The 288,358-nt window shown below is 37.4% G+C and overlaps 1 protein-coding gene across 2 annotated transcripts; it reads left to right on the plus strand.

The window, feature by feature from the left end:
- The first annotated feature begins 6,101 nt into the window (after positions 1 to 6,101).
- Positions 6,102 to 238,440, plus strand: CDH2 (cadherin 2). Of its 2 annotated transcripts, XM_030810618.1 has the most exons (16): positions 6,102 to 6,573; positions 35,414 to 35,525; positions 168,906 to 169,132; positions 170,821 to 170,967; positions 172,979 to 173,134; positions 176,862 to 177,006; positions 179,671 to 179,843; positions 189,291 to 189,428; positions 190,088 to 190,273; positions 192,599 to 192,852; positions 194,288 to 194,430; positions 197,203 to 197,436; positions 197,732 to 197,965; positions 199,881 to 200,020; positions 226,059 to 226,223; positions 237,042 to 238,440. In XM_030810618.1, exons 1-16 carry the CDS (start codon positions 6,514 to 6,516, stop codon positions 237,246 to 237,248), a joined length of 2,721 nt encoding a protein of 906 aa, XP_030666478.1. In that variant the 5' UTR covers positions 6,102 to 6,513; the 3' UTR covers positions 237,249 to 238,440. The 2 variants fall into 2 exon arrangements, with proteins under 2 accessions (XP_030666478.1, XP_003262022.1); XM_003261974.3 differs by lacking the exons at positions 6,102 to 6,573; positions 35,414 to 35,525 and adding an exon at positions 146,911 to 147,024.
- The last annotated feature ends 49,918 nt before the right edge of the window (positions 238,441 to 288,358 follow it).

Consider the following 288,358-nt stretch of genomic DNA (forward strand, 5'->3'; position numbering starts at 1 on the left):
GACCTCCCAGAAAGATCACGCTTATCTGTGATAATCACTCAGCTCTTTTTAGTTACTATGTAAAAAATGGGTCAGAGTGACATACATTGTAAATTCTGCAATAAATAGGAATATTGTTGATATTTTACATTCCCTGTTTAAAAGGTAAACTCAGACCATATCTGCCCAGCTGGTACTGGAATATAAGGATGGGTAAGCATAATCTATGAATGTTTATGATGCATTTAACAATATAATTTTCTCAAATACCTTTGAATGTTGCCTTTGTAATGGGAAAGATAACTGTTATTTTTAAAATTTATGAATAAGTAGGGAAAAAGAAAAATTTAATAAGCACTTGGTGGCTTGTTGATTATACCACATTATTAAAATGTGACTTAACATTAGACACCAATCATTCCTCTTATAGTTGAATCCACAGCCTTAAAGAATAACATGTACTTATGTAGAACCTCTCTATGAAGAACTAAGTAGATTTTACTGACATTGTTTTCTTAGTCCTCTCAGCATTCTTATGAGAATAGTGGCATTATTTCTGCTCTATGGATTAGAAAACATTTAAAAAAATTAAGTGTCACACATAAGATTATTCAGCCAGCCATAGATCTGGGAAGAGAAAACTGGTCTCCTGAACCCAAGCTGATACTTTATCCACTGCCTCAATTTTCATTGGAGGAAAGGGCACAACCAAATATAAGTTCAGATAGTAAATATGTTTTACTATCCTGTAAATACTGACAGTTGTGTTTCAGAACTTTCCTGAAGACAGATCTTTGCTTTTAAAAGGTCATGAAGGCAAAAGTTTGGCACCACTAAGAGTTACCAAAGTCTTCAGCATGATTTGTTTTATTTTCTCAAGATTTGTTTATCTTGTGAAATAGGCTTTCTGTCTTTTAAGTGATCCAAAGTGCTGGTATTCCCCTGTAAGTATCCATGCTTCTGATGCAGAAGGTAGATTTCTTGGATATCGTGGAAATCTTATTTTCTCAAATATAGCTGATCTTTAAACAAGACTCATGAAATCAACTATGCAAACCCGACTCTGGGAGCACACAGGCAGAAAGCATTCAAGAAACCATAAAAGCCAGGTTAGCAAAAGAAGGGTCCCAAGCAAAATGGAGTTTTAGCCCTGGTCTCGGTATTACCAATTTATGAGATAATTCAAATATGAATTCATTCTCCTATAACAAATCAATACATTAATACTGATTATATTGTTTCCTGTGAATACTTATGTCTAGACTTGTTTTTCTGCACATTACAAAGCCACCAAATTTTTCTTTTACCAGTCTGTAGATTATTTACTTAGCCATTACTTTTTACATTAGAGGTTTTGTGTTGTTTCGTAAAATTTGAACAGCCCAAATAAAATTTTGATTAAAAGCACTTTTTTTAATTGCAGACAGCAATTGGGAGAGGTGAAAGGGTGTTCACTCAGATTCTTAAGTAACTGTGCTCTGAATCCTCTGTGGAAATCAGCACACCTAATATACTATAGATAAATGCTAAGGCCCTACTGTCCTTTATTGTGTTCCTATCAGACTTTTTAAAGAAATACTGTCATTATCTGCATTTTTGAGATAAAACAGCATTAGAAATGTTAAGAAATTTACTCAAGGTCATAGAGCTAGGTCTACTTGAATTTATAGCCGTATCTGTTTATTATACTGTACCCCTCTACCTTCCAGAGTCAGAATGGAATTCTTCTTCTTTCTGTTTTTTTGTTTGTTTGTTTGTTTGTTGGGGTTCCTTGTAATTCAGGGCCTGCTCATGAATTACTCGTCTCTGTTGAGTTGCTCATCTGGCAACTTTATAACTCACTTAGGTGACCATATGTACTTCAAGTTACTTCTTTGGTTATATTTTCCATGAAGATGTTGATTTTGATTTTCAAATACTGAAAAACAATAGGTAAATAATAACTTCAAACAAGAGTAGATTTTTTTAAAATAACCAGGTTTTTCTTCTAATATTGGATCAGATCACTACTTCTCTGAGCACCAGATGAATGACTACCTTGTGTTTAGCAGCCAGGTTGTATCAAATATATGGATCTTTAAATGCCAAAATCACAATAAATAAGACAAGATAATCACACTAAGAAAAGCATATGAAAACTGAGAGCAGTGAAAAGAAGAGTTATGTCCTCAATTTCACACATACTTTGAAGAACAAAAAACTTGAGAGAAATAGTAGACAAATCCCTAGCATCATTATATTTTCTTATTTAAAAAGAAAAATCTTCCTCTCATTCCATATAGTTGAATTTTTCAATGTTAAAGGAACTTCCCAGAATAAGATAAAGAGCGCAGGTAAAAGTGGGAGTAAGGGAATCTGGGTCCCATTCTGCATTCCCTACTTTCCAGCTGGTGGCCTTGTGTACCTTTTTAAGTCTCAGGGTGTCCCATCTGTAAAATGAGGGGGTTGCAGAGACCATATTTAATGTTTCATTTAGAACATTCTATGACTTTATGAAAGGGATATTACCCAGGGAAAGTCAGCTTTAATGTACACTAAAGCTAATTATGGAGAAAATGTAATTTGAGGGGTACTTTCTAAGGGAGAGGGACAATCCTAGTTTGCTCTGAAGACGGCGAGAGAAGGAGGAAGAGTGGAGAAGGGGGTCTTCATTCAACACTGGGAAGGACACTGCACTAGGTGTCAGAGACAAAGACAAGTGTGGGGCCTGTCTTTCAGGTATGAATCTATAGGACGTAGGGAAGAGGAGGTAGGGGAGAGGAGGCTCCAGATTAGACTACCACTGTTGAGCATTTATGTCCAAAGCAAGAACCCTTGTACACAAACACCCACATGGTGAATTTGTACATTTAGCATCTCCTGTCTGACAAAACACACCAGAACAAAAATTATTACGATTTTCGAAATGAATGCTTGGAAACAAATCATCACGACCTCTACATACATATAAAAACTACACATACATAAAAATGAATGCTTAGAAATGAATCATCATGACTTCTACATACATATAAAAACTGGCCATGTGTTCAGAGCACATCATTTAATCAGTGTTTCCATAACGGTTTGCAGACCTCTTATAGTAAACAGGCATCACTCCATAGGTCAGAAATGAAGGATTAGGTTGATTTTTGATGTGTGAATGCAGTCATGTTTTATATTATTATATATTTTTTTCTTGTCTCCATCCATCCAACCCTTAATACCACCTGGTTGTTTCTCTGGGTCACTGACAATCCCCTACATCCCTGGAGTTCTATAGGCTGATGGAAAACCGGTCTTCAGACAAGTAATGCTTTGAGCAGGGGCTAAAAATCTGCGAGTTTGGTCATCACTTGCCCAGGACAATGAATGGCCCCCTTAGCTAATCTTAGGTATGGTATTACTGAGGTAAAGCTGTGTTTGGATATCATAGGCAACACTAGATCTACTTTCATTAACATCAAATGGATGCACAAAGTCTCCAACAGCATGATTTTAGACTAGACTATTCCTTCTTGTAATCAGAGGCCTATTATTATTAGCAAGATTTGGCCGACCAGGTGATCAACTTAAAATGAGGCAAGATTCTAAAACAATTCACAACCACTGAAGAGTGAGAGGCATGCAAATTGGACTTTTAAAAAATGCTGCAAGTGCTTAAAGGATCAAAAACTGTTGGAATCAGAATTCCTTGACTGACAGCCATTCCAAAGGAGATTTTGAAATCACAAGCGTTTAATTTATAAAGGACATGATGTTTAAAGCTTCAAGTAAATACTACTAACAAGAAATAGAGTTATTCATGTTGAAATTTGTTCCACCTTTAATCAGGATGGCAATAAACATCAATGGGTACTGCTAGGAGTGATGAGGATGCAATCAAAACCCCACGTCGAGGGTCGAAGCTTAAATCTTAGCCATGGAGATGAGATCTCTACATCTCACTTTGGAATACAACAAACATATCCCCATATCTCAATTGAATTTTTACTATTATTTTGCTGACTCCCAGAAAGCATAATTTATAAATGCTCTATTGCAAAGATAACTTTTAGGCTGACTAGCAATAGTGTGACAATAATATCTAGCAAAAAAAGAAGAGAAAGGGTAAGAACAAGCACTTCTGATTACTATATTAACTAAGTGTTTCATCTCATCTTTTAAATTTAATTAACATAACCTTTCTTATTCTTTCGAGAAGAAAGAAAATCCAGGAAAAATTTTGTTTCACAAAAACCTTACAATATTATGTTTTAATTAAAATTGAATAAGCCTCCCTATGAATATTAAATTTTTAAAAGCCTAGCCAGCAATAGTACATTATTAAAAGCTGCATCAGTTATGTCAAGAAATTAGTAGCTGATTTTTAAAGGTTCATCATCAAATTCTTAAATGATCCGTATCCTGAAACTCAAATAATGTTAATATTTCAGTCACCCAAAGCAGAAAAGCAAGCAATAAAGGCAGAAAATATTCATTAACTGCAATGAAGTTCACCGATCTCCCAAGTGTTGAAAAGCTTACATAAAACAGATATTTCTATTTACTTGTAAACCTTTTTTAAAAAAGGTTCCGGAAAATTTATTACCTCACCAGAATTAGAAAACACAAAAAAACAAAAACTGCTCCCCATCCCCCGCTCTATTCCACAAATGCTTGTGACTCAAACTTGTAAAGTCTCTCACTGTGTTGCACTCCAAGTTCATGCTTTAAAGGAAGCCAGCAGAAATCCTTTACATGGTGAGAATTCTCTATCAAGTCATTTTATCTTTTATATAATCCTATTTTCACGAGTTCCGGCTTTTAGCTTCTCTCTTTTTTTAAAACGTTGTTAGGGGTGGTAGGAGGGGGTAAAAGTACCCTGAAACTGTTGGCCCCAAATGTGAACACTACCACTAACGGGTAGTAATAGAAAACGAGAGATTTCAAATAAAATTACAAACATGCACTCTCAAACTCCCAGAGGGGACAAAAGAAAACAAAACAAGAACACAAAAACTTGGGCTGTTCCAGTACATCGGCAAGGGTGGGAGCTGGAGGAGCGAGCTCCAGAGAGGAGCCGCGGCCTCCGCCCTCCCCCGCCCGCAGGTGGCTCCCGGCAAGCGCCTCAGACAACAATAGCTAGGATGAGCTTGGCCTGCGTCCTTAGTTTGCTGTGTCTGCCCCTGCCAGGAAAGATTACCCATCTCCAAAGAATGACAAAATAAAGAAGCGTGCGTTAGGCTCCCAAGGAGGCACCCCCCGCCCCCCGCCCACAACCATTCCTCATCTCCATTAGATTCCCCACCGCGGACCAAAGATGAACCTGCTACCAATCAAGTTCCTGCCCAAGTTATTTTATTTCCCGCAGCCCCACCACCCGCCGGGGCGGTGCTCGGCGCACCCCAGGCTTCCCTCCGGCGACCCCCCGCGGGCTGCAGCAAAATACGGGGCGCTTCGGCAGGGCGGGGGCGGGCGGCTGCCGCGGATCCGGCCGGCTACAGCCGCAGCTTGGTGGCCTCCGATTGGCCACGACGCGGGCGGGGAAGCTCGGCGGAGGAGGGAGGCGGGGGCGAGGGCGGCGGCGGCGGCGGCGGCGGGAGGGATAGGAGAGGGGAGCGGGCCGCGCAGCCAGGCAGCGCGTGCGGCGAGCGCGGGGAGAGCGGCGGCGGCTCGCCCAGGTCGCGCAGCAGAGGCCGAGCTGGGTGCGCGGTCGGCGACGGCGGGCGGCGCGCGTCAGTGAGCGGCGCAGGGCGAGGACCGGCGGGCGAGTGCCGGTGCGCGGGCAGCAGGGGCGGCTGCGGCGGCAGCTGCGCGGGACGGAGCCGCGGCGGGAGCGGCCGCGCCGGCCCCTCGCCTCACCCCCTTGCGGCCGAGGCCGGAGAACAGTCTCCAACTCGCCCGGGGACCGGAAAGAGGAGCCGAGAAGCGGCCCTCGGCCCCCACGCAGCGGAGGCGCGGGGTGGCGGGACTGCTGCTCTTTGTGGGTGCAGCGCGCACGGCCCGGAGCGCCCTCCCCGCGGCGCTGTCCCCGGCGTCTTCGTCGCGCCGAGCGGCCCTGGAACGGGGACCGGGAGGAAGCAAAACCACGAGCCCGAAACCTCGCGTGGCGGAGCTCTTGGGGAGCGCCATCCGCTCCACTTCCACCTCCGCATCCTCCACCGGCCAAGGTCCCCGCCGCTGCATCTCTCGCGGCTTCCGCTGCGCTCCGGGCCGGAGCCGAGCCGCCTGTGCTGCCACAGCAGCCGCCTCCACACACACTCGCAGACGCTCACACTCACACGCTCGCCCGCCCTGTTCCCCTGCCCCCTCCCTAGCTCCTTGATCTCTGGGTCTGTTTTATTACTCCTGGTGCGAGTCCCGCGGACTCCGCGGGCCGCTATTTGTCATCAGCTCGCTCTCCATTGGCGGGGAGCGGAGAGCAGCGAAGGAGGGGGGTGGGGAGGGGAGGGAAAGGGAAGGGGGTGGAAACTGCCTGGAGCCGTTTCTCCGCGCCGCTGTTGGTGCTGCCGCTGCCTCCTCCTCCGCCGCCGCCGCCGCCTCCGGCTCCTCGCTCGGCCCCTCTCCGCCTCCATGTGCCGGATAGCGGGAGCGCTGCGGACCCTGCTGCCGCTGCTGGCGGCCCTGCTTCAGGTACGCGGCGGTCCCCGCGGGCCGGGCCACGGGCGGGGTGGGGCGGGCGGCGCCGGGTCCCTTTGTTCCCCGCGCCGCTGCGGGGCCGGGCTGCGCACCCGGGAAGGGAGGTGCCGCGCCGCGCCGCGCGGCCGGGAGCTGCGCAGGCATCAAGCTCCGTCCGGGCGCCGGGGCAGGGCTGCTGGGGCCAGCAGGTTTCTCGCGCCTTTCTTGGCGGGGCTCTAGGGGCCCGATTGCGGGTCCCCTCTGCTCCTTCTTCGGGGCCCAGCAAGCTCGCGGGGGGTGTCCTCAGGCAGCAGGAGGGTGAGGCAGGATAACTCCCAGGTTTTGCAGTTTTCTGTGTCTTTCGCCCCTCGCATGGTACTTTGCTCCAATTATTTTATTTCTGCAGGGATGGGTCGCGAGTTTACAGTAGGAATTCTCACTCTGGTGTCTTAGTTACGGGACTTGCCACCACCTTACCCCACCCTGCACCCGTGCGCCTCCCGGTGCCCAATGGCTCCACTGTCCTATTGTCTTTATCCCAGTCTGGAGTTGCCTCCTTTTCTTCTTCTCTTGCCCTCTCAATATTCTGTGTCGGTCCCACCTGGAAAGAAAATCTAGCCCTCTTGCCCGGAGGAGTCTCTGCCGGTCCGCGCCTGCCTTCAGACCCAGTCTGGCCTCTCACGCCAAGTATCTCCCCCGGTACGCGGCTGCTCCTCTCTCTCTCTGTCCGGCTGCGTGTGCCCTACAAGCGCCCCGGGGGCGCCTTTGCCTGGAGCCTTCCGTACTTTTCATACCCTCAGGAGAGCGCCAGCGAGCCTTTTCATTTAATCTCTAGTAAGAGGCTCCTCCGCGGCAGGAAGCACCTGCTCCAGTCCGGGCGCAGGTTCCCTCGCCACTGCACGCCGCGGGTTCCCAGCCCGGCGGCAGCCCAACTTTCCGCCGTCTCCAACCCGAGGATGCCCCCAGGCTCCTCCCGACTAGCCAGCTCAGGCCTGGAGGCCACTTCACACAGCCTCGGCCGGGACCCTCTAGCTGGGCGGGTGCAGTGCCCTGGTCCCAAGTCGGTCTCCGCCTGCCGTGGGGTCCCTCGAAGGTTGCGGGAAAGGGGCGTGCCCGCCCACGCCGCGGGGCAGGAAAATCCACGGAGGGGCCCCCTGCGTATCGCCCTCGGGGCAGGGGGAGGGGTGCTCTACTGCCACCTGGCAGTCCCGAAAAGTGCGGACGCAGCTTGGAAGTGCCTGCTCCGGGGGTGGAGACAGGTGGTGTGGATTGCCCCGCTCGGTGGTCTTCACGGGTCAGGGCCTGGCGCGCTCCGGCCCGCCAGGGGTTGAGTGCTGCTGGGGCGGGGGCGGGACGGGGCTGGCCCCCGCAGTCTCTCGCGCTTTCTCCGGCAACCCCCTAGACGGGTGTGGGCCGCCGCCGCGCGGAGCCCTGTCCATGGTGCGCCATGGTGCGGCACGCCTGGCCCTGCCCGGCTCCACGCTCTGCTCCCGGGGTCGTGCTCTCACACTTTGTCTCTCCCCACCCCTGCCTCCCAGGCCAGGGTCCCGGCGTTCCTTTCCCCTTTCTTGGATTTCTTCTTTTGTTCTTTAGTCTCCTACCGGTCTTTCTCCCCTTCCCCCACTCGCCATCCCCCACTTGGCTTTCTCCCGACTCGGGGATTTCAGAACTATTAGACTAGACATTTTTGGCCTTTGCAGTTTTGGAGAGTGGATGGAATTCCTTCTAACTTGGGGGAGGAGACCTGTCAGTCACTTGCTAACAAAAGTACCTCCTGTTATAAAACCTCCCTTTATTCTCCCAGCGCACACTCCTCATTCTTTCACCTCCTGTCACTTGATTTATTGTTTCTTCTTTAAAAATGGGGTTTATTAAAGAGGTTAGGCTGAAGGAGGAAGAAGGAAGAAAGTCCTGCTTCTAAAGTATTTGAAGTTAAATGGAAGGCAAGACAAACTTAAGACTCCTGTGTGTATTAGGATTTTTTTTTTTTTTAACAAAGGAGATGTGATACATTTTTTAAACATCTTACTTTAAAAACGTTAATTTTTGGACAGCATTGGGTCGTCTTATTTACAGACAGTAAATCCTCAGTGTGAATCCAGCAGCAGATGGTTATTTTCACAAACTTTTTCATTTAAAAGTGAGTTTTAATTGAATACTGTGCAGTGAAGTTAGGACAGGAAGAGACATTTGTTGGTCATAAATACTGTGGGAAATCTATGTGTGTTACAAGTGGAGCACTCATTTTCTGTTTTAGTAGTCTGCCTTGAAGTCAGATGTGAATTTTCTGTCATTTTTTTCTTAAGCATTTCTAAAAATATCATTTATAAGCATTAAATAACGTACTTTTCTTTTCCATTGTATGTTCTTTCTCAGTTTCTTCTATACCAATGTTGACTTTTTTAAACCTTCAGGAAAGGAGAAATTATAACTTTCTCATCAAGTTATTTGGCAGTCCTCTAATTCAGGAGTACAAGTCAAGCAGTAACATTGAATGATTTGAAAGGTCATTGGGAGTGGAAGCAGAGCAGTTTATGCAACATGAGTTTTAGGGTTAAGTGCACCATGTGGATTGTGCAACTGAGATTAGAAATGATTTTGTGCTAATGGTCTGCTTTACACGCCCAAACAACAAAGCTTTATCTGCAAGGTGAAAGTGGCTGCTCTGCAGTCAGCTGCTATTAACAGTCTAGGTTTTTTTTTTTTCTTTTTTTTTTTAAATTCCAGACTAAGCAGCCCATAGTTTTAGAAAAGAGAATGTGTAGGTTATTTGTGCAATCTTTTGTATTTTTTTTTTACAAGCTAAATGTAATTGAATATTCAAAGGACTCTGTGCCTTGAATTGTTACCTGAGGTGTCTGTGTACCTTATTTTACTTTGAGAAATTATTAGTTTAGTTAGTCTGTTACCTAGATTTACGTAATTCTAGTCAGTTTTGCATATTATGATGTTCAACATCAAGATTTTCTTTAGTCTTTCTCATTTTAAGATATTAGCCTTTTTTACATTAAAAAATCTGAATTTGAGCATTTAGCTTACCTGATAAAAGGATAAAATATTATATCACAAAGTTATAACCAGCTTTCCTTTTAAATAACACAAGTGACTTTCAAATCCTTACATAGGTTTATTGTTAAGAAAAAAAATCAATGTTGCTTTTACCATTGACCTAGTTAATTAATATGTTAGAAACCTGTGTTGTTTTTCTAGTTCACATCTTAATTGCATAACCCCATTGTTCTAATTTAAATACATTTGTATGGGTTATGGGGCATCTAGGACAGTATTTTAATGTTCATAGAAATTCAGAGTTCTAAGACTTAACACATAGATCCTGGTTTCAACCCTGCATGAGGACTTTGGAAAAAAGATGCATAAACCTTATGTGTTTTTCACCTATTAGGTATAGATTTTAAAGAGATTAATATTCAACATATGAAGCATACATAAAAAGAAGCAGCTTTGTTCTAGAATGTGGCAAGGATTCAGCAGTCATCTTAAGTGTAAATCACGTGTTTATTCTTAGTATTTATTTGATTTTCATGTGCCTTTGAAACATAAGTTCTTGTGAAAATAAGAAGAGTTAACTTGGTGTTCGCAGTTTATTTTACTTACCAGACACAGTTACGTATATTTCTGTGCTTTTCTTAACCTGAGGCATGCGGTCATTACTAATAGGTGGTAGGTTGCAAGCATACTAGGTGTAATTTGAAAAACAGTATTTTGTATATCCTCACTTGTTTTTAAAACACTATATATTAAACCTTAGGTACTTTCTGACTTCTACACTTTCATCAAAGTCTGCCCTAACAAAAGTCCAGACTGAGATTTTACAAGGAAATACTTTTTAGATATTTCTTGCTTTTTACGTGTAGAGACTAAAATGTTTCTGGAGCAGATTATTTTCATGATAGTATAGAGCACCAAACTGTCCTTAATTTTCTTTTTCATTAAAAATTTCAATTCTTAAATCTGTTGTGCCTCATTAAGCTTTAGGGTTATTAACAGGGAAATGTCAAGACTTAAAGCAACAGTTAATCTTGCTTTAAATCCTATTTTTTTTTAATCCTAAGTGATTAAAATCCCCATCTTGTTTTCAAGGGGATATTATGAAGTTAGAAGAGTGATTTTTAAAAATCAGAGCCGTTATTTAAGAAGTACAGTGTTCGTATATACACTACCATTTTTCCCAGGTTAACATTCGGATTTGTTCTTTTGGCTCAAATACAAAAAAGTAATCAAGTTTAGGCATTGCTTAGATTTGGTGGTGGGTTTTGTCAGCCATTTAAAAATGTGATAGATTTTTAAATTTGGATTTTGTCATCTGAATAAGTATTTCGCTCTGACAGCAGCATACTTGCTAGAACCTAAGTATTTTCAAGTTAAGAGTTTTAAGTTGAAACATAATTGGTACCAACAAATCACTATGTCTCACATTTCTGTTTTTTTCTACTAAAATTTTATTTTTATTTTAATTTTTCAGAAAAAGACATCAGTTAATTTGAGCAGATGCTAGTCTTTGTATTCAACTAAATACATATAAGTTTTAATTAAACCTTATCCATGCCAAGGAAGAGGTATATACAGATTAATGTTTTAGTAAAAGCTATATCTTCTGCATGTATGAAGTGATGGGTCTAAAGCAGGCAGAACAAGGTGAATTCACAAGCTAAATGGGACTTTTTGAAAGATGTAGATTTAAAGATTATGATTTATGTTATAATAGAGTCTCTTTAAGGAAAATTTAGATTAAATTCTGCTTAGATTTTTATTCCTTGTTACTCACTGTTTGGTACTCAGTGCACTTTCTCGTCTGCTTCCACCTGTACTTACAGCACCCAAGCCCTTGGATTGCATGCATACACACACACACACACACACACACACACACACCCCAAATGTATGTTGAGGACTGCTGTATACATATGAGTCTCCTGCAACACGGAGTACAGTCTGATATGAAGTATCAATCAATAATTGATTGATTACTTTATGTCATGAAAGGTGGTTTAGGCACCAACAGTATAATAACTGATCTGTGCAAGTGAATGCCCTTGTGTAGTGTCAAGGGCAAGAGCTAGTGTCAAGGGCAGGAAGCATGGGATTCTGATTTCGTCCAGATGTAGTCTACTCTCTTAAACTCCCGTGACCTCATTTTCCTCAACAGTAAAATCTTGGGCCTAGTTGGATTAGTTGATCTCTAAGAGACTGTCCAGTTGCATGATTCCTGGGGCTACTTTAAAAATATCTCAAAGACATCTCCTTTTTGAAAGTTGTGGAAAGGCTTTTTTTTTCAGCCTAAAATGTAAGAATTTTCAGATACTTGGAGTGATAGAATGTGAGTTTTGAAGATTTATTAACTGTAGTTTATCGTAAGTGATAGGTTTAAAGTCATCTATATTTTTTATATGCCTGAATTTTAAACTTAAGATTTTCTTCATTGGCTGTGCTACCTTTGCCAGTAAAAGTAAACAATTCTGGGGAGGGGTTTAGGCTTAAAGGAAGGTAAGTGTAATATTACTGAGAATAAAAATTATTTTTAGGCTTAAAGGAAGGTAAGTGTAATATTACTGAGAAAATTTTTTTTATTACTTTTATGAGCTCATGTTTCTTTGAGAGAAGATAGCCTTCAGGAGAGCCATTGAATTGAGTGATAGGGGTCAACATTAAAAATATAAGTGGGTCAGCATTAAAAATAAAGCCTTTTGTCAAGTTTTCCTCTAGCTTTTTTTTTTTTTTTGAGACAAAGTCTCGCCCTGTCAGGCTGGAGTTCAGTGGCACAATCGTGGCTCACTACATCCTCCGTCTCCTGGGCTCAAGCAATTCTCCTGCCTCAGCCTCCCATGTAGCTGGGATTACATGTGCCACCACGCCCATCAAGTTTTGTGTATTTAATAGAGATGAGGTTTCACCATGTTGGCAAGGCTCGTCTCCACTCGAACTCCTGACCTCAGGTAATCCACCTGCCTAGGCCTCCCAAAGTGCTGGGATTACAAGCATGAGCCACTGCTCCTGGCCTCCTCTAGTTTTTTTGTTTTTGGTACAGGTATGCATGTATTTATGACAAACACATGGTATAGATACATATACGAAGATACTCATTGAAGCATTGCTTATGATTACAAAACATTGGATTATTTGATCTCTAAAAGTCCATAAGAAATGATTTAACAAATTATGGCGTAATGTGAAGCTAAATTTAATAACCCCTGCTGTAGGGAACAAAACATTTTCTACTAGTTCAGGTTCAAGAAAGTGATAGTTAAGCCACCTCATGTTTTAGGAATAGTCATGCACCTAAAAAAGCCACAGAGGGCTAGGCACGGTGGCTCATGCCCATAATCCCAGCACTTTGGGAGGCCAAGGTGGGCGGATCACAAGGTTAGGAGATGGAGACCATCCTGCCTAATACAGTGAAATCCCGTCTCTACTAAAAACACAAAAAATTAGCCGGGCGTGATGGCAGGTACTTGGAAGGCTGAGGCAGGAGAATCACTTGAACCCGGGAGGCAGAGGTTGCAGTGAGCCGAGATCACGCCACTGCACTCCAGCCTGGGCAACAGAGCGAGACTCCGTCTCAAAATAAAATTTAAAAAAGCTACAGAGAAGGACAACCAAAATAAATGGGAATTTCAGGCTTCTGAATGAGGATTAATTTTACACAGACCACAATATAAGCTATAACTGAGGAATATATAATCAAACAGTAGATTCAAGAGTGAAGATAACCTAAACTAACACTAGGACAATCCAAGTTAGGTTTAGAACAACCTATAGCAGCCTGAGCTATAAGTAGATCCAAAGGAAGATGGGCTGAATTAATGGATAGCTAAGTAATGGAAAAGTTTCCATGCTGACATCATGGAATAACCACTTTGTGCTGAGTTCTCAGTGCCTGAGAGATTATAATAGTTGGGTAAACCATGGTAATATTTCACATTCTCCTGACTGATTGAATGTTTAACTTTTCATCTGTTCCAATAGTGGAAGTGTAATTGAAAGTAGACCTCACTAGTATCTGGAACTGGAGATACAGAAGAGCATTTAATACAGGAATGAGAGTTGTAGTGTACCCACTGCCTTGATTAAATAAGCAGTTTAACTTGGCTTTTTCAAAGTAGCATTGGGAGAATTAGTTGTATAATGCTTTAAAGCAGCTTGAGCTATTTAAAAAGAGTTGCTATTATAAATATGATATGGCAATTATAATGGAGAGATGTTTGATCCATGATCTGTTCTTAGATTTTCTTTCATAAAATATACCTACCTATAATTTAAAAAATAGTGTACTTACATACTCCCATATATTGTAGTTTTAATTTTAATACTGATTTTTGTGTAGTTAAAAACATTAATTGGCCATTATAATTTAAAACATGTATGCCCAGGTTTTCTTTCCATTCTGATACATTACTTAATGTTTGGGTGGATTATATAATTAGTTTTAAAAAGTAAATTAGGCCGGGTGCGGTGGCTCACGCTTGTAATCCCAGCACTTTGGGAGGCCGAGGCAGGCGGATCACGAGGTCAGGAGATTGAGACCACGGTGAAACCCCGTCTCTACTAAAAATACAAAAAAATTAGCCGGGCGTGGTGGTGGGTGCCTGTAGTCCCAGCTCCTCGGGAGGCTGAGGCAGGAGAATGGCGTGAACTCAGGAGGCCGAGCTTGCAGTGAGCCGAGATCGCACCACTGCACTCCAGCCTGGGCGACAGAGCAAGACTCCGTCTCAAAATAAATAAAAATAAAAATAAAAAGTAAATTAAAAGGTGCATAGTTTGGAGCTTTTATTATTCCAGAAATCACTGGCACTAAAAATGTAAAAATGATTCTTTTCTCCCTTCATTATTAAAATACACTTTTGAGTTTTCTTAACTTTCTTCTGTTGCACTAAATATCGGACTTTGATGTTACTGCTTTCATTAAGGGTTGTAAGGATTGCCCTTTTAGTTTTTTCCCACATCGGCAGTTTTAAGACATTTCCCAATTTATTTTATATTTGGTAATTGTCAGTAGATCATTCATAGAACTCAGTAGAGCAGATACAGCAGAGAAAACCTTCGAAACTAGGTATTTTCTGCCTCTTTAAAGAGTTTTTCAAGCCAATGTCTGCTAGTATTAAACCTCAGAAATTAAGTATTTTTAATTTCAGGGAAGGAAACAATTATGTTTCAGTTCATTGTTTCTATAACTCTGTGAGATAGGTGGTTTTGTTCTCATTGTAGAGATGATAAAACTGGAACTCAAACATTTTGAATATGATGAGAATCCAGAATAAAACCATATTTGTCATATTCAAGTTGGGCTTGACTACAAAGCATACGCGTTTCTCCCTTTATCAGACTGCAGCCCTTTTTGTATTAATACCCAGAGAATGACTATCACAATAAAGAAGAGTTTCAGTTTCTCTCTACTTAGTTGATTTTTTTTTTCTTTAAATAATTAACTTTTGAATTACACTCTCTGTTTAATCTTGGCCTTAAATATTTTGCTTTCTTTTGGCATCTGAAGCCAAAACATAATGCTTGGTTAAGATTTTCATTCATTTTTCATATAGTCTTTAGGAGAGAGAAAACATTTTAGAAGCATTCATAATCAGTTTTTAAAAGTTCTTCTAATTGCTTTAATCAACAAATAATATGCTGGTAAGTACTCAAAAATAATTTTTTTATTGAATCTTGGAACTTAAAATACTTTCTGAAAGCCTGTAAACTCTCAGGCCACAAGACTACACATTTTTTTTTGAAGCTCTTTTCCATATTCTTCAGGGTGACAGTAAATGCAAGATATTCCACCACCAATTTTTGAAAAGTTTTAATGTTTAATGTTCAAACATTTTCCATATTTGAACACTTTGCATTACTTTTTCTCACACTGATAAAGCTATTTGGCATGTTTTAATATACATGTCCACATCCTGAAATGACCCACTGCAGACAAGTTCCGGTGAATATTCTATAGTGTAACTGAGTACAGATACTGATTTGTTTGCTGCTGGGAAAAACCTAGAACTGTCTTACTTGTAACTTGACCTGTTGTTGGTGGGTGGATACACTTGGCTTGACTGTAATCTTTCACGAAATGTCTGTTTGTTGGTTGGGAAACTATTAAGTGGAACCTGAAATAAAGGACTAAAAAAAAATTACATTTACTAAGTTTAAAGGGGATATAATCCCCCCCCCCCACCCATTCCCATTTAACATAAGTCTTTAATAAACTAGAAACTGTGACCACTTTGTTATTATTTTTCCTTTTGTTTCTTAATTGGTTAACACAGACATTCAAAGTCTGAAGTTCATTCTTTATTGCTCTCAGGTTGAGTAAATGAAGAAAAGTCTGTTTTTGCAGCGAAAATATTGGCCTTTGGCACCCACTGTCTTGGTAAAGTCTATTTGGTGTCAACACCTCCACGATTGGGTTCTAATATCCTGCTTCCTGATACGACATTTTAGGGAACTCAAAATTCAGATTACATACATGTAATACACACATATACATTTACTTTATGGAAGTGTCAAATGCATACAGGAAAATGTACATAGAAGTGGACAGCCTGCTAAATGTTCCTAAATGGAACATACTAGTTAATCTGCACTGAATCAAGACAAAGTTTTACCAGTACCCCCTTCCAATTTTAACCATCCTTCAGTGGTAACTATTTAACTTCCAACAGCATGATTTTTTTGCTGATTTATACTTTATGAAACCATATTCTCTTTTGTGTCTGGCATCTTCCACTCAGTAAGCAGAATCTTTCTTATATTTATATCGTATATATTTCTAATTGTCACAAAATTAGGAAAGACTTACGGACAATATAGAAATATATTGGAGGTAAGGAGGGTGAAATTGGTTTAAAATGGAAAGATTAATCTTTTTTTTGCAGCTAAAGGCCACTCACACATTTATGGTGTCAAGCCACTAAATACCTTTTGTGGGTTTTCTTACAATATCTTTTGCCGTAGTTCTGGTAGTTTGGCAATATCACTTCAGCCAAATGCCAAAGACATTTGGAATTCTCTTAAGTTATAGTCTCTCTTGTCCTTCCTTTTATTAGAAGGAGAGTGGAGACAAAGAACTAAATATCTTTCTGACCTGAAGTTTTTAATCAGAAGATTTAGGTGTTAACAGACTAATCTTTTCAGTGATGCTTCTTAATACCTTCTCTGAGCTTACTGGTGACCCAGTTTTCAACAAGGCTTTACCCAGTTTGTTTTTTTGTTTTTAATTTTGGAAAGCTTACATTGAGGGGTTTCTAATTCCACACACTGTGTGTATTTGGGTACCATTTACCTTTTTTTATGTTTGTATATCTTTTTTAAAGATCTGAGAGTCTGCCAGGAGGGATGCAGATTGCCCACATTTGTCCCAGGATCTTTCTTTCTGGAGGCCTTTTCTGTTTATAATGGTTTAGTAGCTCTAGATTGTTGGTAGAGGCTTCCATGCATAATGATGAAGACTTAAGGAATCAAATTCCATAGGTAATTGCCCACCAAGGATTTGTTGGCTTCAAAGCTTCTCTAATTTATTTATCTTTTTACACTCGTGGACTTAATTTTACCATATTTTAAAGATTGTGCTCTTGGTGTGGCCTTAGCTTATTGATAGGTAATTTGTATTTCACTTGCTTTTGCCTCTACACATTGTTTTTCTACCATAAAAGTAATTGTGTACATACCATGTTTGTGTTTGAGGACGTTACGTGTTATTCACAGTTCTGTCTTTTCTGTTTGACAGATAAGAACATTTGGGGAGAATATCATAACCATTGATTTCATTTACAAATTGATTTAGAATTAAGTACCTTGTAAATGAAACTGAGTTAAATTCATGATTTGGTTTATGATCCTTCCCTTTATTTGAGGCCTTCTTGATGAAGCTGTGTTTTAAAGGGAGATAGTGGTGTACTCAAACGTAGATAACAGTGGATTATTTTGCAGATTGCTTATAACATTTTAGGGTGCAAAATGAAGCATTTTGAAAGACAGGTTACTTTTTTAGTATTTGCATATATAATACTGTCAAGATTGTGATTCCTTATTTTCATAAGTCTTGGTTCTTCATGATTAAAATACAGACATACATATATGTATATATGAGTGTATCTGAAATAATCCTCTTTTGTAGGTAAGCAGTCATATAGATTGAGGCCTGTCCATCTCCAAAGACAGCTTCCTCAAACCTCACACTATGTCAGATATTACTTATTTGTTTGTGTTTTCACATACAGATATTTTACTTATCTGAAATTTACTTTTCTATGTGTTTTGTGGAAAGAGGTCTTGCTTTATTTTGTCCCCTGGATTTTGTATATGTGGTGACATATATACACACAATAATACACTTGGCATTTGTTAAAATTTCTGTTTTTCTGAACTGAGATGCTTCTTTTGTCAAGTACAACATTTCTGTAGATTTCTAAATCTTTTTCTTTCTTTTCTATTATGTTACACTGACTTAGTAGCCTGAAGAAGCAGTGTGACACAGTGGTTAAGATTGGGGACTCTGGAGCCAGATTTGCATTGGTTCCCTGGCTCTGACACTTGTTTTTTGTGTGGACTTGGACAACACATTTGATATTTCTCTCTCAGTATGCCCATCTGTAAAATGGGGATAATAGTATCTATCATAAGGTTGTTATGAAGAATAAATGGGTTAGTGTGTGTTTGTGTGTGTGCATATATAAATCACTTAGAAAAGTGCTTTCAGGCTGAGTGTGGTGGCTCACAGTTGTAATTCCAGCACTCTGGGAGGCTGAGGCCAAAGGATAGCTTGACCCCAGGACTTTGAGAACAACCTGGGCAACACAGTGAGACCTCCGTCTCTACAAAAAATAACTAGCTGGGTGTGGTAGCACACACCTATAGTCCCAGCTACTCCAGAGGCTGAGGCAGGAGGATCACTTGAGTTCAGTAGTTCAAGGTTACAGTGAGCTATGATCACACCACTGCACTCCAGTCTGGGCAACAGAGCAAGACTGTGTCTCTAATAATAGTAATAATAATGGAGAAGTGCTTTCATATAGTGAGCAAGATGTTGGATATTTATTTGAAGATTTTGGGACCTGGTCATTACCATTGTTTTACACAAACACAATCAATGGATAATGTAATTGTTTGAATAAGTTTGAGCACTTAATGCATATAAGACTTTGTTCTGTATTCAGTGTGACAACCAGATAAATGATAGCTCTGCGTGGACTACCTACCACCAGTGTTCCATCGACCACACTTGGAAACCACAGTTGAAGGGCAAATATTTTAACAATCCTACTTAAATTTTAACAGATGTTGTCTAGGCTGATATAATTCCACTGTCTTTATAAGTAGGAGAAGGAATTAGTGTATGTAGAGTGTTAATTCTGCCAGTGATTTGATTTGGAAACAACAGGTATATCAGATAGGAGCTTTTCTGTTGTCTCCTCCTAGATCTGTCTCTTGCTTCTGTAATTTAATTTTCGTATGCTAGTAAGGACCCATGTCTGCACACATGTGGGAGTATGTGTGTGTGTGTGTTTTGAGACCAGGCTAGAATCAAAGTTACTCAGCCTCTGAATGCTTTTAACATGATGATGACAACCCTGTAGAGGAGAGGGTTGAGTGTAATGGTACCATATTGGTTGATGCCAGCACAGCATCTGGGAAAACAGGGAAGGTGGATTCATTGTTTTCATAGATGCTGATGGTTTATTGACGATTAGATGCAGGAAATGTTGCCTTTAACTTAGTATCTTTCTATCCTAATAATAGCTTTTCATTACTATTAATTACTATGTACCAGACGTGATTCAAAGCACTTTACATGTATTAACTCATTAAATTCCCCCCCCCCCCCATATACCCAATTTACATATTAGGACACCAAAGCATGGCGAGGTTATCTGAGCTGTGCAAGGTTATTTTGTTAAATGTTGGAGCTGGGGTTTAAATGCAAGTAGCCTGATGTCAAGGCCTGTGTTTCTAGGTTTGATATGTATTTGAATCTAGGCAGAAAAAGACCGAAAGCAGATTGACATCCATTTGTATTTTATATATATATGAAGGTCACTTTTTAAAAACTTTTTATTGTGAAGTGCGATATGATAGAGGAGTCCATAAAGCGTATGTGTACAATTTAAAGGACAATTAAAGCATATAAAGCACATCCGTATAACTACCAGCCTGGTTAGGAAAAGAGAATATTCCTATATACCTTGGACATCCCCAGAGTACTGCATCCATTCTCCTCTCTCCACCCAGAGATAACTACTATCTGGCAGAGATAACTACTATCTGGATTTTTCTAACATTTATTCATTGCTTTCCTTTGTGGTTTTATCTATATAGACACATTTTATATATGTATATACATCATGCATAGATGTATACATGTATCGTGCCAGTGTATATATAATGTATTTTTCTGTGATTTGCTTTTTCTATTCAATGTTATGCTTATAAGATTCAGCTGAGTTGTGTAGCTGTAATTCATTCATTTTCCCTGCTGTAGAGCATTGCATGCTATGAATATGGTACAGTTTACTTATTTGGTTTATTGTTGATGGACTTGGGTGTGTGGTTTCAGTTTTTTGCTGCTGTCAACATTCTTATGCATGCCACCTGGGTATAAATGCCAGGGATACTCTAGGGCTGTGTTCCCCAAACTTTACCATAAAGCCTGTTTAAATGTGGATCCCTGACCCTAGCCCTGATAGTCTGATTCAGTAAGCCCACAGTAGAGCCTGAGAATTTGCCTGTCTGGCAGACTCCCAGGTGATGGAACACTGTTCTGCTCTTGGATGTGTACCAAGAAGTAGAATTGCTAGATTGCAAGGTATGCATGTTTTCATCATTACTAGCTAATGCAAGATGATGTTTTCCATACTGGTCTACCAGCACTGTGTGCATAGTTTCCCCCTAATTTTAGGATACTCATTGTAGTTAAACCTCAACATTTTAAAAAATCTGGTGGACTGCATAATAATGTCTCATTTTGGCTTAAATTTGAAATCTGGTTTCTGATGAGAGTTTTTCTGTGTATTTTGACATTTTGGTTTGCTTCGAAGTGTCTGTATGAACACTAGCCTGTTGGATGAAGTTCGTAACTTGTCCGTATCTTGGCCTTGCTGTGTGTTGCTCATTCTCTTCACCTAACATTTTCAGTCATGGCTTATGTAGGTGTGTTTTGAAGCATTGAGAACCTTCTAGATAGCCAACACAGGGGATTAATATTTACTGAGTGCTTACTATGAGCCAGGCCAAGCACTTGACCTGCATTTTCATATAATCCTCACATCAATCCTCTGCAATAGGTAGACGTTATTATCATTATCCATCTTACAGATGTCTGAACAGAGATTGGCTGAACCCACTCACCTGAAGGCACACTGCTGTGAGGTGGCCGGCCAGGGCTTTAACAGTGCTTTACTTTCCTGATAACAACTTGGCCAGTTCCTTGAAAGTCTGCAAAAGAATGGACCCAGTGGGAGCAAGATTAGTCTGTTCTGGACTTTGAAGGATTGTTGCCTAAAAGAGGATTTGGACTTTAGAATGAGGATTTAAAACATCTCAGTTTCATGGAGCAAACTCAGCTTAAGAATGGGAAAATCTAACAGATTGAGCCAGATGCAGGATAGGCTACCAAAGAAGCAGGCGGTTTCTGCCGCTGGGCATGCAGCTTCTTGGTGGTGACTCGGAGATGCAAGTGTCTCATGAGCTGTTGATAGTTCTTTCTGTGAATCACTCTCTTTCTCCTGGCCTCACTCCACCTTGGCCCAGTTCTGTACTCACCCAGCAATCTAAGGGCACATGTGACTTTCTGTTCCAAGCAATTGTGCTCCCCTAAATACATGAAGGGTCTTGGTTGAGTGCCTCAAACTCAGCACAGAGACATCCTAGTGGGCCTGAGGCCCTGCTGGCAGTTTAACAGTGTTATTTGGACCGACTTCTTTTTGATCGTTTAGCCTTGGCCTTTGAGTATTCAGTAAGATTGAGACTTTGTAGATAATTTTGTTGTCTTTGAAGGGACCTAAGCAATAATGCTCCTTATCTATTTCAGTTCTGGACAAATAAGACAAAAGAATCAGTAGATAGAGAACCAAAATTACAACATTTATTACTGATAAAGACAAGGTTAGAGAATGTGGCTTAAATCTTTCACATCTCAGATTTAGTTACCCTTGGCCTCCCATCTTTGACAGTGCTCCCATCTGTCGAAGCTTATAGACCTATAGCTTAACAATATTTGCATGACATAGGTGGCGTGGCTCTGACAGAAAAAAAAGGTGATGAAGAGCCTGGGCTCTGTATGCCTACTCATTTTATCTAAGTTGGCCAAAGCTCCCACTACATGGAAGTAGAGGATGAGGGTTACACTCTGACGGTCCCCAAATTTTGGATTGACTATGGAGCTCATGTTCTTAGTCATCAAGGGTGTGCTTATTCCAAAATGTGGCAACTCCCCTCAGAGGGCGAGATGGGCATCTTGTCAGGACAGACTTATTCCCAACTTCTTGAAGTCTTGGAAGATTTTTTTTTTTTTTTTTTTTTTGAGACTGGATTTCACTCTGTCACCCAGGCTGGAGTGCAGTGATGCAGTCTTGGCTCACTGCATGCTCCTCCTCCCGGGTTCACACTATTTTCCTGCCTCAGCCTCCCAAGTAGCTGGGACTACAGGTGTGCGCCAACATGCCCAGCTAATTTTTGTATTTTTTGGTAGAGATGGGGTTTCACCGTGTTGGCCAGGCTGGTCTCGAACTCCTGACCTTAGGTGATCTGCCTGCCTTGGCCTCCCAAAGTGCTGGGATTACAGGCGTGACCACTGAGCCCGGCCAGCTTTACTTTTTAAAGAGTTCCCAAACCAAATGATGATCACAGCAATAGTCTTAACAGTTTTCAAAGTTAGAAAGCAAACCAGGCTCTGCTCCTGGAAGAATCATCCAGGCGAAATTGTTTCTCAGTGTTCCAAAGAGCACAGTAGAGAGCTCGTGGTATGTGAGGGATGGACTGATAGCGGGCAGAGAAAACATTCTTCATTTTAACCTTTCCTGGATGCTGGTCAGTCTAAGCCTCTTGTCTGTAATCTGAAGGCTTTGAACTAAACAAAGTTGAAAGGGGGAAGTGGAAACATAAAGATACTGAATATGCTGTATGAGAAAAAAGGCACCTCAAGAAAGACAAGGACCATCGGACATTTCTGAACCTTGTGCTAGGTGACAGTATCTCAGATGCCAGCTTTCTGAAAGAAAACCCGGTATGCGTGAGGTACCCCAAATGGTAAATAGGAAGTGCTAAACAACCTCCCACTGGGAGCCTCTCCCCAGTTGGGTTTTGGTTTGCAGCCAGCCTGTTCAAACCTCCTTTCCCTTTGAGACTTTCCCTTCGTGTCCCTTGGATCTGACAGCCCAGTGTTATCACCACGTTGGGTTTGGTCTGGTGGTTGACTGGTGGAACAGGTGTTTTCAGACTCAGGCCCCACTGGCTCTTTCTCTGCCATTTACTATGGAGTTGCTTTGGCCAAAGAAGGCTGCGTCAAGGGAAGATTTCTTGTTCACTTGTAAAGACCATCCAGACCACTTGGTGGAGGCTGACCCTTGAGCCAGTGGTCGAGCTGTCAGAATCCACGCTGTCCCCACCTTGCCCCATTGAGACCCTTGCTAGTGTTCTTGAACTCAGTGTTATTAAAAAATAACAAACATTGCTCATTGACTAGTCTTTAGGCAGTAGATGTCGAAATAATCCTCTTTTTATGCCCCTCAGCTTGTTCAAGCTGAGGCCCCTCAGCACTTCCAGAGTCCTGAACTACCTTAGACCATTGCCAAGGCCAAATTGCGGCAGCCTTCACCCAAATTGTGGCATCCCTCACCCAAATTGTTCACCATTGGGCTAAGGTCACTATGCATCCTGCCTCTTTTCTATTCTAGGATCCTTGGCCTATAGTCTTTCCTGAGGTCCTGCTGTTTTTTTTTTTTTTTTTTTTTTTTTTTTTTTTTTTTTTTTTTTTTTTTTTCTTGAGGCGCTACCTCTTAAACAGCTATCATTTTCCTGGAGATAAGCTACCCTAAGTGGTGGTCAAGCATCAAGGTCAAAATACCCTGTGGTTTAGGAATTTAAGCCTTTTGATGTTAAAAGCCACCTCTCCAACTATAAAAACCAGCCACCCTACACAATCAAGGCTGTAAACCACCAAGTTAAAAAAAAAAAGTGCAGGGGGCCAGGTGCGATGGCTCACGCCTGTAATCCCAGCACTTTGGGAGGCTGAGGTGGGTGGATCACCTGAGGTCAGGAGTTGGAGACCAGCCTGGCCAACATGGCGAAACCCTGTCTCTACTAAAAATACAAAAATTAGCTGGGCGTGGTGGAGGACATCTGTAGTCCCAGCTACTTAGGAGGCTGAGGCAGGAGAATTGCTTGAGCCGGGGAGGCGAAGGTTGCAGTGAGCTGAGATTATACCACTGCACTCCAGCCTGGGTGACAGAGTGAGACTGCCTTTCAAAAAAAAAAAAAATTCCAGGTCCTGAGTAAAGCACCCTTTTCCCACTGCCAGAAGCCCAGGTTCCTCCATGAGTATTTTCTTCCCCTACATTGGACTCCTTTTTTATTTCTCAAGATCCCCAGATAGTTCACCAAGTGCTGAAGTCTTTGAAAGGGTCCAGTAAATAGGACCTGTCCTCCCTGTCTTGAATTCTGAACCGAGGGAAATGTAAGCCAGAAGAATCAGAAGATACGAAAGGAAAATACCACCGTAGTCCTGATAAGCACTAGGCTGGCAGGCGTGGCCTTCATCTATTGGCATGTCCCCCTTACACTGAATCCCAGAATTTCAAAGACATGCCCGCTTCCTTCCACTGCCAGATTGCTGCAGGGAATCTGTGAACTCCCAGCATGGAAAATGAGATCACCAAGCTAGTTTTCTGTGGACCTGTGACTCCCAGATGGGCGGAGTAGGGGACAGGGTTGGGCACCAGCTGCTCAGATTATTCTTTCAAATGCAGGCTTCGGGTAAGTTTGGTCCATCCCTCTCTCTTTAGCATAACATTTTACAAACTTTTTAGTCTCAGGACTCTTTTACATGCTTAAAAAATTATTGAGTTCTTCAATGAGTTTTTCTATTGTAGAGAATATCTATTGCTGTTTACCATAGAGAATTTAAACTGAAAAAATTATATATTTATTTATTTAAAATATTAAACCAGTTGTATGTGTAACATAAATAACAATTTTTATGAAAAATTACTGTATTTTCCAAAAGAGAAAAACAAGATTAGTGGGAAGAGTAGCATTGTGCCTTTACATTTTGCAGTGTCTTTAATGTCTGGCTCAATAAGAAGATAGCTGGCTTTTCATATCTGCTTCTGAATTTTCTCTGTTAAGGTATCACACATAACATAGCCTCTGGAAAACTTCACTTTACACTTGTGAGATAATGAGAGTGAAAAGGGCAAATATGTTGTAATATTATGGAAGTGGATTTGATTTTGGATCCCCTGGGAGGGTCGTGGGAACTCCTAGGAGTCCACTCCTCGGACCATATTTTAAGAATTGCCATTCAGGGTAAGACTGACTGGGCAGTGGAAAGCACTGGGACTGTGAGAGTTAGCAGAGCACCTTCCCATAGAAAGAAGCATCAGGAAGGGAAGAAGCATTTCCTCTATGGGTTACACTGTGAAACTATCCAGATGCCAAACTTCAGTCACCCAAGATATCCATGGGTGGACAATGCTTGTCCTTCGCCCTTGAGTTGAAACTGGAACTGACGATATTAGCTCTGTAACCTCTCAGCCTGCAGGGCTTGGAGATTTATTTCTTTATTGCTTGATCTATTAGAACACCACTGGATGGGGTGCTGCTTCCAGAATAAGTTCAGGAAAGGCTTTGAACTCTGGCGTTATGCCTCCTTTCACTGCAATGCATTTCTGGAAGCTGTGCCTTGAATGTTGTTTTCTCACAAGAATAATGCTATAATTGGGTTGTGTTTATCTTATCAGGGACTCAGAATTACATAAATCATCACTATGGCCAGCTACTCAAATTAAATCAGAGTTATGGGGACTGTAAACATCTGTAACCATTTTTAAAAAGTGAAACCATGCTCCAGGTTTTATCAAATGGGCCTAATTGTACATGAAAAGGGGACTCCAGAGCAAATAAAGTGTATAAAGAGTTCATTATAGACTATAATTATTCCTTCATCAATATCACCTCTGAAAATTAACATACTAGCCGTGATAGCTATTGACTGATAACTTTCCATGTATACTTTTAGAAGAGTTTGGGCTGGGGGGTGTGAGGCCTTGATTTGGAGGACTTAAAACAAAATGTTTAAAAAAGTTTTCCCTGAAGTCTTTTTTTTTCCTAAATTTTTCCGTAGTGAACAGAAACATTGAAATTGTTTTATTAGCATATATCACATATCATATGTGAGAATCATGTTTTAGGAGAAAGTTTATTATGGCGGCAGGCAGATTTTTAACTTAGTCTCAATTCATGTAGGACAATTTCCAGCCCTTAGCCAGTTAGGTACTATGTGTCAATGTATGTGAGTGCTTCCTAATGGAAGTTGTAGTGGTTGGGTTAAGGGTAATCCCCAAGGCCTTTTGATGCCGGTTTGAATAGTGTCCCTAAATTGACTAACTAAATGACTTAGGGCAGTTTTCTTTAAGTTAGTTTCCTTGCCTGCAAAATGGCAGTACTAACAGCATCTACCTCATAGGGTTATTGTGAGGACTATTTAAGATGTACTGCATGGAAAGCATTGTAGCATGCTTTTTGGCACATATTAAGCACTCAGTAAATATTTGCAGTCACTGATATTGAGTGTATTTAGTTGAATGAATTTCCAAGTTCATTATAAACACAGTCTAATGCCAAGTGCTATACTGTTTGATAACATTTTGAGTATAAGCGTGTTGCAGTCTCTGCTGAGTGTAATGAGTTGACGGGACAGAATCAATCTGAGCCATGATTGGCCATCTCTCCTGGAATGCCACAGGGACTTCTGGAACTTTTCCTGACAGTTTAATTGCACAGCTGCCTGGGCCATTATCTAATGATAGTATTAGCTTTTTACCTGCCAATTAAATCAGTAGGTACATTGTTACTACCTGTTACATTAAGCATCCACTTCATGGTAAGCTCCTATCTTTTGAGACTCTACTCAAGGAAGCCTGGAAGCCTAGGAAGCCTCTTCTCACTTGAGCAGAGGAGATTTGAGATTTCACAGAGGTCTATGTGGATGTCACTCGATGTATGTTTTCATATTGTCTTAAGGCTTGATAGGTTCTACTCCTGGGAAGGTGACATTCTATACCACAGTTTGTATGCAGACCTAGATTTTGACCCAGATTTTTGTCCATCAAACTCTTGTATTGTGGTGCTGCCTTTTAGCTAAGAGTTCAGTTTCAACAGTTTGCAGGTTCCTGTGCCAGCATCAATGCTATTTTTGCCTATTCTGTTTGTCTTTACTTGATTAAAAGAAATGACAATGAGAAAACTAAAAATACTGATACTAGAGATACTCAAGGACACATCCTAATAAGATAATTAAAATAAAGATGAAAATTACTAGGCGGTCAGATGGGGCAAATGTGTGGCCTCAGTGTGGTATTCATTGAACCTAAGCTGGTCTAGAGCACATGATGAAGGCAAGAAAGAGTTAAAAAAAAAACCCATGCAAGACAAGATCATCTCCTTCCAGAATGGTACTTGACAAAACAAAAATATTGCAGCTGTTCAGGGTTACACTTCTGCACGTTTTAAGCATTTTTGCAGGGATGTGAAATTCAAAGTGCCATCAGTGGCATTACTGACACAGAGAAAATCTTGAAGAGTGGCAGTAGCTCTTGAATAATCTTCTTAACATAGCCCCCAACATCATGGATGGAATCCTGTGAGATGTCAAGAATCTGGCAACTGTAATTGGTGAGAAATTGGATTAAAAAATAAAAAATTAGTCACGCCGAATGTTCTTGAACAGTTTCATTACTCTATCACCATGTACTCAACTAACCATGTTAACAGTGTCTTCATTAACTGTTTATGTTCGCTTATGTCATTTGGAAGACATAACCGCATAATAAAAGTATTACCATAGTTGTCACCCTCCCTGTACTGCGGCTCCATCCCCCAACCCACAAATCACATACCATGAAGGGAATTCCACTTGTGCGTCTTTTGTCCTTGTTTGTGAGTGAATTGTCCGTTTTTTTGCAGGCTTGATTTCTTTATGGTATTCCTTCTTCATAAAATAATTTAAAAATATTTCTCAGTTACTTACAGAACAGAGATAAAAGTCTCCACAATCAAAACAATACCAGCATCATAATAGCTAACCCTTGTCCTGTGGTGAATCACGTATTGTTTTTTAAGCCCTTTGTATTCACAACAATCCTAAAGACGTGTAGTTTAGCTATTATTATTACAGAGGAGGAAGCTGAAGCACAGATGAGGTTACATGGCTTGCCAAGGTCACACAGGTAGTAGATGGTGGAGGCTGGATTTAAACCTGAGCAGGTTTGCTGCAGAGTTCTCAGTCTTAACCCAGTCCCACCCATTATTGCCCTTATTTCCACAAGGAATCAAGGGAGCAAACATAACGCGAAAGAAGGCCTCAGCTTTGTTGACTGCATTTGGTAATCTCCCAAACAATAATGTAATTGTTACAAGATTGTGACCATGGAATCTCTGATAGGGAAAAAGTAAGAGATCAGTGTTTTAATCTGACATCCAATGGATTACATTTAAGAGTTTATGATAACTAACTTAGTCCAGATTTTGGTTAGGCAGTCTTCAGAGCCAGAAAGAAAAGTTATGATTTCCTTAGGTTTAGGCTGCTTTCGGAGGTGAAATTTTTAGCCAGTAATAAATGATCTTAATGAGGAAGAGAATGAGGAGGCAAGGCAACTGAAGTCTGTCCATGGTGATTCCACATGGAATATTTAAGAGCTTGGATTTAGGAGTGACTTGGAGGAAATTGGAAAGCAGATCGAGTGACCAAGGATGACTATGAAAAAGAATAATGGGAACGGGAACCAAAAAGAGTAGTGTACTCAGCTTTAAAGCTCACAGCATTGAGACCGTGGAAGAATTTGAACAAGAACAAAAACAACGTCCCTGCGAGTGCAGAACCGGAACAGAGAGACTGATACTCACAGGCAAGCAGAACTCCTCAACTCTTATTACACTTCTGTCCTCTCTAGACAAGGAGGTCGATCTTCAGCCTGGGAAGAGTAGAGCAAATACTTGTAAGAGGAAATTGAAACTCAAGATAGGTGAGCTGATTGTGCAAGAGCACAGAGCGGCACTAAATGAGTTCAGATCCTCTGACCAGCGTGAATTTCGTGCTGGTGGGCCGAGAGGACTTGCTGACTGCTTGTCATCCTTGAGGAATTGTGCAGAAGAGGAGAATTGCTAAAGGACTGGGGATGGGGTAATGCTCTGTTCAAAGCAAAACAAATTCAAAATCAAGAAGGTGTAGTTTTCAGAATAAAGAGAAGAGAGCATGGGATTAAGAACAGAAAAATCGTGGTTTCGTTACTCCTTCTTGTTGTTGCTAAGCTATTGGGTTTGAAGACTAGGGTCAAAAGGTAGCTGTGCTGTTTTGAGAACGTTCAGAAAGATTTCCAGAGGTAAAGATAAGGGCTGGATGTGTGGCCACCACTTGCAGCACAGGCACTTGTTAAATACACAGATTTATCCATCACGCGAGTCTGTTTTAATGAGTCTTGGGCTAGGACCCAAGAATCTGTATTTTAAACAAATGTCCCAGATTGCTTGCTATGTTGAGTAAGTTTGAGACCTACCGGCCTGTATGGCAGATGTACCATGAGTTGGATTCATGTTGCCCCAATAGTATTAATACTGTGATGACAAATAACTAAGACATTGAATAACCATGTGCCAGACACTATCCTAAGTGCTTTACACATATTAACTCATTTAATCCTCTCATCTGCCCTGTGAGTTGGTGCTATCTTTAGTACACTTGTTGTACAGATGGGGAACTGTTTCTTCTCAGAGGTCTGGCAGATAGTATCCGTGGGACTGGGATTTGAAGCCAGGCAGTCTGACCTGTTGGGAGTTCATGCTGCAGTCACTCTGCTCTTCTTAAGAGCTCAGGGCTTAGGGCCCCGGGGGGTTGGGGGGTGTTGCCCCTGGGCAAATTTCCCCAAACCATGTCTGGGCGTGTGACATACCCTGTTTTTAGCATCTAAGTAGCATCTATTTGAAGACTTTGGGGTATCTCATTAGACTTTCTTGATACATAAAGCTGGAAGGAATGACTAAAGCCAGCTGGAATTATTAATTTATTGAGACCAAATTTTGGAAGGTTAAATATAAGTTGCTCCCCCTAAGGACCCAAAATCAGCAGCAAAGATAATAGAAGAGGAAGCCATAACTTAACAAGTTGCCTGGGAAAAAAAGATCAGAGTGGTTTTGGTGGACTACAAGCTCAACATAAATCACCAGGGGCTTTGTTCTGCTGTACCTTTTGCCTGGAATGCCCTTTTCCACTTCCCCCCTCTTTCTCCTGGCAAATTTTTAATCATCTTTAAAGTCAGAGCCTAAATGTCACTTCAGCTATGGAGTCTTCCTTGACTTCCACAGACAGATTTATCATCCCATTCTTTCTGCTTCTTTAGCACTTTGTTCGTGACGTTATAGTTTTGCGATTATTTTTCCTACTTGTGGCACCTGTGTTCACAGCCACTCAGCTGGAAACATGAGGGAAGGCATCATTTCCTCCCCTCCCTCCCCCAGTGAGTCCCTGCCTCAGAAGGCCCTATCGATCTTAACTATCTTGGTATTGACAAAATCTGCCCCTTTTTCATTCCTTGCAGCCCCTGCCCTGACTCAGGTCTGTGTCCTAGCTTGTCTCCCAGTTGTCACTTGTCATCCCCTATCACACACACATTTCCCACAAAACTATCAGAGAATTCTCTGTCAGATGCATTCGGTCTGTGCTTAAAATCTGTCCCTGGCTCCCCCAGCCAACAGGATAACCCCAAGCCCCCAACCATTTGTGATATAACCCTGTCTAACTCTCCGGCCTCAACTTTTGACATCCTGCCTTGCTTCTTGGACTCCAGCGACACTGAACTCATTGTTATTCCCCAGGCAATATGCTGTTTCTTGCTGCCTTATTTTAGTTCAAGCAGTGACTGCCTAGGATGGCTTTCCTGCCACCCTCTAGCGCCTTGCTACTCCAGCTCTCTGCTTGGGAAGCCCCCAGATTCCCTGCCCTGGGCTTTGCTCATATCCTCTGCATATCTTAACCTCCCACATGAAGTCTTGAGCTCCTTAAGGGCAGGGGCTGTATCTTGTTTTCTGTTTCCAGTGGCAAATGAACACTCAGTACATGTTTCTTGAAAGATTGTATTGTAATTATTTGTTGTGCTTGGAAAGACTACAGAGTTTGAATCCTGCCTCTTTCTCTCTTGGATGTGAGGTCTTGGGTATTTCATTGTACCTCTGTGTGAGAATCTATTTGCTCATTAGCAAAATGCAGATAGTTTAACGCCCTCTTAAGGCGTCTATTGTGAGAATTAAGTGAGATAACAATGTGATACAAAACTTAACACACTATTCCAGGGATCTGCAAACTACACTCCTGCTGCCATTATTTTTGTCTGGCCAAGAATATTTTTTACATTTTCAAATGCTTTTTAGCAAGAAAAAGAAGAAGACTTATCTTTCAAGACTTGAAAATGGAATGAAATTCAAATTTCAGGGTACATGAAGTTTTATTAGAATGAACACAGCCATGTTCATTTATATACTGATTGTCTATGACTGCTTTTGCACAATAGCAGCAGATTGAGTAGTTTCAGCAGAGATCCTGTGGACTACAAAGCCTGAAATACTTAGTTTACTCTTTACAGAAAAAGCTTGCCAACCCATGCACCATTCAAATATTAGGGAAATATATGTTATTCACAACCTCCTCCTCATACCCACAGATAACTTGTTGAGGGTAGGATTCCTCCTTCTCCTCTTGGAAGTTCCAGAATTTCATCCTAGGCCTGGCAGAGTGATGACTTTATGTGGGAGTAAGCCTCAGGGGCTGGGTTTTGGCTTTCTGGGATGCAGGATGTTCCAAGAGTGATGAGGCTACTTGAGCAGACAGTGATCTTCATACGGATAGGAGTGTTAATGGGTAGGTAGATGCCTCTTTTTCATGTGTTGCTGTAGAAAAGGTTTTCTTAACCTTGGCTTTGTTGACATTTTGAGCTTGGCACTCCTTTGTTAGGGATGCTGTACTGTGTGTTGTATAATGGTTAGTGACTTCCCTGCTCTACGTATTTTATAATGAAAAAGAGAAAATACCAGAAGCCAACTGAGAGCCAGTAGCCACTAGTAGCCGGTAGCACCTCCTCGCGGTTTTGACAGCTAAAAATGTGTCTGCACATTGACAGATGTCCCCTGGGGAGCAAAATTGTCCCTTATTGAGAGCTACTGTTGTAGAACATTCAGGCATTAGCTATGGGTTAGACCAGAGAACCTCCAATGCCCGACAAGGATTACCACCACAGTGCAGTCAGCCCCCCTGAGGGGATTCTGCTCATCAGCTCTTGGTCTCCTGCAGTCTCATATCTGGTATCAGCCACAGCCTTGTAGGGTTGCAGGGAGAATTGAATAAGATACTGATTCACCAGCACAGTGCTTGGTGCAAAGTAAGCCTCCACTATGTCCAGTTGGGAGCTTGTATTCATTTGAGTGCTTCCTGTTTGTTTTTTGAACTTGGTGACTTTGCTACTTTTTGACTGAAAGTTAAGAGAGGAAATAAATAGGAAGAATATATATTTTAATAATTTTATGGAGGTTGTTTTTAAGAAAATACATTATAGATTAGTATTGTGGATCCAGGATTATATTATTTTGTGGATCCGTTTTGTCTTGAGGAAGAAGAATTTAGAAAAGTTTCAGCTATTTAAGATGAATATGAAATTATTGAAAGTATGACATGACTTCCATGGATATTTAATATTAGTAGTCAGTATTTGTTAGAGATGTGCTTTAAAAACATTTATTCAATAATTCTCATGGCCAACCTGGCTGGTCGGTACCCTTTTTTACATGAGGAAAATGAGCATGGAGACGTTTAGTAAGGGCCAGCACATTGAGGACAGAAGGTCCCTTTTCTGAAATAAGGCAGAGAACAAAACACAGAGGTGAACATTCACTGTCTTCCTGACAGCTTCGATGTGGCCCTGAAGTCCTATTTCTGTGGGTTTGGACCAGGAACTTGGTGCCGCTGATTCTCCTACCTTAGGGCAGATCCACTGGGAAACAAGATTGAATAAAAGCTTACGGTTTTCCTCTAGTCTTGAGACTTCCTTGATCTCTGAGTTCTTACCCACAAACCCACGTACTCTACTACCCTGAATGCCCCCATTTGAAATGTGACCCCCGTCTGCTCCGTGCCTTCCATCGCTGGCTTCTGGCCACTGCGTTTCTGGGCTCTTGCCTGACCTGTCCTGGGCTAGCACCTACCATGCCTCACTGCTCTTAGAAGTCTGGGCTAGAAGGGTGAAGAGGCAGACCCCTAACATGTTGGTGGGACACAGGTTTACAACACATTTGTCCATTTTATATGGCAAACTGGGGAGTTCCCTGTGTTTGTTTGGGTTAGCTAAAAGCAAAAGCTTTCCTTCACTCAGTGCCTGCACTGTGCCCGGCATGGACAGTATCTGGATGTTTACACGCGTCAAGTGTCAGACTGTCTCCCAGTGTCCCAAACTTGATGGGTGTCGGAAGCCTCACTTCTTATTTCCCAATTGGTTTCTGATATTTTCTCTTTTTCATTATGAAATATGTAGAGCAGATAGTTTGTGAGGTGAATACTGTAATTTGTAGCTATGTGTCTATGCAGATCTTTACATTTTACCTGGTTTCCTTCAGTCTTTTTGAAAGAAATGAATTATTACAGATAAAATTGAAGCCACTTGTACAATCTTTCCTGATGCCTTTCCTAGTTTTCCTTCCCCTGGGGTAACCACTCTCCTAAATTTCATGTTTATCACTATGCTGTTTTCCTTTTCTTCTTACATAAGTATGTGTTCAAAACATTATGTTATCTTTTGTGTTTAAATTTTATGTAAGTGGAATCATCAGTCATGATTTCTACTTTTTTTTTTTTTTGCAAGATTTTATACTTCACTGTGCCTTGTCTTCAGTCTGAATTTGGGATGTCACACAAATGGGTTTCTGAACTTACTGTATAGTCATCATTATGTTGATTTATAATTAAATTTATATCTTAATCATACATGGAACTTAAAGAAACTGACTTTTTGTTTTGTTTTAGTTTGCCTCTGAGATGTAGCCCTTTGGATAAATGTAGTTCCAGTTCTTCCATTTTAATGTTGTTTTCTTCTTTTGGCTTTGTGATGATGTGTTAGTCCATTCTCCTTTTGATGGATGTGTACAGAATCTCTGCTATTACAGTCATGTTTCAGTGGACATTCCTGCATATGTCAACTGGAGCACTCATGTGGGGTAATATTTCCCTAGGAATAGGAAGGATATATCCACATTCATCTTTACTAGAGTTTGCCAAAATATATGCCAAGGTGGCTGTACCAGCTTCCACTCACACCTTTTTAGAGGACTGGTTCTTCTTTATTCTTCATTTGATACAGCCCTTTCTTGCACATAACAGACTTAAAACTGCTTACTCATTTGATGGGCCTGAACTAGTATCTCACTGTTGCTCCTAATAATTTTTTGAGAATAAATACTGTGATATTTAATACCGTTTAAATTTATTTCTTATTTTCTTGGATTTGAAAAGAACAGTTTATTAGATTGGTCTAGATTTTTGCAACATTAGTATTTGCAAAATTTCACATGCATAATTCAGGTAGTCATTTAATTATGAAGCTGCACTGCATTGCTTCATCCAGACAGTTGTTCTGAGATCTCTCTGTTTCTGGGACTTCCCTTCTTCTTCCTCTCAATTTCTGGTTCTCACTAGGGTGGACTGTCCCTAATGCTATCGCTGCTGTCCCTGTGGCCACTGGAATCCCTTCATTGGGTAGCCTCATTCTACTCATCCTTCCTCTGTATTTGAATCCCAATTAGTACATGGTAGAGTTTCCTATAATTAATGCAGATGCTACAGGAGCTCTGCTGAGGGCTAACTGTCCTCCAATTGTGTCACTAGGGCTGAAAGAAGTAGGGAAACTAACTTGGAGGGTTAGCTAGACAGTAGTAGGTATGACTGAGTTTTAAGCACACTGAGTAAATTAACTGTGCATATGATGATATAGAAAACGACAGATACTTGGTTACTTTCTAATTTTAAGTGTAAAAACATGGTATCATTGTCCTTCAAATTATAGAAATAAATATATAGTTTTGGTTTTACTTGGTATAAAATATTATCTGTCTCACTGTTGTAAGTATATTATAATTTTATTTTTAAATGAACATGGCATCTTGAAACCAGCTTTATAGAAAATTAGCTAAAAATATAAAAATCTGATACTTGAATGCATACATTTTTCATGAAAACTTAAGTTAGTGATGGTGATTTGTGGAGCCCAAAGACTATTTGGCTGTCCCCCAAACCCCACGCCCACTTGATAGTTCTTCAGTCACAATGAGCATTTTAATGGAAATGTTCAGTCCTTAGAAGAACCTAGAATGTGTATTATTTCACTTTTACTGGACTAGACAAATGGGATTTGTTTCTTCTACTCCAGTTATCAAAATGATTAACCCTTTGCCCTCTACATTCTAATTGTAAGCACTTGGAAACAAAAGGGTTGTTTGTTCAAGATAGTTGAAAAAATGAGGCTTTATGCCAAGTGGAATGTTTCTCAGTTGAAGGAGGTAGCAATCATTGCACACATTTTTTTTTTTTTTTCTTGTGTTGCAGGCGTCTGTAGAGGCTTCTGGTGAAATCGCATTATGCAAGACTGGATTTCCTGAAGATGTTTACAGTGCAGTCTTATCGAAGGATGTGCATGAAGGACAGCCTCTTCTCAATGGTACTATCTCAAAAGATATATTTATACATGCAGTGTCCATGCTCATGAAACAAATTAGCCATTAAAAAAGCCTAAATCATTTCTACTGTATAACAAGTATGAATTTTTCACAATCACTATGATGAGACTGTAGGGACTTTATTTTAGGATTACAGAAGAGCTCATGAATCTCTTATATACGTAATTAGAAGGCTCCTGATCTCTTGAAATCTTCAGATTTCTTCCATTTTTAATTTACAGAGAAACCGTTACGTAACTGATTATTACCATTTTTGCGTATACATTTTCTTTAAAGAATAATATTTTGAAGAATAATTACAAAACATCTAGTTCTAATGGCTTTAAAATTTACAGCAAAAAATTACTTAGTATTTTGAATTAAAGAAAAGAAATTATAATATTTTGTTAGATAAAATGTGAAGCTTTAATATGTAGCTGAATTACATTGAATGAATTTAACATGTAAAGTCTCAGTGCAAGAGTATGAAATTCATATTTTTGTTATGACATTGTTTATAGCAATTACTAGAAAGCTAATTTAGTTGTAGCATATGTGAATTTCAAATATAGTCTCATTTCCCATTTAAATATGGATCAAGTTCATTATAGTTATCATATGGAAACTCTTGCCAATAAGTCTAGATAAAATCTGAAATAAAACCTAAGTATCAAAAGGAAAATTGAAAGCCCTTTCCTTTAGCTCTAATTGAAAGCAAATAAAATTTTGGTTAGTAGTATTTTCATGGACTTATTTATTATTATGCAAAATGTCATTGAAATGTGAAAGCAAGAAGAATTGATTAGTAAGTTGTATTTAAATTTTAATTCCCCACAAATCTTGCATATCTCTGAGGCTGTTTTAGAGAGCTGCTTTTAGAAAATCTGTGTAACCTCAACTAATTAATTTACACAGAGCTCTACCACACAGCCTTAATTGAAGTGTCTCCACAGCACCGACAAACCTTAGTGGTATAGTACTTAAGAATACCATAGACAGAGGACTTTGAAATGTAAATGGCCTCTTAGCTACTAACGTTCTTGGGTGCAGGTTACATTTTATTTTAATTTCTATTTAAATTAGGATTTGCTCCCACCTATGCTGTCTTTCTGAAGTTGATTTTTAATTTTTTTAAGGCATTCTCTTGTCCCTGCCTCATTACATGGTATTTTAATGGGTGAATGTTTGAGTTAGTCTGTCTCAACACTGAATTGCTATCTCATCTGGTGGGTAATGGAAGTTTAATTTAAATCCGTGTACAGCCTTTCTTTAACTTAATATGACTTTTGGAGTTCTTCTGTGTGTATGCCATTTTCTTTAAATCTTTAAATTATTACTTGGCACCCTAGAACTTGTATGACCTGTAAATGTGTGTAAAATATATTGATATGATTCTGTAGAATAATTCAGACAGATAATAAAAAGTGGAATTTGTTGCATTTCTGCAGCATATTTTTGAGATTCATTTTTAAATGGGTAATTTCATTTTCTAAAAGCTTATAATTTATTGTTTATGAGTAAACACATGGTGTGTCACTAGCAGCCATTGATTTAAGATTAATTACTTTGGCGCGTTGAATAGTTTTGAAAATGATAGCTTGTTTTCACATTATTGGATAATGCTGGTGACAGGAGAAATTGGACATAGCTTTTTGCCAGTGTCTTTTTAGGATTACTGGAAACAGGATTTTTGCTAAAGTTGTAAATGTGAAAGATTGAAAATATTTTTTACTTTGTGCTCTAGCCATCAGTGAGGAAAGTATGTATAATAGTCTCTGGTAGATTTTTACAGTTTTGGTATATCCACTTGTTCCCAATTTTAGGTTTTAGCCATTTTTTTTAAACAGTTTTTCACATGACACCATTACTTTTTTCTTTATCATTCTCAGAATATGTTAAAGGATACCAGCATCTTAAAGCTTGAAACATACTGTTTAAAATATTGATTAGTAGAAAAAAACAACTTTTTGGAAGGAAGAAAATTTACACAGGCTTTTGTGGAACATCAGCATTTCTGTTCAACACAAGCGTGTTATCTCCAGTTAATGTTTCTTCTGGAGAATTGCTACTTAGATAATTATGGGTTTTTACCTTTTACATCTTTTTGGAGTTTTTATTAGAAGGATAATCCAATGCCATAGCTATACACTGAAGCCAAATACCACACCATAATTATATCTACGAATTCTGTGTACTGCAGTAAATGCATGTACTATGTATTTGCCACAGCTGCAAGGGATATATTGCCAGGCCAACCAGAGTGATGACTTTTGCCATGATTTTGTTGCCTATAGTGTTTAAGGAAAGCAGTAATTGTACATAAGAGGTGTGTGACAGTTTTCCAAGGCATTCACCTCATAGCATGTTCTACCATATATTGGCGACTTTAGAGTCCAAGACCCTGTTGGAATCGTAACTTCTAACTCTGGATGCTTCCTTTAAGTTCCCAGTGATGGCATCTGGGGACAGGATGACAATGGCTCACCAATATGTACAATATACATTCATAGGATACATCTGACACACTAGACTTTGTATACAAGTTTAATATGTTGGTGTATTGGTACCATGAACGCTGATGATTTTTCCAACAATTAACATAATCTTTGCGAAAATGCTTGAAGAACATTGAATGTAAGGTAGAGACGTAAGTTGGTGTTTGTCATGTTAGAAAATTATATAGAAGAAGTATGAAATGTACAAACTGGACTGTGGTTTAAAGAGCATTCTCTCCTCCCCATTTCCCTTTTATTTTTTGTTAGTATAATGAATTTTACCAAAATAACAAACTCAAAGAACTAACTGTACAGCTTCCATTTATCTTCTAGTTTTTAACCGTGTGTTTTTTGTGAAATCATAAAAAGGGTGTTCTGTGATCAACCTTTACATTTTATGTAATATCACATGAATACATCCACTCTTTGAAGATAGTTCTGTATTTTAAAAAATGGCTATATAGGCCTTTGTCCCATTTTGTTAGCAAAACCAGATTCTGCTTAACTGTGCCTCTATTTTTGAACATACAGGTTGTTTCTAATTTTCCTCTCATATATAGTGCTGCTATGGAGATTCTTTTTAGAGAACTTTGATTTTTCTTTAGGGATTTTTTTGGGGGGATTTGTGTTCAAAAGTAGAATTACTAGGTCAAAAGGAATGTAGAGTTTGGCAGTATCTTTTTTCTTTGCATTTTGTAGCGTTCTTCATTACAAGGCTTGTATGTTAGTTCTTTTCAACATCCTCATCACCATTTAATTTCATAATGTATTGTCATTTTGCTCTTTCCCTTCTGGCGAAAATCATTCCTTTTATATCCCGTGGCATATATATGTTTGCCTTTATAAATTAGGATCAATTTTAGTATGTTTAGGCAGTCATTTTTACTTTGCGTTTTTCTATTCTGTTTTAAAAGCATTTATGGCCAAACTCTTCATTTTAAAAATAAGCAAATTAGAGCTCAGAGATCATAGGCTTTTCCCATGATTATATAGCTGTTTTTTTTTTAATTTTACTTTAAGTTCTGGGACACGTGCAGAATGTGCAGGTTTGTTACGTAGATATACATGTGCCATGGTGGTTTGCTGCATCTATCAACCTGTCATCGATGTTTTAAGTCCTGTATGCATTAGGTATTTGTCCTAATACTCTGCCTCCCCTTGCCCTCCACCCCTCGACAGTTCCTGGTGTGTGTTGTTCCCCTCCCTGTGTCCATGTGTTCTCATTTTTCAACTCCCATTTATGAGTGAGAACTTTCAGTGTTTGGTTTTCTGTTCCTGTGTTAGTTTGCTGAGAATAATGGCTTCCAGCTTCATCCATGTCCCTGCAAAGGACATGATCTCATTCTTTTTTATGGCTGCATAGTATTTCGTGGTGTATATGTGATTATATAGTTCTTTAGATTGTTAGCAGCAGATCTGGAATTAGAACCCAGGTTTCCTGATTGCTAATTTAGTTCTGATGATGGTGATGATAAAAAACTATTATGGTATAACAAAGAGAAGGGATCCAGCCTAAATATCCAGGTGTCTTGTGGCCACTTTATTTTAGAGCAGGTCTTTATTCCCCATTTACCACCATGACTTGTGTGTTAACTAGATATGTTTGGGAATTGGGGAATATGTTAAGCAACTCCTTATAATTAAAAAGCATCTTTCAATTATTGTCACGGTTAGTATTTTGTACACACCTGTTTACAAGCAGAACAACCTGGGGCTTTTGAAGATATGTAGTCCTTAATATAACTTACACTCCACTGACTAGGAAAAAAAAAAACCTCTTGCGGTAACATATTTCTTGAAAATAAAATAACTGCAATCATACATTTTCATTTTGTCACTAGCAGTGTATCTAACAGTATAAAATAACAACCACACTGTGACATTGCAGAGAGGATCCTGGGCTGTTTTTAGTGTGGATGTCAAGAGTGATATTCTGTGTGTTTTGCATTGGTGGTCTGCATGCTTAGATATTTCTCTAAGTAAACTCCTCTGAATCTGGTCAACATAAATAGCAACCTGCAATTACCATGAATATTTTCAGTAATCCATTCATGCTCACCATCTCTGGGCAGCACATGATGATTATTTTCAACTAGATGGAATTTGATTTAGATTAGTGTGCTTACTGATTGAGGCTTGGCTACATTAACATGGTCAGAGGAAGCTGCAGTATGGTATCTTAAGATAACAGAACTGAAGTACTTTGTATTAGTTTAGTAGGACTATACAATTGTACAACTCTTCTATTTTTTAATAATACCAGTACTTTTGTATGATGTCTTACTAAATTGGGAAAGAGACTTGAATTATCTGTTAATGAATGCATGGCTTTTGTTTTTATGTATATTTTTATTTTGAAACATCTTTTTTATCAAATGTGTAAATATTTTAAAATATTTGTAAGGTAGGTTTATAAACATCTTGTTAATCAAGCCGGCCAGGCCCTTGCACTTTATGATTTCCAATTGATTGTGGAAAATGGTACCAAGACAGCGATTGTTCTCTTGGATATTGATGATAAACTCTAAGGAGGAAAAAATGAAATGTCATCCTGTACATTCTCAGGGGCGGAGGACATTTTTTTAAACATTGGGGTATTTTTTCTTTGTTTTTAAAAAATAATTGAATATATGATAAGATCAGTAAAAGAACCAAGAACTTTCCATCCTTCTTGTTTTTTTTTTCTTCTATTTCAATCCTTATTTTCATTGTAATCATTTAGGCTTATTTAATACTTGGGATTTTTTATATCCCTTTTGATGTATTTTAGGTCTAGTTTTCTTAATGCAGTGCAGCAAACTAAGATAAGCCAGTTTGGGTGGTCACTTTTGTATAAAGTCCTTTTGTAGTTCTTCGTAGCCTTCAGTAATTTGGACTAGCTGAGATCTCCTCCCTCACAAACTTGGAACGAGGAGATATGTGTTAAAGAAAGCAAGTCACAGCTCCACATCTATCATGCATGCATACAGACATATTAGCAAGCAGACACCCAAATGGTTTAAAACCTGTCATTTTAAGATCACAGAGGCCTTTACTCTTTATCCTTTTAGGCTTTCTCTAGTAAACGTCTAGTAGGAAGTAGAAAAGCAACTCAATAAATAAGTAAAATATACTGAATGATAGATGGTGATAAATGCTGTGGAGAAAAATAAAGCAGAGAAGGGAAATAGGGAGAATGTGTGCCTTTGCATTTAAATAGGATGGTTGGAGCAAATGTCACTGCATAGGATACCATTGAGTAAGAACTGATGTTGGTGATGGTTCAAGGATGTTGGTGATGGTTCAAGGGCCTTACATACTAAGGGGAGAAGCATTACAAAGAGAGCTAACAGCAAATGCAAGAGTCCTGAGGCAGAAGTGTGTCTGAGGTCAGACGAGGTCAGATAAGTCGTGGGCCACTTTGTGTGGGGCTTTGACTATGAGGAGCTAATGATCTATTGGAAGCTTTCAGTAGAGGCAAAACGTGATCTGACTTTCAAAACAGGATCATTCTGGCTGTTGTGTTGAGGAAAGAGCAAAATGACAAGAGAGGAAGGGGAGACCAGGTAGGAGGCTAGTAATAATCTGATGAGAGAAGGTGGTGTGGATCAGGGTGGTAGCGGTGGAATTAGAAGAAGGGATTAGATTCTGAACTTTAAAAAATAAGAATTTATTGAAGTGAAATTCATATAACATAAAAATAACCATTTTAATGTGAACAGTATAGTGGCACTTAGTACATTCACAGTGTTGAGCAACCATTCCTCTATCTAGTTCTAAAATGCTTCCATCACTTCAAAGTAAAAAAGAGAAAACACTCTAGTCATTAAGCATTTACCTTCTGATTTCCCTTCCCTGTAGCCCCATAAACGTTTTGCGTCTGACTTCTTTCATTTAGCATAATATTTTGGAGTTTGTTCATATACTAGCTTGTATTAGTACCTGTTCCTTTTCACTGCTAAATGTATTCCATTGTGTATGTATCTGCATACTTTTCCGAGTTCCTGTTTTCTCTTCTTTGGAGTATATACCTGGAAGTAGAAGTGAGGTATTACATATTAATTTTTTCTTTAACTTTTTGAGCAACTGTCAAATTGTTTTCCACAGCATGTGAACCATTTTGCATTCCCACTAGCAGTGTACAAGGATTCCAGTTTCTCCACATACTTATCAACACTTGTTATCTTATTTTACATTTATTTTGATTGTATCCTAGTAGATGTGAAGTGGTACCTCATTGTGGTTTGATTTGCATTAATGACTAACGATGTTTCATACATATATATATATACATATATATATAGGCACATATATATATCTTGTTTGGAGAACTGTCTATTCAAATTATTTGTCAGCTTTTTAAATTGAGTTGTTTACCTTTGTGTTTTTGAGTCGTAAGAATTCTTTGTATATTCTGGATACTAGATCGTTGTCAGATACATGATTTACAAATATTTTCTCCCATTTCACAGGTGATTGTTTTAGTCTTTTTGGACTACTATAACAAAATCCATAAATTGGGTAGCTTATAAACAATAGAAACTTATTTCTCACAGTTCTACAGGCTGAGGAATCCAAGATCAGAGTGCTTGTAGATTCAGTGTCTGGTGAGGGCCTGCTTCCTTATAGATGGCCGTGTTCACATTGTAACCTCACATGGTAGAAGAGGCAAGGAATGTCTCTGGGTCCTCTTCTGTAAGGGCACTAATCTCATTCATAAGCACAGAGCCATCATGACCTAATCACCTCCCACAAATTCCACCTTCTAATACTATCACATTGTTGATGAGGATTTCAACATGTGAAATTTAGGGGGATACAACCATTCAGACCATAGTACTTGTCTCTTCACTTTCTTGGTAATTTCCTTTGAGGCACAAATGTTTTTAATTTTGATGAAGTTCACCCTACCTGTTTTTTGTCTGGTTACTCTTGCTTTTGATATTGTATCTAAGAATCCATTGCAAAATCCAAGGTCATGAAGATTTACCCCTATATTTTTTTCTAAGAGTTGTATGGTTTTAAAACACTCATATTTAGGTAATTGATCTATTTTAAAAATTGTTGTATATAGTGTTAGGAAGAGGCCTAATTTCATTCTCTGAATATGTTTGAAGATAGAGTTGACAGGATATGATGGACTGAATGTGTATGTGGGAGAGAGGGAGGATTCAGGGATGACTACATGTGGTGTTTGAGCACTGGGAAGGATGTGACTGACTGTGATAGGGAAGATCAGGAGCTTGGTTTGAATCTGTTGAGATGAAGATCAGAGATGTCAAGAAGACATTTGGATATGAGTCTGGGGTTCTGTGGAAAGGGCTTGGCTACTGAGTTGGGAGTACTCAGTGTACAAACAGTAAGTAAAACCTTGACACAGGGTAATAAAATCACTGTGGAGCCGAATGTGAGGACGAGAAGCCTAAGAAAGAAGAGAAACAGTTTAAATATCAAGGCTTTGAGAACTGTAGTGTTAGGAAGTTAGAGTTAAGGGGAGAAATAGAGACTGAGTAAGAGTGATCAGTGAGGTAGGAGAGGAATCAGTAGGCTGTGTTGTCTTAGAAGGTAAGTGAGGGAGTGTTTCAAAGGAAAGGAGTGATCCTCTGTGCCAAATGCTATGGAAGGGTCCACTCAGATGAGGACTGAGAAGTCACCATTGGATTTAGCAACATGGAGGCAACTGGTGTTTTAGATAAAAACTCTTCAGGACAAAGATCAGAAGCTTGATTTGAGTGTGTTCAGCAGTCAGGTGGAGTCTGGAAACTCAGTCTGGATACAGATTGAGTTCTTCATTAAAAGAAAAAGAAAAAATTGGGTGGTAGTTGGTAAGAGAAGTGAGGTCAACTGAGGCCATTTGTTTTTGAAGATGGGGGTTAATAGGTTTGTGTAATGAGGTCAGAGAATCCAGTGGGGAGGGAAAAAGTGTTGGTGCAGAAGAGGGGAGACAGTTGCTAAGACAATTATCATTGACTAGGCTAGAGAAATAAGATCAAGGAGGTTTTAAAAATCTGCGTTTTTTAACACATCCTGCAGGTGTTTTTATGTACCTGCATTTTTAGAACCACTCTAACACATTTGTTGAGTCACTCCTAAAATGGTTAAAAACTCTTCATTCTGTCTTGCTGATTTTATGTCAGCAGAAGGTTTTCTCTACAGAAATGGCAGAGAGGATAAAAATGAAAGCCTTGTGGTGTTCAATGATGTAAACAGCATTTTCATTGCTGTAGCATCCTTGACAGATGGTTTTCCAGTTTCTGCAAGAATACTACTGTCACTCCCTTCCCCCAGATGAGGAGGAGATCACTCTCTTACCAAGTCTTCCCCATCTTTGGAGCGCTCTCACCGTTAAAAAGCGATCCTTAAAAAGTTTAACTGAAGCATACATTTCTAAAATTTTTACCCACTGGTGACTTTGGCGTCACACAGAGCAAGTATATCCTTTTTTGCTCGGAGGGCATTCATTTTATTATTTCTTCATTCGACAAGTAACTTTGAACGGTGATGATGTGCCAGGCCTTTCTCAAGGAACTGCGCAATAGTGGTCAACAGACAAGCAAAATCCCTGTAGTAGGAACTTACGTTCTGAAGATTCTTCAAATACCTGAACATAATCACCTTGGCTCCTTAAATCGCCTCTGCTGCAGGCTAAACATCAAACAATTTCTTCAGTGATGTTTGAGGATTCTTGTTTAGTCTTCCCTTTCAAATAGGGGAAACTGAGGTTCCCTCCACAACTGAGCTCAATACTTTGTGGGTCTTGATACATGGCACTGAGGCATTCTTCTTGCCTTTGATGTAGATACGGGACTTCTAGTGCAGCCCAGAATGGATTTGGCATTATTTATGGCTACATCATTCTGTTGGCTCCTGTTAAGTCTGTGGTTAACTAAAACTCCTGGGTGTTTTTTTTCAGACAAACTGCTTACCATCTTACACTTGTAAAATTGATTTTCGAACATAAATGTTAGACCTTTTGGTTGATTTTTTTAAGGTCCTAGCTTCAACGTTATCTGGAGACCCCACTGACAACCCAATCACGTAATGGCCCTAGGAATTAATGCCAGTACTTATTTTAAATCCTCATTTGAAGAAAGGGGTATACAATAAAATCAACAAGTTTTAGATGACATAAGCTGTCAAATTGATGGAGTAAAACCTTCACACACACACACATCCACACACACATATTCTTTAAATCATTAAGTGAACAAAAATTAGTCCATGAATTTCAGCCTGCAGCAACTTTAAGACACATGTTAAGACTATCTTAATTCTTGGCCTATGATTTTCTTAAAATAGAATTCTTAATGCCAGGCAATGGAGAAAAGGCCTACTGCAGATATATGAAAGTAACGGGATTTAGATCATTCTGGTTATGACTGCTTTAGATCTCTCCTGAAAAAAGCATCTTATTCTTTTTAACAAAAAAAATTATATATTTCTAAGAATGTATTTATCTTATTAAAGAACATCTATAGTTGTTAAAGAGTGTCCATTTCATCTTGAGGACTTATATCAATAGAGAGTTGTCTCCTAAACTTATAGAACATAGAACAAAGATCCCTTATGGTGTTCGGACATTTGAGCAGAGTTGTTTTTTTTTGTTTGTTTTGTTTTGCCTTTAATACCTTTATGTTTTGAACTGTGTCTCTGCGAGAGTCTAAAGTTTGCTTTTTTAATTGTTCATTGTTAAATATTTTATAGATCACTCTGGTTGGGATTTGCTCACTTATAAGGAGAAAGTCACCAACAGCTTGATCTATTATTTTTCCCTGTTCAATGTGGATTAAGGTCTTTTTATGGATACTTTCCTGTCATTAAAAAATATATATCCTTTAGACTTCTTTCCAAATGGAATCATCTTTGATGCTAATATTCATACTCTGTGTTGTATGAAGAATAAAACTAAGAGCTCCAGCCACTTTTGAAGATGTGTGTCTTTGTACCAGGGCCAATCTCCGCTGCGTCTCCCTGAGAGCCAGTCATTCTTTTTAACAATGCATTATTTCACCTCAATTGAAGGTTTTCATTAGTGTGAGGAAGTAACCCTTCAACATATGCACTCATCAGATTTTAATTGTACCAACTTTTAAATTGACTGCTACCTGATTCTGTGCTGTTTATATGCCTTTATTTTTCCAGTTCAACTTTTTTTTCTAGTGTTCTGTATTAAAAAGTGTAGGAAATAACTCAAAGTCCTCATGTTTTAACTCTTCTAACCCAATAGCATTGGTTTTCAAATTTTAGAGTGCTTCAGAGTTATTCTGGGGAAGCTTGTTAAAATGCAGATTCCTGGGCCCCAATCCAGAGTTTGAGATCTGGGTCCTAAGAAATGTATTTTCTGAAGTGAATTCCAAGTGATTCTGGTAGATTATTTTCTACTATACTTAGATATTTGGCCTTAGCCTATATTTCCACAACAGAAATACAGATTATCTTCAGTTATGTTCACTCTGTTTTTAGATAGTCAACCATATTAGTCTAGTTGGATTTTTGGAGGTGTCATACTTTGGAGGTTATAAATTAAGTCTTCTTTCTTGCCTTTTATATAGAAATCTACTTTCTGTCCTTGGGTAGACATTACCATCATCTAAAACAGATACTGAAGAAACTTTTATTCATGTTAACAATTGATCAGAACATGTCTGTATACATTATTAGTACATTTTTATTCGTTTTTAAATATTTGAATATTTATTTCACCAGATGCTTAAATAAGGAGATGAGTAAACTCTGATAAACGTGTTTAATGACAAATTGCGACGAAATTCTTCACTTTACTTGATGGTAAAAAAAAAAAAAAAAAGATTATAGCAAAGAATGTGGCCCATAAACTACTTTTCAGTTCATTCCTAGACCTGCAAGCTCATCCTTCCTGGACACTTAATTAAACTGCTGATGTTATCATCTGACCATGGACATTTTTGGCAAAGAGGAAACACCTGATAATACTGCCTTTGATTTTCTTCTGACATCAGCTGGCCTTCCTGATGTTCTTTAGTTAGCAACTTGTTGGATTATATTTTGAAACCCTATAAGTCAGGGCCAGTTCATTATTACTTTGTCTTTCGTTTCAGAAGTTAACTTTAAGTATTCTCAGATTTGGCATGTATTTATTGTGCATTTGAGAAAATGTTGATAAGGAAATTCTCAGGTTCTGGGACGTCTTTATATTCTGTACATTCATTCAGCAGATACTTGTTTTATGTTTTGTGTGAGGAAGTCACTATGTATTACCTTGGAAAATGCCAGTGCCCAGCTAACAATTACTAGTTGTGGTAGTGGAAAAATATGCATAACTTGTGGCAGTCATTTAAATTTAAATGTCTCTTTGTAGAATTTCTGCATGATTTTCAAGGCTTAAAAAATAATGGACCACCTTAATGAAATGACCAGAGAAAAATCTCAACACAGATGAATATTTGTCCTCCTAATTTCTTTGTGAGATTAAATCTTTCAGATTTTCATCTTACGCATATAGGCAATTATTCCTTCAGTTCAGTCACTTAGATCTGGTATGGCATCTTTGTTGACTTGTCATCTATATTCTATTGATGCAGAAGACAAATTTATTAAAGCATTTCTTTGCATTTATATTGTAGGAAAATTGTCCCTTATGGGATAATCTCACACTAACTACCCAAACTGATAAAACCTAAGGTATGGTATTTTCACTCCACTAATGATTAACAGGTTAGTAAAGAGTGTGAATTCTCAATCATATTGGTACCCCATTGTCCAAGTTTTAGTAGTTTTATATTTAAATGTCCTAAGGGTTTAATCCATCTCAAACAAGAATTATAATTTATTATTTCCTAAGCAATAATTAAAAAATAGGAAATGAAGAAAAGACCCATTCTTCATTTGGCTGTCTATTGACAGATCATCTGTCTTGTCACATGTGGACATTTCAGCAATGATAGATTGATATTTGTAAGAGACACTTTACCTTTGCCATTTAGATTGGTTATTTATAAATGTATTACATTTGCATAGCATTTTTTACTTCTTGAGCAATTTCATAAATTTTATTTAGCTGCCCCACACCCTATGAGTCAGGTAGAACAGGGGGCATTTCTATTTTCACATAATGCTGAGTCCACGGAGCTGAAGTAATTCACTTAGAATCATGAGATGAATACGTAGCTGAACGCGGTCTGGATTATTGTGTTCTCACTTCTATCCACTGTGGAGGGCCCTTTCCCTCCAGCCCATGATGTCAGTGCTTCTCAGAATGGCTGCTTCTGATCGAGCTTTTTGGGCACCTTCCACTTTCCCATCTCCTACATGCTAGTACTCACTGGCTTATCTGGGTTTTTGAAGTCCATGTTGCTAGTCAGGGTACACATTAATTTCCCATCCTCTTTTCAAGAATGATCACACAACTTTGCTTGGTTTCTCTGAGGTATCAGTAAGTGCACACAGCATTCTTCTCAAATTTTGGTCGTGCTGCTGAACTTTTTTTTTTGAGACAGCATTTTGCTCTGTTCCAAGCTGCAGTGCAGTGGTACGATCATGGCTTACTGCAACCTGAACGTCTTGGGCTCATTCCGTTCTCTCATCTCAGCCTCCCAAGTTTGCTGGGACTACAGGCATGCACCACCATGCCCAGCTAATTTTTTAATTTTTTGTAGAGACAGGGTTTATGCCATGTTGCCCAGATTGGTCTTGAACTCCTGAGCTGAGCAATCTTCCCACCTTGGCCTCCCAAAGTGCTGGGATTACAGGTGTGAGACACCTTGTCTAGCTGCTCAATGTTTTTTTTTTAACCCTGATGGGTTCTGCGCAATTTTTAGTTCTTTTTTGTGGGGGAAAGGCTGGGGGAAGGGGACAGGTAGTTGGTATCATCAACCATCTACCCAGCATACTTTAAGCCACAAATGTTTTCTATTTAAGACATATAAATTCTTTTTTTTTTTTTTTTTTTTTTGATCTGTCGCTGCTGGAGTGCAGTGGCACAGTCTTGGCTCACTGAAACCTCCGCCTCCTGGGTTCAAGCGATTCTTCTGCCTCAGCCTCCCGAGTCTTTTTTTTTTTTTTTTTTTTAATTTAGTCAGGACTGTAGTAACACCATTATTGTTCATGGCAGCCTCACGCTGAAGGGATTCTTTTACTTTAGCCGCCTGAGTAGCTGGGACTATAGGCATGACTCACCATGCCTCGCTAATTTTTAAATTTTTGTTTTAGAGATGAGGTCTTGCTATGTTGCCCAGGCTGGTCTCAAACTGCTGGGCTCCAGCCATCCTCCTGCTTCGGCCTCCCAGAGTGTTGGGATTACAGACGTGAACCACTGCACCTGGCCCAAAAATATAGTCCTATGGATGATGATAGAAGACAAATGTAGCTGTCATGAAGCAGCATCATGGTTTTGCAGTTTATAGTGGCCAGCAGTTGATTAGACACAAATACAGATATAAAGATATAAATCCTCTTGTTTGCCCCAGAATACTTGTTGTTAAGAGTAGCATATGAAAGCACTAGAAAGCAACAAAAATTGCATGCAAACAAGAGATTTCAGGGCTCTGTAATGATAATAGATTTTATTTATTAAGCAACTTATATATGCCAGTTCTTTTTTTTTTTTTTTTTTTTTTGAGACAGAGTCTCGCTCTGTCACCCAGGCTGGAGTGCAGTGGCGCAGTCTTGGCTCACTGCAACCTCCGCCTCCCAGGTTCAAGCAATTCTCCTGCCTCAGCCTCCTGAGTAGCTGGGCCCGTAGGCGCCCACCACCACACCCGGCTAATTTTTTGTGTTTTCAGTAGAGACAGAGTTTCATTGTGTTAGCAGGATGGTCTCGATCTCCTGACCTCGTGATCCACCCGCCTCGGCCTCCCAAAATGCTCGGATTACAGGCATGAGCCATCATGCCCGGCCGGCCAAGTTCTTATTATAAATTTTCTTTAGTTTTTAGCCCTGCAAAAGTGGTAATCCTGTGTTACAGGTATGGAAATTCAGATGAAACAATTTTAAAGTGATTTACTGAAAGCATATCATTAGCAAATGGTCTGTGGGATTTCCGCTCCTGTTCTTTTTGTGACATACTATGCTATCTCCATAGGAATTGCCTGAAAAGTCAAAGTAAGTGAGGAACCAGATCAGACAGGTATTGCTGATTTCAAGAAGGGCAGTTTGGATGGATAAGGAAGAGAGATAGATAAGGAGAATATGTGTGAGATTGGTTTGACATGGGAGGAAGATTTCAATTGGAGAATACTCCCCCCAAATCTGAACTATTTGGTGAGACCAAGTCTTGAGGATGCTTGAGTGCCAGAGGGAGAATTAGAATTGGCTGATAGGGTACGAGTCATCTAGACCTCTGAAGGAAAATTAAGCAGTTATGGATTTGGGAGAGGACAGTAAGGATGAAGCTGACTGTAAAGGCCATAAGCAGTCTGTGAATAACATTTTGTGTGAAATCAGTTGCACAGAGGACACTATGGTGGCCTCACCTGAGATTCATTTTTTAAATTAATGTTTGGGTATCTGCTCCCTGCTGCTCCTGTGCCATCCATGGCTTTAGGAAGGGCTAAGTCCACCTCTGGTTCTAGGGATGAGGCATCAAAGTCCTGTTCCTCTGACTGCAGTGGAACCCTTTTGGATCAGTGAGATCACATTTAGGGAATTGTTGCTCCCTCCCACCCTTTTCCTTTGTCTTTTGCCCTCTTCTGTCCTTCTCACCTCCTTCCCTTTCCCTCAGTGATTCTCTCCCTCCTTGACTGGAGACAGGGAAGCCAGTAATCTCAAGAATCCTTGTCAATCATCCACTTCCAGGCAGAGTGGAGAGAAGGAAATAAACTGGCCCTTAATGAAATTATTGAGCTGCTGAATTAATATAATCCAGAAGCTTTTCCTATCCCTGGGCCTCCAGTCATGTTAGCTGATAAGCACCATTGATTGTGTAAGGCAGCGTGAGATGAGTTTCTGTTCCGTGCAGTGAGTTGCATCCTAACTGATAGTGGGTTTCACTGAAGGTCTCAGTGAGGATGTGAGCACAGATTGCATAACTTTGGGGGAATGAGAGACTGGTGTACACGGTGAAGGCCAGAAAGGGGAAGTATCACCTTAGAGAGAAATAAAAGGTGTTTCTTTTTGTTCAAGAGGTCCATACTGCTGTGCTTTTTCGCTGAGCCTGAGAGGAGGTCACCTTTGTAAGGCAGGGACCGTGTCACATTTGCCCAGTATTCCCAGTGCCTAGCACAATGCCTGACGAGTCCTGGCCTTTTGATACTCATTGATAGATTAAATGAGTGTGAACACAAGTTCGGATGTTTATTGAGAAATAAGAAAATAAGGTGAAGGAGAGTAATATCTATTGCATAGAATAGTATGGAAATATTTTTAATGACATGGTTAAGTAATTTAGAATGATGGAAATGGGATGCTAGCTTGCAAATTAGTGGAAAATAGTAGGTAAGATGAAATTTTAACTGAGCTCTAGGATCACACTATTTCAGGCCACACACACACACACACACACACACACCCCACAAATGCTTTTTGAACAGTATCTTCTCTCTTTTATCCTTAATTTTCTCCCTCTCTCAAAATGGACCAATTTTCTTCTAAATGTCTTCCATAATATTTTGGTTTTCTCATAAAAACATATTATAAGATGGAGAGTACAGGAAAATAACAAGGGCTTTTTCTAGGTCAGATCTTAATGTAAAATCACCACTGCAGTGATTGATGTTCTGTGTGAAGATTCTGTCAAATGTTCTGTAACTTTGCCCAGATGTGAGGGAAGGTGGTGTCAATAAAAACCCATGGTGAGCTTGCACTGAGACCTTGCTACCTCTTTACTCCTGTGGCTTCTTTTTCTCACAAAGCTGGGGTATAACAATTACTCAGAGTGTTAGATTATTGAAAACTGACCGAATATTGACTATATGAGAATTTTTTTTTAGTTCTAGCAGTTGTATGTTTTAGTATTTTTGAAAAAAGTCAAGATGATATAATTCTAGATTTGTGAATAGACCAGATGAAACTTCTAAGGGAATTATAACTTTCAAATACTGAAGAACTTAAAATATCTTTTTTGCCCTTTTTGGTGTAAGTTATTTTACCAACAAATTATGTGGTATTTATTGGTCCTACATGGCATTTGCTCTCTCAGATTTTTGGAACTGTTTATTGGTTATGTCTGGTTAGCTGAGGAAATGGTGTAAGGAAGTGTTTTTATTAATAAAAATAAAGATTCCATTTAATGGATTAGTGTGCGTGTCCATGCATGTGGTGTCTGATTCTCAATTTTTAATTAACTCTTGCTTTTTCAAGGGTACCTCATCAAAACTTGGGATTGCCAAAACTTAAGTCTCACCCTCCTATAGAAATTTAGTCCTTTTACTATTCTAGACCACTTTGAAAGAGGGGTTATTGCTCTCACAGTCTAATTCCACTTCAGAAAGTCTTGGCAGCATTACAGCCCTCTGTGCCCCTAAGGAGGTAACACAATTTTCAACTTCAGTCACTGGGGACAGAGCCCAAATCCTCTCCTGCAGGGCTCCCTGGAAGAGGCCTGCTCAGCAGCCATGCACACATCTGGATGTGCTCCATTTTCTCAGGACTTGTGCCAGTGAATTCTGTCTTCTGCATCTCAGCTAGGCTTGGTGCGATGGTTTCACAGGTGTCTCTGATTTGGAGTGGATATATACCTGTGTCTTTCAGAGCAGTAGTTGTCAGAATGTTATGTCGGAAATACATTTTACATCACGATACTGCACTTACATGTGTATTTCACAAGATGTGAGACTTACTTTTGACTGTGATATACTCCATTTTCCATCCCATTCCTTTCTAAATTATAGCAATAATGCATTGCTGTCTGCACTTTGAAAAGCATTTCCTCCTCCTTGCTTTTTTGGGTGGAGGGAGTACTTAGCCCCTGAGTCTCTCAGAAGTGTTTCTGTCTTTCCTGCGGCAGTGTGGACCTCTGATGACCAGCCAGGACTTGCTTATGCCCACAGTCCTTCAGTTAGTCCTGAGCCAACTGCAAAATGATCACGATGCTTCTGACTAATATTTATTGAAACCTGTGGCCTAGATATGAAAATGTTTTATGTGAATTAGTTTCTTTATGCTCTGCAGTCATCTGTGAGGTATAGGCATGGTGTATCTTTTTTACAAATGGAAACGGAAGACAAGAGAGGTTCATTATTCTGCTAAGGAAGTAGCAGAGCAGGGACACTGTGCTTAATGTCACATTATTGCAACAATTCTGCTTTGGTGGCCTAATAACACTTTTCTTATGTAGTTCTAGATGTCCTAAAAATGAATAATAAGAAAGATCTATAAATTATGTTTACTGGGACATAGACAGTAGAGTCAGTTAAAATTTAATTAATTAATTGATTGATTTTTGGAGATAAATATATGATCCCAGCTCACTGCAGCTGCAGCCTTCTGAACTCAAGCGATCTTCCTCCCTCAGCCTCCCGAGTAGCTGAGACTACAGACATGCAACCACCACACCCAACTAATTTTTTAATTTTTTGTAGAGACAGAGGCTCACTGTGTTGCCCAGGCTGTTCTCGAACTCCTGGCCTCAAGCAATCCTCTCCCACCTTGGCCTCCCAGAGTTCTTGGATTACCAGTGTGAGCCACACAGGCCCAATTTTTGTAAGTTATTTATTTGTATTTTCCAAGTTGTAGCTAGGCCTAGAGTCTAACTGATATTCATCTGTTTTGGAAATCGTAGGCTGGACTTTCATTAAGGAAAATAAAGTTTCGATATTTTGGTTCATGTTTACCTAATATATCAAGGCAAACTCCTTTCAAATATTTTTTGACAGTTACCACAATTAAAGTGTGATGGCTTATAGATAGGTTTTTATATGCAGGTGGTTATGTTTTGTTTGTGAGTTTAAAATTTTACAGCTGTGATTTAAAAATACCAGACTGATGAAAGTAAATTTTTTCAGAGAAAAATAATTTAGCATTAGCAATGTATCACCTTTTGACTCAATGATATTTTGAAAGACAGATTATAATTTTCAATGGAGTAGCTGTTAACCAGAAGATCACACAAAGCAATTCTAAGGCCTGTTTGCATATATCGGGGTAAAAATTACTTAACATACAATGCCTAGTTCTTTTGAGTGGACTGGGATATATCTGAAAACTACATAGGAAGGTTTGATGTACTTAGATCTTATGGGTGTGGCCTATTGTTGGTTGCATCTGAAAGTAGTTTACATATTGACTTTCAAATGTAAGCAAAAAAGCAACTCAAATAGGCCTTTGGTTTGTACCACTGGCCTATCTACCAGAAAAAAATAAATAGGATGCCTGTTGCATGTGTAGCCGAGTGCATCCTGTTTGTGTTTTTGTGTCCTGTGGAAGGTAGCTTCATGAAGCATGGGGTTAATGCTAAACCCAGCATTCACTTACCTCCTTAATTCATGAATGCCACTGAAGCACGTTGAAACAAAACTTTAGGTATTACAGTTGAACAGTCAAACTTTTTTTTTTTTTTTTGAGAAGGGGTCGTGCCCTGTTTCCCAGGCTGGAATGCAATGGCGTGATCACGGCTGTCTGCAGCCTTGACCTTCTGAGCTCAATCGACTCTCCTATCTCAGCCTCCCAAGTAGCTAGGACTACAGGCATGCCCAGCTAATTGTTTGTTTGTTATTTGTTTTTTTGTAGAGACAGGGTTTCGCCATGTTGTGCAGGTTGGTCTTGAACTTCTGAGATCCGCCTGGTGAGGCTTCCCAAGGGCTGGGATTAAGGTGTGAGTCACCCTGCCCTGTCAGCAGTCACTAGTTTTTGAACAGTAGTCACATCATTAGAAATAAATATACATACATCTGATATTTTAGGTGCACAGACAATATTACATTGTATACCTAGAGTTATTGATGCAGAATCTATGACTTTACAAAAGTGATGAGATTATGAGACTTAGCCAAATTGAAAAAGTTTTTCAGAACATAATTATATATTCTGATGTGACCTATTTCACTTTTACTACACATTTGAAAAACTCAGAAGGAATTTTATGATACACTTTTAAAAAGTGTGATCATGAGTTGCCATAGACTCCATTTTGTTATATATATGTTAGTGGTATACTAACCATATTTTAACCACGTCCTGGGAATGTGGGAGGTGTCCCAGGATGACAGCCAACCTGTCATTGATCATCCCTTTATCTTTTTATTGTTATCTAAACTGTTTGCCACTGAGCATTCTTTTAGGATTTCTGGTTAATATTTGATAGGTTAGCTTTGCAAAATATTTGACCACTGCCATTCTTGGCCAGTATTACCCATGTACTTTGATGCCTGTGCACATAAAGCTTCACAATATGTTAACTGTACAATTAGCCGAGTTTATGTGTGTATATAAAATGCAAGAAGAAATGTCATACATTTGTGTCCCTTTATGAAAGAGTTTTCTATTTGAATTCATCTTGAAATAGCCTTGAAGGACTTGTAGGCACCCCTACCTCCAGCTGTAATAAACTCTTTTTTTCTGGTGTAGTTGTATTCATAAGTATTTGCAGTTTGTTTTTGGTCATGGCTTAAATTGCTATATTGTAATCAGCCTTGGTGCTCAGTTAATAGATTTTCTTGTTAAAAAGTGAAATGAGCATTATTTTAGCAACATTAAATAAAATCTTAAATGTATTTTTGCATAGGAAAATTGGCTTGACCATTGCGCCACGATAAAGAAAGTATTTTCCCTTTGCCACAGGGCCTTGTGCTGATGGCTGCGTCCCAATTTCAGATAGGGCTGGAACAACCTGTCACTGTGGCTAACAGAACTTGAATTTGCTATTATTAGGGGGGAGCTTATAAATTCCCAAGCCACTCAGAAGTTGAATCCATCCACTAAATCCGTAACTGCTCCTGTGGGAACTAGGAGAAAAGCCAGGTAGATTGTAGTATTATTTCCCCTAAATCAGGTTGGTGGATAGGATGATTTGACAATTAGTTTTTTTTTCTACAAAAGAAAGTGATTTCATAAATAACACAATACTCATCATTTTTTAAAATTAATAGTTTTTCTCCAAGCTGTCTTCCATTTGGTTTCTTTATACACAACAGATAGCATGTCTTTCTCCTGCTTAAGAACTCATGCGTGGGTCCACAGTGCCTTGAGGAGGAAGTCCGGCTGCCTGGCCAAGTGGGACCTTTGGGTCTGGCTCTGGAGCACCCCTCCAGCATCTCTGCCTCATCATCCCTCTGGGCATTCTAGGGTCACATGGAACCCTTCCTTATTGATGCATCCCGGCTACACCATGTGATCACATTGTCATATCTTTTCATGTTCTGATCTGTTTCTCTTGAGACTACTTGTCCCCTCTGTCTACCTTTCAATTTTAGAAAGTCACTTTTCCCCATCAGACTGCTAGTTCTGCCAGGATGGCCTATGTTTCAGTCACATCTCTATCTTCTGTGTCAAGCACAGCACCCTCAATGAATGTTTGAAACAAATAATGGATAGCAGGCACTCATTCTCTTTATTTAATAGAAAATTGGAGCAATTTACCCCAATTATTTTTTTCAAAGTTAATTATTTGTAGATAAGAGATTAGAAGCCCCCTGACCTTATTTTATTATACTTATGTAAGTATATCAAATTTGCATGAATTCCAGATAATGTCTCAGGGTTTTAGATGTATTACTTAGCTTAATTATCATCACAGCCAGTTGGAGTGGATTTTATGTATATTTTAAAGGGATTCAGTAAACAGATTGAGAAAATCTAGGGAGTTTGCACAAGCACCCAGTGAGTAAATAGAAGATGATATATTTTTTCAAAGGCCATATGCCATCTTTCTTAAGCTAGGATATGTTATGTGCTATGTTTTAAATAAATAGTTCACTTTGATTTTTGGAAGTTTTATGATGTAGCAATATTAACTGTCCCCCACCCTGCCACATTAGTCTATGTAAGTGTTATTCCATATATCTATTTGGTAATATATAGCAAACAGTCATGCATATCTATAGTTCATTTTTCTCGTAATGATAGCAATCTTCAAAATAAGAACATTTGTTCAGTTTTAAAGCATATACATCTGGATATTTCCTATAGAATAAATAATTTATAAACTTTTAACAATCTCATTTTTATTAAATATCATGGTTTTCTTTAAATGTGAACCCTTGTCCAGCAGTTCAAAGTGTTAGATAATGCAATTGACCATAGACTCTTTTCCTGTAAAAATACTATACTTAAGGTAAGCTTTCATATTTCCAGATTTTTATACTATTTTCAGTTCCAAGTTAAGGAAAATGATGAAACCACCTGTGTATTTTCTACACCCTAAAATATTTCTTAAATGTAAATTTATGCATTTTGTAATCAGGAGTACTGATCTCTGGTTTGTAAATGAAACCTGAGATTAACCTCTTCAGTTTCTGTATTGAAAACTGAGGATACTAATGCTGACTGTCTCACATGCCTGTTAGGGTGCATACATGAGTTAATATTATAAAGTGCTTACAACAAGCTCAGCACACAGTAAATGCTAAGTAAATGTTCATTATGATGATTTAGGGGTTTTTAACCCAATTTTTTCCAAATGAAGCATTTTCTTAAATCAAGTGAATTTACACTTGATGTTTATGTGTAAAACATGAATATGTTAGGGTGGATAAGTCCATTCTTATAGAACACATTTTTTGGATTAGGTTCGCCATTTTTTCCCTCCGCAATACATTTCCACTTCATCCTGGCCTCCTTTTTTAAAATAAAGTGAATTTTGAAAAAAAAATTTTTTTTTTTACTCCATTCCATCTCCTATCTGCCTTTGGAATCACTGCCAGCAGATATTAGTTTTTACATTAGTTGTTGCTGTATTAAGCAGCAACATTGCTTAATGTATTATTCATCCTAGGTACTTTGTAAATGTTGGGTAAGTGAATTAATGACTGTGTAATAATGTACAGGCAGTGCCGGCTTACAGTGGTTCAATTTACAGTTCTTGACTTTACAGTTTCATTGGAATGTAATCCCACGAGAAGTCGAGGACCATCTGTCATGAGTTTCTGTCTTCTTGACCTTTAGAGGAAGGAACTTAAAAGTTTTCTAATGTCTCACATACTGGCACGTAAATTGTAAAGTAGAAGTCTCTCCCCTTTCCCTCCTCAACTAAAAAGTACGTAAGGTCTTTGTGACAGCTATAGTCTTCTCTGATAAAGTGGACATAAAGATGTTAGCATTTAAATCCCACGCAGTTTAAAAAATAACTCATATTTGTGTCTAATGCTGTTTTCAAATAATTATCATAAAATGTGAGAACCGACCCAGTGAACAGGCAGCATGTACTCCATATCTTGAAACTGAGAGGCATAGCAACTTGCTGAAGATACCACACTGTACAGCTATTTAGTGGTCAAACCCGTATTTGGATTGCGTTCAAGCTTGAATTCAGTTCCTGGGCGAGAGTTTTCTCCCTCTTGACTGGAACCAATTACTTTATTTGTTTTAAGTTGAAAAGAGTTAAGAAATAGAAAAATTAATGCAGTGGTTTAATACAAAATCATTGTCTTCTTCTCTTTTAAATACCAAGATATCTAAGTAGTAGATCAGAGTACTTAAGTCCTTGAATGTGAAAGACTAGGTGGAAAGCCTTTTGGGAGATGTTCCAGTGGCCAATATTTAGAAAAAACAACTAGGCTTTCTTTGTGTTTGTTTTAAAATTGAGAACGCTTTGAATGTATAAAGATGGGTGCTAACAGAAATTGGGAAACACACGCTTGGGCTGTGTTCTGAAAACCAGGATAAAGGGGTGTGGTTTTCCTTTTTCTGAGATAAAAGCCTGCTGTAAATTTTGGCAGCAATATTTTATTATAATAAGATCAATTTGCAGCACATTCAAGCTTATTTTGAATGAGAATTGAGTTTGACTAAAGAAAATAATGTCCTTCCAAATGAAAATGAAAATGAGCAGATGTACAAAATGAACCTTAAAATTAATCTTGGATTTACCCCTCCCTGTATGCATCATTTAGCAGTCGGTGAAAGTGATGAGGATGGGGAAGAAACTGCTGTGAAGACTTAAAAAAAATCATTACAGGCATATTTTCGGGGTTTGAAGGAAACAACTGTATTAGAGACAGAATTGCTTTTCTGCTTAGAAACGTGCAAATAAAATATTCCTCTTTTAAAGGTAGTTTTACCTTTCACTTGTTACATCATTCTTAAAATTGAGAAATCTTTGAATTTAACATAAGTTTTATCTCCTCCACCGCCCACCATTCTGTAACTGAATGCTGTCTATTATTTTAATCATGTTAATCTACTACTTAGTGTAAATTGCTGCTCTGTGGCTGCCTGAGAACAAAAGTACTTTCTGTTCTTCCTTCTTCAGTGAACCAGGGCTTCACATCATGCATAGTCTTGCAAACAGTTAGGGGTTTAGTCTGAGCTGATCAATAAATTCAGAACCCTTTATTTAGTGAGATCGATACAGTGTAATGAAGCCTATGCTTCAGTTCCCTTCCAAGCATCACTGCCAGGGTAGGAAGGTGTCTGTTTTTCTTTCTAAAGTACAATCAAAATTATGTTTGAGGTTTTTTCTTATTAGCCAGGATGGAGCAATGCATTTGAACCCCCTCCAAACAAGCCTGAAAAGAGCTTGCTCCTGGGTTCATCCAAAAACCTGTCCTCTCTCTAGTAATGAAGAATGAGTGAACAGAAATCATTTGATTCAAGAAAGAAAAATTGAGTATTAGCAAAATACTGCTTCAGTTAATATCTGTGACTTAATCACATAAGATAATTGCTGCTAAATGGTTTTGAATAAAATTCTTCATTTTATGAAAATATGCCTGCAGGTTAGCAGCATGCTTATCAAAAGTATATGGATAATCATAGCGTCTGAGAGGTGATCTGTCAACTCTTATTTTACTACAGATACATTTGTATGCAACGTGAATAAAACACTTTGGAATATATTGTACTTTCTTTCTGAATTGTTATGCTTAGTTCAGGATTTGCTTTTAGTGAGACTTTTAAGCAGTTTTTATCTTTAAAAATATTTATATATTTGGAGTAGTATTTTAGAGTATTTGGGATATCAGCTTTCTAACACTTGTATCAAGATAGGCAGAACTGAGGCCTGAAAATTGATCTCTTATATAAAAAGTGTTAAAACACAATTTGTCACCTTGTTGGCTACCATATCTTAACACATCTTTCAGAAACTTTCATCATGATCTAAAATTGTCTTGAGATTGTTTTTTACTAGAAACATCTATCTTGATAAAGGTTGTCCTATTAATTAGAAATTACTCATTTTTAACACAAGACTGTTAAATAATTCATATGAGGCCCACTGGAGAATTTCTTTTACTTACTAAGTGTTTTAAGAAAATGTTTATAGTCGTAGGCAATAAGTGTTTATATTCCTAGGCATTAAGAGTGAAGCACCTCTAGTCTGCTAAAAGAATTGTGTTTAAGAAAGTTTGATGGAATCACCTTATAAGGTCGTGATTTAAAGAGTTTATTTCTTAGTGTTTTATAGTTAGAAATCTTCGTACTAACTTGTTCTTCCGTTAACCATATTTTGTATGATCAAAGACTAATAGAATTCTAGACTTGGAAGGAATTTTTCAGATTACGTAGCACCACCCCACTCTTTACCATGGAGTCCAATAATTAATAAAATGAAAAACCCAACTTAGCTAACTTAATTTATGTTGACTTTAGTAATAGCATAAAATGAGATTTTTGAAATACTGAAGATTACAAAAGCCAGTATGTAATAATGAGTAGGGAAAACAAAAAGAAAACTCCTAGGAGAAAAAAGGCAGCACCTGCTGTGTACAAATCCCATAGTACAACACTGAATAGAAATAGTCTTGCTTTCCATAAGCTTTTCATTAAAAAGGGGGGTTGTTTGATACAAATACAGACAATATTAGTGGATCCTTGAAAGAGTGATTACTTTTTGCCGTGGTGGAGGTTGAAAAAGGTTTCCTGGAAGCAGGCATCTGAGCTAAGCCTTAAAACTAGGTATAAATTAGATGAAGCCAATTGAGATGTTTTGCTTGGCATTTTTTGGGCATAGGGTACTAGGAAGAGAAAGGAGCCTAAAACTTTCAAGGTTTTGAATATAAGTAATTAGAAGAATGCGAGTACCACCAAATGAAATCCGGAGGCACCAACACCATGTGTCAAGAGGGAGAAGGGAAGACTACCCTCATTTTCTATCACCTTTAGTTCTTTCTCTACCAAAGGAAATCATTGCAGTTCCCAAACTCTCTCGGCTGTGCAGCTTTGTATGTATCACTGACTCATCTCACCTCTACCCTCCCATTCTGCCCTGCTCACTTCGCTGCTTGGGAGTTTTACAAAACCCAGGCAAAGTTTCATAGCTTTGTGCACAGCCACTGAGACAGGTGCTTCTATGCTACTGGTTCAGACTTTAATCATCTATCGCACCAATGTGAGTGTGGTTTTAGTTTATGGGACTACAGTGTCTGCTTTTTTTGGTAACCCTAATCCCCAGCACACAGTCAATACTTAGTAGATGAGTGTTGAATTGATGAAAGTGATAAAGAATTTGAATTGCTGGAAAGGTAGCTACAGAGAGGACATACAGAGCTGGAGATTGGGCCTAGCTTTGTGGAAGAAGTTAGGGAATCTAATGCATAAGAGTTGGTGCAGAATATAGAGAAGAGTAAAGAAAGCTGAGGCCTGAATTGTGGGACCCAAATGTAGGGGTTAGGGGAGAAGTCAGTACCACATAAGCTAAACACAAAGAAAATTCCAAGAATTAAGGAATGACCAAGGGGTTAGAATACTGCAGGGAGGCCAAGAAAAATGAGACATAATGAAAAGGTTGCATTCAGTGAATGGGCAGTTTTGAGGCCCTTTGAGAGTAGTTTAAGTAGAGTGGTTATGATGAAAATACGTGTTCCTTTAAGAAAACAATCACATGTTTTCTCATGTCATTTGTAATGATCTCTTGGACAATTTAGTTTATTTAGGTGTTTTCTACTGCCCCTAAACCCCTGGGTACCCAGAAGGCTAAGGATTTCTTGTGGTCACTTTTAGTTGATTGAAAGCTGGTTATGGGGTAAAACATATTCTAAGCACTGGATACTTAACGTGAAACTGCACAGAATAATGTTAGTGTTTCACTGTGGTTTCCGTGGATTCCTGTATTTGTCCTTGAGTTGGAAGGAGCCTATCAAATATAAGCTATTACAGTGCCTGTGAGTAGAGTCAGATTCCCTAAGTAAAATCTTACACCTATGGCCAAAGGGGCTTTCTCTTGAGTAGGGCTGAAACCCTTACCTAAGAGTTTAAGATCATTTTCAAAGGAAATAAAAACAACAACAAACAACTTAATAGTATGAGTGATATCTGTGTCTAGGGGTGACCCATGTGTGTTGTGACTGAGTATTTCTTCAATACTGTTCTTTCATTCGTAGGTTTACAATGTAGAATAGGATAGATGAGGTCGATGAAGTTGCATAGGTTTTCTCTCTGACTTGGGCATAAATCATGCCTCCCTTTTATATCTGTGTGTTTTATAGTACTGTTCATCTGTCTTCTTTATTATAGGTATGACATATCTTCTAAATACATACAGCCTGTTCGGCCATGTACCATTACATGAAATATCAATTCTGGTCATGAATAGACATATGTTTGTTTTATATCTATGACTATGTAATAGCAAAGTTTTTGGAGAAAACTAAGTGATGTATATATTTTATATATCAAAATATATATCCTATCTTCTATTATTGAGCATCCTGTGATTTCTTTAGTCAAGTTCCCAATTGGTCATATTTTAAAACATCTGCTTGAATGACTTGAGGAGAGGAAGTTCAGGAAGTATCTTGGACCTATCAGCATGATGAAATGATATGCCATCTGAAAATGGGGCCTATATGCATACATACAAAATATATATATGACACACATTATGACCCATACGAGTGTGCCTGTGTGTATAGTTTCAATCATGATGTGTATATGTGTGTATGACAGAATTTAGTCAGAGTGCTTAGGGATAATTTAAACATAGTGGTTTTTGTTCACTTGGTTTATTATGAGTTAGGCAAAATGCAGTTTTGGCTGTGTGAAACAGGAAATAGAAAAAACAGTAACTTAAGGAAGATGTTTATTTCTCTCACATGCAACCATTTGGAAGCTGGCATTCCAGGAAAGATACGATGACTTTGTTCCATGAAGTCATCCAGGGATCCAGGCTCCTTCATTGTCATTTGGTCCTCCTATAGTATTGCCCTCATTTGCAGTCTGAGATGGCCAGCAGTCAAGTTCACTGTCCAAGCAGCAGGCAGGCAGAGAATGCCCTCTTCTTTTTAAAGGCATGACCTGGAAGGTACACATATCACTTACCCATGTATCCCATTGGTCAGAGGTTTCTTAAAAGGCACAGCAACCTCATGGGAGACAGAGAAATGCACTTTTTATTGTGAGTGGCAGTATGCCCAGCTAAAACATCTGTTACTATGGAAGAAGACGAGAATGAATATTGGGTTACAGTTTCAGTCCTAGGGCACAATAGAGGCGGTGTATATAAATAGCAGACGTATATTTTCTATATTTGCATTATTATCGATCAGTTGTAGAATGTCTACTCAGTATTGCTCAATATTAAGGCATTATTGAATGCTTTATAAATTATGCATAAAACATCTTCTAAATTTGCAAAACCTGATGATCTCAAATTCTAGAATTTTAATCTTTAAGGATCTGATTGTGTGTAGATGACAATTACTGATGGAGATCTGTTTGTTTTCTAGCAGGTTGTGGTGGTCTGTGTCTGATTGCTTCTTGAACATTATTCTATTCACGCATTCATTTTGGCTCTTTATTAAGCTCCCCATATGGTGGTCCTTTGCCAGGCTGTGCGTGGGATATACCTGAATGGGACACAGGCCCTAGCATTAAGGCATTTACAGTTATGTGTACATGCCTATGAAAAGCAGTCCTGACAGTAGTGGCTGTAACTGGTCCAAGTCACAGGAAAAGTTTCCCAAAGGATTCTTCCTCTTTGTTCAAGAGTCTGCTTTGCACCACTTTGGACTTGGTTGCTGCTGTGGGGAGCATTTTTTGAAGATTCAAGTTCTTTATGTTCCCTGGATTGTTTTTTTGGTTTTGAACTTTCCAATGGATTATATAGTAACCTTTTCTGTGGTATATAGGACATGTCAGGGAACAAGGAAAATAACTTTATTTATGTCTATTTAATTAGAGATTTTTCAGGATTTGGAAAGTTATTTTTTAACATAACAAAGTATACTTTTAGCTAGTAATTATATACATTGTTTCCTTTCATAAGCAATTCAGAATTCATATTTTCCCATTTAATTAGAGTGTAATTTTGGGACTTTTTAGAATGAACAATCTTAATAAAAGGCTGGTTTTGATACAAAATTAGTGGAATATATCAATAACTACTAAGGTATACAGCCTAAGTCTTCCTTCCTTAGGTGCACTGTTTTGTTTTTATTCTTAAAATCCAAAACAGTAAATTTTGCTATGATTCCCATACTGCTCACAACCTAAAGTCAGCACACACACACACACACACACACACACACACACACACTGAACTAAATGTAAAAACAGACTAATTAAACTGTAAATGCATTATAAAACAACAACAACAACAACAACAACAAAGAGCACTTGGCTCACCCAGTTTTATCTTGCTTTGTGTCATTCTTTTTAATGAGAACTGTGGAATTTGTTCTTTTTAACAGTGTTCTTTGAAAATAGGTTATTTTCTTTGATTATCTAATTACATTAAAATAGTGAGGATCAATATTGATGTCACTAAAAGTCATACATAATAGAAGATGGAGCACTTTGGCTGTAAATATGCAGCAGTGCATTTGTGGCAAAATCAGCATTTGTTCCTAATTCCTTTTTTCCTATTGCATTTCTATCCCCTCACTTCTTACTCTTCTTTCCATCTCAAACTGCTCTCTGTTCTTTAATACAGGTGTATGTGAATATTAATTATCATAGAGACAACTTTTGAAGGATTCAGTTTTATTGTATGGATAGAACATCACTGGATATATTTTTTTTAAAAAAAAACAAAGCTCAGTAGAAAAAAAGGAAAAGGAAAGTGTATGTGTTGCCCTAAACTTGATAGGAGGGTAGATAATATTTAAATAAGGATGCAGATGGAACATCACTGTTCTTTGCTTTTATTTTAATAAATTAAGTCAGATGAAGCCCTTAAGTTCTGATATATGAAAGCTCTTAATATTTTTCCCAGGGTGGTGCATGTCATTTAGATGACAGGTGGTCTAACATACTAGAAAGAGTAATAGTCTAGGAGTCAGGCAACTTGATATTGGGGTTTGGCTCAGCTACTAACTTCATTATAAACTTACCTGGTGTGTACGACCTCTGGGTGCCATTTTCTCATCTGTAAATTGCAGGCTTTGCACTACGTGGTTACTGAAATTACTCTTAGATCTGTGATTACTGTGATTATCATTTTACTGGCCACTTTCGTCTTAAAACCAACATAAAATAAAACAAAAAATGAGCATTTTTCAAAAGATGCCTTTCTGCAAAGTGGTATTTGTGCATACATCTGTATAATTCATCTTCCTTTGAGGCTATGAACTTTTCTTGACAGTTTAAACTCTTCGTGAATCTATTTTGTGACCTAGTGATCCTAGGCTCTGGTCCCTGTGTTCCAGCATGGAGCCTCTTTCTACTGTATTGTAGGAGTGCTTAAAATGTCTGAACCAGCTCACAAGTGAAGCTGTTGGTGTGTGCTTGGTGTAAGCAGCCCTAACCCTAGTGTATATGCCACAGCGTGGGCCAGGTGGCCAGCCTGGAAGGGATATCTGTGTCCTGCTGGTTGTGAACATTTATCCAAGTCATATATTTTTCCTTTAGCCATATTCCCCTGCAATCACATGTCTGGCCATATGGATTTAGTTTATTTAATTTGAGATTGGTACATCCAGTCTCAGTTAATCTTATTTAGAACAATTTGTTGTTTTACAAGTATGTGAGTGGATTCCTTTTTGTGTGCCATTGCATCCCCTTTTTGTGGCAGCAATTTTAATTTAAAGAGAATTAAATAGTAGCATAAAAATGAGTAAGATAAGCAAGCCACTTCTCAAACTTCAAAAATAAGAAGATTTATCTCAAATACATTGTAATTTGTGAGGGAGGAAGAGTACAAAAATCAGATTGTGGGCACATTTGTAGGAGATGAGGCTGCTTAATGAACCCTACCCCGCCTACAAAATTTGAGTAATCTAGTTTTTTAAAAGATGAAATACTGATTCTTCTCCCTTCATTTCTGAGACAGGTACTTATTACATACAACAAGCAGCTATTCCTTTAGAGTATGCCAGTGTTAATTCTTTCAGGTAGTACCAGTATCTTTAGTAAGCCTGGGTCAGTTCTCTAAGTCAGGAGTTCACACTTTGAGGCACTCAGACCTTGAGCGTTCATTGTGTTACACTGATTCTGTGCTCAAGATCAAAGACAAACAGGGAAATGACAATCATTAACTGGTTTTATATAAAAACCTTGCATGTCAGTGACCTTTGGTATCATGTGGCTTAGTCTGCCCTTTTGGGAGTTGTTTCTAAAATAGGCACATCCATGGTCATTCACTCTCCACTGAAAATCTTACAGTGATAACTGACTTCCTATTGAAATAGTGATTTCCTCAAGAATCGTTGCTTTGTTCTAAGCTAAAATTCATGTGGCTTGACTCAACATAGTTTATAAAAGGACATTCAAAATAATACCTAGAGTCTGATGAGAAAATGTGCTAAAACAGTAAAATTTAAAACATGATTCAAAAATATCACATTATTATTTTCATTATTATAGATGCTTGGGTTTCAAAGCCCAGAAATTGTTTGATTATTAAACTATCTTACCTAGTGGTCTCTCCCTAACAAGTTGTCTTTTTTATGTGCCAGCCCATATGGATTAAAAAGTAAAATTTCAAAAAAAAATACACCTACCGAAGACATTAAGCCAGGGTTTTTCAACCTCAGCACTATTGGCATTTTGAACCAGATAATTCTTTGATGTATAGGGCTGTTCTGTGAATTATAGGTTGTTTAGCAGCATTCCTGACCTCTACCCATTAGAATCCACAGGTGTGACAACCAAAGTATCTCCAAAGATTGCCAGATTTTACCAGAAGCCAAAATCACCCCTGGTTGAGTCCCACTTCATTAAATAAACAAACGATTATTATCACTATTTAACATAAAAAAAATGTTCGAATGAATGCTTTTCCAAGAAAGAATAACGTGGCAAACTTCGGGTGACCTAATAAAAATGCAGTGTAAAAACTTCATGAGATTTCCTGAATTTGCCTGTTTTCTTGATAGCTGTTTGAAAAATTCAGAACAGATAGTATGAGATGAAGTAGAGTGCAGATATCCCACGTGTTCTGTCACTTAAAAAAAGTGTTGTAAAATTCACATAGACATGTTTGTATAAATGGAAGTCATCATTTTAATCCAGTTTCCTGACTTTGGAATAATCGTGGAAAATTGGAAAGCTGGCCCACAGTAAATTGCTTGTGGTGGTTCCTGGGTGGTTCTGGATGAGGGCCGCAGCCATCTTCCTGTCTATCCTCAGGATTGTGTAGCTGGGGGACCTGGTATCAGGAATTTCTCTGAGTAAGATACCAGGAACCAGTGGAAGCTTTGTCACCAGCCAATAGGAGACAGCTGCCCTGGCCCATGTTTGATAATCCTTAGGGTTGACTGGTTTCACTTCTGCCAAGTCACTGGTGGATGTTGCAGTGGTCAGCACCAGGACAGCACAGTGATTCACACTGGGATATTCCTGCATCTTCCAGTTTGGAGGGTCTAGAGAACAGGCGAATAACTAAAACAGTATGACTCATGCCCCCTTTCCCACAAGGCATTTTTTGTGGAAGTAATTGCTATGGGCAATCCCCTGTGGGCAGAGGAATCTTCGTCAGAAATCTCTTTCATAAAAAGCTTCAGCCTCAACACCTACCCCAGGAACTAGCGTTCTGAGTAACCCCAGGTCTTTCCGGATATCAGTTTGTTTCCCAGGCTTTAAGGACAGGTTGAAGACTCCTGGCACTCCAAGGTTCTCAGCCCAGTGAATTTCTCTAGGCAAGAAATGTTCTCCTTCCCTTTGGAGATCAATGGAGCATGACTTAGGAACCCCTGTTACACTTAGCTAGACTGGGCAAGAAAACGGTTGAGAACAACAAGGAGCCTAACAATTTTTGACAAACTGAATTTAAACCTTAAAGCTATTCATTGTAAGACTTTTTATTCCAATTTTTTTTTCCATTCTGTAGGCAGCCTACAATTTAGATAGAGAAGAATACATTCATTTTTTTTAAGAAGATGGACAGGTTAAGTCTAAGGTTGTAGTGTGCCTAAGGTCATGGCATATTAATAACAGATTCTGGGTGTGAAAATTTAGAAGCCCTATAACTAAAATCTCTCATGACTTAGTAACTTAAGTATTTTACTGACACCAGGTCCAGACAACATCAACTTTGAACTACAGCTGGATATGTGAGCCATTATTAAAAACCACCTTTGACAGCTCCATGGCAAAGGAATTTAAAGGAGAAGAACATAATTTAAATGAAACTAAAGCCCATTTTATTGCTCATCAATTGTCAGGCCAATTTAGGAAAAATTCAAATATAAGTTTAATCCGGATATAAAATATTCAATCACTTTTTTCCGATTAGATAAATGTTTCTGTACTGTTTATATGAGGACCAATAGAAAAAAATAGTGTAGTGTGTGCATAGATGCTTAGAATCAATTGGAAGTACTCTAAGATCCAGTTCTCTTGCCCCATCTAACATCTTTTATTTTTTCTTTGACCAGTAGTGGTTGTACATATTCATGGGCTACATAGTGATATTTCTATACATATAATGTATATTGATCATATCAGAATAATTAGCATATTCATTAGCACAAACATTTGTCATTTATTTTGTTGGGAATGTTCAGTGTCTTCCTTCTAGCTATTTGAAACTGTGAAACTATGGAATATTGTTAGTGTCATCCTACAGTGCTATAGAACACTAGAATTTATTCCGCCTATCTAGTGGTAATTTTGTATCCTTTAAGAAATCTCTTTCTATCCCTCCCTCCCCAGCCTCTAGTATCCTCTCCCACCTAACATCTTACTTGTTGGAGGATGCCACTACTAAATACTATGAAATCTGATTTCATTCCAAATGACTGCTCTTGTTTTAGATCGTCTTTTTCCTTTTTCCTTCTCCAGATACTGTCATTTTTCCTTTGCGATTTTTAAAAGGAAAATGCATATTTTCATTGTGCCTCTTGGGAGTTTGTATAAATTACTCAGTCTTTTATAAATTACTCAGCCTTTTATGGAGTGTAACTTTATATACATTAAGAGGCATCTTTAAAAGCTTGAAGGAATTTATAGCAGTATTGAATATTCCCTGTCTTTTTTTCAGAGCTAATTCTGTTATTTTTTTTAAACTATGTGTATTTTATACAGTATTCCAAAGAAGAGGATTCTGTAAAAATGCCCACAGTAGTAGAAATGTTTTGGTCCCGTCTCATCAGCTATGAAGCTATCTAAATCCAAATCATTCTTATTTCAGTTATGCTAAATCTACCTCGCCTTCCCTTCTTAGGCAGTGGAGAATATTTGTGCCACATCTTTAGTAAACATATTTCTTTTTTTCATCATCTTTTTTTTTTTCCTTTTGCTGGCTTACCTCAGTATATTGACACTTCTGCATTCCAGACAATTAACTATGTAGGTATTTAAATGTTCTGTTCAATATGGTAGCCAGTAGCCATATGTAACTATTGATCATTTTTAATGTGGTTGCTCTGGATTTTGAAGACCAAGTACCAAAAAAAGGATATAAAATGTCTCCTTTTAAAATATTGATTATATATTGAAACGATAATATTTTGGATATATTAGGTTAAATAAAATATGCTATTAAAATCCATTCACCTGTTTTTTACCTTTTTAATCTGGCTGCTGGAAACTTTCAAATTACACATGCAGCTTACCTCATACTTCCACTGCCCTAATTCCTATATAGTTGCTTTGCACTATAGCACTCACATTCAGTGTTTTATTCAAGGTCTGATAAATATCAGTTGTACTGAAAGGAGATTTATTATCGTCATAGTCCACACATACTTCCCAGTACATTTACCTCCCCCGCTGGCATTCTTAAATTTTAGCAAAGTTGATTTATTTTTTCTTACTGTTTTGAGTCTACAGATTTGGCCTCTTTGATTCCTTTTTCTGTGTTGTCTCTGCTGTTGACTTTTCTTCAGTAAGATAATTAGGATACACTCTTGCAAAGCCTGTATGCCTTGTTTGCTTGCCAGCCTGTGGAAATAAGGGGCCTTAGAGTGTGGCTTTGATCTCCACTGTGAAGTAAGTAAATCTGCTACTCTGAATGTGGGCAGGGATCTTCGGGAAGGTGTTGTTGTTGGGAAGGTGTTGTTGTTGTTGTTGTTTTTCTCTTTTCCTGTAAAATAAGGTTTGAATGACTAATTAGAAGATATTTATAAGAGCCTACATACTTCATGGTAGTAAAGGTTATTGGCTTACTAAAAAGATGATCATGAGAACTATAATATAGTTTTAAGAAACTTTCTTTTAGAAAACCTGCCTGTTAACTTATTTTAAGCGTGTTTGAAGTTATAAGTGAAATTTTACATAAACTTCACAGCCTTTTGCTGAATCCACCACCTCGGTGCCTCCTTCAAAGGAATTTGAGTCGGCCTCTTTACTGGCCATTTGGTATCATCTCTGCTGTGAGCCAGACAGAATCTTTTTCCACTCATTCAGATCATGGTGTGGAATTCTGTGGGCAAGACATCACTAACCCATTTTAGGACAGTGAAAACAGCAAGTCAGAAGGTTTTATTTTGGTTCAGTGAATTTGCCTGTGACTGTGGAACTAAAATATGAAACTAACCAGCTCTGGAGACATACAGTCTTGCATTTATAGTGGGGGTGATTAGATAAGTGGTCTGCTGGTGACATGGACGTGATTCATGCTCTATCTACTGATGACTAAACTTTCCAAATACTTTCAGTGTACTGATAGTACATTTCTTAAACGCTAAATATATCTAACTGTTAACAGCTAATTGTCTGTCGGGCTTATTGTCTGTTACCCTTAAATGCTAAGGTCACACTGTCCTTCTAGTTTTGTAGATAGAAGAATATGTGTGGCAGAGGCCAGGGAAGAAAATCTATAAAAAATGAGGGTATACTTGTAAAAGTTTGTTAGTTTAAAATTTTAAAAGTGATTATTTTAACTGCAGTTTAAACTGTTTACATTTTTTTCTTGTTATTTATTCTTATTCAGTTCAGAACAGAATTATAGAACTTTACATCTGAGAAAAAAAAACTTGAAAGATCATGTGTTTCAAGCTCTTAATCTTTCCCTGTTGCATATTAGTATACTGGGTTTAAACAGGTGAATGACATTTTCGATCTTTATGCTAATTGATAGCATGGATTAACCCAAAATTTGTGACTCTGACATTTAGGTTTAGTGTTCTTTCTGCCAGGGTTTGACTTCACTCAAAAGTTTCAGGTTGATCAAGACATCTGGGAACTCAGTGTTTTTAATTTCAGAGAGCCAACACCTGCCTCTCTGATTCTCAGTTCATTTATAAAATGCTAGGTCTTGGATAGATAATTTCTAAGATTATCGTTTTGCTCCCACAAATTATAGCACAGAGTGCTTTCCTTCTTTTTATTTGATGTGGACAACATTCTTACCTCGAATACACGTTTTCAGTCTTTTAAAAAACCACTTCTATTCCAAAGTTATGCTAACTAATATTGAAAATCCAGATCAAATTTCATTGCTTGGGGGTTTGGGGTTGGGGGTCATGTATGCATGTGCTACACCCATGCCTCGAAATATCTCTGTCTAGGTCAGCAAGTGGGCTCCGGGACAGAGGAGGAGGCTGAGGCTAAGCTGCAGAGGCTTTGAGGTTTGGTAATAGAAGTCCTCGTCTGTTGTTTTCTTCCCTGGCAGCATTTGATTTGCCTCTTTCCAATGCCTGTAAGTAGGCCAGGGGCGCCACTGCAGACTGGGCTTGGGAGTCGATAGGAGAGCTGATAAGAACTCTCTTTTTTGCAATACTGAGCAAGAAGGCCCACCTTCCATGACTCTGCACAGACCGATGGCTGAATGGGCATTTTCTTTCTTTTTCAGCCTCTTTCCTTTGTCATGCTAACTTCATTTAGCTTGATGCACTCTGAGTCCTGTTTGATCTAGAAGTGGACCCCGGAGAGAGTGTGGCTTGGTGAAGAGAACCCACAATTTAGAGAATAGTGGTGTGTGTTCTATAGCCATCTTTGTCCTGTGCAGCTGAATACCTTTGGCCACATCTTACCACCTCTCTTTGGCCTCCACTGCAGCCTATGTAGATATAGACGTCTTTTTCATTTGAATTCTTGTTGCAGTAAATAACATATTCACTTTAGCAATTACAGTATGCATTGATTTCACGATCATTAATTTCTTTCTTTTAGTGGCAAAAAGAAATCCTCAGTCTCCTTTTAGTTTCCCAAGAGCATGTATATTCATGATCCCACTTCTCATGACTCCTGCTATTGCTTAGGTGGATTGGCCCAGTAGCTTGCAGAACAGATTCATTATTTCAGGCATGAGGGACAAAAGCAAAGGCTTTTGCAATGAGAATTGACCATTGCTGTGTGCATTTGGCCGCAGTCAACTGACTTCTTTTCTTGGTCTGTCTGCATTATTCCCTTTTTCCTAAGTTTGATTCTGACTGAATTCCTGGCTAAAGTGGCTGCAGCAATCTCTTACTCCTGGCCTTAACTCAGCATCTCACAAAGGGCCCAGGTTTATTCTCAAGAAATAATTTATGCAGTGAAAGCATGTGGCTGACGGAGGGTCCCATGTAGGGAAACACTGTTTTGTTAGTCTTTGGCTGCTACTAAAGCAAAGCAGAATTAACCACGGGATAATGCTAAACAGCGGAGATAACAGCAGAGGTCTCTGTATGTAATTAGTACAGCATGAGTGTGTTCAAATTTCATGTGTTTACATGGGCAACACCAAGTTCTTAATTCAGAAAGGGAATAAACTCCTAAGTGTGTTGGGTTATTGCCTCTTATCTCAGGAAAGGACACCATATGGCCTTGTGTTTGTATGCTCTTGCCATGACAATTCCTTTGTCAAAAGTGATTTTCTCCAAAAGGATGGTATGTACATTCTTGGGCAGTCATTCAAAAAAGGAAGGGAATAGCCTTTGTTAACCCGCATTTTTGAAAGTACTATTTTGGCATATGAAAGAGGAATCGATAACACTTTATACATGCTGACACTATGTGCTTTTTGTTATTGTAAGAATTCATAATTTCATAAACAGTAAGAAAAGCTTTCTTCTTGATCTTCAGATTACCTGGACATGGAATTTTTAAAAAAGAGTTTCATATACTTAAGTATTAGAGAAAAGTGTCAAGAGATATTTGACACCAGTTATTTGTGAATTCACCTGGAAGCTAAGACTTGGTTTTGTCTTGAATGATACTGAAATTTGCAATAATAAATAATTCTCCAGTTTTTAAGAATATCAATGCAAAGTTTCTTATTTATATGGTTATTCCCTATCCAGCTCCTCCTATTGTCTTGTTTCTATGTATTACTATAATAATATAACAGAGATGTGGCCGAAGAATTCAGCTGTAAGTTTTCATTATGTTCAGTGAATCTTTCTATTTAAATACCACATGAACTGTGTAAGGAGAAAAACTTTACTGTTTACTTCCAACAGTGTAGGGATATAGGAATTCCTCCACTTAAAATTGGAGGGCATTTCATGTTTTGCCACTTCTTTGCAAATTAGTACAACATTTTCTGACATAACAGTGTTAAACATTTGTTTTAAACAGAAAAAGGTTACTTGTGGTCACAGGCCAGTCTACTAAAATATATTTATTTTGCAGCATAGATACCTTGTTTCTATGGAAAATATTCTTAATTTGATTGGCCATTTTAAGCATGAATATTCTCTCTTATTTCTTACTAGCTCCAGTAATAGCAGTTTGTAGATACAGTATTTAGGTCATTAGCAGCCTAATTATTCTCCCATGGCATGGTGGCCATGGTTCAGATGCTGGTTTAATAAGATTAATCATGCTGCTTTTAGCACTGGAGAAGGCGCTGTTGTGTTGTCAAAGTATTTAATGTTCAGCAGGAACACAGCCTGTTGAGGTATGACTAAACTTGAGTTTTATGATTCTGCCTTTCATGATTTGCCAAGTAAATGGAATTCTGCAGAGTAGGAGGGAAGAGAGGGGAAGTTTTTTATTTATTTAGACACCCTTGCTTCTACGTAAGGTTAAGAAAATTTGGGGAAAGCTGTTTCTGTCTTTTTTTTTTTTTAAGTATATCTATGTTTTTTGCAAAGCAGAGTTTACATCTGGAAATGGCCAGTAACACCTGATAAAGCTCTGCTTAATGCAAAATAGTATCACAGAATAAACTTGAATTTGTAATTTTGTAATTGAAATTTACATGTATTGACAATGCGCAAATGCATTTTGGAGACTTAGAATAAACTTGATTTTATGAAATTCCTCATTGGATGGGTTCTGTTACAGGGACACAAATGTGTCTTTGAGCAGCTGCTTGATTAAAAGCTGAGCCCCAGTCTGTCAGGGTGAGTTAGACTTGGCCAGGACTCAAGTGTATGTGATTGCATCTCAACAAATGGATCTTTTCCTTGAGTATTTGTAGTTTGTCCTTCAGCAATGACTAGATATACCAATGACTTTAGATTCCAATGACCAGAAAGAGTTAATGATGCTTTTCTGTAGAATGTTTCTCATAGTAGTTTAAACATTTATAGATCCAATAAGCAACTGAGAGTTTTCCACACTTTTTCAGATCTTTGGAAGTTGTCTCCAAAGCCTGATCAAAAGAAAATGAGGTCATTTATCTTTCCAGGGGTTTCCATGCCCTCTCAACACCTATCTGTTAATGGGATAAGTAAGGGTAGTTTTTACTTCTTGAAACCTGCAGGCTATCAAATAGAGAGGAAAAAAAAATGGGAAGGTTAACTGTTTCCTCTGTCTACCAGGTTTTATTATGGAAACTGTTCGCCAGATAATTGGGTTTAATTTGTAACAGAGGGGAAGATTTGTTTTGTAAACAAGAAAGTTCTTTGAAGATAAATCTGGTCAGTAGCTGTTGGAAGGATACTGGAGGAAACTGTGAATGTTTTTTAATGGCCTAGAATGGGAGAGTGTTTTTTCTTTTTTTTTTCCTTTTCTTTTCCGCTAGACTACAAAGTGTTAGTGGGGCTAGAAGGTGATAATTAGTAGTCTTCACCTGATTCTTTTTTTTTTAAGATGGCTAATTAAAATGCATAAAAACCTTTCACTTTTTTGTCCCCAAAGGAAAACATACTTTTTTTTTGACATCTGACTTTTTTGACCTGCTGCACTCTTCCCTGCTATGCTCTGTGTTTTATTGACTGCTTCTTTATACAGTTGAGAAGAGCTCTGATATGCTTATTTGTAACTTTTAAATATTAGGAGAATAACTCCTACTTGTAAATGTAAGGTGTGTACTAGTATTTATCAGTGTTATGGCATACATATTATACTCCTATTAAGTCATTTATTCGGTTCTCATATTTTCTACATTGGACTTTTTATTATTTAGTTTTGCATCATTTTAAGTGTCCTTAGGTATACAGTCTTCTGTATTACAATATATCACAGATTCAACAGTTTCCATTTTAATATGCATACTGTCATACACTCCATATTCTGTGGTCACACCAACTAATTTTTTCAACATTTTAAACACAATAGTGGTAGGTTTTGAGTTTGGAGTATTTTAGTTTCACTACAATACTACAGACTTCACTTTAAAGCTGTAGGTGTCTTCTTTCTTTACATAACAATAATATGTTATTTATATTATATGTATATTGTTTCGTAAAGGAAAAGAAATTTATTAGATCTTTGAAATGATTAACTTTGATTTTGTAGTCTGAAATGGTGCGAGAATTTTCTGAAATATTGCTGCAGTAAATGGACTATAGTAGTATATTTTAGTTTTGCCTGATTTTAATTGTCAAACTTGTGGAGTTTTTCAGCTTTACTGTTTTCAAGTTTTTCATCATCTCACAAAATATTCATGGAATTGGTGATGAATGCCCAGTTGTGTGTGTGAGTATGTATTTAATCAGTGCCAGATTACGTTGTCGCTTTGTATATAATTTTGACTTTCCTTGCTTATATCCATAATAATTTTCACTAAACATTTGTGTAACTAGGTAAACTGTAAAATAATTATCTCATGATATCTGTGATATAAATAATACAATTAGAGATGCTAAACTGAAATTATAAATTATACATTATTTTAAAGACTTGAATTTGATTTCTTTTAAATGCTCATACGTATTTACCATCGTATAGTAAAAAGGTTTTAAAGAATAGTTAAGACAGAAACAAGGCCTATTAAATGGGACAGAAGTGCTGAAATTCACAAACAGAAAAGTAGCTCATCTTGTGGTCTTCCTCAATGTTCAGTAGTTACATGTGACATCATATTTTTAAATCATACCTAGAAATTTTTAACTGTAGTGGATAATTTTTGTCTTCTTTGATGATAAGGACAAACCATCCATCTGGGAAGAAACCAAAAAAAAACTCTGGTAAGTTGATGTCCGTAACATACATATAACACTTTTTTTTTTTCTCGTCTTTCTTGAGATGGAATCTCACTCTGTCACCCAGGCTGGAGTGCAGAGGCGCCATCTTGGCTCACTGCAACTGCCACCTCCCAGGTTCAAGCGATTCTCCTGCCTCAGCCTCCTGAGTAGCTGGGACTACAGGTGCACACCACCACGCCCAGCTAATTTTTGTATTTTTAGTAGAGACAGGTTTTTGCCATGTTGACTAGGCTGGTCTCGAACTCCTGACCTCAGATGATCCACCAGCCTTGGCCTCCCAAAGTGCTGGGATTATAGGTGTGAGCCACTGTGCTTGGCCAAGTATAACACTTTCTTATCCCACATTTGCTAATGGTGAATGACTACTGGCAGGATATTAAAATTTTCCAGAATCTCACATTAACTGCCTGAGCAGAGAACTTGTGAATAAGCACTGTGAGGTAAGTAACATCTTGAGGATATTAAAGAGAATGAATTCTACTCACTTCGCATCTATTACAACTTCTGGTTAGTGCTTTTACAATAAATCCTCAATTAACTAATCTGCATAGTAGAGAGGTTTTTGTCTGCTAAATTAAGTCATGTAGGAGTTTACCAGAAACCCATTTTAATGTGAAGCTTTAATTTCAAACATCTTTGTAAGACATATTAGGATACTTTGGTTATTAAGATTCTATTAATGAATGTAATTACATTTTAAATTAAGAACTGTACATTGATCTGGGTAGATATTTTTCTGAATTTGAATTTTTATTTTTGAGTTTAAGGTCCATGACCCAGAAGTTAGAGGTATGTGAAAAAGGTTTACTGAATGACTGATATAAATTTGTTGTCAGTTTGAACTTTCCTTCTAGGTTTGGAGAAAAAATAATAATAATTTTTAAATTTATGTATAACTGATATGTTCTGTTTAATTGAGACTATTGTTTTTCTCATGAAAAGCTTAGTTTGAAAATGATAGCAGGAATTTGGAAGTGTTCTAGAACTCTGTAAAATTCATAGTTAATAATTTGCTTCATTCAGATTTATTTTGATTGGCATGTGATCCCTGTGTTGGGTTCTGAATTATCTGAAATCACAACATCTTAATAGAGTTGGCTCTATTTCTGAATTGTTTTAAATAGTAACTTTAAAATTTGCATTAATTGAAAGGTACCTTGTCACAACATTTGCTTTATGTCATGGAAGGTTATCTATATTTGGAAGTAACATTTTGGTAAAAGGAAGAGTATGGAATATTTATGAACTTTCTCTCTCACAGATTCATAGATTTTTAGAACAGGATGGAACTTTAGAGCTTTTCAACCACAACCTTCTCAATTTATAGTTGAAGGAAATGAGTTCCGGAAAGATTAAATGACTTGCCCAAGGACACACAGCTAGAATAGTATAAGAAGGGTTGTGACCCAAGAAATCTGGCTTCAGATCAAGTATTTTACCATTGAAAATTTTCTTCAATAAACATGGTATAACATTTCTAAAAAAAAAATCATGGTATGAAGCTAGACAGGAGTGAACTTTTACATATATTTTACATATATTTGATTATGGTGAATATCTGTCTATCTATCTACAAGTAAAATTATCATCCAAGATAACCATCTTCATTCACATAATTAATTCACAAACAGAATTAAGCATAATTCAATAGGCCAAAAAGCATTTGATTACCTAAACATACATATAGATGCAACATATATCTATCTAGATAGAAGATAGATATGTATTACAGATAGATAGACAGATAGACAGATAGACAGATAGATAGATAGATAGATAGATAGATAGGTATGTATTTGCATCTATATGTATGTTTAGGTAATCAGATGCTTTTTTGTCTATTGAATTACATTTAATTCTGTTTGTGAATTAATCATGAGAATGAAGATGATTATCTCGGATAAAGATAATTTTACTTACACTTCTCACCCATTTTTAGGACTATTACTCCTTAATAAGAGTAGCTCCATAAGATAATGGAAGGGCATAAGAATTCTATGTAAAACAGTTGGTTTGAATTCTTGGATTGCTTCATGGTTTTTAAAAAATATTTGAAGAAGGAGAAAAATTAAATATTATCTGTTATCCTTGATTTCAAGATATCAACAGTTACAATCTCCATTTTCCTGTTATCAAATTTTATGATAAAGAACAAATACCTGTGCACTTTTAAATCATTTTGATTTAGTCAGTTTCTTCAGAAGAAAAGACTTTAGGGTTCTTTTAATGAATATATATGGTAAATATTTTTATGGTCATAATATATGGTAGAGAACCTAAATAAATTTTTGATAAGAGTGTTTATAGTAGTTCTTTGTCATAAGTCTGTTTTAGTAACAAAAATCAATAATACAACCTGCTGGAATTAACACTGATTGTTTTCTTGGATAGGCAGACAGGAAAAAGTCATAGCCAGCTGGCATCAGGAATTACTGCAAGAGCTCAGTGCCACTGGCCACAGCTGGCAGACTTTGCCAGAAAAAGTGGTGCCCCAACTTCTCCTGGGCTAGTGGTATTCATACTGTGTCACCCATGTTTCTATTATAGAACCAAAAAAAATTAATAGCATTTAAAATTTCTGGTGATTTTTTTTGTATGTGTATATAAATATGTAATACACTGTGGAATACTATGCAGCCATGTAAAAGTATGAGTTCATGTCCTTTGCAGGGACATGGATGAAGCTGGAAACCATTATTCTCAGCAAACTAACACAGGAACAGAAAACCAGCTACTGCATGTTCTCACTCATAAGTGGGAATTGAATAATGAGAACACATGTACACAGGGAGGGGAACATCACACACTGGGCCTCTCGGGATGGGGGCTAGGGGGAGGGATAGCATTAGGAGAAATACCTAATGTAGATGACGAGTTGATGGGTGCAGCAAACCACCATGGCACGTGTCTACCTATGTAACAAACCTGCACATTCTGCACATGTATCCCAGAACTTAAAGTATATATATGTGTGTGTGTGTGTGTGTGTGTGTGTGTGTGTGTGTGTATACTTTAGATAAAGGAGTTTATATATATACTTTATAGATAAAGGAGTTTGTATATGTATACTTTATATATATATGTATATATAAGTTTATATATATGTATATAAGGAGTTTATTAGTTGGGCTTAAGTGTTTTATTTACATTACTTCATTTGTTTCTTCACTGACAGTTTACTGAGTATCTGCCTACTATGAGTACCTAGTATTAAGTAGTGAAAACAGAGTATTTTTTATAGGCAAATAATAGGTTTTGATTATTTAAATCAGCACAGATGTATGTAAGAAGTACTTCACCTGACTTCAAATTTACCCCTTAATTTTTTTTTCATAATCTGAAACCAGTTTTAATTGCAGTGTTAGGGATTCCTAGATATTTAGCATTGCTCACCATAAACTGTAGCCTATTTTTATGCTTTATATTTTCTTCCAATTTCCATTTCAGTTTCTCAGATAAGTACTTTGAACCACTACTGCCCACCCCTTGCCACCTTTCCTCCCACAAATAAGTCAAGTAAATAAGGCCTCTCAATAGCAATAATTTGCTCCAAGCCACAAGATAAGTTTTAGGATTTTGTATATTTAATTTACATTAAGTGGCTAAACTCTTGACTTAAAAAGGCAAGGGAATAATTTGCATACTCATTATAAAATAAATAATCTGCTCTGCAATCGCTCTTTCCCAAGGCACCAACTACTGTCAGTCACTATGGATAGTCAGTGTGAAAATAAACCTCTTTTCTGGCACATAGTCCATAGCTTTGCTCACAGGTCTGGATATATAGAACCAGAAAGCAAGGATATGGATAAGGATTGCCTTCTGTGTTTCCAGTTAAAAAACACCAGAACATTTCAAGAAATGATTCTGCAGAGATGGATCAGAATACCCTGACTGTGCTTGAAATTTTCATTTATTAATAATTCTTTAGGCAGTTTGTAGTCAGTCAATTCCAAACACTTGGGGTTTCATTTCTCCATTTAATGTAATGAAAAAAATAGGATATTTTTTCTACTAAAATTAACTCATGATTTTTGGGTTTACGGAGAATGTAATACTTTGTCCCAAAGAGAGGGCGGAACCGGTTATTTTTGCTCTGTCTTCTAACTGGAAAAGTAGGACACAGGCAAATTTCTAGGAGACAAAGTTTCTACTCCATGATTAAGGTGAGTAGATACGACTTGGGCATTTCTTTATGGATGGCTGTGGGAAATAGGAACATGCTTTAACTTCTCAACCAGCACATTCATCATTTTTTTCTCTTGAGCAATTTGAGAAATAGGAAGAGACGTAGGTAGAGATAGAGAGGGCAGAGAAAAACTGAAACAGGTGCGCAAGTGGCTAATTTTGCCTTTGGTAGGATATTCACTACGACCAAAGTGGGGTGTGTTTGTAGGGTGAAGTGGTTTTTTTCTTTCTTATATTTTGAATTCTTAAGCAGTCAAGGAAATTAGAAGCCCTTTCATGCTTAGGGTAGATTCTTTTTAATCTATTATGTACTTCAAACTATGCACCTTAGTTTCCTGGATGGCAGAAAACTTTATGCTTGTACTTCAATCAATCCTTTTTCTTTTTTAAAACTCTGATCCACAAGAACAGCTATTTCAGCAAACATAGCATTTTGCCCAAATTAAATTGCACGTAGGTAGGAAATAAGCTTGGTGAGATTAAAATCTCAAATGTGTTACGCTGTATTTGTTTATAAATCACAGGTGTAGTTACAGTCAAGTCCCCAGGTGGCTTTTGGAGAAATATAAGTTAATAAGGTGCTGTTAAAGAAATGAATACAGGTGCAGATGACTTTGAAAGGCAGGAGAATTCACCACTAAACTTCATTATGGCAGATGAAAATTAAGTTGTGTTTAGTCAGGAGAGTCATATAAATAGCTACAGGGGTCGTATGACTGATACTGCTAGGGAGGTAGAGTTTTTGTGTATGCTTTAACATTTGAGGGCATAGGAAGGTCTGAAATACTATACTCTTGAATAAAAGTTAAGATACATAAAATACTAAGTGGGAAGCAAACTGCTAAGGTGTTCTAGAGCCAATGCAACTAGAAAGTTATTTAAGCCATTAACGTTAATTCTAGTCATTAGCAGTATCTGCGTTAAAGGTAAAATTTTATGTTTTATTTGTTTAAATCGTCACGTATACTGGATGGTCAGTTCTCCACTGGGGTGTTCTAGAAAGTGTGTGTTGAGAACAAATATGAAGGATCACAAGTTACATAATACTGATAATTGTTTAAAAGTTTTGCAGAACTTCACATTTTAAAAGCATATGTCTGAGTGAATTCTAACTCACTCTTTTTATGGTATTAGTCTCACTCACCTACATCCAGACCTTGTTCAGTGGGATAGCAAGATGTAATGTTTCAGCTAGTGAGTTGGGCAGTGTACACATTGCATTGATGTGGCCCGTAGTGAGTTGGTTTTTTATATTTACACTAATAACTGTGAAGATTCTATTAATTCCCTTTCTTTAAGTTCCAACAAAAAGTTTTTAGGTTTCATTAGAAATTTCTTACAACTTTGGGAATGCAATGTGTATGTGAATAGCATAGGATTTTCATGGTTGAAAAATCTGCGAAGCTAGACTGAAGACTACAGGTAAGTTGTGCCATACACCAGGTTTAGAGAAACTCAGGACTCCTCTGACATGCTCATGTATCCTGGTAGCCCACCATGGTGTACTAGCCAAGGTTCTCCAGAGAAACCGAGCCATAGGATATTCTTTCTAAGGAATTAGCTCATGGGATTATGGAATCTGACAACATCCAAGATCTGCAGGTTGAGTCAGCAAGCTGGAGACCCAAGAGAGCTGATGGTGTAGTCCAATCTGAAGGGTGGCTGGCTTGACACTTGGCAAGAGCCATTGTTTCAGTTTGAGTCTGATGGCAGAAAAAAGCTGATGTCCGAGTTCAAAGGCAGTCAGGTAGGAGTTCTCTCTTACTCAGAATAGGGTCTGCTTTTGTTCAGCTGAGTGGTTCAACTGGTCTTCAGCTGATTGGATGAAGCTCACCCACATTAAAGGGAACAATCCGTTTTATTCAGTCTACTGATTTAAATGTTAATTTCATCCCCAAACACCCTCATAGAAACACCTAGAATAAAGTTTGGCCAAATACCCAGGCACCCCATGGCCCAGCCACATTGACCCATAAAATTAACCATCACATGTGGTGTTTATCCAGTGCCCCAAACAGTACTTTATAAACATCAGTAGTCAGTACATATTGGATGGATGGGTGGATGGATGGATGAATGCTCATCATAGAAATTAAACAAACTTAAGTTTTCGTGTTGTAGACAAAAAAAACTTCTGTTTTTGCTGGTTAAAAATGTATAACTTCACAGATGTTTGTCTGAAATATAGTAATATTTGATCATTGTATTTAATATTTAGGCCACTCTAAAGGTGATACCTACCTTTGAAAGTAAGATTTTCAAAAGAGATAAAATATTTTTCTATCTGAAATTGCACATGCTTTCACTTGCTATTTGCTTTCTCTAATATCACACTGTCTCTCATTTTTCTTATACTTCCATGGCCTTGTTTTCTTACCAAGGTGTATTTAATATTTATATTTATATTTAATTTTTTATCTTTATATGTAGTGGTTATCTGCTCTTCTCCCTAACTCCTTTTGAATTTGGTTGGTTTTGCCCTTACTAAACTTCTTTCTAGTAGTTTCTTGCCAATTGTCATTATTTTTACTGTGTAGTTATAACAACGTTTTATATTTTAATTGATGTGAAAATGTTCAGTGAAGTCTTGCAACTGGTTAGCAGCCATGTTAGTGTGACTACAAACATAAAATGTGAGATATGACATCATTGTTTTGGAAATGAATTATATCAGCTATAAATAACTTGAGTCCATTTTCTCTTCATGTAGTATTATCACCACAGAAAGTTAAAGTCCTCTTGACCTGCATTCTTTTTAACTCCTTAAAATTAGATACTGCCAATGGTTAAGGTAAATGGTTAATGGCAAATAACTCTCAGTATCACAAACTATTTAACAGTGTTAAGATAGTTCTTAAAATATAATGTAAACACCAAAATTGTAAAGGATTTTGTTAGTGTTAGTTTTCTTCCTATAATTCAAAAGTTAGTAAATATTTGCAGTAGATAATTAGAATAGGTAATCAGATATGTCATTTTTATAAGTAATTGTTGCATGATAAATTTACCTTGAAACAGCAGATGAGCAAAAAGAAATAAATATTACCTGTAACACACTTACTTAGGTACTCCATGGAGAGACTTCTGTTTCTAGATTACTTAAATCCATCCAGTTTTTCTTTCTTATTTGTGAGTCACTCTTCCTTATTTGTGAGGTCCATATCTGAAAATTCACCTATTCCCTGAGACTTATTTGTAACCCCCAATTAATATACATAGCACTGTCTTGGTCACTGGCAGACACATGAAGAGTAGCAAAAAATTTGAGTCAGCCAGCACACATTTTCCCACCTGAGAATGAACAAGTAGATTCTCTGCCTTACTATTTCAGTCCTCAGACTCTAAACAAATGTCCTTTTTGCAGCCTACTTAATATCATGTTTCCTCATTTGTGTGCTTTTTGTTGGTGATTTCACTGTTTAAAATGGCCCCCATGTGTAGGACTGAAGTGCTGTCTAGTGTTCCTAAGCACAGGAAAGCTGGATGTGCCTTACCGAGAAAATATGTGTAGTCAATAAGTTTTGTTCAGGCATGAGTTATAGTGCTATCCGCCATGTGGTCAATATTAATGAATCAACAGCATATATTAAATAAGGTGTCTTTAAACAGAAATGCACATAAAACAAGGTATTGATCAGTTGATGAAAACCTTATGACCAGAGGCTCATAGGAACCTAACTGCATTTATTGTAGGAGCAGTGGTTCGGCCTTTACAAATTCAGTGTTTTTGGCAACTTTATGGATCATAACTACTGCAAATAATAAGAATAACTCCAATTATTTTATTTTTTCAAAAATTGAGTTTCCTCTTTAATGCATTTTTCCTAAATGGTATATTTTAAGTTATTTTTCCTGATCACTAGATCTTCTTCAATGTAATTGTCATATCTGTGTAGCAATACAGCATACAGATGTGCTATTAGTGTATTTACTGAAAGTTCTTTTATAGACCATTTACAACTTCCCATTTCCCAACATTTTGCTACTGGAATAAACATCCTTGGCACTTAATCTTTATCAGAACTATGATTATTTCCTTAGGATAAATTTTCTGCAATGAAATTTTGGGGCACAGGATATACAAATTGAAACTTTTGCTATTTGCAAGAGTCCTCTATAATCTTTCAAATATGCTGTTTCTTTTTCTGAACAAAAGGAAATTAACAAAAAACTCCATTTTATCAAAAATTGAAAATCTTTTTAGAAACATGAAAAAATTATTATACTTATTTTTAGTTCTTATTTCAATGGCCATTTATAGTACATTTTTAAATAATGCATTTAAATAGCAATGCAGAGTACAGATGTACCTCGGTATTCTCAGAGGATTGGTTCCAGGAACCTCTTTGGATACCAAAATCTTCAGATGCTCAAATCTCTGATAAAAAATGCCATAGTATTTGTATATAAGCTATGTGCATCCTCCTGTATACTTTAAGTTATCTCTAGATTACTTATAATACATAACGCTATGCAAATACTGTACTTTTTGCAATATCGTTAGTTTTCATTTTTTTCAAATATTTTTTATTAGCAGTTGGTTGAATGTGTGGATGCAGAATCCATGGGTACTTTAGGTCAACTGTACTTTAGAAATGGACAGAATTGCAGATTAGATATGAATGCACTTGCAAAAACAAAATGCTGGGATTATAGACATTAGCCACCGCACCCAGCTGTGAGTTCCATTTTTTTTTTTTTTAAAGAACAAAACTCCATAGCTGTATTTCCTTTGGAATATTGTAACCATAGGTGTGTAGGGGGACTCAGACTGTCCATCTCCATTTTCAATCCCTTTTTGGTCTCTTTTTTCTAGCTTTGAAACACAGGTATCTAAATTTAAGAAACACAAATACACATTGATTCCTTGTAGACACAGATGCAGAAGTAAAGAAAGGATATTACTTTCTTTCATCCTGCACGTCAGAGCAGTTACACCCTCAGCTACAAGGGAGACCCTGATAATGCCTCAGGGGGACTCTAAGCAGAGTGTACTGGAAATACAGAGGTAGGAGAAAATACTACTTGCGGCTGTGAGAATTGGATGGCTGAATGAGGTGGCATGTGTGCTAGACATTGAAAGATGGCTTAAAATTATCATGGGAGAAATTATCTACTGCTAAAAATTTGCATATTTTCACTACATTGGCAGATTTTTAATTTTGATCTTTCTCAAGTAGGGAGCATGCTTAGCTTGTCATTATTTTAAGCATTGCTGCTACAGAAGAGCAAATGTTGATTTATGCTATTTAAGTCTTATTTACAAAGTGCACGTGGCATTTCACATTTTTTACATATCCTCATAACAAATTTTTGTTTTGTTTATGCAGTGCCTTCATGATCATAAACTATTGAGTACATGATATTAGATTGTGTAGATACATTTTAGTTTGTTAACATTCTTCCCTGATTCGATAATTTTGGATTTTGCTTCACTTTTTGATTTTGACAGATAATGCCAAATAAACAACTTAATGCTTATAGCTTTTTTATTTCTTGTGGTGTATTTTTGGAGAATGTGTTCTTAAGAGTGGAATTACATGAAACTGCTTTTTTTTGTTGTTATGTATTTTCATATTGCGTTCCAGAAATGTGTTACTAATTAATAGTATTCTCTACCATAGTTACCTCATCATTGTGTGTTATGTTAAAAAAAAAAAAAAAGAACTTGCTTCCTTGGCAGCCATAAAATGGCATCTCAAGGTTGCTTTAATTTATATATCTTTTATTACTAGCACGGACCAATCTTTTTCTAATATTATTTACTGTTGGAATTTTGACTTGTATAAAATTGTTCATAATTTTTGCCCAAATATTTGCCTGGTAAAGCCTTTCCTTTGTCACAGTAAAGGTCATTCCATTCTTTCAGGAATCATTCCAAGTTATATATGTTTTTATGTTTGTAAAATTTAAAGTCTGTAATATGTACCTTTACATACCCAGTTGTATTGAGGGAATACCACCTCATACTGTTGGGTTTCCACTTGGATCTAGACACGTTAAGGCATAAAAGCATGTCTGAATCACCCTCACAATGACCTATAAAGGAAACAGAACTAGTTTAAACTGCATAATTCCCAAATAGTTTGTTTTCTGATGTTAGGATGCACCATAATTCATGCTGTAACCTTTATGCCTCTCTCCAGTTTTTTCAGGCCCTTTCTATGTTGCTATTGTACCTTGTATGTATTCTCCATTTCCACTGAGGAACTTAGTCATTAGTATGTGGTAATTCTCTTTCTTTTCTTTCTTTCTGTGTGTTTTTTTTTTTTTTTTTTTTTGGATGGAGTTTCATCCTATTGCCCAGGCTGGAGTACAGTCACATGATCTCAGCTCACTGCAATCTCCACCTAATGTGTTCAAGTGATTTTCCTGCCTCAGCCTCCAGAGCAGCTGGGACCACTGGCGTGTGCCGTCATGCACAGCTAATTTTTAGTGGCGATGGGGTTTTACTGTGTTGCCCAGGCTGATCTCGAACTCCTGACCTCAGGTGATCTGCCCGCCTTGGCCTCCCAAAGTGCTGGGATTACAGGCATGAGCCACCACACCCAGCCTGTAATTATTTTTTACCTGCCTGTGTCTCCTTTTCTGGATGCATCCTGAGCAGTGGAACCCTATAGTTAGATTCTTTTTTTCAACTTTTTACTTATTTTTTATTTTTATTTTTAGAGAGGGGATCTCACTATGTTTCCCAGGCTTGTCTTGAACATCTGACCTCAGGCAATTCTCCCACCTTGTCCTCCTAAAGTTCTGGGATTATAGGCATGAGCCACTGCACCCGACCCTTCTTTTTTTCTTTTAAATTCCACATGCCTAACTCACAGCAGTGCCGTCACTCCTTGGCTTGTTCATTCATCTAGCAAGCATTTATTAGATGTCTGAATACTCTCCTAAGCTTTATTGGACATGGAGCATATACAGATGAAAATGCCCTGGTACCTGAAGCCTGGCCATTTACAAGGAGGAATAACTTTAGTCCCTAGTTAACTGACAGAGTGTGAAAACTGATTTTAGAGCTTAGAAGGATCATAAGGCACTAAAAAATAAGAGTCGAGACACCTTATTAAAGCAGCAATAAACAGAAATTGTTGGAAAACATATGTTATAACATGTCATATATCATGTTATAAATTCTTTAACATTTATTTCCCCCCAATTTATAGGTTTTTAGTTAAATTGGTCTGGCCCACTGAATCCTTGCTTTCATTTTTAAAAAATGTGAAGTCTCAGAAAGGTAGCATTTAGAGTGGGTAGGAACTATAGCAGTCTTTTTTTTTTTTGAGACGGAGTCTCACTCTGTAGCCCAGGCTGGAGTGCAGTGGAGTGATCTCGGCTCACTGCAAGCTCCACCTCCTGGGTTCACGCCGTTCTCCTGTCCCAGCCTCCCAAGTAGCCGGGACTACAGGCGCCCGCCACCACGCCCGGCTAATTTTTCGTGCTTTTAGTAGAAACGGGGTTTCACCGTGTTAGCCAGGATGGACTCGATCTCCTGACCTCGTGATTCGCCCGCCTCGGCCTCCCAAAGTGCTGGGATTACAGGCGTGAGCCACCGCGCCCGGCCGTGAACTCGGCTTTCTACAAACTCTGCCTCCCAAGTTCAAGTAATTCTCGTGCCTCAGCCTCTGTAGTAGCTGGGACTACAGACTTGCACCACCATGCCTGGCTAATTTTTTTTTTTTTTTTTTGAGACAGAGTCTCGCTGTCCCCAGGCTGGAGTGCAGTGGCGCGATCTCGGCTCACTGCAGGCTCCGCCCCCCGGGGTTCACGCCATTCTCCTGCCTCAGCCTCCCGAGTAGCTGGGACTACAGGCACCCACCACCTCACCCGGCTAATTTTTTGTATTTTTAGTAGAGATGGGGTTTCACTGTGTTAGCCAGGATGGTCTGGATCTCCTGACCTCGTGATCCGCCCGCCTCGGCCTCCCAAAGTGCTGGGATTACAGACGTGAGCCACCGCACCCGGCCTCCTGGCTAATTTTTTTTTTTTTTTTTTTTTTTTTTTTGAGACGGAGTCTCGCTCTGTCGCCCAGGCTGGAGTGCAGTGGCGCAATCTCTGCTCACTGCAAGCTCCGCCTCCCAGGTTCACGCCATTCTCCTGCCTCAGCCTCTCCGAGTAGCTGGGACTACAGGCGCCCGCCACCACGCCCAGCTAATTTTTTTGTATTTTTAGTAGAGACGGGGTTTCACCGTGGTCTCGATCTCCTGACCTCGTGATCCGCCCGCCTTGGCCTTCCAAAGTGCTGGGATTACAAGTGTGAGCCACCGCGCCCGGCCCTCCTGGCTAATTTTCATATTTTTTTGTAGAAACAGAGTTTCACCGTGATGGCCAGGCTGGTCTCGAACTCCTGGCTTCAAGTGATCTGCTCACCTTAGGCTCTCAAAGTTTTGGGATTACAGGTGTGAGCCACTACACCAGGCCACAATCATCTCTTTTAACTCCTCATTTTTACAGTTGAGGAACTCCAAAACAGTTGCAATATCCACTGGGCTAGCTGGGGTTTCTTTTAAAAGGAGATTATTTCAAAATTGTAGAAGGATATATTTTCTCCTAAATGTGCTGAATGTGCTGAGGAACTTTATTCACATATTTGCTCATTTGAGTATAAGTTTTTAATGTGCTCCAAGAATAATTTAGATTCACTGGTGCATGGGCTATGAGACGTGTCCAGTTGACTTTGAGGACCACCTCTGCTCAGGCACCCCCGTTTCCCTTCATTCTATGTAGACCTCCAAACATGCCTCAGGGAGCTGAGAATTGTGATATTATATGTGTATGCCCTTCGCTTTTTAAAAAGTAAAGGTGAAATTTACTTTTGAGGTTTAGTTATGGTTCTCTTTGTGACAAAGGCATGTACAAGTTACTACTAGGTTTCAAGTTTTAGTTTTTCAGTATAATGTATAAAAGAATGAAATAGAATATGTCAAGGAAAATGTATTAATCATTTAACTTGCTGGCAGTGATGGTGATTTTCACAATGTTTTATCTGAACCTTATAGCTAAATTTTTTGTTGGTTTTGAGAACATCTAATGTGTTTTGTTTTGTTTTCTTTTTTTTTTAACTTTGCTTAGACTTTAAAAGATAAAGACATCCATATCTTAATCATACCAGACAAAGCTAAATAGTATCTTCCATATGGGAGTCGAATGGTGTAAAGAGTAGAAAGAAACCTTTGAAAATCTATATTATTGATTCCCAGAATTTTAAAAACAAGTTAGGACTCCCATCTTATTCCTTTATTACATGGAAACAGTCTTTTAGTTGAGATGAGGGATCAGGAAGAAGAGACTTTACCCAGTATCTTCTAACTTGGGCTTTGTTTTTTTTATTATCTGATTCAGAGGTTTAAATATTATAATACTTATTGGGGGATATTTTCAACTCTCTGAAATGCCAGATTTTGTGTGTGTATATATCCATCTATCTCTACAGCTATATATGATGTTTTTCTTGGAGAAAAGCTTCACATAGTCATCAATTGTATTTTAAAAGGTGTTCTTTGAGCAAAAATATGAGTAGTAGCATTGTTTCAATCTTTTATGCAGTACCTGCTAGATCGTGATGACTTATGAAATGTCCAACTGCACTATTGCCACTATCCTTTTTAACAAGTCCTTCGGAGGGACAGATGTGACAACTCAGTGTTACCTACATTTGTGATTTGCTCAATAATAGAAAAATATTCAAACTCATTGTTTGCCTTTGAAAGAGCACAAAATGTAAATGTAGGGGGTGGCATAGGCTGCAATATTGGCGGATTCCATTTGGTTGTTATGAAAGTAATTTCTTAATGGACTTCATCTTTCACTGTTAAAATAGGGGGACAGATGTGAAGACTTCTACAATTCTGTTGTTTTCCTATAATCTCGTTTATTTTAAGAAAGGTAAATAAAATTAGAAATAAATAGTAGTAATGTCATTTGATACCACCTCTGAATTAGGGACTTTTTCTTGCTGTGGTTTCTTCAAAGATTTTGCCTTACAAAATAATATTATTTAAAATAATAGTGTATGTTAATATTTTCAACTGCAGAGTTTTTATGGGGCTTTTACAATTTTAGATTCTTTTCATCCTTTTGTTTTTTTTTCTCTTCTAATCAGTATTTCATTCCTATTCCTTGAAATAGGGTAGCAGAAGGAATTTTGATAATTGGATTGAGCAATTTATTACAATAGTGTTCCGAGGGTGACAAACAAAATTTATGTGTGCTACTCGTCCTCTGACTTATTTGTTTCATTTCATAAATAAGCATTTTATATTTATACATGAAAGTAGTCATTTCTTTAATAAAGGCTAAAGTGAGACCTGTATTAGCACTAACTATTGTTGGTTTGGCATCATGGTCAGTAATTTCTCTGCCTTCTGAAAGTCTCCCTTTCTTGGCCTTTAAGAAGCAAAACTGTCATTACATGTTAGACTGAGAGGAGACATTATAGAGCCACTTGGAAATGAAGAGTTAATTTTTGGTTGGTAGGTGTGTTACAGGCTGAATTATGTTCCCTTAAAATTCATATGTTGAAATCCTAAACCCCAGTATGTGATGGTATTTGGAGAGAGGATCTTCATCAGGTGGGCCCTAGTCCAGTAGTGTCATTGGTGTTCTTAGGACACAGGCATACCCAGAGGGAAGACCACATAAAGAGACAGGGAGAAGGTTGTCCACAAGCCAAGCAGAAAGGCCTGCGAAGAAGCCAACTCTGTTACACCTTAATCTCAGACTTGTAGTTTCTAGAATTTTGAGAATACACATTTCTATTGTTTAAGCCAGGCAGTCTGTAATGGCAGCCCTAGCAAACTAATGGCGGTGGGGGGGCGGGGTGGTGTTGCTTAAACAGGGATTAAAATAGCTCAGTTAATCAAATGAAAAGATAAGTTTACCATTTTCTTTGGAAACAAAATTTGTATTAATGTCATTTTCAAATAACTCCTGTGAGAGCGTCCCAAAGCCATTGGTATTTTAATTAATTTTCCCATGGTACCTTCTTCAAATAGTAAATCAGTAAGTTGTCTTTAAAGTGTCATTTTCTGTGAAGCTTCAGGAAGCATATACTCCAAAAAATAATTTGAGTTAATCATTTAGAATTAACTGCTTTATTCCCATCAAAATATTGTCTTTGTCTTCTTTGATGGTAAGATAAATGAATAAGGTTTTTTTTTTTTTCCACTACTTTACAAAAACATACAGAGAGAATTGTGAAATACTTACCAGACAGACTGAAGGACAAAGTCTGCTAGCTAACTAAACTAAAGGGAATTAAATCCAATTCGTTACAGAGTAGGTGAAAGGCATTTAAGTGTCAGGGGGTGTTTTCATTTTCTTCCCATTTCTGAAAGTAATTTAAGAACGGGGGAAATGAGGGATTGAGGAGAAAGTACAGTTTTATCACCTTTGCTCTCAAGTTGGTTTATGATCCCCAGTGTCAATTTCTAGTAGGAAAAAAACAAAACAAAACTTTTTGCAATCATATAGTTATTACAGAAACCAGTGCTCTTAAGTTTACTTTCTTCTTTTGGCTTCATAGCAGAGTACATCTAGATTCTTTCATTTTGACAACTTTGTCCTGGAAAATATGAGAAAATCAGCCTATGCAATTAAATGCAAAATCAATGTAAACTGCCTGGAGGACTAGCATATTAGGTATTATCTTGTAGAGACAAATGTTTTTTCAGTCCTCTTGTGATTCAACCACTATTGGATATAGAAATTTAAGGCTTAATCTCTATTATCTCAGTGTTCTACTTGTAGGCAGAGTGAAAAGGAATAAAAGGATTTTTTTTTTCTTCCCCAAACCAGTAAGATACATGTTGTATTAGAAATATTATACTGGCTTCTGGGTATTTTTAGGCTGGGATGGATACAACATTCTTCAGTACAATAAAAGAAAATTTGTCTTTTGCCCTGAAGTTATATTTTAGCTTTCATTGAGTTCTTATCTACCATAAGGTTGGAAAGGGAGAGCGTTTATAGCATTGCCACCAGTTTGCTGGAATACAGTACAAGCTACTCTAATAAACATACACAGAGATGACTTTTGAATTTTGTAGCTAAAGGAGAACTGTCCTCTGTGGAGGGAAGGTTAAGGGTAATACCTGAGCAGATGCTTGTGGACGCTACCTGGGGGGAAGAAGCTATAGTCCTCAGTGTTCTCGCTAGCCGGTGGTATGACCTTGGAAGATAGTGCAATCATTTCTGGCCTTCATTTGTGCTGCAATGAGGACATGAAGGAGATGGGTGAGATTTTTGCCTTCATTACCTTTAAAGGCCCTTGGAATTATTGTCCAATACACAAATCCATACATCAGCCAATGCCACACATTTGTCACTGTGAGACAAATTAATTTAGATGTTATTGAGATTGTTGTAATAGACATGTATTTAAAAGCACAGTGAATTCAAAGTAGTTTATAGGCATTGTCTTAGTCAACAGATGCAAAAAAGAACAATTACTAATATGTGGAGGGTCCACATACCTCTGTGTTTGTGCGTAATTCTGTTTTATTTATAAATTAAAAATTGATACTTGTATTCAAAAAGGAAAGGAACCACCAGACTAATTGATCTCCAAGTTCTTTGACATCTATGGCATCCAATAATTTTTTGAAGTATGCTAACTACACTTTAGTTTCTCATCACTGAAACCTCAAAGATTTACTAAGGATGTAATAAAACAATTTATAAGAGCATAATTCACAGTGGATATGGAAGATTCTGTCAGCTGAACATGGATCTGAAGTGTGGAGAGCTCTATCAGGACAGGAATCAGGCTCTGTCCTGTTTACCTCTGTATTCCTGGCACTGTTCACATACCTACAGGTAGCAGGGTAGCAGGTGTCCATTAAATATTTGTTGCTAAATGCATGTCTTGGAATAAGACCTGGTAAAGAGTACTAGTTATGGATTTGACCAACCTTACTTTCTTTAATCTTGTTTTAAGAAAACCAGTTACAGATTGGACCAATTAGGAAATGCATAAATTAGATATAACCATTTGCTTTAGAAAAGATTATTGGATTTGAACAAAATTGCTTAAATTACTTAAATAATTCAAGTACATTTAAAGTGTAACTCTATTTACAGACCATCAATTTATATGCAATTTTTGGTAAAAAAAAAAAAAGATTATGGAAACTAGATAACCCCTATGTATAGTAAGGCATAATAACCCTTTAAAAATTTCCTTCTAGGAAATGCTACTGACTATAATGATTAAAATTGAAGATTTTATAATTATAATGTGAAAAAATATATGTGATTGGTTATTGTAAGTTGTGACTGAATATTGTTGTTTGATTTTTCTGTTGTAGTTACTATATAGAAGGAATTTCATTGTATTTATCACTCTTTTATTTGAGGTCCTAAAATCTTTTTTCTAGAAAATTATCATTTGATGGTGTCCTCATCTGGTAGAGAGTCAAAGATCTAGGTTTGGCATTTAGATTTTCGTGAGGTTTCTATATATTAGTTCTTTATTATAAGCAGGCTTTTCCAGTGTGCTAGAGTTGAATGACATGTAAAAGAGATGTACTCTTGATGAGCTCTGTTCCTCCTCTCTTTTCTGTTATACTTCTATTCAGTTATGAGAAAGAGCAAATAAATGAAACTAAGTAGGCTTTTGTTTCCAAAGCTCCTTAAGAATGGCTATTTTGTAAATTATACTAAAGTGTAATAATATAGATATTAATATTTTTTCAAGTCAGGTTTCTTACCCCTTGAATTGGCACTGTAGTCTTTTTGTGACACCCAGCGTAGGATTTGTATTTTCTCTCCTGATATGCAATATCTGCCTCCACTCATTTCACACTTTGGCTTCTTTGTCTGGTGGCTATCTTTTGCTATGCATAGAAGGTCCCCAGTTTAGAAACACTTGAGTTGCTGGGAAGGTGGCTGTCAGGGAACATGCCCGCCCCCTTAGGAACCCTTTCAAACCCCTGCAGGTGCTGTCCGTGCTAGAAACCCTCTTCCTCTGTCCACCTCCTTTGGGAGGTGCCTAGCTCACCAGATGCGTCTGGGACAGACTTACATACACCCCAGGACATTTCCTCCCCATCACCTTCAGGGTCTGAAAGCCTTCAAGCACATGAGGCTGAAAGGCAGGATTGCAAGGTTCCTTGTGCAGTTAATTCACTCTGCTCTAATTTAGAAAGGGTATCTGAGCTAACTTGGAGACATCCAAATGATTTTCAATTTAATTTGAATGAAAAAAATTATGGTTCAAGTGTCAGATTGATAAATTAACATTAAAACTCATTTGCGTGTTCAGGGCTTACGTATGTTTTATTTCTCACAGTAGATTTTGAGTCTCAAGGGGCAAAGACTGTGTCTACAGTGATTTTTGTTTATAATCTTCAAAAATGTAGTTGACTTTATGAGTATCAATATATTCCTTCCCCAAGAAAAGTAGAAAAAGAAAATTATACTTTAATCTGATGTGAAACAGCCTCCTTTTTCTTTAACCTATTTTTGTCAATGTAATGTTATAAATTAGTTGCTTCTCACCCATTAAGCCTAATTAATCAAGGTAGTATTTAATTTTCTCTGACTTGCTGTCTGGTTTAATATTTTCACCAAGCAGCCTAGTTACTGAAGGGTCATCCTTCTGTTTGACAAATCAAGTGTATCTGTTGAGGAGCTTGTCTGTGTAAATTTCACATTCACTCCCTCTTTGAGGGGGAGAAAAAAATGAGGCGGGAGAGAGTAAAAAACCGAGTATCTGTAGTGTGGTTTGCCTGTCCTTTATAATACAGCTATAATTTCCCGGTCCCAGGGCTCCCATCATGAAAGTTTGGTCAGCCTTATTTTTTGTTTTGTTTTGTTTTGTTTTTTATTTTCATTCATTCTTTTGTTTTGTTTTGTTTTTCTTTTGAGTGGCTGAGCCTGTGAAGTTTGGAGCATTGGTGAATATGTGTGTCAGTAGAACATGATGACAAGTGATATTGCCACAGTATTTTTAATATAACAATATCCTATCAAAGGAATACATATTTTGATTTTGAAGTGTAGAGAGAAGGTTTTTTTTTTTTTTCTTCTTAACCCAACGTAATAAAAAAGCTTGGTTGAAGACTGTCCCAGGAGTAAAAACCCAGTGTATCTAACTGGTGTCATTTCAGGACACACGATGCCAGTGGAGTTCAGCCTCTGCAGTTTGTTTGTGTTGGCATGCCATCACGTATAGACAGCATTTTAAAATGCTCTGGCATAAGAGAGGAAGAAGATGCTTCGAGTATTTTAACCTGGTTACTGCTCCCTTTAGAACGTGTGCTTTTGCTTTCTTTAGGCAGGCTTGTTGTGTTTACATCTTTGTCCCTCATCATGGTGTGGGGAGAACCACTTTATGCTTTATCATGCTTCTCTTCACACAGATGCACAGCCCTTTGTGTGCTTTGCATCAAACTTGTCTTTCATCCTGCCTTTTGTATCTTTCTCAAGGAAATTGATCTCATAAAGAATGCTATCAAATTCATCAACAGGCAAAAGATAGCATTTCAAAGTATAAGTAAGAGACATAAAAAGGATGCATCGTAAGCTTGGCTGTCTCAACAGAGCTGCTTAGGAGAAAATATTAAATTCAGCCTCACTGCCATTCAGTCACTCTGGGCATAACTAGCCAAAGAATTTCACAATGTGGATAACCTCCAGCCCTCTGACTGTATGCAAAGTAGGAGGCCTGAATGAGAGCATTGTGTTATAAAACCTTAAACTGGAGCAAGACTAAAAAGCCCAATCTCTCTGGTTATTTTGGACATTCAAATGCTGTCTAAGAGAAAAGAACTCATTATGACTCAGTTCCGTTAATTAGACGTAAATTACCATCTTTTGTCTGATACAAAAGAAGGTAAAGGGAACTCTGCAAGACCAGAGGATACTGAAATTCTAATGAGATGAGAGCATAGGCTGGAAACTGAGTGAAAACAAGAAGCCATTCAACTAGAGGCAAGCCCCTAGTGTGTCTTGTGTGTGAGCAAAAAGCAAAAACATACATTTGTAATTGTCCAGATTCATATACTATTTAGAACCATGGTCAGTGTCCCCAGAGAGCTCATAGGGTCCTGATTTTTGACAGGATGTGATGCTGACCCACACAGAAGGAAATAGTCTCTTTTCCTGCGTACACTGAAGATTTTTGTTAGGTACACAGTCTTTCTCAGTGGGAGACCATAGTGTGATTGAATGATAAATAAATGGACCTTTTACTTAAAAACAATGAAGGCTTAATAAATAAAGGAAATTAGCAAAGTTTGACCAAGAGATTTAAGGAATTATACAGTAGTAGAGGAAATGTTTAAGCATAACAATAACTGAATAACTATAGAGTTCTAATGTTGAAAAGGACTGTAGGGTAGTTATAGAACTGGAAAGCCACTTCTTTAGGATAATAAAATAGTATAATAATCCTGTTAATCCCTTCTTTAGAACAGTATAAACACATTTTCTTAATTGTATCAACTTCTTAATTGCAAACCAGGTTGTTCCAGAGTGAATTTAGCTGTACTGTTGCTGCTTGCTAGAAGGTTGACGTTCTCCCTTGTGTTAGGCGAAAATTAACATGGTCTCAAAGGTCTTGTATTCTGGTCACTAAATGTCATTTCTTTTAAAAACAAGTTTATAATACAGTGGTGAGCATGATTCCACATGGATAATATTTTTATTCTCCTTTAGAGAAGATGGGTACAGTGGTAGTTAATAACCTGTGTCCTGTGGCATTGACTATCATGTGATTAGTTCACATGACCTAAATACTAATTTTGTAGGAAATTATAATATTGAAAGTAATTAATCATTTCATTCATTCAGCACATTAAGTACTTGCTAAGTCCCAAACACAGTGTTATGCACTAGAGATTCAAGGATTACTGTGACTCTGGGGTTGAGAAAAGGAATATAGAGTATGGGACCAGATTGAGAACAAAGTTTAAGATTTCCATCAGACCTGTGAGTTTGAGATGCTTATGGACATGACAGTGTCAGTCAGTACAAAGTAGGTATTTAAACATGATTTTCTGAGGATGGAGGTTAAATCTTGGCTAGAAGGTGCGGATGTAGCAGTCAACAGTGGGAAGTTGTTTGTTGATACTATGTGGTAGTGGTTGCAACCGCACAAGGTGAATGAGAAGAGCCATGATATGGGAATGGTGCCTTGGACAGTTAAGATTTGAGGGGAGGATGGAAATGAGGATACTGAGGTGGAAAATCATGCATATGCAGAGGAGCAGGTGAACAAGTAGAATGCAGTGCTTGCGGTGCTGTGCTTGCTAGCTAGGGAAGTGTCTTTTCTCAATATATTTGAGTTGGAGGAGATAGAGAGAGTGTGTGTTTGTGTAAGTGTAAGAGAAAGGACACCGAGAAAGAGACTGCTAAGTAGAGCTGAGAACACTAAGATAAGGCCGGTGACGGGAGGAATGACCCATTTTTTAAGTTTATGGCTGTGTACAAGGAAAGTTTAAAGAGAAAAATTGAAAAAAGGAAAGGACTGAGGAATAATCTATGTCTCTAGAGGAAGTCAGGGTCAAGAACTCAATTGGCAAGTAAGTCTCCAAACAGGAGGAGGAGTTCGGAGTTAGGGATGGGTGTGGCTGTCTATACATATAGTATATTTTAGATAGAAGAGTAGAGTCGGGAATTCAGCTTTGACCAGGGCTGGTGGCCTTCATCTTTTCAGGAGAGCAGGAGGTAAATCACCTGTGAGTTGGCCCAGAGCCTAGTAACGATCTAGAATAGTCTCTGAGGGAATTGAGAAAGAGCTGTACCAAGGACAGCGAAAAAAATTCACTGTTACTGGTTACCAGATTAGGACTCAAGTCATGGATTGGAGGAGAAGCACAGCAGTTTTCCCCCCAGAAGTTTTCAGCTTCCTGCATCTGAATGAGAGATCGTGCTTTGCTGTATTGATCCCAATTTTAGGGTTTTGCTGGGTGGATGAGGTTGAAGGAACAGGTCAAAGTGGAAGAAACAGTTGTTTAGCTGGCCCATAAGCTGGAAAGAGCAGTCTGGGACTTTGATATTTTATGGGGTGTGTGTGTGTATGTGTGTGCGTGTGTGTGTGTGTGTGTGTCCTTTTTTTTTTCATTTTGCACTGCATGTTACTTCCAAGTACTATTCCCTTTCTTTGAAACAATGTTAAAACTGGCTTTCTTCTGCTATGTGACTTGGAAAAACCAGATAATGAGGGAGATTCTCTGGCTATTTTTCAGAAGCTTGACCACAGATGAAGACAAATAAGCAACTCCTGAAATGGTGGTGACTCTTAACTATTCTTGTTATTTTGTACTATTTTGTACTGTTGTATCTTCTCATAAAAAACAGCAAAGAAAGAATAACATGAAATAAGGAAATCCTTTCCCTGCTTTGTTAGAGTTCAGTGACATTTTTGGAGGCGCTGCCCTGTTGGATTTTATCCTCAGTATTGTTTGCGAGTTCTCAGGCAAAATAAAAGTGATAGGCACTGCCTGAGTGATTATTTCTAAAAGCGCAGAGGCTAATAGGTATATGGAGAAGTAAATAAATCAGATTCATGTATGCCAGCTCCTGTCACCGAGTGTTGTATTGTTGATGTTTGTTCATTTGAATTTGTCAGACAAAAGTCTTCACGGCTGATTTGCTTACTGGCTACCCAGGACAGACTTCAGACTATATGTGAACCAAGTTAGACACAGCTCTCTAAACTCGGCACAATTACTGTCCACTGAGCTCAGAGAGAGGTAGAACTCATTAAACCAAAATACTTACCCTCCCACCCTCATGTGAAAATGTGAATGTGAGGAGTTGCTCACAAGCCGCCACAGTGTTTTCTCAAAATGCTATGGACTTAGGACAGTGATTGTCAGCCCTGGCCTGGTGCTAACTAGTTTTATGTCCATTTGCCTCAGCAGAAAAAATGAATTCAGTCAACTATAGGGTGTGTATTTATGTTTTCAATCGACCTTAAAATCCATCATACCTTTTATGATCGAAAGAGCATATTCACATCAAACTTAAGTAAGTTATAGGGAACTAGTGTACTAAATCTTGGCCTGAATATAAATAAGAAAAATCTGCATGCTAGTTCTTATTCAGCAAGTAACTAGCTTTGTGACCTTAGAAAAGTCACGTACCTCTGGGATGTTAGTTTCCTTATTCATAAAATGATCTTTAAGGTCCTTTTCAAATTTTAATAATTCATTAAATTGTACTTTAAAGATTTTTAAAACAATTTTTTTTCTTGATGTTTTCTACTCAGTCCAGTGTGGTCCAGGTTTTTCCTGGCACAACAGCGCTATGATTAGTCTAGCTATACATGTTTCTATTGGATCAAAGCCTTTCATTTTCTTCTCAGTTCTGTTTTCCAAGTGATTTTTGGCTATTTGTCTATTAGTATCTGCAGCACAGGGTGGACTGGGACAATAAAATACAAAATTCAGGCAAGGCACTACTGCAGTCTTGGTCTGATGCTGAAAATGAGTTTCTTGGGTGGTATTATCTTTAGTTATTTAATTATACTATCTGTGTCTCCAGTAGCTAATTGAAAGAATAGCTCTGCAACCAGATCAACAGCAACAAGCATGTTTTACCAGGTCTCTCCCCTAGGAAGTCCATAGGCAGGAAATTGAATATCAACATTCTTTTTTGCTCAGTTGGCATCAACTGTTACTTGCTTTTAGGATAATCAAAAGGTATTTTTAAACTCTGCTACTTTTGTTCAATGTGAAGAACAGCAAACTCTAACCCTGTTGTCACAGGAGGGTGGGAAAGAACCTTCTAGTTGGTACAATCCAGCCTTTCACCAGTGCTGAAATACTTTTCTTAAGAGATGATATTAACTCTTGTCTGTGGATATTGACAGCATTTTCCTGTTCTTTTTCCATGTCTCCCAAATAAGGCATTTTTTGAAAGTATATTTTTATTATATTCAAGAAACCACATCTCAAATTCAATTAAGGCAGCAACTATTTAAGGAACAGCTGTGTGGTCATAAAACAACATGTGTAATGCACCATTTTATGATCTAATATAAAGTAGGATTAATGAGATGATAAGAATTGCTTTGTGAATCTTTGAGCAGTTTGTAGGAAAAAATGTAAAGTAATTTTTGGATGGGGGGTACCTATTAAAATCTCTGATGTGGCAAAAATACTCAAGAACTTGATCTACTTTTGTTAGGCTGGCCAACCTTTGTCTCTAGTGAAGAAATGTAACCATACCTATAAGTATTATGTTCCCTATTATTTATTTATTTAGAGTCTTGCTCTGTTGGCCAGGCTGAAGTACAGTCATGTGATCATAGCTCACTGCAGCCTCGGTCTCTGGGGCTCAAGTGATCCTCCCACCTCAGCCTCCAGAGTAACTGGGAATGTAAGTGTGAGCCACTACACTCAGCTAATCATTTAATTTTTTTTTTAGAGACAAAAGTCTCCATATATTTCCCAGGCTGGTCTCTAACTCCTGGGCTCAAGCAGTCCTCCTGCCTCTGCTTCCCAAAATGGTGGGAGTACAGGCTGATGTCAATTTAAACACTTTTTAGAAATCATAAATTGACTGTGATCCTTATAACAAGAAAATATTAGATCAGTCATTTTTTCACAAAAAGATTCTCAGTAGTTTATAGCAAGATTTTACAAGGCTATGAACTTAAGCTTGGACTTGATTATGTGACTTGAAGAGCTGACACTGAAAAAGATGATATTCAAAAGATGACAAGGAGGAAAATGCTACATTCCTTCCTTCCTTGCCAGCTTATGTTATATAATTTGATCAGATGAAATACCCTGTTCTAAAATGTGTAACCTTTGATAAGCATTATTCACATGTATTTTATTTCCTTAATGCTAACTTACATATGAAGTTCAGCAGCCTCTGGGCTAACCATTAAACCATTGTCAACTTATGATAATGCTGCAGCATAAGAAAGGGCCAGTTTTATAAATGCAACATCATCATTATTCAGGGAAGTCTTATGGACAGTCCTGAAGCCAGATGGTATTTTATCCATCAAGCATTATTACACATAAGTGGAATAATACAAGTAATTATGTATTTGATTTATATATGGCAAAAATGTACTTTTGTTGGATGTCCAAGAAATAGATTTATAATATCATGACTTGCTAAATATTTTCAGATAAAATATTACAGCTAGTTTATAAAAGACTTTTAGCCTGTTTGTAGGGGAATTTCTTATAATTTTAAAACGTTTTCTAAAAGTTGCTCTTACTGTCTATCAGTCATCTGTTTTTTTAAAAATGGATTTTCTCAGGCTTTCAAGGATAAATGAATTAATGGACAGTTATTTTGACTAGTACTTTAGGAAGTGCTTCAGTGTATATGATGGGATCTGCCCTAAATGGTATGAAGTACAGCTAGGGAGAATCACTAACATAAGTAAACAATTTCAAAAAGCAGTGATACGCTAAACTGTTAAGAGTTAAAGGAATCCAGAAAAGGAGAGCTTATCCTGACCTAGATGAATGAATAACATCTTGGGCTGGATCTTGAATGATAAGACTCTGTGTAACTAATTCCTGTGGTGCACAGGAAGTCAGGCAAGGTCCTTTGCATATGGTTGAGCCTCACAGTGGCCTCTTCTCAGATGAGGAAGCCAAGGCCGAGAGTTTAATCATTTACTCTTGATCCCATAGCTAGGGGCTCAGTGGGCTGCTTGCTTCTGGGCAGAGAAGACTTTCAAGATGGAAGGAAAGGTGCTGACTCAGGCACAACTATGCTTTCCAGTAGTTAATAGGTGCTAAGTTTATAGGAAATCTATATATTACAGGAAATCTGGTGTAAGCAGAGGCATGGGCCTTTTTCAGTTTTGTTAAATATTTTTCTTTGTATTACAAGCCGTTCACAAGATTGTATGTGAAGGTGGAATATTACTGAGGATCCACGGTGCTCAGTAATATTAGCTGACTGAATGAAGGAGTATTGCATCTTTCCCAATTTACTGTATAATTCTTAGGTTGGTCATTTGTTTAAATCTTAGCATGAGCATGATTTCACAAATAAGCTGTAAGCATTATACAAACAAAATAAATTTAAACTCTGTTAAGATTTATGGTAATTTATTTCAGCATTTTTTGATAATCAAAGGTTTCCAGGTTTTTTTAAGTATTTCTTTTTCTGTTGCCTTATGCTTTGTTAATTTTTGAAAGACCTAGTGATTAAATTTGGGTGCTGTCATCTCACAACCTCAAAATTTAGAAAGCAAGGCAGCTTTATGGCAGAAACCCATTGGAACTGTAAACTTGTGTTTTAACATAATTTCTGTGGAATTTTAATTTCTTTTTGAATGGGAATAGAGGTTCTTTCAAGTTGCCTTATTAAATAGGAAGTGAAAACATAGATTTCTGAATTCTGGTATTATTCGTGGTTTTCAGGTCATTGCTGTGAGGCTTCGGGCTTGTGTTGGATTTCACAGGTAGTGACCTTCCTCTTTATTGCTAATTCTCTTTTTGCCCTTAAAGCCAGTGTCATTTTAGTTTTTGCTTTGCCCTCAGGGTCTTGTCTTTCCTCCACCTTCAGGTAAATTAATTACCAGCACATTCCTGTTTCTCTTTTGAATATCAGCACTGTGTCTTCTTCCTGAGGAACCTCTCATTAGTCACTGAAAGCTCCTCAGGGTCTCTGGATCATACTCTAGTAAGGCTGTTCTGGAGAATTTCAATTCATGTATTAAATGTAAGAAGGTGTTTTTCTGGCCTCATGTTTCCACTTGCTAAAATTATGTTTTGCTGCTTTAAAAAATTGCTCATAAAATAATGGGCCATTTCTAAAAAAATCAGTTAAGTCCCTATGGTCACATGACACATGTTTTCTGATGGGGGGTGGAATTTACCTTTAAAAAGCAGTGACCCACTACGCATGCTAGAAGAAAGTGTCCATCATAGGGCATTACCGTGAGGATGCAGTTCCGTGGTTTTAGGACAGTGTCCTGCTTAATAGGGCTTTCCCCTTCTCAGGGGCTTGTTGGCTTGCCTCTGATTTGATAGCAGAACTGGAATTGAGAATCTTTACCCCTTAAACCATTAACCGTAACATCAATTTTTGTTTTGCCTTGGTTTTGTTTTAAAATAAATTTATCCTGCAAAGGAAAAAATTTTCATTCAGTGGGATTATGAAGAAAAACTGTGACCTCTTAAAAAGCAGAATAATTTGCATCAAGAGAAGGCACTTAGCTATAGAATAACAAATATTTGGAGAAACCCAAATACAGCTGCATATGTATTCTGATTCTTTATAGACAGGACTCAGACCCACACAGGATTGAAAGTCATGTAAACTTTATGCTGTGCTCTGTTGTAAAATATTACCTTCTGCATGTATTACATCCTAAAAATTAATAGAGAAATTAAAGAAAGCAATAGAAAAAAACGTTTAGAGAGCAAGGGTTTTTGTAATCTGAAGGGAGGATGAGAAAAAACACTTACCCCATTCATGGATGATGATGAGGGGAATTGTTTTACCACAGCTTTATCTTGAGAAATGATGCTAAGCATAGGTTGGAATTGTAGACAATTTAGATAGCTAAATGTTAGACAATTTTACTATTTTATTGAGCAAATATTTGTTGAGGATTTACTAAGTTGCTAGGTACAGAGTTAAATGAGAAACATTCCTGAAGACTTAAGGAACCAAAAGCCCATTAGTAAAACAAGATAAGCAGATAATGACAGTTGAAGGTAGGCTCTACTCTGATTAATGTGTGGAGGAATGAGGTTATTATTAATGTCCAGAGAAAAAATCCTTTTCTAAGTTAGCACGAATTTGATTGTTCAACCAAATGTGAAATGAGCATGCTCACAGTGGAAGAGTGAGCAGCACACTTTGTCTGCATAAATGACTGGGGTTAAACTGCTGGGGGGAAGAGTATAGAAAACTGTTATTGTGTGGACATGTTAGGGTCTTAAAAGGTAAGTAGAAGTTTTTCAGCTACAGAAGGGTATTTCAGGCAAAAAAAAAAAAATCGATGTACAAATGCCTGGGTGCTTGGAGGAGCACTGTATTGGATGGGAGAATTTAGTATAGCTGGAATATAAAACATGAGGGAGCTGAGGCAGGCAGGCAAGGTCAGGAAGAGCCAACACTGCCACTCTTAAAAGTTAGTACTTTGTCCTGAAGTCAGAAATAGCGTCATTGCACTCCATCGCCTCAGTATCCTAATGAGTCACCAACTATGGTCTCTGCTGTCTTAATCCATCTTTAGTTAAGTTCCTCCCCAACACTCTACCTTTCCCGTTGCTGAAGTTCAGATACCCTATTATTTTTATCAAGACATTGAGGTTAATGAATCTCCATTTTTGTTTATATGTGTACATCACTACTTTGCTTATATACATTAAATCATATAGTGTTTGCACAGTTCCAGGAGGTCAACAGCTGATCGGGGTTCTCTCAGCGCTGGAGAATCCTTTCAGTTAACCTAGAGAGTTCTGAGGCACAGAATGTATCTTGAGAAGCGTACTCTAAAATTTTAACTTTGAACTTCATTTTCACGACAAGCAGAAATGCAAAAGGAATGTAATCTGTCCTGCATGAAGGACATTCTACAAATAGAATACATTCTATGGGAGGAATATCTTTTGATACAAAGTTTATGTCCAACTTTGATGTTGATAAAGCTGTGGTAAAAACATGTCCTTGCAATAGCCACAGATTTCATTTGGTATCCAGGATTTTGCACAGCTTAAATGTTAATGATGTTCACTTTTCCTTTTCTTTCTTTCTTTCTTTCTTTTTTTTTTTTTTTTTTTTTTTTTTTGAGACAGGGTCTCACTCTGTCGCCAGGCTGGAGTGCAGTGGTGCAATCTCAGCTCAGTGCAACCTCCACCTCCCAGGTTCAAGTGATTCTCCTGCCTCAGCCTCCTGAGTAGCTGGGACTGTAGGCACACGCTGCCACACCCGCCTAATTTTTGTATTTTTGGTAGAGACGGGGTTTCACCATATTGGTAGAGACGGGGTTTCACCACCAGGCTGGTCTCAAAATCCTGACCTCAAGTGTTCTAAGCCTGCCTCAGCCTCCCAAACTGGTGGGATTACAGGCGTGAGCCACTGCGCCTGGCCCTCACTATTTCTTTTCTTTGGGAATAGGATACATGTTTTGCAATTTGTTTTTATTTTTTCCACTTAGTCCTCTATTTTGGAGGACTTCTAGAGTTAAAAAATGATGACATTTCTGGGTTTTCAGACCACACTGACAGATGCCTTGGTCTAATATATGCAGGAATGTTTGAATGTTCTTGCACTGATGATTTTTCTTATTAAAGGATTTCTTTCCGTCTTATTTTAATTTCTGATCCGATAACATCTTCCTTTGTAAATTTTCGTGTTGTTCGTTTAGGAGGTTCTGTGAATCTTTGATGTAATTCATTATTTGACTGTTTACTCCAAAGATTATGATTTCTGCTTATAAACTTCTGATTGTAAACAAGCAGAATACTATGCCATTACTCACTAGTTGGCTTTTACCAGTTTTAGTAGGCTTAAAACAGCAAGCAGTGTGGCCAGTGTTCCAGACAACAGTAACTATTTAAAATAGGAAAGGCAAAATTAACATTTATTACCAATTTGGCTATTGGATGAAAATTGTTTAGTACCCACTTTTCCTTCCCTGGTACTAAAGTAGAAGATGAATAGGTGCTTCCATAGTTGATGATGACTAATGATTAAGATAATTATGCTAATGATAAAGGCAAATTTTTATCAAGGCAAGTGACAGCTACTATATAGAGTACTTCCTATGCATTATAGCATTTAATTTTCATACTCTTGCTTTTCCATCTATCACAGATTCTCAGAGTTATTTTATTTGGTTATAATTTTGTGAGAGATCTGATAAATTAATCCACACATTTCTGAAAACAATGTTTCTCAAGCTTGATAAATGAAAAGGGCCTCCTCATTGTTCAATTGAACAGTGAGAACACTTGGACACAGGAAGGGGAACATCACACACCGGGGCCTGTCGTGGGGTGGTGGGAGTGGGGAGGGAAAGCATTAGGAGATATACCTAATGCAAATGATGAGTTAATGGGTGCAGCACACGAACATGGCACATGTATACATATGTAACAAACCTGCACATTGTGCACATGTACCCTAGAACTTAAAGTATAATTTAAAAAAAGGAAAAAAAAACTGTATATAAATGTTAAAAAAATTATTGAGCAATTATCATATACAAGTCACTGTGCTAAAACCTTTATATGAATTAAATCATATAGTCATCACAGTGATTATAAGGGGCATATATTATTTCCTCCAGATGAGAGTCTCTATCTAACAGATTAGAATATAAGTCTCAGCGAAGTAAAGTGACTTGCTCAAGTACATCCAGCTAGCAAATAGTAAGGCCAGGATAAGAAAACAGTCTGACTTTAAAGATTGTGCAACAAGCAGTACATCAGCAGGTAACAAAATGTTAGTCTGGGAAAATAAAATAAAATAGTAATTGGTCTGGGAGGAAGCCTGAACTTGAAAGTGACATCTACCCTTGGTTCTGCTGTATGAATTTGAACAAATCATATCACTTATCTAAACTTGCTACCTAAAGAAGGCTGGATTTTTGTGAGTCTATGAAATGTACCTCATTCCATTTTAAAGCTGTAATGCTAGGGGCAGAATGGATTGCTAAAGAAGATGGTGTGATCTGGCTGCTAGTAATATCACAAATAACAACAGCTCATATGATGAAATGATATTTCGAATTAACCACTGTGTTCAATTCTTATTTACCCTATCTCCCTTGGTAAGGTAAATAAGAAGAATTACCATTCTTCCTATATTCCTCATCCCAAAGCAAGTTTTTAGATCAGAACCAGAGTACCATATGAGAAATTCTTTGTTGTTCAATTTAAAGATCTATGGTCAAGGTGTTAAGAGCAAGAGATCTGGTCCTTCCCTTGACTATCTGAAGGTTCCCCAGTAAAGCAGATAGTCAGGCAGAGATAGAGTTTACAAAGGGAGAATGCTGACTCATTGGGAGCAAATGGCCTGCAGCTGCTGGTGCCTGGGAGCAGCACAAAGCCATGGAAGGGCTTTCTGGGATAGCAGCCTTTTCTGTTTGAGAAAGCACTGTGCATCGCTTGGAAAATTAGATGACCCTTCTCACTGTAGCCTGATGAGGATGACCTGCTGACAATATCCAGATCATTGCCCATTGCCAAGCAACATGTCAGTTCCCTGTCTGTTCATCCCATGGAGACCTTATCCACCCATTTTCAATAGTCCAGAGCACTCTTAAGCCTCTGGAATCTGGTGTGTGGCCCTGGACATAGAAGGATGAGTCTTGCTAGGGCAAAGGAGAACTGGACCAGAGAAACTGAAGCTCTATTAGGAGCTCAGACACGGGTGGGACACACCTCCCACCCTCCTCTTATCTAGCACTCTGTGCCCTTATATTGTATGCATCCCTTGAGATGTATTTGATCCCATATGGACTCTGGACATACCTCTGTGCTTTCTTCCCACAGAATGTGGGCTACTTCAGATAACTATTTGTGTCTTACTTCATGTTGTATCTGTAGAACTCAGTATAGTCACTAGAATAAAGAAGGTGGTGAAAGAAAATAACAAAACTATAGAATGAATGAATAAACTCTATGGGGAAGGAAGTATTAATAGGATACTCTGTTAACAGATGAGGAAATTGAAGCCCAAAGAAGTTGTGAATTGCCCCACAGTGGCTCTAATTCGAGTCAAAGAATGTCCAGAATCTCAAATATATGATTCCCTTTCCAATACTCATTTTTTGACACACTGTTAACTCAGTGAGTTGAGGTCGGTTAAACCATTCTAATTTATACTCTTTGTTTTTACTCCCCAAGTTTCTCAATTCTGAAGTATGGCAGAATTTGACAAGATTTTTTTTTAATGATTAGGCTGAACCCCATAATTTTTAGACAAGAATTCTGGAAACCAGATGGAGAAAGCTGTTCAACAAAGATGGATAAAAAGATTTAAGTAGTTAAAAAAAAAAAAAGAAAAGGGCCTCCTTTAGTTAGGAGTTAAATTATATTACGATAATTATAAACATGTAAAATATAAAACTAGTTAAACCTTTACTGTAATATATGGCTCAGATAGTTTTAAAAGCAAAATAATTTTAAACACGCCCAAAAAAACTAAAGACCCGTCCAGGCATGGTGGCTCATGCCTGTAATCCTAGCACTTTGGGAGGCCTCGGTGGGTGGATCACTTGGGGTCAGGAGTTTAAAACCAGCCTGACCAACATGGTGAAACCCATCTCTACTGAAAATACAAAACAAAAACTAAAGACCCATTAAAACTGGAATTAGAGAGTTAATTTAATGTCGTGGATAGTAATGTTTTATTAAAAATAACATTGTACAGTTATGCTGGTGGCTTCAGCATTCTCATGTATGCATGTGTCATGACAGCTGAGTGCCTCACTGCTTTCCTTATTCAAACTAGCTGAGGCCTTCATGCAGCACAGAATGGCCTCATTTGATCTTTGCTTGAGAAGTGAGTATCATCCACATATTAAGTTCACCTTTACATGACTACTTTGTACCTCTTTGTTCATGTAAATACAAGTTGTCATTAAGTATTCTTGTTAACTTCAAAAATTATTATATGAATAAAAACCAAAAATTAATTTTAAAAATTCTTGCAGAGAATTTGTAGTCTCTCAGAATTTTTTGGGCAAATCTTCCTGCTTCCCACCACCTCTGGCATGCTAATGAAATTAATACAATGTAAATAACAAGATAATGAATGGCTAAACACTGTGCTGAGCTCTTTTTATGCACTATCTCATCGAATCTTGCAGCAACCCCAGGAGCAAGGTTGTCTGGTTAACCCTTTTTTGCAGATAAGGCTAGTGGACCTCGGACATATTAAGTAAATGCCTCCCAAGGTCACATGGCTAGTAGAATATCAAACTGATTTTGAACCCAGATGCTCTCACTCCGGAGCCTGTAACACCCCCACTAGTAGCTTGATTACTTTGTCAGTTCTATAATTGTGTTTAACATATCTGTTTACCAGGTAGCAGCCCAAATGCTTCTCATAAATCATCATCTTTACAATAATCTCAGCAGAGTAGATTCTGTCATCTGCCTTTAGTAAGCTAAGAGGGCTCAAGGTCACCCTTTTAGTAACACTATCCCCCCACCTTAAGAGATGTAAAAATGTAAAGACTCATTGTAAGGGACAGTTTTAAAAGCAGAATTTAAAATAGTGTCTTTATTTTCTGTATCTTCAAGGCTTGATTTACAATTTTCAAGGAAAAAACAATCAAGAGATCCTATCTGTATATTGATTTTTTTAAAAATAGAAACTCAAAAAATGTCATTAGAACTTGAGCCCGTTTAAGCTTTTTAAAGACCCTCATTGTATGTGAACCTTGACAATGGATATGAAATAAATGCCTTGTGAAATGAACTTCTCTACATTGAAAACATGTTGGGCCAGTAAATTTTTTTGGCAAATTTATCGATGTAGTAAATATTTCATTTACTAATAGGGCTATTTGGAAGAAGATTTGTTTACACTAGAGAACTGAAGGAAATGTAATCCAAATTACTGGCATGATGATTCTCATTGGTATTCTTGCAGTATCCTCTGTATTATGTGCGTCTATAAAATGATTATATTTTGAAAAAAACATTCTGTGCCACCGTCTATGTAATTTATGTGACGTTATTGACAGTTGATATTCTGACAGCTAAGACAGTAATAGGGACGCTAGGTGAGTGTGTATGTGTGAGTATATATGTGTGTATATAGATCTACACATACGCATAAAGGCGTGTGTGTAACCTATGACTCCAACCAGGGTTTATATACTTTTGAACATTGATGGATTTTTATTTTGAATATATGTTGTCACTCTTATGTTCAAATACTACTCTTTACGTAAAGCAGAAATTATTGCTTTGTGTATAAACAACTATTTAAGGTTATTTTGTTGACTACTTTTGTTTGAAGAATAAAGCATTGGAATAGTAAGTACATCACAAAGCTCAGAAAGCCTTCCTGTGTTTTATGTAAAAGTAGTATGGAAAATTGTTCATTGGTTTTTAGTCTCTATTATTTGGACATGATGTTCTAACCTACTTTATTATTCAGAACTCTTAATTGGTTACTTGCTATGTTGTAGAGGATACAAGTGTTTACCAGAGTCCATGACCTGAAGGAACTAGTGGGACAGATAGTTAACAAGTGCATGATTACAGATGGTGGTAAGGAAAAGGACAGAGAAGAACTATGCCAGCTGGGATCTTCTGGGTTGAGTAGGCCTGTCGAGTGGGATAGGAGGCACTGAAGAGGAAAGACAGAGCCACATGAATACAGGCGCTCTAGTGCAGGACAAGCACAGCACTACTTAGAAGCTGGAAGGCATGTGGTATGGCGGTCACATAAGGCTAGTGTTGGGGACAGGTAGGTGATTAGGAAAGGGCTTTTTATAGCATATAAAGAAAATTCAACCAAGGCACCTAGGAACACACCCATACCCAAGAGAGAGGTAGAAGAGACTGATAAGGAAAAGGCATGAAAATGGGAGAGGAGAAGGAGAGAATGAGAACCTGATAGTTGGGGACAAGGTGCATGGGGAGACGGAGTTTCAAGGCAGAGAGAATAAGTGGTTCTCTGTCAAACATTGCTATGTTTTGACAAGAATTCTATAGAATCATTGACTTTAGCAATTAGGCTTAAGCTGTCATTGGTGACCTTATCAAGAGCAATGTCATTATCTCTATTGTAACTTGAGTTCCTAGGATCTTCGAAGAGTAAGTGTATCATTAAAAGTCTCATAAACCTAGTCATTTTTTTCTAATGAAACTATCCTAGGCATATTATTGCCACCTTTAGGGTTAATAGTGTAATACTTAAGTGTGGAAAGAAACCAAACTTGGGCTAGAAGGAAGCTCGAAGGGAGAGAAAGCATTACTCAAGCTACTGCAAGGAAATGGATAGTGGACATAAGCTCATCTAGAATACTTAAGTGACAGTATTTATCTTAAGTAGCTTAGAAACAAAATTACTGGGTTGCTGATTAAGAAAAGGCATGCCAACTTGTCAGAATGCCAGTGGTTTGTTAATTATTTAGCAATAAAATAGGTTTAATTCTTTCCTGCTTTCTGGCTAATGGGGAGATGAGAAATGGAGGAAGGGAGAGAACGTCAGACTTGTGCAGTCCTGGGAAGGCAAAGATCGGCCTCCTGTCCTCAGTGCTCTGATGATGGTGTGACAGTTATGGACAGAATGTCCCTCCCACTAGTCTTCTCTACTCCCTGCATTCACTTACGCTTTTCCTGCTTGACTTCCTGCTTCATCTCCAAGGAGCAGAGAGTGACCTTCTGAGTAGTATGCACCTGCATTCTTGCTCAGCAGCACTTATTAGTCTGTCCCTTTAGGAACCGGCACATACGTATTTTCCCAACTCTTCCTCTTACTCAAAAGATGGGGAAAAAGAGAAAGAGAAAGGGAGGGAGCAAAAATTGGCAGAAAACCGTGAAAGGAAATGAGTTTGACAGATTTTTCAGTTCTGGATGCCTGTCTTCCAGTTTCCTAAATCTGTCAGAAAAGCTAAGACCCTGCCCCAACAAAGAATAAAATCCCCAAGGCCACTGTCTGAAAAGAGGGGAGATACGCATCATTCTTTCCCCAAATTATCAGAGGGAGATCCATGCAAGCAGAACCGAGACACAAATCATTATCTCCAAATTATTGGCATGAAATCATATCAATGCTTGGGGCTTTAAAATGGGTGGGCTAATGTGGAGGAGAAAAAATAATTGAAAAACAGAATGTCTCCTGAATAATAAATAAGTAAAATCGAATTGTAATTTAATTCGAATCCTACCACTGATGGATTGCTCGTGATTCGTGGTGTGACATGGTGTGCTGTTTACCATTTCCTGACATGCTGCCTTACTACCTGTTTGTCTCCTCTACATTTATCTTGTGACGTTTAACTACTTGTTTACACTTTGTTGTCCCCAGTTACACCATGAGCTCTGTGAGGACTGGGAGTGGGCATACTGCCTTCACAGTGCCCAACTCACAGTAGGTATTCCAGAAGGCTTTGTCGTCTGGTCTAGTGAAGCGTCCAGCCCAGGAATGGAGGACAGGCTAGTTGTATGTATTCCGTTCTCAGATACATTAGCTGGGCAGTTTGGTCGGTATCTTCTCCCTGTCTCCTTTTTGTGTTGGTCGATTATGGTCTCATGCTACAGGAGACAACCTGGTGCCATGGAATGAGAGCATCTGATTTGGAATCAGTGACACCCCATTGCAAATCCCACCTCTGCTCCTTAGCAAGTACTTTCCTAAGCCTTAGCAGCTAAAACAGGGATAATTATACCTATCTCATAGGGTTGTAATATGGTTCGGATGAGATAATAACTATGAAAGCACTTTACAAATTATAAAGGTGGTAGTTGTAGTTGAACTTGTAAGGTGGAATAACAGTAGTTGAAAATACTATACTTCCTATGCAACTTTTACTCTTGGCAAACTTCCTTATATAGACAGGGTAGTGTAACTATCAGTTTAGCATACATTTTCTTGACCTACAGAATTCCAGCTCTCTTCTAAGCCATGTTCCCAAATCACATCCCAATTTTTACCCTATCTGTGGTTCTATGAAGATTGGATTAACTGGTTAGTTGCTGTGTTTACTAGTCTATTGATTCGCCTCTGCCTACTAGGCTTCTTGTGGATGTCGATACACTGGAGGCCTTAAAATGGACTTTCACTTTATCACATTATTTTGGTTGAGGGGTGGAAGGAGCTACTGACATTACATTTTTATAGCATTCCCAGGGAAATGGTACCTTGAGGGGAGTTTCTGATGGGATGGAAGGTTAGATAACAAGTTCCCAAGATGCCTCCAGAAAAGTTGCAGTGTCAGCTCTGAAAGCAGCTCAGGGTCATTATGGTGATGACTCCATCTCCCATATAAAATATGGTAGATGCTTTAATGTGTCCCGCATTCTGGTGGGGCAGCCAATTCAGTGTGTGCTCGTAACATAGGTATCAAACAAGTCTGGGAGAGCCCAGGGACTGCATCCTGATAATATATAGATGAGATAGTAAATGTTCTCTTTTATTTTTAAGATCTGAGGGAGGAATGTTTTAAGGTCATCCACCTGAAAAAGGCTAAGGTACTCTGGAAAGCAATGTTAAGGTGAGTTGGTTGTCACCAAGTCTGTTGGTTCTGGGTACTTGAAAGTTGGAATGAAAGAAAACATGGGATTACTATTATAGAAAGACTTCAAAATGAGGAGGGTAGTTCCCCTGGAAGATAGAAATTTGTCATCCATTGAGCCAGATTGATAATGGCAAGTTCAGAATAAAATTGATTATTTTTTCCACTTACAGAATAATCATATAGACCTTTTTAGATTGTTGCCTCAAACAAATTTTGAAGAACCATGTCAAATTCTACATAAACAAACCAAGGAAAGGTTGGCGTTAGTGTGATCACATTTCCAAAACTAAAAATACTGTCATGTAAAGATAGGTGTAAAACTTTGTGCACAAGTTGTGAAATAATGTGCATCTCTACTTTGTCAAGTTTACTATAATTTTCAAAGTGGTTGAGATGAATTAATTTTCATGGTGATTCCACTTCATAGAGTAAACACAAATACCTTTCATTCCTCGTTATGTTTAGTCTGGAATTAAGGGGGAACTCCAGGAATATGGCACCTGTATAATATGTGACAACATTGTGTTTTTCTGTTTCCCAAAAATAGCAAAAGAGAAAGAATAAAGATGGTTTATTATGTGGTAGAGACTTGTCCTCCCATGTAATCTAAGGTTTTTATGTTATTAAACAGATTGAAGATTGAATAGCTTTTCAAATGCACACTCCCTATCAGGTTGTATCTAAAATAGCATGGGATCCAATTCACCATAATGAGTTAGTTCTTGACTCTGTATATCTTCTTCAGCAAGAAGGGATTTCTTGTCAACCTTCTGAAAACCAAGTGTACTCTTAAATCTGCTAGCACTGCATGATGGTCGCTAATGTTATTTTATATATGAACATCAAGTGTCAATAGTCTCGAACAAGGCTCAGTGAAGCTCTTTTGGTTAATACATCTTCCACTTTTAATACAGAATATCTGCATTATAAGCTGTATGAGTAAATTCAGTTTATTTTTAATTTGTTGATGTTTTGTACTAGCTAGGAACATTTATTCGTGTATTCCATCTCAGAATGTTCAAAGTGGTATTGATAGTGACATGAGTGTTTGTGTGTGTGTTTGTTAAACTTTGAGCTTCAGCAGTGCATACGGACAGGTTTTTAGATTTAGACTGTTTGGCATCTTTGTATTTATAGGTAGCCATTGTTCATGCTAATAATGTTGAGACCTTATAGCTAGCAGCTCTGACATTTTTATTTCTTCTTTTACTGTTCACTTTCCAAGTCTGAAAAGCTGTTTGAAATGGTTTGGGGATCGGGGATCTTCTCTTTGCTCTTTGGCATCTACTCCTTGCCTCAGGAGGCTGATTTGTATGGACGCAGCAATGGGATCCTCCCTTGTGTTTCGGAAGGATTTGCCAGTGAGAGCTTGGCAGAGATTGGAGGGAGGGAAGAGGGGAGGATCAGGATATTTATTATTCTGTTTTTCTCCCTATGGAGTGGTTTTACACTGGTGTCACTGTACTACATTTGGAGTTTTATTCAGCTTTATTTTGACAATTCTTACATTGCATTATAACCATCAATTTCTAAATAGTTAAAACTTTACACTCAGAAATAGTCTTGTCTCATTATAACTAGACGATTTATCATTATAGAAATGAGAAAATTTGAGGCCCACATAAGATGATATACCTTACTTAAGAATATTAAAACTTGACCCTAAGGGACATTCAATACTTTTGACCATGGTCTTGAACACAGAGTAAATTATTTTACTTTGAGGAGATGGTGCTTTATATGCCTTGATTGGATGAATATTTTTAGTCAACAAAGTAAAACAAAATAAGAGATACTGTTTTAAAAAATGAATCAATTGGAAACAACTGAAATGCCCATCAGCTAATGAATGGATACATAAAATGCGGTATATCCATCTAATGGAATATTACTTAGTCATGAACAGGAATGAAGTACTGATACATCTACTACATGGATGAAACTTGAAAACACTGTGCTAAGTGAAAGAAGCTAATCACAAAGGACCACATATTGTATGATTCCATTTGTATGAAATGTTTAGAATAGGTAAATCTTATAGAGACAGAAAGTAGATTAGTAGTTGCCTCAGGTTGGGTGGTAGGGGATTGGGATTGGGGAGAGGGGTGAGTGGAATGGGAGGAGGTGATGGCTGTGAGGGGCAGAGTTTGTTTTTGGGTAAAGAAAACATTCTAAAATTGGTTGTGGTAATAGATGTACAGCTGTGAATATACTAAAAGCCATTGAATTATATACTTTAAATGAGTGAATTGTATATGTGAATTATCTGAATAAAGCTGTTAAATAGTCAGTAACACTAGAAAATAAACCAAAAGTAAACAAACCCAAAACACAAAAATATATATTTCATAATCTATATGAGCATGCAGATATTTTACTTTCAGATTTTGTGAAGGTTTTTTAATAAGTTGCTAATTACCAGGAAGTATATAAATCCCTGCAGTCTATTTGTTAGTGCATTTGTAGAGTTTGTTTTCCCCTGTACATTAAGAAGTTTTGTTTTTATAGGTTTGTTTGTGAGGAGAAAGACCCAAATAGAAAACTAAATTTCTATATGTTCTTATTTTAGGGCTTTTATTTTGAGTTTTACTTAAAATTTACTTTTCAGTTTTTATCTTTTGTGAATGTTGCCAATTCTTTCACGTTGGAGGAGTATATACATAAATGATGCAGGAGTTGAGTCTAGTAAGTACTAAATGTGCTCATATTGTGGATTTCAAATTGTGACAATAACCTTTTTTTTTTGTAATTTACACATTAATTTTTTTTCCATCTAATCCAGTGGTAAAACTTACCCTTTGTACAATTCAGATTCAGCTTGACTATAATAGAAATCATTATTCAAACAGTAGAGTAGTAGCAGCTTTTCAGTGGCACCTAAACTGAAAAGAGAATTAGTAAAATGGTTTTAATTACATGCTTGTCTGCTTGATAGGCAGGAAGAAAAGGAGAGTTTTGCCTTTGAAAAGTGAAAAGGGGTCTATTTGGAGAAGGGGGTTGTCAATACAATTCCATGCATTCCTATCAAGAATTATTCTGAAAATTCTTAATGCATTAAACATAAGAGCCTTTGTTCGAACTCTTGTGCTAAAGGTGGCAACCTTAAAATCTAAAAATACTCTGATTAGGCACCCAAGTTTTACTTTAATAATGTAAAATCAGTGTTTCTCTTTATGAAATATCTGCATTTTGAAGTTTATATGTAATTAATTTTGAAGGTACAATTATTTTATATTTAGTAAGTGTCTGCTTTGGCTAGTTTTTTTCTTCTTCCTGTGTGCAATTGAAATATTGTTTAGTATTGTTTAGTTCAGTCCATTGTAATTTCAGATGCATGTTTTGAACTTAACAACAACTTTTCAAATGGTTATTATCGGAGAGCATTATGACACAAATGAACACTCAAGTCCTAGAACGTGGCCAGCTCTTGAATATTTGATGCACAAATAGGGAGAATGGCAGAATGCAGCCAGAAACCTGTCATCCCCCTAGCTCCACCTCCACTAGAAAGCTCCAGGATGCTTTCTTTGTCAGAATTGGTACATATCTGGGTGGATAATCCTCAAAGCCCAGGGAGAGTGCAATTTAATGTTGTGGGCTTCTTAGAACCCCTAGCATTTAAGTTTGGTGTTGCTTATAAGAAATAAAGGGTGGTGTATCACCTCATACCTAAGGGACTACTGAGATCTTTGTATACTTCTCAGATATCATTGGTTATGTTCTCCTGCAGAATTTAATATTGGAGAATTAGGCAGGATGATAATGATGATAAAGATGACAATGACAATGACAGAGGAAAAAAGGGATGATGTAACATTTCTTATAAAGTCAGGACTCTGGGCAAACAAGAAACCAATTCTACTGCTAGTTACCATGGATATCCTCGAAGGTTGACAATGACTGGATTATCAGTGTAGCATTCCTGGCACTTGAGTTAGTGTCTAGGAATGTAGAACAGTAATCCCTCTTCCATATTAGGAGATGGAAGCATATATTGTTGAAAAAGCAGTCCTTTTGAAAAATATTTTTATTACAGTTGCTATAGAAGGGATTCTTGTTAACATGTAATGACCTAAGTGCCGTTTTTGTTAATTACTTCTTTGGTAATTAAAATTCTGTTTTGGATACTCGTCCATCACCCTACCACCTGTATCCTGATATACAAGTGTTATGTTGTATAGGTTATCAGCTGTGATGCCTGATAGAGTTGGGACCCTAGCTTAGATCTTGGCTTAGATCTTGTCAGATCTCTTAACAACGAAGTGTCAACAGGAGATAAAAACCCTTGGTGAATGAGTTTCTGGCTCAGTTCCCAAGAGTTGCCCTTTATCAGAAGGACTGAAGAGTATTGCAGTGAGCTACAAACTGGGATAGTTACTGTGAAGCTAGAGTTTTTTAGTAGCCACTGAGCATGGCACTTGACTTGTACCACAGCTTCATTTGTGACTTCCTTGGGCATGAGAAATCTTATGATGGTAAGCAGCTTCGGGGAAGGAAAGGGAAAATTTATGGTCCTTGGAAAGGACAAGCTGAGAGAGGCAGGCTTATCATGAAGCTAGGGAAGGTCAAGGTTCAGGACCCTCACTTTCAGGCCCTGAGTAATGAGGTTTGCTGGAAATTATTTTAAAGTGTCCTAGGAGGAGAGTACAAGCAAGGTTGCAATTTGAAAACATTTCTGGTAAATTTTCTCAAGAGATCTCCAAAGAAGGGGACCCAATTCTCTCAAGGCCCCAGTAACATTGGTGATTTATTTTCTCATTTTAAGTGACTGTTTACCTTATAGTTCATACTTTTGTTAAATAGGGCTCCAGTTTTGTTTTTTTTTTTTAATTGGGGCTTTTTTGTTTGTATTTCTTTAAACCACCTCAGAACTGGGGGTAGGTGGCCAGTTCCATTCATCCCATCATTCTGTTTTAGTCTCTATACCTATTTTATTTTTTATTTTTTCTTATTTTGCCACTTTTGTATTTCCTTTCTCCCCACTGGCTGGTATGACCCTATAGGCTTTGGCTGATGTCTCATGGAAAAATGAAGTTTAGGAAGCCAGTGAAAGAAAAGGGGATGCCAGGTGTGGTGGTGCACACCTGTAGTCCTAGCTGCTTGGGAGGCTGAGGCAAGAGGATTGCTTGAGCCCAGGAATTTCAGGGTGAGTGACTGCCTCGGCATCTAGCCTGGGCGACAGAGTGAGACCCTATCTCTTAAAAAAAAATGTTAATAAAATTTTTAAAAAGAGATGAGAAAATTTTCCCAATCCCCAGGGATTGCCTCCATACAGATACCATGTTTAGAGATGGGATTCATTTTGAGACAGAAGAGAGAAAAATCTCCTTCCATCCCCCCTACCCCACCCTCTTTTGAGGAATTCATAGTTTTAAGAGATTTCCAGATGTTTCTCATCCAGACATGTCTGGAGAAATAAGTGAAGGACAGCATATATTTTAACTTGTTTTGGTTGTTAACGCCTTGCAGGCAGGCAATAAATATTCTATTACCTTTTCCTGTGTCTAAGTCGATCTTAAAGGTAGAATAAATAGGGGCTGGTTATTATTTGCAATATACTGTGCTGCTGGTGATTTTTGAAGATTACAGAGTATAGACAGTAGCCAATAATATTTTGAAGCGGCTTGAAGAAGAAAATGTAGAAAAGCCTGTTAATAACTTTCTGAAGCATGAAAGAGGATACTTTTGTCTACAAATCCCAGGATGTGTAGTTTAAATGGTATGAAGTTTTACATACACAGTTATGCTGTTAGATCTGTCCTAACCAAGTAAATTTGTCTCTGCAGGCACCCTGCTGTAGATCATTACCGGGTTCAAACTTCACTTTATGGCTTCCTGAAGCTATAGGCCTCCTGCTGGCATTTAGTTTTGCATGTTGATAAGAAAGGGAGCCCCTGTGAAAAGTTTTTATTAGGATGTGTTAATGATGCTTTAGTGCTCTACACAATGGCTGACAGAGATGGGCTGAAGTTGTGGGTGTGTGCCACCATAAATAACCTGCCAGAATTCCCTATTTTTCTTTGCTCCAGCTGAGAAAGACTGCCATAGCCTTCACAGAACAATTCCTCAAAGGAACCGTCTCTTCTCATTCCCTGAAACAGTGTGTTATTCTTCTGCCTTTAGTTAATCTACTTCCTGCGTTGTTGGTTGTTGACTCCTCTACCCACTTTGTTTTGTTTTTAAACACCAGTTGGTGAATATGTTCCAGTAGTAATGTGAAATGTTCAGTAAAGTGGTTAAGCTTCAAGATACAAGAAAAGCAGTATAAGCATTTCTTTTGTCCCATAATAATTTTGTTTTTTTCCCAAATAGTTTTTAATAAACAAATAGGATTTTACAAAGCTATATACTTTTATTATAAAAAAATCACCGTAACAAAGACTTATGAGGACATACAGTGCTACTTATATCTAATGTTTAAGTAGCTACATTTAAAGTACTGCTTTTTAAAAATGCTATTATAATATAGTTTTAACAGTTTGGGAGCATATTAGGCTTTTATGAAATGTGTATTTCTGAGACAGAGTCATGCTCCATCACCCAGGCTGGAGTGCAGTGGCGTGATCTCGGCTCTCTGCAACCTCCTCCTCCCAGGTTCAAGCAATTCTCCTGCCTCAACCTCCCGAGTAGCTGGGACTCCAAGCACGTGCCACCACTCCCAGCTAATTTTTGTAGTTTTGGTAGAGAAGGGGTTTCACCATGTTGGCAGGCTGGTCTCAAACTCCTGACCTCAAGTCATCTGCTCGCCTCGGCTTCCCAAAGTACTGGGATTACAGGCGTGAGCCACCACGCCTGGCCTGGACGGTGTATTTCTCAATTGGTGATAGTTCATTCCATTTTTATTAATGTTGCATCATTAAAATTTGGACGGTTTTAATATATGCAGTTGCCTGATTTTATGTTAGTGTGGTGAATATTTGCATCATGAACTCAGTTGCACAGCGTGGATTACTTGATTCACAGTATAAGGGCTATTATAAAAATAGTTTTATTGTTTTAAAAACACTTGGAAATAACAGTTTTCATCTATAGTATGCTATAAAAATAATGAAGACAGGCAAAACTCTATTATTGACTCCAGCTGAATGTATTGGATTATAAATTCTACTTAATTAGTTGAAGAAGTTATATATTTTCTGTTGGAAAATTGACAGGTTGTTTCATTTATTGGACAAATTAATAAATATTTACCAGTAGTCTTTCCTATTGCATTATATTCTCTTTCTTTTGAAATAATTTTAGCCACTTTCCAATTTTTACAAAGAAATAGATAAATGGCTAGAAAAATATTAAATACCTCACAAATGTATTGCAAAAAATAAGGCTGTTTATTGTATCTCTTTGTAAAATTTAAAGACTGGAGCAAACCAAATGATTATGAACCAGGAATTGCTTGAATAGATTATGGTATATGTGATATGTGATACATCCATCTAAGGAAGTACTATGTGGCTGTCAAAAGGAATGAGGGCTGTGTACAAACTGCCGTGGAGAGATCTGTAGGTGACATGGTTTGGCTGTGTCCCTGCCCAAATCTCATCTTGAATTGTAGTTCCCATAATCCCCATGTGTCATGGGAGGGACCAGGTGGGAGGTAATTGAATCATGGGGGCAGGTTTTTCCCTTGGTGTTCTCATGATAGTAAGTCTCATGAGATCTGATGGTTTTATAGAGGGGAGTTACCCTGCACATGCTATCTTGCCTGCCACCATGTAAGACATTCCTTCGCCTTCTGCCATGATTATGAGTCCTCCCCAGCCATGTTGAACTGTGAGTCAACTAAACCTCTTCCCTTTACACATTATCCAATTTTGAGTACGTTTTTATTAGCAGTGTGAGAACAGACTCATGTGCTAGGATAAAGTATTTGTTTGCTTTTGGGTTTTTTGAGGCAGAGTCTTGCTCTGTCTCCCAGACTGGAGTGCAATGGCACAATCTTGGCTCACTGCAACCACTGCCTCCTGGGTTCAGGTGATTCTCCTGCCTCAGCCTCCCGAACAGCTGAGGTTATAGGCATGTGCTACCACGCTCAGTTGATTTTTGTATTTCTTTAGTAGAGATGGGGGTTCACCATGTGGTCTCAAACTCCTGACCTCAAGTTTTCTGTCTCGGCCTCCCAAAGTACTTGATTTCAGGCATGAGCCACCATGACCAGCCTAGGATAAAGTTTTAAGTGAAAACAGCACAGAAGAGGGAAGTACACTTAATAAACAGTGCTTACTGTTTGTGGAAAGGAGGGTGTTTTGTGGACTTGACTTTGGAAATGTGTACAAATTTTGCATTAAGTTTGAAACAAAGCCAAGATAATGAAGACAACTAGTAAAAGTGCAATGAATAAGTCCCAGTGTAAATCATGTTGCTGGTATACATGGCCACACTGAGAAGAACCATTTTAAATGATGTTATGTCACAGAAATTTTAACTATATAGTACAACCTTAGTGGGATATACATTGAAGTTCAAAAATAGGCAAAAGAAATGTTAACCTGTCTCATAGTCGTTTTTGGTGGTAGTGCTAGTATTGGAAGAAACACAGAGGTGTAAGATTGGTATGATTAAGTAAAAAAATGAATTTGCATGAGAAGTAGCAAAATGATTTATTTTTTAAAAATGCCAATTTTGTTGATTTATCCTTTGGAAATGCCTGAAAACAATGAGTATCCAATAGCAGTGAATACCCTGGGAGTCCATACTGAGGTTCACCAGAAGGAGCCAGGGTTCTTTAAAGAAATGGCTGGTTCCATGTCCAAGGCATGAAGTGTATGAGATGACCTGGAATATCATGTAGTCTTATAAGATTACTAGTCTTACCAAATGGTCTCCCAAAACTAAGCCAACTTAGTTACTAACAAGGTTACTAATTGAAGATGAGGAACAAAACCTATCCCATTTTGTTTATGGTTTTGAAAAAGATAAAGAGAAAGAATCAAGTGCTTGTTTTGCTTTTTCTAGAATGACTGTACTTTAGGGTAACTATATTAGATAGGCAGGTTCTTCTGTAAAGAAATACTGCAGTTAATAAGCAAAGAAGGGGCTAGGCGCGGTGGCTCATGCCTACAATCTCAGGACTTTAGGAGGCTGAGCCAGGCAGATCATTTGAGTTCAGGAGTCCGAGACCAGCCTGACCAATATGGTGAAACCCCGTCTCTACTAAAAATATGAAAAATTAGCTGGGTATGGTGGTGCGCGCCTGTAGTCCCAGCTACATGGGAGGCTGAGGCAGGAGAATTGCTTGAACCTGGGAAGCAGAGAGTGCAGTTAATCGAGATTGTGCCACTACACTCCAGATTGGGCAAAAGAGTGAGACTCTGTCTCAAAAATAATAATAATGATGATGATAAGTACAGGAGGAATTATAGAAACTGATCATCACAATTTTGCATCTCTTATTGAAACAGTGGATCTAAGTGATGATCACCAGTGACTGAAAGGAAGACTATCTGTTATGTGTTGTTATGTACTCCTGATAGGAACTTGTTTGCCAAAAAAGAAACCTGGGTCTGATCAAACTTCTGGATGTGCCAGCTTATAAGTAATATAGAGTGCAGAGGATCATATTACATGAAATTACAGAATTTCAATCAGCAAAATCTAGATCACAGGGGAAAATGTTGTAGGACAAATGATCCAGTTTTTTCCACAAAAAAGTCTGAAAGGAAAAAGAGGATGAAGAATACATAGATTAAAGAAGAGACCTATCAACCAATCTCATTGGAATCTGATTCAAACAAATGTGTATATGTGTGTTCAGGTACATAATATATATACATTTACACATATATGAAACATACATAAACATGCATGCATATATGCATACCTATGTGTATGAGTCAAAAGATAAAATTACAACAAATTTTATTCAAAGATTTTAACTGGCTTTTATTCACAGTTCTAGAGTTGGGCTGCCCTCAGAACCAGAACCGGTTCAGAAAACTCTGGGGCTGCAACTTGGTCAGACAGTATTTATGGATAGAAAATGGAAGTTAGTTATAGAGTTTAATTGGTTATAAACCTATTTGAATTAGTTGGCTGCCTATGATTAACTAAAGCTCAGGGGCTGTTAACTGTCTGAAACCCAGCTACTTGTTTCATGAGTATACTCCTAAGTTAATTAGTTTCCTTTAGCATGAATGACTCCATATTAGTTTGGTCTGTTGGACTAAGTACAGGAGCCTAGTCCAAATCAATGTTATTTCCCCCTTTTTGGTCAGGCTGTCACTTAGGTGAGAGTATGACCACAACTTAGGGCATCAGTGCTACTCTCAGTTCTTATCATTTTACATTTCCAGTCTTAACCTGTTACTCATAGGTTACAGTGTCATCATGATCATGCATTTCCTTGGGTTTTTGTCATTCCAACCCAGAGACCATTTGGTGTTTGATGGTTGGTTACAGGCAAACATTTAAAACTTTTGAGAAAGTACAGCATACCCAGCGAGACTGCCATTATGACTGTCAGGAGGATAATACCAAGAGTTTGGAGTTAGTGCCTTAGCAAGGGCCCCCATAAATCAAACCAACTAAAATCAGATAGATAAGGTACATGAGAAGTTCACCTGTTTTAACCAAATAGCCTGTTTCTTTTAATTGTTTTGTAACCAAGTGTCTACAATACTTAAGGTATTTATGCACCACAAAAAATACTAGCAACTGGACAGACTCCTACTTAGCCAATAAGCAATCTAGCATTCCATGACTGGGCCAAATCAAAGAAGGAAGTGAAAACAAGTGGGTCTAGAAGTCCACATCTATGAAACAGAACACAAAGAAAATTTAAATAAACAGTCGGATTAAGGATGTTGCTAATATTAACATTAAGTGGACTAAGGAATCTCTGAGATCATAACGGATCTGACATTTCATACTGGTTATGAAGCTCTAACTTCCAAGTGAAAAAAGTAGTCATAAACAAGGAAACATTAAGAGGGATAAAAGTCACATTTTGATGAAGAGTTTTGTTTTGATTTCTTAGAAAACACCATCCAGGCTAAAATGTCATCTGTTCCTAGGGAAACTTTTCCCTAATCAGCTTTACGTTAAAGTCTTCAATAGGTATACAGTTGCATGATCCTGGAGGGGCCATTTTAACCTTGAACCAAGGCAAGGTCTTGAAGCTTTACTGCAATATACAGGGAGAAGAACTCTGTATGGTCCCTTCCAGTGGGATTCAAGAGCAGTCTCTCTCTCTCTCTCTCTCTGTCTCTCTCCCCGCTACCCCCCTCTGTCATGTCTTGTCCAGAAGATCCAGATCACCAAAGGTCAGATTGTCATCAATGGTTTATGAAAGGCTTGTTTTAGCTATAAAAATATGCCTTGGTATCAAAGTTTATAAGAATGGGTGATACATGAGGTTTTACTGTTACTGTATTGGCCTTCCTGCATGGACTGCTTCGATCCAACCAGAGAACACTGTTACAAGAACATATTTACATCCCATTGAAATGGTAATTGAATGAAATACCTGTGTAAATGGTCCATCAGATGGCAGAATTATACGACTTGAAGTTTTGATTATCTTCCCAAGATGATGGGTTTGAAAAACCAAACGAGTCACAAACCACCTTAGCAATTCTAGAACAATCACCAAACGAATATTTTTTCCATGATTTGTATTATTTTGTCTACTCCATGATGAGTGATGAAGTATAGAACTATTAATAATGGAAACTTTAAGAACTCAAGACCAGGCGACTGTCCAAGTTCTTTATGAGCCTATACTTAATACTGGATTTATATCCTCTTAAATACCAATTTCGATTGTCCAATTCAGGTGCATTCAACTGCTTACTATTAATAAATAAGTTATCATAGGTAATGTGACTTTAATCAGTCTAACAGAGTTTATTCAAATTTCTTTTTTTTTTTTTTTTTTTTTGAGACAGAGTCTTACCCTGTCACCCAGGCTGGAGTGCGGCAGCATGATCTTGGCTCACTGCAACTGCCGCCTCCTGGGTTCAAGCGATTCTCCTGCCTCAACTGCCCAGTAGCTGGGATTACAGGTGTGCGCCACCACGCCCAGCTGATTTTTGTGTTGCTTTAGTAGAGACAGGATTTAACCACATTGGCCAGGCTGGTCTCAAACTCCTGACCTCGAGTGATCCGCCCACCTTGGCCTCCCAAAGTGTTGGGATTACAGGTTTGAGCCACCTTGCCCGGCCTCAGATTTCATGTCTTAGCAATTTCAGTACTTTGAGCATGAAATTTCAGTAACTTTAGCATGAAAATCTGCCAAAGCATTTCCTTGGTATTTAAATAATTCTTCTTCTGCTTGATGTTCATTTAGCAGTTTTATAAAACAAATCAGTTTCTTCATTAGATTTCTGAGAATTCTTACCCAGTCCAATGATAGGTTCTTAAAATTATCAGAAATTTGTACTTGTCAGAGTTCTTTCCATGAACCTCCTTGAAGATGAAATATTTATACTTTCTCAGGAATGTACCAGAGTACATAACCATCTGTGAATGACAAGACTTCAAATGGTCATGGTTAAAGATCTGATTAGAGTTCCTTACAATAATGATGCAGTTGACAAGGAAATTTGGTTATTTCTGTGTCATACAATAATTCAACACAATAACCAAAATTATGGCTAACATTGGATTTCTAAGAATTTTATACAGTTTCTGGAACACATAGCAATAACATGTCCATGCAAATATAACTCAAGGTTTAGAATCACTTATTATTTGACAGTGCTTCCCATATAACTTATCAAATAACCTTAATTAGTTGAGTATATCTCTTTTACAAGAGGAGAGACACATTTTTGGAGGGTTTCAGGGACTCAGTAGGAAAATTCCAGAGTTAATTCTAAGGCAAAATGTCTTAATTTAGAATTTCCTTTTGGGAAGTTTGTTAAAAGTATCAAAGGTTTAAAACACTTGATCAAAATGAGATCACAGGTCACTGTGAAATAATAGTCATTTATTTAGCCAGAGTGATCATTAAAGACTTCAAAGCCAAAGAAAGTTACATAATTGTAAGAAAAGTCTTATTTTTAATAGAGAGGACCCAGTTTTCTTACATAATCAAAGACCTAAGAAAGACAAAATGAAGCACAGGGATTTATCTTGATAAAACACAGAATCTTTGTTTACTAGGCCAATTACGTAAAAGATAAAGAAAAGCCTTTTACCATTTCCTGTTAAGAGCAAATAAATACTTCAAGAAAACCTATTTGTTTTAACAGAAAGGACCAAGTTCTAGTTTTACATCAGTGTAGTGTTGATAGTAAAGTTCAATTTTTAGAAAGCCTTACAAATAATTCCATTCTAATCTTAGCCAACTTGGTCATACCTAAAATTCCCTTCTCAAAATCCATGTTCTACAGTCCTCCACAACCTTCTAAGAACCTTTTCATCATTGGCCTTATACTTCTTTCTCATTTTGAAACAACCAGTCCTTTTAGGACAAAAATTACTCTTTTTCTCTTAAAAAAAAAATCTTTTATACCTCATAGCTTCACTTACCAAAAACATGTTTTACTTTCCCCGAATATGGAGTCATTTGCCCTACTATTTCCAGTTTCAGTTACCATCTAGTCATTAGAATATTTAACTCTTAGTAATCTTAATTTCTACTAAAAACCTAGGAAGTAAAGTAAAGCAGTTTTGAACTTTCTGTCATACAGTAGCACTTTCTGTATATACATTTCAGAGTTTCTAACAACATATGGGGCTTCCCCATAGAAAAATATTTTTTCTACTAATAGACCCAAATATAATATATTTAGCTTCTTTTGCACCATACAAAAACAAGATGCCGAAGTATATATATAGCAGTCTCAGTGTTTAAACATACTTAAAATCACTCAAACATTTCATAAATACTAATTAACATAGCTTTAAATGTTTAAATTACTTTTTAAAGCCAATTAAAGCTCTTTATAAATTTTAGAAAAATATCACACGTATAGAACATACAGACATATATAGATATACACAACCATACAGACAGAAACATATCCTAGAACTTTCATTAAGATTTTTCATTTGCCAGTCTCCAAATAACTCTTCACCCTTTACACTATCACTCTTTCAATTACCTGTTTCATTGCCCTAAGCAGTTGTTAGCTAGGTTGCTCACTGTAGATAAATTTCAAGCCTAAATATCATTATTTTCTGAGACAAAGGCATAATAAGCCTAGTGATATGGATTGGCTATGTCCCCACCCAAATCTCCTCTTGAATTGTAGCTCCCATAATTCCCGCATGTTGTAGGAGGGACCTGGTGGGAGATAAGTGAATTACGGAGGCAGTTTCCCCCACACTGTTCTCATGGTAGTAAGTCTTGTGAGATCTGATGGTTTTATAAGGGGAAACCCCTTTTGCTTGGCTGTCATTCTTGTCTACCCCCATTTAAGACATGTCTTTTGCCTTTTACTATGATTTTGAGGCCTCCTCAGCCAAGTGGAACTGTGAGTCCAGTAAATAAAATGGTCCTAGGTGAGGCATGTTATATAAATTTAAGTGTTTGGCTTCTCCATTGTAAAAGTTTCTAGTGACTTAGCTCTTTCTGTCTTCTCAGTATAGAGAGGGAGACACACTTACAAATTGAGATTTTCTTTATAGATATAAGTTTTTCTTACAGAAGCGTCTTGAAATAACCAGCTGAAAATAATCCTTATGCCATAAATGCATTTTCTTGATCAAGAAAACATTTAGGAGTATAGCAAAGATTATGACAAGAAAGAAGTGGCAACAAAGGTTTGAGAGGAGGGATTTCAGTCAGCTGAAAGTTTCCCGTGTTACAGGATCAAACAGGAAGAAACAAACAGAGGGCTAATTTGATGATTATTATCCTGGGAGTAAAGTCTTTTGGGGCTTCCTTTGGTAGGGAAACAGTCCAGGTCATAGAGAATACATTCATCAAGTGGCTGGTGTAAAAGTGGACGATATCCTTTCTAATGGCCTGGCTGTTTACAATAAAGGCAGACATCTTGGGCACAGAGTTTTTTAGTTTGGGACATCATGGTTTTGGTTTAAAATGTGTGCAAGGAAGTTCTTTTGATTTCTGTAAGTGTTGTAGCTGTCAAGACATGCCCCTGTTTGCCTTTCGTAAGGAGGCAATTTTTGATTTGTTCAATCTTTTAACCACTGTGTTCCAAACAAAAAAGGCATGTCATTGCTCCTGCGGGGTTCTGATCTTTTCTTTCCTAATGAGCCCTACAAGTGAACAATTTTATCTAGGTTAGAACTTCACTGTGGGCAGCCTATTTTTGGTAAGGTTTACCTATTTTGCTTAAAAAAAAAAAAAAAGGGCACAGCTTCTGAGTCCATGGTTCTTATGCATGAAATTGGCTGGAGTTCCAGATGGAGGAGTTCCAGACTCCTTGGATCCAGATGATCCCAGGATTCCATGTATTCTAGTAGCCTTACCTATCTATGGAAGCCAGTCCACTTTTAATCTGACTCAGACACCTGACTCCTCCCTACAGGATCCAGTCCTGTTTTTGTCAAGACTTTCAAAGTTTGTGTGCTCTCTCACAGCACAGACTCACCCTTGGTACCTGGCCCCAGGTTATGCAGCCTCCCATGGCATAAACTAACCCTGGATTCGGAAACCTAAAAGGTTAGGGGCTCGATGCAAAAAGAGCAGAGTCCAACCCAAGAGGAACTTAAAATTCTCAGGAGCCATAAGAAAGATAGAGGACTTCAAAAAAGATTCAGTGGTACCTCTCCTGCATTCCTCAAGGGATGTTTGGATTCACCATCAATGTCCTTCCCCTGCCACACTGGGCACCAATAGTCTTAAAAGACAAAAGACCAGTAGTCTTAAAAAACAAATTTAGTATAAAGATGTTAATTAGTTTATATTTATGATTCTTGAAACGGGCAGCCCTCAGAACCAGAACGAACTCTGGGGCTGCTGTCTGTTCAGACAGTATTTACAGAAAGAAAACAGAAGTGAGGGATAGGACTTAATTGGTTATTTGAATCAGTTGACTGCTTCCAGTGACTAGCTAAAGCTCAGCTGCTGTAACTAACCAAAACTCAGCGAGTTGTTACATGAGTGTACTCCTAAGTTCATTACTTTCATTTAGCACGAATGACCCCATCTTGGTTTGGTCTGTTGGGCCCTACAAATTTTATTTAACATGTGACAGGTAAATTACTCACTGGATGTTTGATAATCTTAATGAATTATAGTTATCTTCTTAAGCATAATAGGTTTTATTATCTTTAAAAAATATCTTTAAAAATGTCTAATACTTATTAAAAAATTAAGGTTTTACTAACTTGCCTGGTTATCTAAGAAGTCAGTGAATAATTTGCAGAGTTTGACGATTTTCAAACTCTACAATTACATGGTGGAATGGCTTGCTTGGGCTGACATAACACAATACCACAGGCTGCATGGCTTAAACAACAGAAATTTATTTCTCATGGTTCTAAAGGCTGGAAGTCTGAGATCAAGATGCCAGCAGGTTTAGTTTCTTTGAAGGCTTCTTCTCCCCTTGATTGCCTTCTAGCTGTGTCCTCACATGGTCCTCCCTCTGTGCACATGCATGTCTTTGTCCAAAATTCCTCTTTGTATATGGACACCAGGCATATTGGATTAGGACCCACCCATGCGACCTCATTTTACCTTAATTACCTCTTTAAATGACTTATCTCCAAATACAGTCAGATTCTAAGGTACTGAGGAGTTAAGATTTTAATGTATGAATTTTAAGGGGACACATTCAGCCCATAACCCATGGAATATAATTTTCTAGTGATTTGAAGGGGGAGAGATTAATTTTTAAACTGCATAAAACAAGGCATCTCGTTTCAATGAACTGTTTCGTGATGTTGAGGAGGTAGGCACAACTGAGAATGTCTGGCCACTTTGTCATGGCCTACATTTTCACTTCCAGTCCTTCGGTGGTTTGTATTTCTTCCAGTACCGTTTTCCTTTTAATTTCCCCCAATATTGATACTTGTGATGCATGTACCCATGTAACACTGAAGTTAAAGCACTATTTAATGATTTTCAAATACTTCTTTGCCATCTTTGAAATTTCTCTAGGTTTCCGAACAAATACACATAAGACCTTATAGAGAGGTGAACCATAAAATATATTAGCTTTTCATTTCAGAGTTTTCTTCTGTATGCTCTTCAATGACAAAGGACACTGAGAAGTTAAAATTTATTTTTTTCATTTGCTGTTACTACGGCTTAAATATAAACTAAAATTCAAGTAATAATTTCTTTTTCTTCATCTGTTTAATTATAAGTTTGATACAGATATTGATACCATGTCTTCTTTCAGTTATACTTCCCTTACACAAATTATTTCCCATGTGGAATAAGTTGAAAATTGAAATTATGACTCTTCTAATTATTTTTCATTTCTTAATTTTTTGGAGGAAACGTACTCTAGAGCTGGGAAATACAAAGAATTGTCTTTGTAAAATATATTACGGTGGTAAAAAAGCTTGCTTTAACTTCATATGTCGGATATCTCATAACAGTTATTCATTACGTTTGGGCTATAATGACATCGTTGTTTTACGAAAGTGTCTGCATTTGTAGAAATGCATACAAATGGGATCTGGGATTTGCTTTAAAGTACTTATGCAACTGCAATAAAATGGATATATAAAACATGTGTGGCAAAATTCTGATAGCTATCCAATCTGGATGATTGGTATGAGTTTTTTGTACTTTTCTCTCATTTTGTGTATTTTGTAATCATTCCCAGTAAAAATTAGTGCTATGACATAATTATCATTATTACATAGTGATTTCATAGTAAAAGATATAACAGTAAACTTTACCACATTCAGGAGTTTGATTCATATAGTTTCCCTATAGATTTAGAGGCATTCTTAGCAGTCCTCGTATGATATAGGTTAGAAAACTACTCATAAACACTCCAGGGCAAGACAGTTCTATAGTTGGTAAGAGACATATTTTGAATAAGGTTAATTTACAGAAAAGATTCTATTATCTTTAATAAAAATGTTTGACATTTAATATCTTAATTTTAAAAAGTTCAGCACTCCCGATAGAAATAAGAATGATTCTGACAAGGAGTCTGTCATCTTACATGGAAATCACTTTCTCTTACTTTATACACTGCATTTCCCAGGACAAGCAGACATTTTTAGTTGCAAGTCTAGTATTACAGACTGTAGAGATAACACCATCCTATTAATTATGCAGGGGTTAGTTTGAAATGTATTTGGTATTTTCCCAAGGTCATTGTTACTTCTAATCATTGTATCTATTTTGTGATATTACACTATCTTCAGGTTTTGAATGATTTTTGCCTAGTATCATGTTAGCTGTACTTTAGTTTTCACTACTATAAAATAGAGAAATCCCGACTACCCTGAGGTACTAGGAAATATATCTGATAAAAGTGTGTGTAACAGAAATATTAATAATAATATAATACCTGGAAGGATTTAATCTCTTCATCAGTATCTTCTAAAAGCTACCTCAAGGAAAATGTTCGTAGTTACCTATTTTTACAATATGCATGTGGATTAGAATTGAGAAGGAAAAATTGTTTGAGATAATTAAATATTTTCAGTTGGTAATATGGATTAGTTAGGAATATGCCTGGTTAAGGAAATACATATTTTTAAAAATAAAAGTCTGATTTTTCCTTTGTATAGTAGTCCTTATCAAGATTGAATTATCTTAATGATCATAGATTAAAAGAAATAAGCTTTTTAAAAAGAATCCTCTTTTTAAAAGCTAAAACTTATGACTATCTTAGGAATTTTCTGGGCTGTACTTCTCCTGTGCAAGAAGAGAGCTTTCAGGGATCCCCAGAGGCCTCTCCTTGTCAAGTGGGCCATCTGGGGGTGGGAATGGGAGAGCTATTTCAGTGCTAGATGAGTCCCTACAGAGCAACAAAAGTGAAAAAGGCGTTATATCTCCTCTATGCAGCCTGCTGGTTTCCCCTTTAAACATTTTTAAATAGAAAAAAATCTTACTCTGAAATATGGTAAGTATTAAGGAAGCACCTTCTTGAAACCTAGAACTGCAGCCCATTAGCTGTGGGATCTGATAAATTGCCTAACCTCTGTGAGTCTTAATTTCCTCATCAGGAAAGGAGGATAATATTTACATTACAGGAATTGTTTTAAGAATGAAATGAATAGAAAGTGACTGCTCTAGTGCCTGAGACATAGTATTTATTAAATGGCAGCAGCTACTTATGTGGGTGTAGAAGAGTCAGAAGGGGGTAAAACTAAAAGAAGGTCCAATTGTATAATACTAAGGCTTATAACTGTATGCTATCAGCAATACTGCAATGTCTGTATTTTAATTTTACCCTATACCATTTAATTAAAAATGGGCTTTATTTATGATGATGTGTTGTTGATACTGTTCTCAGTTAGCATTTGCCACAATGATGCTGCATAACAAACCACCTTGGAACTCACTGGCTTAAAACAACAATCACTCTTCTTGGTCCTGCATTTGTGAGCCAAGTGGGGCTCAGCTGATCCAGGCTGGGCTTAGATCCACGCCGCAGATTTGGTCTAGATCTGCTCCACATGCCTTCATCCTTAATTTGGTGGGTAGGCAGAACATGTTCTTTTGCATGGTGGTAGCGTACTCCAGGAAGGCAGGCACATTTCAAGCATTTACTGATGTTACATCCACCAACATCCCAGTGGCCAAAGCAAGACACTTCACCACACTAAACATCAATGAAATGGGAAAGTATATTCTGCCAATAGTGGCAGTAAGAGGGTAGTGACTATTTGCTATACAGTAATCTAAACTATTTAAATGATTATCATCATAATAATTATTAGTTGCCTACAGGTTAAATTGCACCAAACATTTCTAACAGCAGTGACTAGGTCCGTGGGATCTGGCTGAGATTGTTGTTGTGGTGGTTGGTTGTCTTTTGACACTTAATGTGCGTGTGGCCTTGCCATAGATATTATTCAGTGATGAGTTAGTCCATTTGTTTTGTTTCCTTATGATCAATATGCCATTCGTGATGTACAAATACATATAAGAATTTTAAAGCACATTGGTGCTTCTCTGGTATCGTTAATAATCTAGTCTAGCTGAGGATGTTTTCCACCCATGTTATCAATCTGCTTTATTCAGTCTAAATTTCCCTTCAGTACTTACCACAGTGTGTATTTGTCCTGTTCATTTCATCTCTGTGTGAAAGTTTCCTCTCTCGAAGAAGGTAGTGTTTCAGGAGCATGTTTAGCATTGTAACAGATGAATTGGAAATAGCTGTATAGCAACCATCGGCAGTTATTTTGGTGCACATAGTACATGCCCATAGCACGTTTTTGTGTAGTCATCACAGAGGAAGCTTTTGAAATGCACTCACCTTTGCTGGTTGGACTTGCCATTCGCCACTTGTAAGTGCTTATTTTTTTAAAACTTTTTATTTTACCTCCACATGACCCCAAGCAAATCAATCAGAAGCCCTCTGCTTGAAGTTTTCCAATAGATGTCGTGACACCGCCAGAATCTTTAAAAAATAAAATCACTGTGTATTCCTCCAAATGTACAATAACTGGGAGTATCAGTTAGGTTCACAGAATGAAATAGAGCCTAAAGAGGAGTTTGTGGCTGCTCCAGGTTCATGCTGGAGTGCAGCAAATAGACCCACAAGGTTTGTCCTCCTTCTTGCATGCAGATGGTATTATCAGTTTTCTTTTCTTTTTTCAAGCAGAAGTGGGTGGAGAGGGCTGTTTCAGCTGCCATTGATGAAAATCAAACTCCCAATGTCTGATGGCAGGCTGCTATTTCACGCTCTGCTGTTTCTGTTTCAACAGAAATTTTGTTTGTTGTTTTTGCTGGCAGTGTTTGCCTGTTCTGAAGTAAAGGCACTGCTGCATTTAGTTAGGGGATCAGCATTCTTTGTTTACATTCAAATTTGTGTCATGGTTATGGTGCTTCAGATTTATTGAAAAACACCTTCATGAAAGCCGGGAAGTAGCATTTTGAATAGCATTGTAGTTCTGAAGAAATGCCAAAACTTCAATGTCAGTCTCTCGGTACCCACTTTGTATGCTTTGGGAGCATTTGACCCATATCAAATACATATCAAATACAGTTATTCTTTATAACAACCAGAATCATTATTTATCGCCCTTGTGAGGTACATTTTTGCGGAGTTGTTTCTGTATACACATTTAATATAGTAAGATCTCTGCCTATAATTTCAAATGAAAAGCAGATAGTTGAAGCAAAACTGTAATGGAAAAGTTTACTGTAGCTCCCCTCCGTTTTAATAGTTAGCATTAAACACTAAATGGAGGTAAAAACATACCACAATTCAAACTTAACAATAAACCTAGAACTTACCTTGAAACCTAGAACTGCAGCCCATTAGCTGTGGGATCTGATAAATTGCTTAACCTCCGTGAGTCTTAATTTCCTCATCAGGAAAGGAGGATAATATTTACATTACAGGAACTGTTTTAAGAATCAAAGGAATAGAAAATGACTGCTCTAGTGCCTGAGACATTGTATTTATTAAATGGCAGCAGATCCCTGCTAATAAGATCTCTGCCCATAATTTCAAATGAAAAGCAGATAGATGAAGCAAAACCGTAATGAAGAAGTTTACTGTAGCTCCCATCCCTTTTAATATTTAGCATTAAATATTAAAACATTAAATAGAGGCAAAAACATATCACAATTCAAACTTACCAAGGTTTAATTCTTTTTTTTTTTTTTTTTTGAGACGGAGTCTCGCTCTGTCACCCAGGCTGGAGTGCAGTGGTGTGATCTCGGCTCACTGCAAGCTCCGCCTGCCGGGTTCATGCCATTCTCCTGCCTCAGCCTCCAGAGTAGCTGGGACTACAGGCGCCCGCCACCATGCCGGCTAATTTTTTGTATTTTTAGTAGAGAGGGGTTTCACCGTGTTAGCCAGGATGGTCTCGATCTCCTGACCTTGTGATCCACCCACCTCGGCCTCCCAAAGTGCTGGGATTACAGGCGTGAGCCACTGCGCCCAGCCGGTTTCATTCTTTATATGGAAGCAATCTCTTTATGTCAGTCTCAAATCTTACGACATCAGAACTTGAAAGATCAAATGAACACTCTGCTTTTTCCTGTCCTGATACCTACTGAACTGAAATCTAGCACAGCTTTATAGGGCAGGTTGCTTCCTTTGTTTTAAAAGGATAAAATCGTTAAGTACGGCCGTCTGTTGGCTGAGTGCTTGACAGGCGAAACATAACCTCTGTCCTTAAGATATCTTCAGATGTAAAATGAAGAGTATTTTGATATTTTTTCTTGCTTAGCCTTGAATATTGAGGGCCAAGACTTTCTATGATAGGTATCTAATTTTAATCAGTATCTCATTTCTTCTTGGCTTCTAGCAAGCTTCTAGGTATTTAAATCTCTTGGTGCTTTTTTGTAACTTAGTTCTTTCTCTACAGCTAAAAATCTACTTCCTATGGAAGTGACGGTAATTTGTGAACTGCCTGGAGCCTGGCAGATTACAAAGCTGTAGAAGATCTGAAGTGTAAAGGAATCCCTCTAGGAATCATATGAAATACATCCATTTGGTTTTCAGCACATTCCAGTAATGTATAATTCTTGAAATTCATAGAATCTCTATTTTCCAACTCTCCACTAGATTTCACAAAGGTAATATTGCATACCTGCCTTAAGGCTGCTTTAGAGGAAGAAATTTACTTCCAGTTTATCAGTCATGGCTCCTGTCACTTTTATCCATTATTCCAATTGAACATAGGTGAAATCTGAAAAGCAAAATTATGTTTTTGCTCAGAGCGAAGTTCATTAGAAAGTCCTCTACATTTTTTAAAGGACTATTTATAAAAGTTAAAATAAGTAGCACATCTAAATGTCTATAAAATGGTCACTGATTCCATTTACTTATTTAATTGACTAGGCTGAATCTTGACAACTTACATAGATTTTATTCAGGTCTGTGACAAAATTTCATAGAAGACTTGTTACATAGGATGCATTCTATAAATTTGCAGAGCATTTTTCCCAGCACTGAGTCTTATAACTTAATTTGATTCAGTAATATATGATTTTTCTCTTAATTATGACTTTTGTTTATATTCTTTCCCACCCAAAGCATCACTTTATACCAAAAAATTATTACTTTTTGGGTTTCTGACCACATCTTTGCTTTTATTCTTAAGTTTTTATTATAGCATAACTATCAACATTTTTAAAGAAATAATTCTCTGTTTTAATGAGCTCATTAAAATATTCTTCCAGTATATTTTTATCCTCCAGATTTTTCCTGAAAGTTTAGTTACCTACTAAGGAAGTTATGTGTAAATGTATTGAAGTGCCTACATTTCCTAATAATAAAGGAGAAGATCACAAAGTACTAGATAACAATAGCTTTTTTTTCTGGTGCTGCTCTGTAATGCACCGTATTTAAATTATTTAGACTGTGAAGCCTTTCTGTTTCTCAAATTATCATTTAAGGGACAATCGCCATCTTATAGAAAGGAATACTTGACTCAGTCCCTTTTGGAATGATGCGTCAGCTTTATCACATACTTGACTACCTTAAATAAGGCATCCTGCGCAACTCTGATGGAGTGTTTTCTTAATGAGTAGAAATCATAAAGATGAACAGTTATTGTATTCAGTATCGTTGTCGGTCCAGTGAGAATCACTGAGCTGAATGTCTACAGACTCCAGAAAATAACCTGAACTTTACTGTTAATTATTCAGTTCTCTCAATTGTCTTTTTGTGCTTTCTACCTTTATTCATTCAGCGGGCAGATCTCAAGAGCCTGTTTTGTGCGAGGCTCTGAGCTGAGCACCAGAGCTTCTAAAAGAAGCTTCGGTTTGAGAAAATATGTAAACAAGCATGTGAAATTTAGCTTTGAGTGCTATGATGGAAGCATTTAAAGAGTACAGTTGAAGCACACATGTGGGGGAGGGCTTTGTCTGCTGGGGCTTCATAAAGGAAATGACCCTTGAAAGATGAGTAGCCACTGGCCGAAGTGCTTAAGTAAGAGTGTTCCACTCAGATGGGCTAGCATGAGCAAGGCAGAAGCTTGAAACAGTTGGATGTTTTCCAGAAACTGTAAGCAATTGAATACAATGGAAATGAAGTTCATTAACAAGACCATGATGAGAGAATTGACTTTAGGCTGTGGCCACATTGTTGAAGGACATGTGTAACAGTCAAAGGAGTAGGTCTTTCTTTTCTAATCAATAGAGAGCTATTTATAAGTTTAAACCTGATAAGCTTTGGGTTTTACAAAGACTTATTCATCAGCTGTTGGGAGGGTAAATTTGGTGAGTACAACAAGGACAAACTAGCTCAGTTAGGAAGCTATTACTAGAGGCCTGATAAGAGGTTAAGAGAATCTGTGTGCCTAGAACCTTTATCCTTAAGGGTAAAGTCTAGAGGGCTTGAAGACCAGTTGGATGAGGAAGAACTATTAAGATTATCATACTTATGGCTGAGGTACTGGTAGATGGTGAGCGGTGTAGGAGAAGCCAGGCTCAGAGGAATGTGGATGTTAATTTTTCTATTTGAATTTGGAATTTGAGGTCTATATACATGAAAATTTCATATAGGTACTTAGATCTATTGCTCTGAATAGCAAGGAAGTTCTGGGATAGAGATAATGGATTTAAGTCATAATGAAATATAATGAATCACATTTATAGAAAACATTCTATGTGCCAGGACCTGTTTACACACACACACACACACATAATGTTATATATTATCTTTTTAAAATCTTCAATATAATTCTAGGAACAAGATATTATCTTCTTTTTTTTTTTTGACAAGTAACTAAGGCTTAGAGAAGTTTGAAAACATGTGCAAGCTTCCACATCTAATAATTAGCAGGCCCATCATTGAACCCAAACATACTGTTAAAATAATGTTCACTGTGTTTTCCATTATTATTTTTAGCAGTGTTTTAGAATGGGAAGCAAGGCTATGTATGCACTTTGCATGACATTGAGTAGATAGGCCTGGATTTGAAAGCCTATAGAAATGTCATAACAGAGAATATTGGAATATTTATAGTCTTAATTTTATCTTATTGACAGTAGGAAGCACTGAAAGTTTTTAGCAAGATGATTAGAAAAGGGGAATGGATCCGTGGGAAAGGGTGTGATAGTATTCTTTTGGATGGAAGTAACAACCCAGTTTAAGCAAAAGGAATTGTTTACTGGAAGAATATACCAGGAAAACCTTGGAGAAACAATGTAAGGGGTTAACAGGCACAATGTGAACAGTTTCTAGAATTCCACCTCCAAAGTACAGCCAGCAAATTAGCACAGCTGCCAACTGGTTCTTGTCCTTATTTACCTCTGTTCAAACGTCCAAGAGGCTAGCAGGGCGTGGTGGCGCATGCCTGTAATCCTAACACTCTGGGAGGCTGAGGCAGGTGGATCACTTGAGATCAGGAGTTAAAGACCAGCCTGGCCAACATGGTGAAAACCCATCTCTACTAAAAATATAAAAATCAGCCGGCCGTGGTGGCGGGTGCCTGTAATCCCAGCTACTCAGGAGGCTGAGGCAGGATAATTGCTTGAACCCGGGAGGCAGAGGTTGCAGTGAGCTGAGATCATGCCACTGCACTGTAGCCTGGGTGACAGAGCAAGAGCAGTACTCTGTCTCAAAAAAAAAAAAAAAAAAAAAATTCCGAGATTCTGAGAAAGATGAGACTGAGATGAGTGGCCCAGCCTGAGGATGGCCACTCACAGCTAAAGCAGTCTGCTGTGATCATTCACTTGTAACACAACATCTCCAGCTCCTTTAGGTCTTTTGTTCAACCCTTGACCTTAGAAAATCATTTTCTTCTATCTTTACTTGTTAACTCAGAATGAGACTTTTCAAAGAGGATGATAATAAGAATAGTGCTGGTGGGGAATTTATTTCAAGAGGAAAAACCATAAAGTTTGGAGTGAAATTAGATGTAATGGAAGAAAACTCAGTGCCATCAGCCAGTAAGGGTCTAGTTTAAGTGTCCTTAAAGCTCATAAGTCCCCATCAACTACATCAAATCAAACCTGTTTATATATATTTATATTTATTTATTTATTTATTTATTACAATAATGTTTAGGGTACAGGTGGTTTTTGGTTATATGGATAAGTTCTTTAGTGGTGATTTCTGAGATTTTGGTGTACCTGTCACCCAAGCAGTGTACACTGTACCCAATGTGTAACCTTTTATCCTTCACCCGCCTCCCACCCTTCCCCGTGAGTCCCCAAAGTCCATTATGTTAATATTATTCTTATGCCTTTGTATCCTCATAGCTTAGCTCCTGCTTATAAGTGAGAACATATGATATTTAGTTTTCTATTCCTGAGTTACCTCACTTAGAATAATGGCCTCCAGCTCCATCCAAGTTGCTGTAAAGGCCATTATTTTGTTCCGTTTTATGACTGAGTAGTATTCCATGGTGTATATATGTATCACAGCCAACAAATAGTTGATTTCTTTTTAACTATATGCTGATGATAATTCTTGCTTTAATATGGGCAACAACTGACTGGCAGTGCCAGTAACAGAAGCAAATCTCTTCTTGACTGATTGAATACAAATAAAATTTGCAAATAGTCTTTATTATGATCCATATCTTCAATTTTCAAATATCAACATCATTTTTCCTTAGTAGGAAGGAGCTTTGTTATTCCTTCCATTCCTGTATGAGGCCTAGTTTCCAGCTAGAAGCATTTACTCTGATTTTTATTATTATTTCTCTTTGCCGGAAAAGAGGACATCCTAAACTTATAGACTTGAAACAGAAGGAATGCTAACATTGTACTTTTAAATCCTTAATTTCCTGTAGTAACTTGTTCTTATCGATAAAAATCTTGCTTTAATTTTTCATAAACTTGTGTGTGTGTGTGTGTGTATCTTTATGGTTTCTCTTTTGTTGACTGCAGTATCCCTAGGGCCCCTAACAGTGCCTGGAACATAATAGGTACCCAGTAAGTGCTTGTTGAATGAATGAATAATTTTATAAGATATGTTAAAGTGAGACAACTTGTCTCCTTGTTTTCAACATGAAAATTAGAACCGAATTTATCAAACTTCAAGATTTGTAAATACTTTGGGAGTATAATACCAAGACCATTACTGTATATACACCAACCGTAATACCATTCTGTAAAGAGTGGATTTAAACATCAGACAGATCACCTTAAATGTCATCTGAGTCAGGTTGATAATGGAATTACCAAAGAACTTTTAAACAGGAATGCTCCTAAAGTAAAGTAATAAAACGTTATTTCCCTAATTCCAGTGCTATCTTATTGGGTATTTTAAAAGTAGAAAAACTTGTCTATGAATAAACAAAATAAATGGTTCTAGTTATATAATAATACTAACAATTTTAAGTTTCTTATATTTATATTAAAATTAAGACTAGAATGTACTAGTAAAATAGAAAAAATACATAGTGTAAATGAAAAGTGCTTACTAGCAGTTTGGCATTTCAGATGTACCAATTACAAACTTTCATATTTGTTGTTTTTATGGTGATGATTGCCCTCTTAATATATGACTGTTTCTCAGTGGTGTCTACAATAGGCATAGTAAAAATTAAGGACTGCTATTTAAGGGGCTGGGCATTAATTTTTTTCTTTCATAAATAAATTATATTTAAATGAAATCAGGGTAAAATTCTTAGGTAATTGGAATTATTTATTGTAATGGTATACTTTTACATGTTTATGTTATTGTAGACTGTAAAGTTGTTTATAAGGTACAAGAAAATATTGATACTGTAGGAATGTTGAGTAGTGGCAGCACTTAGGTAGAACATAAGTCCTCTACGAATTCAGGAATAGGTATAAAAACGATGTTGAGGCAGGCCCATACTGCCTGCACTGCTTCTTAATTCTGTTAAGAATGATTCGTCTGAAAGAAGGAAGGAATCACTAGGCTAATTCTACCCTAATCTCTTTGAGTCTGCTAACAGTGTTGCGTGCACTGGTGTGGCATTTTTTCCTGTTGTCATGGACACTTATCCATTAAAAACACAGTTGCCTGCTGACTGTTCATCTTTGCACATTGCCTGGTGAGGCTTGAGTGTGATTTCGGGCTTTGATTAAAGTAGAAAGTATTCAGTAGAAATCCATTCTTTTTATTTTATATAAAATGCCGTGTGTGATTCCAGTGAGAAAATAATTGAATTGTTTGTTTTGTGCTCATTTTCAGCAAAGTCAAAAACATTTATGTAGCCCTGGCCCCCATTTATACCTTATTTCTAAGTAAAATGTTTTTCACTTCAGAAAACCAGTTTTGTAAACATGCCAATTAAAAGTGATTGAAGAATGTATCAAATGATAAAGATTTCATTATTTTCTAAATTTATAATCTAGTGCTGCTCCTAAGGAAAATAAATTTTTTTCATAGAGTTACTAATTCATGGTTTATGTTTTTACTCTCAATATGTACTCATTGTGGACCCCTCCCCACTAACTGAAAGCCAGTGTGATTTTTTGAAGAAGCATACCAGGATTTGGAATCACACAGTGATGTTCAAACATTCTTAGTTCCACCACTGTGTCATCCTGGGTCTGGTACTTTATCTCCTTATGACTCAGGAATTTTTTTATTTCTAAAGTAACATCTACCTTTTAGAGGTCTTAGGATTAAATGAGATGATCTGTGGAGTCTGTCTGGCATAAACATCCAATCAGTGGATCAAAGATCTTTCCATGTGAGAATAATAAACTAGAATACTTGGTATTTGTTGTGCTCTCACTACACTGTGAGTCTCCAGTAAGGTGGGATGAGAGTCACCCATTTGGTATTCTGTGTGTAATATTTTTGTTGCACTTAGTAGGGCAATATTTGCTATATAAGGATTTGTAGAATTCTACATTGAAGCTTGGCTGGACTGTGTTTTTTCAGCATCTACTTTCTGTAGATGCTCTGCTCTCTGCATCTGTTATTTTTCAAGCAGTTGCCATTTTTGCTGCCTGTGGTTAATTTTGCTGTGAACATTTCTGTTAACAGGAGGTAAACCTAAAGGTTTTTGTGTTGACTGCAGATTGTTGGAACACAATTTTTATCAGGATGCTGACCTAAGAAAATTAACATTGTCTGTTCATGGAATTTTACCTACTTGGAAGTGACTTAATTACTTTGCTGATGTGATGGAACTCGCTCCACTGGCATACAGTTTTTGGAGTACTGCCATGTCAGGAATTATAATTGGCCTTCTGCTTACACGAAGGCAGTTTTGCATCATTTAATGTGCTTCATAGCTATAAGTTAGGAGTACGATTACTATCTTGATCATACAAGAAATCTGGGGTGGTTCTCTTTATGAAGAGTAGTATTTTAGCTGTAAAGTGAGTGGTTAGGACCCCAGCATGCCACACACTTGTTTGGATTCACTCTGAGGCCCTGTGCACAAATGCTCAATCAACTTTCAGTAAGCGTCGTTGCCTCTAACTAAACAAATACTTATTCATTCGTCAGTAGCACCATTTTAAGATATGATCATAATACAAACCATTTGCAAATTTTATTTGTGTTCAGTTAGTCAAAATGAGATGTGTTTCTGGTTTTGGCATTGCCGGTCAGTTGTTGCCAATATTAAAGCATGCATTGTCATCAGCATATAGTTAAAAAGAAATAACTATTTGTTGGTTGTGTAATACTCTCTTTTTCTTGAGCCATAAATGTTGACCGACCTTTGCTTTGTTGTGTTTATAGTAATCACTGTAAAATATCAAGATCTGTTTTATAAACCACACAGAACTGCAAACTGTGTGGAATTGCCTAACCCTACAACTTTTAAAATTGGAGGAAAAGTATCCTTACAAATTAGTGGTAAGGAGAACTTGACAAAAAAACACACGATACAGACTGTGAAATCCTGACTTGGCACTGGTAGAGCAGAAAATAGGTAATTATAACAACCCATAAAGTAAGTGTGAGCTAGAAACCTATCATTATTTATAGTTCCTTTGGTCACTAATAATGCCAGTTTGTTCTATTTGACAGTTGTGGGACCTAGGGGCAAGTTGCCTAATCTCCCTGAGCCATAATTAATTCATTTATAAAATGGAAATGTGAGTTGCTGCCTACTCAGCCTGGAGTTCCAAGGATCAGATATGACCATGTATGCAAAATCAATGAAATATCAATACCAGTCTCCCAAGTCCAAGAGAAGACTGGAACTAGCATGGAAGGAATGCAGCCAGCCAGTCAGAGTTCTGTGTAGCACTCTGCCCTGACCTCAAACACGGGACGTCCTGTGAGTCGTGTATCCTTGCCCTTCCCTATGCCGCACAATCCTGAGACGTCAGAAATATGGATTCATGCAAGGGGCTAGGCAGTATAGGTTATGGACTTGCTAGCTTCCAATAGGTGCGGAAAGGAGAGAAATGAAGGGACTTTGCATGACATTAGACCCAGTCTGGTGGCAGAGCATTAAACAAGGAACTAAGTATGAAGGAAGACACATGAAGTCCAGTATCCTGTGTACAATCCCAGAGATGAGATGTGGATCCTTCAATTATCATTAATACATTCAAAGATTTTTAAGCCCACAGGAAATTGCCAAATCTTCATAGGAGTTCCAGAAGCTGTAAAGTATTTTGCATTCAATAGGTACTCAAATGTTGTTGTGATGACAGTAATTTGCACCAGCAGTTGTGCTCTTAAAAAATTTAGTTTTGTGAGTTTTACATTTGAAAACGGTGGTAGCAAATTAGAATGTGGTGCAGAGGAAACACACAGATTATCAAAGATCCGTGAGTAAAGAAACTAATAAATTCAATACGGAGAAAACACGAAACAAGGCTGACATCAGTACATTTGGTAAAATACCTTTTTGAAGAGCTGTCTGCATACAAGATGGCTATCAGATGTTTTCTGTCAATAAGACAAGTAAACAAGATAATGTAAGCAGGAAAATGTTAGATTAGACATGACTTTCTCCCTGAGAGATTTCACTTGATTCCTGGGACTTCAACTGCACAAAAAAAATACATGCATTGGTTCCTATAGTTGGACTGGGGAAGCTCCTGCAGAGTAAGGCCTTTGGGGTAGTTTATGAGTCCTTTATATCTAGCACTCAGAACAGGCACATTTCATGCACACACATACACACACACACACACACACACACTTTTTTTGAGACAAGGTCTCACTCTGTCACCCAGGCTGGAGTGCAGTGATGCAATCACAGCTCACTGTAGCCTCCACCTCCCAGGCTAAAGCAATCCTCCCACTTCAGCCTCCTGAGTAGCTGGGACTACAGGTGTGTGCCACCATGCCTGGCTAATTTTTGTATTTTTGGTAGATACGGAGTTTTGCCATATTGCCCGGGCTGGCCTTGAACTCTTGGGCTCAAGTAATTGCCTGCTTTGGCCTCCCAAATTGCTGGGACTACAGGTGTGAGCCACTGCACCCAGCCCTCATATATATTTTTAATGCTAAATTAAATCAGCAGTTCTGAAAAACAGTCTTTCATAAAACTATTTCCTTGTTGAGATTTAACCTGTTTCTATTCATCTTTTCCCAAGTCAACAAGATTCAAAACATTGGCATCCTTTTTTGATTCCTTACTTCCCTTCAATCACCATTTTCTATACCCACATCCTATTAGCTACCCATTCCTATGGATTCTTTCTTCATCATCTTTTTTTGTGTGTTTTTTCTTTTGAGATTCCCATTCCCATTACTCTGGCTAGATCTCTAGTTCATGTTCAAACAATAACCTCTTGAGAGCTTTGCTAGCCTTTAGGTTTTCATTTGTAATTTCAGCCTGTATATTTAAGTTGAGTCGTTTGTCCCAAAACATTACTTCCCCCTCCCAAAAATGTTTGACACTTGTCTACCAAGTTTTTGTAAGTTTGCCCATATCCAATTTACAGATTTTTTTCTTGTATGAATTCCATATTTTAAGTAGTGGTTAGCTTTGCTTTCCCTTGGAGGTGTCATTGCCTCCTTTCTTCTGCTCGGTGTTATTTCTGCAACTTACTGGAACTCGCTTTTTCCCAGTCTCACCTCTCAGAATCCTAAGGTTCCGCATTGTCTCGAAGTATTTCTGTAAGTTTTCTCGCTGCTTCCCACAATATTCTTATGCTGTATCAAACACTTTAGCATATGGTGTGAACTAGAAAGTTGATTGTTAAAAGGGGGATGTTTAAGAAAAGACATCTGACAATCCATTGTTAAAAGTAGCTCTGCCTTCGTGCTGGCAGCCTATCTGAATCCTCAGAAAGTTTCATGGTGTGTAAAAATCTGGGAGAAGAAGTACTCTTTGAGAATCTTGTATCTACCCATTAGCAAAATTATTTATAGGCATGGTTTGCACTTAGAGCATCTTTCATTTTACATAAAATGCATTTCTTTATTTATGAGATTTTGTATTTTAACAAGTACTCCCAGATACACTCTTTTTGACATTTAATCTTGGATTCATACCCAATTTAGGATATGAAACCAACTCCTTACAAATCTTAATTATGTTATAAGCACTTTGAGTGCTACTGAGTATGCAAAGCATATATATTATTGACTTTTCACCCAAGTTCCTCCTTTAGAGAAAGCTGGGACAGCTATAGATGTTTTTACTCAACAGATTGCTAAATGACAAGTGATGGATTGTTACTAGCTGAAAACACTGGATAGAAAATGCATCTAAGACAACCAAAAGGGAAAGATTTTTCCAAACAGAAGTGCTGTTTTACCCCCTTTAAGTTTATTCTTACGTTGTATTTTGTTTTGCAAACAGACAAAAGGACCAGTAGAGCTCAGGAAGGTTTTGTGTTGTGCCCAAGGTTGGGGGCAAGAATTTGAAAGGGATCAGTGAATCAGATGTAATAAGGGCTCTATTTGAGCCACCCAATCTCTGTTTTGCTGACCGTCAGTATTCCAGTTATAAAAAGCTGCATCGGCATTTCCGTCAGCTCAAAAGAACTTTATCCCTGCTTTCATTCTGACATACCTATTATGACTTTGTTCACTAAGCAGAAGGAATTATGAGAAATGGAAACTTGATGGCATGTTTTTATTAAGGCGTTATGTGTGTATCTTCACTGAGAAATTAAAGAACCAAGCAGAATTGTATGTTTTCCTTTCAGGTAACAAAAATTGCCTTATTCATTCCATATCATGGTGATTTAGTTAACTTGGAAAACAAAGTAGCATAAAATGAGAAGACTTATGTACAAAGTACATTTTATATTTTAAACAAGAAATTTAATGCTTATGTGAATTTCTGTTAACCTAAAATCAAACTAAAACATAATCACAGAAAACTCTGCAAATGTATTTTATGGGGGTGGGATGGTGATGATTTAAAAAAAGGAATGTTACAAAAGCTGTATTTCACTCTTGTCTTCTCTAGAGTTGTAGGCTTAGAGAGTTGTACATTTGTATTTCAAAACAAGGGATACATTTTCAAATCTAGCTGATAATACTTAACAACAAACTGTATTTGCACGTTTTATTATAGCAGACATTCTTCTGCAAACTGCAGGCAAATTAACATTTACAAGCCAAATATTTTTTGTGGTAAAGTTTATACTTTCTGTGATACTCTATTTAATTATGTTATATAAATGTCAACTTCAGCTTTTAAATTTCTTAACCTAATTTCCCTTATCCCCACTAAGTAGATCTTCATCTTAATTCATATAATTTACTAGAGAAATTCTTAGATACAGGTGTGTCTTCCTTGCTGGCAAAATACATGCCCAATTCACTCTTATATTTTCAACTTGCTCACAGTGCCTGCCTTATAATGAGACATACATATTCAGGCATGGAATGGAAAAAGACAAGAGACTCTCATGCAGCTATGATAAGGAACTTTATACAATGAAAAACATTATTAATATCTCTTTAAATTTTAATGCAGAGGTTTTTATTTTCATAAGTCTCTCATTTATTATAAGTGGAATTAACCTATATTTAGTTGTTTAATAAATGTCATTTGTGTTACATACATCTCCTTTTTTGTATCTACGTAGAGCTTAGTAAATTTTCCTAAAAATAAAGTTAAACAAGATGAATATGAGTCATCCTTAAATGAGAGGTCTCTGTTAACATAAAGTAACTTTGAAAGTCTGAAAAATGAAGGTTAACCTCATTAATTTTGTAAAAATTCACCAAACATCAAGGGGTTTGAAAACACCGAGAAAAACAATAAGATATTCAGCAAAGTTGCTTGTTTTAAATTCTAAACTGTAGTCCGTGAAAAGAATTATCAAAAGGTAGTATATGCATGTAAAATAGGCTATTAAAGCAAATGACTCTGAACCTGAGAGAAAGAATGCTGTTCATTAGAAACCAAAGCTTGGAGTGGAATGTCTGTGTATGGCCATTATGATCAGAAAACTGACTGAATAAAGAATGAATTGATTTTATTAGAAACTTTCAAAAAGAAAGTATGTCATGTAAAGTTAAAGAAGAGCCTTTTCTGGTTTTCTTGCCACATATCTCCTAAGGAACTTTGTAGGTCTTCAGTTAATCTTTCCTGAGGAGCATTTATCCTACCAAAATGATAAACTCGAGAGAAATAATGGATTGTGTCCTTAGTTGTCTTGAAAGCTTAATTTTCTTTTCCAGAGTTACACCTGTTTTATATTCCTTATTAGGTAGTTCCAAAAAACTATTTTAAAGAATTGTGCTCTAAAGAGTTTTCCCCTTACCATTTGACATCCATTACTTTTAGAGGGGATGAGACATAGAATTTGGAACTTGAAGTATGGGTAGTATTGTTTGAACTTCAAGGATTTATACTCATTGTGACACCTTAGTTTTGAAATGACTGAAATCTGTTTCATGCAAAAAAAGGCAACTGGTCTATTCTAGGGAGTTGTGTTTCAAAAGCTTGAGTTTTGTTTTTGTTTTTTTTTTTATTGTGGTTGTTGTTGTTTTCTTTTTGTGATGATATACGAACTTTAGCAAAAGAAAAGCACCTAGATTATAAATTAAAATGCATTAAGGCCTATGTAATTTTTTAACGTATTGGAAGGAAGAATGACAACTGAATAATTACTATGATTTTTATTTGCAGCAATTGCTGCTCTTTCATCTATAGTTCCTGGAATGTGATATTTGGATTTTAACTTTGCTTTGGGATATATAACTGTTTAAAAACCGGAAAAAAATTATATTTAAAACAATTTTATCCCTGTAGGTTTTCTCCTTTGCTTTTTGTCTTAGAAAAACCATTGTATTTTTCATAATGACTGCTCAACATGAACAAAAACAAACAGAACTTGAGCACAACTTTCACTGGTGATATTCACTCGGGTACTTGTTAAGATATCAAATTTTAGACTATAGCGTATGCATAGTTTTAGTGCTGTACGAGATATTAGCAGAGTGGTCATCTAGTGAGAGTCCCTCATATTACAGCTGAAGAAATGAAGATCCAAAGATGTTGAGAGATTATTATCAGCACAACCACGACCATAACTTGGTATACTGGCTTTTAGTTCATTGCTTTTTTTATTTTTTTTCACCAAACCAGAAAGAATTGATAAAAAAATGATTATCAATGTAATTTCTTCCAATTTAAAGAAAAGTATAGTATATCAGACTAATCAAGAGTATGGCCCAATTGAGTATAAAATGATAGTGGCTTATCGAAGATTACTTGTAAAATACATAAGACTACCATTGGCCTTTTTAATACAAGCATGTTTTTTTTAGTATCTTTTAGCATTTATTAATAATTCATCTCATTAGATAGTGAGGTTACTTCTGTACTGTACTCCAAATTAAAGTGCATATTTAGTGCCCCTGTTGGCTGGACTATAATTTATACAAGGCATGACTGTAATATAATGAATCTGATTTTTCTGTGTGACTTGTGGAATCAATCCTATTTCTTTATAATCATATCTTGCATATTATATTGTGTATTTTTGAATGATGCCTGTGTTTCAACAGTGCCACTAATGGTCTTCCTCATATTAATATGTCAAACCCATGGAATCAGAAAATGGGGAAATTGTAAGCCTTTGTACAAAACCTACAATGGAATTTAAATTTTAACAATCCTGCTGTCAGATATGTCTATTACACAAACACACACATACATACACATACACACACAGCCCCTAAATTCAGTGAACCAATTCGTGTGCATCAGTAATTAGATCTTTAGTTTGTGCCTCTGTTGACATTTCTCCTTTCAGACTAATGGATTTCAGTCTACCTAGAGACTGTTTTTCTCAATAAAAGACATTAGTCCATAAAAATCCCTCCCTGCAAAAATAATACATCCTAAAACCTTGCCAAACAAATTTGCCCTTGAAAAAATACTTCCCAAATACTAATCATTAACAAAGGCATTGAGGGAAGAACTGCTGTGCTGATCCAGACACCACCCTTTCTCTACATATTGATACCTCTGTGAATGTACCATCACTGCCTGGCGTCCATGCCCCTGTTTATTCTGAAGCTGCCATCTTTTGTCTATACACTACTGGGATTATGTTTATTCTTTGGTGCTCAGATCACAAGCCACCTGCCATTTCCATTGAATCTTCAGTTATTTTCCTTTCTCCCTTGAAATGTAATTATTAAGCACTTTAGTTTTGCCCATTATGTTACTTATTTTTAAGCCCTTTCCCCCCAAATTTAAACTCTTAGAGATCAGGGTCCTTGCCATGTCTATCTCCATACTCACCGTAAATGGTAGATTAGGAATCATGTAGTTCATTTTCATTGAGTGTGGGGCAGTTCAACAAGAAATGGAAATTTTCCTTGGTGCTAAAATGGAATGGGTGCTTCCCAGGATTCCCCAAAGAGCTTTGGGCATCAGTGCCACCCATCACTTTCAATGTGACCAGGAAACTTACACTCTATGACCTTTTGTTTTGCTACTTGCAAAGGTGGGAAACCATTGTCTAAACAGCAAATAAATTTTTTAAAAGTACTTAAAAGGATTTGAATCATTGTAGATGTTATCCAAATGAGATATTTTATCACAAACATTCTGAACTCATGACTTAGAAACAGTAGTAATGAGAATAATATTTGATTACTTATCCTGTTCAGAGTGTAGCACTGTATGCTACACTTTTATATTTAGGTAGATGAATTCACATATATGTAAAAAACAAGTTAATGTAATATTGTTCCCAGTGCGGTTGGATATGAGGAAGTGGGTGCAATCTTTACCTTTGTCTTTATTTTCTTATGTTACGAATCATTCAACACACATTCTTGTTGAAGCAGGGTTATAATCGATGGTTCAGATGCTGAGCCCACAAATTTCTTTGTGCCTAGTCCCCAGTTTTGAGAGGATGTAATACATATATGAATGAACCCTGGCTCAACACCAGACTGTTGTTGGCCTTGTATATTATTACTGAGAAGCTAGTTGGAATTTGTTCATTCTTTGTGCAAGAAATTCCAGCGCTGTTTGAGAGGGAGTGTGATACATAGTCAGAGCTCAGACTGTAGGTGATCTGGGGCATCTTGGCCATAGCTACATGTTATGGTTAGTAGACCAATAACTACACTGCAACATCAAAACACTTTTATCTGCCACTTCTCCACTTTTTTAGATTTTATTGAAGAGAGTACTATACTACACCCCTCCCCTAAGCAGTTTGTGATTCACATCACTCATTTCTTGTAAAACCAGCTGAAAAATAAAATAAGATCTCATGTTCCTTTTATTCATTATCTGATTTGACTGGACAAGTCAGCTCTGATCACCCATTGAACAGCAGTGTCACTTAAAGAAAAAGGAAGAAAGTTGGAAAAACTAAGGAAAAATAGCTTTAGCTATAAAATCTATAAAAGACAAAAATGAGCCTAATCTCTTATTTTTAACATGGATTTCATCTCCTGCCTGGCTTTCCAAGTTCTCTTGATTCCCCTTTTCCTCTGTTCTTTCCTCTTCCTTCTCGTCCATTGTCCAGTATTTCAAATATACAAACAAAGCCCTGAAGCAGGACCCAATTTAGCTTGTTGGAGGAATCACAGAAAACATATGTAACTGTAGAGATCCAGTGAGCTAGGAGAAGAGGAAAGAAGGATGAGGTTAAAGGGCCAGGGGCTTTGTTAAGGATTTTGTTCTGTGTGTAGTAGGAACCTTTTGAGCATGATCCAGTTTGTTTTTCAAAGGCCACCGTAGATGTTGTGAAGCGTAGAAGTAGGAGATCAGTTAGAGTCTTCTATGACTTATGCTGCATAATGACTGATGGTAAGATGTTAGCTGTGGAGGTGATGAGAATTGGTCCTATTGATGATATATTTTGGAAGTGGAGCTGTTAGAACTTGCCAATAGATTACATTTAGGTAAGACAAGCGTTAAGCTCAACTCCTAGACTTGTAGTCTGAGCATTTGGGTGGAGGGTGAACCTAGAGCTGACTTTCACGTCTCTGTAGTTTGAGTTGTTTATGAGATTTCCAAGTAGAGATGACAAGCAGGCAGTTAGATGTAGGAGTCTAGATCTCAGTGGAGTGGTCACGGTTTAAACATACATATTCAAGATTCATCTTGGTACAGGTGGTTTTTAAAACCTTAAAATTGGTTGAAATTACCTAGCATGAAAATGTGGATCAGGGAAGGTCATGAGCTAAGGCCTAAGGCACTGAAGGAGATGGAGAGGAAGTCGTCAATGGGATGGGGGAAACCAGAAGAGTACCCCAGGGAATTAATTTCCTTTGCAGTGTGTTAGGTTCTGGTTACTGATTTTTTTGTTGGCTTTCTTAAGCAGTAGATTTTCTCATGTGTAATAATTTGGGAATTTCAGGCTCACTATAAATAAGATTTTTGTTTTCATCTCTCTTTCATTCTGCCTTTGCTCAAGCCCAGCCTCAGCCCCAGCCTGAGCCCCATTCTTTGGAGTCAAGTGGCATCCTAGCTGATGTACCAGCTTCCTGTCACCTTCATGTTCCTTTACCCTGCAAAGGCTGAACTTCTGCTTGTCCTCCACTTGTTCCCTATCCAGGCAGCAATTTATACTGATTCATTTATGGTCCACTATCTTGTTTTTGATCCTGGCCAGTTTGTTGTTGTTGTTGTTGTTTGTTTGTTTTTACTTTTACATCTGATTATTATTGCTGTGTATTTGAACAGGTGATAGTTCAGCAATGTGGACCTATTGTGCCATGCCATGCTCTCCAGAAGTCTTCATACCTCATTTCTATATGTCCTTGGTTTTATATCCCTACGTTTAAAAAAAAAACTCATTTTTTTAGACAAAAAATTTACACTTAATACTTTTTCATTATTCCTGTTTAGGTGTGTGTTTTTTTCTGTCATTGTCCCAGTTATCCACATCTGTTGTTTTTCTTCACTTTTATGCTTATGGAAGTCAAATGTCTACTGTAAGTTTTCCAAAAAAATAGGATTTTTATATATTATCCTGAAACATTAATAATGCCAGGGCTTGTAGGCAAAGGATGTAATTCAGACTAGTCTGCTTATTGCATCTATTTATCAGGACAGGATAAGGATATTATTTTAGCCTAACTCGATTTGTTTTAGCTAATACATACAGATTGAGAAATGTAAATGGGAGCAAATAATACGTGCACAGGATGCTTGCCTGGATATCATCTTAGTTAATGTAATGGAAATCCTTTAATACATGTTTATATATTTACACAGGGAGAATTAAATGTGAACATTCTTTACCTCTGAAAAATTTAAAGATACCTTGACCCTTTACAAGTACACCTAACAGCTGGACTAAGAGTGCGTAGCAGCATTTGGGAGGGGTCTGTGTGGAATTCTCCTAGGCAGAACCCTAGAGCAGCCGTGCACCAAAGATGTTTTCCAGATAAAACACGTGATGTGGAGCTGGAGCATACCTGAGATGGCCATCCTGTTAACAGTGTATGGCAATTAATCCTGTTCATTTTGGTGTAATTAATGAGAATGGTGAAATAGAAGTGTAATCATTTCTGCAAGAGGAAATGTCAGCCCATTAATGAGAATAAGGATTATTATTGTCAGTTGAAGCAGTAACTATTCAGATTGCTGAGTTGGTGTGTTCACATAGGTAGATGTTCATTTCAGGGTATAACAAAGAGAGGGAGCATTTTTCAAGAGGATTAAAAAAAAACAACAACCAGTGATGGCATTTTGACATGACTGCAGTTGTGGACACTAATAAAAATTTAGTAAGCATAAAATGTAATTTCTAAATAAAAGTAACTGGCATTTTAAGAGTCTTAGCCAAACTCAAACATTTATACATGTATATAAAATTAAGTAATCTTTAAATTGCCTTTTATTATTGTTATGTTACTACATTAAAAATGGAATCTATTTCTTATTATGTGCCATAGACTACTTGTGCTTGTTTTCTTTGTGGCTCTGTATGTTAGACCTGAGTGAGTTGAACTGAGTCTGAGAAATACTACCTATCCCTTTAGATTGTTGGAAGAATATCTTCCCTACTAGAGCAGCTTTCTAGGGTTTGTGCAATAATTCTTTGAAAAGTTGGAAAGTAGTGAACTGAGATAATCATAAAAAGATACATTGGGAAGCCATGTTTTTTCCTGGTTACATGATAATATTTCACAAATAATAAGTCATCAGTGAACTTATATTAGAATTTATTGATTGTTTTTAGTACTTAAATTCTATTGGCAGCTTAAAGATTTCAAGTCATTACTTTGAATATCTTCATTGCCTTTGTGAAAGAGTAGTAATATTGCTGAAATTTTCATGGAACTCTGTATATATTAAATACTTAATACACATCAGGTTGTTAATGTTCAGAAGATGTAGGTAGCCTTTAGAAATAATGGGGTTTGGGTATTTCTTTTGTTAAATTCTTATAGTTTACTTGAATAGTACAGCTTTTCAACTTATAAAGTTCTTTCCAGCAGCTAGTGATCTGATGTATCTTTTTGTTCGATTTGCAGTAAATATTGGGAATTCACTTTTTAAACTATCAGTTATATATTATTATGGTAAATTTTCAAGAACTGTTTTTTATATATTATTTCTTCATGTATAATCATGACCTTTTTCTCCTAAAGAATAAGTACTTCTTAAATTTTATTAAGTATTTAGGATGAAATCTTACCCTTTTGTTTGTTTTGTAACTTTACTGTCAGCAAATGATTTGGGGTTTAGTAGTTTAATAGCCCAGTGGACTTTAATTTTAGTTAGTGTGATATCACATCATACCAGTGGGGCTAGTGTGCTTAATGCACATCATGTTCTATGAACCTCTTTTTTTAAATTCAAGTTTCACAAAACAGTAATGCCCTTTTGTTCCTTGGGCTACCTGTATCTTAGTAAGTTGGTTATTCAGGGGACACATTTGTTCTTAATGGTTTCTGTAGCACATTTTGAGGCCACGTTGTGGAAATTCATTGAGAAACAGGTTTAATTTAGTTTAGCTTTTTTTTTTTCTTTTAGAGTGGTATCTTTGAAAATGCCAATTAGCAAAATTTCTGTTTTCAGTAAAGTTTATGTCGAAACTCTTCTTTTTCTTTCAAAGTTAACAAAAATCTGTTTTAAAAATTAGGAATTAGATTTCTTTCTTTGTTGACATAAGTAGCCAGAAATATGGAGCTAACTAAATTACATCCAATTTCAGAGACTAATAATGATACAGTTGGGAAAAGGGAGCTTCTATGCCACCTGTACTCTGAAAGACTAATTTAATTAGAGGTAGTGATATTTCTGTGTAATTTGTTAATGGGTACATTCTGCCAAAAAAAAGAAAAGAATAATTCTGCCTAAGCACTGATAATTTTATATATTTTTAGCTGGATTCTGTCAAAAGAAAGAGTTTTCATTGAATTTCATAGCATAGAGATGCCTGGAGGAAGAATATCAATGAAGTGAATAACAGCTTAAAAACTTTTGAGTTATTAGAATGTATACAAGGGAGAATGCAATAATCTTGCTGCTTTCCCAGTAGTTTAATATATAAAATTGTATGCATATTACTAGACTACTGAAAGATAAATTTTAAATTTTTGATATCATAATCATTCTTCTATATCATCCCTACTGCTGTTTTGATTTTTTTTCATTTTCGTATTAAAGAAGAATGTCATAGCACATTATTTCTTTCTTTTATTTGTGGCAACTTGTATACGTTAGTTAAATATGACATGACTTTTCCTGGAAAGGAAATGAAATAGCTCCTAATCGACTTTGTAATATTTTGGGGAATGTTATAATAAAAACTTTGTGGTAGGGAAATATCAATACTTGTAGTAATTTTAAAAAGTTTTTTTTAACTTAACCTACAATAAGTTTGATTCTGATTTATTTCATTTTTATAGACCTTTTGTCCTAACTTTACTGTCTTGTTGTAGGTCACTCAAGTTGAGGCCTTATTAGACATGATGGGCTGGGATGTGCTACACTAACAGTTACCACCAGTTTTCTGTGTTTAACACAAAAACCGATATTCATGCTAAGTCCATTGAAGGGGTGGGTGACTCTCAGGGCAGTTCTCCATGGGGGTGGTTCACTCGTCCTGTGGGCTTGATCTTGTATTACCTCCAGCTGCCCCATTCTTTCATAATTACCAGAAGAATGACCACTGCAGGGGAGGAGGGCATCAACTTTTAAATGCTTCTGCTGTAAAGTGATATGTGTCCCTTCTACCTGCTGATTCTGTTGACCATGTCGTCATGCATAATGTCAAGGGAGATGGAGAAGTGTAATCTTTCTGAATATCTAGGAAGGGGAGAAAAACTGAAGATATTTCTGAGCATCACTAATGCTTACATTTGGCTTAATATTTCAGCAGCATGGCAAGTAGATCCGTGTTTCTGAGCTAGAATGCCATGAATGGAATACAGGTAGATCCGTGTTTCTGAGCTAGAATGCCATGAATGGAATACAGGTATGCTACAGATACTCACTGCAACTGTGTTTTAGTTTTTAATGTGGCTGCTAGAATTGATCAAATAACATACATGGCTGACAGTGTTATTTCTGTTGGACAGCATTTGCCCTCCAGGCCATCAGCAGGTAGCTCCTTGGGCTGAGGAAGGAGAATAATTTCCAGGTATCAAGAGGATGATCTCTAGGAGAGTGCTGGTGATGTCAGGTTATGGTTGTTCTGGCAAGGACTTGGCGTGCCTACCCTTGATACCTCGTCATTCTGGTGTGATCCCTGGAAGGCTGTCTATAATTATACCTACTCCCCACGTCTACTACCATATTCAGAAGACATTAACCAAGATTTCTCAGCCTGTTCAAGCCACCATCATGTTTCGATCAAAATAGCCTTTATATTATTGATAGACTAGAAGGAAACTTTGGTAATGGAAAGTAAAAGGACAATAGTGGGAAAAGATTTTGGCTAGAACTTCAGTGGTCTCATTTTATGGGTAAATCGGTGCCTTAGTTTTATCACCTGGCCTCCCAGGGGGGAAGTAGAAGAATCAAAAGAAAATGAAATTATTTTGTTGAAATGCTACATGGCACAAACAAAGCATGGCTGAAGACTAGACCAGGGCTACCTGAATTTGGCCTCTTCTCTATAATTTAAAGCTTCACAGACAAATTCTAGTTTCATAAAGCTGTTGATTGGCCCACAGTACTTATTGGTGACTTCATAGCCATTAGAATCCATGCCCTCCATGAATGATTAAGATATTAATTAGGTAATATAATAATGATCCTGTCAAAGTAGAATTCAGGTGCCCTTGGGCTTTTTTATAGTGTTAAAAATGTGAAGACTTTTTACAATAAAATAGATAAAAATTAATTCACAACAGTTAAAATAATATTTGAAGGGAAAATATTCAAAATCGTATATGCACTACTGAATATATACTACATTGTTATTTGCCATAGCTACCCTATGTTATAATAGAACCACGAAACTTATTCTTCCTAACTCATAAATATTTAAAGTGATGGCTATGGTGATTACCCTGATTTGATCACTGTAGTACATGTACATGTATCAAAACACCACACCATACCCTATAAGTATGTATAATTATGTGTCAATTAAAATTAATAAAAATAATAATATTTAAATACTCTTATGGCTTGCTCTGAAAACTTCCTGCAATTGCAAATGCTTATTATTTTTATTATTTTCTTTTTTTTTTTTTGGAGACTGAGTCTCGCTCTGTCACCCAGGTTGGAGTTCAGTGGTATGATGTTGGCTCACTGCAACCTCCACCTCCCAGGTTCAAGCAATTCTCCTGCCTCAGCCTCCTGAGCAGCTGGGACTACAGGTGTACACCACCACGCCTGGCTAATTTTTTGTATTTTAGTAGAGACGGGGTTTCACCGTATTGCCCAGGATGGTCTCAAACTCCTGAGTCCAGGCAACCCTCCTGCCTCAGCCTCCCAAAGTGCTAGGATTAAAGGGTGAGCCACTGCACCCAGCCTATTATTTTCTGTTATTTTTCTGAATAAGACTTGTGTAGATCCATTGCAAGAGAGGTCTCCTGCATAACACTTCCCCAGATCATCTCCCTGACCAAGACCTCACTCATGGAGCAGCCACCACAAAATTTCCCAACTTTCCCACCAAAATTCTTCAGTTAATCTCATCATGATTTTAATACCAATGTGTTTATCCTCAGTGAAGATTTTATGCAAGTATTTATTTTTCACTATTCTAAAATAGAAGTTATATAAATTTTATCATTTACTGCTTTTGTGTGGTATCAGAAAATTATTAATTTTGTAAATTTTCTTAATTGTTTATTCTGTCTTCCCTCCCTTTTTCTTTTTACTCTTTCTTTGATTTCTTTTTTCCTTCTGATTGGATTTCAAGGTTAACAATTAGTCAACAGTCTTATTATTGATGGAAATCAATAATTAATTTTGTGTGTTTTAGAATTAAAGTGTTTATATTATGTTTAAGATACACATTTTTAGAAAGAAACTCCTTTCAATTAAATTAGTTGATTTCTCTGGACACTAAATTACTAAAGAGAGCAGTAAGTTCCAGAAACTGATGGTTTTCAAAATATATTTTGGTTATCTAGAATTGTAGAAAATGATTATATTGTATATATTTTTAACTTTTAATTACTAAATTAAATTCTAATTTAGATCGCTGCATGTTTAATTTTGAAGCTTTTTATATGCTATATTTTAAGGCATTTAAAATGCAGATAGTCAACTATATATTTTAAATACATATACTTACTTTATATTATTTATATATATACTTTATATTATTAACAAATAGATTTTCTAGATTTGTACATGCCTACAATCTGTTGTCTTAAGATTTCATTTCTACATATGTTTATTTTCCCAACACAAAGGATATTTTGAGAATAAATGCTGAAAACCTCTGAGCATCACTGGAATCCACCCCTCAAATCATTAAGATAATTGGGCAATATAATGATGATTCTCTTAAATTGGAATTCATGTACCATTATAATTATTCTCACACATGGAGTAAACATTTCATTTGCAGGCAAAAGTGATGAAGTGAAGCTACTTGCATGACACATTTTTGTGGCACTCCACCACAAAACAGCCATCTTAGACATAAGTAGTTTTGAATTCTCTTACACAAAAAGTAAGAATCTTTCTTTATGAGATTATATACAGCACTGTATGATCAAGTTTTAAAAGCCATCTTTTACAAGATTTCACATATAATACTTTAAGCCAAAGTGCTTCCCTGTTACATGGAATTTCGTATTTTACCAGCCTGTATGTTCACTATCATTGGTAGACTGGAAACGAATGAAGCAGAAGAAATAGAAAAGGAGCCATGTTAGCATAACACTATCAGAACAGGCAGTGATGGCATGTCACACATCGTAGTGACAATGTTAATCAGATTATTAAATTTAAAAAGTGTATATTGATGATGTTAAGATGTTAATATATTTGCTAATTAATAGACTTTTTAGAATCCTTGAAGATCATTATTTATTCTGAAAAAATCAAAACAAACTTCTGTAGATTATGTATGCAAGGAGGCAAATAAATATTCATATTTTGTGTTTTAAAATATTCATATTGGTCAGGTGCGGTTGGCCTGTAATCCCAACACTTTAGGAGGCCAAGGCAGGTGGATCACTTGATCCCAGGAGTTTGAGACCAGCCTGGCCAACATGGCAAAACCCTGTCTCTACTAAAAAATAACAAAAATTAGCTGGGCATGGTGGTGCATGCCTGTACTCCCAGCTACTTGGGAGGCTGAAGCAAGAGAATCACTTGAGCCCGGCAGGCAAGGGTTGCAGTGAGCCAAGATCACCCCACTGCATTCCAGCCTGGGTGACAAAGCAAGACTCTGTCTCAAAATGAAATAAAATAATTCGTATTCATACATGAGGCTGATGCTCTGGCCCTAGTGGCGTGAAGCTATAAAGGCTGTAGATGATATGAAGGTGTAAACATCAAGAGTTTGATCTGAGATGAGTTTTACTCACATAGCAGCTCTTGTACATAAAAGTTTGCTTATAAGTCATGATTCCATATAAGGGCATATGAAAATATGAATCTAAATAAATGGCTACAGCTTTATTCAAAGATAAGGGATTAGATTATCACATTTACTGATATTTGCCAATGTGTACACAAGCTGTCCAAAAAGATACCTTTTTTCAAGAGTTATTTAAAAAAATGTATTGTGTGTTTAAATGTTACTCTCTTTAGATTTGTTGAAGGAGAGTTATTCACTTGAAAAAATATAGCTTGCTTACCAGACATTTTGGAGCACCTGAATGAACTTAATTGAAAATTGTAAAGGCCATATAAAAATATTACACACACAGAGTTTATTGATATAAAGCAAAAGCAAAAGTTAAACTTGCAAAAAAGTATAAAAATGATTCACTTGTGTTATTGGTGTTATATTGAAAACCTAAAAAAAGGTATTAAAACTATTAGAGCAATCCCTGTGAATGTTTGAAACTCATTATTTGAAGTACTTAATAGGAAAAATTTTGAAAACCATTTGCATTTCCAAAGGACTTTCCACATTATGTTATAATGTTTACTTGAGCAAAAATTATAAACCATATGTGAGTATTTGCACATTTTCATTCATTTGGTTTATGTAGTGCTATTAACTGCTAATACATTTAATATATAAGATCTGTGGTTTCTTGTTAATATTTTATAAGGATATTATTGTTTTATGGTTAACATCATTTTGAGGTATTACCTTCAGAGCAAAAAATTTCTTTAAAATAATTATTTCCCTGGTGATTAATTTTATGTTAATCATGTTCACACAGTTTTATGTGGGCTAGAACACAGTAACTACATCTGATGTATGTAAACTATGCAATATCTCTAATAATAATTTAATTTATTGTTTAATAGTATGATTTTTTGCCATAATCATTTAATCATGTATAGACTTAATTAATACAGAGGATCAAGCCTGTTCTTTCAGTTGTCTAAGGAAATATATTTTCTTTTTTTCCCATGTTATGATATTCTGGAGTTTCTACTTGAGATTATCTGAGCATAAGCAAATTTAATGTTGATGGAAGGAAGGTTGTTCTCTCAGGAAAATATTTCAAGCCAAATTTTAAAATCATTTTTGAAATAAAATTTTAACTGTTTACATGTGTCTGTTAAAATAGCATAACTTTCATTAAATATCAACTCAGTATATTCATACTTAGGATAATTACATAAAGATATTGATTCGATTATATTATCCAACTCTGACTAATACCAGCTTGAGGCAGTTCAATGGAAGTCATGTTTGTGAGAGATTGGGGATATTGACAACAAGACAACCATCCATTCCTTTAAGATACATCTGATAATTAGCATGTTTGACCATCATCTGTAAGAAATCTTACACTTTTTTAACTTAATAAACTTTACTTCTTAGACCAGTTTTATGTTAGCAGAAATACAGAGTTTCATATATCTCTCCCAGTACTTGGTTTCTCTGTTGGTAACATGCATTAGTGTGGTATATTTGTTACAATTGACAAATAAATAATGATGCATTATTATTAACTAAAGTTTCTAGTTTGCAATAGGGTTCATTCTTTGTGTTACACAGCTGTATGGATTTTGCCAAAAATACTGTGTTATGTATCTACCATCATAGCATCATACAGAATAGTTTCACTCCTAAACGTGTATTTTAAGATAAATTTGTCATCATCTCTTCTTGAAAGCCTATATATTAAAAATAATAAAACTGCTTCATATTTTGAAAATTAAAAGTTGAAAATCTTGTTCATTATGTTACTCAGAGTTCTGTACCTGCCATTCATAAGGTAAATGTTTTAATAACAGAAACAGGTTGGCTCCAGTGGACTATGTATTTCTCCTTACAGCAGTCAAATGTCCTTGTTATTAGCCTTATTTTCATCATCAAAGTTTAATTTTTGAAGCTAATTTAAAAAAATTATAGCATGTCCCTTGTATATCTTCTCCCTTCCACATCGTTTCTATGTACTATTTTTATTTTTAAGCCTGAAAGTCTTTTTGAAAGGCCATGAACTAAAAAATATATAATTTATAAATTAAGTATATATTACTGGTATACCTAAGATTCTGTAACTTAACAGTTTTCCACTTTTTTCCTATTAACTTTTAAGTTTGTGTAAAATAAACAACTTGAGTAAGTTTTAGTGTTTGTTCCTAGAGCAGAGGTGAATCTTGTCAAATTCAAGAAGATATTCCTAGCTGCATCTAAGTCATAGGTGAACCAGACAACAGGCAATAAACCTTGACCAGTGGATGATAAATGGAATTCACATGTTATCCATTGAAATTTGAAAGCTTTTTAATTTGTGTGACTTGCAAATAATAAAATACGATTCACATGGAAGAAGCATATAATCATGAGCCAGGTACCATACATGGATTGCTTCAAAACCACAGGATCAAGTCAGGACTAATATTTCATCAAGGAGAACTTTTTCAGTTGACTTAGTTTTATCTAAGCTATTGACCCAACTGATTAAATGTACAAAGGGAATTATGTAATACACCACATTCCATAGAGCCTGAATAATGCCAAAAGATTTTGTGTATTTTAATATTTGAGCAAATGAGAATTAGCACCTGTTTTTAAAACCCTGAAAATTGTAATAACAGATATATTAAACCAATTCATGTTGGTCATAGGTTAGGGGCAGGGGTGATAGAAAAACCAATTGACTTTAAATGACTGACCTTTATACAATTTCTTCTAAAATGTTTTCTCTAGTGTCAGACTCTCTTAGGTAAACCTCTTCTCATTCATAGGATGTCCAGTAAGTGACTTTTTGCAAATGCATTTTTTGCAAAGTCCTCCTTCTTTCCTCCCTCAAGCACTGTGACACCTGAATCCAAATAAGTAACAGTACAACATTAATAGAACAGATGCCAGTCACTATGAAATCCCTCTTCTATCATACCCTTATCCCACCTTTCTTTCTCTTTTTCTTTTCTTTTCTTTTTTCCTTCCTTTCTTCCTTCCTTCCTTCTTCCTTCCTTCCTTCCTTCTTTCTTCATTTCTTTTTTTCTTTCTTTTCAAAAAATTACAGTAGGTTTTTGGGGAAACAGGTGGCGTTTGGTTACATTAATAAGTTCTTTAGTGGTGATTTCTGAGATTTGGGTGCACCCATCACCCGAGCAGTGTACGATGTACCCAGTGTGTAGTCTTTAATTCCTCACCCCGCGCCCACCCTTTCCCTGAGTCTCCAAAGTCCATTGCATCATTTATACCTTTGCATTCTCACAGCTTAGCTCCCACTTATGAGCGAGAACATAGGGTTTTGTTTTCCATTCCTGAGGTACATCACTTTGAATAATGGTCTCCAGTTCCACCAAAGTTGCTGCAGATGTCATTAGTTTGTTCCTTTTTATGGCTGAGTAGTATCCCGTGGTGTGTGTGTATATATATATATATGTATACAGACACACACACATATATATATATAAACATGCGTGTGCAAGTATCTTTTTCATATAATGACTTCTTTTCCCCTGGGTAGATACTCAGAAGTGGATTTGCTGGATCACATGGTAGATCTACTTTTAGTTCTTTAAGGAATTACCACACTCTTTTTCATACTCATTATACTAGTTTCCATTCCCACCAACAGTGTAAAAGCGTTCCCTTTTCACCACATCCATGCCAACATCTATTATTTTTTTATTATGGCCATTCTTGCAGAGTGAAGTGGTATTACATTGTGGTTTTGACTTACCTTTCCCTGATAATTAGTGATGTTGAGTATTTTTTTCATACATTTCTGTTCCATTGGTCTATATGCCTATTTTAATACCAGTACCATGCTTTTTTGGTGACTGTGGACTTATAGTGTAGTTTGAAGTCAAGTAATATAATACCTCCAGATTTGTTCATTTTGCTTAGTCTTGCTTTGGCTATGTAGGCTCTTTTTTGGTTCCATGTGAATTTTAGGATTGGCTTTTCCAGTTCTGTGAAGAATAATGGTGGCATTTTGATGGGAATTGCATTGAATTTGTAGATTGCTTTTAGCAGTATGGTCATTGGTCATTTTCACAATATTGATTCTACCCATCCATGAGCATGGTGTGTGTTTCCATTTGTCTGTGTCATCTGTGATTTTTTTCAGCAGTGTTTTGTAGTTTTCCTTATAGAAGTCTGTTGCCTCCTTTGTTAAGTATATTCCTAAGGTTGTTTTTTTTTTGTAGCTATTGTAAAAGGGGTTGAGTTCTTGATTTGATTCTCAGCTTGGTCGCTGTTGGTGTATAGGAGAACTACTGGTTTGTGTACATTAATTTTGTATCCTGAAACGTTGCTGAATTTACTAGTTCTAGGAGCTTTTGGGATGAGTTAGTTTTCTAGGTACAATCATGTCTTCAGCAAACAGCGACAGGTTGACTTCCTCTTTATCAATTTGGATGGCCTTTATTTCTTTCTCTTGTCTGATTGCTCTGGCTAGGACTTCCAGTACTGTGTTGAATAGAAGTGAGCATCCTTGTCTTGTTCCAGTGTTCAGGGGGAATGCTTTCAACTTTTCCCCATTCAGTATAATGTTAGCTGTGGATTTGTCATAAATGGCTTTTATTACCTTAAGGTATGTCCCTTCTATGCCAATTTTGCTGAGGGTTTTAATCATAAAGGGATGCTGGATTTTTAAGATCACATGTTAAGGAACTAGAGAAACAAGAACAAACCAAACACAAACCTAGCAGAAGAAAAGAAATAACCAAGATCAGAGCACAACTATATGCAGTTGAAACCAAAAAAGATGCAAAAGATAAATGAAACAAAAAGCTGGTTATTTGAAAGATAAGTAAAATTGATAGACCATTAATGAGATTAACCAAGAAAAGAAGAGAGAATATGCAAATAAGCTCAATTAGAAACATAACGGGAGATATTACAACCAATACCACAGAAGTACAAAAGATCATTCAAGACTACTATGAACACCTTTACATGCTTAAACTATGAAATATATAGGAGTTGGATAAATTCCTAGAAGTGTACAACCCTCCTAGATTAAACCAGGAAGAAATAGAAACTCTGAACAGACCAATAACAAACAGAAAGATTGAGGTAGTAATTTAAAAGTTGCCAAGAAAAAAAATTCAAGGACCAGATAGATTCACAGTTGAATTTTATCAGACATTCAAAGAATTGGTACCAACCCTATTGACACTATTCCACAAGATGGAGAAAGAGAGAATTCTTCCTAAATCATTCTGTGAAGCCAGTATCACCCTAACCAGGAAGGGACATAACAACAACAACAACAGCAAAGAACTTATAACAGACCGATGATGAACATAGATGCAAAAATCCTCAATAAAATACTAGCTATAAAAGAATACAACAGCATATCAAAAAGATAATCCATCATGATCAAGTGGGTTTCATATCAGGAATGCAGGAATGGTTTAACATCTGCAAATCAATAAATGTGATACACCATATAAACAGAATTAAAAACAAAAAATAACATGATCATCTCAACAGACACAGATAAAGATTTCTTTTTAATGCGCTATTTACTGTGGTACTCTCAGAGGTCTAAATTTGGCATTATTCTCTTCATATGCATTTTTCAGATCTTTTTGTTAATTTTATTGTTTTACATTAAAGCTTTAGATATGACTGACTTATGTAATGAGTTTAGATTCTTTTGCGCTTTTGTATGGGAGTAAACAGCTGGAAATCAAACAGCCATGTGCATAGATGACTTGAAGTTTCCATCCTCATCTGTAGAACAGAAACAATGATTCTCACCTCGGGAGTCATTTTTAAGGTTAACCTATGTGACAAATCTGAAGTGTCTTTTTCAGTGCCTGGCATTCCACAAGTACTAATTCATTTTCTTCTACTACCAACAACCTAACAAAAAGTAGAATTTTTTGAAGTCCCTGGGTTTTGTTTGTTCATTTGTTTGTGTTGCTAGATGTTACTATAGTAGGCTGTGTGTACTTCTAAGGTTCCCATCTGTTTCCTACGTTTTGAAAAAGTTGTAAGATATTAATGGATATTTAATGAGCACTTATACTGTTCCTGTCACTGTCAAGTGTCATAAGAAACAAAAGAACCAATACTTAACTCTCACGAAGCCAAAGTGAGTTTATAGTCTGCTTAGGGAGAGAAGATCCACTCATATGAAATTATTAGTAACCATCATTATAACTATTATTATTATGAAAATAAAGTATCAGTGTGTTTCAGTGGACAGGAAATACAAATACAAATAAAAAATTTAGAGCAGTTCCAAATGAGGGCATAGGCCGAAATCTTGTGAAAGGCATCGTGGTCGACTCTTCCCCCAGAGTGATGGCCTGGCTCTAGGGCTTTGGTATGGAAAATGGGAGAGTGTCCCAGATAAGATGATGAGCCTGTAGGGTGGAGCAGCACGAGGTAGGGGATGACTGCAACCTCTCTCACCGGGCAGTATATGTTTTAGAAAGTGGTGTAAGTAAAACTGAAGAGACCAGGTGACCCAAGAATTAAGAGAGCATTGTACTCTAGGTTAAAGATATGACATGTAATGTTACAGATTTTAAGCAGGGAGGAGAAAGTCACAGCAGGGGTCTAGTCTAGCAGTGGGTGTGCCGTGACCAGGAACTGGGAAGACTACCCAGGAGGCTTATGTAACCATCCAGGTCTTTATGGATGACAATTAATAATACTAGAGTGATCACAGTTAACAAAAAAGTGTGCAGAAGAGTATATAATTTTTCTAATCCAGATTATGTTTTTAAAGACCATGAATCCCTCTTGTAATATAAAAAAGTACTTTTTATACAAAAAGATGGCAAAAGTCTCGTTTTGATTTCTCAGCAGGGTTCCAAAAAACAATTTTACTTTTCATCTTTTGTCTTTTTTAAAAAAATTATTATTGTACTTTAAGTTTTAGGGTACATGTGCACAATGTGCAGGTTTGTTACATATGTATCCATGTGCCATGTTGGTGTGCTGCACCCATTAACTCGTCATTTAGCATTAGGTGTATCTCCTAATGCTATCCCTCCCCTGCTCCCCCCACCCCACAACATCATTTTTTGTCTTTAATGAAAGATGAGCAGTAGATGGCATTGTTCTGTAGAAAAGATTCCCATTTTTCCCTTTTAAATCATGGGGCATGGAAGATGGAGTAATTAAATATCTTTTGGGATACTTCTACTCCAAAGACAAACATTTTGACTTAACATTTTTTAGTTTGAGATATAACTTTTATTTTCACTTTGAAATGATTGAAATATGAGAGATGATATAGATGGCATTATGTGTAAAATAATATATTCAGTAGTTAAAGTATTTTATGACTTCTATCAAGGATTTTATGGTTACTAAGGGAAATAAGCATACCTGTTATTTAGCTGTGGCTGTGTGCACATCTCAGTGAATTTATACTAATAACAGCAAAAGAACTGTTAGTAGCTCATATGTGCAGTGGGAGGGTTCATAAACACTTTACTTAGATCCTTGAGAAATGCACAGGGTGTATTTGATTATATTTTGTAATATGTCCCTATTAATTACATTCCAAAGAGTATCCTATGTAATTATAGCCAGAACATAACATCAGACGTTTACAGAAATAAAAAAATCATTTTTTATTTGATCCCTTTACTTGCTATTCCCATAGAATTTTTCTTCAGAAAGAACAATTAAGGACTTTAAAGGAAATGATCTTCCTTAGAGAATATTTTTGTTTTTATTATTTTATTATATCTTGAATTTGTCTAGTTCTACACAAGTTCATGGTTTAATTTTTGTTTTATTACCTGTTGAGACAAGCTGTCATAGCATTTAAGACAGTAGTTGTTTTTTTAAGCGTGAAGTCATTGCATGTATGATAGAGATAAGACACATTTTTGAATTCTTCTACTCTTATCATCATTTTTTTAATTTAAAATTTCTTTTGGGATACACCTTTATTTTTATTTGTTTAAAAATTTTTAAATATGTTACTGCTTAATGGAAGTACTGTAAGCACTAGGAGGAATAGAAATTTGTAAATTATTTACCTGTTAATTATCATAAGGTCTTACAATTCTAGAGCATAGTAAGCATTCAACATTAATAAATGCATTGCTTTCTTGCTGTAAGCATTTGTTCCGAAATTATGTATTAAGACTGTGTGCCAGAAAGTATGCAGGGTATGCAGGATAACTAAGAACATTTGCCCCAAACTGCCTCTTCCAAGCAATGTCAGACATGACTAAGAAACTGAGGTAGCAGAGCTCAGATCACTACATGAAGACTGAGAAAAAGGGGATTTGTTCTACTTTGAGTGACTTTAGACCTGGGACTGAAGAGTGAGTGGAAGTTTGTAATAGGGTGGGAGGAAATACCAGTGAAAGATGTCAGGGTGAAAAGCAGGTGCACCTGAGGACCCAGTGTCCAGGAAGTATGAAAAGAAGGGGAAAGCTTTGGAAGAAGGAAATGCTAGGGCACAGCTCAGAACTACCATCTGGCATTTCACAGTATGAAAATGCTTTTAATATAATAAAATAAAAATAAAACTTCTGTGTTTCATGCTACTGCATTTTTATCCTTTAACCTAAGCAGGATATAGGTTTAAGTATTAGGGGTTTTTTTTGCCTTTTTGGGATAATTATAATAACTGACATATTTCTTATCTTTTACAGTGAAGTTTAGCAACTGCAATGGAAAAAGAAAAGTACAATATGAGAGCAGTGAGCCTGCAGATTTTAAGGTGGATGAAGATGGCATGGTGTATGCCGTGAGAAGCTTTCCACTCTCTTCCGAGCATGCCAAGTTCCTGATATATGCCCAAGACAAAGAGACCCAGGAAAAGTGGCAAGTGGCAGTAAAATTGAGCCTGAAGCCAGCCTTAACTGAGGAGTCAGTGAAGGTATAGTATCCAAATATGGCTTTAGCGCTGGTTAAAAATCAGGTTTATACAGTTTGAACTAAATATACGCTTTGCTTCAGATCACATTAATGGATGGCCACCATTTGAATTTGTATCAACTTCGGTCATTTTAATAATATTTTGTTGTGTTTGTAATCTCTTAAGATACTTAGACTAAATATGTTTTAAGCAACTAGAAATTGTGTTTTAAAGATTTGTTTATACTCTGAGATTTATAACTTAGAAGCAGTTTGTTTTAAATTTCTTAGAAGCTTTACAAGCTGTTAAATAAAACCACAAAATAAACAATTCTTTACAAGATGTCATCAGTCAGATTTATTAGATGAGAAGTACAGATTTAAAGTAGTAACAGGAAAACATTTCTGGCAATGAGTATTGGGTTTTTGTCTTGTCCCTTAATAATCGGATTGGGGGTATGAATTATTTATACTACCAACATGACTTTTTAGGAATGATATACTCCCTCTGGTGGAAGCTGCTGTGAGCCAAGATAAAATAAATGAGGTACATTTCCAACAGAGTGCCATTCAGTTCAATTCAACAAATATTTATTGAGCACTTAATTTGTGTAAGTCATTGTTAGGAATTTTAAATAAAATACAGTAACTTCGGTAACGTTATGATAATATTTTCTGAATATTTTAGTTTTTTGAGTTAATTCAAAACAAGTATGATGGGACACACCTACATATTCTGAAGTCCATGAACTATGGAACTATGACTACTACTTTTTTTATACTTATTTTACTGTGAGAGATAAAAACACACACATTCATTTCTGGTATTTAATTGTAAATGTGATATACATACCCACAATCAAACATGAATAATACATCAGAGGAAAATATATCATTTTTCTCTTATTTCAGTGTTGTGGTTTTAGTATGTGAAATTTAATTTGTTAATCTATTAACTGTTGAGGGAAGTCATGTCATTTGGGTAATATAAAGTGAAAACCCAGTAACTAATGGAGTGAAAAGATGCTTTTGTTGTTGATTTGCTGTGTTCCAGCAAACTAGCTTGGATATTTGCACTGAAGCAGCAAGGGCTAATGGCTAAAATGTCTACAGATAGAGGGAGAAACAGAAGAAAATGTTGACATCCAGCAGAGATTAATACCTAATGTGCAAAGTGGGTCATCTACAGCATCCATCATGGCTGACATAGGTTTAGAATAATTACAGCATTAATTCTGTGGGATTTAATAGGGTCATAAATATTTGAGACATTCCTTAGCAGTATGTATTAAACTTCTCTTGGAATTCAAATTATATTTTAGCACATCAAGATCTAAATTTAATGTACAGTAGCACATTACCTGAACTGTGGTTTAAACTAATGAGAAATATGTAAAAGGGTACTATTAAATTTTGCTCGATATTAACTGCTATCTAAGAAGGTTTATAGAAACTGCAAACAGTTTACACAGCTGTGCCATTTAATAAATTGTTTAGAATTCAATTTTTCAGATACACAGTATAACCCAAAAATTTTATGGTATTTTTCTGTTATTTTAATAGGGGGCCAGGGAAAAGGGCCTCCAGACTTATTTTTTGTTCATCATAAACTGTGATTCCTATGCTTTCAGGTATTCAATAATATTGATGTACTTTCAGAAAATGTTTTTCCTAGTACTCAGGAATGTCTTCTTGTATTTTAATGTAAAGGAGTCAGCAGAAGTTGAAGAAATAGTATTCCCAAGACAATTCAGTAAGCACAGTGGCCACCTACAAAGGCAGAAGAGAGACTGGGTCATTCCTCCAATCAACTTGCCAGAAAACTCCAGGGGACCTTTTCCTCAAGAGCTTGTCAGGGTAAGGTGGCACAATTTTAACTGTTTTCATAGCACAAGACGAATGTATGTTAAAAATATTTCTGTCTTTTTTTTTTACAAAGTAGAATTTATGACATGTATATACTAAAAGTGTTTTTCTGTATAGATAGAGTTTCTATAGTGTTGTAGAAAGCCTCTTCTCATTTTCTTTGTTACCTTTTGGATTATTTATAAGCAGAGCTCACTTGTAGGTCCTGCACACTGTGGATTAGAAAGCTTGTTCAGTTTGTGACTACACAAGCCCTAAAGCCAACACATATTCCCAACCATACTATTTCCACTCTCGTAACACACACACCCCTAAACTTCCCTGTCTGAAAGCTGGGCTCTCTGTGATGATCTTTGCCCTCTACAGATGGTTTTTGGGCCACAGAAAAAATAAAGGGCAATCATTGTTAAAAATGCCAGCACCAAATGCATTTGAGAGTTTTTTAAAGAAAAGAATGACCTCCGATACCATTAACAGAATCCCCAAGGCAGTGTAAAATCATAGGCTTTCAAATCTGAGGAGTAAGTATTTTTTTTTTTTTATTTACTCTAGGTACATAACATCAGCTACAGAAAAAAAATGCAGATATTTTTGCATTTTAATAAACTTAACCCATTATTTATTACAAAAGTATAGTAAGACAAGGCTGTTGTATTCCCACTTATTAAAATGTAAATGTTTCTGTATATGATTATTTTAGCATTCTAACACATACTTACTGAAAGCCTTTTTTTTAAATAAGCCACTTTAAAATATGTTGTATATTCTGTCCTAATGTACATTATAATTCACTTTAACAATGAATGTAACTGAAATAAAGATACTCTCTCTTTTTCTACTTTAATGAAGTTTGAGAGAAAAGAGAATTTTGCTTTAACTTAAAAAAAAAAAAAAAAAACAGGCCGAGCGCTGCGGCTCACGCCTGTAATCCCAGCATTTTGGAAGGCTGAGGTGGGCGGATCACGAGGTCAGGAGATCGAGACCATCCTGACTAACACGGTGAAACCCCATCTGTACTAAAATACAAAAAAAATTAGCTGGGCGTGGTGGCGGGCATCTGTATCCCAGCTACTCCGGAGGCTGAGGCAGGAGAATGGCATGAACCCGGGAGGCGTAGCTTGCAGTGAGCCAAGATCACGCTACTGCACTCCAGCCTGGGTGACAGAGTGAGACTCCTTCCCCAAAAAAAAAAAAAAAAAAAAAAAAACCTAGATTTTATTGATGAATTAGGTATAAGTACCTAATACATAAGGATCTCTTATTTTTTCTCTGTACCTGCCTACCTTTGTTCCCTTCCATAGCCTGTTCTGTCTCCTGTGACTGCTCATACATTGACTTAATTTTCTTGAGAGTAGTTGTATTTGGAGAAGGCAGTGAGCCTATAAATGATGTAATGTTTGAGAGCATAAAATATATTTTAAAATGCTTTCTTTTGTGCTTTATTATTAATGAAAATTTCAGGTGTCACTTAAAATGATATGGAAAGCTTTGGTGCAATGAACAGTGTTAGTACAATGCAAGTACAGAAATCTGACATTTAGGATCAGCCATAACTGTATTAGAGCTCCATTTGAGTATATTTCACACTATGGATAGACAATTAATTCTCGTTGTTACTGATGCAAAAAGGCAAATAATGTTTATTTTAATGAAATTGCACAGCTGTTACTATGTTAAATCGTCTAACCTAGAAACTCCCAGGACAGAGTTTGATTGTTTAAAAACTGACACTTGTAGATTTGGAACTTTTACGCTGCTCCTAGTGAGTTTTCTTTTAGATGTTAATGTTGCCTCCAGTCTTTCTGGTGATAGATGACATCTCTTTTGAAGCCTATCACCAAGAAGCAGAGGAAGAACAGCCACTAGGAGAGTTTCAGTGATTTTCTGGGAAGAGATGGTATAAGTTTGTAGCTGAAAAAGGGCATGAAGTATGATGTGCCCCATCTCTGATAATGAGCTCATTTAGTCTCTCACTTAATGTCATTGTTTTCTTGATCCTCAGATCAGGTCTGATAGAGATAAAAACCTTTCACTGCGGTACAGTGTAACTGGGCCAGGAGCTGACCAGCCTCCAACTGGTATCTTCATTATCAACCCCATCTCGGGTCAGCTGTCGGTGACAAAGCCCCTGGATCGCGAGCAGATAGCCCGGTTTCATGTAAGATTCCAACCAGCTGATAATTCTGTGTGTTAACACTTCTGAATGTCTGCAGAGTTTACCATTGCCTCTTATATCAGTCTGAAAACCTCGATACTGAGAGTTTTAATAATTGCATCTGTAGTCTTTTGGTTTATTTTAATAATGTTACTGTTTTTATAGAATTGATAAATGCCCTGATAGAAAAACAAATAGTGCCCACAACAAAGAAAGAAGGAAGTGAAATTGCCTAAAATCTCATTACTCTTTACATTTTGATACTTGCCTTCAGATATGTGGTTAAGAACCTATAAGAACAAATTTATATGAATGGAGTCAAATCTGTTACATGTAAAATATATAGCGATCACAGCATTGTTAATGAATGCATAGTATTCTAAGCAAAGTGAATCCCCTATTCCTTTGTTATTTTGAATTTTCTTTGGGATTTCTTATTGCTAAGAACCTTTTGTCTAATTAGGAATGTTAGTGCTTGGTTTGTCCTACATTTTCTCCTTTTGTTTACTTCTAACATTGTCAATAATTTTCCCATGGTATAACATCGTTTTTACACGCAAAATTCATTTTTAAAAATTTTATCATACATTCTGGCTTTCCAGACATATTGATAAAGGCCTTCCCAACTCCAAGATGCCAGTCTCCCCAGTTTTATTCCAGGATACCAATCTCCCCAGTTCCCCAAATTTTTGTTGTATTTACTTTTTACATTTGAATTTTTAACCTCTGCAGTTATTTTAATAAAAGGAGAGACCCACTTTGTTTTTCCTTTATGACTAGCTACTTGTCCCAACAGCATATATTGAATTGGTTTCCCCATTGATCCATCGTCTACACTTAATCACTAAAATTTTCATCCCACATGTGCATGGATGTGTTTCCAGACTCTTGCCCACTGATACACTTGTTGAATTCTTGTACTTTTACTGACTTAAAATTACTGAAGTTTTTTCTTTTTTTTATATTATAGTTTAAGTTTTAGGATACATGTGCACAATGTGCATGTTTGTTACATGTGTATACATGTGCCATGTTGATGTGCTGCACCCATCAACTCATCATTTGCATTAGGTATTTCTCCTAATGCTATCCCTCCCTGCTCCTCCCACCCCACGACAGGCCCCAGTGTGTGATGTTCCCCACCCTGTGTCCAGATGTTCTCATTGTTCAGTTCCCACCTATGAGTGAGAACAATTATTGAAGTTTTTAAACTTCAATAGATTCACCTAGATCTAACAGACAAATAAGCATATGAGAAATTTAAAATGTCTTATGCACTGAGTATTGCTCTATACTTGTCTTCCCAAAGACCTTGATTTCTTCATCATTCCATTTTTTAAAATCATTGGAGAAATAGGTTATTCTAATGCTTTCCATATAGTTCTGAAACATAGGAAAAGAAGTAAAACTTCCAAACGTCCCACAAAGACAACATAGCATTAATAAGGAAACTTATTTTTAGATAGCACACAATATACCTGCCTCTACTTAGACTAGTCTCTAATTTATGAATATAAATAAGATCAATTTAAAATTCTTAAGGATCTCTTCTTGTAGGAATTCTCGCTATCTGAATTCCTGTGATTAAAACTCAGGGAATGAGTATATTCAGATCAATTTTGGGGTAAATTATTGCTCTCTAAGTGCTTGCTACTTGCACATTAAAAGAGCAATACCAGCCGGGTGTGGTGGCTCACGCCCGGAATCCTAGCAATTTGGGAGGCCAAGGCCAGTGGCTCACTTGAGGTCAGGAGTTCCAGACCAGCCTGGCCAACATGGTGAAACCCTGTCTATACTAAAAATAAAAAATAAAATTATCTGCGTGTGGTGGCGCACGCCTGTAATCCCAGCTACTCAAGAGGCTGAGGTGGGAGAATCACTTGAACCTGGGTGGCAGAGGTTGCAGTTAAGCTGAGATTGTGCCAATGCACTCTTACCCTCCAGCCTGGGTGACAGAGCAAGACTGCATCTCACAAAAAAACAAAAACAAAACCCATAACAGAATAGAATTAATTGTAGAATTGAAAGTATTAAGGTTCAGTATTCAGATTCAATATTTTATATAAGTATAATTAAGTTTTAGTATTAAGAATCTATTAATGTAATATAAGATATTAAATAAGCCAAGGAAAAAAAAGAATTATCTCTATAGGTATTGAATGGCAGTATTAAAATTTACATTGTTTTTGTGTGTTTAAATAGCCTCTGAATTTAAAAAAGGATATGTTGAAGCTTTTTCTAATTTGATAGAGTGTATCCAGCAGCAACCAATGGCAAGCATCAGACTTAACATGAAAACTAGAAGCATTCCAGTCCAAAAGAAACAATTAAAGGAGCACTAAACAGCCATTGAAAAGAATGAAATGAATCTATTGTAGATGAAAGGATTTTGATGATATTCTGCCAAGTGTAGCCAAATGAGTATTTTTGTTTAAAAAGAAAAATAAGATAAAGTTTCTAGAAGAATACCTATAAAACTGAGAACTGGGCTGGGGAGAGGAACAGCTATCATATATACTCATGTATTTTTTTTTTTTTTGATGGAGTCTCACTCTGTTGCCCAGGCTGGAGTGCAGTGGCATGATCTCAGCTCACTGCAGCCTCCGCCTCCCGGGTTCAAGCGATTCTCCTGCCTCAGCCTCTGAGTAGCTGGAATTACAGGCATCCGCGACCACACCCAGCTAAATTTTTTGTATTTTTAGTAGAGACAGGGTTTCACCATGTTGGCCAGGCTGATCTCGAACTCCTGACCTCAAGTGATTCACCTGCCTTCGCCTTCCAAAGTTCTGAGATTACAGGCATGAGCCACTGTGCCCAGCCATATACTAGTATATTTTTAATGTTTGTGAATGACTTTTACAATTAAGGAAAAGAAAAAAACTAGTGTCAAAATTTCCTCTGTACACTTCTTTTTAGATTATTTTCTGTTCCCTTGATCTCTATAACTACTCCGTGCTACTTCCACTTCTTTTTTTTTTTTTTTTTTTTTTTTTTTGAGACAGAGTCCCACTCCGTCACCCAGGCTGGAGTGCACTGGCATGATCTCGGCTCACTGCAACCTCGGGTTCAAGCGATTCTCTTGCCTCAGCCTCCCAAGTAGCTGGGCTTACAGACATATGCCACCACGCCCGGCCGGCTAATTTTTTCTCTTTTTTTTTGTATTTTTGGTAGAGACAGGGTTTCGCCATGTTGGCCAGGCTGGTCTCAAACTCCTGACCTCAGGTGATCCGCCCGCCTTGGCCTCCCAAAGTGCTGGGATTACAGGCGTGAGCCACTGTGCCTGGCCTACTTTCACATTTTTAATTACCTTAAGTCTGTCTCCTCAACTGGTTTAGCGAAGGGATTTTGGAGCTGGACACAACTGGTTTTGGATCTATGTCCTGTCAGCAGAGACAGCAGTGACCTTCATAAATTTCCTAGTCTTTCTGAGGCTCAATTTCATCTTCAAATGCTGACAATTTCTGCCTCACTCTTTTGTACGTGAATTAAAGGAGTTAAAATCCATTGTGCTCTGAGAACAATGCCTAGCATATAGTAAATGATGGCTTTTTGCTACTATGTCTATCCTAATTATATGGACTTGGTGTAACTTAAATTTTGATGGGAAGAACCACTTTTGTTTTTCAGCTGTGAGTTTATTCTTGCTATTTTAGTAGCCTTATGATGATGTATTTATCTTCTCACAGACATAAATCTGTTAAATAGTTCTGTTTTCTAATTACTTTTGCAGTTGAGGGCACATGCAGTAGATATTAATGGAAATCAAGTGGAGAACCCCATTGACATTGTCATCAATGTTATTGACATGAATGACAACAGACCTGAGTTCTTACACCAGGTTTGGAATGGGACAGTTCCTGAGGGATCAAAGCCTGGTAAGTTTAAAGATAATAATTTGAAGATGACTTGAGGAAAGTATGGTGTAACCAGCCCTGTTATCTGAGCAAGAAATGGAGAAATCATATGAGGCTTTTTGGATCATTTTCTTTCATTCATAATGCTTTTGGGAAAGAAGGAAGGTAACTTAGGGAAAAACCAATTGAAGAGAGAAAAAAAAAATCCTTCTTATTACTCATATTGATTTTTCCCACCTTTGAAAAAATATGCACTACAGTATTTGATTCTGTCCTGTGGAATACATAGGATGCTTTCATTCTGCTTTAGCTGATACAGCCAATGCATCTTGAAAGTGAGCCCCAGAAGACGAGAGACTTTCTGTTTATAAAGTACAGATGTGACTGTATGAGACGTAGCAGCAATTAAACACAGTGAGAAAGCCTTAAAGATACTTGATGTTCCTGGGACTAGGTGGCGAAGTCATAGCGAAAGCATAGAAGGGGCTTAGTGACATCTGTGATTGCTGCCCTCTAGCTCCACAGGACAGTTATTTTCAGGGTGGCCAGCGTGTCCCCTGCAGTCCTATCCCTTCAACCAGCAAAATGGAAAATGCCCTGGCCTAGAAATAACACTGTGGAAAGCCACTCATGATTGTAAAGTGGTATTTGACTAAGATTTTAGATTCTCGTATTAAAAATATGACACACTTCAGTCACTGTAGAATAGCCAGTTCCCTAGAAAACCAGTGGACAAGACAATCAGTTGGTATAGGCATGGTAAAAGTAAGTGTTTGACCAGGCTTCCTGAGATGACGTGGTGTTCAGAGAGATTTAATTAGCTATTGTATTTTTGTTTTGTATTTTTAAAAGCCTCAGCATTTAAAATTGTGCTGCATAATACCTTTGTCATCAACACCAGTTTATGCAACTCCCTTACGCATAAGTCAGTTTATAGATATAACCAACTATGCCTCAAACGCATACATTTTCTTGGTCCAAGTGCATATCTCTGCCTCTTCAGAAAAGATGTAGGGGTAGGGTGGGGGCAGCTAGAGGGAGACCAGGGGCTGTGCAGGAAGTTCAGCCATCTGTGACTCTTTCTAAGTCGCATCGTTAGAGTAGCTTTCTTCAGTATTTTAAAATACAGTAAAATTAAAGCAAATTCAGCATTTCCTTACTAAAACACAAGTCTTATACAAATCTTCCAAAGAAAACAAACATTGGGCTTTTGGGACTGTGGAAATTTTTTTATATTATTTTCTTTTTTTCTCTATTATTTCAAACTTTGCAAGAATAATTTCACAAAAATTGTTTAAAATGTGCCACTAAAGCTATATTTATTATGCATTTTACCATGAATTTCCATATGAGCCACCCATAAATAAAAGACTCTCAGCTATTGCTAGAAGTAGACATATTGTGAGTATATTTCTTGTGGTTCTTCTGTAAGTTTGAAAACATCCTTCTAGGCAAGATTTGTGATGAATCTTGAGCTAAACTGTTGTGATCTATATTTTGGCTCACACTTCTGAAACATACCTTTTTATTCTGATGATTTATTCATTCATTCAGCAAATGTTTATAAAGCATATGCCGTGTGGTAGGCCTTGTTCTGACACTGTGGATACAGTGGTGAGAAGCTAGTTCCTGCCCTGCTGGAGCTTAAATTGGAGTAGGGGAGAGAAATAAAAAACACGCAAACAAGCAAGTACACACTGAAGGTTTTGAAAAAATAAGGGTGTAGGGATGACACATAATCAAAATAGGTAAATCGTTTAAAGGGACAAGTTCCGAAATGAGATTTGAATAATATTACCAAAGCACAGTTAGTTCAGAACCCAAGGTATACCATGGAGAGAGAATATCCGTTTAGGCTGTAAGGTAGAACTGAACTTGAGTATTCAAAAGGAAGGTAGACTGGAGATAAACATTTCGTAATTCAGTTCTTAAATGGATCCCACAGAACAAACCATTCTAAACAGTAACTACTTCTCACTCTACTTCTAAATTACAGTTTGTCTAGCTAGTCTGAACTAATTTGATACAAAGGTTTTGAAGATTTCTTTTCCAAACTATCTAATAAATTGAAGTCTCTAAGTTGGTTCCAGTGTTCTTTTAATCACTGAGGAAATAATGAACCACAATGCCAAATCTCTATGCAGTGTACCAAAACAGCAGTGCATGAAATGGTTCCTTATGACCTGAGGAAATGGAGTGTGCCACATTCTGCACACAGCCTACATTCGGAAAGTGACTCAGGCACTGGGGAGAATCATACTCAGCATGTTATTTTAGACATCATTGCGTAATGGAAGAAAAGATGACAGAGGGAAGAATCAGCGGCAATAAATTACGTTTCTAATGGTATCTGTATTACCCATTATTTGCATTTTATATAAATTAAGGTCTAAAATGAACCTTTTTGGAATCATAAAGTGAATTTATCTCCTAAGTTATGGAAAAATTGAGTTTTTATAAATATGTATGTTGTATAACTTTTCATTCAAATATCCAGACCAGGTTTTATCTTTTTTGAAATAAGTACTGTTCTTATGAGTAGCATTTTTAATCAAGTCTAAATGACTTTAAATATTTGTTTTTAAAAAGTGAAAATAAGACATATCAAAACAATAAATATACCTTCTCTTTTTGGGTCCCTGGAATGAAGGGTAACCATTCATTTTCCATGCACACTGTCTCTAGGAACATATGTGATGACTGTAACGGCAATTGACGCTGATGATCCCAATGCCCTCAATGGGATGTTGAGGTACAGAATCGTGTCTCAGGCTCCAAGCACCCCTTCACCCAACATGTTTACAATCAACAATGAGACTGGTGACATTATCACAGTGGCAGCTGGACTTGATCGAGAAGTAAGCCAACCAAAAACTCTATTTGTGTTTGCTTTTAATCTTAAAGGTGCACAATATCATATCACATACATTTTATCTCCACATTACAATATACTCACAGTGTTACTCAAATGCTAATCGTTTTCATTAAGTAATCTGTTGTATATTTTTCTGCAGAGCTTCAAATTGGTTAAATGATGTATATATAGTGGATAAATCAATGCTAGCCTATGTAGTATTTAATGTGATACTGACTAAGCAATATTCTCTGGTATCTAATTTTTAAAATTTTTAGCATTTCCTCAATTTTCCTTTATAGTCAAAGGTTTCTGTGAGGAATTAAAAATCACAGCCAAATAATTGGCACACAAACTTAGGATAATTGTTAACGCTTGTGTTATTAAAAGGCTGCAAATAACGTATGTGATTTGGTTTTTTGTAGCCCTTGTGAATAGGCTGATAGAGTATATAGTAGATTATCTTCTTTATTAGAACTAGCCCCTTAACTCTATGATTAATTTACTTAAAAGATTTAAGCAGTAGTAACTGCATTAATTCTACTCACAAGTATTTAAAGTTAGAAATACAGAGAAACACATTTCTGAAATAACATTTAGTTGAAAATGTATGCAATGTTGAAGGCATTGAAATACTATGCAGTATCACACCGTCTGAGAGGGCACGGGTACTTCTGTTAATTCCCGGTGGGTCATCTCAGTGTTACAGGCCTCGACCCACTGTGCTCCTACATAGCCCTGTGTTTTTGTACATGTGATCCCCTTGGCCAGGCATGCCTTGCACCTTTATCTTCATCTTGGATCTTCTAGTTCTTCCGGTTCTGATTCAATCACTGCTCATATTCTTTCCTGAAAACCCCACTCCTAGTGAAACTTTTTCATCCTTTCTCAGTTCTGTCCTATTTTCTTACAGACTCTCAAGGTCATTATTTTGACCATGTGTAATCATTGTTTGAGTGAAATATCAAAGTGCCAACTCATAGGGAGATCTGTGCTTTGTAGATTTCTGGCTGAGCCAGCTTTTACTGTAATGAGACTTCAGATTATGTATGTCAAAAGGAGACATTATACCCACTGCAATAAAATATCATTGACAAGGATTTTAGAAGTTCGTGTTTTTTGACACTTTATTTGCTGTAGAAGCATTCATTTGAATTGAATAGAAGAAAACATTACTATTGCAATTAATTGTTTACACAAAATAGTGCTAGAAGCACTACAATAAAGTAATATGAGCCAATAAAGATTAGTTTATTCTGAGCTGAGAGCCTTACTTAGGAGTTAGTGTATGCCTGTGACATTGTACCTATTGACTTGTAGGCATCAACAGTTCTTTTTCTAGAAATGATTTGCATCAGAGATTGTTGAAATCAGTTTAGTTTCTTAAGTAGTACTTTTAGTTCAGTAATACTTGGAACATGTATATATTTTTACCTCTTCATTACCATATGAAATACTATTTTTGTATGCTGATAAACTCAGCAGGAATGCCATAATTTATTAGAGAATATGGGGTAATTTTCAGTATTTTTTCTTCAGTGCCAGGTTGCTCATATACCAAGTAGATTTAGTTCATTTCATAATCCTAATATTTCTCTTTCATTCACATTGTCATTGTGAGATACAGAAATGAGACTTCATCCTGTTTTCATATGGTAATATTCCTGTCTCATTTAGACTGGCTGTTTTGTGGAAAGAAAGAGGCGTGGAAAATTGAAGATACTTTTTACTAAAACAGACCAACCATGTTTAAAAATCAGACTGTATTTCGTTTAGAGGATGAAAGCCTGACGTGAGGCCATAATCGTCGTTAAGTTTATCTTCCAGTGGATAGAGAAGCTGTTCACTACCCCTTGATGAAACTAATGTGGAAATGGATTTGAAACTATAGAATTATGGATTAGATACAGTATGAGAAATAGCTTCTTGACAGTGAAATTATTAAACACAACAATGAGTTACTAGGGAAAATTATGGAAAACCTTCCTTTCCTGAAAGTCATTTAACATAGAAAAAATGTATCTATCTCGGATGGTTTATGATAATTCTTCCTGAGGCCAGGGATAAATTACTTTGACTTTTTCAGGCCTTGTGCACGCTTGAAATTCTTTTATTTCTATTAGAATTCACAGTTTCCTTTCTGTCAAAAGTAATGTGTGATCTCTTGCTCTCAGGATGTATGACACCTTTAAGTGATTGAACTCCTAATCATTGAAATGCTTACTGAGATTCAGCTTTTTATTTTTCTTTAATCTTCAGGTTTTAAAAATTCAGTTTTAATTCTTCAGCTTCTCCAGACCTAAAGGTGTATTTGCCACATTACCCAGTCTTCAGCGTTTATTCCCATCTGTCCTCTTGTGACATTACTTGCTGGTAGTATTCCTGGCCTTTCCACTTCATGTCCATTTTCCGCCCTTTTTGTGCAGGACTGCCAAAGACTCACCCCTGCTCCCCCCAGTTGGAACTCTGGCTCTGCTTATTATGGGCTGTTTGACTTTCAGTGTATTAACTTGAAACCTCAGCTCCTGCATCCATAAATGGGGATAATAGTATTACCTGCCTCATGGGACCATTTTAAGAATTATCCAACATGACACATAAAGCATTCAGGCCAGGCATGGTGGCTCATACCTGTAATCACAGCATTTTGGGAGGTTGAGGTGGGTGGACGGCTTGAGCCTAGAAGTTCAAGACCTGCCTGGACAACATGGTGAAACCCCATCTCTACAAAAAATACAAGAATTAGCCAGGCATGGTGGTGTGCACCTGTAGTCCCAGCCACTTGGGAGGCTGAGCAGGAGAATCACCCGAGCCTGGGAGGTCAAGGCTGCAGTGAGCCGTGATTGCACCACTGCACTGCAGCCTGAGTGGCAGAGTGAGACCCTCTGTATTAGTCTGTTCTCACACTGCTATGAAGAAATACCTGAGACTGGATAGAAAAGAGGTTTAATTGGCTCACAGTTCCACATGGCTGGGGAGGCCTCAGGAAGCCTACAATCATGACAGAAGGCACCTCTTCACAGGGCGGAAGGAGAGAAATGAAGAGTGCAAGCAGGGGAAATGCCAGACGCTTATAAAACCATCAGATCTTGTGAGACTCATGCATTATCATGAGAACAGTATGGGGGAAACTGCCCCCATGATGCAGTTACCTCCACCCGGTTCCACCCTTGACACATGGGGATTATGAGGATTACAATTCAAGGTGAGATTTGGGTGGGGACACAGAGCCAAACCATATCACCCTGTCTCAAAAAAAAAGTATATATATATATATATATATATGTGTGTGTGTGTATATATACATATGTGTATATATATGTATATATACATATGTGTATATATGTATATATACATGTGTATATATATATGTGTATATATATATATATATATATATATATATAAATTTAAAAGCATTTTAAAAAGCATTCAGCACAGTGCCTAATAAATCTGAGCTAATGTTTTCCCCACTGCCATCATGAACAGCAACAGCAGCATCTCCTGGCTAAGCACTATCTATCACCTTTACTCCTCTTCATAAGATGAAAGAAATACTTCCTGTTTTCCAAACCTAATAATCTTTCTGTTTGTGCCTTCAACTCCTAGTTCCATCCTGAAGGGGTGTTCTCCTGTTTTCTGTTGTGTCATCAATCTTCCTTTCTCTACAGGTTGCTTCATAATCTGCAAACCTGCTGGGTCTCTGCTGTGGTAACATAGCTCTCCACGCCATATAGGATGAAGTTAGAGCTTTTTAGTAGTGCATTCCAGACCCTGTGTGACCTTGGCCCCAAAACCCTCCTTAACCCCCCAGAATTACTTGCCTTTCACATACAAATGGTGCCCAACCACTCATTGAACCACACGCAGTCCTTGTGCAAATAGGGAGTCTTCTATTCTTCTGTTCCCGTTTCCTCTACCTAAATATTCTTTTCCTACATAACAGGCTAATCCTTACCCTCTGAGAGCCAGTTCTCAATCCCTTCTCTGATCACCCACAGTAGTCTCCGCATACCTCTATCTAGACTGTGTTACACAGAAAGTTTATCTAGATTCCCATTCTCAGCATCCAGTGGGGCAGATGTTCCTTGTCTCATTACCCTGAACATGAATCTTAAAGAAATGTTTAAGTTACTATACTTTCCCTGAGTTCCACACCAGTCTTCTCCAAGGGGCAGCCTGCACTTGAGGCAGGCAGATCACTTGAGCCCAGGAGTTTGAGACCAGCCTGGGCCACATGGCAAAACCCTGTCTCTACTAAAAATATAAAAAATTAGCCAGGCATGGTGGTGCATGCCTGTAATCCCAGCTACTCAGGAGGCTAAGGTAAGAGGATCACCTATCACCTGAGTCTGGGTGGTCAAGGCTGCAGTGAGCCGTAATCGTGCCACTGCAGTCCAGCCTGTGTGACAGAGTGAGACCCTGTCTCACGAACAAACAAACAAAAAATATTTCCACTCCTTCCTCGTCCACTTGAAGTCCGGCTTTCCACCTGCTTCTCCCGCTTGACCTGTGCACATGCTGCACATGTGCAGTACTCTTACCATCTTAGAGGGCACTCACGTAGTGGATTGATTAATGGTACAGATTCTTGACTCATACCTGAGTTCAAGTCTAGTCTCTGCCTCTTATGGCTGGGTGTCCATGGCAAGCTCCCTTACCTTCCTAAGCCTATTTCCTCATCTGTAAAGTGGGGTTTCAAAACCCCACCTGCCTCATAGGATTATTGTGAGGACTAACTGAAATAATGCATAGTGCATAGCACTGTGCCAGGCACATAGTGCTCAAACTCAGTAAAAGTTGTTTTTTGTTTTTTGTTTTTAAATCAAGGCCCTTGGAACAGTGCCAGCATGTAGTATGTATACAAAAGAAAGACCACATTTATAAGGTAGATGGTACTTTTAGTCCCATTTCACAGATGAGGGAACTGGGGCTTAGCACTTAAGAATTTGAACAGAGTTGGCCAGGCATGGTGGCTCACGCCTGTAATCCCAGCACTTTGGGAGGCCGAGGCGGGCGGATCACGAGGTCAGGAGATCGAGACCATCCTGACTAACACGGTGAAACCCCATCTCTACTAAAAATACAAAAAATTAGCCAGGCGTGGTGATGGGCGCCTGTAGTCCCAGCTACTCGGGAGGCTGAGGCAGGAGAATGGCATGAATCTGGGAGGTGGAGTTTGCAGTGAGCCGAGATTGCGCCACTGCATTCCAGCCTGGGCGACAGAGCAAGACTCAGTCTCAAAAGAAAAGAATTTGAACAGAGTCACAAATCTATACTTCCCTCCTAAGTTTCGGTGACATTATTATTCAACTCTCTGTCCTCAACCCAATTTATCTAGAGGCAAATCTGTCGTCTCCTGAAACCTGTGATTTATGATGAATTTCCTATTTCACGTGACCAGGACCTTCTCCTCAGTCTCCCAAGGTCGTCGTTTAATTGCCTTTCCCATGCCCTGCTGTCCCTCTACCTGCAATCTGTTTAGTCATCAAGTTCTTCCCTTTTTACTCAAAGTAATGACATTAAAAGTAATTGCCATTAAAAGTAATGACAAAAACTGCAGTTATTTTTGCACCAACCTGATAGTTGGTATGCACTATTGAAGGTTCTTCATATTACTTCTTCCTACCATTTCTAGACTTGCACTCATGCATTTGGTGGCTCTATATGGTCCTGTGATCCGTTACTCTCTGCCTCCATCACTTAGTGAAAGCAAGGCTGTATCTTGTTTTGGTCACTGTTTTATCCAAGTAAATACTCCATTGCCTGGCATTTAGAAGACATTTCATTAAATGTCTGCTGTATGAATGACTGAATGTTCTCACCTCCTCATTCACTGATGTCACTCTAGTTCAGTGTTTCAAAATTGTGCTGTATGTGCGTAAGATTTTAATTGGTAAATGCAGAGAAGCCTCTAGGACAGCAAGCGGACACAGCCTTTCAGGTGCTACTTCATCAAGTAGAGATTGCCAGAATCTAATAATTTCATCATGTTTATTTTTTACTGTCATATTTATGATAAGTGATGCTAGCTTTCCATTTATGGGACTTTTACAATAAATTAAGCTTTAAAAAGGGAAATTAACGTCAAGATAAATAGGAAGTGACTCATAGTATGAGGAAATGTTAGAATTGGGACTATTGTATGTGAATCACTGTGGTTTTGGGAAAAGGTGGGCTAGTTTGTGCTCCCAGTATGGGTTTAAAGAAGTAAATTATAGCTATCCATGTGAATAGAAGATGGTTTTTTCTTTACCTGAAATAAGATCATGCAAAACCCAAGGTTTCTTATGCATTCACCCATCCATCCACCAAGTCAGAAACATTTGTGGAATTCTTACTCCGAGTCAGGCACTGTGCCATATGCCAGTGACACAAGCAAGCATCAACAATGCAAGGGCCCTTGGGACACTTGTGTGTGTGTGTATGTGTGTCTCTGTATGCACACACATGCACAATGAGGCAGATACAGACATACGACTGATAACAGCCATATAAACTATAAACAGTGATGGGGTGTGTTGTGAGGACTCTGTCCTGGGGACACAAACAGCTCTTCCTCAAGGACTTTCAGAAGTCATCTCCAAAGCGACTTTTAAGCCGTGTGTTAGCCAGGCTTGGAATGAAGGGAATGGTATTCTAGGCAAGGGTTTCTCAACCAGGACACTATGACATTTTTACTTGGTTATGAGGCCTGTCTTATGCATCATAGGATGTTTAGCAGCATCCTTGGCCTCTACCCATTAGATGTCGGTACTGAGTTTGGTTGTCACAACTAAGCACTCCTTAGTTGTGACAACCCAAAATGTTCACTCTGGGTTAACATCCACTTGTCTAGGCAGAGGAGAATGCCAAATGCAATGACATAGGATCATGACAGGGCATTTGAAGATAAATGCAAAACAGCTCCAGGTGTGGGGTAAGCGAATGGGAGGAATCACTTTTGTAAAATAGGCAAGTTTCAGAGAGGGAAGGATTGACAGCAAGCAGATGAGTTTGGATTTTATTCCATATAGAACAGGAAGGGAGGAGAAGTTTTCAAGCAAAATCCCCTTGATCAGCTGAGGTACTATGAGAGCGGGAAGTCGAACCCTTATGGAATCTAAATGTCAGTCATTCACAACCAGATGCCCAATGACCAAATTAGGTAAGAAGCTCTAAGCAGTTCAGTTGTCTAAAACATAGGCTATCAAGGCTTCCTTACTAAATATAAGAATGTTTTACCAATCAGGCATTTGAAAATGGAGGTGACATTATTTACTATTTACCAAGTGGAATTTTTTTTTATTTGAAGAGATACTGTACTTTGGAAATAACAAGTGTCCTTTTGTAATTTAAAATTTCCAGACTAGCTTGAAGCAATAAGAAATTTCAAGTATTAGCTACTAGTTCCAATATTGCAGATCAATGGAAAATTATTGGATGTATTATGCTTACATAATTCTGGAGATTTTTGTACACTAGACATTAGGAAATAACTATACCTTCATATAATACCTATGTGAGTTAACTTCTTAAAAAATAAGCTTCCTTTTTTTTCTCTCTTTTTGAGAATGTTCATCTGTTTCTGCAAATAGCAGCTAACAAAACTGACATTTCAAAAGTCATAAAAGTTTTTATTTTCATGGTTTTCAGCTGGGAGGCTGAACTGAATGTCCTGCAAAATTCTCTCACTAACCATGAAAGCATTAAGCTGAAGTGACACTTCTAACTGGGGAAGGAAACCAACTGAAGAAGTATTATAGCCTATGTTAACATTTTTTTTTTTTTTTTTGAGATGGAGTCTCGTTCTGTCACCCAGGCTGGAGTGCAGTGGCACGATCTCGGCTCACTGCAACCTCCGCCTCCTGGGTTCACGTGATTCTCCTGCCTCAGCCTCCTGAGTAGCTGGGATTACAGGTTTCCACCACCACGCCCGGCTAATTTTTTGTGTATTTTTAGTAGAGACGGGGTTTCACTATGTTGGCCAGACTAGTCTCGAACTCCTGACCTCATGATCCACCCGCCTCGGCCTCCCAAACTGCTGGGATTACAGGCATGAGCCACCGCACCCGGCCCTTAGCCTATGTTAACATTATAGTGAGGTACTGTGGGTTAAGAAAAAATTAAATGACTCAACCAACATTATTTCTTATTGCGTGTGTGTTTTTTAATTCAAAAAAGTGTAACGTTTTCTCTTTTAGGAAGACAAAAAATAACTGAAATAAACAACTGCTAGAGATTGGCATTTGGGTGAACAGACAGAGACTTAGAATCTAATGTGGGCGGTTTGGCTTTCCTTCCTACTCCTTTCTTTTCTTTGCCCCTCCCCCGACAACTAAATCAAAAGCTACAATTTGTATCTGTTCTATCTAAGCTCCAGAAATCCCTTAAGAATGGCCATTCACAATGTTAGCTATATTTAGAAACAGGGAAAACTGCACTTTGCAGTGACAGTTTATTTTTGTATGTAGTGGATTTTGTTGTTCAGAATGTTTTAACATTTATGAAAATGATCACTGTTTTTGATCTATCTGTGCCAATTTCCACTGAGATTCCAAATGATTTTAGATATTGTTTAAAGTGAGGTTTTCCTAATATAAAACTTACTCAGCAAATGCCTGACTTCTCAATCTCAGCATTTTCTCTTAGATATATTATAGCTTAATTTGGCTCTTTTAAAACAGTCAACCTGGAATTTGAAAGTAGTGGATGCCTGTCTAATAATAATAATCATCTACATGTAAGTGTATCAATATTTATATCCATTGTAGGTCTGTGCTTAAAGCAGTGGACACAATGAGTGTTACACCCAAATCCTAATCCGTTGAATATGCAATTATCAAATATATGCCCTGTTAGAAGACTATGGAAATAAACGTAAACCCTTCAAGTTTTGACTTTGTTTAAGAATACTGTATATCTCTTCTATATGGTTTTGAATCATATGTATTAATGGAATTTAAGGGGAAATATTGCATCTACCCTGTAATAATAGAATATATGTAAGAAAATATAAAAGGAAAGCTTATATACTTCTCGAATTATATATGTGTTCTTCTCCCTGTCTTAAGATTCTTCATTGTTTTTAGTATCCTAAACTGGGTAGAAATTAACATACAAGAAAGTAAATACAAACCAAATGACTTGAATGCTTGATCACAATCTCGTGAAGTGAAGAAAGGCAAAAGTTGGAACCAGATGGAGGTTTCAGCTTAGCTGTGAATTTCACACATCTGCAGTGCATTCCTTTCTGCCAGTAGAGGTGAATATACACGGTTAAATCTCTCTAGACAAGGAGCAGACCTGTGCTTCATAAGTTAAAGGAAACTCCACTTGGGAAATTTCAAGTCATGTTAATCAGAATGAATGATGCCATGCTCTCCTTGCATTATAAAGAGCCGTTTACAGAACAACTGTTATGTCTTCTTGAGGAATTAGTTTCATTTAAGTTGTTATCTTTATGTCTTTTTAGAAAGTGCAACAGTATACGTTAATAATTCAAGCTACAGACATGGAAGGCAATCCCACATATGGCCTTTCAAACACAGCCACGGCCGTCATCACAGTGACAGATGTCAATGACAATCCTCCAGAGTTTACTGCCATGACGGTGAGTACAGCCTGTCACTCACACAACTTTGGATCTGTAGTTCGTTACTGAGGAGGTTGGTCATGAATAATAAATGTGTTAAATAGAGGTGGAACTTGCTTCACCTAATAGTAGCATGGCTGCTAACTCAGACATTTCTGTCATCAGGGCCTTACATGAGGCATCCAAGTAATTTGTTTCTTCGTAGTCTTCAAGTCCACTGTTAAAGTCGTTAAAATAAGCTGCCTGGAAAACACGTCCTAAAAAGACTGTGCTGTTATAACAAAATGCTTATGAATATTTTCAGGTGCATGAGCTGCATGACTGATCTATGCTACTTTGTCAGCATATAATTATCCATATCTGAAGTAAAATCATTTTGCACAGACAAGTTCTTTCCCCCACCCCACCATAGTCACCCAGAGACTCACAAGTGGATGCTGATTTTAGTATTAATGAAACTGTAAGGTAATTTGGAAAAAAGTTGGACTACTGAAAAATGTTACAGCATTTTTAAAGTCAGACATAAATGCTGTGATTACCTGCATTATCAGTCTCCTCATTTAGTGTAGATAATAAAAATTTAATGGGGCAGTAAAATCGGACGGTGTGGTCATCAAGACAAGTTGTCCTTCAGTGGTCCATGCTGCTCCTCTGACTGAGGTTTGTCTTTCTGGCAGTTTTATGGTGAAGTTCCTGAGAACAGGGTAGACATCATAGTAGCTAATCTAACTGTGACCGATAAGGATCAACCGCATACACCAGCCTGGAATGCAGTGTACAGAATCAGTGGCGGAGATCCTACTGGACGGTTTGCCATCCAGACCGACCCAAACAGCAACGACGGGTTAGTCACCGTGGTCAAAGTAAGTGTTCCTCGGGCCACTGATCTCTCCAACAGCTGCTCAGCAAGGACCAATATATGGCCCCCACTCATTGTTTTGCAATGGAAACTTAGGACGTTTTTCTTTCAGACATCTCCAGATGTGGGTCTGATATATATTTGGGAGGTTGTATCTTACTGTTTAATTTATGCTGAGGCTAAGGCCAACATTAGTACTCTCACATCATCACTGATGTGAGGGTTTTTGAATGAGAGTTTTGTGATGAGAGTTTTGTGAGAGTTTTTGAATGAGAGTTTTGAGTGAGAGTTTTGTGAGAGTTTTGAGTGAGAGTTTTGTGAGAGTTTTGATGATTGTTTTTGAATCAGTTTGGACAGTTTTTACCAATCTGAGGATAGGACTGGCCTGAACAACATTAACTGTCAGTGTAGTTGATATATTCGTGATATATCACATTCTGAAGTTTTGATCACCATTGATAGCTATTAAGAATGATGCCTCACACCTGCTATTTTCATGTCTACAGCTATTAGAATATTGGCAGATAGTGAACAAACCAGAAAAGCCATAGAAGTAAAATGTAATGAGTAGGCAAGAAGAAAGCCTGCATTTTAGAAAGCTCTTGCATTTGCATGGCTGTTTTTAAATGCTATTTCGGAGACGTTAAGAAATTCGTTCTTCTGATCTTATGGTCAAAAAAGAACCAAACAAAACAATTGAATGCTAGAAGCCAAGGGGATGTTCTTCAAGAATAATAAATGCATAGCTATAATGGTAAAGCCTGTTAAAGTGAGCATCCCTTCCTTTTAGCCACCCAGTAAAGAGATTTACTTCTTTGCCTCCCACCTAAGCACTCTTGATTTGTAAGTGAACCTAAATGTTGACCTTACATAGAAAGATGTGCTAAAGTGCCAGTTGCCAATAATTATGCAGATGCGTGAGTAGAATGGAATGGGAATGGAAACTCTCAGAAGGAACATAGTGATCAAAAGCACCAACTCGAGTCCGGTGTCTGTGTTAGAGTCCCAGCTCTGTTCCTGATATCTGTGCGATCATGGCCAGCTGTTTAACCACTGTAAATTCTAGGTTTCTCATGCAGAAAGGGGCTGATAACAGTATGTTAGTCATAGTGTTGTGAGAGATAAATGAGCTTCAAACACATTAAAGGACTTTGAACTGTGCATATACCCCTTAGCATAAATGTTACATCAGGGGAAGGTTTCATGTGGCTAGTGAAATCACTCTAAATACTGCAATCTTAACTTTCTGGCTTTTTTTTCTGTCTTGTTTAAAATACTAGAGAAAAGAATGTTGAATTGGAGATTTAGAGAGAAAAAAAAGATGTGAAGATTTTAAAAGGTGGTCTAGGGTAGGAAACTGGTGCAGTTTCTGCTGATAATGAGCGTCACCTCTTGATCATTCTTAGACTACCAATTATGAGCCTAAGAGATCTTAATGCTCTTGTTTTTCCTGTTATTACTGCACAGTAATGCTTATTTGCACCTCCATTAGCAGGTGAACAAGGGAAATTAAGAGTGAATGTCCAGTCTAGTCATTTGACTCCTGGTAACATTTCTAGTGACAGCAGGATTCAGTGAACTTTGGAAGTTAATATTTACATGAAGGGTTATTTGTACATTGCATTTATCTAGAGTGTTTTTCTTAAATTTGGGGGTTTTACAGACCAATAAAATACCCAGAAATATTCAAGAAGACAGCAGAGTTTTAGTTTGCTAAGAGGAAAAGAAAAATCTCTTCCACCTACCAACAGTATTATTTTTAAAAGGTGTGTTTGCAATTATGTATACATGTTTGTACTGCAAAATGTGTACTTCAAATTATGAAAGGTACTTTTAAATCAAATAAGTTTAGCTGTATTTAAAAATTACATTTTCTGATTTTTGGTTTGTTTTCTTCAATTCATCATAGACTGATGAAAGCTTTCCTGGGTGAGGAGTGATCTTTGTACTAATGTTTGAGAGTATACATTTAGACCATCATGTTCTCAGTTGACTTTATATTATTTAGTATTTTTAGTCAACAATGCTATTCTTAAGAATAATCAAGTTTTTAGATGTGCCTAAATAAATAAATCTGTGCAGTAATCATGTGCACTGTTTTGTGAACATAAATCTTTTAAGTACTCAAGATTTATAATTAGGTTAAATTGGGATAAATATTTTGATAAGTGACCATGCTAATGCATGTTTTCCAGAAACTTGAGAGGAACCTTATTATGTAGTGAATGAAGAAACTAATTTTTTGGAAATGGAGTTGGTAGAGGAATAAACTACAGAATGCAAGCATTCTTATTTCCTGCAAAAATGTGGCTTCCCTTTTATTTTCCAGCCAATCGACTTTGAAACAAATAGGATGTTTGTCCTTACTGTTGCTGCAGAAAATCAAGTGCCATTAGCCAAGGGAATTCAGCACCCACCTCAGTCAACTGCAACCGTGTCTGTTACAGTTATTGACGTAAATGAAAACCCTTATTTTGCCCCCAATCCTAAGATCATTCGCCAGGAAGAAGGGCTTCATGCCGGTACCATGTTGACAACATTCACTGCTCAGGACCCAGATCGATATATGCAGCAAAATATTAGGTATGAAATGCTGTTTGTAGTGTTTTTGTAGCTTACTTATGTTCTATGCTGTGCATAAAATTTATCAAATTCACTAATTGAGTAAGAAATTTTCATTGCAATCAAAACTACTTATTAAAAGATAATTTAAAATTTTTTGAATTTTCTTCTCAGTAAGTCAATGACTATATTAGATATAAATAGATACCTGTATCCATATTAAAATGGATTTACTATTTGAAGTAAAAGCTGTTCTTGTTTCCCTGTATCTGCCATTTTTACTTAAAAATGCTTTAAAATTATTTAGCCTGTGCCTTTATGCCAAACATCACAAAAAGGTTACACAGGGAACTTTCAGAGGCTTATAACATTTATCTCTCCTCCATGCATCATGAAGGAAAGAAAGCTTATGTCCAAACCAGGATCTAAGAGTTAATTATTTTCATCCCTTACCTGTACAGTAGTTACTGGACTTATAAAACCTATCTGTAAAGATTTCCAAACTCAGCAAAATCTAATTTATCCTTCCTGATGAGGGAGTGGATGGTTGGCAGAGCACACCCCATGCGACTGTTCTCCAAAGCTGGTGACGATCATTTTTAAAATGAATTTATATTTCATTAAACTTCTTACAGAACTGCTGCTAAAAGATAACTTTCTATTGTTATCTTTTATTAAATGTTAAATGTTCTCCATTTCTCTATTCACTGAAATCAAGATAACTATTAATAAATAGCCAGATAATAGATGTATTGAAATCCTACAACTTTTACCTCTCCAAACATAGCATACCTTTTCCAATCCAACTGGTTATCTAATCTTTAAAAGTTAATCCCCACTCCAAATTTTAAAAAGGAATGTAAGCTGATAAATCTGCCAGTTCAGACTCAAGACTGTAGGACTTTCTTTGCAAAGGTATAGATCTGAGGCTTGGCCCAGTGTGAAAGATTCAAGTAGGAATGGGATTATGGTGGTCTCTCCAGTGTGGCTTCATGTTGGCCATGATAAAGTGTTAAAATGTTTTAGGAATGTTCTGTGATGCAGTATTCAATTTCTATTATAATTTCTCTTAACTCCTATACATTGAGACTACTGCTTATCTAGAAAATATATTCAAGCTATTTTACCTGAACCATTGATATCTGTTGAAGTGGACAAGCACCTAAAATGATACCTTTCCAATCTGCTTTAACCCACATTAGGGAGACTGTGCTCCTAGTCTTGTCCTTCAGACACCTGTAGAATGTTCCCTACATGCCTGACCAAACACAACCTTTATGTGCCTCCCAATACCACTGTCACAAAAATACTTTTTCCTATTAAAGCTGTATTTCCAGCCATCATCTACAGAAATGCAAGTTAATAAACCAGTTGCATTTGGAACTAAACTTGTAAAATATGCTTTTTTTAAAGTTTCATAAAAAGAAATTAAACTTACTTCACTTTCATTTTGTAGATACACTAAATTATCTGATCCTGCCAATTGGCTAAAAATAGATCCTGTGAATGGACAAATAACTACAATTGCTGTTTTGGACCGAGAATCACCAAATGTGAAAAACAATGTATATAATGCTACTTTCCTTGCTTCTGACAATGGTATGTTCGCTGTTTTTTCTTGTATGTTGATGAAAGACAGTAGATCCTCATCATGCATGCTCAGGAATTAAAGTTTTCTACAAAACTCAATTGCCTGGAAAACTGACTTTTATAATTCCGAGGTCCATCTTTTCTTTATCATTTCAGACAGGCGTTCTGGAACATCCTTCACTGTCTTTGCAATGACGGTTCTTGATGTCCATCCACCGTTCATGTAGACATACCTTTGTTATCTTATTGTCCTGTCACATGTTGATGCCTTAAGTCCATCCTCAGTGGCCCTGGACACTGGGTTTTTTGAGTGACTCTTTTTATATGTCTTCTAGTCACTCTGTTTGCTGCCTTTCATATATGCATCTCTATCAGTCTTCCTTTTTATAATTCTCTGCCTCTGTCTGCCATGGGCTAGGAAACTTAATTTTGTGCATAAATTGAGATAAGTGAGTAGTGAGCTTCAGGGTATGGGTTTTAGAATACATATGTAACACCTTCTTTTTTTCCTTTCTGAGTCTTTGCTGGTTTCTAATTGGTTAAGATTAATAGATAAGGACTTTTTCAGATATGTAATATAAAGGGGACTTTTGTAAACCTGATGAGGGGCTTATTTTGCTTTGTTAGCTCTCAGTATGATGTGTGTTTCAGACTTCAAGCTCTGGAGTTCTACAGGACCCCCAGGTGCAGACTCCGGCTTTCCCACTTTGAATCTGTGGGATTGGCATGAGGTTTTAAATATATCTTTCCTTTTTTTTGTTAAATAGAAATATGTATCAGCACCTAACTCAGTGTTTTAACTAAGATATAATGACTTATACATATATATGAAGCATTTGAAACAGTGGCTGACACGAACTAACCACTCAACTAAGTATTCCTATTGTGTATTAATAGTTTCAAAACTGAACCACAACTATATTTTAAAATATTTTCAGTATTAAACTATGAATATGAATGTTGGTACTTAATAAAAATAGCAGGCTTCAATTTGGTGGTTGAAGTTGGTGTTTGCAATTTTCAAATCGTAAAATATTTTGCATTACTAAAATAATACATATCAATACTTTAAGAATAATGTCAATGAACCTTTCTAAGTCTGTGTACTAAGATTTAATGAGATTACTATCTGTAGAAAATCTGTGTAGTGACCAACCAAAGAAATATTTCTCATCCTTTTTAATATGGGACCTCTTGTTTAAATATTTAGTGTTGGAACTTTGTAGGAATCGCTTTTGCCATTGTACATCAAAGCATATCATTAGTACCTGTTTTGTGCTTTTTTGCCATAAACCGTGGCTTTCTTCTACAGTGGAACTGAAAGTAATGCATCTTGAATCATTATGTTAAGATCTAAAGAGCCATAAAATTATATGTATGTATGTATGTATGTATGTATGTATATTGGTTGTGAGTTACAACCAGATCTCTCATTCACCAAGAAGGATTGTTTTCTAATTGAAAGGGCTTTTCATAAGAGAGAGAAGTGACCTGTTAAATGTATGTAGCTGTGATGCTTTGCAATTGCACTTTAAGTCACAAGGCTAGACATGGAGCCCCAGCTCTGTTCGTTAATGATTAGGCAAGCTCTTATACTCTATATGCCTTAGTTTCATTATTGATAAATTGTTTCACTACCTACATATTCTATATAGTTGTTATAAAAGTATAGTAATATTAAATGTGATAATAAATTTCAAAGTCCTTCAAACTGTTGAGTATCATAGTGGTCATGGTGGTGTTGGAATATTGTAACAGCCACTATACTCTTCTAGTTCAACTCTCCCTGCTCTTAGAACCATCATATTCCTCATAGAAGTTGGTAAACATTCCTCCTTATTCCCTCCCCAGGATTGTGTATGTATGTGCATCTTCCTAGTTGCATGACCTTTGGCAGGTCGCTTAAATCTCTGGTCTTCAGTGTACAGCATTATTTATAAAATATTCATAAACATATTATATATTTGTGTGTGTGTGTGGATATTTATAATATAGCAGACGCAAATCACCAGACTAAATTATCACACGAAGTGGTGGAGACAACATTTTATTATAGTGGAATGAGAATAGGTTTGAGGTCAGGCCGACCAATCTTTAGTAACAACTCCACCACTTACAAGAGTGTGTGGCCATGAGCAGTTTACAGACTCAGGTTTATCTGTTTAAACCTGTGTCATAGGATTACAATGAAAGAATGTACATGGAGCAGCCTAATATGGTCTCAAGCAGGTAGTTGGTTGGTTAGTAAATATCATTTCTCTTCTGCATGATGTTCCTTCCTGAGTTGAGGTCTGTGGTTCTGTATCACTTGTCTGTAGACTGTTTCATTAAGTCAAAGCTGTGTTAAAGCGTTAAAAGCATTTATATGTTCTTCCATGCATATGTCTTGGTTCTCCATAAAAAGAGTAGGGTCCACAGGATCACGAGCCCTGTGTTTGCATCTCCAACATTCCTCACAGTGCCTGGAGGAGCATGGTCTGTGTAAGCCCTGAATAATGGGCAGGAGGGGCATGGAAGGTATGGGATTCCATAGCAGGGGCATTCTTCGTCGCCTTGCTCAGCTCCTGCAGAGCAGCAGTAGCAGCTCAGGGTCATTCTAGCAGAGAAGCAAGAAGGGGCTTTGTTCTGGAAACGGTCTGCCCAGATGCCATAGCAACTATATTTTTCCAAGGTTACACAGTTAAAAGGGCCAGAAGGTTAGAAGCTTTGAGAATTTCACCATAATTGAGGCTCATTGGTGAGAACTGTTCAGCATCGTTTGTGATTTTTCTCTCTTTTCAGGAATTCCTCCTATGAGTGGAACAGGAACGCTGCAGATCTATTTACTTGATATTAATGACAATGCCCCTCAAGTGTTACCTCAAGAGGCAGAGACTTGTGAAACTCCAGACCCCAATTCAATTAATATTACAGCACTTGATTATGACATTGATCCGAATGCTGGACCATTTGCTTTTGATCTTCCTTTATCTCCAGTGACTATTAAGAGAAATTGGACCATCACTCGGCTTAATGGTAAGAACAGGTTAATTATTTGAATATATGTGCAGTTGAGAGATTTTGAAGCCTGCCAAGAAAAGTTAATTTTTATGTGCTTCGTAATCTTCTCATTATACATATTTTAAAAGCTACTTAAAGTTTAAGTAAGATATTAAAGGCCTTTACAGCCAAAAAGGTATTTAGAATGCAACATAGTTGTAATCCGCTTTATGTGTACTATTAGATAGTAAATACATTCTGAACAATGCTATGTGTTTTTTTATCGTTTTAAGTATTACCTATCAAACTATCTTTTTCCTTTTTCGTATAGGTGATTTTGCTCAGCTTAATTTAAAGATAAAATTTCTTGAAGCTGGTATCTATGAAGTTCCCATCATAATCACAGATTCGGGCAATCCTCCCAAATCAAATATTTCCATCCTGCGCGTGAAGGTTTGCCAGTGTGACTCCAACGGGGACTGCACAGATGTGGACAGGATTGTGGGTGCAGGGCTTGGCACCGGTGCCATCATTGCCATCCTGCTGTGCATCATCATCCTGCTTAGTGAGTACTTTTATTGTCTTTTAGATTTCAGTTCTCTTGGCTTCTAGGATGTTCAGCAAAGTCATGTGTTGCTATTGCCTGGCAAAGTAGTCTAACAACCCTTTGACCTTTCAGCATTTCCTCGCCAATCATATATGGGTCGACCAAGCCCACTTTAGAAAGAAAAAACCCCAGAGCATTGTTTCAAGCACTTGAGGTTTGCAACAAGCCGCCTCAGCGTGCCTCTTCCATGCCCTCTTACCCTTTCTCAGGCTTATTGCTTAGGGAGCTGTAGTAAATGCTTTTCATAGAAAAACATTGAACAATCCCAAGTTTGAGCACTTTTCTTATGATGTGAGTATGAATTTATGGCACGTAGTTGATGATTTAGGAAAGTAAGTATATTGCTTTCCTTCACCTTCCTTCATATAAAGCACAGTCAGCAACGTGCTCCAGTCATGCGAGGATCAAGGTATTTGTTTCTGAAGGGCTGTGTAAAAGAGAGAGATTGTACTTCACATACAGCACGTTTGATAATAGAAATGATTACACAGCTCAATAAATTGTCTGTCTTTAGAGTAAGTGTAGATTAAGGAATTGCTTCTTTTTAAGGTACTTTGCAATCTTTGGTTCAATGGAATGCAAAAAATTAACCACTGGAAAGTACTTTAGGAACCACTTCTAAGCATGCAGGTTAAAAGAATAAATTGCCTGGGCCCTGTGTTTTATTGTGAATAGCAGCAGGACTTAGTTTATTGTGTGATCATGCTATGCACCAATCACTTTCTTGAAAATGTTGGCCATTTCTTTTATGTTTTCTCCATTTACAAGTGTTCTGGTAATTGAGAATTCTATCCCTTTATTCTAAGCAATTACTATAGAAGTCTAAGCATTTTTTACTTCCTGTGTGGAGACTACTTTGGCTGTAATTTGAAACCTGCATGCTATACTAATAATCCACTTGCTAGATTTAGCCCTGGAACAATAGCAAATGAGATCATGTTATCTGGCTTTAAAAGGAGGATATTTACTTTTATGGCCAATAATAAAAATGTGCTCCAATAGGAGTCATTAAATCTTTTGCTTCAGGATGTAAACTGATACCCCCAGATTTTAGATAGAATTTGTTCCTAGATGTGCACCTAGGGATATGTTTCCATTTCAACTGAAATGTGGCATAGATGCCAATCTTATCAAGAAAGACTTAGGCATGATGGATTATGGCAATGAAGAAGTAACTGACATTTTGAAGGCAACTGAATTGGTGCTGATTTTTAACATCAACTCACTGGAAAATTTATGGTTCTAGACCTGGCGCAAAGTGTAAAACATGAAAGTCTAATGTTATTTCAGTGTTCCAAGGAATCCCCTAGCTTTCTTAGCTGAAACATGCACCGGCCTCTGGGAGTCAAAACCTCAAGATCTGATTCCTGACTTAGTTCCAATTTACTACCCAGGTCATCTGGGCAAGCTTTGTCCTCCTGGATATGTGTTTTTTTCTGTGAATTTCGGAGTGTAATGATGACTGACCAACCTAAATAACACAGCGAGTAACAACTTACTGCTGTTTTGTGTCTCTAGATTTTACAAGGCCCTATTAAGGGCAACTATCCTCTAGCAAGCCAAAGGGAAGATAGAAAAAGTTACTGTCCCCATATGTGGATGGTAAAACTGAGAACAAGGATGATCACTTCTCAAGTGAGTTTGCAGAGGGCATCAGGGATGGGAGCCCAGGCCTTCATACTCTAAACCCAGTGCTTCAGCCTGCTTTGTCTTGTCTCTCTTAATATGAGGCCAGAAATAGATAGTAGAGCGAAAGATGCATTTCAAGCCTTCAGCCCATATAAGTATAAATTATTAGTACTGAATACTGTGACTAGATAGGCCAGGCTTTAAAAATGACAATATTATATATTTTTACTATTTTTCTACCTAGTCCTTGTGCTGATGTTTGTGGTATGGATGAAACGCCGGGATAAAGAACGCCAGGCCAAACAACTTTTAATTGATCCAGAAGATGATGTAAGAGATAATATTTTAAAATATGACGAAGAAGGTGGAGGAGAAGAAGACCAGGTGAGCAGTGCTTTAAATCTTTAAAAAGAAATTTTATGATCGTTTAAATTTAATAGTGGGAAGTGTTAATACATCAGTAAGAAAATGGTATCTGGTTTCCCTCCTGTTATCAGTCATTTGGTGAATTGTTTCCTATGTACGTTGAATATTTCTCCAATTTTTTTTCAAAGTACCAAATGTCACTGTGTTTATTTTGTAAACAAAAAAAAGCATTAACCTTGTTTCAAAGGCTTTAAACCCAATTCTAGTTATATCTGTGTAATGATAAGTATACTTTTCTTTACAGTTTCTCTTCACTGGATATCCAAAATATATTAAAAGCATCTTCTACTTTGGGATCTAGATAATTATATGTATGGTAGAAAAACCACTAAGACTATTTATTCCACAAGTATTTACCAAGGAAATCCAATATTTCAGGCACTATTTTAATCCCTGAAGATACCTCCATGGGCAGAGTTAACAAATATCTACCCTTAAGAGTCTTACATTCTTGTGAAATATTTGAAGTTAGAGTCAACATCTAGTCCATCTTTGTATTTATAGTGTCTGTCATAGTTCCTGGCTCGAAGTGGTTATTCAATAGATGTCAGAATCCCCTTCTGGCCATTAAATAATGTGAACCTATATCACTGTGTGCATATGGGACTGCATACCTCTTCAAGGATGAGAATGACCATAAGTGGAAAACAAAAATCTCCATCTGCTCTGAAGCAACATTTTCAGTGTTATCATAGCAAACATCTGTAAGCTCTGTACTATATGTCAGGCATTCTGTTAAGTACATTAGGTGCTACTCTCTCTTAAATCCTTGAAACTTGTGATATTAGTACTGTGAACATCTCTACTTTTGTGGTATAAAACCAAGTTAAGGATGGTTAGATTCTACAAAATCATGCACTTAGGAAGTAATAGATGCAGAGTTTGCATTCAGGTTTCTCTGAATTCATAGCCTAAACTAACTATTCTGGTACAGTTTCTCTTGAAATTATATGGGCAATATTAATGTAATCCATGAGAAATCACTATGACAGGTAATTCTTAGATACATTGATAGTCATCTAATTTCTACTGGCTAACGCAAATGTAGGGGATAACAGTCTGAAAGAGAGAACCCAGGGTTCTTTGGTTTTGCATCAGTATCAGTAAGTTAAAATGTACTCTCTTAAGTGTATATGCAGATATTATTGATAAGGCTGCTAATTGAATAGAAGCAAATTTTCATGAACGTATTTTTCCCTTGCTTCACTCCTTTGAGGAAGTGATATATCACTTTTCATTTTACAAAGCGCATTCACATCCATTATTATATAATCTTTGCGGCAGTCCCTTAGAGTTTTCCATTTTACATTTGAAGAAAGTTGCATGATTTACTTTCAGAGTTTGTAACCCACAGAGCCAGGACTCAAGGCCTTATGTTCTGATTTCAGTTTCCATGCTTGGTTTACAATACCCCAGCTCACTCATTTAGAAGGGATGCATATTTAAAGTATGTTGAAAACTTGACTCATGTGTAAAAGCTCTTTTGAATACTGACTAATTAAAGTGACTCTATAAATATACCTTAGGGTGTTTTGCTTATAAATGTCTTTGAATATTAAAATTCATGTTTGGCTTAATTCTTTAATTAATCTATCCTTTCACTTTCCTAGGCTATTTTCAAGATCAACAAACATATATTGATCACATTCTCTCATAAATCATCTACTTCCAGTATTTTACTTTTTGTGTAATTGTGCATACTTTACAAAGGCATAAACCTAAAACCCAGCTCAATTAGGCTTCAGTAAAAGTAGTAATAACTGTAAGACCACCTGTAGTAACTGGATGCTGCCCAAAATTGGAGGCTCAGAGGCAAGAACCTAGAAAAATCTCATATAGGGACTGGACCGTGGGGTATGTAATGTCACCTGATCTGAATCTTTCTCTCCTTTCCCCACCAGTCCCTTCAATAAATTGTTTAATATGGCCTTATTGTTATAGTTATATTAGGAAAGACTTATTTATTGACTTTATCCACTTAGATTGATGCTTGAGATTAAGTGGTAAAACTCACCTATTGTAAGATTTGTTAAAGTAATTATCATAAATCTACAACTTCCTCTTTACCAAATCTCTGAAGCTTGTTGGGTTTGGGGTTTTGTTTTTTTTTTGACCCCAGCCAAACTCTTGGACATAAATGTGTTGCTTCATATCTACTTCCCCACAAGTCCAAAGATTTTTCTGGAATTTTATCTGTGTTGTACTCTGGGGCTAATTTTTTCAATTTGGTACCAGTCTTCCTGTGGTGTCTTTTTGTAGCCTGTGGATTCTTTGATAGCATATTAGTCTAGATCAAGAGCTTCCGTGATTTCTCCATCTCCACGCAGTTCTCATTCTAGACAGTTGTGACAAAATTATATAAGGGGTTTTTTATGCATCTAATTTTTAACCTCATAACAGAATAAAATATGTGATGTAGGAGTGCCACACCAAGGCTCTTTCTCCTCTGTCTCTAAACCGGTCCGTGAAATCCATTCACTTATCCTCATTTCCAAGGCCTCTACCTTCACTTACCTCTATCCTACAACAGATTCCTAAACGGTGTCTTGTCTGTGCGTTAACATCCCAGTCCACCTTTTGGAACTTCTTCCTTAGCGTGACAGCTCTTCAGCACTGCACCCAACCTTTGGTTTACCCTCTCATACACTAGGTAAAGGCCCATGAGAAAGAGTCAGTGGTGGGTGCAGACTCCCTGAGGATGTGAATTCATCCAGCCTGTTGACTCACAGTGACTTAAGTTTCCCTCAAAGTTTGGGTGATTTATCCTTACGTTTTTTAAAGGCAGAGTTCTATCTTCTTCTTCCTCTCACTCTTCCTGCAGGGATAAAAGCAGCTGTGGGTCTTCTCCTAGCAAGGGCTTGTCTGATTCTATATTTTCATTCAGTTAGGCTTTATTTTGTTCTCTGCTATAAAGCTTTGATTGGGAAGTTAGCCGGTTTGTTCTTGGCATTAGAGTTTGAATAATGGGCTCATGACTTTATCCCAGCCAGAAGCAGATGCTTTCTATAGGGTTAAGAGTGTAACTACCACTTACACCAACAAAGAACATTTCCAGCACCCTAGAAGCTTCCTTTGTACCCACAAACAGGTGGTTTGCCCTCTATCCAGAGTAACCACTCTTTTTTATTTCTGTCACCATAGATTAGCATCCCCTGTTTTTGACTTTCATGTAAATGGATATCAAACAGTCGGCACTCTGTGCATCTGGCTTCTATTACTCAACATTGTATCTGTGAGATTCGTGTGTAGAAGTAGTTCTTTTTTGTCACTGCTGAATAGTATTCTGTTGGAAGAATTAACTACATTTTATGTATCCATCCTACTTCACTTGGGCACTTGAGGTTTTCCAGTTGGGTTATTATGAATAAAACTGTTATGAACATTTGCGTGCATATGTTCTGGTGCATTTTCTAGTGTGTGCACAGGAGTTGAATGTCTGAGCCACGGAGTATGCATATGTGCAGCTCGACTACAGTCCTGTACGTTTTCCAGAGTGATCACACAATTGACACCTCTCTTCCCCACTGTGGTACATGAAAGTTCCAATTGCTCTACATCCTCTTCCTCACTTAGCACTTGGATTTTTTTCAGTCATTTAAAATTTAGGCCACATTGATGATGTATGTCTCATTATTTAACTGGGATATTCCTGCCTACAGTTTTACCATTTTGATATGTTATTTCATGAAGTTTGTTTAGCCTGTTTGTCTACTTTTCTATTGGGTTGTCTGTCTTTTTCTTACTGACTTGTAGGAGGTCCTTATAGATTATAGATATGTGTTCCTTGTTAGATAAATATATTGTAAATATATTCTCTCATTCTATAGCTTTTTTATTCTCTTAATGGGTCTTTAGGTGAACAGAAGTTTTTTTATTATTTTTTATGTTGTCCAGTTTATCATTTTTTCCATTATGGTTAGTGCTCATGTTTCTATTTAAAAACTTTGAGTGGGGCACAGTGGTTCATACCTATAATCCCAGGACTTTGGGAGGCTAAAGCAGGAGGATGACTTAAGCCTAGGAGTTTAAGACCAGCCTGGGCAACATAGTAAGACCACATCTCTTAAAAAAAAAATTTGTTAATTAGCCAGGCATGGTAGCTCATACCTGTAGTCCCAGCTACTTGGGAGGCTGAGGTAGGAGGACTGCTTGAGTCTGGGAGGTCAAGGCTGCAGTGAGCTGTGATTACGTCACTGCACTCCAGAGCCTGGGCCACAGAGACCCTGACTCAGAAAAATAATAATAATGAGAAAATGAAACGTCTACCCCAAGGTAATGAATCCCCCCCGCAACTACATATATTATTTTCTTGAAGCTATATTGTTTTACCTATCATATTAAGTCCATAATTTATCTGTAATTGATTTTTCATTTGGTTAAGACATGGGTCAGGACTTCTTCATGTTCTTTATGAATATCCAGCACCCTTTGGTAAAAAGATGATATTTACCACTGCATTGCAGTGCTACATTGCCATAAAGCAGGTGATATGTGTGTGCGGCTTTGTGGGTTAGCTTCCTGCTGTTCTATGCGGTACTACCTGTTCTGTCTGTTCTTGAGTCAATCCCATGTTGTTTTAATTACTGTAGTTTTCTAGTGTCTTGAAACCAGTAGGGTAAGTTTTCTGACTATATTCTGCAAAGTTTGTTTGTTTGTTTTTAGATTTTTGGTGGATTCTGTTTTACTTTTCCTTTAAGAAAAATAAACCATTTATCTTATTTTTTAAGTGTACTTACTACAAGTACTCCACTTTCTAAATAGATGTCCTTACTTTAAATCTTAAAATCATGGTCAGTTCCTGAGAAGTTCAGCGGTATGAAATACACTGGGTTCTATTTTCCATAATTTACATGTGGCTGCCTGTTAGAAATTCTGTTTCTTTGTAGTGTGAAGTAAGAATTTTTGGCAATGGAATCTAATTCATAATTTTTATTATTTTTTTGAAGATACTCCCTACAATAATAGGCCTTGGAAATGGGACTGGTGCCATGCTGCATTCTGGACAAGTTTTCATCAATCTTTATTATCCATTGCTGTTTTTTTATGGAGCCTGTGTGTGACCTTCAGGTGTGAATGGCTGGTGATGACGAGGTGCTGGTCTGGTCTGCTTCATGTCTTAGCTGGACAGTCCTAAAGAATAATTTTTGCTGTTTCTGAATAGTATTCCATTGTAAACTGAACCACATGTTGTTTATCGAGCTTTAAAAGTTGTGTAGATCTCACAGATCAGTTTAAGTATTTGCTGGATGCTAGGTAATGACTGTGTTTACAGCAAGGCAGGTCTGTACAGCAGTCTCCAGAAAATTAGCCTGAAACTGGCTCAACTAAGATTCCTATTCTTCCTGCCAAGACAAAGTGTCCATACCAGCAGCTAACTGGTTACAAAGAAAACAAAGCAAAATAGTCTTTTACAAGGGTAGTTCTTAGTACCTGTCTTTGATTAGAGTCTCTGTCTGTATAAGTTCTATGTCAAGGTACAGGTTGCTAATTTCTTTAACAAAATAACTAAGAGGAGCCTAAGGGGATAAAATGGGAAAACGAAAAAAAAAAAAAACAACTACTCCGATATCTTTTTTTCTTACCTTGTGTAAAACAGAGATTTATTAGAGTTTGTAGATCTTCTGCTGTGGCTTAGATTGTCAGGAGGCTAGGTTGGGCCCATATTTGAAACTAGCATTAGATGTGTTCTGTTGAGAGTGTTATCTCCACACAGTGCTGTTAGCGGTTGAACAGACACTTTTAGTATCATATCTAGTCTCTTTTCAGAGAGTGAAGTTCTTTCTTTATCTGCTTCACTGCTATAGTCAGCAGGGCTTTTTTGCTGGTTAGTAAGGCATGTTTAATTACCTTCATTAGTAAATGTCCTTCAGTGCCCTTTTGGCCAATGGGATTTGTTGCAGATACTGTATCGCCTTCAATGATCTTTGTATCAAGTTCCTTCCATATCAGCATCACTAATAAAATCAGGGTGAATGTACAATATAGCCGATATCTCACTTCCCTGGGACCATCCTCTTTCAGCCCCAGGATAGGAAAGAGAAATTGTTAGCCTTCTGCTTTTTAAGGCTTAGACTTAATTATAAACATTTATCAAGTGGTATAAATGGTGCTCAGTCACTGGTGCTCACTTTAAACCTCTCCCTACATCACCTGACACAATGCAGTTTCATTCTCTATACTAATAGCAAAAGCTGTTATTTGGTGTACCCTATGTGTTAGGCACTGTACTAAGTATATTATTTCGTTATTGAAATATACATTAGTTCATTTGTCCTTCACAATAGTCCAGTAAAATAGGCATATATTGTTAGAAAGTAGCAAAGTGAAGATTAAATCTTTGTCTGCCTCAGTGCAAAGAAAATGGTGTCTGTCATATCTTATACCATTCTTGACAAAGCTCATGTTCAACCAGGCAACTAAAATACTGCCTTTTGGAATGCCACGTGAATTTGTCAGAAGGCTCTCCCATCCTTGAAGCAGAACTGGAACATCCAGCAGCTTCCTGTGCTTTCAGAATTTGACTTGAAACATTAACCATTCCCAAGGCCTTGGGCTGCTGTGGGAACTCATAATCTATGAAAAGAGGTGCTGCTATTCATCTTGGCTGGGGTCACAAATGATAATTGATAGAAACTGGAACCCTTCAGACCATGAGTTCTGGTTCAAGGAGCAATGCCAGCGTCAAGGTGATAGAGGCAGGAGGCAGAGAAACTCTAGGCAGACAGGGACGGGTCCTTGTCAAAGCCCCACCTTAAAGCTGAAACACCTGGAACCTATGGCCCAGAGTGAGAACTTCTGTCCCTGTTTGCCTGCTCTCTCACTATTGGTTCCTTCTGAATAATGTCTTTTTACCAATCAAATGTTACCTTTTCCGAAACTACCTATGGCCTGCCTTGTCCCCCATTCTGTCCCTATAAGGACCCCAGACTCAGCTGGTAGAAGAGAGAAGCAGCTGCATGTCAGAGAAAGGCATTTGATTGCAGAGGAGAGGGGCAGAGAGGTGACTTGAATTCAGGGGAGAGCGACCTGCCCTTCCCATCCCCTTTCCAGCTCCCCACTCTGCTGAGAGCTTCTTTCATTGCTCAGTAAAATTCTCCACATTCACCATCCTCAGTTTGTCCACACGACCTCATTCTTCTTGGGTACCAGACAAGAATTCAAGACCCACCAACTGTGGGTACCCAAAAGGCTGTCACACGGACCCTTTGCCCACACTGGCAGGGGGCAGCCACCCGATGTGACAAGGCAAATGGCCCACTGAGCTGATAACACACTGCTGTCTGTGGACAGCAGAGCTAAGAGAGCATTGTAACATGCCCTCTGGGGCCTTGGGGTGGCAGGCACCCCACCTAGACGCCACCACAGGGCCTGCACGGAGTTTGCTCCTGCCAGTGCCAAAGTGGCCGGCTGGTTCCCGCGCTCACTTGCCTGTGCGCTCCCTCCCACAAGGAATTGGCTCAGCAGGCCGAGTAAATGGGGCACCCCTGTCACCAGTCCCACAAAGAGGTCAAGAAAATGTCCTGCATCAAAGGGATGAGGACTTTTCTGTCAGGCAGAGTTAACTCGTGAGAGACTGAAGCTGATGCTGGGCAAAGGAGGTTGTAACAGTAAGGCTGCGTGGGTGTGGAAAGATTCCACATCAGTTTTCTCTTGATCACTCTTGGGTTCTTGGCCCTTGTGATCCACCATGTCTCAGATCTTTCTTCTCATACTCAAGTCTGTTGCTGACTGGAGCATGACAATTGGCTCCATTTTCTTCTCAGTCTCTCCAGATAAGGCCCAGCACCTCTTAGGCTCAGAGAACACTATATAGGTTTCCCATGCCAGGACTGAGAACACTCTGCCTGAATTCTGAAATGTGTTTTTTTTTAAGTTTTAAAGACTGACCAGCACCTGGTTCATTGGGGTGTTTTTTTTTTTTTTTTGGTTTTTGTGTTTTGTTTGATCTGAGATGGTTCTGAACTCGCAAAGAAAGTAGTCAGTCCGTTCAGGCTGCTATAACAAAATTCCATAAACTGTGTAGCTTATAAACAAGATAAATTTATTTCTTACAGTTCTAGATCCTGGGAAGTCCAAGATCAAGGCACCAGCAGATCAGTGTCTGGTGAGAGCTTACTCTGTGCTTCATATAAGGCGCCTTTCTTGCTGTGTCCTCATACAATGAAAGGAGCAAACAACCTCCCTTGGTATTCTTTATAACGGCACTAATCCCACTCATGAAGTGTCCACCCTCATGACCTAATCACTTCGTAAAGGCCCCACTTCTTAATACTATTGTATTGGGAATTCAGGTTCAGCGTGTGAATTTAGTGGGGGACACACATTCAGAGCATAGCAATACCTCATACCAACCCCTGTGTTTTGGGGGACATGTCTGGAAGATGGATTCTGTGTCACTTTAAAGTAGCATTTTATAAACTGAGAATCTGTTCACACATAGTCTACGACTGTTTTCTTTAGCTTGCAGAATTAAAAATGGAAAATATTCACATAAAATTCTTGTTTCCTAATCCTTTCAAAAAGCGGAAAGATCTGGAAATGTGGCCTGAATTCTGACATGACAATTGTTGGGAACTAAACAGAGATTTTCCCTCTTTAAGCAGGACAAGCATGTTCCAGTATTTTTTTTCTTTGTACCAGACCAGCTTTATTGATATCAGCCCATTCTTCATAGATACTTATTTTGCAGACCCTGATTGAATTATACAATAATAAGTAAGTCTTAGATTAACAAAAACAGGTTTATACAAAGAGGAGCTGATTTTCTAAAACAGCTTTATATTGCTTAAATAAGAGAGACAAAAAGAGAGAGAGAAGTAGCCACACAAATATATTTAGCCAAAGGTATTAGTTAAAATAGGCTAGCTGCTGTAACAGACTCTAAAATTTCAGTGACCTAAGTCTAGTTGAAAATGTATTTATTGGTTTCTTACATTAACTGGGTTTCAGGTCGTGGGCATTTGGGATGGAAAAAGGAGGTCTGCTCCTCTCCACACAAGTCATTCAGGGACCTAAGTGCCAAAGGCTCTCCCATCTTTCACATGTGACTTCTAGGATCACCCTAGCCTTAAATCCGTGCAATCACTACATGACAACAGGGCACAGAGGAGGATTTTTGGGAGATTTTTATGGGCCAGGCCTAGAAGTGGCACACATCCCTTCCACTCCTAATTCCCTGGGAAATAACCTTCAGTGTGTCTAGAAAGAAAAATAAATGGTTTAAGTGATCAGCTGGAAGTCTTAACACACCCAGGTTAGGTATTTGAATTTAGAGAATGTTTTTGGAGATTCTATGAGAACTCTTTTTACCCCGCCCACAATGGGTTGCACTGTTCTGACCAATCCAGGTATGTCACAGGGAAGTAGATCCCTTGGCACAGAGGAGATACAGTAGGCACAGCTCATGAAATACAACACTGTATATGCATGAGAAACGGAATGTAAGGTTCACCAAAAACAAGGGAAGGAAGCTTTCCTTTATCTGAAGAAAGCTTCTAGTACTTTCTGTGATACTAAAGTCTTCTTGGTCAGGATCCAGCACTGGCACATGTAAGAAATCACATACAATTTCACGATAAAGGGAATCATAATAGGAGTGCCTCTTAGTGGCCTAGGTTTTCAGAACCCAGAAGACCTAGATATAATTGCCATATGAGTGTCCACAGACTTTTTTTCAATGAAGTTGATTTTTTTTATGTGAGTTGTGGAAATTAGTTTCAATATTGATGTAGATGAGATCCCTAGAGTCTTGGTGACACAGAAAGCACATTCCGCCAAGTCCAAGTGCCTGAGATGGGGTAAGAACCCACAGTTGCTATGACCTGGGGTTTGGCTTTTAGGATTGTGAACTTCAAGCGTTGATGATTCAGTTTCTTCTCTCATTACCCTTACACTTTGCATTTTGAACACCTATACTTGCACACCTGTACCACACTCTCACACTTTTTTAACGTAGTCCATTTCTTCACATAATTCTGTTTAGCCATCAAGATTCATCTCAAGACATCTTGTCTTAGAGTCCCAGGCTGAATCAAGTTTCTCTGCTCTGTGCCCCCACAGCATTCCCTGTCTACCTCTATTTTGAGCTTTTATGTCCACTCTTGGTCCTGACCTTAAGCCCTGTAAGGCAAGGACTTGTCATACTTACTTTTTATTTCAGTATTTAGGACAGTTGGCACCTGGCAACACTCATAGAATGTTAGTTGAACTGCTTTGGGCCCTCTTCCTGAATTTCTAACTTAGTTTGCAACTCTATCTGTGGCTTAATTGAACCAGTATACTCCTGATAACTTCACTGTCATCCTTAGAGATCTCTGATGTCTTCAGGAAATGATGATAGCATTCATAAATGCTAACATTGTTGCATATTTGTTCTGTGTCAGGCACTGTGCTACTCTCTTAGTTTGCATGTCCTTTATAATGTTCCTGATGACTCCATCAAGTGGACACTGCTATTAGTCCAGTTTTCAAACCTAGGTCCGTGTGACTCCAGAGTTCAAGCTCTCATGCACTGTGATAGAGGTCGTATGATAGGTATTTTATTTAGTCTCACTGGTCTGTAGCAAGCAGGAGATGTTACTGGCTTGGACCAGTATGGCTAGGCTCATAGCCACAGCTTATTAGATGACCACTGGTAATATGACTTTAGAAGACATAAGGGTAATCAATTGATTAAGCTTGCAGAATTGGGCCCATTTTGACATTAACAAAGTTAAAATCTGGAGAAGCAATCTCAGCAGCCAAGTTATTAAAAAAAAAATCTGAGTATATAGTCTGGAGCTAAATCTAAAGTCCAGGCAGGATGCCTAGACAGAAGGATGGGGCACAGGTACAAGAAAGCTACTTGAGAACAAACCAGCCACTTTTCTGAGTCAAGAAATCTCTTCTTGAGCCAGGGGATCCCTGTGGACTTCTGCCAGTCTCAGGAACCAGACCTAATGTGGGCAATCAAGCCCAACTATCGGACTTTAAGTGGAGAATGAAGCTGTATAATCTAACTATGGTATATCTGATTGCTTGAAATAATTGCTTTATAAATTTATTCTGCCTTATAAGCAAACTTAACAGATGGCTGAATCTGGACATAACTGTGGAGACCACTTTCAACACTTTTATTGTTGGCTAAAGCATGCTTTGTTAATGATATTCCCAAGTTATTCATTCATTTTTACCAACCTGCAAACACTGTTACATATTAGTTATTGAAAGATTCTGATTTCACAAAAGGAAAGTTTCACTAGGGATTGGGTTAGCACATTGTCATTCCCTTTCTGCATGCTATTCTCAGAACACTTGTGGCCAGGGTACACATTAGTAGGCTGTAAAAGCATGTGTTCTGAACTGGTCAATGCCCATCCCCTCCCAGTTATTAAATACTTTCACTGTGCATATGATTTCATATGACTTTTCCTTCGTCATTCCTGTCACTTCATGCAAGTGACACAGTATTTTAGATAAGTCATTTTAATATTTATTCTTCCTGGCTGATTACAAATTTTCTATATTTAGTTTTAGGGAAATGGAAAGTTACTGATACTCTACTAATAACAATGATAAAGATTTGAATACCAAGTATGTATTAGTACTATGCAAAAAAAAAAAAAAAAGAGAGAGCTAACATGCAAAAATGCTGTAGGCCAGTGTTCTAGCAACTACCAAATCCACCAGCTACCAATTTTTTTTTTTTTTTTTTTTTGAGATGGAGTCTCGCTCTGTCGCCCAGGCTAGAGTGCAGTGGTGTGGTCTTGGCTCACTGCAACCTCTGCCTCCCAGGTTCAAGCAATTCTCCTGCCTCAGCCTCTTGAGTAGCTGGGATTATAGGTATGTGCCATGAGACGCCCAGCTAATTTTTGTATTTTTAGTAGAGATGGGGTTTCACCATGTTGGTCAGGCTGCTCTCAAACTCCTGACCTCATGATCCATCCTCCTCGGCCTCCCAAAGTGCTGGGATTACAGGCATAAGCCACCGTGCCCAGCCTACACATGGACTTCTGCCTCAGCCTCACACCTATTTTTATAAATAAAGTTTTACTGGAGCATGGCCATGCACCATGCCCATTGATGCCCATTTTTTATGTATTATCTATGACTACTTTTATGCTGCAGCAACAGCAGAGTTGAAACATTGTGACATGGACTATCTGGCCCCAAAATCCAAACATATTAATATTTACTATCTAGACCCTACAGGAAAAGATTGTTGAACATGGTTATAGACGTATTTAATCAATGGAATTCTCATTGGCTTTTTTGTCTAAAATTTGAATACTATTAAGGTTAGCATGGGAAGTTTATATAATCTGCTCAAGGTCACACAGTTAAAATATGATGGAGCCAGGATTTGAATCAAGGATTTTAAAAAATCAAATACTTGGCTCCCTTTGCAGTATTTACTTTATGTGTACATTTATCCTAAAACAAAGAATATTCTTTAGGACATTTCAAAATGATGTGTCATAAACTAGGAAAGGATTTTGATGCTCTGCCACCATATTCTCAACCAAATTATCTATTTTTATGTTTTCTCTGAGATGAATTAATAGGTCATGCTGAGACAGAGTGGCTTTGATCTTTATCCAAGTGGTCACATTTTTTTGTTTTTTGCAAGAAGAAATTGGAACTTGAGGTGAAAACATGGAACCCAACATGCATTTAGATGGCTGTACTTTTGTCTCCCAAGACAGACAGTGGCTTGGGTTAAGAAATGTGTTTCTCTCTATAGGAATGTAACTGGATTGCATCAAAACAATGGGAAATTATTTCATGTTTCAAGTGCTCCATCTTTCTGAAGCCCTGTTCCTCTGCATATCTGCATCCTCCCTTCTTCCAGCAGTACTTCCTTCATAGCTTCTTACACCTTCACTTTCCGTATTTTTTGTAACTTTAGATATTATATTTTCATTATTTTAATTTTATTATTTTGTTGAGACGGAATTTCACTGTTGTCGCCCAGGCTGGAGTGCCATGGCGCGATCTTGGCTCATTGAAACCTCTGCCTCCCAGGTTCTAGCGATTCTCCTGCCTCAGCCTCCTGAGTAGCTGGGACTACAGGCACCTAATTTTTGTATTTTTAGTAGAGACAGGGTTGCACCATGTTGGCCAGGCTGGTCTCCAACTCCTGACAAGTGATCCACCCGCCTCGGCCTCCCAAAGAGCTGGGATTACAGGCATGAGCCGCCGCACCCGGCCAAGCTGAGCCGCTGTGCCTGGCCAAACTTTCATTATTTTAAAATATGTCCTTTTAAAAGACATTAGAGTAAAGGCTCTGTGATGTTAGTAACCGAGTCTGTTTCCCAAGAGAGACTCCTCTTATGAAAGAATTTGTGGAATCAAGTCTAATTGAAGTGTGTATATGCCACATTTTCCTAAAAGAATAAGCCATAGTTTTACAACGGGAAATAAGTTGTGATAGAATTTCAACAGTCACAGTTTCTAAAATAGAAGTGTAATTTTACATCAATGAGAACCTATAGCTCATTCATAATTCTGAAAACAGGTAGCATTTTAAAGGAAACTGACATGTCAGCATTAACAGTAAGCCACAGGGGCAGAAACAATGACTGTTCACTTTTAGTGGGGACCCAGTCCTCTCCCTTGTGGGAAGTAGAAAACTAGCTACCAGTAAGATTAAAATGTATATGAAGAGAGAGAACAGAGATCCTTCATCTGTATACTGAAAGTCCCCAAGTTATTTTATTTGTATTAGGTTTATGGTTCAATCCAGAAAAAGCTTTTAGCAAATCTTTTATTGAGGGGGGCTTTAATAATCCATAGAATCTACTTAGTTTTCCACATCATTTCACCTGTGAAGATAGTTACCTTCATAACGATATTTCACTGGGGAAGAAAATCAGGTCGTAATGTAATTTACATAAAGCTTGCACGGGTATATTTGACTTACTTGTCAGCAGTTGAATGGTAATATGTTGACACCTTATCACTATTTTATTCAATTATTTTAATGCCAGTAGCTATAGAGGGTGAGATAATAGTGTTCTTCTCTCCCACCTTCCATTTCTCTCTCTTTGTGTCTGAAGTTTCTTGCCTGTGCCACAGTCAGCTTTTTTCCAGATTTTTTTTTCCTTCAGAATTTTGGCCATTTACTTCCATGTGAGTATTTTAATTTCTCTCAGTCACTCAGTCTTGAAACATTTTTAATGTTTACCTTATCTATATGAGAATTTTAAAGTCATTTGCCTTTGCAGCTATAAAAGGAAAATGTTCCACTTGAACCAGCCCATGCCTAAGAGATAGCAAAACTGTTGTGTTTCATCACTGGTTCTAACCAGTGGAGGCTGAAAAAAGCCCATGAACTTTGAGCGTCCACCCCTGTCCTCCATGTGTTAGACTCTTACTTGACCTAAGTGAGGATTCCTTACTGCCTAAACAACAGTCTTATTTTAACCAACTGTGCACAGACCGAAGAACTCATTTGTTCTATGCAGAGTGCTAGTGCCCAGTGACTGATTAGTGGAACCATCTTGAACTCCACCCTCCAGCACTTCAAACCCCAGATGTTTTCCCCCACAGTAAACTCTTTGGTGCATTTCTTCACTGGCGAGTGACAAAAAGATGCAGCTTTTTGATTATTTATTTTGCTTGTCCTGGTGGGCTCCGTGTTATCTTTTGACATGCTTAAGTGAGTCTGTGACCTTGGTCAAATCATTAACCTCCCTGAGCCGTGGTAATCAATAGAGAGGGAACAATAACACCCACTTAGAAGGGTTTTTGTTTGTATTAATGCAATACCACATGAGAAACACCTAATGTAATTCTTGACAGATGATGAGCACTAGATAAAGGTTGCTTGCTTGCTTTCTTGCTCTCAGACATGAAAATAGCATCTGGCACCCAGTAGGCATTCCATAAATACTGGTGGAATGGTAAATGAGTGAGTGTTTGCATTACTCCCTGAAATGGGCTGACTATACAATTCTATAGATTCTACATGCAATGTAGTTTTTGGAAATATTTGCCTGGGATTGCAGAATTTCAATTTATACTGATGCAACATTTTATTTTATTGTAGCATAACCAAATGATCTGAGTTAAACTCGTTGTATCATTTTCCAAACTAATTATAAATCATTGCAAGTCTTGCTAACTTCTAACTCCCCCAGAACTATATCACCCTCAAGACATTTTAAATCATAGACCAAAAAAAATTTTAAGTTACTTGCAGTGTTAATATTCTCAAAACCCACATTCCATGCCTACTTTTAATGATGATTGCCAATTAACACACATTCCAAACATTAAAATGAAGTAAAAAAGAGATTTTCCTTGGCCCTTGTTTGAAAATTAAATTTCTTTGGGAAGTTAACATTGTAAAGGTTGGCAATCATGAGAAAATTTTCAGACCCACTCTTTCTCTAGAGTTTTAGGAGCCAAATAAAGATGTCTTTTTGGATTATTTATAATCTTCAGGAGTAAGGCCATGAACCCAATGACGTTGAGAAGATTTTTGGTCTTTGTAATTCTCTTTATAATTCTCATCCTACATGTTGTCATTTGTGTGTTTATGTACATCATTATGGGATTGTAAAGATGTATAATTAGGGAGCATTTTTTATCAAAAGGTCTAAAATTAGACTCTCAGGTCAGGACTTTTGCCATACAACACAGATAGACGTCAACAGAAGAGCCCATCCTGTGACCGGAGGATACTTCCACACGCTGCCTGCCATCATCAGATTTTTATGTCCCATATTTGCAGTAGACAAGGAAAAGCCATCACAGAGACACTCTAAGCCGTGTATTTTAACCTTGTGTCTAACTTCCTGTAAACCAGTGATTTTCTGCCTCTTTTTGGACACCATCACCATGGAGAAATTTAACAGGTTTCCATCATTATGGGGTGATTCACCATGGCAATGATTCTCAGCAATGGGACCAGGAGGTCTTTCTCTCCCTTCTCATCATAAATTATTACTGTAGAGTATAATGTGATCCAAGTCACATTTCTTGAATTAGCTGCTCCTTTGATATCTGGCATAAGTATCATCACTGAGATTATATTCAACACTTTTTTTTTAGTGGGAACTTTTTTTTTTTCTGCGTCAACAGATATCAGTTTATTGCCTTTCAGCTCTAAATTTATCCTTCATTGCCTGCTCTACAAAAATGGATATGTGCCCTCCAAATATTTTTCTATTGCCAGTTGGCCAAATGTTAAGTATCTTCTTTTTTTTTATTTTATTATTATTATACTTTAAGTTTTCGGGTACATGTGCACAATGTGCAGGTTTGTTACATATGTATACATGTGCCATGTTGGTGTGCTGCACCCATTGACTCGTCATTTAGCATTAGGTATGTCTCCTAATGCTATCCCTCCCCCCTCCCCCCACCCTGCAACAGTCCCCGGAGTGTGATGTTCCCCTTCCTGTGTCCATGTGTTCTCATTGTGCAATTCCCACCTATGGGTGAGAACATGCGGTGTTTGGTTTTTTGTCCTTGCGATAGTTTGCTGAGAATGACGGTTTCCAGTTTCATCCATGTCCCTACAAAGGACACGAACTCATCATTTTTTATGGCTGCATAGTATTCCATGGTGTATATGTGCCACATTTTCTTAATCCAGTCTATCATTGTTGGGCATTTGGCTTGGTTCCAAGTCTTTGCCATTGTGAATAGTGCCGCAGTAAACATACGTGTGCATGTGTCTTTATAGCAGCATGATTTATAATCCTTTGGGTATATACCCAGTAATGGGATGGCTGGGTCAAATGGTATTTCTAGTTCTAGATCCCAGAGGAATCGCCACACTGACTTCCACAATGGTTGAACTAGTTTACAGTCCCACCAACAGTGTAAAAGTGTCCTATTTCTCCACATCCTCTCCAGCACCTGTTGTTTCCTGACTTTTTAATGATGGCCATTCTAACTGGTGTGAGATGGTATCTCATTGTGGTTTTGATTTGCATTTCTCTGATGGCCACTGATGATGAGCATTTTCTCATGTGTCTTTTGGCTGCATAAATGTCTTCTTTTGAGAGGTGTCTGTTCATATCCTTTGCCCACTTTATGATGGGGTTGTTTGTTTTTTTCTTGTAAATTTGTTTGAGTTCATTTTAGATTCTAGATATTAGCCCTTTGTCAGATGAGTAGGTTGCAAAAATTTTCTCCCATTTTGTAGGTTGCCTGTTCACTCTGATGGTAGTTTCTTTTGCTGTGCAGAAGCTCTTTAGTTTAATTAGATCCCATTTGTCAATTTTGGCTTTTGTTGCCATTGCTTTTGGTGTTTTAGACATGAAGTCCTTGCCCATGCCTGTATCCTGAATGGTATTGCCTAGATTTTATTCTAGGGTTTTTATGGTTTTAGGTCTAACATGTAAGTCTTTAATCCACCTTGAATTCATTTTTGTATAAAGTGTAAAGAAGGGACCCAGTTTCAGCTTTCTACATATGGCTAGCCAGTTTTCCCAGCACCATTTATTAAATAGGGAATCCTTTTCCCATTTCTTGTTTTTGTCAGGTTTGTCAAAGATCAGATGGTTGTAGATATATGGCATTATTTCTGAGGGCTCTGTTCTGTTCCATTGGTCTATATCTCTTTTTTGGTACCAGCACCATGCTGTTTTGGTTACTGTAGACTTGTAGTATAGTTTGAAGTCAGGTAGCATGATGCCTCCAGCTTTGTTCTTTTGGCTTAGGATTGACTTGGCAATGTGGGCTCTTTTTTGGTTCCATATGAACTTTAGTTTTTTCCAATTCTGTGAAGAAAGTCATTGGTAGCTTGATGGGGATGGCATTGAATCTATAAATTACCTTGGGCAGTATGGCCATTTTCACGATACTGATTCTTCCTACCCATGAGCATGGAATGTTCTTCCATTTGTTTGTATCCTCTTTTATTTCATTGAGCAGTGGTTTGTAGTTCTCCTTGAGGAGGTCCTTCACATCCCTTGTAAGTTGGATTCCTAGGTATTATATTCTCTTTGAAGCAATGGTGAATGGGAGTTCACTCATGATTTGGCTCTCTGTTTGTCTGTTATTGGTGTATAAGAATGCTTGTGATTTTCGTACATTGATATTGTATCCTGAGACTTTGCTGAAGTTGCTTATCAGCTTAAGGAGATTTTGGGCTGAGACAGTGGGGTTTTCTAGATATACAATCATGTCATCTGCAAACGGACAATTTGACTTCCTCTTTTCCTAATTGAATACCCTTTATTTCCTTCTCCTGCCTGATTGCTCTGGCCAGAACTTCCAACACTATGTTGAATAGGAGTGGTGAGAGAGGGCATCTCTGTCTTGTGCCAGTTTTCAAAGGGAATGCTTCCAGTTTCTGCCCATTCAGTATGATATTGGCTGTGGGTTTGTCATAGATAGCTCTTATTATTTTGAGATACATCCCATCAATACCTAATTTATTGAGAGCTTTTAGCATGAAGGGTTGTTGAATTTTGTCAAAGGCCTTTTCTGCATCTATTGAGATAATCATGTGGTTTTTGTCTTTGGTTCTGTTTATATGCTGGATTACATTTATTGATTTGCGTATGTTGAAACAGCCTTGCATCCCAGGGATAAAGCCCACTTGATCATGGTGGATAAGCTTTTTGATGTGCTGCTGGATTCAGTTTGCCAGCATTTTATTGAGGATTTTTGCATCAGTGTTCATCAAGGATATTGGTCTAAAATTCTCTTTTTTGGTTGTGTCTCTGCCAGGCTTTGGTATAAGGATGATGCTGGCCTCATAAAATGAGTTAGGGAGGATTCCCTCTTTTTCTGTTGATTGGAATAGTTTCAGAAGGAATGGTACCAGCTCCTCCTTGTACCTCTGGTAGAATTCGGCTGTGAATCCATCTGGTCCTGGACTTTTTTTGGTTGGTAAGCTATTGATTATTGCCACAATTTCAGAGTCTGTTATTGGTCTATTCAGAGATTCAACTTCTTCCTGGTTTAGTCTTGGGAGGGTGTATGTGTTGAGGAATTTATCCATTTCTTCTAGATTTTCTAGTTTATTTGCATAGAGCTGTTTGTAGTATTCTCTGTTGGTAGTTTGTATTTCTGTAGGATCGGTGGTGATATCCCCTTTATCATTTTTTATTGCGTCTATTTGATTCTTCTGTCTTTTCTTCTTTATTAGTCTTGCTAGCGGTCTATCAATTTTGTTGATCTTTTCAAAAAACCAGCTCCTGGATTCATTAATTTTTTGAAGGGTTTTTTTGTGTCTCTATTTCCTTCAGTTCTGCTCTGACTTTAGTTATTTCTTGCCTTCTGCTAGCTTTTGAATGTGTTTGCTCTTGCTTTTCTAGTTCTTTTAATTGTAATGTTAGGGTGTCAATTTTGGATCTTTCCTGCTTTCTCTTGTGGGCATTTAGTGCTATAAATTTCCTTCTACACACTGCTTTGAATGTGTCCCAGAGATTCTGGTATGTTGTGTCTTTGTTCTCATTGGTTTCAAAGAACATCTTTATTTCTGCCTTCATTTCGTTATGTACCTAGTAGTCATTCAGGAGTAGGTTGTTCAGTTTCCATGTAGTTGAGCAGTTTTGAGTGAGTTTCTTAATCCTGAGTTCTAGTTTGATTGCACTGTGGTCTGAGAGACAGTTTGTTGTAATTTCTGTTCTTTTACATTTGCTGAGGAGTGCTTTACTTCCAACTGTGGTCAGTTTTGGAATAGGTGTGGTGTGGTGCTGAAAAAAATGTATATTCTGTTGATTTGGGGCAGAGAGTTCTGTAGATGTCTATTAGGTCTGCTTGGTGCAGAGCTGAGTTCAATTCCTGGGTATCCTTGTTAACTTTCTGTCTCGTTGATCTAATGTTCACAGTGGGGTGTTAAAGTCTCCCATTATTATTGTGTGAGAGTCTAAGTCTTTTTGTAGGTCACTAAGGACTTGCTTTATGAATCTGGGTGCTCCTGTATTGGGTGCATATATATTTAGGATAGTTAGGTCTTCTTGGTGAATTGATCCCTTTACCATTATGTAATGACCTTCTTTGTCTCTTTTGATCTTTGTTGGTTTAAAGTCTGTTTTATCAGAGACTAGGATTACAACCCCTGCCTTTTTTTGTTTTCCAGTTGCTTGGTAGATCTTCCTCCATCCCTTTATTTTGAGCCTATGTGTGTTTCTGCTAGTGAGATGGGTTTCCTGAATACAGCACACTGATGGGTCTTGACTCTTTATCCAATTTGCCAGTCTGTGTCTTTTAATTGGAGCATTTAGCCCATTTACATTTAAATTTAATTTTGTTATGTGTGAATTTGATCCTGTCATTATGATGTTAGCTGGTTATTTTGCTCGTTAGTTGATGCAGTTTCTTCCTAGCCTTGATGGTCTTTACATTTTGGCATCTTTTTGCAGTGGCTGGTACCGGTTGTTCCTTTCCATGTTTAGTGCTTCCTTCAGGAGCTCTTTTAGGACAGGCCTGGTAGTGACAAAATCTCTCAGCATTTGCTTGTCTGTAAAGTATTTTATTTCTCCTTCACTTATGAAGCTTAGTTTGGCTGGATATGAAATTCTGGGTTGAAAATTCTTTTCTTTAAGAATGTTGAATATTGGCCCCCACTCTCTTCTTGCTTTTAGAGTTTCTGCTGAGAGAGCCACTGTTAGTCTGAGGGGCTTCCCTTTGTGGGTAACCCGACCTTTGTCTCTGGCTGCCCTTAACATTTTTTCCTTCATTTCAACTTTGGTGAATCTGACAATTATGTGTCTTGGAGTTGCTCTTCTTGAGGAGTATTTTTGTGGCGTTCTCTGTATTTCCTGAATCTGAATGTTGGCCTGCCTTGCTAGATTGGGGAAGTTCTCCTGGATAATATCCTGCAGAGTGTTTTCCAACTTGGTTCCATTCTCCCCATCACTTTCAGGTACACCAATCAGACGTAGATTTGGTCTTTTCACATAGTCCCATATTTCTTGGAGGCTTTTTTCGTTTCTTTTTATTCTTTTTTCTCTAAACTTCCGTTCTCACTTCATTTCATTCATTTCGTCTCCCATCACTGATACCCTTTCTTCCAGTTGATCGCATCGGCTCCTGAGGCTTCTGCATTCTTCATGTAGTTCTCGAGCCTTGACTTTCAGCTCCATCATCTCCTTTAAGGACTTCTCTGCATTGGTTATTCTAGTTGTCCATTCGTCTATTTTTTTTTCAAAGTTTTTAACTTCTTTGCCATTGGTTTGAATTCCCTCCTGTAGCTCTGAGTAGTTTGATCGTCTGAAGCCTTCTTCTCTCAACTTGTCAAAGTCATTCTCCGTCCAGCTTTGTTCCGTTGCTGGTGAGGAGCTGTGTTCCTTTGGAGGAGGAGAGGTGCTCTGATTTTTAGAGTTTCCAGTTTTTCTGCTCGGTTTTTTCCCCATCTTTGTGGCTATACCTACTTTTGGTCTTTGATGATGGTGACGTACACATGGGTTTTTGGTGTGGATGTCCTTTCTGTTTGTTAGGTTTCCTTCTAACAGACAGGACCCTCAGCTGCAGGTCTGTTGGAGTTTGCTAGAGGTCCACTCCAGACCCTGTTTGCCTGGGTATCAGCAGCGGTTGCTGCAGAACAGCGGTGGCTGTAGAACAGCAGTTATTGGTGACCCACAAATGCTGCTGCCTGATCGTTCCTCTGGAAGTTTTGTCTCAGGAGTACCCGGCCATGTGAGGTGTCAGTCTGCCCCTACTAGGGGGTGCCTCCCAGTTAGGCTGCTCGGGGGTCAGGGACCCACTTGAGGAGGCAGTCTGCCTGTTCTCAGATCTCCAGCTGCGTGCTGGGAGAACCAGTACTCTCTTCAAAGCTGTCAGACAGGGACATTTAAGTCTGCAAAGGTTACTGCTGTCTTTTTGTTTGTCTGTGCCCTGCCCCCAGAGGTGGAGCCTACAAAGGCAGGCAGGCCTCCTTGAGCTGTGGTGGGCTCCACCCAGTTCAAGCTTCCAGGCTGCTTTGTTTACCTAATCAAGCCTGGGCAATGGCAGGCGCCCCTCCCCCAGCCTCACTGCCGCCTTGCAGTTTGATCTCCGACTGCTGTGCTAGCAATCAGCGAGACTCCATGGGCGTAGGACACTCCAAGCCAAGTGCGGGATATATTCTCCTGGTGTGCTGTTTTTTAAGCCTGTTGGAAAAGGGCAGTATTAGGGTGGGAGTGACCCAATTTTCCAGGTGCTGTCTGTCACCCCTTTCTTTGACTAGGAAAGGGAACTCCCTGATCCCTTGCACTTCCTGAGTGAGGCAATGCCTCGCCTTGCTTTGGCTAGTGCACAGTGCGCTGCACCCACTGTCCTGCACCCACTGTCTGGCACTCCCTAGTGAGATGAACCCGGTACCTCAGATGGAAATGCAGAAATCACCCGTCTTCTGTGTCGCTCATGCTGGGAGCTGTAGAACGGAGCTGTTCCTATTCGGCCATCTTGGCTCCACCATGTTAAGTCAGTGGGAACTTTCTATGAGCCTGACACATTGATAGTCCAAAGGTCTGAGCAAGACCACAGAAGTTTTAAGACTCTTCCTGCTCTCTGGTTCTTAAGATAGTAGGAAAAAGCTATCAAAAGAAAGATAAAGAACTGTAAATTATTTGCTATTATGTAAGTAAGTATGTTATATACACATTCATGAATGAAGCAGGTTAGGAGACCATCCTTTCCTTGTCCAGAGGGGACAGCTGCTCTCAGCTGTAGCAAATTGTTGTCAGAATGTAAGATCTCTTTTGCCAGATCTTGTTATTCTCAGGTGAGATACACCTATGTCTAAATGTTGGTGACCTATTTGAATATATTTAAAAGTCTGCTAGCCAATCAAAATGCAGTTTTATTTGCAGCCTCTGGATACAGTTGGAGTTATAGAAGAAGTCAGAATAGAATGGCTCTTCCCAGTTAGGGAGTAGCATGAGCAAAGCCCACATGCCTCTTTTATCTCCAGTTATATGAAAGAAATTCCTCTATATTCTTATAATGTCAACCTGAGCTATTATGTAATATATCCAGGACTATCAAAGAATATGTCACCAGGTAAAAGACAGTGCTTAAACATAAGATTCAATTACCTTTTTGTGTGTAATTTAGACTTCTAATAAAACATTTTTCACCCGTGGGGTAAAAACATTTATTAACTGTCATCAATATACTTGCCATCTATTTTCCCCCATTTTAGGGACAGCTTTGGTAATTGAATAAGAATGCACACTTATTCACAGTTCACCCCACTCTACTGTGCTTGGTAGTTATACAATTAAACATGGCCTGGAAAAAACATGTTTTTTAGTGTGAAAGCATTCAAATTTCTCTGAATAAATCCCTTTTTTTTTTTTTTTTTCCTTGTAGACAGAGTCTCTCTGTCGCCCGGGCTGGAGTACAGTGATGCAATCTTGGCTCACTGCAGCTTCCGCCTCCCGGGTTCAAGCGATTCTCCTGCCTCAGCCTCCCAAGTATCTGAGACTACAGGCACCCACCACCACATCCGGCTGATTTTTGTATTTTTTAGTAGAGATGGGGTTTCTCCATTGGCCAGGCTGGTCTTGAACTCCTGACCTTATGATCCACCCGCCTTGGCCTCCCAAAGTGCTGGGGAATAAATCCCTCTTTTTGTTGTGTATAGCATTTTAACATTTCAAGGGCTTTCACATCTGTTACATCATTGAGGGCCTTTTCTGAGATATTCTGTAAATAACGCAAATTCTATAAAATTGAAAATGGAGCACATTTGTGCAAGATCAAGGTGTTTTTTTCTCAAGTTTTGTATGGATGATTTGAAATAGTCCATCTTGACAAGAGAAAGCAGCATTATAATGCCTTTGCTCCTGCTGTGGACTCTCCCAAAATGGTGCTTTGTCGCCAGCCCACAGATGGTTCAGAGCTAAAGCTGGTTTCCCCCTGAACATTTTATAGTTTGTGATACACCAAATGTACATCCCACTCTGGCGGGTTCGAAGTCTCTATACCCACCTCGCTTTCCACATCGCATTGCACACACCTAAGAGGAGGAGCTTTTCCATCAGGGTATGTGAGTGCCTTCACCTGCCAGCTGAAGTTCTTGATAAGGAAATATTCAGGGAGAGTGTTGCCAGGATCAGAGTATCTCAATTAGCATAGAGATAAATTTTAAATCAGGTGCTATGAAGTCAGACACTCACGGTTTTGATTCTCATTTTAGTCATATACTAGCTGTGTGATGTTGGGCAAGTTACTAAACCTGTTTCTTCATCTAAAAAGATGATGATAAGGCCGGGTGCGGTGGCTCACGCTTGTAATCCCAGCACTTTGGGAGGCCGAGGCGGGCGAATCATGAGGTCAGGAGATCGAGACCACGGTGAAACCCCGTCTCTACTAAAAATACAAAAAAAAGTAGCCGGGCATGGTGGCGGGCGCCTGTAGTCCCAGCTACTCGGAGAGGCTGAGGCAGGAGAATGGTGTAAATCCCGGGAGGCGGAGCTTGCAGTGAGCCGAGATTGCGCCACTGCACTCCAGCCTGGGCGACAGAGCAAGACACTGTCTCAAAAAAAAAAAAAAAAATGATGATAAAACATTTTTCTTGGGTTTGTTAGGCAGCATTGATAGTGAGAAAACACTTATCAAGAGCCCAGTATTAGTGCCTGGCCCACAGTGAGTATGAAGGTTACTGACCTCCTTCCCTTTGTCTCCTTGTTATTTTAAGCATTCCCCACATTCCTGTCCCTCCAAGCTCGGTTATCTAGTTCCTTACCTTTAAATCCAACCTTGTAACTCCGTCTTGATTTACTCATAGATGATTGTGAAGAGAGCCAGGCTTTGGAATCTAATACACTTGGAGTCAGAATCCTTTTCTAAATAGATCTGGGACCATATATGACTTACTTGGGTTATTTGAAACTCAGTTTTCTCATCTCTTAAGTGGGGATAATAAAACTTAGTATCACGTGTACTAAGAGGGTCAAATGAGTGAACATATATAAGACACCTAGACCATTACCAAAACGTGGTAAATGTTCAACTGTCGAATAAATCAAAATCACTCTAGAGATAACTGCAAAAGGTTTTAAAAGCTAGTTTCAGACAGAGAGATGAAGCCTAAACTAAGAAAAGTATAACTACATCCTTGCTTTCTGCAAATGTCAGTTTTGAATTGGGAGAATGTTGGGTAAGCTGGGGATATGACATTTTATATCACCAGAATTCAGAGGTTTGAATACTACCAAGTATTTGCCCAAACCTCAGATGTGGATTATTTCCACATTGTAGTCTGTTTCTTTATACATGCGTGTCCAGCTGTCTGATGCCTGAGCTAAAAATAGTTCTGAGGGCCCAACCTATGGCCAGAGCATCCTTCTTCACAAGTTGTACTTTGCCTTTCTGAAAGCGGACAGATTGTTTCTCCAGGACATTCCCACAGGGCAGCATTGGAAGAAAATCCACCCTCTCTCTGGCCTAACACCACTAAACCAGAGGTCAGCAAACTTTTCCTCAGTAGGGCCAGATAGTAAATAATTTAGGTTTTGTGGGCCACATGTATTCCCTGTAGCACATTTTTCTTTGTCGTTTTTATTTTAAGTAACTTTTTAAAAATGTAAAAGCTAGTCTTAGAGAAAAATAGGCCATAGGTCACACTGGGCCCAGAGATCATAGTTTTCTGACCTCCGCTCTAGACTTTAGAAGGGAGAGAGGGAGGGAAGAAGGGTGGCCTGAAACCTTCATGAACTAATGCCTTCCTTTAGGGAAAAGGAAAAATAACCACCCTCATTTTAAAAAAAAATATTAAAGACATGAAGTTAGTACCTTTGCTTGTATGGTACAACTGTATTGTCTAGTCGGTTTTTTAGTTGTTTTATAGTGAGACCTCATCACACTGCTGTTTTTCATTGGAAACTGATGAGGAACACTGTAAAGCAGATGGAGCACAGACTGCAGAAATGAAAAGCACAGAAGAAAGAGCTGTGTGAAAGAAATATTTAATCATAACATGAAAAACTCATAGTGGCAACTTTTCCATTATGTTAAATTTCCCTCATTTCTATGTGTTCTGAGTATGTGCTTAAAAAGCGAGGTTGTAATTTTCTATCTTTGTGCCCATCTCCCATCGGTTTTTGATTTTGTCTTTTTGCAGGACTATGACTTGAGCCAGCTGCAGCAGCCTGACACTGTGGAGCCTGATGCCATCAAGCCTGTGGGAATCCGACGAATGGATGAAAGACCCATCCACGCCGAGCCCCAGTATCCGGTCCGATCTGCAGCCCCACACCCTGGAGACATTGGGGACTTCATTAATGAGGTACAGAGAGACACTCATTTTCTCTATAAGAGTTTTCATTTCATGCTAATAGTTAGATCTCTGTAGGCCACAAATTGCTTGGAATACAGCTATATAGTTCACTAAAACATACTTGTGTTTCTGAAGTTTATCTTTGTGTGAACGCAAATGTGGCTTCATTAACAAAGAACAAATGTAATTGCTTTGATCAACCAAAAAGAGGTCTATCAATTAAGATTCTGCATTTGTAAAATGACATACATCATATATTATCAGAATTAGTCACACTGTCTCCGAGAAGGATTTTTTTTCCTAGATTACAAGTAATAAATAGACTAACAATATTATAGTGCATTCTAATTTCATTTATTAGCATTAATAAATGTAACAGTAGTTCACTTTAATTTTCCTCACACTGTACCCTTTGAATCCCACAAATCATGAGAATTCAGTGCCTGCCCAATGACTCCATCAAAAGAGATTAGTTGGAAGAGCTAAATTAAATATTATGTAAGTGATTTAAATACTTGTCTAGTTGAGGAGTTTTAAGAGCTTCTGTAAAAGGAAGCTATTTCTCTGTTGCATATAACAGATACGATTTTCACTGTCAAAATTATTATGACATTCTTTTATTACTGACCAAGAGTTCTGTTACATTTAATATTTAAGTTTTGAAGTTCAGTGATTTATGCTGCTGCTTCTGATCATGTCTGTAGTCTTACTGTAATTCTTTTGAATTTTTATTGTGAATATAAGAGAACACCACATATTGATGTTGATAGTGAATATATGGCAGAACTCCTGTTTTCTGGTCATATCATTGGTGTCTCCAAGATCAGAGTAGGTCTCAGTGCATTACAAAGTGGAATGCATCTGTTGTATATGGCCTTCAGTCATAGGCTGATAAGACTCTTGTATCCTGGGCTTCCTCAAAATTCACATAATATTAAACATAATCTACATTAGGTTTTTAGATGTACTTATTGCTTGTAGAAAAAGTTTTAAAACAAAATTGGAATAGTTGCCTGTCTCTATAATGATCCATTACTGTCTATTCCTAAAATATATGCTGCATTCTGAACATATGTATGCATTTCTGCTAAATAGGTAATAAGGTTAATTTGTAGTTGACATGATTTAAAAGCACATGGAAAGCAAAAACAACAGAATGCCAGTAACTCCCTCTATCCACAGAAGTATGTCCTGACTTTGCCAGCTCTTAGTTATATATAGATCCAGTTAGGAGAATTTGCAGAAATTTATACATATATGCCTAGATCTTTTAGAAAAATGTAAGAGTGCCTAATGATTTTATTTCTAATTTCGTGTTTGTCATCATAAGAAATTGTTGAGTTATTCTGATGGTTGTCAATTCAAGAGATAGTGAATCTTTTGACTGTAGGTTTAGGAAATAGGACTTTAAAATTTTTTTTTTAATTTTTATTTTTGTAGAGACAGGGTCTCACCAGTCTGTTTCCCAGGCTGGTCTTGAACTCTTGGGCTCAAATGATCCTCCTGCCTCAGACTCCCAATGTGCTGGGATTACAGGCATGAGCCACTGTGCCCAGCTGGAACCATACTTTTTTGAAGCCAGAATTCTAGCTGAAGTATAATTTAACAAATCCTTACTAAATATTTCTGCCTGTCCCTGAAGTACCAGTGTTCTGTGGGATTTCATTCCATCCCTGATACTCTTCTTTCTCGGTGCTAAAGATCAAACAAACAGTAAGGTTTATCTATAAGGCTATTCTTCATCTGATTCCTGCCTTCTTCTACCCCTCACCTCCCCACATTCCCTTTCTGTGCTGCAGCCCCACTGAACTATTTGCAGTTCCTCAAAAGCATCACACTTTTGAATATACTGTAACTTCGGCAAAGCCCTTACCTAATTGTCCATCTGCAGGACTGCCACTTTGCCTTCAGGATTCAGCCAAAAGGTTTCTCTGTGTGGCCTTCCTTGATGCCTTTGGGAAGGGATAACAAGCTGCCCCTCGGGTCATAGCCTTCACCAGCTGGGGTGTAACTGTCGGTATTTCTTTCTCCCACTCACTATGTGAGTTCTCTCCAGGACAAGCGCTATTTCTTGTTCATGTTGTTATAACTTAAACATCTAGTGTGTTACTTAGCTCTTAGATTTTTGTCATTTTCAGGCATTCGAGTATGCACTCTGGCCAATGCATAGGGCATGATGCTATGGGCGCCACCCACTTTACATCTGATTGAGATTCAACGGATACTGAGTCTAGAGCTTTTTATCCTACTTGTCAGATTACATTCAAATTCTGAGTTTATGTTTGAGTGTGTGTTTGTGTGTCTATGTCTATGGTCATTGATTTTTTTTGTTCTTTTTTTTTAGCAATGACTGTCTCTTCTTCAGTAGATAGAAAAGAGCATCTAGTCAGTAAGTTTCACTTACCCAACCCTTCTCGGCCACAGTAGAAGGAGTTATAGTAGGAATTTCCATTTGGAATTTTCTTTCTCCTAAACAGTGCTCAGGTACACAGTTTATTATGGCTGGAGACCATTAACAAACAGGTGTGATTACTTAATATGAAAAACTTTCTTCCAAACAACTGACTGCAAATTGACTTCCAGAATACATTCTCTTCCTAATTTGAAGATTATCTGCATGTGTGAAAAATGTCTCATTGTGAAACCATCTTGAGCTCAATGTAAGATCATCCATGCAGCAAATCACTATTGAACATCTATGTGTGTAAAATAACTGTGCAAGTAATATATAGATAAAATCATGTATTAGACATCAATTCTCTTTGTGTGTGTACCCAACTTTGTTGCAAGCACGATATTTGTGCAATGCAAATGTGCCAGTATCCAAAGCCTTATTTGCCAGGCCTAGGAGGCCAACTGTGTCTGGTTCTTACTTGGCTTTCCAACTTCATCTCAAGGCCCTCACCACCCAGCATCTTGCAGGCTATCTACAGAGAACTCTACTTGTCATTTACAATTTCAGTTTACAATTTCATGCTGGTGGCCGTCTACATGATGTTCTTCCTGTCTAGAATTCCTTCCCCATTTTTCTAGCGTTGGGGGAACTTCATTAAGTATTTACCAACCCAGGAAAGGTCAGGCATACAGAGTATGAGTTAGACACCATCTACTGGCATCCCATGGTACCCAGAACTCACCTCCCTCAGATCACAGATCCCATGGTTCCATCCTGCCTCCCCCCGCCCCCCACCGATCCCTTCCATATTCCAGGGGAGGGGAGACAGGCTTCTCCCTGGAGGGGCCAGTATGGGGCACAATGATTTGGTGAACAAGTGAATGGATGATTGATAGGATCCAATTTGGAAATAATTCCGAAAATGGCAACTAAATCCGGGAGTGTGTGTGTGTGTGTGTGTGTGTGTGTGTTAAGAGACAGGGTCTCTCTCTGTTGCCCAGGCTGGAGTTCAGTGGCACAATCATAACAAACTGCAGCCTCAGCCTCCTGGGCTCAAGCCATCCTTCACCTCCCAAAGCGCTGGGATTACAGGTGTGAGCCACCACACCTGGCCTAAATCCATGAGTTTGAATACAATTACAAGATAGAGAAATGTGGAGGAGAGGAGGAACCAAATATCTTCACCTAGAAATGCCCCTAGAGTTGGAGACAGAAAATCTAAGGAGGTAAGGTATAATAGAAAACAATTGAAACGATAGTTTTAAGGAGATGATGGTCAGTTCTGTGGGACTTTTAAGGGAGATGAAAGTATGATGTAAGTCAGAAGGCCTAAGCCAGTAATAACTATCCAAAATACCATCTAGACTCTTTCATCCAAGATAACTGTTAAGACTTGTTCAGTGTCTTCATTTACTGGACAGACAAAAATGAATACTTGTAGAGTTTTAAAACAGTTGAAAGCACCTAGAAAGAACTCAAGCACATTTTATAAAAATATTTAAAAGGCACACAAATTTATTTATCTGCAGGTCTTATTTGATTTAGCAGAGCACCAAATGTTCCAAAGGAAGAATAATATAGTGGTGATTATAATTGGAGTGCTTTTATAGATGTAAGGAATAAGAAAGCTCATGAGAACATTTTCTAGTTTGTTTATTTAAATAAGCAATGAATGTTGCCTTGAATCTCAAAAATGATAACTTATTTCCAGTCTGGTAGGCAGAGTAAAATAAGTCACATGGTTTTGAATTTCAACTGCAGAATTTCATTCTGTTTTGAGTTTTTAAACATGACCTTCAGAGAGTGAAAAGTTCAAACACATTCATTTAATCTCAGCCCAACAGTTAGATATTAATATACCTCCAATAATTTTACTAATACTAATCCTGTATATTTCTTTGTAAAAAGAAATAAACTTCTTCATATATGTGTGTGTGTGTGTGTGTGTGTATTTTTCTGTTTTCACACTGCTATGAAAAACTGCCAAGCCTGAGTAATTTACAAAGGAAAGAGGTTTAATCAACTCACATTTCCGCAGGGCTGGGAAAGCCTCAGGAAACTTACAATCTTGCCAGAAGGGAAAGCAAACACATTCTTCTTCACGTGGCAGCAGGAGAGAGAAGTGCTGAGCAAAGGGAGAAAAGCGCCTTATAAAACCATCAGATCTCATGAGAACACACTATCGTGAGAGCGACAGCATGGGGGTAACCACCCTCGTGATTCAGTTACCTCCCACAGGGTCCCTCTCACAACATGTAGGGATTATGGGAACTATGGAACTACAATTCAAGATGAGATTTGGGTGGGGACAAAGTCAAACCATATCATCGTGTGTGCACACATGCACATATACACATATATCACATATACACATATATACATATATAAAAAGAGATTTTTATTATGTGTGTATATACGTATTAAACGGTATATGAAGTATATTTCTCTACTCAAAAGTATAAAAACCAAGTGAATAATTCTGTTAAAAGACCACCTTTTCATTAATATTGTTTAAAACTTACGGAAGCTTCTTATAACTTGCTTGAAACTACTAAAGTTTAAAATGCTTGTCTTTTTCTCCTATTAATTAAATTTAATTTCTCTTTTTTAAAATATCTCATTCTGATCTTATAGAAGTTGGGCATTTGTGTAAGTTCAAATCTAGCCATCCCACCTAACAGCTCTGTTACCTTGTACAAGGTCAAGATCCTTTCCTTTAACCTTTCCAGTTTTCTTATTTGTAAAATGGGAATAGTAATAGAACCTCCTTTAAGATTGCGTGAGAACTAAATCAGATTATCTTTGTAATGTGCTTCGTATAGTGCTTGTCACATAGTAAAAATCTCTTTATTACTGGTGTCATATTAGTAACTATTACAGGTAAATTACCTTTTAGGAGTAAAAGACTTTCTGCTCTTCTCTAATTGTAAGAAAACAATTAAAATCCACTCCTTCTGCATCAAAAATTGCTTTAAGTAAAATGAAATTCCCAGAAAGAGGGGTAGCAATGTTGGCCTTGATATGTTCAGTTCTACTGTAATGTAAACATGGTGTACTTTTATATCCTAGATTCTAGCTGTTTCTGAAAGGAGTGGATATAAATATGAAGAGGATGCTGAGCAGGAAAAACTACGCCCAGGACAACAATGCATAGTTACCTTATAGAATACCTGTTGAATGTCAGGCAATGTGTTGGACAGAGAGATGTGAATACAAAACAGCCTCTGTAGAAAGCGATGTCACAGTCTAGTGTCATCAAAACAAGATGATAAAAGTAGATGAGGCCGGGCACAGTAGCTCACACCTGTAATCCCAGCACTTTGGGAGGCTGAAGCAGGAACATCACTTGAGCCCAGGAGTTTAAGACCCACTTCAGCAACATGACAAAAAACCCTCTCTACAAAAAATACAAAAATTAGCCGAGCATGGTGGCATGTGTCTGTAGTCCTAGCTACTCAGGAGGCTGAGGTGGGAGGATCACCTGAGCCCAGGAAGGTCAAGGCTGCAGTGAGCCATGATTTGTCACTGCACTACAGTCTGGAGTACAGAGTGAGACCCTGTCTCTAAAAATAAAAAATAAAAAAGTAGAAGGGACCAGAGAGACCACAGGAATGACTCCTATTCATGGTTGAGGAAAAAAGATCTGTGTAGTAGAAGTGATATTTTTAATGAGCTTTTGGATGGATGGATGGATATTAATCAGATAAAAAATATAAGAAGTATAATTCCAAAAAAAATGAATAAACAACATAGAAGTGCACAAGAACATGATGCTTTGGGTTTTGGGGGGATTCCCTTTGGGGGTGCATAATTCAGTTGTGGTTGCTGGAGCTGAGAATAACTGAAACGGAAAAGGTGGGTGAACAGTCTTGGTTCACTGAATGCTTTCTAAAGAGTTTTACTGTATGCTGTAGGTTACCCAACAGCAGGCATTTGAGTTAACACCTTCCAGTTTTTTCCCTCTCTGTGTACTTCTGTTATTTTCTTAAATTGTTCATCAATTTTTAAGTTAATTTTCTTAAATAATTGTTGTAAAGTGTACATGCACCAATTAATCATTTTTCCCATTGCCGGGGGAACTCTTTCATTTGGAAGGAGTCAGAGAGAGCAGTCAGAGGTCTTACCTGCAGGAGTGATATCAAAAACATTTGAGAGAGAAACCCATAATTTGTAGGAAAGAAGCTGGAATAGTGCTGGAGACAGGCGAAGACCAGTTAGGCAGGCTTTCTCTCTGGTCCAGGCAGGATATAATGATGACCTGCACTAAAGCAGTGGCACTAGGACTGTAGAAGACAGAATGTAAAGGAAACAGTAAGACCTCTTTTCTTTTACATCCCTCATGTGTTCCTCACTGGATAGTGTGGGTTTTTATCCTCATAAAAGCATGTCTCCGCCCATAAAGCCTGGGATCAGAAGTCTATAAATACAAGCTCAGCAAGAATTCAGCCAGAACCAAGCTCTCTCACTCTGCAGACAAGCCTCAGTCTTTAGAAAATAGTTCAGCTTTATCCAGAATTCAAGATCTACCTCTCCAGGAAAGGTGGAACAAGAGGATACTTTGCTAAATTTAGTCAAACCTAGAGAAACACAGGCGGTTAGTTTGTAAATTTGGTAACAGTACATCCTGTGAAATAATGTTCACATCCAAGAATAAAGGAATCCCATAAGGGAGAACCAGAAGGTTCTGTTGCCCACTGGATTTCTTCTGTACATTCACTCAGATTTCGTGCCTGTTACTGTCAGTTTCTTAGGACTTCAGTGCGATCTTTTTAGAATTACCAAAATATTACCAAGAGTTTATATAATACCTCGTTCAGAAGAGTCATATTTTATTCTCAGATAAAAATCAGTGCTATCCAAGTGGAAGGGATTTAAAGTACTTAACCTGCATAGAAAGCTGGCTTGCCTAAGAACTCTTGAAAAGTTCAGTGATTTTGCCCTTTTGTAATTATTAAAACATAAGGCAATGTGCCATGCTCTAGCATAGCACAGTGGTCTCTCTCTAATGGATTTTATGGCCTTAACCTCTTTAAAAAAAAAAAAAAAACAGAAATAGAAAACAGAGATTTGTAAACTACCAGGATGATCAGAAAGCCAGTGCAGGAGCTAAAAAATAAAGAAAATAATATTTTTTAGACTCTCAATAGTGGATATGGGAGTTGACTATCACAAGCATTATATTTATTTTAAGGAATTGAATTAGGTGGCTTAGTTATTTGATGAAGAGTCCTGGGGTCCGTGAACACACCAGGGAAGACCAGACCGCTTCTTGTGTTTATTCCTTGGACATAGTAAACACAGGCCATCCCTTTTTTCTCCTCCAAACCCAGTCACACTTGAGGCCTTGCCATTGACTCTTTAGGGCTAATTTGAGTCTTTTTTTTGTTTTTTAACTTGTCATTCTCTTTTCTTTTTTTTTTTTTTACTATTATACTTTAAGTTCTGAGATACACGTGCAGAATGTGCAGGTTTATTACGTAGGTACACACATGCCATGGTGGTTTGCTGCATCCATCAACCCATCATCTACATTAGGTATTTCTCCTAATGCTATCCCTAATTTGAGTCTTGACCTCTCCATATTTCCAGTTTGGTGTTGACATCATAAGGATTGGGCCAGGGCTCTGTGTGTATTTTCCCTTAATAATTAAATTGTGGTAAAGCAGATGACCTGAACAAAGTGATCTTAGCCATTGTCTCTGTTGTCTGTATTATAAAGCAATTGTCATGATGAAAATTTAATATTTGTTTTCAGGGACCCATTCTCCTTATCAGGAATTTCCCTGATTTTTCTTGTTTTTTTTTTTTTTTTTTTTGTTTTCAGATCCTTCTTGGGCCTACTTGTATGACCTCAAGTCAGACAATGCTGAACTAAGGGAATCCCCTATTGCTTAAATTTGCAGTTGCTAGGTTTTTTAGGGAAGAGCAGTGTAGGCTAATATGTGAATATTAACTCCACGAGGGCAGCCATTGGATCTAGCTCATTAGTAGCTGTGTCTCTACGAGTTAGCAGAATACATTGCAATAATATTAATAGATAATCAACAAATATATCTTGAATCGAATGAATAAACACAAACAAAATGAATGAAGGTGCATTCTTTGGCTTTTGTTAGCTAAGGCACCAATCACTGACCACTTCAAAATATTGCTGCTTATAATAATGAAGGTTTACTTCTTACTTAAGTTATAAGTCAGCTGTAGTCTGTCAGTGACTCAGTTCCTGATCCATATGTCTTCTTCGTTTCAGGATCCAGGCAGATAAACTTCCCATCTGGAGCAGGCCATTCTCCTGGCAGAAGGGGAAAGGGGGATTAGTGGAAGGGTGGAAACACATTAGATAGAGTTCTTGAAGCGGCTGCTTTTCACAGCTACTTACATTGCATTGGCCAAAGCCAGTCAGACAGCCAAGCCTTACAGTGTGGTTGGGAAAGTAAACCCTGACCCCAGAGAGATACTGTGGGAGTGTGGGTGTTGTGTTCTGCTTTCAGAAAAAGGGCAGTGAATCACTGAGGGCAGTAACACAATCTACCACAGAAGGGAGTTACAAGTTTTCAGAAATTGTAGGTTGTGGTTCTCAGTCTTAGCAGAATTGCCTTGTAGCTTAGTCTAAAAATAAGATAAAGAAAATCCTATCTAAAATTATTTATGTTGTATGTATCAAAGTATTTTGCTGAAACCTGCTTTATTTTACACAGGCTTTTCTGGAGTATAATAGTATAAAATGACATGAGGAAAAGTAGTAAAGTAGTGCTAAATTTCATGGTTAAGATTGTTAGTGAAGAGGTACCTGGAGATGAGAAAACTGGTCGTGTGTACTTTTTTCTCTGATTTTTGACACGAGTCAAGCAGCTGCCATTTTGTTTCTTAAAATATATCTTCGCTGTTTCTTATTTTTTCAAATCCCAAGGCAGGACATTTTTCTCTAAACTTAAATTTTTTAAAAATACTAATATTCATTGAGCTCTACATATGCCAGTCACTGTGGTGAGCCCTCGAGTCCCTTTATTGCATTTGGTCTTTATAATAGTCTTATTATTATGATTACAGTTGTAAACGAGGTTATGTGGAGGTCCCACAGCTAGTACTAGGGAGAGCTAGGGTGTCATCTCACAGTCTGATCTCTTAACCACTACACCATACTGATTCTGACCCTAATTTTTTTGCTCTTCTTCCCTGTTTCTCCTTTGTAACCTTGAAAAGATAGATGAACACATGCTCATAAAAACCCATGTATGTGCTCATAAAATGCATGTGTATTGGCAGGCTTGATCTCTCAAGTAGGACTGTCTGTGACACGTCTTAGATAGGTGAGGCCATATAAGCCAACTAGCATTTGACAAGTAGAGTGTGGAAAAAGCAAATGATTGTTTGGAGACTAATGGTAGTAATGTTAGTATATCTAGGAGTACTAGAATGGAATTGGGAAAAAATTAGAAAATACACCAAAGGACCTAATACTAAATCCTTTGCAGAGCATAGAGACTCTAATTGTATATTAAAAAGTTATCTGCTTACAAAAATTACAAATATAGACAGTAGTTATTTCTTTCTTTTTAAAATTCTTTATAAGAACCAGATACACTTGTTATTTTAGATTGACAGGAGTCCTCTTTTCAATATTTATACCATGTACAGGTATTGGATTATGACATTTCTAGGATTTTTTTGGAAATTAGAAGTTACCCTATTTTTAAAAATACGTTTACAATTAATCAGTTAATTCCACATTTGATGTTATGTTAATCACGTTAATCACAGAAATGATTTTATGAGTACCTCCCTTTATGTAGTAATCACATCTGACCTGTCTTCAGTCTTCCTTTGATGTCCTTCCAAAATTAGGTCAAATACAATGCTACCTTCTCTTTGAACTCCTAGCTCTTAACGCTGATCTGAATTTTTTCCCCCACAACCTGATGGTTTTTGCTTTGACTTCATAGTTTCATCACTTGTCATTTGCTTCACACAGTAGTAATTCCTGTTATGCTAGACTGCAAGCCTGTGGAGGGACACGGACCACATGGTACTCATTTGTATGTCTCTTGTATTTCAGTGAGGTGTTTTTTTATTTAATCTAGCAATGCTGCTCTATATGTTATTTAAGATCCTTCCTTCTCTGCCTCAAGTAGGGCCATTCATTTCTGCCACCTGTCCAACTTATTACCCAGTTAACCCCCTGCCTTCATAAGTCTTGGCCTCCCTGAGCTTGACTGCTTAGGGTTGTTTCTTTGCACAGGAAAGATACGTTAATTTTTGTCCAACTTTCAAATGATTATATCCCCCGTTTCCATGTGTTGAAAATGTAGTCTGTAAATGGAAACTTACAAACAGTGTTTGTTTGATCCCATGAATTCATTGGGATCTGCTTGTGGTTTTGTAAATTGTAACCTTCTCTTAATTCTTTCATTCTTTGTGTTTCCAAATTGCAGGGCCTTAAAGCGGCTGACAATGACCCCACAGCTCCACCATATGACTCCCTGTTAGTGTTTGACTATGAAGGCAGTGGCTCCACTGCTGGGTCCTTGAGCTCCCTTAATTCCTCAAGTAGTGGTGGTGAGCAGGACTATGATTACCTGAACGACTGGGGGCCACGGTTCAAGAAACTCGCTGACATGTATGGTGGAGGTGATGACTGAACTTCAGGGTGAACTTGGTTTTTGGACAAGGACAAACAATTTCAACTGATATTCCCAAAAAGCATACAGAAGCTAGGCTTTAACTTTGTAGTCTACTAGCACAGTGCTTGCTGGAGGCTTTGGCATAGGCTGCAAACCAATTTGGGCTCAGAGGGAATATCAGTGATCCATACTGTTTGGAAAAACACTGAGCTCAGTTACACTTGAATTTTACAGTACAGAAGCACTGGGATTTTATGTGCCTTTTTGTACCTTTTTCAGATTGGAATTAGTTTTCTGTTTAAGGCTTTAATGGTACTGATTTCTGAAACGATAAGTAAAAGACAAAATATTTTGTGGTGGGAGCAGTAAGTTAAACCATGATATGCTTCAACACGCTTTTGTTACATTGCATTTGCTTTTATTAAAATACAAAATTAAACAAACAAAAAAACTCATGGAGCGATTTTATTATCTTGGGGGATGAGACCATGAGATTGGAAAATGTACATTACTTCTAGTTTTAGACTTTAGTTTTTTTTTTTTTTTTTTTTCACTAAAATCTTAAAACTTACTCAGCTGGTTGCAAATAAAGGGAGTTTTCATATCACCAATTTGTAGCAAAATTGAATTTTTTCATAAACTAGAATGTTAGACACATTTTGGTCTTAATCCATGTACACTTTTTTATTTCTGTATTTTTCCACTTCACTGTAAAAATAGTATGTGTACATAATGTTTTATTGGCATAGTCTATGGAGAAGTGCAGAAACTTCAGAACATGTGTATGTATTATTTGGACTATGGATTCAGGTTTTTTGCATGTTTATATCTTTCGTTATGGATAAAGTATTTACAAAACAAAGTGACATTTGATTCAATTGTTGAGCTGTAGTTAGAATACTCAGTTTTTAATTTTTTTAATTTTTTTATTTTTTATTTTCTTTTTGGTTTGGGGAGGGAGAAAGTTCTTAGCACAAATGTTTTACATAATTTGTACCAAAAAAAAAAAAAAAAAAGGAAAGAAAAGAAAGGGGTGGCCTGACACTGGTGGCACTACTGTGTGTTTTTTTTTAAAAAAAAATGGAAAAAAAAAAAGCTTTTAAACTGGAGAGACTTCTGACAACAGCTTTGCCTCTGTATTGTGTACCAGAATATAAATGATACACCTCTGACCCCAGCGTTCTGAATAAAATGCTAATTTTGGATCTGGTGACTGGTTTGAACTTTTTCTTTTCTACTTGAGCTGCTTTGAATGTTGCAAAAATCCCAAGTACTGGAGAACAACAGTACAAAAAGTATGTATTTGTTCTTGCACTATTCACCATTGAAACGCGTAGCATGGCAACCATGTACGGTGTGCAGCAGAGAGAATCATTTTGGACCTTCCCATCATCATAGAAGAAAAACATCAAGTGATTCGGGAATAGACCCTACTGGTGGTGATAGAAAAATCACATCCTTTACCTTCAGTGAACTTCAGTGTTAATTCTTAATATATTAACTCATGTTTTAATTTGTTTCTGCTCAAGCTAATTGTTCTGTTGACTGACAGGCCTTTCCCATTAGAGCCACCACCATAAGGGAAACTTCAGTAAAGTGGGTTATAGGACTGAACCTGGAAACTGCAGTGGACACCTGGAATTCTTGTGCAATTCATTGAAGCCATTGTTTTATGTACTTTAGTGAAACACACTTAGATTTGACTGGCCTTTATCCACTGACTTGATCATTTGCTTCAGTTTGATATAGTAGTGGTTGCAGAGGGCAACAAAAGGAAACAATCTTGCTAAATTTTGTAAAATTGTTTATGTATCTTACTGATTCATTCTGAATTTTAAGAGGCAAAGGAATTGTCCACTTGTATTTATTTGTTTGTTTCTTAATCATCACACCATATAGTCTTATACTGTACACATTGAAAACACTTATATAATATACCTCCTCTAATTAACTCTATATTTTTTGCTTAACATGAAGGTTATTTTATATTAGACAGTGAAATTTACTTTTCTATTGATTCACTTTGTAGGCAATACTTTCTTGTTACTTTTCTAATCATTAAATGCCAGAGCTTGCCTCTGGGAATTTCCATAATGAAACTTACTAATTTGCTAATCGGAATAGTCTTTTCTAAAATTGATTCTTAGACTGTGCCTCCATGCTGTTGTACATCCAAATGAAACTGAACTGTATTTTCAGATTCATACATCATAACACTTAATGTTTACACCATTTAGATAAACACTGTTTAAATGATTTTCTTATGGTTGATGCACAATTCACAGGCCATATCTAGTGTGTAGATATATATAAACTTTAAGTGTTTGTAAGGTTTTATATATACACAATCAATAAATGTAAATGTTAATTTTTGTAGGCATAATACACAACTGTATTTTCTTTGTAAAAACATTCTTTTTATATAAAAAAAAACTAGGAAACTAATAAAAAATGGAAACCCCCTGCCATGCTACAGAAGGAACTTCTGTTTAGCTGGTTGATGTAGTTTCTAGTCCTTCCCAAAAGCATTTTTACACACACGTCCATAATGATTTTCTTTTGTTTTTGTGAAAATGAGATTGTACATTATGTATTATTCTGTAAGTTGCCTTTTTTTCACTGAGTATATCTTGGTAATTTTTCCATATTAGTATATATGTACACCTACCTCATTCTTTTTAACTGCTACATAGTATTCCATAATATGAACATAATAGTTTTATTGAACCATTTCCTAATTAATTTGTTGTTTCCAATTTTTTTGCTATTAAAAACAATGCCACAGTAAACATCTTGTGCATGTCTCTTTGCATGGGAATATTTCTCTAATACGAGTAGAGTCTTCGAGATGGAATTGCTGGATTAAAGAATGTGGAGATAAGTTAATTAAATATGGCTGAAATTATAAATGTTTTAGCATGCTTAAAAGTGCCTTTTAGCTGAAAGAAGACAAGGCTTTCTAAAAGCCAGCAACTTCCTCCTCTGGCAAAAGGATTTTATGCAGCTCAAAATAGTAACCACAAAATGTAAGACAATCTAGCCAGGCCCGCCTTTTTTCTTTGGAAGTTAGCCTTTGAGTCAGGCCACCATACTAGTTTTAAGTATTCTGTAAAATGACTGTAACCATGTGACATAATAAAACCTCCAAAACTATACATTTATCAACATGGTTTATGGATCCCATCCAGAAACATGTTTTTCTAGGCCATTCCTGGTAATTTGGATCTCTTCTGCAATATTGCTAATAAAAAACATGCATACAGAGTGTTAGTACCCCCATGAAATGGTTATTTTCCATGATAAGAGTATGTGCAGTTTAAATTTTAGTAAGATGTTGCCAAATTTCTCTAAGTAAAAACTATGCCAATTTACACTCCTACCAGCCTGTGTACAAAAATATATTTACACTCATCCTCAATGGTCCTGGACATCACACACATTTAAAAGTTTTGCCATTATGATAGGCAACAAAAGATACCTCATGTTAACAATTAGACTTTTCTGATTACTAATGAGGGGATTGGAGATTTTTTTCTTATGCTTATTAGCCATTTGTGTTTCTTTGAATTATGTATTTTCTTTTCCCTGTTATTTGCATTTTCCTAATTAGTTAGAGCTTATATGCATTTTTTCATGATCTTTTGCTAGTCTAGTAAATTTTCTTACAGAAATTTATAGCAAGTTTCATTTTTATGTGGTTCTATGTTTGACTAGATTTTTGAGAAGGTCTTAACACCTTTAAACTATAAGATTATTATTCCATATTGTTCTCTTCCCATTATTTTGCATTTATCTCTTTAATCCACCTAGAAATGATTTTGTGTGATGCAGAAATCTAACTTTCTAAAAAATTTCTAGATAAAGGTCTATTTTCCAAACACTACTTGTTAAAAACTTCAATCTAAACCCAACCATGTGGAATGCATTCTTTGCCATATACACACTTATATCACATACACTTACATCACTTGTATCTGTTTTCCAAACACCACTTGTTAAAAACTTCAATATAAACCCAACCATGTGGAATGCATTCTTTACCGTATACACACTTATATCACATACAGTTATATCACTTATATCTGTTTTCCAAACATTACTTCTTAAAAACTTCAATATAAACCCAACCATGTGGAATGCATTCTTTACCGTATACACACTTATATCACATACACTTATATCACATATACTTACATCACATATATCACATACTTACATCACATATACTTACATCATATACACGTATCACGTATACTTACATCACATATATCACATATACTTAACATCATATACACATATCACATATACTTACATCACATATGCTTATATCACATACTTACATCACAGTTGTCATATAAGCATGTGTTTGTTTCCGGATCTTTTATTCTATTCCATTGATCTTTAAATTCCTCTACAATATTCAATTTTTACACTAAATTGTCAGTTCTGAACAAGCCACTTAAAATTTCTTATGTTTTTTCACATTTTCTCTTGTGCATAAATTGTAGAATTATATTGTGAAGTTCTGTAACAAATTTTATTCAAAATTTGATTGAATTGTGAAAAGCTAACAGTTTCATTTACTATTCTATCCAATACTGTAATATTATTCTCACTTTTCACACTGTATGTACTTTCATGGAATTTCACTAAATATCTCATTTTATTACACTCTAATAATTTTCATTGCTATTATGAGTGGGCTCTACTTTTCGTAGCATTTTTTCTAGTGACACTTTACTGCTCTGCTGGAAATTTATCAACTTTTATTTCTCTTGTTACTCTCTTATTTTACTGTTGTGTTACTTTTAATAGCTTTTTGGCGATTCTCTTGGATTTTCCTGACAATCATAACTGCAATTAATGACAGTTTTTTCCTTTTTCCAAGATGAATAGTATTTTTTTCTGTACCGTTAGTAGCAGTAATCATTACAAGCATTGTTTTATTATTCCTGACTATAGTAGGAAGGCTTTCTATGGTTCACGATTATGCATAGCATTTAGTATAGATACAAGTTTATACTTCACTTACTTTGAGATTTTATGTGTACATGTTGAATTTTATAAGATACACTTTCTTCATCTACATAGATGATTGTGTATTAGCCCATTAATAGAGTGAATTACATCATTAATGCCATTAGATTTTCTAATATTGAATTGAACTTTCCTGGAATAAACCTACTTGGTCATAATGTTATTCTTTTAATGGGTTGATGTGTTTTATTTGCTGCTATATTTCTTAGGAATTCTAAGTTATATGTGGTTATCTTATACTTTGTTTTTTTCAATATTTTTGCTCAGTGTTAGGCTTATGCTAGCCTAAAATAAGTAATTAGGAAGACTGCCATTTTTCCTATGCTCTGGATTATATACATCACAATGAACTCTCCATTAAAAATTCTCAAATTCTCCTATAATTTTACCATTTTGGGGATAGGTTTTCTTCAGTAGGAATTGGTATAATTCAGATGTTGCACTTATTTTTGAACAATTTTCACAATTTACATTTTCCTGAAAAGTCTCTTGCAGAATCTAGCTTTTAAAAAATGTATCAATAGAAAATTGCATACAGTATTATCTTCATAAAATCTGTATCATACCTTAGGTTATGTTTTCTTTCTCCCTTTCTTCTTTTTTCTTTTACTTTTTTTCTTCATCAGGGTAGTCAAATATTATTATTCTGTTAAAAGAACCAGCGTTATATTTATTGATACAGAGTATTTATTCATTTGGTTATTGGGTACACATTTCTCCAAGCCTATTAATTTGTTTTTCAAATACTAGTGTTTTACTTACATTTGGTTTATCAGTTCTTGAAAGGGATTTATTAACATTTCCTGTGAGCTTTTTGGATGTATTTCCAGACCATGATGATATGTGCTTAAAACTTGGATTGCAACTTTTACCAGTCCTTGCTCGGTAATTTTCAGTACCCTCAGTTCTAAATTCCACATTATTCCATATTAATATAGCCATACCTGCTTTCTTTTGTTGATTTTTTGTTTGTTAGCCAAATATGTGTGTGATTTTAGTCTGATGTAGCATGTCCATCTCTTCATTGTTAATAACTTGAATAATTTTTCCTTCTACATTTTAAACAACATGTATGTTCTAAAACTTTTATTTCAATGCCATTTTCAAACAGACACTGTAACAGTGGATTGGTAAAACATCAGTTCAGACAATGATTTGATTTTTGCAGTTTACGTCCTTTTAAGCCAGTAACAATCCTGCATTTTGAGTTGTGACCTCAATAAACTAGGCTCTCACTGGTTGTTCCCACAGCTCTTCAGGGTATCTCCAGGTCACCAGCGTGTTAATGGACCCTGATGATATTAAAAAGAAGAGACATTCAACAACCAGGCTCCTTTTCCCTCTCATGTTTACCTCATTGTAGCTTTATGTTTTGATTTAAAAGTTTTTCCTCATTGGGGGGAGAAAGTATCATTTTCATATTCAAAGGAAAAATTGGAAGACTAACTCATAAGGAAAACTGGAAGACCTAAGAGTTCATGTGATCCTGAACTGTCACTTTTTTGACTCACAAGATGACTTTGAGATCATACAAATATAAACTACCTGACACTTATTATCACCATATCCTTAGCAACAACAAGCAAACAGCAAAAAAAAAAAAAAAAAAAAAAAAAACTTCCTTCCTGGAAGTATCAGTTGATTGACCCCCATTATGATAGGACTCAGAGGGGAGAAAGCAAGAGCACTTCTCTGTCTTTTTTTTTAATGCAGCAAGTTCAGTCTTACAGGTCTTGCTTTTTCACTGGTCATCAGTACTTCTGTAAGGTTTGTAGTAAAAGCTCATACATCACCATTTTTTCTGCTTCTCAGCCAGCCTAGTTAAGCACTGGGTGGGTGGAAAAAGAGATGATGCTACAGCAGCTAAAACAAGTTTGAGAGAGATTATTTGTATATTTAAAGTAATTCCAATACCTTTAATTTCTAGTACAACAAATGGATGTGCTAACGATAGGTACAACTTAAAATCTGAGAATATATTTTTTATGATTGTTTTAGCAAAAACTAAGTCTACATGAGAATTACAGTTTTTTTAGACAGGGTCTTGCTGTGGCACCCAAGCTGGAGTGCAGTGGCATGATCATAGCTCACTGCAGCCTCAAACTTCTTGGGCTCAAGACATCCTCATACCTCAGGCTCCTGAGTAGCTGGGACTAGGGTGTGCCTGGCTTTTGTTTAGACCCTGGCCTTTTTTTTTTTTTTTTTTTTTTTTTAGAAAGGAGGTCTCACTATGTTGCCAAAGCTGGTCTTGAACTCCTAGCCTGAAGTGATCCTCCACTTCAGCCTCTCAAAGCACTGGGGTTACATGCAACATGAGCCACCACACCTGACCTGATATTTTAAGTGCCCACTCTTGGATAAGGAGGCAGAAGGAGGGGAAGAGGTGAAGCCTGTTGATTAGGAACATCTTTGTGAATCAGAAACATGATAGGAGACAGACATCCTTTGAGGTATTCTGTTATTGTAAGCCAACATATATTTGATATATTAGATTCATTTAATCAGGTTTTAAAGTTTGGACATGCTGACCTCAAGAGTAATTCAAAAAAGTATTTATATATTCAGGAATTCATGGCTAACTTAATTATGAAATGGATGTCAGCTTCTACAGTAATTTACTTGATCTTTCTCTGCAACTAAGGAATGTTGAATAAAAAACTACAAGTTTAAGAATGTTGACCTTTATCTTGTAGGTTAATACATATATATTTATCAGTGACAGCTTATTTTTCTAGTTTCTACTTTGTGAGAAAGGTAGTTTGCATAGTACAGTTTTAGAGTTTGCTGCTTTTTTCTAATAGTTTTTTTATCATATATGGTAAAGACATCTTATTAACATCCGTGGTCAGCAGCAAAACATTATTGAATGAGAATGTTTTCATTTTCATTTTAAATGGCTTTTCTATTCGGATGCTGAGACTATTTTAATAATTTTTTTGTTTCATTTTCTTCCTGTTTTATCTCCATCTTAATCTTTAGGTATCTAAAAAAGCATCAACCACCACAGACTGAAGGAAATGTTTTCCTTTTGTCCCAGAGTTTTTTCACCTGGAATACCTAGTTTCATACCACTGCACTAGTATCTCTGCAACCTTTGGAATAAATAAAACTAAATCAAAGCCTCATCTCTTCAGGCCTCACGTGAACAATATAAATTAAAGTGGACCTGTTTTGTGGTTGTAGAAAATATGGCCTCAGAGACCATGTTGAGCCAAAACTATTGCCAGTCTTGTGTAAACCCCTGCACAGAAACCCATCCAACAGCATGGATGGATTTTATTAATACTGAGTTCTTTCCACGTGTATAGATACCGGGCTGTGGCCTTGGCATATGAATTCATTTAATATTTATAGTAATTACTTCATCACTTCTTATAGACTCATCATTACTTCCCACATTTTAACAATTCTAAGATCAAGAAGCTACATACAGTTAATAGCGTTACCCCAACAAGGTGCTATAGTTGTGTGAAAACTTTACATTGATGCTTTTTGGTAACATCAGTAAAGTACTAGCATCAGAGTGTCTGAGTCTATGAAATACATATTAAGGTATATAAGGTCACTTTTACTTTTCCTGATTTCTTGAGATGGAGAAGCTCTATTAGGAGAAGTTATGTGGCTTGTCAACTGACACTGAGCTAGTCAGTGGCAGAGCCATGATTTATTAAGCCCAACTGTCTAGCTCCAGAGCTCACACTTACCTCTAGAAGACACTGAGTGAAAAAGCAGAGGGCTGAGTGAATAAGAGAAAGAGTGGCTCTTTTGCATAGTACCATGTGTGTATTCGTTGAACCACATAGGATCGCCATTTTGGAGTGTTCAGACAGTCAAATATTTATATACCTAAATTAAATGTTTAATTTAGTTCATTCTAAACTTTAAGAATGTATCACATAATTTACAAGGAACCATAATACCCTGTGAAACACTAAGCATAGAAGTGTGGGTGTGTGGAGGGGAAGGAGATGAATGGGAGACCTCAGGATAAGAGGAAACTTTTAGAAAACATAATGGTTTATTATACTCACTAAGTTCCTTGACTGCTTACACCAAGACTCACACATTCCTAGCGTTCTTAGTCATCTGTCTCTCCAGGGCTTAGAAAGCTGCCAGGTGCACTCACATAGCCACTATGGACAACCTCATTCGTACACAAAACAAGACCTACCTACCATCTCTGGCCCACATGTTTCATTTTCCAGTTGTAAGCTGAACAATTTTGGAAATCAAAGTAACATTTCCAGGCTCTGGGGGAACACTTACTCTGCTAGCAGAAACTCGTTTTCTTCTCCACTAAGAAAGATGAATCTTTTCTTCTGTTTCTTTATGCAACATAGCTTGGATAAAAAACATTTGTTTTTCTAATATACTAACTCTTGGCCTTCCAGAGTGCTGCAACATCCCTCAAGTGCCTTGAGAAGAAATTAAACATGGCCAGAGGCACAGACTGGTATGATTCTCCCTAGGTTCAAATCCCACCTGTGCGCTTTAATGGCTGCATAACTTCAGATAATTTGTTCATTCTCTCTGTGTCCTTGTCTGTGGAATAGGGGACACCTGGAGCATTGTAAACACACCATTACAAGTTAGCTATTGTTATCTATTATTAGGAAGACATGTTCATGTTTATCTACCTACCTATAATTGTTACACCATAGCCTTTTATAATTTACAAAGAAAGAAAATGTTTCACTCTCAAAAAGCTTTTTAAGTTTCAGGTTATTCTCATATTTTTTCAAACATTTGAAAAGGCTTCAGACAGAACTTCCATAAGAACTTTGTAATTCTATCATACATATTCTTTTTGCCCTTCTAATATACACAATTATGTGGGTAAGAGAGTTTATTCTATCTCATAAAAAATAAAAAATCTAAGTTTTCTGCATTCCAGGTTTTGAACTTTTTACCATTATTAAAAGCAGCATTAAATATGTTTTATATAATTTATTTGGCCCTTATAGTCAAGTTTATGGAAGTAGAATTGTACTTGATTTCTGGTCCCAATTTCCAGAATTCTTCAACACCTGTTAACTTTGTTTCCTTAATTGCCAGGTCTGGAAGAATATCCAAGTACATCCAGGAAACTTGGAACCACAGAAATTCTGAAAATCGATTAAATTGCCTGGAAGTGATAGATCCTAAAGAGATCAAACTTTATTACTCTGGAGATTTTCCTTGTGGACTTTGGCATAAAAAGTGCAGATTTAATAACTCAGCTATGTTAGCAGAATCATCCATTTTAGCCTGGCTCACCTAATTCTATATCTACTTTCTAATATTTCCCTTCTTAATAGTATCATTCCTCTTAAACCCTTTGGCTGCATGTATAGGAATCTTTCAGAAATTAGGTCATCATGCAACATTAAACTTGAATAACTGGATATACAGGGCATAGAAGCAAATATATCAAATTGCTTTTGTTAATCAGAATCACATTCTTTACAAGAACTTAATACCAGTATCACCAAGTTTATGAAATCATTTAGCACAACTGAAGAATGTGAAATGAGACCATTGATGTGAAGGTATTTTATAAACTGGAAAAGGCTGTATAAATGTTAGATTTTAAATATTAAATCAATAACTTGGAAAAATGGCATATGTATCATAAAAAAGGTGCGACTTGGCCAGGTGCGGTGGCTCACGCCTGTAATCCCAGCACTTTAGGAGGCCGAGGCGGGCGGATCACGAGGTCAGGAGATCGAGACCATCCTGGCTAACACAGTGAAACCCTGTCTCTACCAAAAATACAAAAAATTAGCTGGGCGTGGTGGCGAGTGCCTGTAGTCCCAGCTGCTCGGGAGGCTGAGGCAGGAGAATGGCGTGAACCCGGGAGGCAGAGCTTGCAGTGAGCCAAGACTGCACCACTGCACTCCAGCCTGGGCAACAGAGTGAGACTCCTCAAAAAAAAAAAAAAAAAAAAAAAAAAAAAAAAAAAAAAGGTGCTACTTAGATTGAAACCTCAGCTATGTATCTCTCCTACAAACTAAAAGCCAAAACTTAGCTATCTCAGAATGTACTGATGGCACAACCCAGAGAAACAGGTCAGAGATGGAGCTATTCATTTGTTCTTTTGTTCCAGGGTATGTTTGCTTGTTGATTTTGTTTTTCTTGTAGTTGCAATAATTTATTGTAATTATGACTTCTTAATGGTGAGACAAAATTATTAAATGGTGTGACAAACTGATATTTTGTCCTTTGAAGAATACTGTCTTTTACTGTTTTTGCATGTTAAATTGATTCTTCTATTGTCAAACCTTATTTCTCATGTGACTAGTCCTCTAGGAAAGATGCAATATGTGAATAAATCATGTAGTGACCTTGAAGAATGGAGGAACTATAATGGGAGCCAAGGAGACTGAAGTCACTCATTAGTCTCAGGGTGGAAAAAACATGGCTCCTCAGATGAGCATTAAACAAAACTATTGTCCAAATAAAGCACAAGAAAAAGCTCCAAAGAGTTGGCAAGGGTTTTTTACAATAAGAGGCATCCAGGAACGTGGAAGGACTTGATGGATAATGGTTGAGCTTATTGGCCAGTGGTCCCTAAACTTACTACATATTAGAATTTCTAGGGATCTTTTGAAAATACTGCCTGGCTCCCACACCAATATACCCAAGACCACAGTCTGAGCAACTGAACCCGCCATGCAGGATTACCCAAGAGAAGAGCGAGTCTGGATTTGCCTAAAAGCGTTGTTGGGGTCTCATCTGATTTAGACAGTTGGTAACCATATGGAGGAACACTAATTAAGAACCTTTCCCAGGATGGCTCCAAAGGGAGCATACTGAGATGGAGATTAGCATGCAGAAAGTTTATCTGGAGTAATTTAAGGATTTATGTTTGTGGAAAGAAAGGGAAAGAAGCCAGATTAGGTAGAGGGAGAAGTTGGGCTGCCATGAAGTGTCAACAAAGGTTCTCAACTGATACCTGAGGAAACTAGAAAACTATACTGGTCCTTCAGGGTGGTCCCAAATTGAAGCCCAAGGGTGGGTTGCAGACACGCCTATATAACCCAGTATAGATATGCCACTGGATGTGTGCAGCCCTAGGAAGGGTTTAGCCTTGGGAGGCAACCCTAGAAGAGGGCTGACGACTGAGGGCCATCTGCCAGCACTACTCTCAGAAATGGGAAAGCACATTTTTCAGTTTTCCAGAAGGTTCTGAGAGGCACACCATAGTTCATGCTTATTAATCTGTTTTTAACTTTGGTAACTTAGCCATTTAATGTTGCAGTATAGTAAAAACAAAATTAAACCACATAGTATAAGAACTCCCAGGAAGGAAGTCTTTGTCTAGGGAATGACTAGACAAAGAAGTCTTTGACTTCTTGGGAATGAGGCAATGTGAAAAGAGGTGAGTTCAAGGGCCACATCTGCAATGCACAGGAAGAGTGTGGAGGTGAATGAAAGCAGTGATGCCTAAATAACAGCATGGGAAAGTTTGACATCAGGGCCATTTTACACTCACTTTCAATGTGTCTGCAGTGCTGGATACAAACCACCCCCTCCATTTCTACTATAAAGGTCATGTAGGAGGTTTTGGGGATTTTGTTTTGCTGTTTCTCCGTTCGTGTGTTTCTAGTGCATTGTAGAAATCAGGTAGAGATTCAGCAGGAATATTAGTGCAGTGGGGAGTGACAGATTGAAATAGAAGTAATGTAGCTCTTAAGGACACCAAGACCCCAGGAGCTATCTGAAATTGCAGTTATTTTTATGACTCCCAGGGTTTACCCACAGTGATTAGTTCATCTATGGAAGAACACGTGTGCTTGATTTGGTAGCTGCAAGGAAGAAAACGTAGGGAAACTCACTAGGCCATCATGTAGAGCCAAACTGGGAGGAAGGAGCCCAAGAAATAAAGGACATGGGAAATGCAGAATGCATTCCCAAAAACACACAGGAAGAAAGAAAATTTATCTGATCCAGATGGCCCACAAACATTCTCCTGACAGATAGAGATAGGTACTTTGTATAAACTTCTAGGGATGTATTTTTAAAATGTGATAGCATTCTATCTAGACTGTAAATATTATACCACTTGAACATTTGAATTCCTTGCTAAAAATATTTTTGCTTTCCTTTGAATATCCCAATTTAGTAGGCACGATTTGCATATACCTGCATGTTTCTATACCAGTTAATTGGTGTGTATTGTCTTAAATTCTACTAGATTATACGTACAGAAGTTAAGTTATGCTGTAACACTGTGCTCTTCAGTACTTGATAGTAAGGTGATTTTAAAAAAATGTAGAGGTTTCAGTTTCTCAAGATAAGGGAAATATCTAGAACATAATCAAGTATAACTTACTGGAGTGAAAGGGTATAGTATGTAATTATTAACAATTCCTACTTAATAGTCATAAGTAGCATCTTTTAAAACTTGCTTTAATTTCAGTGCTCTCAAAAATGCTTTTGATTGAAAAAGATAATCCAAAGGTTGATTCATTTTGTTTTCTCATAACATTTTATCACCTTAAAATGTTGATGTCAGAGATAAGAATTATCTATTATAATTCACAATGATACAAGTGTATGAGGACAAACATGGTCTATAAATAAGGATAATATATTCAAATTATATATCCAATTTATGAATACTATGTGAGTGGTTTTCAAAAGGTATGCTGTATAAGGCCATTCTCTCATTGCCTATAAAGAAATACCTGAGACTGGGTAATTTATTAAGAAAAGAAGTTTAACTGGTTCACAGTTCTGCAGGTTGTACAGGAAGCATAATGCTGGCATCTTTTCGGCTTCTGGGGAGGCCTCAGAAAACTTACAATCTTGGTGGAAGGCGAAGGCGGAGCCAGCACTTCACATGGCTGCAGCACAAGGAAGAGAGAGATGGGGGCGGTGCCACACATTTTTAAACAAGCAGATATCACAAGAACTCACTGTGGTTAGGACAGCAAAAAGGGGGGGTGATGTTAAACCATGAGAAACCACCCCCACGATCCAATCACCTCCCACCAGACCCCACCTCCAGCATTGGAAATTACACTTAATATTATATTTGTGTGGGGACACATATTCAAACCATATCATATGCCTATATTTTTAAAGAAGGTAAAAAAATATTTTGGTGTTTTCAAAATTAAATAAAAACTTCTCTCAACATTCATAGCAGATGATTTTCTGACTATCTGGAGCTGCATAAAATCTTTCTGGAATGAAAGATAAATTATTGATTTTCTTGAGAACCTAAAATAACTGACCATTAGTTCAATTTATGTCGAAGAAAGCTTGAAATGTAGTTCCTACATCCTTGGCTCACTTATAATCCTGCCATTGTGTTGTGCATCTCACAGGCCTTTGAGAGAAATAGTGAAGAGAATTTAGAAAAGAAAGTTGGATTAGAAGACTGAGTGTGTAGGTTATTTTCATGTTATTCAGAGGTACATATCAATGGTACCTGAGACCCTAAAATGGGGTATTAAAACTAACAAAGGGATAAATTAGCCTAATGTCATAACAATAACAATCTTTTATTTTGCACATCTTTTCGTTACTGATATTCTTTATAGAAATTATCTAATTTGATCCAAACCTCAACCTGTCTTACCAGTGAGTAAACTAAGATTCAAAAAGTATATATGTAAGTTGCCTAAAATCACATAGTAAATTACAGTTTGGAAAAAAAACTTAGTCATGTCTAATTCTAAGATCCAGATTTTGAACCACTACATTTTCTTTTAAATGTCTTTAATTATAATAAAATGTTCATAAAGATGGATTTTTGCCTCTAATATAGCAAAATTTCAAATTTCAGTTGTAAATTTTGCATGTTTTGGTAAAATTTCAAGCTTTTAATGTATTTGAAAGTTGACCCCACTATTTCAATTCTGTTAATGTTCCCAGAAAAGAGAAATAAAATGAAATCTGAGGATGTTGGCTATCCTCATATGAAGTTTACTCATATTTTGAATATGAATGAATGTAACTATTTTGCTTGCACATCTTTTTACCAGCATTCAGTTGGCATTACTAAAGTTTCCTTTTGAATTAGAATATCTCTAAAACTTGAGAGTGTTTTACTTTCGTAATAAAATGCCAGTCTCCTACCTCAAGTTTTTTTGAGCCCAGGCAGAAATAACTGAAGTAATTCAAAAGGAAGGAGAGGGGCGGCACAGTGGCTCAGCCTGTAATGCCAATCCCAGCACTTTGGGAGCCAAAGCAGGAGGATCACTTGAGCCCAGGAGTTTGAGGCCAGTCTGGACAACATAGTGGGACCCCATCTCTACAAAAAGTAGAATAAAATAATTAGCAGAACATGGTGACACATGTCTGAAGTCTCAGCTACTCAGGATACTGAGGTGGGACAATGGCTTGAGCCTGGGACATTGAGGCTGCAGGGAGCTGTGATAGCACCACAGCGCTCCGGGCTGGGTGACAGAGTGAGATTCTGTCTTGGAGAAAACAAAAGGGAGGGAGGGGAAGATAGTATAAGAAAGAAAAATACATCAGCTATGAAAGTGTGAGTGAGAAATAGATTGTTTTACTTATTAAAAGAATCTGTAGGTAGTCAGATTCATAGAATAAGGAATGCTGTACAGTGTAGTGAAAGAGAAAGGTTTTCAGCCAGGAGCCCTGCATTTGTGTCCCAGAATCTCCAGTTACTCGTGAGTATGCACCACGGCATCCGCATCCTTATCTGTACAATGAGCATATAACAATGCCTGCTTGTCTATGTAATTTAAAAGGCTATTATGAGAGGCAAAAAGGAAAAGGTATATAAAAGACCTTTGCAGAATGTAAATGTATATAGATATTAATTTTGATCTTCTAACCTTGACTGATGGTTATCACAGCAGTTGTTCATTATGTGTAAGTCTAAGCATTGAGTCTATCCCTTCAACTCTGTCTTCCATTGTCAAGAAGAAGTGAAATTAAAAACATAAAACCAAACACATCTGGACTTCCCTTGATGATCTATTGTCTGTCAATATTACAGTTGTGTTTATAGTGCAACAGAATAATATAGCAATTCACATAAGTCAATGGTACAAGTTTTAGTGAAGCCTTCTTAAAAGGGCTTTGTTAAGTTTAATCCTTTAAATGTGAAATGAAAAAATAACTTGCTTTTTAATTCTTAAGAGACAAATTTTGTTGCATAAGAAACTATAATGAATAAAGAAAATGCATTTCACATTGTACTTTAGCCCAGAAAGATAGCCATTGAACAATAGACACTGATTGGACCTCTGTTGTGTGCCAAGCACCATGCTAAGCACCAGTCTATAAAGGTCATTAAGACTTGTGGTCTGCCCTCAAAGACTTTCTGGTCTAATGTAAAGAAAAGTCATGTGGCCAGACACTACACAAGGCAGCACCATAGTGCAAATGGACCCAATTCTACTGGAGCTATTGAAATGAATATCTGACTTCATCTGGCCTACCTTCTTGTCATGATGATATGGTTTGGCTCTATGTCCCCACCCAAATCTCATGTCAAATTGTAATCCCCAGCATTGGAAGTAGGCCTAGTGGGAGATGATTGTTTCATGAGGGTGGTTTCCAGTGGTTTAGCACTATCCCCCTATGCTGTCTTGTGATAGAGTTCTCATAAGATCTGGTTATGTGAGAGTATGTAGCACCTCCCCCTTCACTCTCTCTCTCTCTCTCCTGCCAGCCATGTGAACATGTGTCTGCTTCCCCTTTGCTTTCCTCTATAACTAGAAATTTCCTGAGGCCTCCCCAGAAGCCGAAGCCTGCAGAACTGTGAGCCAATTAAACCTCTTTTCTTTATAAATTACCCAGTCTCAGGTGTATCTTTATAGCAGTGTGAGAATGGACTAATACACATGGCAATACTTACTATGAGTGTGGAAGGCTAAGTTTCCCAAACCTAAGGGGGAAGAAAGGAACATTCTCAAAGGGAACAGCATAACACAAAAACATCAAGGTGTGATCTCAAGGCATGTTCTGGGAATGGTCAAGTAAAGCACTGGAGGGTAGAGCAGCAAGGAATGAAGTTTACTGGAAGTTGGGGAGGTTCAGATCATACTCTGACCTGTGTAGTATGCTAAAGAATTTAGATTTTTATGTCTTGGGTTATAAAAAGCTGAGTAGGAATTTGAAATAAAGGAAAGATATCATCAATTGACCTTCCTGAGTAGTCACAGTGGTAGTTCTATGGAGTCTGCCGGACCCAAATAAAATCTTCCACTTGCTTCCAGTGCAGACACGACTCTGTTCCAGACTCTTGTACCAAATTAGTTAATTGATTAGTTTAATTAATTACTGGTTCTGAAAATCCTGGGGTCAAGGACCAAAGAAAACACAGCTGTGTGACTATTTCATTGTATGTTAATATTAATAGGATGTTTCAATGCTTACAGAGATGATGTTTTATCAAATAAAAGTATTATTAAAATTTGTATATTGCCCTTTAAGGGAGATGCTGGTTTAGAAAATAGCTGATCTTTAGGTCAAGAAAGGGACATCCTGCTAAAATAGAAAAAGTTCTCTGAAAGAAAATCCTGCAGTATCAAAGAGACAATAAACCACTCTGATTCTGATAGAGAAAGAAATCTATTCCTTGCAGTAAGGGAATCTGCATTGGTTTGAAAAGAAATCTGTATGTCAAAGCAAAAATGGCACTCAGATTGCTCTCAGAATCATGTCAGAAAGCAATATGGAGTTAACTGACACAACTACTGGCTAGTTTGACAGACATCGATACAGACAGCAGCATAAACCAGACCTAAAATGGAAGCCGACAGAACCAGGAAGGAAAACAAACCTTAAAATGTCCATATGCATGTGAATGTGTGTGCTTTAGCACACCTGATATAAGTAAAGAAAATAGTATTAACAGAGGAATCATAATAGTATTTGGTGTATTTTATCCTACATGTATTTGTTAGAATGAAAAGGGTATAAACAGGCCAGTCATCTCACTATTTCACAGTTGTGAGAGAAAAACTGTATTTACTGGCTGATAACATACTTTCTTTCTTTAATTTATGTTATTTCAGTGAGACTGTTCACATGGATCTCAAATGAGCTCTTCAATCAAAGCTACCTAAAATTATCACCATTTGCTAATATACCATGGCCTTCAAGTCAACAAGTTCTGATAAATTCTTACCAGGTTTGGAAAGTCTTAGTTAAGTATAATTTCAAATTTCTTAGAAAATATGCATTGAGGTGTCATGCCATTTTGTTTAAATCCCAAATACTTGTAGCTTGCTTTTCCTAAAACAATCATTGATTCATCAGTCAGTTTCATAGCTTAGTGACTTCGGGCATCCAAAACAGGTTAGAATTACAAGACGTTTAATCTCTCAAAGTAAAAGCCACTGTGTTGGACCTCAAGACTGCTTTTCTTCTAACACAGTCAATATTTTCCTCTCTCCCTCCTTTTCTCTCTTTTTTTCCAACCTAAGAACTGGAATTAAGTATATTCAAACACAGAGCTAGTTACTGTAGCAAAATCATAATATTCAGGGCATGCTATAGGGGTTCAGGAATAATACATATTATGATTTATATTGGTCATGCTGATGACTAACCAATTATTTCACAACATACCTATACATTTTATAGATGAATAGTTGAAAGTAAAGAGGACCTATTTCCATAAAGGCCAGAGTATATGCTTTTGCTGAATATGCTCTTGAACCAAGATACTCTTTTGATTAAATAAATAAATTCTCTTTATATATGAAGTTGATCTTAGGTACAGTAAGGAGGACATGCATTTTGGTTTGGTTTATTTCATATCACCGTCAGTATACCTCCTGTTTAATGGTATGTGTTAATCCAAAAAAGAGATAAGACTTGAGATGCTGGCTTTTCATTTTCTTTCTACAGAAAACCTGGCCCATACGGAGCTTACACCTATGACCTTGGCTTCCTGGGCACCATGATCTCAGCAATGCATCTATCATGCCTGCCTTTGGACCTAATGAGTATGAACCACATTACATCAGAGAAGAGTGCCAGGGTCAACAATATTTTAGAGTTTCAACTACATATGAACCTATGTACTTGCATTTTCAGCAATATTACAGCATAGTATTATTTATCTCTAAAATAAAAAATGCATGAATATATTATCTGGCTTGCTAGTAAAATGATTCCAAATGCCCAAATATTATTAATATATCTGGATCATAAGTAGTAGGATTTAAAAGGCATGATTACAAGCAAAAGCCAAATCTAACTTTCCCTTAAATAAAGCTCTAGATTTATTTGAATGATATTTAATTGATCATTGATACTAAAAATTAATGAATAGAAGTGATCAACCTAATTAGCTCTTCGGTAAGTCAAAATGTCATATAATTAATTTGAGAGTTAAAATCAAGGCATCTTGTACTGCTTTCAAAGGTCCTCCCACCATTTACATGGTTTACCACAGCAACAGCTATGTTTGTCTGACATGATTCAGCTTTCAGGCCAAAATATATGGGGCTGATCCTAGTTTGACTCTGAAAACATGTAGTTGCAAACAAGACTTCAACTCTGTCATCTCTTAATGAAGGCAACACGAACATGGAGTTATTCAATAGCCATTTTCCATTATATGAACTGAACAAAAAGAGCTGGTCTGCAACTGGAGACTCACCAACTGCACAGAGACACAGAGATGACAGGGGACAGCTGAGTTTTTCAAGGCAGGCAGTCCAGTGCCTCTTTCTCAGACATTCCTCAGTGCCAACCCCATTGCTGTGTATAGCTTACAAAAGAGATCTCTAAGTCCTTGCACTAAATTGGACTCTTTGCTTAAAACTATTCAGGTGATCTTTTTTAACCTATGACCAAAGGAGTGCTAAGAAATATAAATGGAAACCAAGAAGTGTTCAAGAGAAATCAAGAAAGGTTAATTGGTTCATAGTCCCCAAAGAGTCTGGCATAGGAATTTCTTGCAAAATGAAAAGTAAATTTAATTTAAGTGTTTGATTTATGTACATAATATCAGTCAACTGTCATAAAGGGATGGTAGAACAGTTTCTAGTAAACATAGTCTCTCTTATATAAGAAAACCAAAAAACAAATATGTCATTTGACAAGGGTAAAGTCAGATATTATGTTAACAGTTCACCTAAACGAAGGCATGTCAGTCTGCATGTGGGGCAGGTGCCATTAATTTCTTAGAATAAGCAGATTAAAATGAAATATAAATTTGATTCTGCTTCATTTGGAGAAGACGAGATAGTGCCTAGCTTGAAACAGAGGCACCATATGGAGATAAGCATAGGCAATGAGAAAGAGACGTGAAGAAGGCACTTTGCCAACTATTATGACTTTTAATCTGTTTGCCAATTATGTCCTAGATACCCTAAAGGCCTTACTTTTTTACCTCTCAGTTTTCAGGCTACAGCAAGAATATGAATATGTATAAAGGGGGATAAATGATTCAACTAAGATTTATTCTGTTAGCTAAAGAGAGCTACAGCCAATTTCATATTTGCATTTTTATCACCACCTCTTTAAATAAGATTACATAAATTCAAAATTATCTAGTTGTTTTCCAAAACTTTTTTGCATCAAATTTTGAGTTAAATTTATATTTGAAATAATGAAAATCATTTTTCTGGGCCATTACTCTTTTATACTTATGGTATTTGGTAGAATCTTTACATTTCTGTTTTTGTTATACTTTTTCAAAGAATATTGACCATATAATGAATATTTTGATTTCTAAATTGAAGACTTGTGGTTGGTTAATATCTACTCAGTGACACAGTAAGTAACTCAATGAGACATAGTAAGTTAACTGGTTCATATATCTAGCACAAATGGATCAACTTTCACGTAACCAGAAAACACAATGAAATAGGACATTTTAATCCTTCAATTATTGTGAACAATTGAATTGACATTATATTTTGATATTTTCACATATTAATTAGATATACGTGTGATTTTCTGTCACTTTCTGGGCCGACATTGTTGAGAAATCATTAACAAACAGAAATATTGATCTTATGAACTGGGATTTGAAAATGATAGATGAAGAGTTACAAAGATGTTATCAATTTTCAAGATCTTTGCTTCAGGAAATTACATTTCAGCTCTTCACTTACTGTTATTTTTATAAACAAAAAGAAATGGTTATTGCTTGTATAATTATAGGATGCACTTCAGAGACTGATATTGTTGCACAGTGAATAAGGCACTACATAAATCAGAACTTTTGAAACAGGCAAGTTTGCCATGTTGCCTCAAGAGTACTTGTGGGCATAACGCCCTCTCCATGTGAACAACTCACTCTCATTATTGTTAATAATATTTTCTCATATAGGTATCTTAGAGAAGAAAACCATTTCCCTCTTATTGGTTGCCATTTCCATATTTCTGAGTGAGTGCCAGCTCTTTGCAGTTTAAAATAAAAATACTAATTTACATTTAACTAAAACACTGATTTAAATGTGTACTAAATCTCCCCATAACAAAATGATGAGCTGCTTAAGACTAACTATACTAGTTTTAATGTGAGAAAAATGATGATGTCTAATTTTGAAATGTTAGTGAATTATTGTTATTTAATTGCTCTTCATGAGCTCAGCAATAGTACCACTTCCCTATAACCAGGTAAAGGATATCTTATGAGCTGCAAAAATTTTTTACTGTATTTTTCATAAAAAGTAACCCTCAAATATTAAGCACCTGGTGACATGATAAACCAACAAAAACAAAGGGCCTATCATCTCCACTCAGGTCTTAGGACCTAAGGACCTAAGTACCTAGAAGAAATGAGATTGGTAGTGTCAAATCAATCCCTATTAGATGTCAACTAACATCAATATACCATTACACATAATTCACATGAAGAACAGCCAACTAAAAACAAGTTGAGGATTGTTGTTTTGGGGACATAAATTGCTTATCAGGTTCTTATGATTGAAAAAGATGATTTCTTCAAGTCAAAAGGAGTACTAATGACAGGCAAGTGCAACAGTTAAAAAGGACAAAACAGAAGCTCACTGCAGTGATGGAGAAAAGAGAATATTTGCTGAAATTGGGGAGTATTTGTAAGCATAAAGAAAAATTGGATTTAAGGTAACTTGTCACCGGTTAAATGATGATGCATGATATGGTTGAAAGGCAAACACAAGGTATTGAAGGAGCAATGAGTTGGTAAAATAAAGGTATCAGAAATAAGTATGCAGAGGGATTACATTCTATACCCATAGAGTTTATTCTTGATTACAAAAGCTAAGACTGTAAAATGTCTTCAGCTTACTACTACTTAAGTCACAATTTCTTCAACTGAGGAAATAATAATAATAACTACACATTTCTGTAGCATTGTTCTGAGTATTAGATGAGTTAATATAGGTGAAGCACTTTGAACAATGCCTCAAATATACAGTAAGAATTCAATAGATATAGCATGTGCTATTTTTATTATTATTATACTACTTCTTCATGAGAAAGAGAGAGCTTGGAAAATGACCACTTTCCACATGATGAGCCCCTTACATTTATATCAAAAAGTGATAACATATTATACAACACTTCCCAGAGTGTATACGACTCACAATTTGAACGTATTGAATTACTTCTTTTTTTAAAGAAAGGCTTATTTCCCCTTTACTAGCAGTTAGGTAAATATCAATATCTAATCAAATTCAAAATTAAATATTTGTCTTTAAAAGTGTCCTTACAAGCAGTGGGTCATAGTGTGTCACTTCTCTCTTATTCCTCAAAGCCTCCTGGAAAGGCCTACTGAAAATCTAAGCATTTTAACTTTGTAGGAAACAAACGGCTTTTTTGGGGGGGACAATAGCATCCTTTTATAATGCCAAAAATGATGCAAATATTTGCTCCTTTTGAAATCTGTTTTCAACAAACATTTTTGAATAAAATAACTGAGCTGGGCACTAATGATACGAATATAAATAAGGCATGGCATATGGCATCAAGGAGTTTACAGTATATTTGGGGAAACAAGTGCGTGAAACTACCTAAAATCAAAACTAGATATTGACAAGTGATTAGATCGAAGCAGAAATACATTGCTTCAGGAACATAGAGTTGGGGTATCAGTCTCTACTGGTCATGGATGGACAAAATTTTACAAAGAAAATGCTGTCTTATGGATATGAATGGGAGGATAATTGGAAATCAAGACTTGGATCACAGAAGAATTATAAAGTCTAAAGCTAAAGATTTAGAAAGACATTAATAGAGGAGTAATAGGGGTCAGTAGAGGTCATGGCTACAGATAAAATTACCCAAAGATATATTAGAAAACAAAGAATAAATATAGACAGAATCCCTAATATCTGGTGTAAATTGATTAATGGATCTTTGTCTTATTTCATGCAGAGGACCTGAGTACATAATAAGGTTCATTTTGGCATATTTCACTTTTGGTAACTGCAAAGTAGTTAATATAGGACTAACTTTCCTTTATATAATGATTCTAAACTATAGGCAACTATTAGCACTGGAGAGACATCAAAAGCAAGCAAAAACTGGAGAAGGATTGGTCTTTAAAAAAGAAGAGCACTGGGTGAGATTTTGTTTATCTAGCATTTTGCTTGAGGACACATCCAGTCCCATGTCCTACAGCCACTTAAGCAGAAGCAGAAAGCCTTGGTCTTATTCAAGAAGTCAAAGGTTAGGAATCAGGACTGCCAGATGGTAGGATACTGAGAAGTCCCAGGTCAGAGGAACATGTCACAAAAATGTGTGAATAAACTTTGCTGATCTAAGCATACACAGGGAGTCTCCAAAAGACTAACTAGAATTAAGAACGGGAAGAATGAGAGAAAGTTTTGTTTCAGCTATTGTTCATCACAGGAAGAAGGGAATTTAGAGTATAATTAATTGCTTGCCAGAACAAAAATAAATACATTCAGATTATAACAAAATCCAGAATCTCTACCACATATCATCCACAATGTTCAGCATATAATAAAAAATTACTAGACATGCCCCCCAAACAGAAAAAATGTGTCACATAGCCCAGAGAAAAGCAATTAATAGTACTCAACTCTCACATAAATGAGATATTGGACTTATTGAACAAGGACCTTAAGCAGCTATTAATGTTTTTAAGGAAAAATGTGGAGTAATACATTAACAGATGGAAAGTATGAGAAAGAACCAGATACAAATTTTAGAATTAAAGATACAGTATCTGAAATAAAAAATGTCCTGATTGGCTTAATAGCATATTAGAGATGGCAGAAGAGTCAATACGCTTAAATATAAATCAATAGGGAGTATATAATTTGAAGAACAGAGAGAAAAAAATTAATTAAAAAGGTTCTACGTGGCGTGTGGGACATCAAGTGGTCTAACATATATGTCACTGAAGTCCTAGAAAGAGAGGAGGGACAGAAAGGGTCAGGATATTTTCCAAGTTTGGTGAAAAATGTAACTTGCAGATCCAGGAAACTCAGTGAACCCTAAGAAATTTAAGAACATAAAATTGCACCTAGACACATTGTAATAAAACTTTTGAAAACCAAAAATAAAGGGAAACATTTTGAAAACAGGTAGATTAAAATGACACATTGTATACAAAGATATAAATTAAGGTCAACTTTCCTTCAGGAACAATGTGAGCCAAAGACAATGGAACATCTTTGAACTGCAGAAAACTGCAATCTGGCAGTCCAGAATTCTATATCCAGTTGAAATATTCTTTAAAAATGGAGGTTTCCACTTTAAGTTAAACAAAAGACCCTCTACCTACAGAAAAAGTATGGCTTGCTGAAGGCTTAGATGATCATTAGCACTTTTTGCAATTAAGTATTTTAAAATTAAAATATGTACACTGATTTTTAGACATAATGCTACTACACAATAGACTACAGTATAAACACTATATTGATCATAGAGTTAAATGGAAAAGATGAAACTCTACATATTCTAGAAAGCAACATACGAGAATAGCTTTACAGTAGGCAGGAAAATACTTCTTAGACACAGAAAGAAATAACCGCAAAAGGAAAAAAATGATAAGCAGGCTACATCAAAATTAAAATTTTCTACTTATCAGAAGATTATAAAGAAAATGAATGGGCATACCAGCCCAGAAGAAAATATTTTCAAAATACATAAACAAATAACTTGTACACAGAGTAGATAACCCTCAGAACTCAATAATTAAATGACCAGGAAAAATCCAAATGGGCAAAAATTATGAATAGACACTTCACAAAAAAGGACAGCTCTGTTTGTTTTTTTTTTTTTTTTGAGGTGGAGTCTTGCTCTGTCGCCCAGCCTGGAGTGCAATGGCGCTATCTCGGCTCACTGCAAGCTCTGCCTCCCAGGTTCATGCCATTCTCCTGCCTCAGCCTCCTGAGGAGCTGGGACTACAGGCACCCGCCACAGTGCCCCACTAATTTTTTTTGTATTTTTAGTAGAGACGGGGTTTCATCATGTTAGCCAGGATGGTCTCGATCTCCTGACCTCGTGATCTGCCCACCTTGGCCTCCCAAAGTGCTGGGATTACAGACGTGAGCCACCGCGCCTGGCCAAAGAAGACAGCTCTGGCTAGCCATATGCAGATAACTGAAACTGGACCCCTTCCTTACACCTTATACAAAAATTAACTCAAGATGGATTAAAAACTTCAATGTAAGACTTAAAACCATAAAAACCCTAGAAGAAAACCTAGGCAATACCATTCAGGACGTAGGCATGGGCGAAGACTTCATGACTAAAACACCAAAAGCAATGGCAACAAAAGCCAAAATTGACAAATGGGATCTAATTAAACTAACAAGCTCCTGCACAGCAAAATAAACTATCACAAGGGTGAACAGGCAACCTACAGAATGGGAGAGAAATTTTGCAATCTATCCATCTGACGAAGGGCTAATATCCAGAATCTACAAGGAACTTAATCAAATTTACAAGAAAAAAACAACCCCATCAAAAAGTGGGTGAAGGATATGAACAGGCACTTCTCAAAAGAAGACATTTATGCAGTCAACGAACATGGAAAAAAGCTAATCATTACTGGTCTTTAGAGAAATGCAAATCAAAACCACAATGAGATACCATCTCACGCCAGTTAGAATGGCAATCATTAAAAAGTCAGGAGAAAACATGCTGGAGAGGATGTGGAGAAATGGGAATGCTTCTACACTGTTGGTGGGAGTGTAAATCAGTTCAACCATTGTGGAAGACAGTGTGGCGACTCCTCAAGGATCTAGAACTAGAAATACCATTTGACCTAGCCATCCCATTACTGAGTATATACCCAAAGGATGATAAATCATTCTACTATAAAGACACATGCACATGTATGTTTATTGCAGCACTATTCACAATAGCAAAGACTTGGAACCAACCCAAACGCCCATCAATGATAGACTGGATAAAGAAAATGTGGCACATGTACACCATGGAATAGTACACAACCATAAAAAAGGATGAGTTCACATCCTTTGCAGGGACATGGATGAAGCTGGAAACTGTCATTCTCAGCAAACTAACACAAGAACAGAAAACCAAACACTGCATGTTCTCACTCATAAGTGGGAGTTGAACAATGAGAACACATGGACACAGGGAGGGGAACATCACCCACCAGAGCCTGTCGGGGGTCGGGGGTTAGGGGAGGGATAACATTAGAAGAAATACCTAATGTAGATGATGGGTTGAAGGGTGCAGCAAACCACCATGGCATGTGTATACCTATGTAAGAAACCTGCACGTTCTGCACATGTACCCAGAACTAAAAGTATAATAAAAATAGAAAAAAGAAAAACAGGACAGCCAAAGGGGTAAAAAACTAAAAGTAATAAAGGAGTTTTGTATTTAATTTCATTAGTCTTCAGGCAAATGAAAACAATAATGGGATACTATTACATTTCTTTTAAAATAACAATAATAAAACAAAATATTGAAAATGTTGGTGAGGATGTGGAGTAACTCAAAGTCTAATACATTGCTTGTGGGAATACAAAATGGTGCAGCTACTTTGGAAAACACTGTGGCAATTTCTCATAAACCTAAACATTCATTTCGACATAAAATCCAGAAATTATACTTCCATGTCTATGCCTACATCCATCTCTACATCTGCTTCTATGTTTATGGCTGGCTATCTATCTGTTTATCATCTGTCTTCCCACCTTGCTATCTAACAACATCTTTATATACGTATGTGTGTATAAGCACTTGTTAACTACAAAGAAAATATAGAAACTTTACAGTGGAGAAAGCTTACAGACACCACCTTAACCAAGTGGTCAAAATTAACGTCACCAATACTGGGACACCCTGAAGTCGTATGCTTCCTGACATGCTGCACCAGAAAAGATACAGCAGCCTCATTTTTGTAGTATTCCTGGCAAAAAAAAAAAAAAAAGCATAACCTGTATTTAATTATGAGAAAACATTAGACTAAGCCAAATGTGGAAGGATATTTTGCAAAATAACTTTCCTATATTCTTCAAACTATGAAGATCAAGAAGGACAAAGAAAGGCTGAGAAATAGCTCCACGTTAAAGGACACTCAAAACGACATGATAACTATGTGCAACATGTGATCCTTGATTGGATTCTGGACAGGAGAAAATAGCTATAAAGAACATTATTGGTACAATTGATGAAATTTAAGTATAAACTATTAATTAGTTGTTCATATTGTATCAATATTAAATTTCCAGATTTTTATCATTTTACTGTGGTTTAAAGTAGAAAAATGTCTTTTTGATGGGAAATTCACACTGATGTATGAAGAAGTTAAAAGGCATGATGTCTCTAATTTACTCTCAAATGGTTAAAAAAAAGTTTGTCAGTGAGAACACTTGGACACAGGAAGGGGAACATCACACACCAGGGCCAGTTGTGAGGTGGGGGGAGTGGGGAGGGATAGCATTAGGAGATATACGCAATGTAAATGACGAGTTAATGGGTGCAGCACACCAACATGGCACATGTATACATACGTAACAAATCTGCACGTTGTGCACATGTACCCTAGAACTTAAAGTATAATAAAAAAAAGAAAGATAATTGATGCATTGACTTTGTAAAAAAAAAAGTTCATATATGTACAGAGAAATGGAAGAACAAAGGAGATGGTAAAGCAAATGGGATAAAATAAAAACCATTTTTAAAATCCACATAAACATTTATGGTTTTGCATATACTAAACTTGCAAATTTTCTACAAGTTTGAAATTATAAAATGTTACCCCCAAAGTGAAATAAGCACGGATTTTCATCTACCTTGTTTAGCCATCCATACCTTGCAGAAGACTGACTATAACAAATCCAAGAGCACGACATTATGGGACAAGGTAGTTCTTTCCCTTGAAGGGCAGTTATAATAGTAAGTGTCTCCTTTGATTCATTTACACATCTATTTAATAAGCATGAAGTTAGGCTCTGGGAGTACAAAAGGGAATGATATGCATTGTTTCCTAGTGAAGGGGGTGAGTGAATTGAATGAGCCAAGCCAGAAAACAGGCAATGAGCAACAAATGATTATAAGCACTAATGTAAAGGTAAGTAGAGGATACTGTAGGAGCAAATAGGAGTAATGAAGCCCTCTGTGAGGGTCTGCAAAGGTTACCCCAGGAAGAAACACCACAGCCAAAGCCTGAAGGACACAAAAGTGGATAAGAGGATGCACACCGTCAAGACGGATGGAGAGGAGGTGTGGTACTACAGGAAGATTTCAGGTAGGTGGAACAAGATGAGCAAAGGTAAGCAAAAATATGACACATTTAGCGAACAGAAAATAGTTCCAAGCCCAGTCCCAGGAATCCCTAGGTTGTCGGAACATGCCAAAGTAGAAACTACTGTTGCCCTTGTTTGGCAGAGAGAGTAAAATAAGTCCATGCTCCGGAAAGATACTCTGTGGTAGTCTGGGGTAGAGTCCACACCCTCTAATCTCACCATCTGGTCACCCTTAAAACAGTTCAAAGTTCATCTCTATGAGGGCTTTTTTCCTCCTTGTCCCTCATATCATTTCTGTAGCTATCTTTATCAAGACATATTACACTGTATTATAATTATTTGTTTCCTCACCAAATGCAAAGTCTCAAAGGTAGGAGTTACAGTTCATTCATCTATGTTAGCAGCTCATAGCAGGGAACCTGGCCCACAGTAGGCACTCAACACCCAATACCAGTCTTCCCCTTACTCCATGCCCAGTGTATAAGTAAGTGACATATACAGTAACCACATTCCCCTGATTATTAAACAACAGGCTGATTTTAGAATGTTCTGTCTTGTTTGTTCTCAAAAAGCTATCAAAATATTTCAGAAACTCCAACCTGGCATCTTTGACACTTTTTGCAATGTGAGTGAACAGAATATTTTATTGTCCAACCATGTGTACCATTATTTTTTTCATTCAGAGGACGAGTTCACCAAAGTATATGCCACGTTGCCTTCAGGCATTCGTGCCTAAGTGGCAGGAATTAATTGTGAGAATGTTCTGCCCAATTGATACCATGCTGTGGTTGCTCAATACTTATTTAAAATATCCACAAAACTTGCTTCTTTGCTTTGACATTTGAACCAGCTATATAATGTCGGGCAAGTATTTTGATTCCCATACATCTACATGCCAAAGCTGAAAAATAAGGGACCTATTTTCCCCTCAGAAATGCTTCATGCCTGTATCAAAATACCAAGTTACCATGGTGATAGCTACTCTTGTAAATAGGGCAACTCTACCCCCCTATAGAAGCAAATGTAACACAAAAGGGAGGCAAAGTAAGCTCTGAAATAGGGGACAAAAGAGCCTCGGGGAAAAATCCCCACAGAGAACGAGATAAAGCCTGTTTCAGATAAAAGTCTTGGAAGGTGACAGGCATCCCCCATTGCTCCTCCTCACAGGCCATAGCATAAGCAGACAGGGGTAGGACCTTGAATATGTGTGGCGAGGGGATTATGCAGTGCCAGCACAGGGAGGTGGTGTTTGCTGAGCACAGAGAAACTGAAGTATTAATCATCACCATAATAACTAACATTCGCTGAGGGCCTATTCTGGGCCAAGCACCATGCTACAGGCTTTATGTGCACTAACTCATTCCACCCTCATAACACTTCCGTGAGGTAGATCGTAAGGCTATTAAGGAGACAGGCCGGAATTCCACGTCGTGCACTTGGTCTCCTCACTGTACTGCCTGAAGAGTCATGAGGAAGGAATTTGAAACACTAAAGGGGGAGAAACTGGCTCTATCTTTATCTTTAGAATCAGAGTATGAAAAAGAAAGGAAGCTGATGATCAGAAAAGTCAGGCCGGATCAGAGCTCCCGATCGCCCTAAGCACCATCTAGTCCCGGGAATGGCCAGCCAGTCCGGATGGGAGAGGACACCCGGAGGGGAACCCCGGGAGCAAGTTATGGAGAAAACTCGCCGTCAGGGCAGGAGAGGAAAAGCTTCTGCCAATTGATTCTTTACTGAAACTGAGGGGTGTGTGCATATCATTTGTTTATTTGGGTGAAAGTAGCACTGGCTCTGCTGCTGTTCACTCTCAGCTATGCGTCTTCCTTAGTGAACTTGTTAGCCATTTCATTTTAGTCAAATTTCAACAAATTAGTACCTTCAGGGGGATGACCTTGTGGCTTTCACAGCCATCTTCTTCACCTGGTTGAAGCAGTCTTGATTTCCTGCTGCCTCTAGGCTGCTGGCTGTGTGAAGAAAGGGGAAGCTTTCATAGGAAGCCTTCCACGCAGGCTAGAAGAAAGGTGGGAAATCAGGGCAGATTTTGGGAGATGGTGCTGGAAAAGGCGGGCCTACCATGGGGCTCGGCCCCGCCCTGTGGCTGAGAGGACTCAGAAAAGAGCCCTGGCTTAGCAGAAACAGAATGGCTCTCAGAGACACATTCGGGACAGCAAACCTTAACCAGCCTTCAACGTTGTACTGCTAGGAATTATAAAGTGTCGTTTGTTAAAATGTCAATGCTATAACTTATGCAGACAAATGAATATTGTCCCTCAAGATAGTTTCTTTGGAAGTTTATATGCTCATTTTAACAACGGTCCCATTGGTGCAAAGTCCTTTTTAAATGTCCTGTGGAGCAGTAGCAATCATTTGTAATCATGCCTCATGTTTAGCTCAGAATTCCATTAACCAGATTCAGCACCCATTTTAATCACTATACCAAGTGCTATGTAACTTTCTTTTTGAAAATCAAACCCACTGTCAAAGAACTAAGGTTATTCTCTGAGGATTTTCCTGAATGTGTTGTAAGCTCTGAGTACAATTCCAAAAGAGGAACTCCAAAAGCATTTGATGAAGGGTCAGCATCAATGGGAAATGTGACCTCTAAAGAGGACTGCTTTAATGCAGTCTGTACTCACACAGGCGTGTATAATTTGGTAGACTTAAAAGCAATCAACTCTCTTGGAATAAGGTCCTAAATAATGAAAACAATATAAAGCAAATTCATGGCTAATTGTACTTTTCTTGTGAAAGAGTTTTTTTGTGAGTTTACTTTAATGCAAACTTTTTAATGGAGACTTTGCTTTTGGAAACTGTATTATTGAAGAAAAAACTTACAAACAAAATTCAGACTTGCATTCATTCAAACATACTTGTGGAATTAAACATGTTTGCCTACATCAATCAGTATTAAATTCCTCAAGGAATAACTTCAGTGATAAAACTATCATCAATTACTTTGATCCATGAACTCATGTGTAGTCATTTTCTAGGGATATCCAGAGCCATGAGCCATTGTGTTGCTCATGGATATTCTGTGGTCCATTTTGTGCATTTAGTTATATGCACATTGACTAAAATTGTGTGCATCTTATTTAAGCAATATGTTAGTTTTTTGAGAGTATAGCATTATCTATGAATGCTAATCATCTGGGAAGGAGTCTGAAATTTTAAGCATAATTAGTCAAAAGCAAAACTGTGAGTCAATTACCAACACAAGTAATAAAAGTGAAATAAAATATGTTTTTCTTTATTATTACTCTTACCCTGATATATATACACACATATATATATATATCATTCGTTTCTTTATATGTATATATATAATTTTGGCTTTTCTATAGTTCTTTGCTATTTGATATAAAAATTTTGACTGATAATAAGACTTACCCATGGCAAATTTAACTGGATCAATATTTGCATGATTTAATTTTATCTTAATTGGGTATCTTGAGACTCACTGCAGGTTTTTTTTTTCTCAATATGTGCCAATAAGTACTCTTTCCCATTTGTTCTTCTTAAGATTGTATCCACAGGCAAAAAAAAAAAAAAAATCCAACTGCTCCCCTTTCTCCATTGATACCACACTCAGGATTAAACTGCATTATTGCCAAGGTTTTACTATGCTCAAATGCAAGCCAACTCACATTAGGAATCCTCAAAGGGAGGAGTAAGTAAAACTAACACTTTAAATTGTAACATGGAAAGGTCTTTTTAGGAGTATTCTGATTTAATGCAATGCAATTTCACATGGCTCCAAATGAGCCTATTTCTAATGTAAACTCTTTATGTCAGAATCTCACATATTTGTATTAAATCTATTCCATTGATTCAAAAATTATCAAATATATGGAAGATATAAAATAATCATGTTAACAATTAACATTCATGTATTCACAGCCATTCTAAAAACAGTTATATTAAAATTACCTTTGAAGCCTCCTGTGTGCCCCTCCCCAATCCAGTTCCCATGCTGTCACTCTCAAATGTCACCACTAGCCTATATTTTATGCTTATTATTCCTTCATGGTATCTAATAGTGTTACTGAAAATGTTGTGACCCTAAATATATATATATATTTATATATTACATATTTTATATATATATATATATATATATATTTTTTTTTTTTTTTTTTTTTTTTGAGATGGAGTCTCACTCTGTCCTGAGGCTGGAGTGCAGTGGCGCAATCTCGGCTCACTACAAGCTCTGCCTCCCAGGTTCACGCCATTCTCCTGCCTCAGCCTCCAGAGTAGCTGGGACTACAGGCGCCAACCACCACGCCCAGCTAATTTTTTTTTTTTTTTTGTATTTTTAGTAGAGACCAGGTTTCAGCATGTTAGCCAGGATGGTCTCGATCTCCTGACCTCGTGATCTGCCCACCTCGGCCTCCCAAAGTGCTGGGATTACAGGCGTGAGCCACCGCACCTGGCCTATTTTTTTTAAAGCTTTTTATTTAGAAATGATTTTAGACTTACAGTGATGTTACAAAAATAATACAAAGACCTCCTGTATATAGTAGGATCTTAACCTAGCTTCCCCTAAAGTTACCATCTTGTATAGTTCAGTTACCAAAACCAGGAAAATAGCATTAGAGAAATTCTACTAAACTGAACTACAGATCTTTCTGAATTTCGTCATTTTTTTAAGTGGTGCACTTTTTAATTCTGTTCCTGATTCCAATTCAGAGGCATGAATTTCTTTTGAAGAGTGCTGGTCAGTTATTTGGTAGGATATCTCTTCATTTTGATGTTTAAGTATTTACTTATCATTAGATTGAGATTACTTAGGTAAGAATGCCACAGAAGTAATTTTGTTCATTATATCACAGGGTGTATGATGCCAATATGTCTACTTACTTGGTTAAGGTGGTATCTGTCAGGTTCTCTAGTATTAATATAGAGTTACTATTTTTCCTTTGTAATTAGTAAATCTCTTTGGGAAGGCATTTTGAGACTATGGGAATATCTTGTTTTCCTCAAACTTTTACCCACTAATTTTTGTATCCATTGGTTAATCTTGCATGCAATAACACCTATTCAATGTGGTGTTTGACAAATGATACTCTTTCTATTCCCTTTGTTCGTCTACATTTACCAATTAGAATTCTTCTGTAAATCCTTTCTTCTCCTTCTATACATGTATTTAATTATTTATATTAGTATTTGCTCTGAATATTTATTTTATTCTATATATTCCAATGCATTGTTCATTGTTTTCTTAAATTGTTCCAGTTTGGTTATTAAGAGTTTCTTCAGGATGGCTTCTGTGTTCTTTTAACAAGCTCCCAACTCCCTTTCAGCAGCTTCTTCCCTTCTGGCACAGCAGGATGGTCCAGGTTGTTATCTTGCATGTTTCTTGCTCAGTTGTGGAATCAATCATTTATCCAAGGAGTTTTGGTTCCTTCTACTGAGGAATGATATTTGGATTTTGGAAACTAAAATCCAGATATTAGGTGTGTTCATTGCTTGGGATTGGTATTACTTCTAGGCAATAGACCCAAAAAACACGTGCACACAAACACAAACACACACACACACACACAACCATTAGCTCATACTGATACTTCTGATTCCAGTCCAACACCACAGGGTTCATTCTAGTCTTCCCTCATTTCCTTATTAGTAGCTAATTTCTCTAAAAATGAAAAACCCGACTCTCATTATTTATATTTACCTATTTGTTTAATCCTAGTATAAATATAAATTAATTTATGAATTGCCAATCCATACCTGTGTGAGAAGCAAATCTATCAACAAAAGTATTTGTGTACAATTCCATTTGTCGTTAGTGTGACAGTATACAGTCAAAACACAGTTTTTACAAGTTACTTAGATTAATTGTCTTCTCTGCTCCCTTCAGTGAGGTAAAGTTGTTTATTTGTAGTACAGTTGGGTGCATTGGTTACTGTTTGTATTCCTCTTGGGTTTCCCAAATGCTGTATGATTTTAATTATCTATTTGTTATTGGGGCATTTGAAACATGACTTTGAAGCTTAGAGTCAGAGCTACACAAATAGGGGACTTAGAGAAGTGTTACATCTTTCTCATGCTAGTCCAGCTCCACTTCCACTTCTTTGAACATCTTTCTCATTCGTTCCCTGTAGGTAATTTTCTTTTACACACAAGAGCGGATTCATATATCTTTTCTTATATCCTGTTTTTACAGTTGAAGGAGAGTATAGACATGTTTATTTGTTTGTTTTGTACTTTGCTGTTTATGCTTAGCAGTATAATCTGGAAATCACTTAATAGCAATACTCAGTGATCATTTGCATCCCTTTTACCACTGTATATTATTCCACTGAGTGGATGTACTGTAGTTTATTCAACCATACACTTAAGCGTGTACATTTAGATTGTTTCTAATATGTTGCAATTATAAACAATGCTGCAATCAATAACCTTGTGCATATGTATTTTTGTAGTGTTAGAGGTGTATCTTCAGGGTAGATTCAGCTAGAAAGTGATTGCTGGTTGAAAGGTAAGTGTATATGTAGGTTGCCAAATTCCCCACCAGAAGGATTGTAGCAGTTTGTATTTCCATCAGCAATATATGAGAGTGGTTGTTTACCCACAGCTAGTCAACAGAATGTGTTCCCATACTTTTAATTTTTGCCAATTCGTTAAGTGAAATATGGTAGCTCAGTGTTGTCTAATTTGCATATCATTATGATCAAATTAACATTTTTCCATAAGTTTCAGGGCTTTTTAATATTGTTTTGTGTGCGAATTGTTTATTTATGTCCTTTTCAGAGTTTTGTATCAGGATTTTGATCCTTCGTCCCTCTATTTGTAAGAGTTCTTAAATTACAGTCATGCATCATTTAACAACAGGAATACATTCTAAGTAATGCATCTTTAGGAGATTTTGTCATTATGTGAATATCATAGTGTGTACTTACACAAACCTAGATGATACATGTAGCCTACTACAAACCTAGGGTATATAGTATAACTTATTGTTCCTAGGCTGCAAACCTGTATAGCGTGTTATAGTTATGAATACCGTAGGCAATTGTAACACAATGGTAAATATGAGTTTATCTAAACATACCTAAACATAGAAAAGGTACCTTAAAAATATGGTGTAAAAGATAAAAAATGGTACATCCGTATATTCACTTATCATGAATAAAGCTTGCAGGACTGGAAGTTGCTCTGGTTGAGTCAGCGAGCGGTGAGTGAATGTGAAGGCCTATGACATTACTGTAGACTACTATAGATTTATAAACACTGTACACTTAGGCTACACTGAATTTATATAAAATATTTTTTTCAATAATAAATTAACCTTAGCTTACTGTAACTCTTAAAATTTATCAAGTTAATTTTTTTATTTTTTTGACTCTTTTGAGATAACATTTAGCTTAAAACACAAGCACATTGTACAGCTGTACAAAAATATTTTTTATATCTGTATTCTATAATCTTTTTTCTATTGCATTTTTTTGAACTTTTAAACCTTTTGGTTAAAAAATAAGACACAAAGACACATTAGCCTAGGCCTACCCAGGGTCAGGGTCATTAATATCACTGTTTTCCATCTCTACATCTTGTCCCACTGGAAGGTCTGCAGGGGCAAGAACACATATGGAGCTGTAGTCTCCTATAATGACAGTGCCTTCTTCTGTAGTACCTCCTGAAGGATCTGCCTGAGCCTGTTTTACAGTTTAACTTTTTTTTTTATAAGTAGACAGTATACACTCTAAAATAATAGTAAATTATAATAAATACATAAACCAGTAACATAATTACTTATCATTATCTAGGATTATATACTGCACATAATTGTATGTGCTATACTTTTATACAGCTAACAACACAGTATGTTTGCTTTCAGTAGCATCACCACAAACAAAACAGTAATGTACAAACAGCATCACCATAAACAAAAAAGTAATGCACACATACTGCTTACACTAGCATCATCACAAAAAAAAGTAATGCACTGTGCTACAAGGTTATGATGGCTACCGTGTCACTAGGAAATAGAAATTTTTTAGCTCCTATAATCATATGGGACCACCATTGTTGACTGACACATGTCAGTGTGTGTCACATGTGGCACATGACTTTATTAGGGATTTAGCCCTCTGTTTGTATATATGTTGCAAATATTTTCTGCCAGTTATCACTTGTTTGTTGACTTCATTTCTGGTATTTTATGTTATACAAAATTATAATTTTTATGGCAAAATTTATCATTTTTATTGCCTCTAGATTTGGAGTCATAGTTAAAAAGCCTTTATCTACACTGAAATTAGAGTAGCTTACTAGCTTACCCAAGTTTCCTACTAGTATTTAAAGGGTTTGTTTTACATGCAGATCCCTAAACCACTGAGTTTCCTTTGTGTATGGTATGAAATATAGATCTACCTTCACCTTTTTCCAAGTGGCTAAATGGTTGTCTCAGCATCATTTATTATAAAGTCAATCTTTGTCCCAGTGATTTGAGATGCCACCTTTATCATACATTGAATATACATATTTTTATATGTACGTGAGTCAATATCAGGGCTTTATATTTTATTCCACTGGTTTGTCTAGTCACACTCCAGTACCACACTGATTTAATTGGTGTCTTTATTATAATATGTTACAATGTCCAGTAGAGCTAATCTTCCTCATTGTTTTTATTTCTTGTGTTTTTCCAACTACTCTTGCATATTTGTTTTTCCATATGAACTTTAGTATTATATTGACTTTTACTGTTGATTTTTTGTTTTGTTTTATGCAGGCAGAATTCACTTATATATCTCTTTTGTGTACTATTCCATTATAGAATATATTATAATTTACCTGTTCTATTGTTGATTGGCACTTAGAATCTTTCAAGTTTATTATCATAACCTCTAATATTTTGAACAATTTGGAGTATGCCATTAATACTCCAAATGCAGGATTTTCTCTAGAGTATGTATCTACAAGAAGAATTGTGGGACCATAGGATATAAATATCTTCAGCTTTACTAGACAATACCAATTTCTTTTCCAAAGGAACGATTTCAGTGTATTTCCAACATGTTTAACCATACAGATTTTTCTTCCTATTGTTTTTATTACAGTTTCTAAAGTAATTTTATCATGTACTATTTTGTTCATTGATGCCAGAGCCTGTAGTTGTGCAGTAGACAACTGTAATTATTTACTAAACTGTGGTCAGCCTACCAATTCTTTGGAATTAATTGATATTAGCTTAAGTTGCTAAATATTTTTAATATTCTTTAAAAGGGACACATGCTGTTTTTTTGTTGGGTGCAGCGTTGTATGCAAAACCATTAGGTCAAGTTTTTATTTATTTATTTATTTTTTTTTTTTTTGAGACAGAGTCTTGCTCTGTTGCCCAGGCTGGAGTGCAGTGGTGCAATCTCAGTTCACTGCAACCTCCACCTCCCAGGTTCAAGCAATTCTCCTGCCTCAGCCTCCCTAGTATCTGGGATTACAGGCACCCACCACCATGCCCGGCTAATTTTTGTATTTTTCTGTAGAGACAGGGCTTTGTCAGGCTGGTCTCTAACTCCAGACCTCGGTTGATCCACTCACCTTGGCCTCCCAAAGTGCTGGGATTACAGGCGTGAGCCACCGCTCTCGGCCAGATCAAGTTTTTAAATTGTGGTTTTTGATTCTTCTATATCCTTATTAATACTTGGCCTTTTAAATCTACTCATTGCTGGGGTGTGTACACTGAATATATCCTGTGATTGTTGATTTTTCTATTTCTCCTTATAGTTTTGTGAATTTTACTACATATATATTTTAAGGTTATGTTATTTGACACATGGAAGCTTATAGTTATTTAGCACTGAACATTGTACTGTTTGTAGTGACCTTCTTTATTGCTATTAATGATAATCTTCACTTTTAGAATGAAAACCTGGAGGTCAGCACTATGCTTCAGAGGGATAGCCTGGCAAACTTTCTAGTTCTAATTTGAGGAACAGACAATGGAGTTCCTAAAGCAGAGAAAGTGTCAGAAATCTCACTAGTTTTTCGTCTCCTTTTTCTCCAGTCTTTCGCAGTTCAGATTCCAACTGTTCTACAGTAGTAGCCACAGCAAAAATAAACCAGCTAGAGGAGATTACGAGAGCCCAAACTCTGAAAGGGGAGAAATTTCTAACAGTAAAGCTGCAGTTCCAAGATGATGAGGCCACACTGTATTGCTTTTTTCTTTCTCTTTCTGTCTTCAATTGCTACAGTGAAATAGTGGAAACGTCAGATTTCTAGTCAGAGAACTAAATGGAAGAGGTTCAGGAAATCAAAGAGTACTGGATATATAGTAGAGGTGAAGAAGTTAGAGAAAACAACTCCATTTGTAAAGCTTTGAAGTCACTCCAATATAGAAATGAATGTTTTTGATACTAATTGGCATCCAAAGACTTTGAGAATGAATCTAAGAGATAAACCTCCAACCAGGACAAAGCAACTCTTGGGTGGCATGGATCTAGATAACACTGCAAAAGTTTTGAAAACTGAACTGATAGTAGAACCACAGCCCACAGAAGGCTGGTGGAAACTTGCCTGTTGAACTGAATCAGGTAGTGCCTCTTAAAACAAAACATCAACATCCTCCATGGGATTTAAATGAGACCCATAGTCTCAGAACATAATATTCAGGCTATCCAGGGCTACAATCTGGAAGTACTTGGCATAGCAAGAATTATGAAATTGCAACTTGTATGGGAAAAGACAAGTGATTCCGATGATGAGATGACATGATGTTTGAATTATCTGACAGATCTTTGAAACAAAACTTAAAAGTTTTCACAACCAAATAGAAGATATAAAGAAGAATCAAATATGAATTTTTAGAAATTAAAAACACAAAAACTAAAAAGAAAAACTCACTGATTGGACTTAAATGAAGGTGACAGAGGAAAGATGGTGAACCTAAAAGTAAATGAATAGAAATTATCTAATTGGAAAACAGAAAAAAATAAGAGTTTCAGGGACCAACAAAAAGTCTAACACATGTGTCATCAGAGTTGTAGAAAAAGGAGAATGAATGAGGTGCTAAAGGAAAACATTTGAAGAAACATTTGCCAAAAAGTCCTTAAATTTGGTGAAAGGCATATGCCTACAAATTGAAGCTGCCGAATTAGCCCCCCAAAAGAATAAAACTCAAATAATAATTCCTAGATGCACCATAATCAAATTTCTAAAAGCTAAACACAAAGAAAAAGATATTGAAAGAGGGTAGAAAAAAATAATAGAACACTCCACTTACTAAGCAGAAAAATAAACTTTTCAATTTTATATAGAATATTTACCAAGGTGAACCGTAAGCTGGGTCATAAATTAAATCTTTACATTTTTAGAAGAATTCAAATCATGCAAAGCACGTTCTCTGATCATTATAAAATAAAATTAAAAATAAATAACAGAAGAATAAGAGGAAAATCTCTAAAATGTATAAAGTAAACAATATACAGCTAAATAATCCACAGGTCAAGTGAAAGTCTTAAAAAAAATTTGAAACTATCTTGAACTGAATGAAAATAAAAATACAACATATGCAAATTTGTGGAATATAGGTAAAGCTGTGTTTAGAAAGAAATGTGTAGCATTATATGTTTAGATTAGAGAAGAAAATGAACTAAAATATATAATTTAGGTTTACACCTTAAGAAAGTAGAAAAGGAAGAGCAAAATAAATCCAAGTCAAGCAGAAAAAGGAAGAAACAGTTATCTATTAAAATAGATAATGAACAGATATCAACGAAATTGAACACAGAAAAACAATAGAGCAAATCAATGAAACCAAAAGTTGGTTCTTTGAAAAGATCAATAAATGGCAGAGCGTGCTGAGTCACATATCACCCTTGTGGGTCTTTATTAAGGACCTTGGCCCAAGCCTACTTCAGATGCTTGCTCTCAGGAAAGGCCAGTAGTTGTGGTAGTCCATGTGATTCTCTAGGTGGCTGCCTTCCACAGTGCACCATGATTTCTATTAGTGATACTTAACCTTAGGTGCAATGCTTTCTTTTATAACATTATTTGCATCCTTTACTGTCATAAAATTAATTTATAGGTGGTATAAGTTACATGTATTAGTGGTACAAAAATGAAACATAATGCTTAAAAGTAACATGGAACAAACTGAATTAAAAATCTGTATATAATCTTTTCTTTAGGGGAAAAATTGACAAACTTCTAATAAATCAGAAGAGAGAGAGAAGATATAAATTATCAATATCAGTATTAAAGAAGGCATATCAGCATATATCCCACAACATTAAAAGGACAATAAAATTATACTATAAACAAACCTACATACATAAATTTAACAACTTAGATGAACTGGATTCCTTTCTGGAAAACCATAAGCTACCAAAACTCCTTGTAGATGAAAGATAACCTAAATAAACTGAATAGTCCTTTGACGCTTAAGAAAATTGAAGCCACAGTTGAAAACTTTCTGAAAAAGAAGTCTTATGTCCTAGATGGTTTCACAGGCAAATTATTAAAAAAAAAGAAAGAAAGAAAGAAAGACATCTCTTCCAGAAAATACTAGGGGAGGAAACACTTCTCAATGCATTTTACAAGGTTAACATTACCCTGGTACCAAACCAGACAAAGATGGTACAAATAAAGAAATATTCCTCATGAACATAGATGCAAAAATCCTTGAAAACACTTGTAAATTTAATAACAGAAATATATAGAAATAATAATATACTATGGACAAATGAGGATTATTCCAGGAATGCAAGGCTGGTTCAATATTAAAAAAATGAACCAATGCAATGTATTATATTAGCAGCCTAAAGAAGAAACACCATGTTATCATATCAAATAATACACAAAAACTATTAGACAAAATTCAGCACCCATTCATGATAACAACTCTCAACAAAAAATAAATGGAAGGTGCTATAGTTTGATTATTTTTGTTGCCTCCAAAATTCACGTTCAGTATTAGTCCTTTCCAAAATCCAATTGTGGCCAATGTGATACTTTAAGAAGTGGGGTCTTTAAGAAGTGATTACGCCATGAGTGCTCCTCCCTTATTCATGGGATTAAGACTCATAAAAGAGGTTTAGTGCAACATTCAGCCCTTCCGCCTTCTGCTATGTGAGGACATAGCAGAAAGACCCTCATCAGATGTTGGCATCTTTATCTTGGACTTCCCTACCTCCAAAATTCTGAGAAATAAATTTCTTTTCTTTATAAATTACCCAGTCTCAGGTATTCTGTTGTAGCAGCACAAATAGACTAAGTCAGAATGGTATTTCCTCCACCCAACAGAGAATATCTGAAAAAAAAAAACCTAGATTATTTTCTTATTATCTTTACAGATTCTTTTTATTATTATCTTACTCTGTCATGCAGTGGCATGATCATAGCTCACAGCAGCCTTGAACTTGTGGGCATTCCTCCCGCCTTAGTATCCTGTGAAGTTAGGGTTATAGACATGCCTCCACTGTAGGCTATTTTTTTTTAATGTTTTGTAGAGATGGTCTTGCTTTGTTGCCAGGCTGGTCTTAAACCCCTGGCTTCAAGAAATCCTCCTGCGCCAGCCTCCCAAAGTCTTGGGATTAACAGGTGTGAGCCAGTGTGCCTGATCTCCTTATTTTTATTTTTATTTATTTGAAACAGAGTTTCACACTGTCTTCCAGGCTGGAGTGCAACAGTGTGATCTTGGTTCACTGCAATCTCTGCCTCTTGGGTTCTCACAATTCTTCTGCTTCAGCCTCCCAAGTAGCTGGAATTAGAGGCACACACCACCATGTCCAGCTAATTTTTTGTATTTTTAGTAGAGGCAGCATTTCACTATGTTGGCCAGACTGGTCTCAAACTCCTGACCTTGTGATCTGCTCGCCTCCATCTCCCGAAGTGCTGAGATTATAGGCATGAGCCACCATGCCTGGCCAATCTCCTTATTTTTAATGGTGAAAGTCTAAATGTGCTCTTTCTAAAATTAGGACAAGGCAAGAATGTTCATACCACTACTAGTCAACATAATAATGGAAATCCTGACCAATGAAATAAGACAAGAAGAAAAAATGAATATCATACAGAGGGTTGCAAAGGGAGAAATAATACTATCTCTATTTACAGATGGCATAATGGTTTTCCTAGAAAATCTCAAGGAATCTTCATAGAAAAATAGTATTAGAACTAATAAGTGAGTTTTATAAGGTCTGTAAGAGAATGAAAAACAAGTTACAAACTGGAAGATAATATTTGCAAATCACATATTTAACAAAAAGCTTGTATGCAGAATATAAAAAGAACTGCTAAACTCAACAAGAAAAATTAAACAAAAAGACAAAAAAATTAAAAATGAAGAAAGAACTTGAAAAGAGGGTATGAGTTTGAGAAATAAGCACATGAAAAGATGTTCAACATCATTAGCTACTACAGACATGAACATTAAAACTATGATGGGATACAATTACACACTTAAGTAGCTAAGTTTAGTAGCTTAGTTTAAACTCAACTAAGTAATTTAGTTTATTATAGTAGCTAAAATAAACAGTCTTGACAATACCAAGTATTGGTAAAGGTACAGAGCAGTTAAAACTCTCATACCTTACTGGTGAAAATGAAAAATGGTGTATCAACTTTGAAAAATACTTTGGAAGATTTTTATAGTTAAATATACACTACTTTATCCTATTCTTGGGTTTTTACTTGAGAAAAGTGAACTGATGTTCACACAAATGTTTATACCAGCTCTGTTAATAATTTCCCATAACTGAAATTAACCTCAATGTCCTTCCTTGGAAAAATGGGCCAACAAATTGTTCTATAGTCATGTAATGTATGATACTGTGAAATATATATTTGTTCTTTCTTCCCATTTCCTGGCATACAGCTCCTAAAATTCTTGGAATCGCTAAAGTGATGAGTATCTTCTGTATGCTAAATAAGATGACCGATGACTGGAGGCCCCTTCTTTGCTTCAGGATAGGGCTGGTTGCCAGAAAGACCACAATATGATTAGCGCATTGGCACTTAGATTTTTATTGCCCAACCTCTGGGAAAGGGAGATGGGCTGAAGGTTGGGTTGATTACCAATAGCCACTGATTGAATCAATCGTGCCTACATAATGGAGCCTCTGTAAAATCCCAAAAGTACTGGGTTCATGGGGCTTCTAGATAGCTGAACATGGAGACGGGCCAGGGGATGGCGTGCTCGGAGAAAGCATGGAAGCTCCATACCCTTTCTCCCATACCCTAAGTATCTCTTCCATCTAGCCATTTATCTATACCATTTATAACACCCTGTATAATAACTGGGCAAACATAAGCGTTTGCCTAGGTTCTGTGAGCTGCTATAGCAAACTAATTGAAGCAAGGAGGGGATCATGGGAACCAGGATTTAAAGCTGGTGGGTTAAAACTCTAAGTGATAATCTACTACTTGCAACTGGTATTTGAAGTGGGAGGTAGTCTTGTGGAACTGAGCCCGCAACCTGTGGGATCTGACACCATCTCCAGGTAGAGAATGTCAGCATTGAATTGAAGGACAATCAGCTGGTGCTTGCTGATGAATTGCTCAGAGTGTAGGAAGAAATTTCAACACATCAGTGTCAGGAGTATTTATTATGCTAAATTGTGTGAGTATAGAGTTGGAAAAACACTTTAGTTTTTCCTATATCCTTACAAAATGGCATATTGGTCAGCAATAACATAGGAGCTCACAATTGATACCCACAACAACTTGAATGAATTTCAAGAGCATTATGCTGAATTAAAAGGCCAGTTTCAAAAGGTTTTATTTCATATAATTCCGTTTGTATGACCTTCTTGAAAAGACAAAACTATAGTGTTGGAGAATAGATGAGAAGTCGGCAGGGTTAAGAGTTAGGAGCAGATATAGAAAGAATAGAAAGGGACATCCAAAGGGAGTTTTTGTGGTGATGGAACTGTCTTGTATCTTGTTTGTTGTAAGAATAACATGAATCTATACATGTGTTAAAGTACAACTGTATATCAAAAGGAAAACAGTATACTTTGTTTTCTGTTGTTTAGAAGATTAGATTTATATACCCCTAAATTGGAATCCGAGTATTCATTAACTGGTGAAGGTATAAATCAAATGTGGCATAACACTATATAAAATGCTATTTAGCATAAAAAGCAAGAATCTACTAAAACATACTACAACACAAATGAACCTCAAAAACATGACACTATGTGAAAGCAAGAAGCCAAACAGATGGTCCCCACCCAAATCTCAACTTGAATTATACTCCCATAATTCCCATGGGTTGTGGGAGGGACCCAGGAGGAGGTAGTTTAATCATGGGGGCGGGTCTTTCCTGAGCTATTCTCGTTATAGTGAATAAGTCTCATGGGTCTGACGGGTTTATCGGGGGTCTCTGCTTTCACTTTTTCCTCATTTTTCTCTTGCCACCACCATGTAAGAAGTGCCTTTCACCTCCCACCATGATTCTGAGGCCTCCCAAGCCATGTGGAACTATAAGTCCAATTAAACCTCTTTTTCTTCCCAGTCTCAGGCATGTCTTTATCAGCAGCATAAAAACTAATACAGTAAATTGGTACCAGTAGAGTGGGGTGTTGCTGAAAAGATAGCCAAAAATGTGGAAGTGACTTTAGAACTGGGTAACAGGCAGAGGTTGGGACAGTTTAGAGGGCTTAGAAGAAGACAGGAAAATGTGGGAAAGTTCAGAACTTCCTAGAGATTTGTCGAATGGCTTTGACAAAAATGCTGATAGTCATATGAACAATAAGATCCAGGCTGAGGTGGTCTCAGATGGAGATGAGGAACTTGTTGGGAACTGGAGAAAAGGTGACTTTTGCTATGTTTTAGCAAAGAGACTGGTGGCATTTTGCCCCTGCCCTAGAGATTTGTGGAACTTTGAACTTGAGAGAGATGATTTAGGGTATCTGGCAGAAGAAATTTCTAGGCAGAAAGGCATTCAAGAGATGACTTGGGTACTGTTAAAGGTGTTCCATTTTAAAAGGGAAACAGAGCATAAAAGTTTGATAATTTGCAGCCTGATGATGCAGTAGAAAAGAATTTGAGGACAAATTCAAGCTGGCTGCAGAAATCTGCATATGTAGTCGCAAGGAGCCTAATGTTAATCCCCAAGACCATGGAGAAAATGTCTCCAGGTCACGTCAGAGACTTTCACAGCAGCCCCTCCCATCACAGGCCTGGAGGCCCAGGAGGAAAAAGTGGTTTTGTGGGCTGGGCCCAGGGTCCCTGTGCTGTGCGCTGCCTAGGGACTTGTGCCCTGCTTCCCAGTCACTCTGGTCATGGCTGAAACAGGCCAATGTACAGCTCAGGCTGTGGCTTCAGAGGGTGGAAGCCCCAAGCCTTGGCAGCTTCTGCATGGTGTTGAGCCTGAGGGTGCACAGAAGCCAAGAAATGAGGTTTGGGAACCTCAGCCTAGATTTCAGAAGATGTATGGAAATGCCTTGATGCCCAGGCAAAAGTTTGCTGCAGGGGCAGGGCACTCATGAAGAACTTCTGCTAGGGTAGTGAGGAAGGGAAATGTGGGGTTGGAGCCCCCACACAGAGTCCCTACTGAGGCACCGCCTAATGGAGCTGTGAGAAGAGGTCATCCTCCTCCAGACCCCAGAATGTAGTTCCACTGACAGCTTGCACTGTGCACCTGGAAAAGCTGCAGACACTCAATGCCAGCCTGTGAAAGCAGCTGGGAGGTAGGCTGTACCCTGCAAAGCCACAGGGGCAGAGCTTCCCAAGACCATGGGAACCCATCTCTTGCATCAGTGTGACCTGCATGTGAGACCTAGAGTCAAAGGGGATCATTTTGGAGCTTTAACATTTGATGGCCCTGCTGTATTTCAGACTTGCATGGGCCCCGTAACTCCTTTGTTCTGGCCAATTTCTCCCATTTGGAACAGCTGTATTTACCCAATACCTGTACCCTCATTGTATCTAGGAAGTAACTAGCTTGCTTTTGATTTTACAGGCTCATAGGCAGAAGGGACTTGCTGTGTCTCAGATGAGACTTTGGACTGTGGGCTTTTGGGTTAGTGCTGAAATGAGTTAAGACTCTGGGGGACTGTAGGGAAGGCACGATTGGTTTTGAAATGTGAGGATTTAAGATTTGGAGGGGCCAGGGGTGAAATGATATGGTTTGGCTCTGTTCCCACCCAAATCTCAACTTGAATTGTACTCCCATAATTCCCACATGTTGTGGGAGAGACCCGGGGGGGGGGGTTATTAAATCATGGGGGCCAGTCTTTCCCGTGCTATTCTCCTAATGGTGAACAAGTCTCATGAGATGTGATGGGTTTATCAGGGGTTTCCGCTTTTGCTTCTTCCTCATTTTTCTCTTGCCACTGCCATGTAGGAAGTGCCTTTTGCCTCCCGCCATGATTCTGAGGCCTCCCTAGACATGTGGAACTGTAAGTCCAATTAAACCTCTTCTTCTTTCCAGTCTTGGGTACGTCTTTATCAGCAGCATGAAAACTGACTAATACAATATTTTATGATTCCATTTATACAAATGAGACTTTAGGTTTCACTTACAACATGTAAAAACCTTGAAAGTCATCACACTTACCCTTACAACAGAAAAAAAATTAAAAGCTGAACAAAAAAAGATGACTTTTCCTAGACTTATCAGAAAACTGATGTTGCAGGGAAAATCTCCACTTTGACATTTGGAAAGACAGTCTCATCCAGAGAGATACAATCAAGGCCTTCTTATCTAACAGAAAGCTGCTAGAGCTGCCATAAGCTGGTACAACCACTAAAAAAAAACCATGATTTTGATAAATTGCTGGCAGTTGTAATAGTCAGGATTCTCCAGAGAAACAGAACCTACACACACACACACACACACACACACACACACACACACACACACACACACATATATATATCCAGCAAGCTAGAAATTCAGGTAAGAGTTGATGCAGCCTTGATTCAAAAGGTAGTCTGGAGACAGGATTCCTTTCTCCTCAGCAGACCTCAATCATTCCTCCTAAAGCTTTCAACTGATTGGATGAAGTTCACACACACAGTGAAGAGTAATCTGTTTTGTTTACAGTTTACTGATTTAAATGTTAATCACATCTAAAAATATACCTTTATAGCAACATTTCAGCTAGCATTTGAACAAACAACTGGGCATCACAGCCTAGTCAAGTTGACACATAAAATTAACCATCACACTGAATGTGAAGTATTACGATGGTGAGAAACTCCTAGGGATCGCTGTTTTAGGGGGTGCTCCACACTTTTTTTGGCTTTCCCTCCAGGAACTCCACCAGATTCTCATGGTGAAGATCTGAAAAACATTGCCTCATGGTTCTGACAAAAATAGGAGAAGAATAATTGCTATGGATTGCATTCTGTCCCTCCTACTCCACTGCCACCAAATATGTATGTTGAAGCCCTGATCCTCAGTGGAGATGAGGTCTTCAGGAGGTCATTAGGATTAGAAGATACCATGAAGGTAGAGCCCTTATGATGAATCAGTGAAATTCTAAGAGAAAGAGAGAGATAGCTCTGACTGTGCCACAGGAGGACACAGCAAGAAGATAGCTATCTGCAGGACAGAAGAGAGCACTCGCTAGGAACGGAATCAGCTGGCATCATCTTGATCTTGGGTTTTTTAGCCTCCAGAACCATGAGAAATAAATATCTGCTTTTTAAGCCACCAAGTCTGTAGTATTTTGTTATACCAGCTTGAGCAGACTGACATGGTAACCATTGTGAAATATGCTCAGCACCTTCATAAAAAGGCTTATGCTCTAGAAACTAAGAGTCTTACCCCAGTTGGGTAAAGGTTATACTCCTACTTCAACCCCCATTTGCCCTCCTGTTTCATTTCATGGAAAAAACAAAAAACACAGTCAACAGAAGTCAGGGCTTCAAAGAAATAGATCGGTAATGCTGTGGCCAGAAAAGGAAGTAGAGGATGCCGAAAAAATTTTCCAACGCATAAGCTCACTAAAAGACTGAGATTAAATCATAGGATTGTAGAATGCTTCCCTTCCCCAACGCCTGGTCATTACACCAACAAGGCTCCAGGAAAATCACAAAAGACAGCTGAAAGAGCTGCAGGACACAGTTTCTCTCTGAAGATTAATATGTTGGGAAGCCCAAGATCAAGAGGAAAGACAAAAAATAGGGTGCTAGAAGAATCTGAAGGCTCTGTCACTTATAGTTACAGAAATTGTTAAACATAGTGAGTATTGTAGCCAGGTTGCTGTAAGTCCTCACACTAAGGGCCTATTTAACCTCAGCTTTTATTACCCAGTACAACATGTCCTGCTTTAAAAAATAATTGCAAGTCATGCCAAAAGGCAAAAACAAAATGAACGAAAGAAAAACAGTCTGAAGAGACAAAGCAATCACTAAGAATAAGACTGGAATGTGGCATTGATATTGGAATTATCAGAGTTAAAATAATTATGATTAACATGTTAAAGTCTTTAATGAAGAAATAAGACAACATGCAAAAAGATGAGTAAGATTTTGAAACTTTAAAAAAGAACCAGAAGGAAATTCTAGCAAGCAAAACCCTAGTAAAAGAAATGAAGAGTGCCTTTAAGAGGCTAATCAGTAGACTTGACGCTGCTGAAGAAAGAACCCATGAGCTTGAAGAAGGTCAAAAGAAATGTCCCAAACGTCAATGCAGAGAGAAGAAAGAAAATGACAACAACAACAGAGCAGAACATCCAACAACTATTGGAACAGTTGCCAAAGGTGTACTGTATGCAGAATTGGAATATCAGAATAAGAAAGAGAGAATGGAGTGGAATAAATATTTGAAGCAATAAAGGCCAAAAGAATTCCAAAATTAATGGTAGACAAGAAGTCACAGATCCAGGAAACTCAGAACATCAGGCAGGATAAATAAGAAATAAAACACACCTAGGCATATGACATTCAAGCTGCAGAAAGCCAAAGAGAAAGAGAAAATATGGTGGTGATGGTTGTACAACTCTATTAATTTACTAGATATTGAATTGTCTAATTAAAATGAGTGCATTTATGTTATATAAATTCTACCTCAATAAAGCTGCTTAACAAATGAGTCAGTGACTCTGAGAAGCATTAAAAGTAAGTGCTAGTATCAGGTAGAAAAACATTTATCTACATCAAAAAATCATTCATATTTTTCCTAAGTAATCAAGACTCTCAAGAGGTAAATTAAAAACAGAGGCCAAGTCCTTGCGAGGTTCTGGGACAGGTGGCTTACTGAGTAGAAATTCTTGACATTACTGTGCATTTTCTATTTGGTAACTTCTTTCATCTGCATGAGGCAATGTGAATAAATCAGCATTGTATCTGTTGCGTTCAACAGCCCAACTTTGAATCTGAGTGTGTTTCAACCGTGGATTTTCTCTCATTTTCAATTTGCATGTGCAGTTAACGTTTACTTTTCTACCTGACTGACAAATATTTTTTGGCCCAACTCTTAAAAAAAAGATATGGGCAAACCATCACAGCATAGGTTTAGAAGCAAAGAAGGCAAGAGGCTACCGGGAAGATAGGCGTTCGACAGGACTCATGTCTCGGTTTAAAATGCACACACATTTTCTACTTCTAATCAGTGCTTTTTCCTCTCAACAGAAAAAAAACATAGCTTCCAGAGTGAAATAGCTTCACTGATACTTTCCCTTTGATGCAATGCTTATCTACTCCCCTCTGAAGGTTTCTCATTGGGTTTATTTGTCTTATGCTTTCAACAGTTTCTCATCTGATTATTGTTATTTGTACAGCCCTGAAGCCTTTTACTCACCAAGGGTGGGTATCTACTGTTAAGGGTTTATTGCTTGAAAAGGACGTGATTTTCAAAAAGACTTTTTTCCCCCGCTGGTAATCAGCACACAAATGCATCGTTGCTTTAACCTTTGTTGCCACTGAAGAAGTTTTCATTTGGGTTTATGTTCTTTAATCCTGTAATTAGCTAGAACAATTTTATTAAGGAAAAAAAAAGGCAGTGAGAGAGAAAAGAATACTGCTTTAGGAATGAGGAAATTCATTCCGGGTTTACTGTCCTTCTCTGTGTAACCCAGGCTGAGCAAATCATTTCTGGCAGTTTGGCTTTACAGCACAAGTACCCATGAAGCATTTGGGGTTAACCTGATATGGTTTACATCCATGCAACAAAGCAAGTTATGCAGGAAAGAGTAACTGAAATGGTTACATTCAAATTGATTTATTCCATTCAGATAAAAGGGGCAAAGGGCAAAGAGATTCTTATGATTTTGGTAAATTCTTCCTTAGGGGGCAGTGAGCCACTCTCCAAATGGCTGATGCATAGGCTTGCTTGCCATACTTTTAATGGCCTGCCCAGATAAACCCTGTTAGGTTCTGTTATGTTCACAGAAGAATGCGAATGGAAGATTTTCTTCTTCTTTCTTTTAATAGTAGAAAAAAGAAATGGCATGGACAGAGTACTGGGTTCAATCAAGGAGTTACACTTAAGAGAGAAGTTCCTACAAGAAAAAATGGAAGAACTGTAAACTTCCCGAAGGGATTCAGTAGCATTGATGTGTAGATAAAAAGACTGTCCTCAGG

The sequence above is a fragment of the Nomascus leucogenys genome, chromosome 4 (genome assembly GCF_006542625.1).
Source record: "Nomascus leucogenys isolate Asia chromosome 4, Asia_NLE_v1, whole genome shotgun sequence".
Taxonomy (NCBI): Eukaryota; Metazoa; Chordata; class Mammalia; order Primates; family Hylobatidae; genus Nomascus; species Nomascus leucogenys.

Bases quoted from the DNA above. Each gene is read 5' to 3' on its own strand.
- CDH2 (XM_030810618.1), top strand. From the start codon at position 6,514: ATGTGCCGGATAGCGGGAGCGCTGCGGACCCTGCTGCCGCTGCTGGCG. The intron at 35,526-168,905 runs GTACTATCTCAA...TATCTTTTACAG, and splicing joins AGGACAGCCTCTTCTCAATG to TGAAGTTTAGCAACTGCAAT. The intron at 189,429-190,087 runs GTGAGTACAGCC...TCTTTCTGGCAG, and splicing joins CAGAGTTTACTGCCATGACG to TTTTATGGTGAAGTTCCTGA.